General features: G+C 51.8%; 4 protein-coding genes and 3 long non-coding RNA genes across 50 annotated transcripts; 2 read left to right on the top strand and 5 right to left on the bottom strand.

Annotated features, from left to right (window-relative positions):
* Positions 1-5,121: 5,121 nt before the first annotated feature.
* On the bottom strand, positions 5,122-29,200 carry LOC141408864 (uncharacterized). Of its 2 annotated transcripts, none has more exons than XR_012426318.1 (3): positions 29,082-29,200; positions 6,176-6,302; positions 5,122-5,878 (listed from the first exon to the last, which is right to left on the bottom strand). It is a non-coding gene; the product is annotated as an uncharacterized lncRNA (long non-coding RNA). The 2 variants fall into 2 exon arrangements; XR_012426319.1 differs by having other exon boundaries at positions 5,122-5,875.
* Positions 29,201-29,298: 98 nt separating this feature from the next.
* EIF4A3 (eukaryotic translation initiation factor 4A3) lies at positions 29,299-44,961 on the top strand. Of its 2 annotated transcripts, none has more exons than XR_012426315.1 (12): positions 29,299-29,549; positions 32,364-32,436; positions 34,728-34,794; positions 35,198-35,260; positions 36,414-36,546; positions 36,810-36,890; positions 40,895-41,419; positions 42,112-42,250; positions 42,888-43,003; positions 43,889-43,996; positions 44,093-44,220; positions 44,718-44,961. XR_012426315.1 is itself a non-coding variant. In XM_045376534.2 (12 exons), exons 1-12 carry the CDS (start codon positions 29,381-29,383, stop codon positions 44,732-44,734), a joined length of 1,236 nt encoding a protein of 411 aa, XP_045232469.1. In that variant the 5' UTR covers positions 29,299-29,380; the 3' UTR covers positions 44,735-44,961. The 2 variants fall into 2 exon arrangements, 1 of the variants encoding a protein (XP_045232469.1); XM_045376534.2 differs by having other exon boundaries at positions 41,278-41,419.
* A 730-nt stretch (positions 44,962-45,691) lies between these two features.
* Positions 45,692-56,495, bottom strand: LOC141408865 (uncharacterized). The gene is made up of 2 exons (XR_012426321.1): positions 55,784-56,495; positions 45,692-46,800 (listed from the first exon to the last, which is right to left on the bottom strand). It is a non-coding gene; the product is annotated as an uncharacterized lncRNA (long non-coding RNA).
* A 4,255-nt stretch (positions 56,496-60,750) lies between these two features.
* Positions 60,751-80,295, bottom strand: GAA (alpha glucosidase). 3 transcript variants are annotated; one of them, XM_005585190.4, is made up of 21 exons: positions 80,142-80,295; positions 79,958-80,037; positions 76,721-77,295; positions 75,942-76,087; positions 73,522-73,687; positions 73,348-73,444; positions 72,797-72,916; positions 72,599-72,717; positions 72,378-72,509; positions 71,178-71,288; positions 70,400-70,513; positions 70,216-70,300; positions 69,130-69,247; positions 68,546-68,679; positions 68,230-68,381; positions 67,893-68,041; positions 63,490-63,631; positions 62,856-63,005; positions 62,268-62,432; positions 61,820-61,972; positions 60,751-61,356 (listed from the first exon to the last, which is right to left on the bottom strand). In XM_005585190.4, exons 3-21 carry the CDS (start codon positions 77,264-77,266, stop codon positions 61,297-61,299), a joined length of 2,859 nt encoding a protein of 952 aa, XP_005585247.3. In that variant the 5' UTR covers positions 77,267-77,295; positions 79,958-80,037; positions 80,142-80,295; the 3' UTR covers positions 60,751-61,296. The 3 variants fall into 3 exon arrangements, with proteins under 3 accessions (XP_005585247.3, XP_005585249.3, XP_005585248.3); XM_005585192.4 differs by lacking the exon at positions 79,958-80,037; XM_005585191.4 differs by lacking the exon at positions 79,958-80,037 and having other exon boundaries at positions 80,210-80,295.
* A 908-nt stretch (positions 80,296-81,203) lies between these two features.
* CCDC40 (coiled-coil domain 40 molecular ruler complex subunit) lies at positions 81,204-143,027 on the bottom strand. Of its 5 annotated transcripts, none has more exons than XR_012426305.1 (20): positions 142,978-143,027; positions 141,428-141,491; positions 138,995-139,462; positions 133,409-133,532; positions 131,419-131,597; positions 130,206-130,289; positions 129,912-130,131; positions 123,346-123,503; positions 123,019-123,141; positions 116,862-116,983; positions 101,725-101,968; positions 101,456-101,638; positions 96,727-96,972; positions 95,436-95,649; positions 93,888-94,057; positions 93,506-93,597; positions 91,741-92,044; positions 86,668-86,856; positions 84,680-84,838; positions 81,204-82,281 (listed from the first exon to the last, which is right to left on the bottom strand). XR_012426305.1 is itself a non-coding variant. In XM_005585188.5 (20 exons), the coding sequence occupies exons 1-20, from the start codon at positions 143,004-143,006 to the stop codon at positions 82,033-82,035; spliced, it is 3,438 nt and encodes a 1,145-aa protein (XP_005585245.3). In that variant the 5' UTR covers positions 143,007-143,027; the 3' UTR covers positions 81,204-82,032. The 5 variants fall into 5 exon arrangements, 2 of the variants coding, with proteins under 2 accessions (XP_005585245.3, XP_073876907.1); XM_005585188.5 differs by having other exon boundaries at positions 91,741-91,861; XR_012426304.1 differs by lacking the exon at positions 91,741-92,044.
* A 770-nt stretch (positions 143,028-143,797) lies between these two features.
* TBC1D16 (TBC1 domain family member 16) lies at positions 143,798-242,408 on the top strand. Of its 33 annotated transcripts, none has more exons than XM_074020817.1 (12): positions 143,798-143,875; positions 163,211-163,449; positions 165,751-166,348; positions 225,096-225,257; positions 226,305-226,452; positions 227,321-227,485; positions 228,030-228,178; positions 228,887-229,021; positions 230,054-230,240; positions 232,886-233,065; positions 235,815-235,961; positions 236,968-242,408. In XM_074020817.1, the coding sequence occupies exons 2-12, from the start codon at positions 163,269-163,271 to the stop codon at positions 237,214-237,216; spliced, it is 2,301 nt and encodes a 766-aa protein (XP_073876918.1). In that variant the 5' UTR covers positions 143,798-143,875; positions 163,211-163,268; the 3' UTR covers positions 237,217-242,408. The 33 variants fall into 33 exon arrangements, with proteins under 33 accessions (XP_073876918.1, XP_045232471.2, XP_015294409.3 ...); XM_045376536.3 differs by having other exon boundaries at positions 227,318-227,485; XM_015438923.4 differs by having other exon boundaries at positions 163,207-163,449.
* Positions 242,409-256,151: 13,743 nt separating this feature from the next.
* Positions 256,152-260,728, bottom strand: LOC123569542 (uncharacterized). Of its 4 annotated transcripts, none has more exons than XR_010582061.2 (4): positions 260,554-260,728; positions 260,388-260,460; positions 259,018-259,257; positions 256,152-258,707 (listed from the first exon to the last, which is right to left on the bottom strand). It is a non-coding gene; the product is annotated as an uncharacterized lncRNA (long non-coding RNA). The 4 variants fall into 4 exon arrangements; XR_010582060.2 differs by having other exon boundaries at positions 259,018-259,218; XR_012426300.1 differs by lacking the exons at positions 260,388-260,460; positions 260,554-260,728 and having other exon boundaries at positions 259,018-259,809.
* Between the last annotated feature and the right edge of the window lie 7,068 nt (positions 260,729-267,796).

Below are 267,796 nucleotides of genomic sequence, written 5' to 3'. Positions count from 1 at the left end.
TGGGAAGCCGAGCTGGGAGGATTGCCTGAACTCAGGAGCTCAAGACCAACCTGGGCAACAAGGCAAAACCCCGTCTCTAATAAAAATACAAAAAAATTAGCCCAGGGTAGTGGTGTACACCTGTAATCCCAACTACTGGGAAGGCTGAGGCAGGAGAATTGCTTGAACTTGGGACACGGAGGTTGCAGCGAGCCAAGATCATGCCACTGTACTCCAGCCTGGGTCACAGAGTGAGACTCTGTCAGACAAACAAACAAACACACACAATTCAGTGGCACTTAGTAAATATACAATGTTGTGTGACCACTATATCTAGTTTTAAAATATTTTTACCACCCAAAAAGAAACCACACACCCGTTAAGCAGCTCCCAGTCCAAGGCAACCACCAATCTGCTTTCCATCTCTGGATTTGCCTGTTCTGCACATTTCATATACATGGAGTTTTGCAATACGTGACCTCTTGCATTGGTGTCTTTCCCTCTACATGAGGTTTTGAGGCTTCTCCGTGTCATAGCCTGTGTCAGTGCCTCATCCCGGATGTGGCCATATCATATTCCACCGTGTGAATGCCATGCTTTGTTGATTCATTTGTCTGTTCATGGCCACCGGGCTCCTGTGAGTGCTGCTATTGTAACCGTGCAGTGGGTTCATTTATCCCACTTCCCAGAAAGAGCCAATTTATCAAGACAGGGGAATTGCAATAGAGAAAGAGTTTAATTCATGCAGAGCTGGCTGAACAGGAGACTGGAGTTTTATTATTACTCAAACCAGCCTCCCCAGAATTCAGAGGCTAGGAGATTTTTCAAGGATAGTTTGGGGGGCCTGGGAATGAGTGCTGCTGGTTGGTTGCAGATGCAATGACAGAGGTGACAGTCTTGTTCTGGGTGAGGCCACAGGACACATTGGCAGGTTCAGGTGGAACTATCAGCTGTCAGAAATGCAAAACCCTGGCTGGGCACAGTGGCTCACACCTGTAATCCCAACACTTTGGGAGGCCAAGGCAGGCAGATCACAAGGTCGGGAGACCAAGAACATCTTGGCCAGCGTGGTGAAACCCCATCTCTACTAAAAATACAAACAAACAAAAAAAATTAGCCGGGCGTGGTGGCACGCACCTGTAATCCCAGCTACTCTGGAGACTGAGGCAGGAGAATCACTTGAACCTGGGAGGTGGAGGTTGCAGTGAGCTGAGGTCGGGCCACTGCACTCCACCCTGGGCAACAAGAGCAAAACTCCACCTCAAAAAAAAAAAGCAAAATCCTGAAAAGACATCTCAGAAGGCCAATCTTAGGTTTATGTGTACACGTCAGCAGAACTCAGGCTCCTCTCATCCTCCTAACTTGGTAGTCTTTAAATTAGCCTTATGATGGCAGTTCAGTTTTGGAGAAGGGCTATTATCATTTAAACTGTAAACTAAATGTCTCCCAGAGTTAGCTTGGCACAAGTCCAGGAATAATAATGGGCAGTTTTGAGGTTAAAGACAAGATGAGGCGTTTCGCTTGAGTCCATGAGGTTGAGGCTGCAGTGAGCTATGATTGCACTACTGCACTCCAGCCCGGGCTACTCAGTGAGACCCTATCTCTTAAAAAATTAAAACAACAACAAAAACAAACAAACAAAACAACCAAACTGCACACTTTGGATTCCATGTGGGATTAACAATGGAAGCTACTCTATTTTGGAGTCTGGTATTTAAAATTCTCACTGCGGCTTGGGTTTGCTTCCTGATCAGGGAATCAGTCCCTACGGGTTTCCATTTATTGATCCTAATCCCTTCCATGAACAGCTTTTGATTTCCTGCCTTCTTCTGTCTTTGGGACACAGGGCTTTTGGGCCCTTGTGTGCAGGTGGTCAGCTGAGAAGCTGAGACCCTAGAGAATACGGCTGAACAGAAATGTGAGTTAGAGTCCATTTGTGGCTAGTGAAACTTCACTTTCTTTGAGCTGTCTTTGGGAGGATTCTGGGTCTTATACAAAAAGACTTATCAGCTGTTTGGTCCAGCTAAAATCTGGTAACAAGAGATTTGAAAGGATTTTGGTCGGGGGAGGGAGGGACAGCGTCTCACTCTGTCAACCAGGCTGGAGTGCAGTGGCGCAATCTCAGCTCACTGCAACCTCCGCCTCCTGGGTTGAAGCAATTCTCGTGCCTCAGCCTCCAGCATAGCTGGGATTAAAAGCATGCACCACCATGCTTGGCTAATTTTTATATTTTTGGTAGAGACGTGGTTTCACCATGTTGGCCAGGCTGGTCTCAAACTCTTGACCTCAAGTGATTCACCCACCTCGGCCTCCCAAAGTGCTGGGATTACAGGCGTGAGCCACTGTGCCCGGCCAATTCCTTCCCGCTTTTTTTTTTTTTTTTTTTTTTTGAGACGGAGTCTGGCTCTGTCGCCCAGGCTGGAGTGCAGTGGCCGGATCTCAGCTCACTGCAAGCTCCGCCTCCCGGGTTCACGCCATTCTCCTGCCTCAGCCTCCCGAGTAGCTGGGACTACAGGCGCCTGCCACCTCGCCCGGCTAGTTTTTTGTATTTTTTTAGTAGAGACGGGGTTTCACCGTGTTAGCCAGGATGGTCTCGATCTCCTGACCTCGTGATCCGCCGTCTCGGCCTCCCAAAGTGCTGGGATTACGGGCTTGAGCCACCGCGCCCGGCCTTTTTTTTTTTTTTTTTTTTGAGACAGAGTCTCACTCTGTCGGCCACGCTGGAGTGCAATAGCACGATCCCGGCTCACTGCAACCTCCACCTCCCAGGCTCAAGCAATTCTCCTGCCTCAGGATCCAGAGTAGCTGGAATTATAGGCGCCTGCCACCATGCCCGGCTAATTTTTGTATTTTTAGTAGAGACGGGTTTCACCATGTTGGCCAGGCTGGTCTCAAACTCCTGACCTCAGGTAATCCACCCACCTCGGCCTCCCAAAGTGCTGGGATTACAGGCGTGAGCATTCCTTCTCTTTTTAGACCACACAGGGTAACTTCCTGACATTGCCATGGCATTTGTGAACCGTCATGGCGCTGGTAGGAGTGTCATTTTGCATGCTAACACATTATAATCAGCATATAATGAGCAGTGAGGACAGCCAGAGGTCACTTCCATCACCCTCCTGGTTTTGGTGGGTTTGGTTGGCTTCTTTATCACATCCTGTTCTATCAGTAAGGTCTTTGTGACCTATATTTTGTACCAACCTCCTATCTCATCCTGTGACTAAGAATGCCTAACCTCCTGGGAATGCAGCCCCGTAGGCCTCAGCCTTATTTTACCCAGACTCTGTTCAAGATGGAGTCACTCTGGTTCGAACGCCTGTGACACCTCTGTTCACTTCATTTTAAAATAATGGTTCTCCCATATACTTTTACTCCGCCCCACTCCTGCTTCTGCTGCCATATTCAGTACCATGTAAAGAGATTCAGAGATTTCTAATGACCCAAAGCCCTGAAGGAACTCAGAAAAAAAAAGATGCCACTCACCGTTTGTTGGAGGCCTTCTGCTTTCCTTGTGGAGTTTCAAGCGTCACATGCAGAGTCTTCTGAGGTCTAAAGCTCTGCCCTCTTTTGCATGGTATTACCTGATCTCTTTGGCTTTTTGGGGATACCAAAAATTACCCAGTATTGTGAGAAAACTTGACCGTGGTTTGCGTAATGGCTAGGCAAGAGATACAGTTTTAGAGGTGGCTGATGGCAGTTGCTTACAGAAAATGGTTATTACTACAGGGGGTGACAAAAAGCATGGTCTGGGGCACCAGTGAGGTGGGAAATCAGCCAGATTTGTTTTCTGAGCACCGGTAATGGCCCTGCTGGTCAAAGCAGGATGCAAGTTGGGTACAGCGGCTCACGCCTATAACCCCAGAATTTTGGGAAGCTGCAGCAGGAGGATCACTTGAGCCAGGAGTTTGAGACCACCCTGGGCAACATAGTGAGAACCCCATCTCTACAAAAAACTAAAAAATTAGCCAAGCATGGTGGCATGTGCCTGTGGGCCCAGGTACTTGGGAGACGAAGGCAGGAGGATCACTTGAGCCCAGGGGGTCAAGGCTGCAGTAAGCCATGATTGTACCACTGTATTCCAGCCTGGGCAATGGAGCGAGACCCTATTTCAAAAAAAAAAAAAAAAAAAAAGCAAGCTTAAAAAAAAAAAAAAAAAAAAAACAGCTGAGACCAGCAGATGGAAACAAAAGTGACCTCCAGTTGCCCTCACCATTCATCAGCATAAAGACCTTCCTTACAGCACTATGACAGCTTATAAATACCATGACAATACCCTATATGGTTCCAGAACTTCCCCACTTCTTTCCTAGAAAATTCAGAATAGTCTACCCCTTGATTAGCATATAATTAAGACCAGGTATAAATGTGGCTAGCCAGTGCTCCCTTGTTGCAGCTGTGGCTACCCCTGCTGCTCCTGCTCCTCCTCCTCCTGCTGCTGTTTACTGCTACTCTGGCCTCTCCCTGTGGGTTAGCCCTGCCCTTAAATTATTTTCCGAGCAAAGCCAAGAACTCTGTCAGGCTAAGCCCCAGTTTTGAGGTGTGCCTGCATTACCTAGAGGCTATCAAAGCACAGCCCACCAAGGGATAAGACTCCCCGGGCGATAGGCTGACCACAGATTGGGATGACTGGCTTTGTTTCCGAGTACCCCCATTTTTCTAAAAGATGTTTAATTATTTTTTCCTCTCTTTTTTTCTCCTTTTCCCAGTTCCTGACTTCCTACTTAGCCCTTTAGACATGCAAATCTAGCCTTTTCTCCCCTCCTTCACCGGACAGTACCTCGAGATCCCTTGGCAAGTGTGTCTAACTCCTTGAGAATTAACAGTTGATTTACAGACCAAAGTATGCCTGCTATGGAACTCCCTCATCAGGAGGTGGCCTGGAGAGATAATGGCCTGCCCACAAAAGTGCCAGCAGTCACTAGCTCGACCACCTGATAGATAAGGCACTGGAGCTAGCATGAACCCACTTCTGCCCCTGCTCACTTCCTCCCCTGTCTTTTAGAAGTGCCTACTTTCTGTTCCAAAAGCAAAATGGGACAGCTAAAGGCAAGACAGATGCCTGTGCCACTTCCCCAAGCTAGCTTTGGAATAAATAACCTTATTTGTGCCAGACCTCATTCTAAATAATTGGACTCTGCACGTGGCCAGCAACTAACCTACTTTACTGTTCAGTTAGAGCTCTGGGTTGCCCACCAGGCTCCAGGGAATGGCCTTACAATGAAATGCACCGTGGGGCATCACACCTTCCCGTCCCATGACAAAATGAAAAGCATTGTGCAGGTATCGCACAGTCCAGTCCTGGGCTGAGATGAAATGCACTGTGGAGGCATTGTACTGTCCAGTCCCATGACAAAATGAAATGCACCATGGGAGCATCGCGTCATCCAGTCCCGTGCTGAGATGAAATGCACCGTGGGAGCATCGCACCGTGCAGTCCCGTGCTGAGATGAAATGCACCGTGGGAGCATCGCACCGTGCAGTCCCGTGCTGAGATGAAATGCACTGTGGGGGTATTGAACCATCCAGTCCTGGGCTGAGATGAAATGCACTGTGGAGGCATTGTACTGTCCAGTCCCATGACGAAATGAAATGCACTGTGGGAGCATTGCACCGTCCACTCCCGTGCTGAGGTGAAATGCACCGTGGGAGCATCGCACCGTTCAGTCCCGCGAGGAGATGAAATGCACCGTGGGATGACCACACCGTCCAGTCCCGTGCTCAGATGAAACACACCATGGGAGCATCGCCCCATCCACTCCCGTGCTGAGATGAAATGCACCGTGGGAGCATTGCACCGGCCAGTCCCACGCCGCTCTCTTCTTTCTGGGACCCAGGATTTGGCGTAAAAATGGGATCTTTGATTTTGGAGGATCTGTGCTCTGCCTTCCAGCTGTGCCTGCTTCATGCATATTTAAAGATTAGGCCTTAAAAACTCCATGCTTGCTTTCCCCTTTTCATTAAAGGGCTCTACTCTTCAGGGTAATCTAATTTATCTAGTCATCTAATTAACAAACAAGCTAAGTTTAAAAACCAAAATGCAACATTCTAACACATAGGTGGTTATTTTGAAACTCTTTGTAAAAGAAGTTTACGTCTATAAAGGCAATCTCCATTTACAAGTGCATCTCCTCTCTAAACCAGGAGGAACTTTTAGGATGGGAAAGATACCGCTCACAGTTCACATAACAAACCTTACCTTTGCTTGGGCTGGGTATGGTGGCTCACGCATATAATCCCAGCACTTTGGGAGGCCGAGGTGGGCAGATCAGCAGAGATCAGGAGATTGAGACCAGCCTGGCCAACATGGCAAAACTCTGTCTCTGCTAAAAAATAAAAAATAAAACTAACTAACTAAATAAATAGATAAATAAATTAGCCGGGCGTGGTGGCATTTGCCTGTAATCCCAGCTACTCAGGAGGCTGAGGTTGCAGTGAGCCAAGATTGCACCACTGCACTCCAGCCTGGGCGACAGAGTGAGACTTTGCTTAGATCTAAGTTCTGTGCCTTTGAGATACAAATTTTCTACCTTGTTTCAGCTAAAGTCATGTTTTTGGAGATGAAAATTTAGAGTTCCCTAGCAATTGTTTTGGGCGTGAAACAGTTAATCAAGAGATTAATAGTCTGAAGTAAGGGAGACAAACTAGTTGAAAAATGGCAAATGAACAATCTTGTAAGTGTATAAGATCTGTTTCTGTTTGTGTGTTTGTATGTCTATGTGTTTATACATGTCACGTGTATGTCATGTTTCACTACCAAAATACATGAAAGAGCTCTAATTAATTGGCTTAAGGAAAAGGTAAGCACTTAAATCAAACATTTTATCAGAAAAATAGAAACGTTAACTTAAATGAGTTCTAATTCAGGTGACTCTAGTAATCTTTGGTAAATACAGTTTCTAAAGTGTTGGTAAAACAGGATAGTAAATGTCTTCAGAATTTAACGTAGACATTTTTGTCTAAGTCTAATGGTCTATTGGTCAGATTCTGTCACCTAAATGTTTTAAGGTCATAAAACTGTTGCTTATTTTTTTTATTTTTATTTTTTGAAACAGAGTCTTTTTCTGTCACCCAGGTGAGAGCTCAGTGGTGAGATCCTGGCTCACTGCAATCTTTGTTTCCTGGGCTCAAGCAATCCTCCCACCTCAGCCATGGGGAGGCATAGCTGCAGGCACTGTCCTTTGTCCTGGGCTCTGCATCTGGTACATTATTAAAATTGCTGATCTTCCAGGTTTTTCTCTAAAAACAAGTGTTATTAAGAGTTCACATCATAATTAATATATGTAATTAAAACTCCAGCCTGGGCTACAGAGTGAGACTCCATCTCAAAAATAAATAAATAAATAAAACTACTAGATACAAGAAAACCATTTCTATATGCAAAATATATGAGGAAAGTAAAATGTCTTTTTAGTAAAGGAGGTTATAAGAAGCCATACCATTATAGTTTTCATTAAAGGGATACTAATTTTGCCTAGTTAAGTTTTACATTGAGGGAATTTAAAAATGATAATAAAACTAAATGTATGTAGAAATTTGAAAAAGAAAATGGAAAATTGTCAAAGGTTATAAAAGGTTTATAAAAATCTTGTGGTCAAACTGGTTAAGAATGGATGGATTTGTTTATAAAATTTTATTAAAATTAGCTTTATTATTAATAAAACACTAATGCAAATGTAAAATTTGGTTTCCTTTTTGGAACAAAAGTTTTGTGTAATAAGAGATTGTCCAAGATTTTTGTTTACCTTTTCAGTAAACTTCAAAAAACAAAACAAAATAGGTGAGGGAGAGGGACAGATTCAGTGACCTCATGCTGTATTTATTAGTTTTTTGGTTTTTGGGTTTTTTTTGAGATGCAGTCTCGCTCTGTCACCCAGGCTGGAGTACAGTGGCGCGATATTGGCTCACTGCAACCTCCACCTCCCAGGTTCAAGTGATTCTCCTGCCTCAGCCTCCTGAGTAGCTGGGATTACAGACATGCACAACTATGCTTGGCCAATTTTTGTAATTTCAGTAGAGATGGGGTTTTGTCATGTTGCCCAGGCTGGTCTCGAACTCCTGACCTCAGGTGATCCACTGGCCTCAGCCTCCCAAAGTGCCGGGATTACAGACATGAGCCGCCATGCCCAGCCTGAATTTACTAGGCTTTATGATTGTTTAGGAAACTCTCTATTAAAGAGTAAATAATTTTTGCTTTTTGAAGTATTTGAATTATCATTTTGGCTCAGTGACCTTTTTACAGTGACCTGTGATTCTATTTTGTGATATGAAGTGTTTTAAACCTTTGATATTTGACAAACTATTTTCTTTTGAGCTATTTATAGCTTTTAACAATTGAGTGAAGTATATTCTTGTGAGCAAAATTTGAAGCATATTTCTTTCTCTTTATCTGATGTCTCCAAGTTTGAAAACTATTTGTGAGTATTCCTAATTTATGGCAATATAGTTATCTGCATAAGGTCTGTAAGAATCTGTTGTCTTTTATAACAGGAAACAGTTGGAGACACTGATTATTCTACCAAGGCTTTGACTAGAATGGCATATTTTAGATATGACTGGACTGTTTCGAGGAATTGAGGTTAACTTATAGAGTTGAAAAAAAGAGTTGAAAATACTGGTCTGGTACCTTGACTCAATGGTTCCCCTGCAAGGCTCCTGACCTGTTAAGTAAAGAATGTCACTTTCTGATTAGGCCCAGGAATCTCAAATATTTTGAGACCTCTAGAAGAAGTCATCCAATTCATACAGGTATCTGTAGGCACAGATAAATCTTTGCCTTGGTTCAGGAGGCTTTTACAAAGTCTGACCTTGGCCAGTCATGGTGGCTCAAGCCTGTAATCCCAGTATTTTGGGAGATCAAGGAAAGAGGATTGCTTGAGGCCAGGAGTTCAAAACCAGACTGTGCAACATAGTGAGACTCCATCTCTCAAAACAACAACAACAACAACAAAAAAAAAGCCCAGCGTAGTGATATGTTTCTTTCATCAAAGCTACTTGGGAGACTGAGGTTGGAGGATCACTTGAGCATAGGAGTTCAAGGTCATTGTGAACGATGATGACATCACTGCACTCCAGCCTGGGCAACAGAGTGATACCCTGCATCAAAAATAAATAAATAAGGCCAGGTACAGGCAAAATAAATAAATAAGGCTCAGACCGGTCTGAGCAACATGGCAAAACCCTGTCTGTACCAAAAATACAAAAAATACCCAGGTGTGGTGGTGGGCGCCTGTAGTCCAGCTACTCGGGAGGTGGAGGTGGGAGGATCGCTTGAGCCTGGGAGGTGGAGGTTGCAGTGAGCCAAGATCGTGCCACTGCACTCCAGCCTGGGTGACAGAGTAAAACTCTGTCTAAAAGAGAGAAAGACAGAGAGATTAAATAAATAGTCTAACCTTATAAAAAGTTCCAGCAAAAGCAACTTAAAAGAGTCTATATGGCCAATCACTATTTTTACTATACTTTATGCAAATAATCGTGCCAAGTGTAATAACACTGAAACTTATTTTGCCAATATATATTGGTCTTACTATGATTTATCCTTGATAACAATGGGAAACTGGAGAGAGAAAAATTATGTTTCAAAAGAAAACTATAGGCTGGGTGGGGATAGAAGTTCAATACCAGCCTGGGTGACATAGCAAGACCTCTTCCCTACAATAGTTTTTTTTAAGTATACAATACTTTTTTTAAGTATACAATACTTTTTTTAAGTATTCTTTCTTAAGAAAGAATACTACAGTACACTTTTCATTAGTTTCTAGCCTTGTCCATTGTTTTTTCAGTTTTTATTATTTTCTACAATTTGTGCTGAATCCTCTATTCTTATCTGGCTACAAATCTCCACACTAACATTTTCAAAATCTTCCATCTTTCTGAGGTGGACTGAATGAAATTGCTACTACATTTTCGCTGAGGCCTTGCAAGCTAAAGCTCATACTATTGAGGGAACCAGCCCCCAATATTTCAACGTAGGTTCTTTTTTATTTTCCCTAAGTGTCGGCTGATCTGAGAAATAAAGAGAAAGAGTACAAAAGACAGAAATTTTACAGCTGGGCCTCCAGGGGTGACATCACCTATCGGTAGATTCTGTGATGCCCCTTGAGCTGCAAAACCAGCAAGTTTTTATTAGGGATTTCAAAAGGGGAGGGGGGTACAAACAAGGAGTAAGTCACAAAGATCACATGCTTCAAAGGGCAATAAAAGATCACAAGGGCAGAAGGGCAGAACAAGATCACAAGGCCAGGGTGAAATTAGAATTACCGATGAGGTTCCATGTCCCACTGGGCACGCATCATCTTGACAAACATCTTAACAGGAAATGGGGTTTGAGAGCAGACAACTGGTCTGACTATAGTTCGCCAGGCTGGAATTTCCTCATCCTAGCAAGTCTGAGGGCGCTGCAGGAAACCAGGGCGTATTTCATCCCTTATCTTCAACTGCATAAGATAGACACTTCCAGAGCAGCCATTTATAGACCTCCCCCGGGGAATATATTCCTTTCTCAGGGTTATTACTTGCTGGGAAAATAATTCAGCAATATTTCTCTTATTTGTTTTCTGCAAGAAGAGAAATATGACTCTGTTCTGCCCGGCTCCACAGGCAGTCAGACCTTATGGTTATTTTCCTTGTTCCCTGAAAATCGCTGTTATCCTGTTCTTTTTTAGGATGCCCAGATTTCATATTGTTCAAACACACGTTTTACAAACAATATGTGCAGTTAACGCAATCATCACAGGATCCTGAGGTGACATACATCCTCAGTTTACGAAGATGACAGGATTAAGAGATTAAAGACAAGACAGGTATAGGAAATTATAAGAGTATTGACTGGGGAACTGATAAATGTCCATGAAATCTTCACAATTTATGTTCAGAGATTGCAGTACAGACAGGCGTGAGAAATTATAGAAGTATTCATTTGGGGAACTAATAAACATCCATGAAATCTTCACAATTTATGTTCTTCTGCCATGGCTTCAGCTGGTCCCTCCATTCGGGGTCCCTGACTTCCCGCAACACATACCTTGTAATACAGAAAAGAAAAACTTGGCAGATTTCCACTGCCTTCTTCCACTTTAACAAACAATGTTTTGAATCTAACATCTGGACACCTCAATTGACTGTGTTTCAGACTCTAAGGAAACTGGTTTATAAATTGTCCCCAACAAAATCTTTGTCTTTCTTCTCTTTGCAAGCTGTGTTACTCCATTTTTCATTGCAATAAAGGAATTCCTGAGAATGGGTAATTTATAAAGAAAAGAGGTTTATTCGGCTCACAGTACTATAGGCTGTATGGGAAAGGTACCAGCATCTGCTTGACTTTTGGTGAGACCTCAGGAAGCTTTTACTCATGGCAGAAAGTGAAGGGGGAGCAGGCATTTTACATGGAGAGAGGGAGTAAGAGAGGGGGTGAGGTGCCACAGGCTCTTTCAAATGAATGAGAACTCACTCAGGACGATAAGGACAGCACCAAGACACCTATGAGGGATCTGCCCCCATGATCCAAACACCTCCCACTAGGCCCATCTCCAACACTGGAGGTCATATTTCAACATGAGATTTGGAAGGGACACATGTCCAAACCATGTCACAAGCTCATCTGCAATGCCATCTCCTAAAATGAGGTGTAACTGTTTAATGGAATGGCCTATTCCCATTAAAAAAAAAAAAAAAAAAAAAAAACCTTGTTTTCCAAATGGAACCCCAAAGGAACTAAAAGTAGATAGATTCCTCTCAATGTCTGTTTTTGTCTTCCAGCTATACCTGTTTATTGGGCCCCAGTAACTGTATGCTTTCCTAGCCCTGTTTTTTGAAGGACTCCACCCTGAGGCCAATAATCCAATTAGGAGATTGGCAAAGGAAAAATCTTACAACTACTGGATTTTCTTCTGTCTGCCTGTGTAATCATATATGTGTTATGTGTGTGATGCTAATATAAAAAAGGGCTCTAATTAAATAAATGCTTAGATCAAATATTTGTGAAGGAAAAATAAAAACTGTGATGCCTTTTAGTTCATGTGACTTTAATCATTGAGAAATAAAGGCAGTTTTAAAGACCATTGGTAAAATACAAATGTCTTCAAAATGTAAATACATGGGCTGAATCATGTAGGTTAGATACTAGGTTTGCTAAATGTTTCAACTATCAACTGCTTCTTTGGCTTTTAAGAACTGTTTGACTTGTCTGCTTTACAACGTGGTAAGGCATGGGGACATATGGAATTAACCACATCCATAACTATGTTGGAAGGACTCAGACTTTATCTGTGCCTAGTACATAATTAAAACAACTTACCAGGTTTTATACTAAGTTAAAAATTGCTGGCCAGGCGCAGTGGCTCATGCCTGTAATCCCAGCACTTTGGGAGGCTGAGGTGGGCAGATCACAAGGTTAGGAGATCAAGACCATCCTGGCTAACATGGTGAAACCCCATCTCTACTAGAAATACAAAAAAATTAACCAGGTGTGGTGGCGGGCACCTGTACTCCCAGCTACTCAGGAAGCTGAGGCAGGAGAATGGCACGAACCCGGGGAGGGGGAGCTTGCAGTGAGCCGAGATTGCGCCACTGTACTCCAGCCTGGGTGACAGAGCGAGACTCCATCTCAAAAAAAAATTGCTAAGAGTTGCCATTATAACATGTAATTGAGACTACTAAAAATAGATTTACATGCAAGGTGTGTAAGGAAAGTAAAATATGCTTTTAATAAAAGACTGTCAGAAGGCATGGCAATGTAAATTTTTGCCTTGGGTTAAAGGATCATTGGTGGAAGGTTTGTACAAACTAATCTTGCAAAAGAAATTCTGTGTGTGAACATACTGACTAACTTCACAAAGGTATTATACGGTTTTTCCATAAATTGAACATTGAAATAAAAGCACAACAGGCCAGGTGCGGTGGCTCAAGCCTGTAATCCCAGCACTTTGGGAGGCCGAGACGGGCAGATCACGAGGTCAGGAGATCGAGACCATCCTGGCTAACACGGTGAAACCCCGTCTCTACTAAAAAAATACAAAAAATTAGCCAGGCGTGGTGGCGGGCGGCTATAGTCCCAGCTACTCGGGAGGCTGAGGCAGGAGAATGGCGTAAACCCGGAGGCAGAGCTTGCAGTGAGCTGAGATTCAGCCACTGCACTCCAGCCTGGGCAACAGAGCGAGACTCCATCTCAAAAAACAAACAAACAAACAACAAACAAACAAACAAACAAAAAAACAGCACAACAAGGTTTTCTTAAGGCATGAATGCATTTTTGAACAAAAATTTGTAAAGGGTTCTAAAAGGTTTACAAGAATCTCACTTCATGGTCAAACTGGTTAAGACTGGATACAATTGGCCTGGCATGGTGGCTCACACCTGTAATCCCAGCATGTTAGGAAGCTGAGGCGGGTGGATCACCTGAGGTCTGGAGTTCAAGACCTGCCTGGCCAACATGGTGAAACCCCATCTCTACGAAAAATACAAAACTTAGCTGTGTATGGTGGTGGGCGCCTGTAATCTCAGCTACTTGGGAGGTTGAGGCAGGAGAATCACTTGAACCTGGGAGGCAGAGGTTGTGGTGATCCAAGATCACACCATTGCACTCCAGTCTGGGAAACAAAAGTGAAATTTCATCTCAAAAAAAAAAAAAATAAATACTGGATATAATTAATCTATAAGGTTTCATTTAAAAAAATTCGGGTTGATATTAATAGTAGAATAATGCAAGGGTGAAATTTGGCTTTCTCCTCTAGAGCAGGATTTTTATGTAATATTAAAGACAGATAGGAAAGCTAAATCTTCCTCTGAATGAGTAAAGGTTTTTGCTTTGTTTTAAATTTTTTGAGTCATCATTTTGGCTAAAATAAATGACTTGTGGTAATCTGGAATTCTATCTCATAGCATTAAGTGCTTTGAACCTCTAATATATTTAACAGTCTTCCCCAAATCAAACTTCAGTTTCAAAATTGTCTTTCCTGACCCCCTAGCTTTTGGATGCTACAGAGGGCCCCTGGAGCATCCAAAAGAGAGGTAGACAGGATTATTTGACATGTTTAGTTACATGGGATTCAAAAGTGATGTCTAATCTCCTTTAGGTTATATTTTAGTGATAATATTATGTTCTAAAATTATATGGAATGTCTAAAATTCTAATGTCTGAGTATATGCTATCAATCTTAATTAAGGTTACGTTAAGTTATTGTAAACCACAGAAATTACCAAATTTCTTTGTCAATCATGTTCTGGACTGTAACCACCCTGGACATTTTGTCATTTGCAGACAATTGTTGTCTTGCTTTGATCCTTTTCTTTTTTTGAGATGGAGTTTAATCTTGTTATCCAGGCTGGAATGCAATGGCACAATCCTGGCTCACTGCAACCTCCACCTCCTGGGTTCAAGTGATTCTCCTGCCTCAGCCTCCTGAGTACCTGGGATTACAGGTGCCTGTCACCACACCTGGCTAATTTTTGTATTTTTATTAGAGATGGGATTTTGTAATATTGGCCAGGCTGGTCTCGAACTCCTGACCTCAGGTTATCCACCCGCCTTGGCCTCTCAAAGTGCTGGGATTACAGGTGTGAGTCACTGCACCTGGCTGCTTTGATCCTTTTCAAAAGATGGTTTATAATGAGTTATAGGACTTTGACAAGTGCTCTCAAATGCAGGTTTCTAATAACTTTGAAGATTGTGACATTGGAATAAAGAAAAAATGTACAAGACTCATGAAGAGCTAAAATGTTCATGAATATCAAGCAGAGCAAGAGTTAACAGAATGGACTCAACTAACATAAAACTAGTCTTTTTAACCTTTTTGCTTAAAATGTTTCTGATCCTTGTTTGGTTTTTCAGAGTCAAGGAAGCTTATTTTGAGTTATTTACAGCCTTTAATAATTGAGTAAGGTATACTGTTGTGAACAAAATTTGGAGCATGTTCGTTTCTCTCTGCCTGGACTCTCCAGAATTTGGAAACTACTTGTGAGTATTCTTAACCTATGGCAGTATAGTTATTTGCATTGGTGCAATAAGAATCCATTTTCTTTTGCAACAGGACACAATAGGAGAAACAGGTTGTTATACCAAGGCTTTGACTGGAAGGGTGTCCCATTAAGGAATCAAGTTTGACTTGCAGAGCCCATAAAATCCCCTTGGGAAAACTGGCCTAATACCCTGTCTACAGAGTCCCTGCACGGGGTTCCTAACCTGTGGTGAGGAAAGAATGTCACATTCTAACAGGCCCAGGTGCCCCATGTTCTTGGGACCTCAAGAAGAGAGGGAGTTACCCAACTCAGGGATCTGAAGGTACAGACCTGTGGCTGGGCTCAGCTTTACAAGACCTTATCTGAGATTCCTAGTGGAATAGAGTTCCATCAAAGACAACTGAAAAGTCTATGTGAAGAATAATTATTCTTGCTGCACTTTACGCAAATAATCAGGCTAAGTATAGGACTAAAGCTTATTTTGCAAACAACTCAGTCCTATCATGATTTCTTTTTGACAAAAAATGAGGACCGGAGTTGGAAAACTTATGTTCCAGAACTTATCATACGTTTGTCATTAAATTCTTTTTTTTTTTTTTTTTTTTGAGACGGAGTCTCGCTCTGTCACCCAGGCTGGAGTACAGTGGCGCGATCTCCGCTCACTGCAAGCTCCGCCTCCCAGGTTCGCGCCATTCTCCTGCCTCAGCCTCCCGAGTAGCTGGGACTACAGGCGCCGCCACCTTGCCCGGCTAATTTTTTTTGTATTTTAAGTAGAGACGGGGTTTCACCGTGTTAGCCAGGATGGTCTCGATCTCCTGACCTCGTGATCTGCCCGTCTCAGCCTCCCAAAGTGCTGGGATTACAGGCTTGAGCCACCGCGCCCGGCCGTTTGTCATTAAATTCTAATCTCATTAGTTGTTTTTGTTTCTGCCTACCTTTTAAACTAACCCTGTTTATTCCTGTGAACCAATCAACAATTCTCCAGCTGTAGCTCAAAAGTAACAAAATGAATGGGTGATGTAAAAATCTGGATCAATATTCTAGTTTTGGGCAATTATCCTACAAATCCTACCAGGTGATAGGAATAAATAGGATGCCCAAAAACTGGAGGATTCTTTGTTTAGGAAAATAAGCCCAAGGAGCTAACCAAAGCCACATGCTTCCAAAGCTTAGCAGGCATGACTGTAGCCACCAGTTATCAGGGCTTGTCAGTAGCCTTGGGATTTTTGAGCTGTCCTTTCCCCCTTCTTGTTTCATTTTCACAGCCCAAATTGTTTCTTCTCACTTAGAGCCCATTAAACTTCAAATGGTGATGCAAATGGAACCATGCATGGATGCGCCATTCTTTTTTTCTTTTCTTTTCTTTTTTTTGGTTTTTTTTTTTGAGATGGCGTCTCACTCTGTCGCCCAGGCTGGAGTGCAGGAGTGCAGTGGCACAATCTCGGCTCACTGCAAGCTTCGCCTCCTGGGTTCACGCCATTCTCCTGCCTCAGCCTCCCAAGTAGCTGGGACTACAGGCACCCATCACCACGCCTGGCTAATTGTATTTTTAATAGAGACAGCGTTTCACCGTGTTAGCCAGGATGGTCTCTATCTGCTGATCTTGTGATCTGCCCGCCTCGGCCTCTCAAAGTGCTGGGATGACAGGCATGAGCCACCACGCTGGGCCAGATGCGCCATTCTTCTGGAGATCCTTAAACTTACCTCAGGAGGAGCCTAACTGCTGCTTCCCCAAAACAGCACCCCGTCAGCAGGAAACAGTTAAGAGTGGTCAGTGTCCACTTTCCCCAACAGCAGTTGGGGTCTCCACTCTTAAAGGGGGGAATGAAAGGAGTTAGCTAGCTTGCTTCAGGCAGATAGTAAGGGAAGGGTCCCTGGAGAATCTCTGACCTGCCCCACAAGTGCTTACACCAGATATTTTGTGCAGATAAGGGAACTTGCACAGGGTGCTTGCCTGAACATGACCGCAGCAGACTAATGGCCTGAATGCACACTGAGGGGAAGGGATGGAGCCAACAGGAATTTACACCTTATACAAATAAGGAACCCAGCTCCATTAGCTTTTATATAAAAGCCCTTGTGTTCAACTGTGAAGGGGGCAACCAGCAACCTGCTTTCAGCTCCCCTCTTTTTGCTGAGAGCTTTCTTTTTTGCTTAGTAAATTCTACTCCACTCATTCTTTGATGTCCATGTGCCTATTTCTTCCTGGTTGTGAGACAAGAACCTGGACCTAGCTGAGCTACGGAGTAAACAATCCTGCATCGAAATGGTGTCCTGACATGCGGAAATGAAGATGTCTCAGTGTCTCTCTGAGCACTCCCCCCAGTCTCTCTCGCACAAATGTTGAACTTTCTTTACTGTCTAAGACCCAGTTCTACCAAGGAGAACAATAGCTTCTTCTCTCCTCCCTGTTATTAACTATTGCAGAAAAGAAGACTAAGATGAATGCACACATGAACAGACTCTTTTGCAAGAATAAAGACTGTCTCCAGGGATCATTTGAATTCCACAGAGAGATACTGGCTGGGTGCAGTGGTTCATGCCTGTAACCCCAGAACTTTGGGAGGCTGAAGTGAGAGGATTCTTCAAGCCCAGAAGTTTGAGACCAGCCTGGGCAACATATTGAGACCCCGTCTCTCCAGAAAAATAAATAAATAAATAAACAAAATTAGCCACTTGTGGTGGCATGCACTTGTAGTCCCAGCTATTTGAGAGGGTGAGTTGGGAGGATCACTTGAGCCTGCTGAGGCTACAGTGAGCCAAGGTCATGCCATTGCACTCCAACTTGAGTGACAGAGTGAGTCCTTCTCTCAAAAAGAGAGAGAGAGAGAGAGAAACAACAAAGAGAACTATTTACAAGTAGATTTCTGTTCCCTGACCCGGTCATTCTCCCTAGTAATCATTTATTGCCCCTCAATAAAATCTCAACGGAATTCCTCTTCTCATCCCTTCCATAACCAGTTTTACCAGGATCCAAACCCTGCTTCTTTCTGTAACTTCAAGATGGTATACAAGCTTCTCTTAACTCATTGAGGGGTTGGATCTTCATTCTGAAGCCTCCTGTGTATACACATTATATAAGTTTGCATGCCTTCTCTCCTTTTAATCAATCTGACTCATGTCAGTGATTTTCAGCAAACCTCTAGAGGGCCGCCAGGGGCTACGGCCCCAATAGCCTCTGAGACTCTTTATGATCTGGCCCCACGCACCTCTCCTCCCACCGCACACTCCTTGCTCACCTTCACTATGCTACAAGCTCCCTGTCTTCTGTCCCTCAATTGTGCCAGTATCCTGCCTGTCTCAAGGTCTTTGCACTCACTGTGTATCTACCCAATGGGCTCCTCTTGCCCACTGCAGAAACAGATCCAATTCATTAAGACAGGGGAATTGTAACAGAGAAAGTGTTTTATACATATAGAGCTGGCTAATGGGAGGCTGGAGTTTTATTATTATTCAAATTAGCCTTCCCCCAAAACTTGGACGCTAAGGTTTTCAAAGACAGTCTTGTGGGGAGGGGTTGGCTAGGGAATGAGTGTTGCTGACTGGCGAGGGCAGAATCCTGAAGGGTGGAACATGGTTCTTGTGTGCATGCGTTCAGTCAGCTCCTTGGTGGGGCCACAGGAAGGTCAGTGGGTCTGGCTGGGGCCATCGGTCATGAGAAATGCAAAAAACCAGAAAAGCCTTCTCAAAAGACCAACATTAGGGTCTACAAGAGTCTAATTATCTGAAGGAGTAATTGGGGAAGTTGCAAATCTTGTGACCATGGGAATAATGGCTGGTAATTGTTTATGTCTATACTTTAGCAGAATTTACGCTCCTTTCATCGTCCTAACTTGGTGGTCTTTTATGAGCTTTACAAAGGCTTGGTTTTAGCTTACTAAACTAAAGGCTATTATCCTTTAAACGGAATGTCTCTTAGAGTTAACTTGGTCCAAGTCGAGGAATGACTTAAGGGCAGTTTGGAGGTTAAAGGAAAGATGGGGGCTGGTTAGATGCTATCTTTTCCACTGGCATAATTTTCTCAATGTTAATCTTTTGCAAAGGTGGTTTCGATCCCTCCCTTTGGGTTTCATCACACCTTATTCTTATGGTGTGGGCTATGGGAATGGAAAAAGGCTGATGACTGTTCTAGTGTTTTCAACCATCCCCTTTTCTTGGAACACTCCACCCCTGCGTGTCACTGTGGCCACTTCCTCTCAACTTAGGTGGCACCTACCTCCAGCCACTCATGTAAATCAGCAACCCATTAACTCTCTTCCACTTTGTGTTATTTTATTTACATCCCAGCAATTATCAAACCTACAATTATCTTATTTGTTTGTGTTTTTGGTCTTGTCCTCTTCTGCAACAGAAACTCTGTGAGGGCAGGTGCATTCTCTAAATCTATCCAGCAGTAAGAATGATGCCTGTTGCAAACTAAAAATAAAACCCCAAGACCCCCAACCAACTGAATGGACCCCCTCTTGGCCAAACGGACTCCAGAGAAACCTGTAAAACAATTCCCGGCCATGATGGGAAGGGAGGTCAGACATGCCTCGTTATGCCTCTTCCCTTTGGAGTTCAGGCACAACTGACCAGCATTGAGGTTTGTTAAAGCAAACCAAATATGGCCTGAGAAGGACTCCATGCTTCTAATATATTTGAGTCCTCGTGGACGAACTGCAACCTAACTTGGCAGACAAGACTGAAAACCTAACTTAGGAGTATGTGCCTGCAACAATAGCTGAGTCTTGGCCAATCCCAGCAGCCGTACTTCAACCACTCACACACTGCTGAGTGTTCAAACAAGGCAAACACCAACCTGTAACCAATCCAGCTGTTTCTGTACCTCACTTCTGTTATTAAGAACAAATAGTTCCTCTTCAAAGGGTTTTAGTCCCTGGTTCTTTGTTCTATTCTAAAAGGTAATCATACACATTCATCTATCAGCTCTCCCTCTCTCTGCTGTGCCCAAACATCCCAGGATGTACCATACCTATCCTTCCTGTCAAATGCCCACCGTCGCCTCCTTTGATTATGTCAACAGTAGCCAATTGGAATTAGCCTAGATTGTGCAGTCCAACCCCAGCCTGCAGGGAGAGGACACAGGAACAGGGCCTGCAGGGCCTGCATTAGAGATAAAAACCTCCTGCTCGCCTTTGTTTTCCACGCTTTCCTTTGCCTCTGCCTTGTATGCAGGAAACACCCTTCTATAGACGTAAATTGCCTTGCTGAGAAAACTTTTGCCTGAGTACTTGTTTCACTTTGCGACACCAAAAATTTGTTTCTAATACTTCCAATTTCTGTACGTCGCTTTACTTTTTCTATGTATAAATTTGTTCTGACCATGGGGCACCACCTGCAGTCTCTCTGAATCTGCTGATTTTGGGGGCTGCCCAATTCACAAAGCATTCATTACTCAGTTACACTCCTTTAAATTTAATTCAGCTGATATTGGGGGAACCCACCCCCAATAATTCAACGTTAATTCATGTAGGTTCTTTTCTATTTCCCTAAGTGTCGGCCGGTCTGAGAAATAAAGGGAAAGAGTACAAAAGAGAGAAATTTTAAAGCTGGGTATCTGGGGGAGACATCACATGTCAGCAGGTTCTGTGATGCCCCCCAAGCTGCAAAACCAGCAAGTTTGCAATAGTGATTTTCAAAAGGGGAGGTAGTGTACGAATAGGGTGTGGGTCACAGAGATCACATGCTCCACAAGGTAATAAAATATCACAAGCCAAATGGAGGCAGGGCGAGATCACAGGACTGGAGCAAAATTAAAAATGCTAATGAAGTTTCATGTCCCACTGGGCACGCATTGTCATTGATAACATCTTATCAGGAGACAGGGTTTGAGAGCAGACAACTGGTCTGACCAAAATTTATCAGGCGGGAATTTCCTGATCCTAACAGGCCTGGCAGCGCTACGGGAGACCGGGGCTTATTTCATCCCTTATCTGCAACCGCAAAAGACAAACATTGCCAGAGCAGCCATTTTAGAGACTTACCTCTGGGAACGCATTCTCTTTCTCAGGGCTGTTCCCTGCTGAGAAAAAGAATTCAGCGATATTTCTCCTATTTGCTTTTGAAAGAAGAGAAATATGGCTCTGTTCCGCAAAGCTCTCAGGCAGCCAGACCTAATGGTTATCTCCCTTGCTCCCTGAACATCCCTGTTACCCTGTTCTTTTTTCAAGGTGCCCAGGTTTCATATTGTTTAAACACACATGCTTTATGAACAATCTGTGCAGTTAACGCAATCACCACAGGGTCCTGAGGCAACATATATCCTCAGTTTATGAAGATGACGGGATTAAGAGATTAAAGACAGGCATAGGAAATCACAAGAGTATTGATTGGGGAAGTGATAAATGTCCATGAAATCTTCATAATTTATGTTCAGAGACTGCAGTAAAGACAGGCGTAAGAAATTATAAAAGTATTACTTTGGGGAACTAATAAATGTCCATGAAATCTTTACAATGTATGTTCTTCTGCCATGGCTTCAGTTGGTCCCTCCATTCAGGGTCCCTAACTTCCCACAACAGGCTGAAGTTTTTCTTTTAGATTAAAATAGAGATAAGATTGATCAAACAGACTCTTTGTGGCAATAAGATACCAAATTATAAACAAGACCTATGGCCATGGCAGGCAAAGGCTGATTCATATCCTACTAACCATAAACCCTTGTCAAACCTTTTTTTTTTTTTAATTAACCTGGTACAATGTGGCTTCCTTTCCAACCTGGTTCTGGATGAGCACACATGACAGAATGGAAATCAAAATATTTTACCATGAAATATATTTCTTTGACATATTTTGTAATGGCCCTGCAAAGTTGTCTTTTGGCTGGGTGCAGTGGCTCACAACTGTAATTCCAGCACTTTGGGAGGCCAAGGCAGGTGGATCACAAGGTCAGGAGATCGAGACCATCCTGGCTAACATGGTGAAACCTCGTCTCTACTAAAAAATACAAAAAATTAGCTGGGTATGGTGGTGGGTGCCTGTAGTCCCATCTACTCGGGAGGCTGAGGCAGGAGAATGGCATGAACCCAGGAGGCAGAGCTTGCAGTGAGCTGAGATCACGTCACTGTACTCCAGCCTGGGCAACAGAGCGAGACTCTGTCTCAAAAAAAAAAAAAAAAAAAAGCTGTCTTTTGTGGGGGAAATTAATTTGCATCTATAGAGAATGTCCATTAACACATCCAGGACTTCCCTTTCTAGGCCTTGCCTGGATCTAGGAGAGATCTGCTGACAGCTTGACACCTTTAAAGTCTGAAAAGAGACATTTGCCATCCATTTTCTCGAAGGGCTGCTAGAAACCTATGAGGCTTTCATTTACATAACAAGGGCCTTCACCCCCACAATTGCCTTAATGCAAGCATTCCTTTCTACTTACTTCAGGTCTTTAGACAATAGCTTAACTCTTTTTGACTCCCCCAAAACGTAATATAAATAATAGCTTAACTCTCTCAAATGGCAACTAAAGAATCCCTAAACCCACCTATGACTTGTAAGCCCCTGCTCTGAGATATCCAGCCTTTCAGGCTGAACCAAACACATACCTTCCATGTACTGACTTATGTCTTTGCCTGTAACTCCTGTTTACCTAAAATGTATAAAGGTAAACTGTTACTGGCCAGGCACAGTGGCTCATGCCTGTAATCCCAGCACTTTGGGAGGCTGAGGCAGGTGGATCACCTGAGGTCAGGTGTTTGAGACCAGCCTGACCAACGTGGTGAAACCTCATCTCTACTAAATACAAAAAATTAGCCAGGTGTGGTAGTGCACACCTGTAATCCCAGCTACTTGGGAGGCTGAGGCAGGAGAATCACTTGAACCTGGGAAGCAGAGGTTGCAGTGAGCTGAGATTGTGCCACTGCACTCCAGCCTGGGCAACAAGAGTGAAACTCCATCTCAAAAAAAAAAAAAAAAAAAAAGTGGCCGGGCGCGGTGGCTCAAGCCTGTAATCCCAGCACTTTGGGAGGCCGAGACGGGCAGACCACGAGGTCAGGAGATCAAGACCATCCTGGCTAACACGGTGAAACCCCGTCTCTACTAAAAACTAGCCAGGCGATGTGGCGGGCGCCTGTAGTCCCAGCTACTCGGGAGGCTGAGGCAGGAGAATGGCGTAAACCCGGGAGGCGGAGCTTGCAGTGAGCTGAGATCCGGCCACTGCACTCCAGCCTGGGTGACAGAGCCAGACTCCGTCTCAAAAAAAAAAAAAAAAATTGGACACTGTCTCATGTGTCCGTGTGAAGAGATCACCAAACAGGCTTTGTGTGAGCTGTTTATTTCACCTGGGTGCAGGCGAGCTGAGTCCAAAAAGAGAGCCAGCAAAGTGTGGTGGGATTATCATTAGTTCTTACAGGTTTTGGGATAGGCGGTGGAGTTATGAGCAATGTTTTGCGTGCGGGGGGTGGATCTCACAAAGTACATTTGGAAGGGTGAGGAGAATTACAAAGAACCTTCTTAAGGGTGGGGGAGATTATAAAGAACCTTCTTAAGGGTGGGGGAGATTACAAAGTACATTGATCAGTTAGGGTGGGGCAGAAAGAAATCACAAAGGTGGAATGTCATCAGTTAAGGCTATTTTCACTTCTTTTGTGGATCTTCAGTTGCTTCAGGCCATCTGGATGTCTACGTGTAGGTCACTGGGGATATGATGGCTTAGCTTGGGCTCAGAGGCTGACAGAAACTGTTACCTGGGTACCTTGTGACCACTTACTCAAGGCTTTTTGGGTTTGTGTTTTTCCAGGCCACAGTCACTTCTATTGGTTCAGAATAACCCTCCTGAAAACATTTTTACAGAGTTTGGTTCTTCTGTTAACACTGCACATGTGCTAGACTCTGCCCAGCCAGTGCAGGTCCCAGAGTCAAGACAGCAGTGAGGTGAGTCCAGGCAGCACTCAGCAAGGTGCCTTGCCCCAGCCAGTTGGGTTTAGGCAGGGCTGTGCCTAGAAAGGAACAGTGTTCACCTTTAATACCTAGGGATGGGTGGAGGCTTCTGGCAGGAAGTCACTCCTAGTGGATGGCCTCCTGGATCAGATCAAGGTCACTTCTATCCAGAACATCAACTCCTGCAGTGATGAGTTACAGGAACCCAGCCCAGCCCAGCAGCACTGCCCCCAAGCCTCCTGGGCAAGATGAGCCCCCTCGCCCTTTTCTACCTGATTCCCGGAGCCAATGAAGGTAGAGGAAAAGGGACAGGTCGGGTCTGGAGGGGGGCAGACCACTGGGCTGTTCCCATTGTCACAGGGCAAACCCCCGAAGTGGGACTCAGTCTCTGAGATCACGTGGGCTCCTGGCTTCCCTCGGGAAGGAATTCAAAAGTGAGCCAATGGAATGAAGTGAAAGCAGGTTTATGAAGGAAGTAAAGGAGTAAAAGCTGACTACTCCATAGGCAGAGCAGCCCTGGGGTGTGCTGGTTGGCTTTTATGGTAATTTCTTAATCATATGCTAAAAAGGGGTGGACTGTTCATGAGTTTTCCGGGAAAGGGGTGGGCAATTCCCGGAACTGAGGGTTTCTCCCTGTTTCAGACCACACAGGGTAAGTTTCAGAGGTGGCCATGGCATGTGGAGACTGTCATGACTGGTGGGAGTGTCTTTCGGCAGCTAATGCATTATAATTAGCATATAAGGAGCAGTGAGGACAGGCGGAGGGTGCTTTCATCACCGTCCTGCTTTTGGTGGGGTTCGGAGGTTTCTTTACCACATCCTGTTTTATCAGCGGTTCTTTGTGACCTGCATCTTGTGAAACAAGCCCTGCCAAATTCTTATCTCACCATCTCCCCCACAGCAACCTCCTGTGCTCCTGGCCGGCTGGGACTGCATTGTGTCCCTCCTTCCCTCTTGCCCCAGAGGTCCACACATTGAGTAAGCCAACAGCTCTTTATTGAACAACTACTGAGCATTAGGGAAATAGTAGGGGTGAAACAGACATGACCCTAGCAGCCACATTTAATGGGGTGGGTAGTCTCCCTCTCCAAGGTGGAAACCATGTGGGAAGAGAGATACTGGTGACAGCGAGGATGCTAAGACCAGGCCTACGAGTCTGTCTACCTCGTGACTGGGAGCCTCTTTTCCTAGACACCATGGGGGCCAGGGACAAAGGGCAGGCACTATAGCCACTGTTTAGGGAACTCAGAGCCTGGCCTGCTTGTGCCTTTCCTTGTAGGGCACTTGAACTTATCACACTGGGCTTTAATGTCTCCATCAGTAAAAGAGACAAGATATCTGTTTGCATTCTCTACTTACGGAGATAATGAAGGTTTCCCATAGGAATGGAAACACTTATCCAGAAGTTTAAGCAGGGGACTTGTGGACAGAAAGCTAAGCTGGGCTGTCAGCTCTCATTTTTTAAGTAGATGTTATGCATAGCACAACAGAGCTACACAGAGTCGACGCTTTAACAAATCGGGTGCATGACTCACAAGACATGTTCTCAAGACACGGCTGACGCGATCCTAACTGCCTACCAGTGATAAACAGAACGAGGGGCTTGGAGTCCTGTTGATGTTAGGGCATCTGCTGAGCACCACATATGCCATGGAAAAGTACACACCATATTTCACAGCAAAAACCTCTTCTGCTGAGAGGAGATCTTGTTGCTCTCCTACATGACAAAAGTATGAGTCTCCTCCCATCTATTCACCACCTTCCCACTCTGCGTTTTCCAAAGCCTTTTTGGCAACAGGGACGGGTTTTGTGGAATACAAATGTATTAGTCCATTTTCACAGTGCTATAAAGAACTGCCTGAGACTGCGTAATTTATAAAGGAAAGAGGTTTGACAGTTCAGCATGGCTGGGGAGGCCTCAGGAAATTTACAATCATGGCAGGAGGTGAAGGGGAAGGAAGGCACCTTCTTCACAAGGTGGCAGGACAGGAGAAGTGCCGAGCAGAGGGGGAAGAGCCCCTTATAAAACCGTAAGATCTCTAGAGAACTATCAAGACAATGCCATGGGGAACCCATCCCCGTGATTCAATTACTCCACCTGGTTTCTCCCTCCACACGTGGGGGTTATAGGGATTATGGGATTACAGTTCAAGATGAGATCTGCGTGGGGACACAAAGTCTAACCATGTCAATAACTTTTCCACAGGTGGTGGAAAAAAATTCTTCCGGAGATAGATGGGGTAGTGGTTTCGGGATGAAACTATTCCACCTCACATCGTCAGGCATTAGATTCCCATGAGGAGTGCACAGCCTACATCCCTCGAATGCGCAGTTCACAATAGGGTTCACAGTCCTCTGATAATCCAATGCTGCCGCTGACAGGAGGCAGAGCTCAGCTTAGCTCCCTTGCTTGCCTCCTGCTGCACAGCCTGGTTCCTTACAGGCCACAGACAGGTGCTGATACTGGTCCGTGGCCTGGGGTTTGGAGATTCCTACTCTAAAAAGTGGATTTACCCTCATAATCCCAGGGCCCCTCAGTGTCTAAGGAAAGAAGCTTCTTGGTCACAAAGGTGGACAGATCCATTAAGCTCTGGGTCAGCAGCCCCATCTTCAGCACCTCATGTCCTGCAATGTTTGTATGTTGGGGAGGGGTCCATTTCAGCCGATTAATCTCAAAGCAGGAGACCCCATGTCTGTCTTATGCCCCATCGTTTCCCTAGAAAGCATCGTTCACCCAGAGACTGCACCAAACCTCGCCAGCTCTCATCATTTTCATAGACTCTGGGCTAAAAAGCTATTGCTCCCCAGAAAAGTTAGAGACCTTTCAGATGTGTATTCAGACATCTGGCATAAACATTTCCAGGAAAACGGTGTAAAATGTTAGATTATCTAGTCACAAAAAGGTGAAGGAAAACAAACCTAAGCAGTTTGTGGATTAGATTTTAAAACTTTGAACAAGGTGAGGCCTGGTAGCTCACACCTGTGATTCCAGCAATTTCAGAGGCGGAGGTAGGAGGATCGCTTGAGCTCCTGGGCTGGGGCTGGGGTGTAGGGTCCTTGGTAAGGCTTCTGAATAAAACTAATTCTTTAAAAGCTTAACTGTATTTCTTTAGTCAACAAGGTATTTGACATTCTTCTCCTACACTGTCATTGAAGTCTGTGTGTATTTTACAACAAAGCCCTAGAGCACCGCCTGGCAAACAGTGTGAGGCATTGAACCATCCTTTGTAGAGTGAAGAAGGTATCAGAACTTACAATACTTAGTATTTTGGTTACGTGACACCAGCAACCTTACAAGGAATGTTTCTCGGGTCAATTATCTGTCATGGATAAATTCTGGTGCCAGAATGAGATTTGCTCTTGGAGAAGGCTGCATTTACTTGTTCACCCTTGAAATACTGCAATCCACCAATTTCTTGATAAAAGGGTGCTCTGGTTTTTTGTTTTTGAGATGCAGTCTCCATCACCCAGGCTGGAGTGCAGTGGCACAATCTCAGCTCACTGCAACCTCCACCTCCGGAGTTCAGGAGATTCTCCTGCCTTGGCCTCCAGAGTAGCTGGGACTACAAGCATCCGCCACCACGGGCAGTCAAGTTTTGTATTTTTTTTTAGTAGAGATGGGGTTTCACCATTTTGGCCAGGCTGGTCTCGAACTCCTAGACTCGTGATCCACCTGCCTCTGTCTCCCAAAGTGCTGGGATTACCGGTGTGAGCCACTGGGCCTGGCCAGGATGCTCTGGTTTTAACTAAAATTAACCTTCATAAAAGGAGAGCTTTCAAGCACTCCTGGAAAGAAGCCGTGGATTAAAGATGTGCCCAGCCATGTAAGCCAGATTTGTGATCATAAGCACAGGGCCGGACTCACGCCTGTAATCCCAGCACTTTAGGAGGCCGAGGTGGGCAGATCATGAGGTCAGGAGTTCAAGACCAGCCTGACCAACATGAGGAAACTCCATCTCTACTAAAAATACAAAAATTAGCTGGGTGTAGTGGCGCGAGGCTGAGGCAGGAGAACGGCATGAACCTGGGGGGCGGAGCTTGCAGTGAGCCTAGGTCACGACACTGCACTCTAGCCTGGGTGACAGAGCAAGACTCCGTCCAAAAAAAAAATGACACAGCTGGTGCTCGTGGAAATTTTTACTTTTCCCACAGTTAAAAACATGATTCTCAACAGCGTGAACTGCCCTTCAAAGATGATGGAGCTGCTTCAAAGTGCATTAGAGGAGCTGGGTATGTAGAAGCACTTCAAGTGTCAGATAAGAAAGTGGTTAGGACTGTGCGTAGCAGCGGCACCTGTGGTCCCAGGTACTCTGGAGGCTGAGGCGGGAGGATCGCCTGGGCTTGGGAGGTGGAGGCTGCAGTGAACGGAGATCGTGCCATAGCACTCCAACCTGGGCGACAGAGCCAGGCTCTGTCTCAAAACAAATGAACTAAAAGCAGGTTAAGATGCGCAACTGGTTACCGTTCTGCTGGGCAATTACATGATCCCGTCTGGGTTATCTTTGCTGCAGGACACGCATTATTAACACCGTCTAGACAGGAGGCTTTCATTAAGAGTAAATTGCAGGCTCTGCGTGTATTTTACTTTATAACAGCTGCTTGCCGGGCACAGTGGCTCATGTCTGTAATCCCAGCACCTTGGGAGGCCAGGGCGGGCGGATCACCTGAGGTTCAGGAGTTCAAGACCAGCTTGGACAACCCTAACCCCCACCCTTCCCCCAACACCGTCTCTACAAAAAATTTAAAAAAATTAGTCGGACATCATGGCGCGCGCCTGAGGTCCCAGCTACTCTAGAGGCGGAGGCAACAGTGAGCCCTGATCCCACCGCCGCACTCCAGCCTGGGCGACAAAGAGAGACCCTGTCTCCAACTGACCAGGCAAACGGCGAAAACACACACAGGCGCGTCCCCAAAGACACCGGCATTAGAGGCCCTGGCCCTCCCCAGCGCAGACCCGCCCGAGCCCAGCGCCGCGCCGGCGCCCACCACCGGGGGCCGTGAGGGTTTCCACCCGAATCTCCCCGGCGAGCTGGGCGCCCCCACTACGGGTCCGCGACGCAGTCCACCCAATGCGGGCCCGAGAGAGGACCCGTGTTCGTCCTCTTCATTCGAGGCGGGGCTGTGTGGCGACGCCACCCGGACTGGAGGCCCCTGGCGGCCCCCAGCCTGTTGTCAGGGGATTCAGGGCCGCACGCCGCTCAAAGAGCCTTAGCGTCCCAAACTGCCGCAACCGCCACAAAACGCCACCAACTCTGGAAATCCACCCGCTTCCGTACCTTTTATAAGGAACTGGGTGCCCCGCCCTCAACGAGATCCCGCGAGAACTGCATATGGCGCGAGAGCAGAAACATCTTACTTTTTCCTGCGGCAAACGCCCAGTTCCCTTTCAAGTGACGAAGAGTGCCCCGCCCCAGAGGCGGGGTCGCCTCGCGCGCACGTACGCACGCACATACGCACGTACGCACGTCTTACGCTTTCTCACGCTAAGGCGTCAGTTCTCGGCCCCGGCAGCGAGAAGAGTCGGGAGGTGGTTTACGCTGTGGCGCGCGCTGTGCTCTTCCGCGGACTCTAAATCATGGCGACCACGGCCACGATGGCGACCTCGGGCTCGGCGCGAAAGCGTCTGCTCAAAGAGGAAGACATGACCAAAGTGGAATTCGAGACCAGCGAGGAGGTGGATGTGACCCCCACGTTCGACACCATGGGCCTGCGGGAGGACCTACTGCGGGGCATCTACGCTTACGGTGAGTGGGCGCGGGCCGCGGGGGCCAGCTGGCGGCGAGCCGGGGGCTGAGAGCCCGACTGGTGACTCCCGGGCCGGCCCTGCACTCCGGAGGTCGTGGTCAGGGTCGAGGCTCGGGGGCCAGTGACGTGCGCCCCCCCCCCCACCCCTGCCCTCACGCCTGGCTGTGTCGGCGCGTTCGCTGTGTGTCCCCTGTGCAGAGCTCGGCGCTGGGTCCGTCGGGGGCTACAGCCGCTTCGAGGCACCTCGGAGTCGTTCATTCAGCAGATAACTGTTTTGTACCTACTAACTTTTCTAGTTACTGGGGTTTTGGCGGTAAACCAGATGGGTTTGCGCCTTTACGGGTTTTGAATTTCCTTTGGGGGGACAGCATGCGGTCAGATTGCCCAGGCAGTGGTTGTTGCTGGGAAGAACCCGAAGCTAGGTAATTGAATAGAGTGGGCCTGGGAAGGAGGAGATAATTAGTAAAGCAGAGAGGTAAGGGGGTTCGCAGGAGGGGTTGCCATTTGAGCAGAGGTATGGATGAAGGAGACTTTTAGGAGAGGAGGGAAGAGCAGTTGGGGCAGAAGGAACAGCTGGTGCCAGGGCTTTGCAGCCCTTAGCCAGCTGCATTCCAGGAACTGAAAGAAGTCCCCTGTGGTGGGATTTTGGAGAGCTAGTCAGGGGCCAGATTTAGCAAAGACGTGTAGGGGTGACGAATAATTTGAATTTCATTTGGAAATCTAGTGGGAAGCCACTGGAATGTAGTAAGTAGCTATGTGACACGATCACATTTACAGCTTTAAAGATTCTTCTGGGTGTCTGTGAATTTCAGGTGAGGCGAGGCAGGGCAGGAGAGGAAACAGAAGAGTTGGGAAGCTTTTGCTCCAGTTAAGGGAAGAGAGGATTGTGCTGCCTTGGAGATGGAGTGCCAGGGAACTGACAGCATTGGCTGATGGATTGACTGTGAGTGACAGGAGGAGGAGGGTTGGTGTTTTGAGTAACCAGTGGTTGATGCTGCAAACATGTGGCTAGGTAGGCAGCACTCCAGAGAGTCAGAATCAGGAGTTGTCTCTTGGTATGTTTGAAAGATCTGTGGAAGTTGAGAGAGAGCCTGGAGAAGAGATTGGGTTGGGCACATAGATGGGAATGGCCAGCATCTGGGGTAAATGGCCTGTGTTTAATGCTTGGGACAGGGACATTTTTTATCCTGTAGTTCTCTTTTCTTTCTTTCTGACAGTCCTGCTCTGTCACCAAGGCTGGACTGTAGTGGCATGATCTCGGCTCACTGCAACTTCTGCCTCTGGGGCTCAAGCGATTCCTTTGCCTCAGCCTCCCAAGTAGCCGACCACCATGCCCTACTAGTTTTTGTATTTTTAGTAGGGATGGGATTTTGCCATCTTGCCCAGGCTGGTCTTGAACTCCTGACCTCAGTGGTCTGCCAGCCTCAGCCTCCCAAAGTGATGGGATTACAGGTGTGAGCCACCCCACCTGATCTTATCCTGTAATTCTTGATGCCACAACAGTTTGGACAAAGTGAGGCGAAGGTGCTGAGGATGGGTGGTGAGAAAGCATCTCAGCCAGCCTTCCAGCGAGGCTGACAGCCCCACCTGGTTTCCTGGCACTCAGGCGGTCCCTGCCCTAAGACACTGTTGTTAGTTTCCCATCCATGTGCTTGCTCTTCCTGAAGAGTTTAAATCATCTGCTATATTTGCTTTTGTGTTAAGATGGGAAATTGTGCTACATTTTCTTTTGTTTCTCATTTTTCGCTATGCCCCAGAACTGAACAGAGCTACATTTAAGAGACTACCAAAAAATAACTGAACTAGAGTTTTGTACATAAAGTTTTATTTACTTACTTGAAAAACACATGGTTCTTCTTCAAAATAGCCTCCCCCTTTGGTGTAGTAGTTGCTTTGCAGGAGAGATGGTATGGTAGTTAGTGAGCTGCATCCAGACAGGAGAACAGCGTAGGACACCCCACAGTGTGACCCAAGCAGGTTAAATAGAATTGTAGACCTGTCAGCAACACACAGACTTAATGCTAGCTAGGAGGAGAGAAGAATGGCTACAGTGACTTTCCTGGTTTTTTTTGTTTTTGTTTTTAATTTAAAAAGTAGTATAGGCCGGGCGCGGTGGCTCAAGCCTGTAATCCCAGCACTTTGGGAGGCCGAGACGGGCGGATCACGAGGTCAGGAGATCGAGACCATCCTGGCTAACACGGTGAAACCCCGTCTCTACTAAAAAAATACAAAAAACTAGCCGGGCGCGGTGGCGGGCGCCTGTAGTCCCAACTACTCGGGAGGCTGAGGCAGGAGAATGGCGTGAACCCGGGAGGCGGAGCTTGCAGTGAGCTGAGATCCGGCCACTGCACTCCAGCCTGGGCGGCAGAGCGAGACTCCGTCTCAAAAAAAAAAAAAAAAAAAAAAGTAGTATAGGTTGTTTGTAATCCAGTCAAACCTAAGGAAGTAATTAGAGTAAAAAGTTAGCTGCTTTTCACCCCTCTACTGCAGTAACTGCCAGGAACATTTTGGCACTTATACTTCCAGATGCTGCACACCCAGAAGATTATCATTATTATTTTTCTGTATTCTACAATTTGGTGGTTTTTTTAAAATAGAGATTTGTCTTTACAAATAATATCTCATGTTAGTTTAGAAATCCACTTAGTCCGATTCATTGAGCCCCTGGGTTTTGAGAGCTTGCTATGTTGAACACTGGGTTAGGCGGGAGGACAGGTTCAAACAGCAAACCACGTCTGCCCCTGAGGAGCTCACAGTACAGGGTTTCTGTGCTGTCATTGTAGCGAGAGCTATTTTTTTGTTTTTATTTGCAGGTTTTGAAAAACCATCAGCAATCCAGCAACGAGCAATCAAGCAGATCATCAAAGGGAGAGATGTCATCGCGCAGTAAGTTGTCCTGGGGTGCGGCGCGGGGCTGGATGCAAATTTGGGCAGCGCAGTGCAGTTAGATGCTCTGGGATGACTGTTTCCCTCAGCTTCTACACACTCAGTACCAACACGTGCCCTGACTTTAGCCACAGGGTTTAATAATTTTTAAATTTCTGTTCTCTACTATAGAAAGCTTTCATTTTCTTTTTGAGATGGAGTCTCGCTCTGTCGCCCAGGCTGGAGCGCAGTGGCACCATCTCGGCTCACTGCAACCTTTGCCTCTCTGTTTCAAGCGATTCTCCTGCCTCACCCTCCCAAGTAGCTGGGATTATAGGCGCCCGCCACCATGCCTGGCTACTTTTCGTATTTTTAGTAGAGATGGGGTTTCACCATGTTGGTCAGGCCAGTCTCAAACTCCCGACCTCAGGTGATCCACCCTCCTTGGCCTCCTAAAGTGCTGGGATTACAGGCGTGAGTTACTGTGCCCGGCCAAGGCTTTCATTTTCTTAGCCAGCTTTGCTTGGTGGTTTGCTGGCAGGTGGAGTTGTATATAACACAATTTCGGAAAAACAGACTGCTTTTCCTCTGCTCTCACACCACCACCACAGTCATCAGCACAGAAGACGACTTGTGTGGGGGTTTTCCAGCTGGGTGTCCTCCAGTTCAGCTCATACCATCTGCCTGGAGACAGGCCATATCCCACAGGTTGAGGGCTCAGTCCCCTCAACTACCCTCTTTTCAGGCATCAATTATAAGTTTGGATGTCTAGAACTTCTGACCAAGCAGCTTCGAGTTGGGGTTCCCATGATCCCCTCTTTAGGTTGGATTAATTTGCTGGAACAGCAGCTCAAAGAACTCAGGGAAACACATTTAGTGGTTTATTATAAAGGGTGCTACAAAGGATACAGATATGGGGGCGGGGGTGCAGCCTCCCAGAACCTCCTTGTGTTCCACTGTCTGTGTTCAGCCATCCAGAAGCTCTTCGAACTTGGTCCTCTTGGGTTTCTATGGAAAATTCCATGAGGTCAGCATTCTTTCCCCCGCCCAGGGAATAGGGCAGGAGCTTTTCTAGGATAATACCATAATGCTTTTAAAAAAATTTTTTTTTAATTTAAATTTTTTACTTTTTTTGAGACAGGGTCTTACTCTGTCTCCCAGGCTGGAGTGCAGTTGTGTGATTACAGCTCACAGCAGCCTCAACCTCCCAGACTCAAGTGATTCTCCTACCTCGGCCTCCCAGGTAGCTGGGACTAGAGGCACACATCATCATTTACGTTTTTTATTTTCTGTAGAGACAGGGTTTCCTTGTGTTGCCCAGGCTGCTCTCAAACTCCTGGCAGTCTCCCTGCCTTGGCTTCCCAAAGCCTTGGGATTACAGGCGTGAGCCACTGTGCCCGGCCTAAACATTTTTTGTGTTAAGATATGGGGCCTCACTTTGTCACCGGGGGGAATGCAGTGGTGCGGTCATAGCTCACTGCAGCCTCTAACTCCAAGGATTAAGGAATCGTCCCACCTCAGCCTCCCAAGTAGCTGGGACTGCCTGAATGTGCTGCCATTCCTGGTTGGCTTTTTGTTTTGTTTAGAAATGGAGTCTCTTCCTGTATTGCCCAGGCTGGTCTCGAATTCCTGGCTTCAGTCAGTCCTGCCTCTGCGTCCCCGAGTGTTGGGAATACAGGCCTGAGCCACCATGCCGTGAAATGAGGGTCTTTATGACTTAAAATCTGAAAGGCAGGGAAGATTAGAGCCCCGCTGTGGAGCAGGCGAAAGGAGAGCAGGTCAGAGAGATTGTTTCCTGAGGCCTAACAAACCCATCAATTTAGTAAGACTGTAACAAGGGCTATGGGAGCTGTGAGCTAGGAACTATGAATGAAAACCTGTATGTAGTCTTATCTCCTAGCACCACAAATCCTCTTTTAATAGCTTTATTCCTCGTTTGCCTAATTTCAAAAAACTCATTTACACAAAAATTTCTTTGGAGGAGAGAGTTAGTCCAAAATCCTAGAAGGAAAAGAGTTGTATTTAGATAAAGGGGAGTCCTCCTTTTTCTGACACCTATGAAACACCTCTTGAAGTGACAGAGTCTGTGGCTCCATTGCCCCCCTTGCAGAAGCCATATCTACTCTCCTCATGGACACTTAACAAGCTGTGACACTGGGCCCGAGTCCCGCCTCCTTGCAGTTAAGATGTTATTGGGTACGGGGGCTTCTTGGAATAAGGTACATAAGTGCCTCTGGAGCCCAGGCCTTGGAGTGCAGCTGTGACATGGCCTGTCCTCCCTCTAATCCCACTGCTCTTATTTCCTTCAATAGGTCTCAGTCCGGCACAGGCAAAACAGCCACCTTCAGTATCTCAGTCCTCCAGTGTTTGGATATTCAGGTAATTTGTCATTCTTAAAACAGACTGTTCTGTAATTCTAGGAAATAACTGCTTTTTCTTCTGTAACTACAGTGTTCAAAAAGTACAATTAAAAATTTTCTAGTATGTATTGACTCAGCAAATTTTTACAGAGTCTTAATTGTACACTAATATTTGCACTAATATTCTGTCATGATTCTTTATTTAACTAGAGGAAGTTCTTGTCTGCAAACAAGGATCCTGACACATTAAGTTATTGCTGGATTTGCAATTTAAATGACATTAAGATTTGCTAACCTCTGTAAGAGATGAGAAGTATGATTAATATGAGATACTATTTCTCATATAGATCTCAGTGTGAATTACTACAATCCACCTTGATAATACTGAGAATTCTCTATTTTCTGATAAATTATTTCACCAGGTTCGTGAAACTCAAGCTTTGATCTTGGCTCCCACGAGAGAGTTAGCTGTGCAGATTCAGAAGGTGAGATGGCTAAAGATAGTGGTGTCCGATTTGCAAGTACTGCTTTTGTGATTTAGTTGTGAAACACTTGACTTATTTATTTAATCCAATCCTGTTTTCTGATACCTCAAAATTTTCTTCCTGATTAACATTTTGCCATGAATCATTATATAAATTGCTGGTTTGTATTAAGTCATTTTTGGTGTGGCTTGTGTGCTCTCAGTAGTTTTTTACAGCCTTAGGAATGTAGATTTTTCAGCAAAAAATTTTAATAAAAATAAATTAGGCCAAGGTGGGTGGATCACCTGAGGTCAGGAGTTTGAGACCAGCCTGGTCAACATGGTAAAACCCTGTCTCTACTAAAAATATAAAAAATTAGCTGGGCGTGGTGGCAGGTGCCTATAATCCCAGCTACTCGGGAGGCTGAGCAGGAGAATCACTTGAACCTGGGAGGCAGAGGTTGCAGTGAGCTGAGATTGCGCCACTGTACTCCAGCCTGGCAACAAGAGTGAAACTCCGTCTCAAAAAAATAAATTGTACCCATTTTATACTTACATAATATAAAGATGTATATTTTAAAAGATGTATATTAAGATGTTAATGTTGGTTTCTTTGGTGGATGGGATTATGAATTTTATATGTTGTTTTCTGTTAATGGTATAATTTTTGTAATAAGAAACCAGCAGGCTGGGCGCGGTGGCTCATGCCTGTAATCCCAGCACTTTGGGAGGCTGAGGCAGGCGGATCACAAGGTCAGGAGATCGAGATCATCCTGGCTAACACTGTGAAACCCCATCTCTACTAAAAATACAAAAACAAAATTAGCCAGGTGTGCTGGTGGGCGCCTGTAGTCCCAGCTACTAGGGAGGCTGAGGTGGGAGAATGGTGTGAACCTGGGAGGCGGAGCTTGCAGTGAGCCGAGATCACACCACTGCACTCCAGCTCGGACGACAGAGCAAGACTCCGTCTCAAAAAAAAAAAAAAAAGAAAGAAAGAAACCAGCAAAATTACCTTGATTTTGTCAGAGAAAAGAGCAGGTGAATTTTGTGTTTTCAAGATAATAATGGCATAAATAATAATCGGTGATCATCTTGGAGTAGAAACAATCTTTCTTTTTGGAAACCACGGATGTTTCCCTCTCCCACCCTGGACGTGAACCTGTGCTTTGATTTAGGGGCTGCTCGCTCTCGGCGACTACATGAATGTCCAGTGCCATGCCTGCATTGGAGGCACCAATGTTGGGGAGGACATCAGGAAGCTGGATTATGGACAGCATGTTGTCGCGGGCACTCCAGGGCGTGTTTTTGGTAAGCACTTTTGTCACTAAAAATGGTACTGCCAGTAGTATTTGTAAGACGCACTTAAACGGTACAGGATGGCTTTCAATTTGGTGGACTGCATGGTAGACTTTTGCACCTGGATCACTTGCGGGAGGTAGAGGGAAGGTCTCTGGAACACTGAGACCAGCTGGAATGATGAGCTCTTTCCTGGGAGCCTCAGGTGTGATTATTTCAAAATCTCATGTTATAGATATGATTTGTCGTAATTATTTCAAAATCTCATGTCATAGATATGATTCGTCGCAGAAGCTTAAGGACACGTGCTATCAAAATGTTGGTTTTGGATGAAGCTGATGAAATGTTGAATAAAGGTATGAGTAACAAGAATTACTTTTCTACTGACGTAATTCTTAGTTCTTAAATTTTCACAGTGTAAAACAAACAGATAGCCAATGAATGTTCTGAATGTGAGTAGTGTTTTCATTGTGGAAAAATAGTTGTGCCTTGGTGGCAATTATGAACAGAAATTCCTACCTTGATTTTATTTATTCATTTTTTGAGGCAGGGTCTTGCTCTGTTGCCCAGGCTGGAGTGAGCACAGTGGCATGATCATGGCTTACTATAGCTTTTGCCTCCTGGGCTCAAGCAGTCCTCCTGCCTCAGCCTTCTGGGTAGTTGTGGCTAAAGATGTGTGCACACATCTTCAGGGAAGTGGCTCACCATGGCTTGAACTGGATGGGGCGGGAGGGACGTGCAAGAGATGAACCCTGAGCTGCACATCCAGGGCTGCAGTGAGAAGGCCTGTTTGACCCACAGTTTTATGCAGCGGCATTGATCCAGGTGAGGTGGTGGCCTCACCCACGTGGCAGTGGGGATCCAAAGCAGGGGTCGGATTGAAGGAAGGGAAGGTTTGAGGGAAGGTTGAGGGCTGGTGGCTGGCCCCTCTGCCACCCCCACCAACCCCTAGGCAGCCTTCCTAACTCAGGAGGGTCCCAGGCATGTCGCTAGGCTGGCACACGGGTGGTAAGGCAGATGGCAGGTGAGGGCGGATCTGGGAGTCAGGTGGCATAGTTACTTCAGACTTGACATGTCTTAGCTTTTAGGTGCCTTGGTACACCCTTAGTCTGTCACATGCTTGGAAGGGTCTGGCCTCGGCTGCGTGTCGACAGCCCCCTGGGTAGAGCCAGGCAGTGGGGTCCATGAACCCCGGGAACATGTGGGCCAAGTGGAAGAGCAGACAGCTGGGAGACTGGGGCAGGGGGACCTAGGAAGCACAGAGTATGTCTCATGGAGAGGTGGGACAGAGCCCAGGGAGGACACAGGGTCAGCAGCCACCAGGGGCCTGGCAGGGGTGGGTGGGCGGGTCAGCACTGGAAGGGGGTCCTAGAGCCTCCTAGGGATCCTCTGAGACAGTTTCGGTTGAGTGCTCAGAGCCAACTCCAGGCTTCTCCGTGGAGGCCTGATGTGGTGATGGGAGGATGGAGAAGGAGCGTGTGGTGTGGTTGACAGAAGGCTTGGCCGAGGGGAAGCAGAGAGAAAGGACACTTGAGGGTGGAGGAGCTTTTATCAAAGTTGGAAGAAACGTGGACATAACTCATAGGCCCATTCAAGACAGACAAACTCATGGGCCAAGGTCAAGGCCATCTGTCAGGATGTCCATTGTCAGAGAGCCTAGAGTCAGGAGCGCGCGGCCCACTGGGGCAGTGGCTGCCCAGAGCGGCTGTGGAGTAGCGGAGTGCAGGTGCCGGTGACTTCGTCATCGAGGCCTTTAATCCTGGGCTGGGGGCTAAAGACCCAGAAGTAAACCCAGGCAGAGCTGTGAGACTGCAAGCTGAGTGGCTAGAGAAATGAGTTCAGAGGAGCAAGGAGGGAAGGGGGCGCCGCTCCGGGAAGGACATGGCCCACGGGGGTTATGGAGCAGTGGAGGGCAACACCAGCAGGGCCCGGACTTCCTACAAATGCCTTTCATGTTCTTTTGTAATATATGCAAATACATGTTTATTGAAGATACATAGTTATAAAAAATGAATAAAAATCACAAAATAAGGCTGAGCTTGGGGGCTCACACTTATAATCCAGACACCTTGGGAAGCCAAGACGGGAGTACCATTGAGACCAGCTGTTCAGGACCAGTCTGGGCAACAGAGAGAGACGTACTCTCTACTAAAAAATTAAAAATTAAAAATTAGCAGAGTGTGGTGGCAGGGGCCAGTCCCAGGTACTTGGGTGGCTGAGGCGGGAGGATCACTTGAGCCCAGGAGTTGGAGGCCACCGTGAGCGGTGATTGTGCCATCCTGGGTGACAGAACAAGCCTATCTTAAAAAATATTGCAAAATATGTGCGTGATATTATGATACATATACATATATACACTATGCATCTATGCAGCAGCTCCAGGTGGGGAGTCTCAGAGTTCACTGGAGGGCACTGCACTCCTGTCTCCTGCTTGGTGGGCAGGAAAAGCCCCATTCCCCAGTCACTCACAGACGTCATCTCCTGTGTTGAGGATTGTGTTGGTGTGAGAGCAGAGGAAAAACCTAATTTGGGGGTTTTTCCTAAAACAATATGTTTCCAGACTTTCTGTACATAACTGTAGTTAATAGATGTGGAATCACGTGTATTCGGTTTGATAATCTGCTTTTTAAAAAATGCATCTGTCCATGATAAGTGTTCTGTGGCCTGTTTAATGGCAATAAGGTATTCTGTTGGAGGGATGTTCCATAATATATTTCTTGGTTGTGTAGGCTATTTTCATTCTTTAAGATAAATTGGAGGGTGGGCACAGTGGCTCACACCTGTAATCCCAGCACTTTGGGAGGCCGAGACGGGCGGATCACGAGGTCAGGAGATCGAGACCATCCTGGCTAACACAATGAAACCCCGTCTCTACTAAAAATACAAAAAAATTAGCCGGGCGAGGTGGCGGCGCCTGTAGTCCCAGCTACTCGGGAGGCTGAGGCAGGAGAATGGCGTAAACCCGGGAGGCGGAGCTTGCAGTGAGCCGAGATAGCGCCACTGCACTCCAGCCTGGGCGATAGAGCGAGACTCCGTCTCAAAAAAAAAAAAAAAAAACAAAAACAAAAATAAGCCAGGTGTGTGTGGTGGTGGGTAGTAATGTGTGCCCATAATCCCAGCTACCCAGAAGACTGAGCCAGGAGAATTGCTGGAACCCGGGAGGTGGAGGTGCAGTGAGCCAAGATCGCCCCACTGCACTGCAGCCTGGGCAATAGAGCAAGACTCTATCTCAAAAAAAAAAAAGCCGGGCACGGTGGCTCAAGCCTGTAATCCCAGCACTTTGGGAGGCTGAGACGGGAGGATCACAAGGTCAGGAGATCGAGACCATCCTGGCTAACACGGTGAAACCCCGTCTCTACTAAAAAAAAAAAAATACAAAAAACTAGCCGGGCGAGGTGGCGGGCGCCTGTGGTCCCAGCTACTCCGGAGGCTGAGGCAGGAGAATGGCGTAAACCTGGGAGGCGGAGCTTGCAGTGAGCTGAGATCCGGCCACTGCACTCCATCCTGGGCGACAGAGCCAGACTCAGTCTCAAAAAAAAAAAAAAAACAAAAAACACACACACACATGCACACAAAGATAAATTGGTAGGATTCGGATGTACACTTTCTTGGATTTTCATAGGTGTTTTGAAGTGAGGACCTCTAGGTGATAGCAATTCTTCTCTTATAATAGTGATTGGGAAATGCATGGTGATGTGTCACCTCGAATTCACTGTGAGGGTCTGTGGCAGGCCCCCCAGGGTCTTCATAAGGGTATCAGGTGGGTGGTGAGGAAGTGCTTTGTTCTCAGCACTCACCAGCGGTACCCCGTGGGCATCCTCTCAGCCACGTCTCGGGCCTCTGGTTCCAGCAGTTCTTTGGGGGGCCTGTGCTCTGAGCACCTCACATCCCTCCCCTCCTCCTTCTGGGGCCCTTTATTGGACCCCTTGCTCCTCGTTGAGGTTAAAGGTTCGGTGACCACACTCAGTTTCTGTGGTGGCTGAGGAAGCCCTGGGTTGTGGGTGGCTCTTTGTGCTTGTGGCACTTAGGGCAGAGGTCCTCACAGTGAGGGGCACAGGCCGGGAGCATCCTTGTCACCTGGGGACTTGTAGAAATGCAGATTCTCTGGCCGCATATGATTTATGGAGTCAGAGCCTCCAGTTCATTAACTGGCCCTGTGGTGAGGAGGCTGGGCCCCTGCCTGCTCCTGGCTCCCTTCTCCTTTGCCCAGCTCTGCCCAGGCCTGGCAGAGGGTGCATGTGTGCTGGCTCCCGTGTTGATTCCGCCTGTGCCATGTTAAATAATGTGAATAAGTGGGCAGCATTTTTCACTGGGAGATTTTCTGTAACAAGATGTCTGGGTTCTCTTTAAAATGTGGCAGGTCTGGGCCCAGTGGATGCCAATCTCACAGGACAGTGGCAGGTGGAAGTGAGTTGGGACTGCGCCGCAGGCATCTGAGATTGTGGGTGACTCAGGCCAGCCTCTCTATTGCTTTTTATTTGGCGTCTAGGACTCTCGGGGTGGGTTTCTTGATCCCTAGAGCACTTCAGATTGAAGAAGCACCAGAGGAAAACAAGATTCCCTCAACCAGATAACACTCGGGGGGGGCGGGGAGTAGGGACGGAGAGAACGCGTGGATGTGGCCTGGTTCTGTAAAAGTGAGATCCTGTCAACCGTACCTTATTCCCACTCTGCCCCTCACCCAGTGGGAACGCTGGGCGTGCCGCCCTAAGCATCCCTCACCTGTCTTGCGCCCTGTCCCAGGTTTCAAAGAGCAGATCTATGACGTGTACAGGTACCTGCCTCCAGCCACACAGGTGGTGCTCATCAGTGCCACGCTGCCACACGAGATTCTGGAGATGACCAACAAGTTCATGACCGACCCAATCCGCATCTTGGTGAAACGGTAGGAGCCCCTCTAGTCGAGTTTACTAAAACACTGGGCCCCATTTATAAAGGATTTTATGTCGTAATTTCAAAAACTTTTTATAGCCAGGGTGTTGCTGTGTTGCTGAAGCTGGTGTCAGAATCTGGGCCTCAGGCTATCCTCCTGCCTGAGTGTAAAGGAATTTAAAGCATGCAAATTCTTTTAAAATTCCTGTTTTGAAAAACCGAATAGGCTGGGCTACATAGGGAGACCCTATCTCTACAAATAATAAAAGATTAGCCAGGTAGGGTGGCACATGCCTGTAGTCCCAGCTACTCAGGAGGCTGAGGTGGGAGGATTGCTTGAGGCCAGGAGGCTGAGGCTGCAGTGAGCTGTGATCGTGCCACTGCACTTCAGCCATGGCAACAGAGCAAGACCCTGTCTCAAACAAAACAAAACAAAAAAACCCATCTTTTATAATACTCATTGTGGTTTGAACCAATAATTCTAAATTTAAAAATTAGATGACTGTATTTACTTACCAGTGTTTTGTTTAGAATCATATTCCACGTGGTGCACATTGTGAAATGTTCAGTAGGATACAGAATAGAGACCTGTGTGACGGAAGTGCTGATGGGATGGAGGATAGGGCTGGGGCGCTGGGTCTGCACCAGATACCATGTCCTAGCTGGAAGAATGAGGATGTAACAGGATTTGTCTTTGTCCTTCAGTGATGAATTGACTCTGGAAGGCATCAAGCAATTTTTTGTGGCAGTGGAGAGGGAAGAGTGGAAATTTGACACTCTGTGTGACCTCTACGACACACTGACCATCACTCAGGCGGTCATCTTCTGCAACACCAAAAGAAAGGTAAGAGGTACTGCATGGCCTCCATGTGCTTGAAGGGGAATTGCAGATTGAGTCTCTGAATGACTTAAATCAAGATTTTTCGGTGAAGGGCCAGTTTGTCCATATTTTAAGCTTTCGGGGTATGTGGTCTCTTGCAAAAGCAGCTGTAGACAATATGCAAATGGTCAGATACGGCTGTGACCATTAAAACTTTATTTACAGAACAGCGATGCCAGCCACCCTGAAAGATTCAGATTTCGTTGAAGGTGGAACCCAGGCTTGAGTAGTTTTAGATCCCCAGGTGATGATAATGTGGAGGCAGACCTGAGGACTGTCGGCCACTTTCCTGAGAAAGGAAAGGAATTGGGCTACATTCTGACAAGACTGGAATTCAAATTTCAAATGAGAATGAGCACACCTGGCCCCCTCCCCCATAGAGTCATTATGTGGAGAAAATGAAGTAAGAGGGTTTTGTGAGTGCACCCCAACATTTTCTGGGAAAAAGTTTGTGCATCCAGTTAGGATGATCCTGAGTTTTAAGAGCAGTTACTTTGTGAATATTGATACTGGTTCTGCAAATGATGGGGGTAAAATCCCGAATGCACATCTCTGGTTTGGTGTACGAACTTGCAGTAGCATCTGCTGATTGGATTTGTAGGTGGACTGGCTGACAGAAAAAATGAGAGAAGCCAACTTCACTGTGTCCTCAATGCATGGAGACATGCCCCAGAAAGAGCGGGAGTCCATCATGAAGGAGTTCCGGTCGGGCGCCAGGTGGGTCCGCTGTGCTGTGGCTCTGCCGGTCAGGGTTTGCTAGACTGTGTGCTAAGCACTTCATATGCACTGCCTGAGGCAGGCCCCAGAGCTGGGGAGATGACGAGCTCCTGCTCTGAAAGCTGAGGCCCTGGGTGAGCAGAAAACCTTCCAGTTAATGAGACGTTCGCTGTGCTCCTGTAATACTTCGGTTGAGGTGATAACGAGCCTTAACTAGCCAGGTTGGCACTTTGGTTACAAGTGTGTGTCTTCTTTTCCAGTAAGTACGGGTTTTCTGTTCATCATTTCAATTAGTTTAATTCCACATGGTCAGGTATCTTCTCACTGCAACCTCTGCCTCCTGGTTTCAAGTGATTCCTGTGCCTCAGCCTTCTGAGTAGCTGGAATGGCTTTTTTTTTTTTTTTTTTTTTGCATTTTTAGTAGAGACGGGGTTTCACCTTGTTGGCCAGGCTGGTCACGAACTCCTGACCTCAGGTGATCCGTCCACCTCAGCCTCTGGCAGTGCTGGGATTACAGGTATGAGCTGCCACTCCCAGCCAAAGATACTGTTCTTAATTTGTTGCTAGGCAAAAGTAAAATATTTTTCCCAATTAATTGGTTTAGGACCGACGAAACAAGTTAAAGGTAGTGTAGTAAAAGATGTCTGTTTTTTTAATCTGATGGAGCACATGACCGAAGTAACTAAATCCAGCAACAGCTCCTCTGCACAGGGATTTCTGGTGCTGTCCCTGAGGCTTCATGTTTGCAGACAGACTGGTGTGAGGGGGAATCTCATATCTTTTGAACTTGTAGCCAGGATTCCTCAAAATTAGCAATGGAAGCAAGTCCAGTCTTAAACTTGCATGAGTAATTTAATCGCCTCAAACACACTTTCTGTTTTGCAGCCGAGTGCTTATTTCTACAGACGTCTGGGCCAGGGGGTTGGATGTCCCTCAGGTGTCCCTCATCATCAACTATGATCTCCCCAATAACAGAGAATTGTACATACACAGGTAGGATGCAAGCTCTCATTGACTTCACTTCTGTGACACATTTACTAAATCTTGATTGCTGTAGATACTGACTGTGATATTGTTTTATTCCTGAAGAATCGGGAGATCAGGTCGATACGGCCGGAAGGGGGTCGCCATTAACTTTGTGAAGAACGATGACATCCGCATCCTCAGAGATATCGAGCAGTACTATTCCACTCAGATCGATGAGATGCCTATGAACGGTAGGAAATCGTCCAGCTCTACTGGAATTGTAGAGAGAACTTCCCTATTCTTAGTTTGGGGCACTTGAGTTTGTTTTTTTGTTGTTGTGGGTTTTTTTTGAGACGAAGTTTTGCTCTGTCAGCCAGGCTGGAGTACAGTGGCATGATTTTGGCTCACTGCAACCTCTGCCTCCTGGGTTCAAGCAATTCTCCTGCCTCAGCCTCCTGAGTAGCTGGGATTACAGATGCGTGCACCATAACCAGCTAATTTTTGTATTTTTAGTAGAGATGGGATTTCACCATGTTGGCCAGGCTGGTCTTGAACTCCTAGCCTCAAGTGATCTGTCCACCTTGGCCTCCCAAAGTGCCAGGATTACAGGCGTGAGCCACTATGCCTGGCCTGTTTTTTGTTTTGAGAAGTCTCTTGTGAGATTTTAGTTAAATTTACGTTACAAATTTTCTTTTTTTTTTTTTTTTTTTTGTATTGTTCCTTAATCTGTTTCTTTCTTCACTTTCAGTTGCTGATCTGATCTGAAGCAGATCGAGGGGATGAGTGAAGACTGTTCACCTGTTCTGTACTCCTGTTTGGAAGTATTTAGGTCCAGCTTCTATTTAATGGGGTTTATATGGACTCTCTTCTCATAAACGGCCTCCTGTCTCCCTCCGAAGAGGATGTGGGGATTCTGCTCTTTTCTTATTTACATGTAAATAATACATTGTTCTAAGTCTTTTTCATTAAAAATTTAAAACTTTTCCCATAAACTCTATATTTCTAAGATGCCACCAGCTTCTCTAGTAACTTACTGTGTAGTCTTGGGTCATTTCACTCACTTTTCTAATTTTTCTTTTTTTCTTGAGGAGTCTCCTTTTTTTTGAGAAGGAGTCTCCCTCTGTCGCCCAGGCTGGAGTGCAGTGGCGCGATCTCAGCTCACTGCAAGCTCCGCCTCCCGGGTTCACGTCATTCTCCTGCCTCAGCCTCCCAAGTAGCTGGGACTACAGGAGCCCGCCACCACGCCCGGCTAATTTTTTTGTATTTTCAGTAGAGACGGGGTTTCACCATGTTAGCCAGATGGTCTCAATCTCCTGACCTCGTGATGCAGCCGCCTTGGCCTCCCAAATGCTGAGATTACAGGCGTGAGCCACCGCACCCGGCCCATCTCACTTACTTTTCTAATCTTTTTTTTTAATTTGAGAGAGTTTCATTGTTGATGAGTTTTGCTCTCCCGCCCAGGCTGGAGTGCAGTGGCACCATCACAACTCATTGCAGCCACAACCTCCTGGGCTCAGGCGATCCTCTCAGCTCAGCCTCCTGAGGAGCTGGGAGCACAGGTGCATGCCAGCACACCTGGCTAATTTTTAACTTTTTTGTAGAGACAGGGTCTCTCACTTTGTGGCCTAGGCTGGTCTGTCACTCATGGGTTTAAGTGATTCTTCCATCTTGGCCTTACAGAGTGCTGGGATAACAGGTGTGAGCTGCCGTGCCTGGCCTCACTTTTCTAATTTTTTTTTTTTTTTTTTTTTTGAGAGCCAGGATCTCCCTGTCTGTCGCCCAGGCAGGAGTATAGTGGCAAGAGCATGACTTGCCGCAGTGTTGACAAACCAAAACAGATAATTATCTGTTTAAATATTTAAATTATTAAAGTATTATTTAAGTTATCTGTCCAAATATTTAAAGTAATTATGTAGCGTTATAGGCACACAGCACCACAGCTGCCCAATTTTTAATTTTTTGAATGTTTTTAAAGACAAGAGTCTCCCTCTGTTGACCAGGCTGGTCTTAAATTCCTGACTTCAAGCAGTCCTCCCGCCTCAGCCTCTCAAAGTGCTGGGAATACATGCATGAGCCACCGATCAGGCTCTAATACTTGAAATGGAAACGTTAAAACTAACTGGCCCCTCCCTTCCCGAAATTGGTTGGGATGATAATCTTCATTTCAGGGTTAGGGTGAGCTTGGAAGTATTTTTAAATTTCATCAGGTAATTCTACTTGAAGGCATCTGAAATTGTATAGTTTATGAATGGAACTTCCTTCTACTGAAACTGTGACTGGACCCGTGCTAGCCAGCTGGTGGCTGGTAGACCAGCTGCATCATCAGGAGCTGGTTAGAAATGCAAGTGCTCGGGCCCTGCGCTGGCTCTGCTGAGTGAGAACCTGCGGTTAACAAGGCTCTCAGGTGGCACTGCTGGCCGAGCGGGAGGAGCATGAGACTACAAGCCCAGGCAGCTTAATGAGTTCCTGGCAAGGAGGAACCAGATACAGGTGTGTTCAGGGCATTTGCTCAGCAGCAGTGCAGAGTGATGCCCACCACAGCACTGACCAGTGCCAGCCTCAATGTCCGTATCTGCCAGCGCCTGAGCTCACTGAGGCTCACCTGGTCTCATCAGGAGCTGCTGCCAGGCTTGTGTTAGAGACGAGGAGTGGCTCAGGTTTCCACAGTCACTGCAGAGGATGGAAGGCCTCCATTGCCAGTAAGAATGATTGTAGATGAATAAGCACACGGTGTTACAGCGGAGGAGGCAGCATTGGTGTCTTGGGGAGGAGATGGCAGGAGAAGGGGGCGGAGCTTAAGCTACCCCACACACCATCTAGGAAAGGTCATCCTAAAAGGAAAAATACAGAACAAATGTTCATGAAAATGTGAAACTGTGCTGACAAATCAGAAATGGTATGTGATGATCCAAAATTTAAAAACCACCAATCCTAAAGGTTGACAAAGTTTCCAGACTTTCTGGAGAGCGGCCTGGCCCTTTGGCAGTCAGTGATGAAAATGCTATTTCCCTTTGACGGTGTGTGGTTCTGCTGCAGGCAGCTGTCTGGAACGTGGACTGCTCCAGGAAGTTCAGCATTGCTCCTACCTGCACCAGGAAAGGACGCCAGGTGCTCACGGAAGGGGGCGTGGTACGGGAAGGGGTGGAACATTTACAGTGATGCTGGGAAGAGAAGGGTACGAGAGGTAGAGAACTCATGGAGGTTCTTGGGCAGGATGGTTTGAGGCCAGGAGCCTCCCAGAGTCCAAATGGAATTAAGTTCAGGCAAGGGGTCTGCTGAGCCTTGCTAGGTAGGTATTTTGGGCCTCTGGTCAGGAGGGAAAACTGGCTCTAGATCCTGAGGGGCGTCCCAAGGTCCCAGCAGCCAAATCCAGATGAAAGCCCCCCTCCCCCGGGTTATACGCTTCATTACAAAAGTATAATCTCACTGCAAAAAAAAAAAAAAAATAGAAATGCATAATTTAAAAAAGTCATCCTTAATCCTCCTACCCAGATATAACTTACAATTTGATGACTGTCCATCAGTATTTTAATTCATCTTGTATATCATTTATATGAAGACCTTTTTAAGCAAAAATGGTAACTCACTTTGCCATTATTAACTCAGGTTTTTGCTTAGTAATGCATCATATATATTTCACTATGTTAAAAAAAAAAAAAAGCTACTTTTCCATCCTCTATACCATGCCTCCTTTGGAAGCAGTTGAAGATTCATTAGAATAATCTATTTTTTTTAGATGGAGTTTTGCTCTTGATGCCCAGGCTGGAGTACAATGGTGCAATCTCAGCTCACTGCAACCTCCACCTCCCGGGTTCAAGCGATTCTCCTGCCTCAGCCTCCTGAGTAGCCGGGATTACAGGCGCCTGCCACCACGCCTGGCTAATTTTTCGTATTTTTAATAGAGTCGGGGTTTCACCATGTTGGCCAGGCTGATCTTGAACTCCTGACCTCACGTTACTCTCCTGCCTTGGTCTTAAAGTGCTGGGATTATAGGCATGAGCCACTGTGCCCAGCCAGAATAATCTTTCGAAGTGATTTTTGTGATCAAGGTACATGTTTCAAATGAACGTTCCAGAAAGATTTTCCGCCAGTTTACACTCCTAACAGTGTATTTTCTGTTTTTTTTTTTTTTTTTTTGATGGTTGAAATTTATTCAACAACTATATGTAGGGTGCCTTGTCTTAAGCCAGGCAATTTTCCTAAAAGGAAAACCACATAGAGAGGGTTCTAACCAAGAGCCAGAGTGCCCTGACCCTTTGTTGTATGTCTAAAGTATAGAAATAGAGTGGTAATGCTGATGCTGTTGGCATGTGTCTTTGTAGTAAGATTGTTTAAAATAACATACACAGACATAAAATGTATGATGAAAATAGCACAGCACAGAAGAAAGGAGTAATGGAAGTATACTGTCAAGATTCTTACACTATTACTTGAAGGCAGATTGTGATGAATTAAAGATGTAAAACATATATAAAAGTGTTAAGCAATTTTTAGGTATGAACCTTTCAAGCAATACAAAAATGTGAAACAGAAATAAAGAGCCAACGTAGGAGACAAAATAGAGTTCTAAGGAATACTTAATCCAAGAATCCTGAAAAGGAAGGAAAAGGGAAGAGAGAACTTATGAGATGGACAAATAGAAAACAAAACGGTAGGTTCGAAATAACCATGTCAATAATTACATTTATTGCATATGGTCTATCTCCCCTCAAACTAAAAGAAAAGCAAGCTAAACCCAAAGGAACCAGAAGAAAGGAAATAATAAAGATGAGAGTAGAAATAAATGAATAGAAAAATAATAGAGAAAATCAGTAAAACCAATGGTTCGTTCTTTGAAAAGGTCAACAAAATTGACAAATCTTTAGCAAGTCCAAGGAAAAAAATGTTCAAATAACTAAAATCAAGAGTGAAAGAGGTGATGGTACAGATGACCTTACAGAATACAGAGTATCAGTGCCATGAATTGTATGCCAACAGATTAACTTTGATAAAATGGAGAAATTCCTAGGACAAACAGAATGACTAGTAAGTAAAAAGATTAAATCTCCCAGCACTTTGGGAGGCTGAAGCGGGTGGATCACGAGGTCAGGAGATTGAGACCACGGTGAAACCCCGTCTCTACTAAAAATACAAAAAAATTAGCCGGGCGTGTTGGCGGGCGCCTGTAGTCCCAGCTACTCGGAAGGCTGAGGCAGGGGAATGGCATGAACCTGGGAGGCGGAGCTTGCAGTGAGCCGAGATCGCGCCACCGCACTCCAGCCTGGGCGACAGAGTGAGACTCCGTCTCAAAAAAAAAAAAAAAAAGATTAAATCAGTAATCAAACTGATTATCAAAGAAAAGCCAAGGCATGTGAATCCTGCTAAACTTTTATAGAATTATCACTATCACAATTTTTGTTTTTTGTACACAGAGTCTCACATAGACATAGTTATCAATAGAATAAAGGACAAAGTCCACATGATCATTTACAGATACAGAAAAAGCATTGGACAAAATCCAGTACCTTTTCAAGATAGAAAATAAGAATGGGAGGGGGCTGCTTCAACCTTATAAACAGCATTGATGAAAAACCACAGCATTGGCCGGGCGCGGTGGCTCAAGCCTGTAATCCCAGCACTTTGGGAGGCCGAGACGGGCGGATCACGAGGTCAGGAGATCAAGACCATCCTGGCTAACACAGTGAAACCCCGTCTCTACTAAAAAATACAAAAAACTAGCCGGGCGAGGTGGCGGGCGCCTGTAGTCCCAGCTACACGGGAGGCTGAGGCAGGAGAATGGCGTAAACCCGGGAGGCGGAGCTTGCAGTGAGCCAAGATCCAGCCACTGCACTCCAGCCTGGGCGACAGAGCGAGACTCCGTCTCAAAAAAAAAAAAAAAAAAAAAACCACAGCATTACCCACTAAGGTTGGGAACAAAATAAGAATGCTCTTGCCACGTCTATTCCAACATTGTACTGGAAGTTATGAGCCAGGACAATTAAGCAAGAAAAGAAATAAGGCATCCAGATCGGAAAGGAAGAATCAAAACTCTCTAGTCACAGATGACATGATTTATACCTAGAAAATCTTAAGGAATTTACACATTTAAAAAATCACCTATCAGGCCGGGCGCGGTGGCTCAAGCCTGTAATCCCAGCACTTTGGGAGGCCGAGACGTGCGGATCACGAGGTCAGGAGATCGAGACCATCCTGGCTAACCCGGTGAAACCCGGTCTCTACTAAAAAATACAAAACACCAGCCGGGCGAGGTGGCGGGCGCCTGTAGTCCCAGTTACTTGGGAGGCTGAGGCAGGAGAATGGTGTAAACCCGGGAGGCGGAGCTTGCAGTGAGCTGAGATCCGGCCACTGCACTCCAGCCCGGGTGACAGAGTGACACTCCGTCTCAAAAAAAAAAAAAAAAAAAAAAAGGCCGGGCGCGGTGGCTCAAGCTTGCTTGTAATCCCAGCACTTTGGGAGGCCGAGGCGGGTGGATCACGAGGTCAGGAGATCGAGACCATCCTGGCTAACATGGTGAAACCCCGTCTCTACTAAAAATACAAAAAACTAGCCGGGCGTGGTGGCGGGCGCCTGTAGTCCCAGCTACTCGGAGGCTGAGGCAGGAGAATGGCGTGAACCCGGGAGGCGGAGCTTGCAGTGAGCCGAGATCGTGCCACTGCACTCCAGCCTGGGCGACACAGCGAGACTCCATCTCAAAAAAAAAAAAAAAAAATCACCTATCAGAACTTACAAATGAGGTCAGCAAGGTTGCAGGATATTTGTTCAACATAGGAAAGCCAGTGTTTCTGTACACTAGCAATCTGAACAACCTGAAAACGAAATTAGGAAAATAATTCCATTTATAATTGCATCAAAAAGAATGACATACGTAGGAATAAAGTTAACAAAAGAAGGTCTATACTTGTCCACTGAAAACTACTAATAGCTTGTTGAAAGGCATTGTAAACCTAAATATATAAATATCCCAGGTTCATGGATTGGAAGATGGTATTAAGATAACTTTCCCAAACTGATTGATATAGTTAGGCTTTGTGTCTCCACCCAAATCTCATCTTGAATTGTAATCCCCCAGTCCCTACATGTCAAGGGAGAGACCAGGTGCAGATAACTGAATCATGGGAGCCATTTCCCCCATGCTATTCTTGTGATAGTGAGTTCTCACAAGATCTGATGGTTTTATAAGGGGCCCTTCCCGCTTCACTTGACACTTCTTGCCGCCTTGTGAAAAAGATTCCTGCTTCCTCTTTGCCTTCCACCATGATTGTAAGTTTCCTGAGGTCTCCCCAGCCACACTGAACTGTGAGTCAATTAAACTTCTTTCCTTTTTAAAGCACTCAGGCTCGGGCAGTTCTTTATAGCAATATGAAAACAGACAATATACTGATCTGCAGTGTTGAGGAGAATGTGGAGAAATTGGAACCCCCATACATTGCTAGTGGGATTGTAAACGGGCACAGCCTTTATGGAAAACAGCTTGGCAGTTCCTCAAAATGCTGAACATAGGAGTTGACCTAGCAATTCTACTCCTAGGTCTATGCTGAAGGAATTAAAAAAAAAAAAAAAATCTGCACACATAAACCTAATGTGTTGTAGCATTGTTCGTAAGAGCCAAAAAGTGGACACAAGCCAGATGCTCATCAGCTGATGAATGCATAAGCAAAACCTGGTGAATCCACACAATATTGCTTGGCAATAAAAAGACATGAAGTGCTGACACACTACAACCTAGATGAACCTTGACAATATGCTAGGTGGAAGAAGGCAGACACAAAAGGCCACGCATGGTGTGATTCCATTTATATGAAATGTCCTGAACAGGTAGATCCATAGGGACATTGGCAGGAAACCATTCACAGCGGTTTCCAGGAGCTTGAGGTGGGAGGAGGGGGATAGGTGAAAAAACGAGTGACTGAAAATGAGTATAGGGTTTCTTTTGAAGGTGATTACAATGTTCTGAAATTAATTAGATAATCGTGATGGTTGTACAAGTGTACTAAAAACTACTGAACTGCATACTTCAAAATGGTAAATTTTATGGTATGTGGATTACATCTCAGCACAAATATGAGGAATCTCATGCATCCTTCTCTAAAATTACACTTAAAAAGCAAAAAGCACGAGCAAGGGAAAAAAGCAAATTGCCTACTGCAAAATTAAAAGACAGATATTGTTAGGCTGGATTATAAAGCCATACACAACTATATACTACTGCTTATGAGAAATATAAAGACGAAAGTGAAAAGATGGAGAAAAATATGCCATGGTAATGCACACATCAAAATAAACCTGAAGCAGCTCTATTAATATTAGACAAGGGAGATCTCAGAGCAAAGAAAATTGCAAGGGACAAAGAGAGTCATTTGATAATGATAAAGGGGTAGTTCATTAAAAGGATATAACAATACTAAATACCTATGCACCTAATAACAGAGCTTCAAAATACAGGAAATACAGGAAGCAAAAATGGATAAAACTGCAAGGGGAAACAGACAAATCCACAGTGGTAACTGGGGCTTTCAGTAACCCTCTCAGGAACAACGCACAGGTGTCCTCTCCCTTCTGTTCAGTATTACACTGTGGATTCTGGCCAGTGCAATAAGGCAAGAGAAAGAAAAGGCCTCCAGGGTGGAAAGGAAGAAGTCTTTCTTCACAGATTATATGTTTACGTAGAAAATCCTAAGAAGTCTACCACAAAGCTACTGGAACTAATAATTGAGTTTCGGGAAGGTAGCATTCTACAAAGTCAATATAGAAGAGTCAGTTGTATTTCTATATGCTAATAATGAACATTTGGAAAGGGAAATTTGGAAAACACCACCATGTACAGTACCATCAAATACATGAAATACTTGGGGGTACATTTGACAAAAGATGAGCATACTCTGTGATTGAAAGCTACCAAACATTGCTGTGAGAAATTAAAGATGTAAATAAATGAGACACTGAGCAGACTGGAAGAGTTGATATTAAGACATCAGTTCTCCCCAGGTTCATGTATAGAGTCAACACAATTCCAACCAAAATACCAGGAAGCCTCTTTTGGGAGAGTGGGGATAGGGCTAAACATTGACAAGCTAGTTCTTAAAGTTATATGAAAATACAAAGGATCTAGCATAGCCAAAACAACTTTGGAAAAGTGCACCAAGCTACTCCTGATACCAAGAAATATTATAAAGCTACAGTAGCAAAGACAGTGTGGTATAGTCATAAATATAGACCTGTTGTAGATCCAGGGAAAACAGTAGAAAGTTCAGAAAGACTACACATTTATGGTCAATGGATTTCCAACAAAGGCACTTCAGCAGTTCTATGGGGAAAGCATAATGATTTTTGGTGTGTGTGTGTGTGTGTGTGTTTTTGTTTTTATTTTATTTTTTTTAAAGATAGTCCCGCTCTGTCGCCCACACTGGAGTGCAGTGGCCATGATTTTAGCTCACAGCAGCCTTGACCTCCTGAGATCGAGAGATCCTCCCACCTTAGCCTCCTTAGTAGCTGGGACCACAGGCATGTGCCACTGCATGCATCTAATTTTTTATTTTTTATTTTTATTTTATTTACTTATTTATTTTGAGACAGAGTCTCCCTCTGTCGCCCAGGCTGGAGTGCAGTGGCGCCATCTTGGCTCACTGCAAGCTCCACCTCCCAGGTTCACGCCATTCTCCTGCCCCAGCCTCCCAAGTAGCTGGGACTACAGGCGCCCACCACCACGCCCAGCTAATTTTTTGTATTTTTAGTAGAGACATGGTTTCACCGTGTTAGCCAGGATGTCTCCTGGCTATGGTGATCTGCCTGCCTCTGCCTCCCAAAGTGCTGGGATTACAGGCGTGAACCACTGCGCCCAGACTAATTTTTTATTTTTTGTAGAGATGGGGTCTTGCTGTGTTGTCCAGGCTGTTCTCTAACTCCTGCTCAAGAGCTCCTCCTGTCCTGGTCTCCCAGTTTTGGGATTACAGGCATAAGCCACCACACCGGCCCTATAAAGAAGCCTTATGTAGTAGGTGGAATAATTGTCCTCAAAGATTGCCATGTCCTAATCTCTGGACCTTGTGAATATATCACTTTACATGACAAAAGGGACTTTGCAGATGTAAGTGCAGGATATTGGATGGGGGATCCTGGATTATCTAGGTGGACACAATCTAATCCCATGAGCCCTTAAAAGTCAAGACTATTCTTTGGCTATGGTTGGTCAGAGAATGATGTGATGGAAGGAAGGACAGGCATGAGAGGGACTCAAGCCCCCCATTCCTGGGGTTGAGGACGGCATGAGCCAAGATATGGGGGAAGCCTCTGTAGGCTGAGAAGGACTGACAGCAGGGAAGCAGAGACCTCAGTGCTACAACTGCATGAAACAATTCTGCCAGTAGCTCACGTGGGCAAGGAAGGAGGCGAATTCTGCCCTGGAGCTTCTGGAAAGGAAGGCAGCCCTGCTGACACCCTGATTTCAGCCAAGAGAGTACCCTTGTATCAAATGTCTGACCTATGGGACTGTGATGAAATACATTTGTGTTATTTTAATTCCCTAGAACTGTGGTCATTTGTTATGGCAGCACTAGAAAACTGACGCATGTTATAACTCTATAATCAGGAATGACCCCGTTTAACAATGAACAAAAGATGCGAACAGATGCTTTACCAAAGAAGATTTATGGATGACAGATAAGTGGGTGAAAAGATGATCAACATCAGTAGTCATCAGGGGAGTGTAAGAGCCACAATGAGATACAGAGTCACCAGAATGGCTAAAAGGAAATAGACCACGCCCACACTGGCCCGGATACGCAACCCCTGCCAACTCCCCTGCACAGCCAGGAGGAATGCAGAATGGTGCAGCGATTTGGAAACAGTTTGTTAGCCTCTTAAACAATGAATGGTTTACCTCCCATATGAACTGACCACATCACCCTTGCTATTTGCCCAAGAGAAACAAAATAATGTCAAAGACTTGTCCATGACTGCTCACAGCAGCTCTATTCATAATAGTCAAAAATTGCAGAAAGGGGCTGGGGGTGATGGCCCACATTTGTAATCCCAGCACTTTCAGAGGCCAAGGCAGGAGGATGACTTGAGGCCAGGAATTCCAAACCAGCCTGGGAAACACGGTGAGACACCATCTCTACAAAAATTCTTAAAAATTAGCCACTTGTGTTAGTGCATGCCTGTAGACCCAGCTACTCAGAAGGGTGAGATGGGAGGATCGCTTAAACCCATGAGGTTGAGGCTGTGGTGAGTTATGATGGAGGCACTGCACTCCTGCCTGGGTGACAGAGCAAGACCCTGGTTTTTTGTTTGTTTGTTTGTTTTGAGACGGAGCCTTGTGCTATTGCCCAGGCTGGAGTGCAGTGGCACGATCTCAGCTCACTGCAACCTCCACCTCCTGGGTTCAAGTGATTCCCCTGCCTCAGCCTCCCAAGTAGCTGGGATTACAGGTGCCCACCATCATGCCCAGCTAATTTTTGTATTTTTAGTAGAGATGGGGTTTCCCCATGTTCACCAGACTAGCCTTGAACTCCTGACCTCAGGTGATCTGCCTGCCACAGCCTCCCAAAGTGCTGGGATTACAGGCGTGAGCACCATGCCTAGCCAAGACTCTGTCTTTAAAGAAACAAAAAAATGAAAAACAATTCTGATGTCCATAAAGGACAGAGAAAGAAATGGTGGTATTTGCATACAATGGAAAACGATTTAGCAACTAAAAAGGATGAGTTATTGATGGATAAATCTCAAAGAAATTATGTGGAGTAGTGTGACAAAAAATTTTCCCTTTATATAAAATTCTATAAAATACAAAGAAATATATTTTGACAAAAAACATACCGGTGGTTGCCGGTGGGTGGCTGGAGACTGAAGTGGGGGATTCCAAAGAAGAGGGAAACTTGGAGGATGATGGAGTGGTCACCATCTAAATCGTAGAGCTGGTTCACAGACATTCGTATGTCAAAACGGATCAATTTGCACGTTTTAAATATGTGTGGTGCATTGTCCATGGATTATACTCTCTCATGTGGGTATCGCCGACAGGAGTCCTGTCTATTTCAGTCACCATTTCATCCAAGTCCTGGAACAGAGCCCGACCCAGAGCGGGTGCCCAGCACACGTGGGGAAGAACAACGAGTGTCCGGCTTCACGCATGGTTCTGACTGTGCTTCCAGCCCGGAGGCTCTGCTCTTCCCACAGACCCTTTTCCTTGTGAGGCAGCTGGAATCACGCTGCTGCCTGCATTCCCGGTTCCCGACGTCACACCCGGGTTGTTCATGAGGCCATGGGAGCAGCTGTAGGTGCCACCGCGGAAGTCCGTCTTCTCTGCTAATGCTGAGCTTTTTTCCCTCTTGTCCCCGACATGTATATAACCAGCCTGTTCACATTCCACCCTCTCACCTGGGCCTTCCCTCCGGCCCTCACCCACCATAATCCTGGTCATGTGGCCTTCTGCAGGCAGGTGTTGGGGTGGGGTGGTACAGTGGCACCATCCCTTGTCCTAGCTCCTCTCTGAGTCTTCACCAGATGAGGAGGAGCAGGCATAAGACCCACAGGGCCCCACAGTGGCCGCCAGAGGGCTTCTCTGCAGGCCATGTAATGGATCATTGATGTCATTGATTTGCAACAAGGAAAGCTGCGCAGTTGTGGAGACACACCTGGGGGCTGCCGCCAGACAGCACTGATTCGTCCTTGGAGTGGGCTGGGAAGGCCATCATCTTCAGAACGCTAAGGACCTGTGGGCTCCACGCTGGGCCTTTGGCTAATGTCTTACACTTGAAGATTCTCTGCTGGTTTCTATCATCAGCCCCGGCTTTCTGATCCATTCCCCACCAGGCAAGGAAAGAAAGCAAGTGTTTCTATTAATCTATAACAGTGTAGACGGGAAAGAACGCACCACCCGCTGCGGGACCGGCCACAGAATTTGCCGAGGGCCTCTCACAAAATGGAGGGCCGTGGGGCCCCTTGTTCAAAACCTATTCACGATTTCAAGATGGTGACCGTGGAGCATCAAACCCAGCTGCAGCCTGCTGAGCTCCGGGCCTGTGGGCCTGCATGGGTCACACCTGTGAAGCTGGCCCAGCCACACACAGTGACTCATTGCCCAGTACATCAGCCAAGAGCGTTTCGTCACCCACAGCAGGCCTTGTTTTAGAGGCAGAGCTGGGAGAGATATGAGGGGGCTGAGCCACAAGACCCCCAGGACGTCTTCTCCCAGGGCAGAGGGGTGCCAGCTTGAACGCCCCTAGGCACTAGGATGTCTGCACTACAAGGCTCCCTGGGGTCCACATCCACATTGCTTTATTTTTATTTATTTATTTGAGGCCGACTTTCGTTCCTGTTGCCCAGGGTGGAGTGCAGTGGCACGATCTCAGCTCACCACAACCTCCGCCTCCCGGGTTCAAATGATTCTCCTGTCTCAGCCTACTGAGTAGCTGGGATTACAGGCATGTGCCGCCACGCCTGGCTAATTTTGTATTTGTAGTAGAGACGGGGTTTCTCCATGTTGGTCAGGCTGGTCTTGAACTCCCAACCTCAGGTGATCCGCCCACCTAGGCCTCCCAAAGTGCTGGGATTACAGACGTGAGCCACCGCACCGGCCTATTGCTTTAAAATTCACCTAAGTTTAATAGGGTCCCACCGAGGCAGGGCCTGTACCAGGCACTGGTGAGAAAACAGATGAAGCTATCTCGGCCGCTGCCTTGAGGTGCCCCCAGGCCAGCGTCTCACGTGATGGGCTGTGCTGTGTGGACCAGCCTATGAGGAGACCCCTGGCCTCTCAGAGGATGGAAACAACAACTCTCCCCACCCCGATGCTGTCCCTTCCCACACAGGGAGCATGTCCCTCTCCATGCCATCATCCTCACTCAGGACTCCTGATAGTCCCGTCCTATGGTCTGAAGGTTTGTGTCCCCCCACAAATTCCTATGCTGAAACCTAATCCCCAATGACATGGTTTTAAGAGGTGGGGCTGACCGGACATAGTGCCTCATGCCTGTAATCCCGGCATTTTGAGAGGCTGAGGCAGGTGGATCACCTGAGATCAGGAGTTCAAAACCAGCCTGGCCAACATGGTGAAATCCCACCTCAATTAAAAATGAAAAATAAACTAAAATACAAATACAACTAAAGATCCAATTAACCAGGCGTGGTGGCAGATGCCTGTAATCCTAGCTACTCGGGAGGCTGAGGCAGGAGAATCACTTGAACCCGGGAGGCAGAGGTTGCAGTGAGCCAAGATTGCGCCACTGCACTACAGCCTGGGTGACAAGAGTGAAACTCGGTCTCAAAAAACAAACAAACAAACAAAAAAAAGAGGTGGGGCTATGTTGGGAGGTGATGAGTCCCGAGGGTCCTCCATCCTCATCAGTGGCATTCAGCGCTCAAGGGAGCTTGTCTTCGCCTTCCACCACGATGATGGAGAGTGCGCCGTTCATGATGCAGAGAGCAGCCCTCACCAGACACAGAACCTGCCTCCATCTTGGACTTCCCAGCCTCCAGCCCTGTGAGAAATCCATTTCTGTGTTTATAAATTACCCAGTCTCGGGTATTTTGTTATAGCATCCAAGGAAGGGTTAGCTCCTACAAGGGGCTGAGGCTACAGTGGCCCTGCTGGGCTGGGCGGTGGCACAGAAGGTGAGGACGCTGATGGCCGGTCCAGGCTGGCCAAGGCCACCACTCTCCATCAACCCTGCCTAACCGTCTTGGGTGTCAACTGCAGACCTCATGGGCCTGGCAGAGTGTTAGGGGAGGATGCCCTCAGCCCCGAGGCCAGGCATGCTGCCGGCCTCAAGATAAATGCCCCTGCTTCTTAACCCCACATGGGACTAGGATGAGGGAAGGAAGTAACATATGTTATTATCACTACTATGTCCACCTTACAGAGGAACTCTAGGGCACGAGATGACTTAGTGATGTCAATCTGGATGGTAAAAATGGCACGAGGGTGTCAGACCCTGGCCTGTGACGTGGCAAAAGGACAGTGTCACTTCTATAAAAGCTGACCCAGAAGACAACAGCACTGGTCACCCAGGTAGACACACTGCCCCCCAGGAACTTCATGCTGCTCCCCAGGGAAGTCACCGCACTGTCTGCTCCAGGTTTTCAGGAAGGTGTTAAAAGTAATCCATCACTCTGCAGAGGACTTCGAGGCTGGCCTTTTTTTTTTTTTTTTTTTTTTTTTTTTTGGGGATGGAGTCTCACTCTGTCGCCCAGGCTGGACTGCAGTGGCGCGATCTCAGCTCACTGCAACCTCCGCCTCCCGGATTCAAGCAATTCTCCTGCCTCAGCCTCCTGAGTAGCTAAGATTACAGGTGCCCACCACCACGCCCGGCTAATTTTTGTATTTTTAGTAGAGATGGGGTTTTGCCATGTTGGTCAGGCTGGTCTCGGACTCCTGATCTCGTGATCAGGAGGCCTTGGCCTCCCAGAGTGCTGGGATTGCAGGCGTGAGCCTCCATGTCTGGCCTTTTTTTTTTGAGATGGAGACTCACTCTGTTGCCCAGGCTGGAGTGTAGTGGTGCAATCTTGGCTCACTGCAACCTGTGTCTCCCGGGTTCAACTGATTCTTGTGCATCAGCCTTCTGAGTAGCTGGGACTACCGGCACACACCACCATGCCCGACTAATTTTTTTTTTTTTTTTTGAGACAGAGTCTTGCTCTGTCACCAGGCTAGAGTGCAGTGGCGCGATCTCGGCTCAGTGCAACCTCCGCCTCCTGGGTTCAAGCAATTCTCCTGCCGTAGTCTCCCGAGTCCAAGTAGCTGGGACTACAGGTGTGCACCACCATGCCCAGCTAATTTTTGTATTTTCAGTAGAGACAGGGTTTCACCATGTTGGCCAGGATGGTCTGATCTCTTGACTTCGTGATCCACCTGCCTTGGCCTCCCAAAGTGCTGGGATTACAGGCCTGAGTCACCGCGCCTGGCCTTAATTTTTGTATTTTTAGTAGAGATGGGGTTTCACCATGTTGGCCAGGCTGGTCTTGATCTCTTGACCTCAAGTGATCTGCCCGCCTTGACCTCCCAAAGTGCTGGGATTACAGGTGTGAGCCACTGCGCCCGGCTTAGGCTGGCCACTTCTTTGGCCCCACTAATTCTAAGTGATAAAATGAAGTGTCTGACTAGCTAAGGGCAGTGATTTCTCCTGGTGTTATTTCAATAAAATGGGCTTCTTTCCCTTTCTTTGGGCTCGCCGGGGAGAACCTGGGCCTGAAATCCTCTCTAACTGCATCACCTGGGGACAGATTTCTGGCCTCTGCCTCAGGTCTTAGGCCCCACTGTTGGAAGGCCCCTTCCTTCCAGGCTTCTGTTGTCTACACAGCCCTGGGGGCCACATCTCCCACCACATGCCTGACACCAGGCCCCACTGGACATTCCCCAGTCACCTTAGAGATGGGGGAGGCAGGAGTGTGAGGATGAATGGGGAGAGGTGAGGAGGGGAGGGGAGGGGAGTGGAGGTGAGGTGGGGAGAGAGGACATGGGGAGGGGAGGTGAGATGGGATGTGAAGGTGACACGGGGACATGAGGTAGGGATGTGAGATGGGGGGATGGGACACAAAGGTGACATGGGGCTTTAGGTGATGCAGGGATGTGAGGTGATGGGATGTGAGATGGGGACAGCATATGAGGTGACGTCAGGCCTTGTGACATGGGGACATGATGCAATGGATGCCGGCTTGAGACAGAGGATGGTGTGTACCCTCCGTGGGAATGTCCGGGGGCCTGCTGAGGACAAAGGAACTGCCTCGGTTCCAGGGCCCCTGGACACATGCTCCCTGCCCTGAATCCCAAAGAGACCGGCAGAAGCTGATTCCAAATGCCCCTTTTATTAAAAACAATTGCACTTCAGATTTAGAATCTCCCAAGTCTTGTGAATTTTCCTGAGTTCCGGGGCTCGCTCGGGGACCAGCAGGCATCCAGCCCTCTGGGCAGCCGGGCTGTGGTGGTGTTGGGGTGGAGCAGCAGGCGTGAGGCAGGAACTGAGGCGCACATCCCACACCTCCATCCGAGCACCCCTTTCTCCAGTGCTGGGGACAGATGGAGGGGGGTGGCTAATGCTGCCCACACACCGGCAACAGGTGAGGGGGGCAAACCTGACAATCTTACTAACGCAGAGCAGCCCTCCGGGGCCCCGGCCCACGGCGCGATAGAGGGAGAAACCTCTCCTAGACATGTTGGGAGTCAGAGCCCCGGCCCAGGAGGTAGAAACGAGCGATGTGGGAGCTCAGGTCAGTGCTTAGCTGCAGGTGACGCATCCAACCCCCAGGCCCACACATAGCTGCTGCCCACACACAGGCTCTGCTGCCCTGGGGAACCAGTCTCCCTCCGGAGAGACTTCACATACTCCGCCCTGCTAAGACCAGCTGATGAGAAACTGCTCTCCCACCAACAGCGAGACAGGGATGTCCAGGACCTGGAAAAGAGAGCACAAATGGAGCAGCACGAGATCCCAGCCGCAGCGAGACCCCAGCGCTCAGAAGGCAGCTCTAGCTGGCCCCGAGATCCCAGCAGCAGCCAGGCCCGGCGCTCAGGAGGTGGCTCCGTCCAGCCCTGGGATCCTTTGCGCCCGGTTCCTCCCCAACAGGCACAGGGGGACCCTGGCTCTCAGTGCCGGTCACCCTAACACGTGCCGGAAAGGCAGTGCTGCTTCAACACGGCTCGAGGGTCGCCATCGTGGCCCCATCACCCACGTGCAGACACAGGAGGACGAGAGGCACAGCCTGTGTGGCCTGACCCTTCCCACTCCTCCCCAAACGCCCCCTTGGGAGGTCCCAGCGTCTCTGCTCCTGGCATCGGGTCACCAGGACCCCCAGCACCTTCTGCCCCCTGCACCATGGCTGGGGGACGGGAGCCTGTGCCCCTCTGGGCCCTCTTGCCTTGGTGTCGGGGCTGTAGGTGAAGTTGGAGACAGGGGCGCCGTTGGAGAGGACCTGCTGGGGCGCTGTGGCCACGCCCAGGACGGTCACCTTCTGCAGCTGCAGGCCAGCCCCCTCGCTGGTCACATGTACCAGCTCATTCATGACCGTGTTCTGGGCCGAGCAGAGAGAGATGAAAAGACAGAGAATGTGGAGGTGTCAGCAGACAGCTGGGGCAGGGACACCCATGAGAACAGGGACTCATGATGGCTTCAGGGGGACGACCTCCCTCTGTGTAGACGAAAGGGCAGAGTGCACGGTCCCACTGCTCACTCTAGGACCCCGGCCCACCTGGCACAATGCCCCAGTGGCAGGCAGCCATTGTGGGACCCCCAAGCCCAGCTCTCTTCACCCCTCCTCAACCCCTGGCCGCCCCCTACCCACCAGCCTGAGCAGCCCCAGGACTCACACTCCTGGCCAGGAATATGACCTGTGTGTAGGCCCCTCGCTCCAGCACTTCCAGGCTCTCTCCATCGTCCCAGAACAGCTCCCCTCGGGCCTCCCCACCCTTGGTCAGGGCCACAGCCAGGGCCATGGGCTGCTGGCGGGACTCTGTGGTTGTGAGGCCAGGGCCCTGGAAAGGGAAGGACATGTGATGTCATCATCCCCACCCTGGTGCCTGCGAATGCTAGGCTGGGACAGCACCAGGCTGCCAGGAACTAGGATCTGCAGGAAAGCCTGCGGCCGCAGGGGCTGAAACCCTGTGGTGATGGCCCAAGACCCGCCCCACCTCAAGTGCTATCCCACGGCTGCTGGAGGCCGGGCCCGGCAGCACCTCCACCGTGCAGCCACTGAGCTCCTGCTGACCACACTCCATGCCTTTGCAGGGCTGTGCCCTCCCCACCTCATGGGCCTGGCTGGCTCCCTGGTAACCTACACTGGTGGTGGCGGCCCCTCAGAAGTCCTGCCTGGGTTTCTCCCCCACCATCTCCCTGTGCCTCCCCTGGCTCTGCAGTGTGCTGTCCACGCCCCCACCACAGCCACCTGGATCAGGTACCTGCAGGGGGATGATGTGCCCAGCCCGGAGGTGGACGTTGATGGTGTCCAGGGGGGCTGGCAGCGTCACCCACTGCCCCTCGCTGTGGATGGCTGGCTCACGGGGAGCTGCAGGTGGGGGCGGGAGGCTGCCAAGGGCCTCTATTGGCACCTGGAGGGAGATGTTGCTTTGAGAAGGATGCTGGGCCGTGCCGAGGCCCCCCATGCTGTCCTCAGGAACCAGGCTCTCTGTCTCCCGGGGCTCCACGTGGAGGCCTAGGAGGCCTGGCACAGACGGGCTGAGCTATGACTCCAGGGGCAGACTCAGGGCTCACCGTAGGGACCCTCCTGACCACTGAGTGGGGACAGAGCCTGAGAGGCCTGGGTATGCCGGTTCAGCACAGCCTGTGACGGCCGTGGGACTCAGGGAGGTTCTGCGAGCGGGTCTCAGTCTGCTCATCTGGGAAATGGGGATGGTGTGAGGAGTGGAGTGGCTGATGGGTGCAGACCACCCGGGCTGGGGCCTGGCACACGGCCGGGACTCAACACATATGCTCCTCTTTCTGCCACGTGGTCACACCAACTGGGTGGAGGGGGCAGGTGGGAGGGCCACTCTGGTCTCCTGCCTCCCTGGGGTTTAGGGTCCCCAGACTCACCGTCTCCAGGTCGTACCATGTGCCTGAGGGGAAGTAGCCGGTCACTTCGGCCTTCCCGGCCTGCAGCACTGGGGTGATGAGCAGGGCCTCCCCCCACAGGAGCTGGTGGTCCACAGTCCAGGTGCTAGAGTCCTCGGGGAACCTGCAAGGGGGACGGGCACACAGGCATGCGGGCGATGAATGGGATGGGGCTGGCTTTCGTGCCCCCCACAGGGAGACACGGGAGGAGAGGTGGAATTCTGCTTTCTGGAGCTCAAGGAGCTGGAGGACTTGGAGGACTCAGGTCAGACGGGCAGGGATGATTGCAGCAGACAGAAGTCAATGCCGGAGCTGGGAGAGGCCGTCTCCCAGGACATTCTGGCAGCTGGGCTCAGGGCAGGAATAGGGGCTTGTACTTGAGGCACCAGGATGGACACAGCACTGGCCTCCCTTTGCTTGCTCACTTATCCTCCAGTGACCAAGGCAGTGCGTGCTCATCGGTCAAGTATTTGGAAAGTACAAACAAGTATCAACAGAGAGAAAAGATCCCTCCAATCCCCCAACCACAGGCAACCTGAATTAACATCTGACAAAAAGATGAATGTGCACGCGCAAGCAGCTCTGCGGAAGAGTCTCCGTCTAACGGAGACCGTCCTGCCCTGTGATGCGGCTCTGCCCACGTCCTGTTTCTGACCCCCGGACGTGCAGGCAGCATCCAGTACTCAGCTATGATCCCTGCATGGATACTCAATTCATGGAGCTTTCATGCCTTTTGAGGTGACTTCTTTAGGCCCTATTTCTATTTGTAAAATTAACGCATCAATTCAATGTGAGTCTCAAAAATACTGACGGATAGGTACTGCTGCTTTCCACAAATGTGCTAATTTATATTCCACCCTGCTATTCCGTTCACTGTGTTCTTGCCAGCAAGAGATAGTCTCATTTCCTCTAATGTATTCTAATTCAGAGGCAAAACAAATGGTATCTTTCTGCTTCAAAATATTTCTTGCAAATTACATTTCTTGGAGTGATGTCAGTGAAAATGGTGGAATAAACACCTCTGAAATCCTCTTCTCTGTAAAAACAGACACATAGGCAAAAATGGTCAGAATTGACATTTTTAGGACTCCAGAAACTAACCACAGGCTTGCAGTGATCTGGGGAGCGTGTATTTAAGAAAACGGCGGCTGGGCACGGTGGCTCAAGCCTGTAATCCCAGCACTTTGGGAGGCCGAGGCGGGCGGATCACGAGGTCAGGAGATCGAGACCATCCTGGCTAACACAGTGAAACCCTGTCTCTACTAAAAATACAAAAAACTAGCTGGGCGAAGTGGCGGGCGCCTGTAGCCCCAGCTACTCGGGAGGCTGAGGCAGGAGAATGGCGCGAACCCAGGAGGCAGAGCTTGCAGTGAGCTGAGATTCGGCCACTGCATTCCAGCCTGGGTGACAGAGCAAGACTCCGTCTCAAAAAAAAAAAAAAAGAAAACGGCTGAATCTTTGTAAGAACAGCAAGAATCCTCAGCTTCGCTAAGTGCTGAAGATGCTCCACCTCACCCCAGCCACCTGGCAAAGGCTGGGAGCCTCACGGATGCCACGTGTGAAGGGTATCTGTCCAACTATCAGCTGTCCACTAAGCTAGTCAAGCAGAGACTTTCGTGGCCACACACAACAAAGAACACAGACCTTATGGAATTAGCGCAAGAAAGTCACCAAACAATCAGCAACAGCAGCGCGGCCTGAGGGGGATGGGGAATCTGACGACCACAGTGGCTGCATTGAAAATGTCCAGTCTGAAGCAAAAATGTATGAGACATGCAAAGAAACAAGAAAGTATGGCCCACAGATGGGGGGAAAGTAGTTAAAAAAAACTGTCCCTAAAGAGGCCCAGACATTGGACTTACTAGACAAAGACTTTATGTCAGTTACTTTAAATGTGTTCAAAGAGCTCAGAGAAACCACGGTTAAAGAACTAAAGGAAAGTGTGAGAACATGACTCACCAGATAGGGAATGTCCTTAACAAGAGAAATTTAAAGGAATGAAACAGAAATTCCGGAGTTGAAAAGAGAGCAACTGAAAGGAAAAGTTCACTAGAGGGGCTCGACAGCAGATGAGAACAGGTGGAAAAAAGAATCAGTGACCTTGAAGATGGGGCAGTCGAGACTATGGAGTCTGAAGAACAGAAAGAAAACACAACGAGGAAGGAGTCAACAGAGCTGCAGAGACCCCTGGGCACCGTCAAGCATACCAATGTGTGGAACGGGAGACCCAGAGGTAGAAGACAGAAAGGGGCAGAAAAAATATTTTATGAAATAATGGCTGAAAAACCTCCCAAGTTTGATGAAAAACATTAATGCATATGTCCAAGAAGCTCGACAAACTCCAAGATGAAGTCAAAGAGATCTACACCTAGACACACCATCGGAGCTTCAAAGGCCAAAGACAGAGAATCTGGGAAGAGGCAAGACAGAAGCTACTCAGCAGAAATCATGGAGGCCATGGACTGACAAGTTCAAAGTGTTCAGAGAAATGACCACCAGTCAAGAACTTTACGTTGAGCAGAACTTTCAAAGAATGAAGGAGAAATTGGCCGGGCACGGTGGCTCATGCCTGTAGTCCCAGCACTTTGGGAGGCCGAGGCGGACGGATCATGAGGTCAGGAGATCGAGACCATCCTGGCTAACATGGTGAAACCCCGTCTCTACTGAAAATACAAAAAAATTAGCCAGGCATGGTGGCGGGCGCCTGTAGTCCCAGCTACTTGGGAGGCTGAGGCAGGAGAATGGGGTGAACCCAGGAGGTGGAGCTTGCAGTGAGCCGAGATCGCGCCACTGCACTCCAGCCTGGGCAACAGAGACTCTGTCCCAAGAAAAAAGAGAAGGAGAAATTAAGAGACTCTGAAGTCAACAAAAACTGAGAGAATTCATCACCAGCAGAGCGGCCCTACAACAAATACTAAAGGGAGTCCCTCTGTGTAAACGAAAAATGTTAGACAAGAAGTCAAAGCCACATAAAGAAATAAAAACATGGGTAAAGGTAACTATCAGTAAATATAAAAGGCAGACAGTATGTATGTACTTTTTGCTTGTAACCCATTTTTCCCTCCTATTTGACTTATAAGACAACTGAATAAGGCGGTCATTATCAATCTGCGTGGATGGGCTCATAACGTATACAGATGTGGAACAGCACAGAGGAACGAGAGGCAATGGAAACCACATAGAAGCAAAGCTTTTTTACACTATTGAAAGCAAGCTGGCATCAGTTCCGACAAGGCTAAAATTAAGATGTTAATTGTAATCCCTATGGCAACCACTAAAAAAAAAAAAACAAAAAATTGGTGTAGTGAAAGAAACGACAAGGTCATTAAAATAGTCATTAAAACACAAATTGCGTTTCTTGGATTTCCTGGTGAAGAACGTGTGGATACCATTCGTATCTCCTGTTTTGCAAATAGTGTTCCTCCAGTTTGGTTCTTAGTCTTGGTCTCACCAACGTACGAGTTCTCTATCTATTAGGAAGAGTGGCTATTTGCCGTTTTATTGACGATGCCTTCTCTGCTGTTACAATCCATGTTCAGAGCAGTTTTAATCTTTTTGTGTTTATATTCAGAGATTTACATTTTTTTTTTTCTGCTATGGTCAAATAAAGTTTACCTTTTTTTTTTTTCCTAAATGAAACCTTTCCCTTTCTCTTTGCCTTGATACTTAGCCCTCTGCCTCCACAGCAGAGGCACACATTCACTTCTCTTTTCCTGTGGAGTCTTTCACAGCTTGATTTCTATTTTTTTTGAGACAGAGTCACACAGGCTGGAGTGCAGTGGCGCGATCTCGGCTCACTGCAATCTCCTCCTCCCAGGTTCAAAGGATTCTCCTGCCTCAGACTCCTGAGTAGCTGGGACTACAGGCGCACACCACCACGCCTGGCTAATTTTTGTATTTTTAGTAGAGATGGGGTTTCACCATGTTGGCCAGGCTGGCCTCGAACTCTTGACCTCAGGTGATCCACCTGCCTCAGCCTCTCAAAGTGCTGGGATTACAGGCGTGAGCCACCGCGCCTGGCCTCCACAGTTTGATTTTTGACATCAACTATTTATCTGGAACTTATGTTTCTATGGTACACAAGAAAAATAAATTGACTTCCGCAAATAGTTAACTATTACCTTCCTCTCTGGGAATCCTCCCTCAACACACTGACGTGAGGGGCCGCTGTTAGGAACTCCTCGTGTGTACTAAGGCCTGTCTGGGGGATATTACTGGGTTTTCTTGCTGCCCTTCTCCCTTAAGCCAGGCCCAAATGTTGTCTCACTCAGTGGCAACCTGCGGGGTCCTGGGGGACACGGCCTGCAGCAGGACAGGGCTGCCCGGGTGTCACGTGCCCCTCCCCCAGGGCACACATGGGCCACGCCCCTGCCCAGGTCACTCACTCCAGGAAGAGAGGCCGGGCCACGGTCTCCCCAGCGACGTGGGCCTGGTGGAACAGCGTGTAGAGGTGGGGGAGGAGTGCGTAGCGCAGGGTGAGGGCCTTCCTCATGGCCTGCTGGGCTGGCTCGCTGAAACTGTATGGCTCCTGGGGCTGCAGGGCAGGCGGGGACAAAGGAGGCCTTGGGTCCTGGGGCCACGGTCCCCCAGAGTCCCTGCCTCGGGAGACCCGCACTTCCTAACCACCCAGCATGGGGTGCTTCTCCAGCGGGGGAGGGATTCCCAGGGGAGAGTCTGGGGTGGGGGGATCCCCCACCTGCCACGCCGCCACCCCCACCCTACCAGATTGAGCAGGCCGTTGTGGTTCCGCATAAAGGGGTAGAAGGCCCCCAGCTGGGTCCAGCGCACACACAGCTCCTCTGAGGTGTTGCCCAGGAAGCCGCAGACGTCGGCCCCGACCAGAGGCACCCCCAGCAGGTTAAACTGCAGGATTTCTGGAAAGGCAGAGTCAGGCTGGGCCTCAGTCTGCTGCAGCAGAGCCAGCTCAGGCCAAGGGACCCAGAGCCCCGCCTGCTGAGTGGGCAGGGAGCCCAGGCAAGCCTCCCATAGAGGCCCCCAGCTCTGTTCCGCTGAGCAGACCCTCCTGGTAGGAGCTCACCTGGCACGGAGGCGGCGAGCTGCTCCCAGGAGCTCCACACGTCCCCCGTCCAGTGGCCGGCATATCGGCCATGGCCAGCAAAGGTCGAGCGGGAGATCACAAATGGGCGTGTCCCCCGAGCCTTCACCAGTGCCCTGGGTGGGTAAGGGACACCGTGAGGGCTGTGTGCAGCAGGGTCACCCGGGAACCCTGTCACCAGCAGGGCAGAGCTGGGAGCAAGGAGCTGTCTGTGATGAAGCAGAGGCTAGGGAGGAGGACGGCGAGGCCACTGCCCACGTCTGCGGGCACAGCTGCCTCTGTCCAGGACCTCCCCAGCCTCACAGGAGTCATGAGGTCCCCGCTGATGCAGACTCCCTGTCAGCATCCAGGGTCCTTCCTCTCCAAGCCTCAGGCATGAAGTGGGAGGGAGCTCTCCAGCTTCAGGCTGGGGTGCAGGCAGCGGGTGGGGACAGCACTCAGGCTGCCAGCAGACCCCGGGTGGTCTGGGCCTCTGCTTTTCCTCCTCCCTGAGGCCCTGCAGAGGCCCCAACCTTATGGGACAGGCTGTGAGGGCAGAGCCCAATGGGGAGGGACAGGGCCCTCACCTGTAGGAGGCGATGGCTTCAGTCAGGCCGTAGAGGTTGTGCAGGTTGTAGTGTGTAGAGAGGAACTGGTGGCTGGAGGCACAGATGGTGGCCGCCTGGAGGGTCCCCCCAACCACCCCTGGAAGAGGCAGGGGCTGGTTTCCAGGGAGCTTCCTCCCGGCAGGCTCCAAGGTGCCCTCCCTGCCCCCCACCTCCCGGGAGCCCCTGTGCAGGTCGCTGCCTCTTCAGGCTGGCCCTGGAGGTGCACCTGCAGCCGCTCCCCATGCCCCTGTGGGGTTGGTGTTGCCCTGGGAACCTGGGGCACATCCTGCACCATCTCCACTGCTTCCAAGACAGGGCCGGGTGGGTGCTGGGGGCTGGGCTCTGCAGACCCCCAGACTTCACATCCACCGTCTCTTAGCCCGTTCCAAGCATCCCCCTGCCTGTTTACCTAAGCTCCAAACCCCACCCTCTGACTGATTCTTCGCTTGGCCAAGCTACCGCCTCAGGCCCCCAAACCTTCTCCCAGGCCCATCTGTGTACTTCCTTGTAAAACCCAGTTTCTGCCATTCCTGCGAAGTCAGTTTGGCAAGAAGCCCCATTCCTCCACTACCCTCAGGGGACGTCTGGTCACCCCGGCCTGCCTTCGGCAAGAATCTTGCTGGGTCAGTTTAGCCGGAAACCCCCTGACCCCCATGCTTCCTCTTGGTAATTCCCACCTCTGACCCCCACCCTGCTCCCTGGCTAGAAACCCACTTGCCCGCGCTGCATTCGAGTGGGGCCTGACCTCTCCCCACGTACGGGTAGGTCCTTGCTTCGTGGTCCCTGCGCCTATCGAGACTGCCCTGAGTTAAGTCAGCCTCACTGTGCTCTGGCAAAGCACCCCCGAGCAGCGCTTCCTCCGGCAGGGCCTGGGCCTCTGCACCCACCCTGTCCTCACTGCTTGGCTGAGTCTCCCTGCCTGAGCCTTTCTCCTGGGGTTCCCCTCCCGCCCCTTTCCTGGCTGGCCCATCTGCTTCTCAGAGATGAGGGCCCTCAGTCGCCCAGGCCAGACAAGGGAGTCTCTGGTTTGATGAAGTCCCCAGGGTAGGTGGGGGGTGAGCTGACCAGGCACGTAGGGTGGCTCCTCCAGCTCATTGTGGGGGCAGCCGTCCTCAGAGCCCCTGATGAAGTTGGAAGGCTCGTTCATGTCCTGCAAGAGAAGCTCTGCTGGTGGGTGACTCTGCCCAGAGTGAGGAGGGTGGGGTAGTCCCCAGGGGCCTTAGGCATGCTTGGGAGGGGCCACACTTACAATCCACATGCCGTCGAAGGGCACCTGGTCATGGAACTCAGCCACCATGTCCTCCCACCAGGCCAGGGCTGCAGGGTTGGTGAAGTCGGGGAAGGCAGTGGACCCAGGCCACACCTGGACAACGAGAGGCTAGAGTGGGGAGACCCGGCCCCACCCAGGGCCTGCACGGAAGCCCCACTGAGCCTCAGCCTGAGCAGAGGGGCAGCCTCACTCTTAGGGGATGCCCACATTTGTAAATCTGAAGGACCTGCACCCTGGGGGTCAACGGGTAGCTCTTTCTACACAAGGAACTGATGCGGGGCCAAGGGGCCTCAGCCTGGGGAAAACAAGGGGCCACCCCCAACACGTCACCCAGGGGCTGGGCTTCAGAACCAGAGAGCGTCAGGGAGAAGGGCAGTGGAGACGGCCCCATATAAGCCCTGCCAGGGAATCTCACATTCGCACCAGACCCTCCCTAGCTGCTCCCTCAGCGGGGCCCCTGCCCGGAGGCCACTGGGGGAGCTGGCAGGACAAGGAGGACCCTAAGGCCTCACTGAGGGTCTGCAGAGCTTGTGCCTGGGCCAGGTCCAGCTGCCCATGAAGTCAAAGGCCTGCTGATGGAAGAACTCATGGGGGCATTCCTTGTAGGAGCCACCATCGTCACCACTGTGGCCCACTCCTCTCAACTCTCCCACTGGGGGTGCTGGCTCCTCAAATCCCACCCTCTTCCTGAGCAGCTGCCGGCTCCTCCCGGCTGGAGGCCTCTGCTTTCCAACCCGTCCCCTGGGCCCTGGCCTACCTTCCCGATCAGCGGCTGGCCGGTCTCGTTGGTGATGAAAACCGCCCTCCGCAGACCCTCGTCGTAGGGTCTGTAGCTCCCGGCAGGGCCCGAGATGCTGATGGCAGGATCCTGGGAAGAGGGAAACCCGTTAAGGTAAGGGCGGCCCAGAGCCCTGGCGCCAGCCACAGGGAAAACGGGAAACTGAGACAGCGAGAGGACGAGGCGGGGGATGACATCATGCGTGTGTACAGCACGCCCGCCTGTGTACCTGCACACGCCCGCCTGGAGAGGAGCCAGGGCCAGGGGAGTCAGGGCCAGCTGGCTGATGAGGGGCATGCCGGAATGGAAGCTTTACCTTGTCTTTAAACCTCTAGAGTTTCCCAAGTGTTCCACAGTAATCACTTTTCTTTTACAATTAAAAAAACGTGAGAAAGAAGAGGTCTGTTTCCACTCCTGCTCCTAGGGGCTACTAATGTTTGCTGCCCGCAGAGGGCAGGGCTGGAGACGGGCAGCGGCAGCACAGCGCCACGTCTCATCGGCGCTTCCTCTGCAGCAGCGGATCTTCCCGGCAGGAGCGGTTGGGTCTTTTCAGCTCGCCCTGCCTCCCACCTCCTGCTCTGGCCATCATGCCGGGCACCAGGACTTGGGCTGGACCAGTCCGCAAACTGCATCCTTCTGGCTGTGGGACTGGCTCAGGGAAGGGCCTCTTTGTGCTTGTTGACTCAAGAGTCCTGCCCTGGGCTTTTCTATGGGAGCTGACGGGAAGTCTCCGCTCTGGGGTGCTAGCATGAGGGCTGGAAGCCAGAAGCTGCCCTCACTCACGTCGTCCTTTCCAGCGATTCAGAGCCGGCCTGAAGGACAGGCACGGCCAGAAGGCACACGCAGCTTCCACAGTTCCCACATTACCCGCGCCCGGGGCCATCAGGTCCTCTACTTTCCAGGACCAGGCGACATCAGCTTATCGTGCCTCTGGCCTTTCGCTTTAAGGCAGTTCAAGTAACCTACATCGGACAGAACCCGTTTCCAGGGACCCTCAAACCTGACCTCCCTGGACAGCAGGGGCCAAGCCTACCAACTTGATACTCCCTCGATATCACAGAGACCCTCAGAAAACATCCTCGATGACCACACAGGCACGAGGATGATGCCACACAGAGGAGCCACCACTGGGCACCGGGCGGCCCCCTTCCCAAGGACCCACAGCGTGGGGGCACACACCACAATCATCACGTAGCGCCGGCCGCCCTGGTGCAGCTCCTGCACCATGGCTGGGAAGTCCCGGAAGCCATCCTTGTTGAACGTGAAGTCCCTCCGGGAGTCCATGTAGTCCAAGTCGTTCCACTGGACGTCCTGCAGCCACAACACGGGACCATCTGCTGCGGCCTGAGGAGACGCGTCCCAGCCAGCCCCTCGCCTCCCCCGCCACCACCCCAGCTCACCAGGGGGAAGTGGGCCCTGGTCATGTTCTCCACCACCTGGCGGGTGATGGCGGTGGAGGAGTAGCCCCAGCGGCACAGGTGGAAGCCCAGGCCCCAGTATGGCGGCATGAACGGGTATCCTGCAGGCCAACACCGACTTCATGAGCGAGGCGGGAGGCAGCCTCGCGGTGGGGGCCGTGGCCAGGGAGCAGGACCTACCCACAACATCCAGGTACTGCCGCACCACGCTCTTGGGCTCCGGGCCCAGGAAGATGTACACATCCAGGATCCCACCTGTCGACCTCCAGCTAAGGGCAGGGCTCGGCTGCAGGACCACATCTGGAAGGGAAGCAGCTCTGGGGTTTGGGGACAGATTCTTCACCTGAAGGGCTCTGCACCCCACAGATGGGCCAACCACAGGCGGACAGCAAGGCTCTCTCCCCATGGGGGGCTCAGAGTGGCCTGGGGAAGCCGTGCTAAGCCTGACTCAGGAGGAACCTGGCACGGGACGGAATGATATGTGGCCCCAGCCCACCTCCAGGCAGGACCCCAGAACCCTCCTTAGGAGCACAGAAGGCCAGAGCTGGGAGAGGCATCAGCCCATGGGACTCATTTCCCAGAAAACACGAGGCCCAGCACTGTGCCCAGGGCCCCTCATGTGGACCTCCAGTCTCCAGGGCAGGCAGCACGGAGAAGACCCGGCCCGGGCACTGGGTGGCGGGCAGCACGGAGGAGACCCCGGCCCAGGTGCTGGGCGGTGGGCAGCTTACCCATGGCATTGCTGTTCAGCAGGAACACCCCATGTGCCGACCCGCCATCCTCCAGCGCCAGGTAGAAAGGGTGAGACCCGTAGAGGTTCGCACCGGGCTGGGACACGCAGGAGACGGCGCTTCAGCACCTGTGCTCCCCAGCTCTGTGCCCCCGCCCGCTGCCCGCTGCTGTACCGTGGGCGCGAGGTCCCGGTTCCACAGGGTGATCCTGGTCCAGCTGGTGCTGAGCATCAGGGGACTGAGGTGCTCGGCGAGTCCTGTGATGTACTGCGAGGGCAGCGAGGTGGACAACTGAAGGAACTGGTCCGCAAAGAAGAGGGGCGCCACCGTCGTGTTCAGCCTGCAGGACAGAGGCCAGCCAGGCTTGCTCACACCCAAGGGGCCAGATGAGCCCGAAAGCACCCAGAGAGCACCCCCAGGCCCTGGTGCCCTGGGAGGGCGGAGTGGCCTGGCCAGCCCTGCAGCACATTGACCCTGGGACAGGTGACCGTGCCAAGCCCTGTAGCCCTTGGCACCCTGGCACCAGCATGATAAACACTCAGGGCACATCAGAGGAGGTGCACTGCCTGGCTGGGCCCACACCACCCCGACGGGCCCCCAAGTGGCTGACCTCCAGGAACCAGCCGGCACCAGAACTGTCCCGTGAACCCTGACCCCAAGCAAGGCTAGGCGGGGGCTGAACAGAACCTTTCCAGGCCTAGGAGCTTGTGGCCAAAGTCCTCCCAGATCCAGGCCCAGCCATGCCCCAGAGGGACCCCTGGGGTTTGCTGGGGGTCAAGTGCAAGGCAAACAGCACCTCCAAGGAATGAAAGCCACAGATAAGCCCCGTCCACAGGAAGACATGTCCTCTGTTAACACATTACAGCTAATTTCACAGAACGTGCTCACACCGCACCCACCATTCCCTGGGCAAGACTACGCTGACTGCTTTCACAGCCGAAATCTGTCAAGATGCCTGTCTGTTGCTTGTTTTTTGAGACGGGGTTTCAGTCTGTCACCAAGGCTGAAGTGCGGTGGCAAAACCATGGCTCACTGCAACCTTGTAGAACGCTGGGCTCAAGGGATCCTCTTGCCTCAGCCTCCTGAGTAGCTGGGACCACAGGCATGTGCCACAACTCCTGGGTAATTTTTTATTTTTATTTTTAGAGATGGGGTCTCGCTATGTTGCCCAGGCTGGTCTTGAATTCCTGGGCTCAAGTGATCCTCCCACCTTGGCCTCCCAAAGTGCTGGAACTGCAGACATGAACCACCACACCTAGCCTGATAAGATGCTTTGACAAACTTCTCTTGGGTCTTTCTACTCAGAGGTTACCTCAGAGAGACCACCCCTGTGCCCCGCATCTGCACAGCTGGCTTCCAGAGAGGCCCCCCTTCCCCCTGCGTCTGCACAGCTGGCTTCCAGAGAGGCCCCCCTTCCCCCTGCGTCTGCACAGCTGGCTTCCAGAGAGGCCACCCCTGCCCCTCCATCTATGCAGTTGGCTTCCAGAAAGGCCAACCCTGCCCCCAACATCTGCACAGCTGCCTTACAGAGAGGCCACCCCTGTCCCCTGTGTCTGCACAGCTGGCTTCTAGAGGAGCCATCCCTGCTCCCATGTCTGCACAGCTGGCTTCTAGAGGAGCCATCCCTGCTCCCATGTCTGCACAGCTGGCTTCTAGAGGAGCCATCCCTGTCTCCACCGTCTGCACAGCTGGCTTCTACAGGGGACATCCCTGCCCCATGTCTGCAGAGCTGGCTTCTAGAGTGCTCTCTGTGTGGCTGCTCCCTGATGCTGTGGCTGCTCCCTGACGCTGTGTCCGCATGGACTTGCTTATGGCTTCCCCTCACTGTGTGACCATCCCCGAAAGCAGGATCCAAACTACCCAGCACACGCAGGGTCAGTGCGTGAACACTGAGTAAATGAAAGAGCAAAACAAGAAAAACGTGTTTCCAAAGGCGACTTCTCTTAAGATTAAAGCAAATCCAAGCGCTGTGGTTCTCCTGAGTTAAATGACAAGCAGGGACTTGGTCAGTCCTAAGCACGTGTTTATGTGGGATTTAGACCTACATGAGTAAAACGCCCAGGCAGCGCCCTGTGAGAAACACGCTTCACCCACACGTCACCCTCCCCATCATGTGAGAAACACGCGTCGCCCTCCCCATCGCGCAGGAAACATGCGTCGCCCACACGTCGCCCTCCCCATCACGTTTGGGAAACACGCGTGGCCCTCCCCATCGCGTTCGAGAAACACGCGTCGCCCACATGTCGCCCTCCCCATCACGTTCGGGAAACACGCGTCGCCCTCCCCATTGCATGGGAAACACGCGTCGCCCTCCCCATCCCGTTCGAGAAACACGCGTCGCCCTCCCCATCGCGCGGGAAACACGCGTCGCCCTCCCCATTGCGTGGGAAACACGCGTCACCCTCCCCATCCCGTTCGAGAAACACACGTCACCCTCCCCATCGCGCGGGAAACACGCGTCGCCCTCCCCATTGCGTGGGAAACACGCATCGCCCTCCCCATCCCGTTCGAGAAACACGCGTCGCCCTCCCCATCATGTGAGAAACACACGTCGCCCTCCCCATCAGGGTGCTGACACAGAGCCCAAAACTCACAGCACACGACCGTCCAGCTGCCGGCGCACAATCACCCCGAAGGGCTCCTCGGAGAACTCCACGCTGTAGAGTGGGGACAGTGCCCGGCTAGGGACACGCGGGGTCTCCAAGGGCACCTCGTAGCGCTTGTTAGCGGGATCTTTGATCTACAAGAAACTGGGGTGTATCAATGTCCCCCACAGCCCCCTTACTCTCCAGAGAAGAACCCGCACCCCAAGGACAGGGTCAGGTCCTGGTGCAGTCGCATGTGGGTGTGGGACCACGGGCAGCGCATTCAACCTCTCTGAGCCTCGGCTTCCTCATCTGCAGAGCCAGGAGGAGGATGCGTCCTCCAGGATGGAGGTAAAATACAGAACACCTGATAACTCCGAATTTCAGATAAACAAAAGCAGCTTTTCTAGTATAAATACATCCCAAATATTGCATTCTTATGCTAAAAAACAAAGTCATGCCTGGGGTATCTGCAATTCGGGTTTACTGGGTGTCCTGTTTTCATTCGCAACCTCTGGCAGCCCTACTCTACCTGATCCACCTTTTCATAAAGATGAATGTGCCCCAAGTCCTGCCTTCTGGAGCACCTGTCACTGTGGTGTCCCCACCGCTCCCCGAGGGGCGCTGCCGTGTCTGCTCACACCTTTGCTCCCAGCAAGGGCCCAGCACACGGTGGTGCAACACGCACCCCACCCTTGTGAGGTGCATGTGTGTCGCTGCCCACATGCACCCTCTGCCCCCGCCCCCACCTCTGCCCCTGCCCCCGCCTCTGCCCCTGCCCTGCCTACCGTGAAGTGGAGGCGGTTCTCAGTCTCCATCATCACGTCCAGCCGCAAGGTCAGGATGTCCTTGGGGAAGAAGGTGGGGGTGGTACGGGTCAGGGTGGCCGTGTAGCCCATTTCAGAGGCACTCAGGTTCTCCAGCTTGTAGCTGGGGTAGCTGGGTGGGAAGAAGCACCAGGGCTGTCCCATCTGGGCTCTCCGAAGTTCCTGCTTTGCAGGGATGTAGCAGCAGCCGCGGGCCTCGCACTGTTCCTGGGTGATGGCCTTGTCAGGGGCACAGTCGAAGCGGCTGTTAGGGGGGACGTCGCACTGTGTGGGCACTGCTCTGGGACAGCCGGGGTGTGCCTGGGCATTCTGGGGCCCTGGCCTGCTGGCTCCCTGCTGGCGAGCTGGGCGAGTCTCCTCCAGGACCAAGGAGGATCCACTCAGCTCTCGGGGAACCAGCAGGAAATCATGGAGCAGGATGTGTCCCAGGAGCACAGCGGTGGCCAAGGACACAAGGGCACAGACGGCCAGCAGCCGGCGGGAGCAGAGCGGGTGCCTCACTCCCATGGTAGATGACCCGGACAGCTCCTGGAGGCCTGCAGGAAAAGAAAGCTGGTTCAGCAGGGAGGCAGGAGGGGCGGCACTCACGGGGCTCTCAAAGCAGCTCTGAGAACAACCGTGGCTGGCACTGCAGCACCCAGGCAGGTGGGGTAAGGCGGCCAGGGTGGGTGCTGCAGTGCTGTCTCGAATGGGGAGAGGGCCAGAAGGAAGGGCGAGAAAAGCTCCAGCAGGGGAGTGCAGAGCACTTGCACTGTCTGCTAAAATGTTACAAATCAAACACGCTTAGAATGTCCCCAGGAAGACCAGCAAGACAGGTGGACACTTGAAACGGGCCAAACAGCTGCCGCCTGGGCCAGAGTGCTGTGGAGAGATCTCAGCTCACTGCAACCTCCACCTCCTAGACTCAAGCAAACCTCCCACTTCAGCCTCCTGAGTAGCTGGGACTATAGGCACACACCACCGCACCCGGCTAATATTTTTGTATTTTTGTAGAGATGGGATTTCGCCATGTTGCCCAGGCTGGTCTCAAACTCCTGAGCTCAAGTGATCCACCCGCCACTCGGCCTTCCAAAGTGCTGGGATTTCAGGGGTGAGCCACCACGCCTGGCTGGGAGCCCCACTTCTGCATAAAGGTGTGGCCTGGTCCACTGGGTGTTAGTGGAAGTGATTCTGGCAACTCATACGTCCTTAGGGAGACCCGACACCTTCCCCTGCTCTCTTTCCTATTGACTGGTGCACGGATATACCACAGTGGGGAATCCCGGGCACTGCAGCTGAGGGTGACACTCTAGGGGTGGCAAAGCCACAAAAGAGACAGGACTTAACCTCTGGCGACTTTGCAGATCAGAACCCTTCCCAGCCACTGAGGCACGTGGGGGAGAAACAGTCTTGTAACAGTGGCTGCACCTGGAACCTCAGATACAGACACAACAAGGATGTCGTGTGCAGATGAGATACAGCGGTTTGCTTTCATGACTGCTGGTAAGATTAACAAGCGCCAACTCCCTTTGTTTTGCTTGTCTGTACATTAGCATCTTATGACAAACATTCTATTAGTCTGGCTCCTCCCAGGAGCAGCGGGAACCCACATGCGATTCAATATGCATGGATTTTAATAGGGGAGTACTTTGACATGTGTAATACACCATGGGGAGCGAGTGGGGAAGGCTGGGAGAGCCACTGCACCTATGCAAGTCTGACCCCAAGGGAAGGAGGAAGAAGGTGTCCTAGGAGCAAGGCCATGGGGGAGGAATGCAGGGAGGCCCTCAAACCAAAATCAGCCATCAGAGGGGTCTGTGTCTCTGAGGAACGGGCCTTGGAGCAGAGGCAGGGAAGGATTTCAGAATGCAGCCCCTGGCCAGTGAAGCTCCCTGGAGCAGAGGACCATGAAACCTTCTCCGGTACTGGGAGCTGGTGACACACCAGGAAGAAGTGAACTCAGGGCCCGAGGGAGTCTGACCTGTCATGTCATGTTACAGAAGGCTGGGCTGGGAACACTCTGCCCCCGGCCGGACTTGGTGTTCCACCGTGGGCCACTCGTAAATTAGGGCTCTCTGGGCTGGAGGGTGAAACATTTTACCTACACTTCTGACATCTAATGTGTAGGGTTTTTCTCACGCCCATCAATTCTGCAACTTTCTGGACATGGCTGGCTGTCCTACGAATCAATTCAATCCTGACGCTACCTGGAGTCAGCGCAGACTCCACAGGTTAAGGGCTGAGTCCCACAAGACTGCCCTCACTTCAGAGGCCAATGGCAAACCCCAGGTTGTCACTTGTACTTTTGATCAACTAGTTATAAACTCAGGGGTTCCCAGGACTCCCTCTTCAGGGTCACAGAATTCAGGGAAGTGTGTTTCTTACATTTGCTGGTTTATTACAAAGGATAAAACTCAGACAGCTATATGCAAGAGATGCGTGGGGCCTGGTGTGGGGTGGGGGCACTGATTCCGTGCTCTCTGCTCGCACCACCCTCCGATGCGTTGGTGTGTTCAGCAACCCGGAGGGAAGCCCTCTGATCCCTGTGCGTTTTTCTGGGGCTCCATTATGCAGGCATGGTTGACTAAGCCACTGGTGATTAAGTCAATCTCCAGCCCCTCACCCCTTTTCCATTCCAACCAGTCATCAGGCCTTGGTCTTTCTGGCCATCTGCTTTCATCACGAAGCCACCTGGTGTCCCCAGTCATCAGTCACCTCATTAGCAAAAGGCTCTCTCATCACTCGGTTTCCAAGGGTTTTAGGTGCTGTGTGCCAGCAACCAGGGACAAAGACCAGAGACAGTCACCCCTGGCCTGGCCTAAGGGGGTCTTTGTGATTCAGACACTCAGATCTCAGAGCTGGCCCCGGGGGCCCTCACTCAGACCACGGTGTCCTCACTCCCCAGGGATTCAGACCCAGTCATGTGCGTCCTGCAGGAGCGGGAGAGGTGGCTCGGTCCCCGCCAGGACTGAGCACTGCATCAATCAAAAGGGGAAAGCCTAGAAACGGGAAGCCGCAGCCTTCAGCCCCAGCCCGACACAGGAGAGCGGCTCCCCGTTCAACTCTGAGCTGAACTCAGATAAAGACAGCGAGGAATAGATAGAGGTCCGGGGCTCAAGCTCCGCTCAGGGAAAGAGGCTGGGGGCGCGGCTAGGCGGGTTCAAACCCGCTTCTGGGGTGTTACCGCCGGCAGCGCGGGGCAGACGTCAGGTGTCTCACCCGCTCCGTGCCTCAGTTTCCCCGTCAGCTGCGGCACGCGCAGAGCCTCCCTCGCTGAGCAACGGGCGGACGAGGAGAACCTAAAGGTGTCCGGGGTCTTTCGCGTCACCGAGGTCACTGTCCCACCTGCTGCCTCATCCCCGGCCTCCACCCGCGGCCCCGGCGACAACCTCAGCTTTCCCACCTGAGAGGCCGCGCGGGCAGCCGACTGCCCTACCCAACCGTCCCTCGCTCAGCCCCGGCCCCGCTCACCTCCGCGCACGCGCGCCCCGGCAGCCCACGGAGACTCCGGGGTCGTGCCCGGGGGCGCGCAGAGGCGGGTCACGTAACCGACAGGCGCTCGTCGCGGGGCGGGGCCGCGGTGGGTCACGTGATGCGGCCTCCTGCGCAGGCGCCCGAGGCAAGGGTGCGCGTCCGCGCTGCGCCGCCCCCAAGTGACGGCTCGGGCAGAGCGGGCCTGGGCGCGTGTTCGCTCTCGGAGGGCGCCCGGGGACCGCGTCTGGCTGCGCGTTCGGCGTCCCGCGGGGAGAGGCCTACGTTTGCTGCCCGCTGCCAGTTCCTCTTGGGTCAGAGATGGGGCGAGGCCCCCGCTGGCGCAGTCCCGGCCCGGTCCCCGGTCCCCGTGGGGTCGGAGATGGGGCGTGGTCCCCACTGCCCCAGTCTGGGTCCCAGCAGCTCGTAGGGCTTTGTAAGGGGCTGGCCCAGCCGCGTCTTGCGCCCGTCCCGCCAACACGTCCCGAGGGCGTCGTCGGAAAGGAGGCCAAAGGCGCTCGGCGCCAAGTTAGAAACAGCCAACATTTGGAAAGTCCTTAAGTGTGCTCCATAACTCACACTGATTCCAGAAAGAAATAATCAAAACATTGTGATAACCCATAAAACTGACACAGGGGGAATTTTTTCATAAAATGAGAAAATGCTTACATTAAGAGGAACACATTTTTAGGTGTGAGATACAAAAAACACACGCTATAACCTTAACTTGCCTAATAAAATGTATGTGCAGAAAAATACAAAAGGAGCCACACCAAAACACGGAGGTGGTGTCCCTGGCTAGCGGCATAGGGGTACTAAAAGCCCCGCTTCCAGCTTGCAGTGAGTCGAGATCGCGCCACTGCACTCCAGCCTGGGAGACAGAGCGAGACTCTGTTAAAAAAAAAAAAAAAAAAAAAGGCCCCCCATTCCACCTCTGTTGTGGTTTCTGTATTTCTACAATGTTTTAGAATAAGTAAGCGTTACTCAGAAAGGCTTAGATAATCAGAAAAAAAGATTTTATTCTTCTACTGATACGTTTGAAAGAGAAATTATTTTGTAGAGCATTTTCCCTTTAAACTGCAAAGAAGCCCCAAGGTCATTGGTACTTGGAAGTCCAGGGAGAAAGAGCGCTGGTTAATGATGGAGAAGAGATAGGTGGGCAGACTGGGGCATAGTCCCTTGGTGTGGATGCCCCAGCGGGCTCTTATTTCAGTGCTTACCCTGTTAGGTGTGTCTGGGGCCACTGACTTTCTCCTGCAAGTTGTGGATCTGAATTTAACTCAAATGGGGACGTGGGGGCAGGAAAAGGGACCTGAGCTTTCTAAGGGGTGGGGTGGGAAAATCTGGAAAAGAAGGTGGTTTATGGGTTTTCAGATGCACCTAGTAGAGGGAAGTGCTGGGGAGCAGCAGTCTCCCAGGCCAGGCTGGCTGGAGCCGCCTTAACTGCTCAGCCTAGCAGCTTGCAGACCGGTGCCAGTGCTGTGTTGTGAGAGGCACGTGCAGATTTGGGAGTGCTGCAAAGCAAAGTGTTACCTGGACGAGTAAGCCCAGTGTGGGAGTGTGGGTTTGCAGTCACAGGCTCTGTCTTTGCAATGGGAGGCTTACTGGGATGCCATGGGAAATGCTAGAATTTTACTTGGTTTATTAAACTGCTGAGTGGCTAAAAAGATTCCTACGGGTGGGGCTGGCTTATTTCTCTTAAACGATGCCCTTCTGAGGGTACCTGTGGTTTTTAGGAACACAAAAGGTTCCAAGTCCCTCATAATAAACACAATTCCGGATCTCTTCCTGGAGGCCTTGCAAGGCGGGGTCCAAGCTGCTCCCTAGGAGGGCCCCGGTGACTCGAGCTTGTTGGCGATCGTCTGGCTGATTTTGTGCAGGGCCTCCTGGAACTGGGGGTACTCATCTTGCACGCGGTCCAGGATGGTGGCGATGAGACCCAGCCGCTTGTCCAGGCGCTGGCGCTCCAGCACTAGGGACTGCTTGGAGCGGAACAGGAACACGTAGCGCCCCTCCTTCACGGCCTGCAGGTGCTTAAGGCGCGTCTGCAGGGCCACAATCTCTGAAAGGTTCTGGGTAGGAAAAGAGACTCCATATAGGACTATACAAACCGGAAGAAAGACACCTGCTGGCCCCCCACAAACTCAGACTCCAGGAAATGCCGAAAAGGAGGTGAGACCTACGCCTGAAAAGGGACGGCATGAAGGTGTTGCACCCCTGGATCTCAGGGAAGAGACTGAGAGGCACTGGGTCTGTGCCTTTATGGGTCATCCATCATTGCCATCTAGGAGGCATTATTTTTTTTTTTCATTTTTTATTTTTTTGAGACAGAGTCTTGCTCTGTTGCCCAGGCTGGAGTGCAGTGGTGCAATCTCGGCTCACTGCAAGCTCCGCCTCCCAGGTTCACGCCATTCTCCTGCCTCAGCCTCCCGAGTAGCTGGGACTACAGGCGCCCGCCACCGGCTAATATTTTCTATTTTTTAGTAGAGACGGGGTTTCACTATGTTAGCCAGGATGGTCTCGATCTCCTGACTTCATGATCTGCCTTCCTCAGCCTCCCAAAGTGCTGGGATTACAGGTGTGAGCCACTGAGACCAGCCGGTATCCTTTTTTTTTTTTTTTTTTTGAGGCAGTCTCGCTCTGTCACCTAGGCTGGAGTGCAATGGCACAATCTCGGCACACTGAAACCTCTGGCTCCTGGCTTCAAGCGATTCACCTGCCTCAGCCTCCCAACTAGCTGGAATTACAGGCACCTGCTACCACGCCTGGGTAGCTGAGATTACAGGCACCTGCCACCATGCCTGGCTAATTTTTGTATTTTTAGTCGAGATAGGGTTTCACCATGTTGGCCAGGCTGGTCTCAAACTCCTGACCTCAAGTGATCCACCTTCTGCGGCCTCCCAAAGTGCTGGGATTACAGGCGTGAGCCACTGTGCCCAGCTTAGGCAACCTTCTTGACATGTGCCATGTGTCAGGTCAAGTGCCACACATGCTCCCCTCATCATCTCAGTTGGCCAGGCCAGAACCTTGGAGCCATTCTCCACCCCAGTCTCTGCTCACACCACAGCCAACCCAGCAGGAATCCCACCGGGCAATGTTGGCACCACACATATGCAGAGTCTGATGGCTTCTCGCCAGCCCCACAGGGGCCACCCTGAAGCACTGCAATAGCTGCAGACGCCCCCCTGCATCCACACTTCATCCACATGCAACATCAGAGCTGGGGGAGCCCGCTAAAGTCCAAGTCACCTCTCAGCCCCGACGCCCTCCTCTGTGTGCCCACCTCCCCAAGAGAAAAGTCCAAAGTCATGATGGTGCTCTCCCCAAGGCCACACACGGTCTGGGCCGGCCCTCTGCCTGGGTCTTACATACCCTAACCTCCCCAGCCTGCCCCACTGGCCTCTGGTAGCCCTTGTGCAGTCTCAGGCTCCTGCCTTGGCTGGGCTGTCCCATCTGCCTGGGGTGGTTTTGTGGGCCGTCCCCTCCTTCAGGTCTGGACTCTAGTGTCTGCTCCGCGGGGCTTCCCCACATCACCCTAACTCAAACTGTCAATCCCTCAGTTCACCCCAATGCCCCTGACGCTTCTTTCTCTGGTTTATTTTCCTCCAAAGCATTTACCACCACCTAACACACCATTTCCTTTTTTCTTTTTCTTCTTTCTTTTTTTTTTTTTTTTTTTGAGACAGGATCTCCCTCTGTCACCCAGGTTGGAGTGCAGTGATACAACCTTGGCTCACTGCAGTCTCGACCTCCCAGACTCAAGCGATCCTCCCACCTCAGCCTCCTGAGTAGCTGGGACCACAGGCGTGTACCATCATGCAAATACACTGTATTTTTTTTTTTTTTTTTGAGACAGAGTCTCGCTCTGTCGCCCAGGCTGGAGTGCAGTGGCATGATCTTAGCTCACTGCAAGCTCCGCCTCCCGGGTTCACGCCATTCTCCTGCCTCAGCCTCCCGAGTAGCTAGGACTACAGGCGCCCGCCACCTCGCCTGGCTAGTTTTTTGTGTGTGTTTTTTTTTTGTTTTTTTTTTTTTTAGTAGAGATGGGGTTTCAACATGTTAGCCAGGATGGTATCGATCTCCTGACCTCGTGATCTGCCCGCCTCGGCCTCCCAAAGTGCTGGGATTACAGGCTTGAGCCACCGCGCCCGGCCCACTGTATCTTTTAAAATTATTTCGCTCATCATCTGTCCTCCTGCCCCAGGAGGTAACCTCTAGGAGGGCAGGGATGTTTGTCTTTTGTGTTCTATTTTGCAACCCTCGCACACTGAACGTGAGCCCAGCCCGTAACAGATACTCCATCAACATTTGTCAATTGAACAAATCACAAAACCACAAACATGTGAGCAGCCGGTGGTGCTATCACTGGCCTGGGATCAAGAGAGGACAGAACTTAGGGGAGGCAGGACCCCTGTGCGAGTGGCACGTTCCATGGCCTTCATCCCCAGTGACCTCCTGGGACATGTTTACCTGTCGTTTGAGAGCCCCAAGCCGGGTGAGGTCGGCCTCAAGTGTGTCGAAGTCTGCCTGTATCACCGACAACTTTTCCTGCTTCTCTAGGAGGGAGCTGCTCACATTTCTTTGGGTTTCTTCCAGTTCCAGGATGGTTTTGGTGCACTCCTCAGTGGCCTAGGAGAGTCACAGGACCACGCTGGGCCCCTGCAGCCCGGCTACTTGGCAGATAGGGAAGAGTCAGGCTGGGAGGACCTGCCAGGCACCTTCTACACATTCCATCTGAGGAGGCTCACAAAGAGGAATGGGAGCTGCCGCCTTCAGGAATGGGTGGGCTGGAGAGGTGAGGCCTGGGAGATGCCAGGCCCAGCCGGCCCACGCTGCACACTGCTCCCTTAAGGCGGGTGTGGCCGAGATATGGGGGCCTGAGCGGTTCTGGGGCTCCCCATGCAGTGGGTCTGTCCCCGGGCAGGGGACCGGCACAGTTCAGCAGCCGTGTGCCAAGGGCAGGGCTGAGGCTGTAAGGGCCGAGAGGCGGGCTGGGGAGACTGGGAAAGAGGAGGGTGGGGGCCTCTGCTGAGGGGGAGGCAAGGCTGGCGCCATCTGTGTGGTGTTCATTCCGCCTTCCGGGAAAGCAGCACAATTAAGAGAAAGGAAAGCCCGGCAGCAGCGTTTGGCAGCTGACATGGTCCAGAGGATGATGGAGGAGACACAGTGACTCTCAGGGCTGGCTGGGGACATGCAAGGTCTTTGCGGGGGGGGATGGCAGGGGTGAGGACAAGAACCTGTTTGTGCGTCAGTGATGGCGTCGTGTGAGGTGCAGGGCCTGGGACTAGAGGACTTGAGTGTTGCATGGAGCAGACGGGGGTGAGGGGTGGGCATGGGGGTCCTGGCAAGGGACTGAGGTGGTGCCCAGGGCAGCAAGGAGTGGTCAGGGGCTGGGCTAGGAAGCTGAGGGAGGGATGGACATCAGGAATGGCCAATGTGGCGGACAAGGACTGAGAAGAGGCCGCTCTTCCGCCTCTCTCCAGAAACTTCCAGTTACTTCCAAATGAGCAGCCCAGGCATGTCTGTCGTTTTCGGCTAGCCTTTCCCTACAGGGGTGATTTCAGCACTCTCCAGGGAACCCTCTGGGTGACTCTGAGTGGTAGGCACCCATTTCACAGGTCAGTAAACTAAGGCTCTGGGAGGTCAGACTGTATGCCCCAGTCAGGAATGGTCCAGCGTGGCTCCAAGCCATGCTGTCAGCTGTCCCCAAGGCCACCTACCCACCCATGGCTGTGGTTGCCGTCACATTTAACTCTGCCCCCCACCCCCCAGCAGACGAGGCCCTGCAGGTCTGGCAAGGCCCACAAGCTCTGAGGTCACACAGTGGGTCAGTGGGGCCATGGAGCCAACCTGGGAAGTGTGAGTGCAGGGCCCCTGGCTGGCGACAGCTGAGGTAGTCAGCACCGGACAGCAGCAGCTGGGCCCTCCCAGCGCAGGCCCAGTGGACATGGCCTGGTGTACCGGGATGCAGGCTCTTGGGGAGCCCGCCACGCTCCCATTAGCTGGTCCCCGGTGCCCACTCAGGCTCCCCAGCATGAGCCAGCCTCTTCCCCAGAACTCTCTACCTCCCCAGTGCCACCTCTGATATACAGGGAGGGGCTGAATGAAACATGGCCGTCCTTGGCTGTGAGCATCTCTGTCCGGTGTGGGCATTCTGCAAACTCCCAGAGACAGGCCCATGGCAGCAGCAGGTTAGCAGTGCTGAGCACAGCCCCTCTAACAGCCTCTGGGTCCTCACCCCAGACCTGGCACCCAGCAGCAGGTTAGCAGAACTGGGGACGGCCTCTCTGCATCCTCACCCCAGACCCGGCACCCAGCAGCAGGTTAGCAGGGCTGAGCACACCCCCTCTGACAGCCTCTGCATCCTCACCCCGGACCCAGCAGGACGCCTTCCTGGAGTGTTCCTTGAGTCCCAGAGGGAGAAGCAGGCGCCCAGCTTCCTTTCCGCTGCTCCCTACCTTGCGAACATCCCTGATTTTCCGGCGCAGCTCAAGCTGCTTGTGGTGGAACTCGGTGCGGGTGAGCGCCTTCCTGTCCATCTTGCGCTGCCCCTCGGCCTGGGTGGTGACGGTCTCTCTGCGGGCAACCGCCAGCTCCATGGCGCGGATCATTTTCTCCTGCTGCTTCAGCAGCTGCCCAAGCCTGACCTGGGAGACAGGACAGAGGGGCTGGGGCTGGGGCAGGCCCGAGCTGCAGCCTCAGAGAGCGAGCGGCCGGGGCGCTGGCCTCGCTCATCCTCAGGTGACATGTACGGGGATCGGCGGGGAAACAGTGATGCCTGTGCCGCCAGGAGGAACAAGGGACATGGAGGCCGCAGCCCTGGGTGGGAACCCGGAATCCACAGGCAGACAATGCAAGGCGGAGAAATGGCCGAGACCTGAGGCGACCAAGGAGGCATGAGAACTAAAAGCAACCAAGCAAAAAAAAAAAAAAGATTCTATGTCTTGATGGTGTCAGTGGCTACGTAGATGTGTGTGTGTGTTAGAACCCACCAAACTGCGTTTTTTTTTTAAATTTTTTAATATTTGTTTGTTTGTTTGTTTGTTTTTTGAGGCGGAGTCTCGCTCTGTCGCCCAGGCTGGAGTGCAGTGGCGCGATCTCGGCTCACTGCAAGCTCCGCCTCCTGGGTTTACGCCATTCTCCTGCCTCAGCCTCCTGAGTAGCTGGGACTACAGGCGCCCGCCACCGCGCCCGGCTAATTTTTTGTATTTTTAGTAGGTACGGGGTTTCACCGTGGTCTCGATCTCCTGACCTTGTGATCCGCCCGCCTCGGCCTCCCAAAGTGCTGGGATTACAGGCGTGAATTTTTTAATATTTTTGAGACAGAGTCTTGCTCTGTCACCAGGCTGGAGAGTAGTGGAGCGGCTTGGCTCACTGCAACCTCTGCCTCCTGGGTTCACGTGATTCTTCTGCCTCAGCCTCCTGAGTAGCTGGGATTACAGGTGCCTGCCACCACGCCTGGCTAATTTTTGTATTTTTAGTAGAGATGGGGTTTCACCATGTTGGCCAGGACGGTCTTGATCTCTTGACCTCGTGATCTCCCCACCTTGGCCTCCCAAAGCTGGGATTACAGGCATAAGCCACTGCACCCAGCCTTTTAAAAAAAAAAAAAAAAAATTTTTTTTTTTAGATGGAGTCTCCCTCTGTTGCCCAGGCTGGAGTGCGGTGGCACGATCTTGTTTTAACCACAACTTCCACCTCCCAGGTTCAAGCAGTTCTCCTGCCTCAGCCTCCTAAGTAGCTAGGATTACAGGCACCTGCCACCACACCCAGCTTTTTTTTTTTTTTTTTTTTTTTTTTTGTATTTTTCAGTAGAGACAGGGTTTCACCATGGTGCCTAGGCTGGTTTTGAACTGACCTCAAGTGATCCACCTGCCTCGGCCTCCCAAAGTGCTAGGATTACAGGCGTGAGCCACCGCGCCCAGCCCAAACTCTGTGTTTAAAATAAGGACATTTTATCTTATCAAAGTTAAGCCTAAAGTTGATGTAAAAGAAAAAACAGGCAAGAATCCCGAAGATCAGCAGGGTGAAGGGAGACCAAGCTCGCTCAGGTTTACATGTACCATAAAGTGACTTGGAGCCATGAAGACACACTAAAAAGTCTGTGGGGCGAAAGAGCCCCTAAACAGAGGGCAAAGGCAATGACAGGCCAGAGACACTATTTTCATAGGTATTGAAGACAGGGGTTAATTACCCAATATATGAGGAACTCCTAAAAAATGTTAAGAAATAAGAAAACAGGCCAGGTGCGGTGGCTCAAGCCTGTAATCCCAGCACTTTGGGAGACCGAGGCAGGTGGAGCATCTGAGATCAGGAGTTCAAGACCAGCCTGGCCAACACGGTGAAACCCCATCTCTATTGAAAATACAAACAATTAGCTGGGTGTGGTGGCTCATGCCTGTAGTCCCAGCTACTCGGGAGGCTGAGGCAGGGGAATCGCTTGAACCTGGGAGGCGGAAGTTGCAGCGAGCTGAGATGTGAGCACCACTGCACTCCAGTCTGGACAACAGAGCAAGACTCTGTCTTTAAAAGAAAAAGGAAGTCAGAGGAATTTCATAAGTACAGAGTTACAGAAATCAAGACAGTAGGGCATTGGTGAAGGACAGAAACATGAATCAGTAAAACAAAACAGCCCAGAAACGAACTCACACAAATGTGTCAGCTGATTTCAACAAGGCCTGGGAGGTAGTTCAGTGGAGGAAGGGCAGTCTTTTCAGTAAGCAAGCAAGGCTGACTCAAGTGGACATCCAAATGCAAAAAAAAATTAACCCCAATCCACAGCTTGTACCATACACAAAAATTAACTCAAAATACATTATAGACCTAAATGTAAAACCTAAAAGCAGGAAGCTTCTGGAAGAAAATAGAAGAGAAGCTCTTTGGGACCTTCAGCTAGGCAAAGGCTCCTTAGATAAGCTACTGAAACGATTCATGGAAGAACAGACTGAGGGGTGGGTGCCGTGGTGCACACCCATAATCCCAGCACTTTGGGAGGCCCAGGCAGGAGGATCCTTTGAGCCCACGAGGTCAAGGATGCAGTGAGCCATGATTACACCGCTGCACTCCAGCCTAGGTGATAGAGCGAAACCCTGTCTCTAAAAGAAGAGAACAGACGGTGTAATTGGACTTCACCATACAGAAGAATCTCAAATGCATGAGGCTAAGGAAGGAAAATCAGGCTCAACATGTCTCACCCTGTTTGACCCATTTATGTGACATTCTGCAAAAGCCAAAACGACAGGCATGGAGACAGATTGGTGGCTGTCATGGTGGCTGGGGTGTGCGGTGAGCTGACTACAGAAGGCATGAGGGAATTCGAGGATGAGGAAATATATCATGATGTGGCAATGGCTACATGATTGTACGTCTCTATCAAAACTTGTAGGGCTGGCTGGGCACAGTGGCTCACTCCTGCAATCCCAGCACTTTGGGAGGCCAAGGCAGGTGGATTGCCTGAGCTCAGAAGTTTGAGACCAGCCTGGGCAAAATGGCAAAACCCCGTCTCTACTGAAAATACAAAAAATTAGCCAGGCATGGTGGCACACACCTGTAATCCCAGCTACTCAGGCAGCTGAGGCAGGAGAATTGCTTGAACCTGGGAGGCAGAGGTTGCCGCGAGCCAAGATCACACCACTTCAGTCTGAGCGACAGAGAGTCTGTCTCAAAAACAAAACAAAAAACAAACAAACAGACAAAACAAAATAACCCAGAAAATCCTCATAGGGCTGAATACTGTAATCTGTGAGCTTCCACTCAACTGAAAAACCTCAAAAAAAAAAAAAAAAAAAAAAAAAAAAAAAAGATAAATCACACCAGAACTGAGGAGAAGGTACGGCTATGACAGCCGCCATGTGCTTTTTAGACAAGTAAAATGTCAGGCTGTTACAGTCAGAATTTATACACCCTTTGACTTAGGAATCTCACCTTTGGGAACCTAGTCTAGAAGACGAAAAGAAAAAAAAAGAACCAGTAAGGAAGAATGTGATCATAATGCTCCGCGATGGCTGATTTTATGTTAACCTGACTGGGCTAAGGAATGCCTGGATAGCTGAGAAAACATGATTTCTGTTTTGAGTGGGTCTGTGAGGGTGTCCCTGGAAGTGATGGGCATTTGAACCAGTGGACAGAGTAAAGATCCCCCTCGTCAGGGTGGGTGACATCACCGTCTGTTGAGGGCCTCAGTAGAACAAAAAGGCAGAAGAAGGTGGTGGGGCGGGGTGGGGCGGGTGTAGGGGAACACCAGGCTGGGATGACACCATTGCTTCCTTCTCAGCCCTTAGACTTGACTGAATCAGGGGCTCTCCTGGGTCTGCAGATTAGATGTCCAATCCTAGGACTTCTCGGCCCCCATAATCATAAGAGCCAATTCTCATAATAAATCTCTGTCTGTCTGTCTGTCTGTCTCTCTCTCTCTCTCTCTGTGTAGTCTACTGGTTCTGTTTCTTTGGAGAACCCTAACACACATTGTGTCTAGCACAAAACAATAACGCCAACGACAAATTGGAAACAACCTGAATTTTCACCAACGTGGGACTGGATCTGTAAATTGTGAAATATCCATAATATATATTATAAGTGTTACAGAATGGGTTAGTATCCATGTAGGGCCAAGGCAAGCCCTGCCTGTGCATTTGTGTGAGATCTGAGAAGGTGAGAGGCCTTTTCCCTGCAGTGGCTGACACGGTCGCCCTGGCTGAGGAAGGGGAGCTGGGAAAGGAGGGACAGGGAGGAACAGCCCAGACCTTCTCTTTGCCCCCCACTCTGTGGGGGAGAACTTGGCTTGCTCCAGCCAACACACGTGGCTTCTGTAATGTGAAAAGTCAATTAAATTGGGTATTTTTAAACACAACGTCTCATTAGCATATGCACTTGATCTGGAAAATAACTCAGCAGAGGAATTTTTATTTAGCATGGCATTGTGAAAATGAGACCCATTAATGTTATGAACTGCTCTTATTGTTATCCTTAAGGCCCTGAACCTTTAGCTTGATTATCACTTGCAATTTAATTACCAGGCTTTTAAAGGCAATGAAATCTAATTGTGACCGTGAAGAGAAAATGTGGCTGTGAGGGATGAGACGGGGGTGCTCACTGAGCCTTTCTGTGGTGTGAGACTCTGTCTCCCAGTGGGATACATTAGAGGGTCACGAAATTTGAGGGTTACAGCTGGCATTTAAAAATACCAGAGTGCTGTGATTACATGGAGTAGGAATAAAACAGTGTTTTGCGAAATGACACGCACACGCTTGTGTGTGCGTGGTATTGTCCACAGTATTTCTGCACAGCAAGAACAAGATGCCGTGAAAGCTGGGTCAAGGGGGACGTGCACTTTGCCAGTGCTCCGTTGGAGTGCAGGTCACTCTGCTAGAGTGGGTCGCTCCCCGGAAATCTCACCCGCTGCCACCAGCCACTGTGGCCAACGTGGTTCCCACCGGAGCCCCGGGGCAGCCGAGGGCCTTGGTGTGGCCAGGTCTCTGGAGCCCAAGGGCTGGCACCCAGCAGGCCCTGCCACGCGGCTCTCCTCCCCTCACCTTCATCCTGTGGATCTCGCCCTTCATGGCCCGGATCTCCGTCTGGCCGATCTCGGAATCCACTGAAGAACGCATCTCTTTTGCCAGTTGGATTTTTTTCTCCCAAAGCATAATCTGGTGTCTTGAGAGGTAGGAGAGGCAGTGTAAGAAATTAGGAGTTTTCTTCTGATGCTTCGGTGAGCTCTAAGGCTTTACAAGGCTCTCAGCTGCCATGGCAGAGCCAAGCAGCTGCGACAGAAAGCGTGAAGCTCTCAAAGCCTGAAACGTTCACTGTTGGGCTCCTTATGCAAACGTTTACCAGCCTCTGGCATATAGGGGGAGAGAGGGAGATGGGGGTAGGGAAGAAAGAGAGAGAGAGAGAACAGGGATATATAACTGTAGGAGCTGAGAAAGTCAGTATAATTGATAGAAGCTGACTTAAGGAGAAGTAAAAGGCCTGAATACACCAATAGTCTAAAAGCTATTTAAATGTCACCAAAGATACAAGCCCCCCAAAGCATTGGTCCCTGGTGGTTTTTTGCCTGGATTCTATCAAACCGCAAGGAACAGGCAATCCCTGTGCTATTCATCCCTTCCAGAGCACACTGAGAAAAGGATGATGCCTCCACACCACGCCTGCTCCGCACCCTTTCCACAGGGAGATGTGGGCCCACGTGTGTGACCAGGAAAGATGGCCACGAAAATACTAAAGTGCTTCAAAGGGGAACTTCTGAAACAACCCCATGTGTGTAAAAAACAGAGAAAAACAAGAAAGGAATATAGCTAGACATTGGTTTTCTGGGAAGTGAAGAGCGTTGGAATTATATGCAATTTTCCCTGGCTACGTTGCACGCATTGTATAATTTAAAATGTTTAGAGCTAGCTGTGTGGTACTTTAATAATCAGACACCATAAAATAATGGATATTTAAAATCTTTATAGCAAAGAAAGCCATTCAATTTCCAGCAGTAACTCATTTGGCTCAAGAGCTGCTGCCAAGGGTGGCAGGCAGAGCTCTGTGGGGAATCTGGGATCCACTAGGGTGGGTTCCAGACCCATGCCCAGGTGGTCTTTTTCTTCTTTTAAAGACAGGGTCTCGCTCTGTTGCCCAGGCTGGAGTGCGGTGGTGCAATCCTAGCAGCCTTGACTTCCTGGGCTCAAGTGATCCTCCCACTTCAGCCTCCCGAGTAGTTGGGACTACAGGCGTGCACCACCATGCCCGGCCAATTTAAAACATTTCTGTAGATATGGGGTCTCACTGTGTTGCCCAGTCTTGTCTCAAACTTCTGGCCTCAAAGGAGCCTCCTGCCTTGGCATCCCAAAGCACTGGGATCGCCGGGCACGGTGGCTCACGCATGTAATTCCAGCACTTTGGGAGGCTGAGGCGTGCGGATCACCTGAGGTCAGGAGTTCAAGACCAGCCTGGCAAACGTGGTGAAACCCGTCTCTATTAAAAATATAAAAATTAGTCAGGCATGGTGGCGTGCACCTGTAATCTCAGCTACTCAGGAGGTTGAGGCAGGAGAATCACTTGAAGCCGGGAGGCAGAGGTTGCAGTGAGCTGAGATCACACCACTGCACTCCAGCCTGTGGGATAGAGCAAGACTGTCTCCAAAAGAAAAAACAAAACAAAACAAAACAAAACACACACACACACACACACCCCAAAGCACTGAGATATAGGTGGGAGCTGCCACACCCGGCCTCGTACATGGTCTTCAACGGACAGAGGCCTGCAGGTGCAGTGACCTTCATGACCCATGTGTGGCTGGAGACTGCGACTCACTCTGCTTCCACCAGTTGATTGAGGAGGGTCCCCTTCTCCTCGCTGAGCTGGTTCAGCTTGTCCTGCATCTTGATGGTCTCCCTCTCAGCGTCCTGCACAGGGGCGGGGCGGGACAGCTATGGGAGGGCCATGGGATTGTGGGTGCCAGGGCTGGTGCCCTCCGTCCCAGCACCGAGGGCGGGATTGTGGGTGCCGGGGCTGGTGCCCTCTGTCCCAGCACCGAGGGCAGGGCTGAAGGCTGGATTTCTAATCCCCCTACAAGTATCTTGAACGGGTGTGGAAGTTACGTCCTGGTGCAGAGCACCCCCCGTAGGGACCGTGCCCCCGAGTCCCCCCGCCCTCCATCGTCCCGAGCCCCGGGACCGTGTGGACGCGGCCTGACCTTCAGTGAGCGCACGAATTCATTCTCCGTCACCCGGTTGTTCTGCTCCAGCTCCTCCGAGCTGCACCGGTTTTTATTCATCAGCACGTTGAGCTTCTTCAGGTCGTTGTCCAGGTCCTTCATGTGGTGCTCGATCTCCTTCTGCTCCTTCTTCTCCTGCTCAATCTTGCCTATGGCAGAGAACAGAGACTTGGGGAGAGACCCCGGGAGGGTCTGGGTCCTCGGCTGCAGGCAGCGGCGTCTGAGAGGTGAGCCGGGGTTTGTCTCTCCCTGTAGCTCCCTTCATCCCCTCCCTCTTGTCCTTCCCAGTGCTCCTGCCTGAATCTCACCCCTGCCAGGACAGAGGAGAGGAGAGGGGTCTCTTCTCGGCGGCTAAGCTCCCAAAGCCTGGTCCTCCGAGGGAACCGAGAGGACCCGCCTGTGGGGACAGCCAGCAGGTGTGGGCGGGGTGTGTGGGAGGGCCAGGCTCCCTCCCCCAGGACACGCGCAGATCTGTGGAGCCTGGGGACCTGGTTGATGCTCAGACACTGTGAGTCTCCAGGAGAGCGGGGCCCTTAGACCCCTGCCCCGCCCCAGCCAAGCTCAGGGGTAGGGGCAGAAAACCACAGCCCTTCTTGATGTGAAGATGAGTGGAGGGCACGAGAGGCCACAGTTGGTTCATCCGCTGGCCACTCCTCACAGGGCTTCTCTGTCTCCTCCTGCTGTCCCCACGGTGTGCCCCGACTGCCCCAGGGCATGGGCATGTGAGCCCCTCTCTTTGCCCTTTCCATGGGCGATCCCATCTCACAGCATGGTGTTTCGGCACCTCTTGCCTTGGGACACCGATATTCAGCTGACAGCTCCACAGGGTCTTTTAGGACTCGCTACTCACCAAAAGATGGGCTTGGGCAACCCAAGGGCAGGGCGAGAGGCAGCAGGACCTCCCAGAAGGGCACGCGATGTGTCTGGGCAGCATTTCCCATGGGGGCCTTGCTGCAGGCCTGACCAGCATGGATCCCTGACCCAAGGCCAGGCGGGACCCGGGATGTCTCGGCAGGTGGCCATGTGGGTGGAGAGTGGTCCAGGAAGGATGCCCGCCTCCCTCATTCCAGGCACCCTGGCGCTTTGGCAGCCCCTTGGGCCTCAGAAGCGTTGGGGAGTCCTGGCGGAATGGTTTTCTAAGCCCAACTGGAGGTGATGTGGGGACAGCACCAGGAGCCCGCCTGGCAGGACCCTGGCTCTTCCCGTGCCAGTGCTTCCACCTGAGTGCCCTGGCTTGGCGGGGATGGTAACCTTCCACGCTCCTCTCTCGAGGAGAGCTCCGAGGTCTGTGAGTTTGGAGACATTTCGTGACATTTCTCAACTCTGCCGCTGTGACTGCGAACTGGGCAGCTGGGCAGGCAGTGGTTCCCATTTACAAAATATGGGGAGCACGCGCGTTTGTTATTTGCTTTCGAGGCTGCGTGCAAATCCAGCGACGTGCCCCACTGAGTGTCCCTCCCGTGGGAGGTGCCCCCGCCCCAGAGCTTGTCTGAGCATCACTGCAGGGACGGGCATGGCAGCTCTTACTTTCTACTCGTAGTTTCTTCTGCTCCATGATGTGAAGCTCCTTCTTGGACGCATCCAGGGAGGCCAGCTGTGCCTCCTGCTCCTGTGTCACCTTGACCATCTCCTGCTGCAGGCGCAGCCAGGTCACCTGGGCCTGGACCACCGTGGCGTTGTGCTCTTCGATCAGCTTGCTCAGCCTTTTGATTTCAAGCTCCAGGGGCCCCACTTCTTCCCCCTAGATGGGATATTCATCAAAAAGCAAAATTGGGGCCAGGTGTGGTGACCCATGCGTGGAATCCCAGCACTTTGGGAGGCTGAGGCGGGTGGGTCACCCGAGGTTAGGAGTTCAAGACCAGCCTGGCCAACAGGGTGAAACCCCGTCTCTACCCAAAATACAAAAATTAGCCAGGTGTGCTGGTGCACACCTGTGGTCCCAGCTACTTGGGAGGCTGAAGCAGGAGAATCACTTGAACTCAGGAGGCGGAGGTGCAGTGAGCGAGATGGCGCCACTGCACTCCAGCCTGGGCAGTAGAGCAAGACTCCGTCTCAAAAAAAAAAAAAAAAAAAGCAAAATTAGCCTTCTTGGGCTCAAATGTCTTTGTGAGTGGGCTGCAGAGGGTCTGGACCCCTGAGGTCATGAAACTGGACGAAGGCTGAGGGGCTCAAGTTAGCTCTCAGCAGGGTTGCAAGCCACAGACACCGTTGGAGGAAATACGACTAAGGGGCTCTGGAGCCCCCTCTAGCTTCCCCATGGTGGGTGCACCAGTAGGATGGGTGGGGCCTCTGGAACCCAAAGGGGCTTTGAGAGTCCCTCAAAGAGGGACAGGAACCTGGATGACGTATATGGCATCTGGAACCCAAAGGGGCTTTGAGAGTACAGGGACCTGGATGACGTATATGGCATCAGGCCTCAAACGCATTAGGCTACTACTCTTAGAGCAGCAGAATATTTCGTGCTGGGTGAAAATTATTTGGAATTCAGACTTCAGTGGCCTTGAATAACATCTGATTGGACACAGCCATGCCCATTCCTTTACATTTTATCTACATTCCTTCTCACTATCGAGGCAGAGCTGTGTCACTGTGGGAGAGACCAACTCACCACAAAGCCTGAATGCTCTCTGGCCCTGTGCAGAAAAATATGACTTAGAGCGCTTGGCACACGTGCCATTTTGTCTGTAAAGTGGGTGGGGAAAGAGGCAGCTCTGTGCCTTCCGGGAGTTCAGGTCTGACCATAGGGGACCTGAGGGAGCTCTGCCCCGCCAGGTGCCACAGTCAGCCGGGGACTGCGTCTCCCTGCCCGGGACCTCACCCCCAGCTCGGACACCATCCGCTCCAGCTGCTTGTTGAGGAAGTTGATGAGCCCTTGCTTCCTCTCGATGAGGATTGTGCGCCGGGAGATCTCGCTCTGGCTGTTGGTGATGAGCTCGTTGACTTTCTTCACGTCCTGGTCCAGCTCCAGCAGCGTCTTCCGGTGTGCGTCCAGCCTGCTGCTGGTGCGTGTGATGTCCAGGGTGGTCTGGGCAATGTTGCCGTCGATTTTGGAAAGATGTGTCATCTGAATTGATGAAAGGAAATGCCTGTGAATATTGCCCCCACCAGAGGCCTGGGACGAGTTTACCGATCCACCGTTCCCTGACGGTCGGGATGTTCCTCTGGAGAAATTCCAAACTCACAGTCCTGAGAGCAGGAGACTGGATTTCCCGCCGTCTCGAGGCCCCAGCAGGGAACCTGCTTGTTGGAACCCAGATGTTGGGTTTTTACATAAAAGGGAGATCATGGTATTCACTTTTCTTATTGATGTGGTTTGGCTGTGTCCCCACTCACCTCTCATCTTGAATTGTGTCCCCGTAATCCCACGTGTCAAGGGAGGGGCCCTGTGGGAGGTGACTGGATCATGGGGGCCATTACCCCCATGCTGTTCTTGTGATAGTGAGTGAGTTCTCACGAGATCTGATGGTTTTGTGTGTTTGACGGTTCCTCCTTCACACACTCTTTCTCTCCTGCTGCCTTGTGAAGGAGGTGCCTGCTTCGCCTTCTGCCATGATTGTGTTTCCTGAGGCTTCGCCAGCCATGTGGAACGGTGAGTCAATTAAACCTCTTTCCTTTATCAATTACCCAGTCTTAGGTATTTCCTTACAGCAGTGTGACTAACACACTTCTTAAATAGGAGCACACACATTGTGAGGAAATGTGAAAAAACAGGCCAGAATAGAGGATAACACATTCAATTGCCTGCAGTTCTGACACAAGTTAGCTACCATTCCCATCTGAATCCATTTTTCCTTCCAGGCTTTTCTATATAACTCTCCAAAATAAAAATAGGATCACACCCTACACACTGGGTGCTAACCTGCTTTTTAATCTGACAACGTTCTCTAAGTTTTAACGGCTGTGCTACACTCTGTCACATTTGGAGCATGGTTTATGAAGCAAGAAGCAATCGTTGGACACTGGTTCCTCTGTGGGTTCTGACCCGTCCTGCTGTCCTGCAGGTCTGAGCAGCCAGTGCTGGCCTCCTCTGTGGGCTCTTTGGAGGCACTAGACAGATTCTTTTGGATCCCTTCTGGCAATGGGGATTTTATTGAGAGGACGTTTGTGAGAACGTTTGTGAGAATCAGGAGTGAGGCAGTGACACTCACGGCTGCAATGGTACGGCCAGAGCTGCTCTGGGAATAGGGAGCTGCTCTCACCACTGGGACGGGGTCCTCTTCCCCAGGGCGTGGCTCTGACAGGTGGCCTTAGGCCACGTGTCTGCCCTGACCACCCCTGCCCGTCGGCTCCTGCCACACAAGGCCTCAACTCTCTCACGTCTGTGGGTCCCGCCTACCCCAGCCTCCTCAGGGCCATCTGAGCTTCTCCTCCCACCACGCCTGTGGGCTCCATGTCTCTCGCCGGCCACCATAGGTGACTTCCCAGGAGACCCAGCATCCCCAGAGTGCGGAACCCAGACCCTGCCCACCTGGAGTGGAAGCTTCCAGCATCCGGAGTTGTGTGGCAATGTCAGCTTGCAGCCTCCTCCTTTGCCAAGGTCACCCTGAGATCTGGGCCCCACAAGGACTCCTGCCTCCCCCCTCCCCAGCTGCCCCGCAGGGGCTGTGGTGCCAAGTCCCCTTCAGTCCCTCCCCCGTCACAGCCAGGCCTGCCTCCCCTGCTCCACTCCCGACTGTTTGTGGTCCATGCGGACCCCACTCTGGCTCCCCCCAGGCCTCTACACCATTCCTGGATTAACTGCCTGGACCCCATGACGGCCAGCTCCAGACGGGTGGTCCCGCCCATCCACACTTTGCTCCTCCTCCCAGATATGCCTCCCCACCCCACCTTCTATCAGCCCATGGGGCTTTGAGCAGTTCAAAAATCAGGTGGGAGGTACCGTTTTCAACAGCTGGACTGGCATCCGTTGGAAAATTGTCGTAATAGACGAATTTGTTGGTCCAAGACTCTTTGCTGCCCTCTTCTGGAAACTGGCAGCAGTACAGGTATGACCTATCGGGCTGCCCAGAAAGGGGCTCGGCTGGGGCCCTGGGGCTCTGGGGCCTGGGGCCTGGGGATTGGGAACTGGACTTGGCAGCGTAGCAGCACGGCTGGACAGGCTCCTTCACACCCACCACGCCCTTCAGCTCTGCCTGGCCAGCTCCTCTCCCACTCCTCAGGAGGGCAAAACCAGCAGAGCTTGGCATCGGGAATCCGTCACTCTCCCCGAGACTAAAATGGGGACTGTTGGACAGGCCCCACTGCTGGGATGTGCCCTGGAAATGGCGCGGTCTGTGGCGGCCTCTGGGGGGGTCCTCCAAAGGGGCCTGCTTGAGGCCGGTGGGGGAGGGTTACCCCTCAGGAAGAGGCAAAGAAAAAACCATTCAAGTAAGGAATTGTTTTTTCTAAGGACACAAGTCCCCTCCACCCCCTACCACAGGCGATAAAGGATAAAGCAAGATCCCAGGGGAAGTGAACGTGAGCTCACAATCGGGGGTGCCCTGCCATGGAATGCACGTTGAGGTCACACCCCAGGGCCCCCCAGGGAAATCTGCCTTTGACTGGCAGCTGGCCATGCGGTGGCTCACACTGTAATCTCAGCACTTTGGGAGGCTGAGGCGGGTGGATCACAAGGTCAGGAGTTCGAGGCCAGCCTTGCCAACATGGTGAAACCCCGTCTCCACTAAAAATGCAAAAATTAGCCGGGCACGGTGGCGCATGCCTGTAATCCCAGCTACTTGGGAGGCTGAGCAGAAGAACTGCTTGAACCCGGGAGGCGGAGATTGCCATGAGCCAAGATGGCACCACTGCACTCCAGCCTGGGTGACAAGAGCGAAACTCCATCTCAAAAAAATAAACAAATAACAACAAAATAAAATAAGATAAAATAAAAACGAGAAACAGCCTGAAGTGCCTAACAAGAGACTTAGTAAACAAAATATGTACATTTGTAGGATAAGATGTTATACAGAAATGAAAATTGAGGTTTTGAAGAATATTTGGTGGCATGAGGAAATGTTATGTTGAATACGGTCAATACAGCAAAATGAAAAGCTATACAAGTAGCAAAGATTCATTGACTCCCATTCTCTGTGTCATAGCTCAGTGATATTAATCACAAATGGATGTACATGGACCTGGGGGCTGGGCACAGTGGCACAGGCCCAGAATCCCAGGGCTTTGGGAGGCCAAGGTGGCAGGGCCACTTGAACCCAGGGATTCAAGACTGCAGTGAGCTGTGATTGTGCCACAGCACTCCCACCTAGGTGACAGAGACCCTGTGTCAAAAAATAAAATACATAAATAAATAAGAAAAAGAAAATGGGCCTGAGTCCAGTGCTGCATAAGGTGTGTGCTTGTGTATGTGTGTGTGTTTGTAGGAGTGTGAGTGTGTATGTTTGTAGGACTTTGAGTGTGTGTATGTGTGTAGGATTTTGACTGTGTGTGTGTGTGTAGGAGTTTGAGTGTGTGTGTGTGTGTAGGAGTTTGTGTGTGTGGTGTGTGTGTATGTGAGTTTGCGTTTCCTTGTGTGTGCGTGGGGGCACGTGCAACTGCATGTGTGTTCGTGTGTGTGAATGTGTTTGCATGTGTGAGAATGACTACATGTGTATGTTTGTGGGTGGGTGCAAATGTATTTCTGTATTAAAAATTTCCAGAAGGGGCCGGGCGCGGTGGCTCACGCCTGTAATCCCTGCACTTTGGGAGGCCGAGGCGGGCGGATCACGAGGTCAGGAGATCGAGACCATCCTGGCTAACAAGGTGAAACCCCGTCTCTACTAAAATACAAAAAATTAGCCGGGCGCGGTGGCGGGCGCCTGTAGTCCCAGCTACTCGGGAGGCTGAGGCAGGAGAATGGCGCGAACCTGGGAGGCGGAGCTTGCAGTGAGCCGAGATGGTGCCACTGCACTCCAGCCTAGGCGACAGAGTGAAGACTCCGCGTCAAAAAAAAAAAAAAAAAAAAAAAAAATTTCCAGAAGGAAATTTACCAAATTAAAAAAAAAAAAAGTTGCCTCTGGATGGTGGGCCTAGAGCTGTCTCATTTTCTTCTTTATGCCTTTCTGTATTTCTAGGTTTTCTTTCTTTTTCTTTTTTTTTTTTTTTAGACGGAGTCTCGCTCTGTCACCCAGGCTGATGTACAATGGCATGATCTCAGCTCACTGCAACCTCTGCCTCCCAGGTTCAAGCGATTCTCCTGCCTCAGCCTCCCGAGTAGCTGGGATTATAGGCGCCCACCACCGCACCCAGCTAATTATTTGTATTTTTGGCAGAGACAGGGTTTTGCCATGTTGGCCAGGCCAGTCTTGAACTCCTGACCTCAGGTGATCCACCCGCCTCGGCCTCCCAAAGTGCTGGGATGACAGGCCTGAGCCACCGCGCCTGGCCTATTTCTAGGCTTTCTACAGTAAAAATGTATCACCCTTACAACCGGAACGCCATGGAAAGGCGTGAGCACACGAGGGCCCTCTGCTCACACTGACTCCGCCCTCTCCGCCCCCAGTACGCCTCTGCCCTCACATGTGCAGGCTGCAGGCGACTTCGCACAGCCCCACCCTGGGGCAGGGGCCTACCATGTTGGTCTTCTCCTTCTGCAGCTTCAGGATGAGCTGGTTGAAGTATTTGGTGGTCTTGTTGGAGGTCATGTGCTCCTGCAGCTTCTCCCGGATGGCGGCGTCTGTCTTCCTCCTGAGCTCCAGCTCGCCCTGGATGGCTTGGCGGATGGCCTGCAACTCCTCTGTGAGTATCATTTGTTCCTGGAGAGGAGGAGCCACAGGGTGGATGTGCCTGAAGAGGCACCACAGCGTGCCAGGCGTGACCTGTGGGGCGGGCCCGGCCTCACCAGCTGGTCCTGGCTGAGGGCGTCCTCTGTGTCCTGCAGGGTGAGCCTGTAAGTGTTGAACTGGCTCTGCAGGGCCACCTGCTTGGTCAGGCACTGGGTGGTGAGCTTCTGCAGCAGTCTGACTTCCGTCTCTGTCCGGTTCAGGATGCTCGCCAGCTTCTCGTTCTTTTCTTCCTCCTTCATGATGGATTTCTTATAGGCCTCAATCTCACTGTCGATGGATCTGGCTTGATGCTGGCATTCTCTGCAGAAATGGAGGGGGAAGAGCCAGTTACGTGTGAGACATCAGAGAGCCAGTGCACAGAGCTGTGCCCCACACGAGGGAGCTCACTAAGTAGAACTCAATGCATAGAGAAATAAATTAGGAAGCCAACTCTTTTTTATTTACTTATTTATCTTTTGAGACAGAGTCTCACTCTGTAACCCAGGCTGGAGTACAGTGGTGCGATCTCGGTTTACTGCAACCTCCGCCTCCCGGGTTCAAGTGATTCTCCTGCCTTAGCCTCCTGAGTGGCTGGGATTACAGGTGTGCGCCACCATGCCTGGCTAATTTTTAAACTCTTTTTGTAGAGATGGGGTTTCACCATGTTGCCTAGGCTGGTCTCCTACTCCTGAGCTCAAGCAATGTGCCTGCCTTGGCCTCCCAAAGTGCTGGGATTACAGGCGTGAGCCACTGCACCCAGCAGGAAACCAACTTTTTAAATAGTAGCCAAATCTTTAAAAAATGTTTCTATTAAAAATTTTTATGGATAGATTGGCACATATTTGAGAGGTACATGTGATATTTTGACACAAGCATACAGCATGTCACGATCAAATCTGGGTAACTGGCCATCTATCACCTCACACGTGATCCTTCCTTTGTGTGGAGAACATTCCAAATCTTCTCCTCTAGCTATTCAGAAATATACACTAACTTACTGTGAACTGTGGTCACTGTGACATGCTATTGAACACTGGGCCTCGTTCCTTCTCTCTCACTGTATTTTGCACCCAATAACCAAATCTTGACTATTATTTTCTTTTTTTCTTTTTTCTTTTTTTTTGAGACAGAGTCTTGCTCTGTTGCCCAGGCTGGAGTGCAGTGGTGTGATCTCTGCTCACTGCAAGCTTTGCCTCCCGGGTTCAAGTGATTCTCCTGCCTCACCATCCTGAGTAGCTGGGACTACAGGCGCCCACCGCCACGCCTGGCTAGTTTTTTGTATTTTTAGTAGAGACGGGGTTTCACCGTGCTAGCCAGGATGGTCTTGATCTCCTGACCTTGTGATTCGCCCACCTCGGCCTCCCAAAGTGCTGGGATTACAGGCGTGAACCACCGCGCCCGGCCAACTATTATTTTCAAATGGATGAACAGAACTATTACCTATGGAAAGTCCATGTTGACAACTCTTTTGTACTATGATTATGGGGAGAAGGAAAGCGACACGTGGGTCAGAAGCTGGGCTGGGGGTTCTCATCTGCCCATCTGCCTTAACCATGACAATAGTCCTAGGAAGGAAAGAGTCCAGCGTTACAGATGTGGCCACTGAGACTCAGAGCATTCCAATCACTAGCCCAAGGTCCGCAGGAAATGGTGTGGCTGAGGGAACACCAGCGGGCGCGCTTCAAATTCTATTGTCTTTCCCCTTAGCATGCTGCGATGAGATACCTGTCATTAATATTAAGCTCTAAAACACAGATATCGGATAATCAGATCTAAAATACAGATTCAAATCCTGTATTTATTGGAGTGCAGCGGCACGAGCTTGGCTCACTGCAACCTCTGCCTCCTGGGTTCAAGTGATTCTCATGCTTCAGCATGAGGATTTGAATTTTTGTTTGTATGTGAGGCATGTTTTCCTATTATTCTGAGATGTTCTGCTGTACTTTAAACATTCCTTTCTGTCTGTCTCTCTTTTTTTTTTTGAGATGGTGTCTCACTCTGTCACCCAGGCTGGAGTGAAATGGCATGATCTCAGCTCACTGCAGCCTCAAGCCACCCAAGTAGCTGGGATTACATGGTGTGCGCCACCATGCTTGGCTAATTTTTGTATTTTTAGTAGAGATGGGGTTTTGCCACGTTGGCCAGGCTGGTCTCGAGCTCCTGACCTCAAGTGATCCACCTGCCTCGGCCTCCCAAAGTGTTGGAATTACAGGCGTGAGCCACTGCGCCCAGTCATCCAGTATCTATTTTTTTTTTTTTTTTTTGAGACAGAGTCTCACTCTGCCACCCATGCTGGAGTACAGTGGCATGATCTCGGCTCACTGCAACCTCCGCCTCCTGGGTTCAAGTGATTCTCATGCCTCAGCCACTCGAGTAGCTGGGACCATAGGCATGCGCCACCATGCCAACCTAATTTTTTTTTTTTTTTTTTTGTATTTTTAGTAGAGACAGGGTTTAGCCCCATTGGCCAGGCTGGTCTCGAACTCCTGACCTCAAGTGATCTGCCTGCCTTGGCTTCCCAAAGTGCTGGGATTACAGGCATGAGCTACCACGCCTGGCCATCCGGTATCTATGTTTAATGGGTGTGGATATTTATTGATACACTGATGACATCAGAAAAAGACAAAAAACAGGAAAGGGCCTCATTACGGATCGATGAGGATGATTAAATTATGGCACAGGCATCATTTAGAACACAGTGTGAAGAGAACTGAAAAGAACAACGGTGATTTCTGTGTGTTCTGATGTGAAATGACTCTAAGACACAGCACAAGAAAAACCGAGGTACAGAGCGGGACACACCAAGCTGCCACGGGTGATTTTTAAGTGGAGAGAAACGCCTGAGAATAATGCATATGCATGCATGAAATGTATCTGGAAAGGCTTTTATGAAACAGTAACAGGTTGCTTGGAAAAGAGAATCGAAAGACTTGGGGATAGATGTAGGAAAAATATGGAAGGTATTATTCTAGTCCAAGAAGAAAGTACTTCTTGAATATTCAAATAAACACTTATTCAAAGGATAAGACACTATCAATAGAGAAAAGAAGCCTGGCCCACATGGTGAAACCCCATCTCTACTAAAAATACAAAACAAAAAAAAAATTAGCCGGGCATGGTGGTGTACACCTGTGGTCGCAGCTACTTGGGAGACTGAAGCATGAGAATCACTTGAACCCAGGAGGCAGAGGTTGCAGTGAGCTGAGATTGTTCCGCTGTACTCCAGCCCAGGTGACAGAGCAAGACTCTGACTCAAAAATAAAAAAAAAAAGAAGATACTGGAGAGATTTGCCATGTCCGTGAAGCAGAAGATTTAATATTATTAAGGCCTCAATTCTCCTCAAATTGATCTATGGACGCAATGTAATTTCAGTCACATCCCGGAAGGCATTTTCCCCCCAGAAACTGACAAGCAAGTTTTAACATTTAAATGGAAACCTAAAGGACCTAGAGTAACCAAAATAAGTTTGTAAAACAAAATCAAAGACTCATACTATCTGATTTTAAGATTTTCCATAAAGCTCTAGTTAGAAAGACAACGTGGTATTAGTGAAAGAATGACAAAAAGATCAACGGAACAGAATCGAGAGTCCGGAAACAGACACACACACACACACACACACACACATGACCAACGGATCTTTGACAAACGTGTCACAGGATTTCAACAGGAAAAGGACAATCTTTTCAACAAGCGCTGCTGGGACGACTAGAGAGAGACACAAAACCTGCGCCTGGACCCCACTCATACCACAACAAAAGTGAACTTGAAATGGCCCAGATGCCTAAATGCAAGACCTAGAAAACTTTAGCGGAAAACCTGGGAGAAAATCTTTGTGACCCTTAGAGAGTTTTTTTTTTTTTTTTTTTTTTTTTTTTTGAGACGGAGTCTTGCTCTGTCGCCCAGGCTGGAGTGCAGTGGCGCGATCTCGGCTCACTGCAAGCTCCGCCTCCTGGGTTCAAGCCGCCTCCTGCCTCACCATCCTGAGTTGCTGGGATTACAGGTGTGAGCCAACGCGCCCGGCCAGAAATCTTTTCCTTTCTTTTCTTTTTTGAGGTGGAGTCTTGCTCTGTCCCCCAGGCTGGAGTGCAGTGGCGCGATCTTGGCTCACTGCAGGTTCCACCTTCCGGGTTCACGTCATTCTCCTGCCTCAGCCACCACACATCTGCTAATGGCTATATTTCATGGCTAAAATTAGATGACTGGTAATATCAAATGTTAGCGAGGACGTGGAGCAACTGGGACTCTCATAAACTGCTGGAGAAAATGCAAATTGGAATGAGTCACTTGGGAAAACACTGCAGCAGTTGTTTTCTTGTTTCTTTGTTTTTGAGACGGAGTCTCGCTCTGTCACCCAGGCTGGAGTGCAGTGGTGCAATCTTGGCTCACTGCAACCTCCACTTCCAGGCTCAAGCAATTCTCCTGCCTCAGCCACCTGAGTAGCTGGGATTACAGGCATGTGCCACCATACCTGGCTAATTTTTTGTATTTTTGGTAGAGATGGGGTTTTGCCATGCTGCCCAGACTGGTCTCAAACTCTTGAGCTCAAGCAATCTGCCTCAGCCTCCCAAAGTGCTGGGATTACAGGTGTGAGCCACTGTGGCCTGCAAGCACTTGTTATAAAGTAAAATGCACGTCACTTCTAGGTACAGGCCGACCTTGGAGATACTGTGGGTTCAGTTGCAGGCCACCACAATTAAGCGAGTATCACAGTAAAACAAGTCACACAATCGTTTTTGGTTCCCCGGTGACAGGCTGGGCGCGGTGGCCTACACTTGTAATCCCAGCACTTAGGCTAAGGTGGGCAGATTACCTGAGGTCAGGAGTTCGAGACCAGCCTGCCAACATGGTGAAACCCCATTTCTACTAAAAATACAAAAATTAACCAAGTGTCGTGGTGGGCACCTCTAATCCCAGCTACTGAGGAGGCTGAGGTAGGAGAATCCCTTGAACCCAAGAGGCAGAGGTTGCAGTGAGCTGAGATCACACCACTGCACTCCAGCCTAGGTAACAGAACGAGACTCCATTTTTAAAAAGAAAAAGAAAATTTCATTGCTAAAAAATGCTAACAATCACCTGAGCCTTTATCAAGTCATACTTGATAAAGTATGCTGGTAGAGGGTCTTGCATTGATGTTGCTGGCTGCTGACTGATTAGGGTGGTGGTTGCTGAAGGCTGGGGTGACTGTGGCAATTTTTTTTTTTTTTTTGAGACAGGGTCTGGCTCTGGTTCTGTCACCCAGGCCGGAGTGCAGTGGTGTGATCTTGGCTCACTGTAACCTCGGCCTCTTGGGCTCAAGCCACCTCCTCCTTCAGCCTTTCGAGTAGCTGGGACTACAGGTGCACACCACCCCACCTGGCTAATATTTGTATTTTTTATAGAAATGAGGTTTCACCATGTTGCCCAGGCTGGTCTCCAACTTCTGAGCTCAAGTAATCTGCCTGCCTTGGCCTGCCAAAGTGTTGGGATTACAGGTGTGAGTCACCCCACCTGGACGGCAATTTCTTAAAATAAGACAACAATGAAGTTTGCCACATGGATTGACTCCTCTTTTATGACAGATTTCTCTGTAGTATGTGATGTTGTTTGATAGGATTTTACCCAGGCAAGACCTTCCTGCAAAATTGGAGTCAATCCTGTCAAACCCTTTGCTGCTTTATCAACCAAGTTCATGGAATATTCTAAATTCTTTGTGTGTGTGTGTGTGTGTGTGTGTGTGTGTGTGTTTTGAGACGGAGTCTCGCTCTGTTGCCCAGGCTGGAGTGCAGTGTTGCGATCTTGGCTCACTGCAAGCTCCCCCTCCCAGGTTCATGCCATTCTCCTGCCTCAGCCTCCTGAGTAGCTGGGATTACAGGCGCCCGCCACCACGCCCGGCTAATTTTTGTGTGTGTGTTTTTAGTAGAGATGTGGTTTCACCGTGTTGGCTAGAATGGTCTCGATCTCCTGACCTCGTGATCCACCCGCCTTGGCCTCCCAAAGTGCTGGGATTACAGGCGTGAGCCACCATGCCCACCCAGAATATTCTAAATTCTTTGTTAATTTCAACAATGCACATGGCATCTTCACAGGAGCAGATTCCACTTCAAGAAACCGCTTTCTTTGCTCATCCATAACAAGCAACTCCTCATCCATTAAAGTTTGATCATGTGAACGCAACAATTCCATCCCATCTCAGCTCTACTTCTCATTCTAGCTCTTGCTGTTTCCACCACATTGGCAGTGACTTTCTGCACTGAAGTCTTGAACCCTCAAAGTCATCCACAGGGGTTACAATCACTTCTGTTAATGTCGATATTAGGTTGGTGCAAAAGTAATTGCGGTTTTGCCATTAAAAGTTATATTTTGGGGCTAGGCGTGGTGGCTCACGCCTGTAATCTCAGCACTTTGGGAGGCCGAGGCGGGCAGATCACCTGAGGTCAGGAGTTCGAGACCAGCCTGGCTAACATGGTAAAACCCTGTCTCTACTAAAAATACAAAAATTAGCTGAGCATCTGGCCTCAGCAGCAACCACCCCTGCCTCCACCCTCTGAGCTTTGCATGTTCCACTAACCCTGGGCGGGCAGCAGATGGAGGTGTACACACACAACATGTCTTAAGTTTGCTGTCTTAAATGGGGGCAGTCCGTGGTTTTGCCGAAAACCAATTACAATAGTTAACGTCAAAGGTCACTGATCACAGATCACCATACCAGGCGATGACAATGAAAAAGTCTGAAATATGAGAATGACCAACACGTGGTGCAGAGGCAGGAACGGAGCACAGGCCGCTGGAGAAATGGTGCCGACGGACTTGCTCCACACGGAGCTGCCATCAACCTTCAATTTGTAAAAAATGTGATTCCTGTAATCCCAGCACTTTGGGAGGCCAAGGTGGGCGGATCACAAGGTCAGGAGATCAAGATCACCCTGGCTGACACCGTGAAACCACGTCTCTACTAAAAAATACAAAAAATTAGCCGGGCGTGGTGGCGGGCATCTGTAGTTCCAGCTACTCGGGAGGCTGAGGCAGGAGAATCGCTTGAACCAGGGAGGCAGGGGTTGCAGTGAGCTGCAGTCACCCCAGTGCTCTCCAGCCTGGGCGACAGAGTGAAACTCTGTCTCAAAAAAAAAAAAAAAAAAAAGTGATTCCACGCAGTAGGAGAAGGCGAGACACATTGAAACGAGATGTGCCTGTATTTACCCAAGAGAAATGGAAACAGGTATCCACACAAAGGTCTTTTCAGAACAGTCACAGCAGCTTTCTTCATGGTATTCCAAAGGTAAAAGCCAAATGTCCATCCGTTGGTGGATGGACAAATACATCTGATGTATCCATGCAAGGGAATACTATTCAACAATAAATAGGAACAGACTACTGATCTTGCAACATGGGTGGGTCTCAAAAGCATGATGCCAAGTGGAAGAAGCCAGACGAGAAAAGCTACAGACTGTGCGATTCCATTTATATGACATTCTAGAAATGGCAGAGCTATAGGCACAGAAGGCGGCACAGCGGTTGCCAGGGCTGGAGGTATGCAATTTTGTACATAAATTATCCCTAGTAATCCTGACTTCAAGTAAATAAGTTACTCATTTTCTTTTTTTAGGAAGGAGCGGCCTTATAAATATCTAAATTTGACAATACAAATAAGATGTCTGATTTAAAAAGATACACTCACAAACTGTTCGACAGAACTCCTAACATGCTGGCGGGGGGCTGGGGGAGGAAACGTGTGCCTGAGGGTGCGCGGACATGCTAACGAGTCTCCTTGTCACAAACGGAGAAAGACGATGGTATTTTAAAATCCTTTTCTCTGATTTTCAAATGTCCTGTAATGCAATCACTTATGCTTGATAAGGGTTTTTTTTTTTTTTTTTTAAATCACACTTTAAAAACTCCGTAGATTAGCAGGCACCAATAGAAAATACAGGTTCTCGTCAGCTCATGGTGGGGGTGCAGCCCAGCAAACCCGTCGTAAGTTGAAAATATCCTAAGTCCAAAATGCAGGCTGCGTGCGGTGGCTCATGCCTGTAATCCCAGCACTTTCAGAGACCAAGGAGGCAGATCACCTGAGGTCAGGAGTTCAAGACCAGCCTGGCCAACATGGTGAAACCCCGTATCTTTTAAAAATACTAAATTAGCTGGGCATGGTGGTGGTGCATGTCTGTAATCCCAGCTAGCTGAGTGGTTGAGGCAGGAGAGTCGCCTGAACCCAGGAGGTGGAGGTTGCAGTGAGCTGAGATTGAGCCATTGCACTCCAGCCTGGGCGACATGAGTGAAACTTCATCTTAAACAAACAAACAAACAAAAAACCCAAAATGCACTTCCTGCAGATTGCCTGCCAGGCGCCCCGGCCCAGCCCAGCCTCCCTCAAACGTGCTCAGGACACTCCTATGAGCCTACGGGTGGCAAAATCATCTCACACAAAGCCTGTTTGATAACAAAGTGTTGGGCATCCATGTAATTTATTGAATACCGTGCTGAAAACCAGGGAGGTTGTGTGGGACTCGAAGCCCAGTTTCTGTTGCCTGCCTGTTGCTTTAATACCATGGTAAAGTCCAAAAATCGTTAAGTCAGGGACTGTCTGTAAACGAAACAAAGAGAACATATGGAATCTAGAATATGGCCCAGGTGTTGGGCCCTGGGCCTCTGAGGATGAAGGGGGGAACGCAGGAGGTGTCCAGCAACCTGTGGTCAAGGCCGGGTTCTCTCCCAGGACGCTGCCCACGGCTATTGTCCTCGGGTTGGCCTGCCTGGCAGCCGTGGCCACAGCTGAGGGCCTGGGAGGAGGCTGCGAGGCAGTGCGGCTGACCGATTCACATCTCGGGGTAAAGGGGCTGCGGCTGTGGGCCAAGACCTGTCTGCCCCCTGTATTTCCTTTCAGGAAATAGGACAAAGGCAGGTAAGAGGACGGGTGTTTTTGGCTGCAAGTCCCAAGGGCGTGTGAACTCTGATTAGGTTATCTGCCCCCAACTTAAGTACAGTCCAGGCTTTGTTTTCTGAGTGAAAGTGAGCCATTTCCCTGCATACGTGATGGGAAGGGGCTGACTGTGGGCGCCTCGTGGTTATTCACCAGGGACCCATGTTGGATTCCGTGGACCGCCGTGGTCTTTGGAGGGTTGGTGTGGTGGGGCCGGTCTGGTCTCGAGGGTCACACACGGCTCCTTCAGGACTTCCGGCTGCTGGGGAGGGCAGTGTCCAGCTCCCACAGGCAGGCCCAGATAGACAGGGGACGTGCTCACAAGCACGGTCATTCCCCGGTGGGAAGGAGGGACGGGACACCGTGAGCTACCACAGCAGTCCTGACGGGCCTCACCCATGTCCCTGTGTCTGGGGACATTTATTTCTGTTTGTTTGTTTGTTTTTGGGACAGGTTCTGACTCTGTTGCCCAGGCTGGAGGGCAGTGGTACCATCTCGGCTCACTGCAGCCTCGACCTCCTGGGCTCAAGCAATCCTCCCACCCAGCCTCCTGAGTAGCTGGGACTACAGGTCTACAGGTGCACACCATCATGCCCAGCTAATTAAAAAAATTTTGAGAGACAGGGTCTTGCTCTGTTGCCCAGGCTGGAGTGCAGTAGTACAATCACAGTTCACTGCAGCCTCAAATTCCTGAACTCAAGTGATCATCCTGCTTCTACCTCTCAAGTAGATGAGACCACAGGCGCACACCACCACACCTGACTATTTTTTATATTTTATTTTAGAGACAAGGTCTTACTATGTTGCCCAGGCTGGTCTTGAACTCCTGGGTTCAAGGGATTCTCTTGCCTCAGTCTCCCAAAGCACTGGGATTACAGACAGGAGCCACTATGCCTGCCCATGGGGGCACATTTCTAAGGGGGTTGTTACTCTGTCTTTGGTCTGTGGCCTCAGGTCTGCTGGGTCACCAGTGTCCTTAGGTATATGGGGTGTTGGTGGTGACTGGGCCCCACCTGCCAGATCCCCAGGCTAGAAGGAGGCCTGCTGGGGACACTGTGGCAATGCCCACACCCAACCCATCCCACACTGCCTTCCACTCCTTTCTCCTCCATCAACTGGGGGCAAGGACAGTGTCCCCTTTGACGGGCTACACCAGACTGAGCTGAGCCTGGGGCCTGTCACCCAGGAAACGTGAAATTGCCTGCTTGTTGACTGGCTCTAATTCTGCATTCAGTCTTTCTCCATCCTGTCCTCCCTCCCTAGGGCAGGCTCCAGCACTCCACACCAAGGGGAAGAGCCTTTGAGGAGTCGTCTCTGCCATCATCAAGATTGAGGGAAAAGTAAGTCTAGGAGATTAGGGCAAGCCCTCAGTTTTCTTTCTTTTTTTTTATTTTTTTGAGACAAAGTCTCGCTCTGTCGCCCAGGCTGGAGTGCAGTGGCGCCATCTTGGCTCACTGCCACCTCCACTTCCCGGGTTCAAGCGATTCTCCTGCCTCAGCCTCCTGAGTAGTTGGGACTACAGGTGCCCGCCACCACGCCTGAATGATTTTTTGTATATTTAGTAGAGACGGGGTTTCACTGTGTTAGCCAGGATGGTCTCGATCTCCTGACCTCGTGATCCACCCGCCTCGGCCTCCTGAAGAGCTGGGATTACAGGCGTGAGCCACCGCGCCCGGCCCCTTCAGCTTCCTTGGGTTGATGTAAACAGGAAACAGAATAACACGTTTCATGTTTCTCCTGAACTTTTATGACCGTGTGCAAAACCCCTGAAGAAACAGGGAAGACAGAAAAAAAAAAAAAGCAGCCAAGACAAGCACAGCTTCTGAGCTAAGCTTGCAGCTTGTGTATGAGACACGGGGGCAAGATTACGGTTACCGCCTCCTCCACCACAGCAGCCCCCCACCAAGGACAGGGAAGTCAGACTGTCTTCAGAGCATTAGGTTGTAGACTCGACATCAGATGAAGAGAGACACGAAGGCATGGGAAAAGAGAAAGGGTGAGGTTCGGCTGGAACCTAATCAAAGGTATTAACTTATCTGAAAAAATGCCACGGGCGTCAGGAGGGAGGAGGGGTGGGGAATGGAATGTAGAAAGCAGCCAAGGTCAGGGTGAGGGTTGCTCGGGGGACACCTCCCACCCATGTGGTTGGACTGGCCATGAACTTCGGGGAGGAGGCAGGAAGCAGGCAGGGCTGGGGCCCAGGCATTCTGCCCTCTAGCGGGTCCCTGAGCATGGGTCTGCGTCATCGATTCCTGTGTCCTCCTCCCCCACAGATTAGAATCTGCTAGTCCAAGTGTGCAGCATTTGGTTCTTTGGTGTTTATATTCCTTTTTTTTGGCACTATCTTGGCTCACTGCAAGCTCCGCCTCCCGAGTAGCTGGGACTACAGGCGCCCGCCACCACGCCTGGCTAATTTTTTTTTTTTTTTTTTTTTTTGAGACGGAGTCTGGCTCTGTTGCCCAGGCTGGAGTGCAGTGGCCGGGTCTCAGCTCACTGCAAGACCCGCCTCCCAGGTTCACGCCATTCTCCTGCCTCAGCCTCCCGAGTAGCTGGGAGTACAGGCGCCCGCCACCTCGCCCGGCTAATTTTTTTTGTATTTTTAGTAGAGACGGGGTTTCACCGTGTTAGCCAGGATGGTCTCGATCTCCTGACCTCGTGATCCGCCCGTCTCGGCCTCCCAAAGTGCTGGGATTACAGGCTTGAGCCACCGCGCCCGGCCTCACCTGGCTAATTTTTTATATTTTTAGTAGACGGGGTTTCACCGTGTTAGCCAGGATGGTCTCAATCTCCTGACCTCGTGATCCACCCGCCTTGGCCTCCCAAAGTGCTGGGATTACAGTCGTGAGCCATCGCGCCCGGCCTCTTTGGTGTTTATATTTCATCACGCACACGAATGGGCTGTTATTCTCAGTTACACGTCAGGTTCTGGTGAGCTCGATTCATGTAAGCTAACTCCAGGACAAGTGTGCCTTCTCGGTTTGATGGCAAAACCAAGCTTCTGGGCCAGGGGGTCCTGCCCCACAGGGATCTTACAGGGTGAAGGCTCCAGACATGCCCAGACAGCCACCAGGGTACTGGTCCTGTATGCACCATCCTGACCATCAGCCAGGAATGTCACCATTTTCTAAGATGCTCTACAAATCTGAACATCTCAAGGTCAATATTTGAGGTATAGTTCAGTCACTGCACTCCTAGCTTGGAAGTCCTAAGCAATGCAATAATTTATTTCTGTAATAATGGCCCTCACCTATTAAACCTGTCTCCAAGTTGCTTCTTCAAATCTATCTGGGTGCAAACAGCAAATCTCTGCAATTACTGTTTACACTTCTCACAATGTCCTACACGGCCTGCACTTTTAAAAGATTGGCTGGGCGCAGTGGTTCTCTCCTATAATCCCAGCACTTTGGGAGGCCAAGGCGGGTGGATCACCTGAGGTCAGGAGTTCAAGACCAGCCTGGCCAACATGGTGAAACCCCCTCTCTACTAAAAATACAAAAATTAGCTGGGCGTGGCAGTGCGTGCCTGTAATCCCAGCTACTCTAGAGGCTGAGGCAGGAGAATCGCTTGAACCCAGGAGGCAGAGGCTGCAGTGAGCCAAGATGGCACCACTGCACTCCAGCCTGGAAGACAGAGCGAGACTCCATTGCAAAAACAATAAAAATAAAATAAATAGAAGATGGGCCTCACTCCTCCACGGGGCCTTGGTGCACTGAGCTGCAGGTGAAGTCAGGGGGTCTCTCATTCGTGAAGTGTTTGTGCGTGTACATATTTGGTTACAATATTCACTCAACATTCTGTGCATGCATGTTTTATAAAACAAGATATCTATTTTTTTCATCGATCCGATTGGCACAGTCCTAAAGTGTGACAACACGCTGAGCTGTCAGGGGACTTTGAAACACTGCTGCCGGGGGTGTGACTGTCACAATCCTACTTAGCAATACCCGCTAGACCCAGACATTCCAGGCTTGATGGATAATATAAAAAAAATTAGGCCGGGTGTGGTGGCTCATGCCTGTAATCCCAGCACTTTGGGAGACTGAGGCAGGCAGATCACCAGGTCAGGAGATCGAGACCATCCTGGCTAACACGGTGAAACCCCGTCTCTACTAAAAATACAAAAAATTAGCCGGGTGTGGTGGCGGGCGCCTGTAGTCCCAGCTACTCGGGAGGCCGAGGCAGGAGAATGGCGTGAACCTGGGAGGCAGAGCTTGCAGTGAGCCGAGATCACGCCACTGCACTCCAGCCTGGGCGACAGAGCGAGACTCTGTCTCAAAAAAAAAAAAAAAAAAAAAAAAAAAAAAAAAGTCATTCCCTTCACTCTCATGAGTCAACAATATAAAGCCAAAGGGAACACTGTGGTTTGATATAGGCAATGTTTGGTTGAAGCCTGGTTTCCCCTGTAAAGATGCAGGTAGGGGAACCGGAGCCAGCTGTGGCCGGACAAGGGCCCCTCTCCCTGTGTCACCGGGGTTGCCAGCACACCGGGACGAGAGGACTTGGCCATCTGCCCACATGGGCGGCTTTTTCCTCCTGCCCCAAGGCTAGGACTTAATACCTGACTGTTAATTACACTGCTCAGCTGCCACGGGCCTTGAGAAAAGTCAAGGCTGGGTTCTCTCTGAGCATCCAGCACCTAGCCTGACTCTCCAAGGCTCATGGCCTGTGAACTCCGCAGTGTCCCCAGGGGAAGGTGCCACCTCCGAGATGTTCCTGTGGTCCAGCTCTCCCCTGCATCCCAGACTAACCAGCGTCCTCTCTGCAAACTGTCCTCGTTGCCCTCAGAGACATGGCTTCCTTTTGGTTGCAAAACATTGTAAAAATCGTATTCGATCAGGTCTCCTCCTCCCCAGCCCGCAGTCACTAGCACCCCCTCCCACGACAAGCAAAGGCTCCTGGTTTTCTGGGATCCCCTCCCTAATTTCTGTGCAATCGCAAGAAAGCGTATATGTTCGTCCAGTCTTCCTTCCCTCTCGTGCTCTGTGGGAGCACACCACACACACTGTTCTGCACCTCATTGCTTTTTCCACTTAACAGCGTGTCCTGAAGCACTTCCCAAGTCAAAATACAAACACCGCTCATTCCCGCCTTGCCACCATGTGGCATTCCACTGGGATACTTCAACAGGGAAGCTTTCTGCCCGGGGCATCGAGGGTTTCGCGTGCCTTTGTTATTGTGGTGTTGCTGTAGATAACCAGGTCCAGGAATGCTATGCTCACCAGGGTGCTATGTAATTTTTTTTAAATTCAAGCAATTCTCTGCCTCAGCCTCCCGAGTAGCTGGGATTGTAGGCGCCCGCACCATGCCTGGCTAATTTTTGTATTTTTAGTAGAGACGGGGTTTTACTATCTTGGCCAGGCTGGTCTTGAACTCCTGGCCTCATGATCCACCTGCCTCGGCCTCCCAAAGTGTTGGGATTACAGGTGTGAGCCACCATGCCCGGCCGGAAATGAGTATGTTTAATCCAGCATTATTCATTTGAAAATGTTTTGGTCTAAAAACTTTTAAAAACAAAACGGTTTCTTTTTGTTTCTTTAGTCACAGGAGCCAAAAGGAAACGCATCTCCTGGTTGTGTGACTGCTGCGGGCCACCTGGCTGTGGGTGCTGTGGGACCAGACTGTCCCTCATTCCTTGGTCCAGCCTTTCTTGAGCGCTTGCTGTATGCCAGGCTCTGTGCTGGGCACAAGGGGTGGAAACTACGAAAGGTGGACGTGAGGTTAAAGCTCAGCGGGTGAGCCACGTGCCACCACAGTGCCCAGCTTTTGCCTTCCGGGTCCCGACACCTGGTCACCCTGGGTGGTTTTAGGAATGAAGGCAGCACCTGTGTCTCCAACGCCCCGCCCCGAGCCACGCATCCATCCCCAGAAGTGACGGGATGCCTGGAGGAGGCCTCTTCCTCTCCTTCCTTTGGAGATTAAAACAGAATTTCAGTTGGAATGCAGCCCTCAGGCAGAACAACTGGACGGGATGGGGTTTCCGCACTCAGGTGGTGATACTGCAAATCAAAGGGACACCTTTACCTCCCAAAGAGACCTTTCTCTTTACCCTGCTCTCTGTTTCTACTTAATCCTGCCAGGAAATCTGAGCAGAAAAGCCTCACTCCTCCCAGTGCCGCAGTGTTGGAAAGGATTTAAGAATCGCTGAAATCTTATCAAACAATGAGGGAGCTTTCCGGATGGAAGCCTGGACCCGGGGCTCCAGGTGCACCCTCTGTCCCAGAGATCCGGTGGACCCAGAAGGAGGCGCATGGGGCAGGCCTGCCACGGACCCCTGGGGTTCCCGCGTGTCCTCACCGCCTGTGGCCCTGCAGTACCTGAGTGCCTCCAGCACTGCCCTGTGCGCCTCGTCACGGTGCTTCATGCCCACCAGGCTGGTGGCCCACTGCTGCAGGATGCGCCTCTTCTCCATGCTGATGGCATCGATCTCTGTGCAGGCCTGCAGCCAACGGGGGAGAGGGCAGGAACGGCTGTCTCATTTCATTGGCGAGTAAAGCCCAAGAACACTGGAGCCTCACATTCCCAAATCTTCCTCTTTTCCTTCTATCACCTACTTTCCTTGATCATGCATCCGCAGAGGGGTAAACATGAGCCTGAATGTAGCTTTCAAGATAACCCGCACCTGCTTTGAGCCTTTGCTCAGGGCCTGTGGTGCTCAGTGCTTGGGAATGAGGAGGGAGAGGGAAGGCAGGAGAGGGAGGAAGGGGGAGGGAGGAGGGGGAAGATGAAGGAGGGAGGAGAGGGAGGAGGGGGAAGATGAAGGAGGGAGGAGGGAGGAGAGGGAGGAGGGGAAAATGAAAGAGGGAGGAGGGGGAAGATGAAAGAGGGAAGGGGAGAGAGAGTGGGGAGAGGGAGGAGGGAGGGGAGGAGGGAGAAGAGGAGGGAGATCCTGGCCAGCATCCGTGAAACACCATTGTGGGGTTGGTGGTGTCATTGATTCGGGCTGAGGTCCTACAGGATGGGACGGGCCCAGCACCACTTCCTGTAGGGAGCCCACGATGGAAGGAGGTGTTTGTCTCAAGAATGACCAGACCTGGATGCTCTCGTCCAGCCAGGAGAAGCAGGGCTGCCTAGACTGGGAATGAGGAGGCACAACTGGACAGTCAGGTGTGGGCAGGTCAGGCAGGCTGAGGGACGCTGGAAGTCTAGGGGCATCGTGGGGGGCGGGGAGGGGCCACCTGCAGTAAGGGCTTGGCCCCATGTAGGGAAGGGGCTTGAAAACGAGGTGGGTGGTTCAGGAATTTACTCCAAGGGCAAGGGGAGTTCCTTTATGCCCGGGGCACAGAGGTTAAGGCTGGTACAGCTGCCTGGGCTGAATCTCACCCGCTGTGCCTCAGTGCCCCCAGCTGTGATATAGGTACAAGAGTGGCACCTACATCCCGGGGCTGTCGGGTCAAGTGAGTTGAGGCCTGCATGCCCAGCACAGCCTGGATCGTGGTCTTATTTTGAGTGGTGTTTGGGATTCTTGATGAGTCATCCCCTAATGCAAAGCATTGTGACTTTAGCAAGCCGGCGGCCCGAGTCAGCCAACTGGGGCATCCTGCGGAACGCCAAGTCCCAGAAGTGCCTGCATGCCGTGACACCCAGACAAGCTTGGTAGACAATGACTGAAGCCACAGTGCATTAGAACATCACAGGGGAGCCGAGGGCAGCGCCAGGCATGAGAGAGGCCATCGCCCTGGAGACACCACGCTTGGTTGTGAGGGTTTCTGAACCATCTATTCATTATGATATAACCTAAAAAGGTGTGAATTAAGTACACCACGATGAGGGGGACTGGTTTTTCCTCTCACAGACACTTACTTAGGATTACTGAGCAGCCTAGGAAGGGACATTGTGTACATCCAGGGACTGGCTTCCCTTTTGTCTGTAGTATTTCCTTGTATTGTAGCTGACATGTTACAGCTCTCTCTCTGGGGTACAGAGTGATAATTCGCTACTTGTGTACTGCTTGAATCAGGGCAATTAGCATATCAATCACCTCCAGCAATTGTTATTTCTTTGAGTTGGAAACATTCAAAATCCTCTCTTCTAGCTATCTGAAAATGTACAACAAATTCTTGTTAACTAGGCCGGGTGCGGCGGCTCATGCCTGTAATGCCAGCACTTAGGGAGGCTGAGGCGGACGGATCACCTGAGGTCAGGGGTCTGAGACCAGCCTGACCATGGGGTGCAGGTGTCTCTTGGATGCACGGACTCCCTTTCCTTTGGATAAATGCCCAGTTGTGGGACTGCTGGGTCACAGTTTTGTACTGGGGTAAGTTATTCACAAAGGAGGCTGCTCTGTGCCATTGGGCAGTGGGAGCCGGCCCAGGCAGCAGGTGGGCACCCAAATCCAGCCAGGATGCACCTTAAACCGAGCCTGCGCGGGGCATCCCCATGGTGTCCCCAAAGCTGCCGGCCGCGGCCTGGTTGACTGAGGTGCAGGTCAAGGCATAAAGGCGGAAAGATGGCTGCTGGGCTCTGTCACCTGTGCCTTTAGACCTCAGTTTTTCACAAAGGCAAGTGTTCGGCCAGTGTGAATAGAATGTGCAAATAAGCAAAAAGAAAATGAAAATGCCAGTAATCCTACCACTTAGAGATAACCATTTCCAGCTTCTCACCCCTGTGATTGTGTGTGTGTGAAATCAAATTCTATATATTGTTTCATAAGCTCCTATTACTTTTTTTTTTTTTTTTTTTTGAGACTCTCGTCACCCAGGCTGGAGGGCAACGGCACAATCTTGGCTCACTGCAATTTCTGCCTCTGAGTTCAAGCAATTCTTCTGTCTCAGCCTCCCGAATAGCTGCAATTGTAGGCACTCACCACCACGCCTGGCTAATTTTCGTATTTTTAGTAGAGACGGGGTTTCACCATGTTGGCCAGGCTGGTCTCGAACTCCTGACCCTTAGGTGATCCGCCCACCTCGGTCTCCCAGAGTACTGGGATTACAGGTGTGAGCCACCATGCCCAGCCACATTAAAAATTAATGTATTGTGCCAGGTACAGGTGTATTGTGCCAGTGCTGCCCATAATCCCTGCACTTTGGGAGGTTGAGGCGGGGGGATTGCTTGAGGCCAGGAGTTCCCAACCAGTCTGGGCAACAGAAAGAAACCCCGTCTCTACGAAAAGAATAATAATAATAAAAAAAAATTAGCAGGATGTGGTGCCGTGTGCCTGTGGTCCTACCTACTTGAGAGGCTGAGGTGGAAGGATTGCTTGGACCCAGAAGTCTGAGGCTACAGTGATGGCCCCAGTGCACTCCGGCCTGGGTGACAGAGTGAGACTTTGTCTCCAAAAAATGAAAGTAAGAAAATAATATCGACACAGGTTTCCATGTCAGTAGAGCTCTTTTTGGTGGGGTATATTCTGATGCACAGGTGTATGAAAATGGGCTTCACTAACGTCCCCTTCTTGGGGTCCTTCTTTCTGATGACACAGAACACGGTGATGAGCGCCATCTCCCCCATGAGTTTCTATTCATTGTATTTATTTATTTGGAGATGGGGGTTTCGCTCTGTCGCCCAGGCTGGAGTGCAGTGGTGCAATCTTAGCTCACTGCAGCCCTGACCTCCTGGGCACAAGTGATCCTCCTGCTTCAGCCTCCTGAGTAGCTGGGACTACAGGTGGCTTTACTGTTTTTAACATACAAAAATGGTATCTGCGTACATCTTTGCTAGGTTCCTTGGAATGGAGTCTAAGCCATGGCAGGGTGCGGGGTTAGGGTTAGGGTTAGGGTTAGGGTTAGGGTTAGGGAGTGGCTGCATATGACCATATTGCCCTGGATAAAGATCTTGATAAAGATAAAGGCCAATCTGTATTTTCGTGGTCAACAGCAGGGAGGGCTCATCTCTCCTTATCTTTGCCAAGTCCGTAGGGGACTCCCTGTCCTTTGGTTACTTGTGACTTCACTCGATGAACGGGGGGCCTGCTGTTGCCCCCGCACTGTTCCGGGTGCTGGAAATGAGAAATGAACGAAGTGCGGGCGGCTCCCTTCCCTGGGGGAGGTGCATGGAAGAGAGGGCGGCAGGTGCAAAAGGAACCACGTAGCCCACCTGCCTCTAGGGTGTGGAAACACAGAGGTGCGTCTCCTTGGCTTTCAGCATCTCTTCACATCCCTGGATTTACTAAAGGCTGTGAGTTGTCTTCTCCTGCCTGTCTCCCCACCTTCATCTGGTTTGTGGGGTCCTTAATCTACAAAGGTTTTATTGAGGGTGTGATTGCCTTCCTAGTCTTTTTTGTTTTGGTTTTTTGAGATGGAATCTGGCTCTGTCATCCAGGCTGAAATGCAATGGCATGATCTCGGCTCACTGCAACCTCTGCCTCCTGGGTTCAAGCGATTCTCCTGTCTCAGCCTCCCAAGTGCTGGGATTATAGGCACGTACCACCACGCCCAGCTAATTTTTGAATTTTCAGTAGAGATGGGGTTTTGCCATGTAGGCCAGCCTGGTCTTGAACTCTTGACCTCAGGTGATCTGCCCACCTCGGCCTCCCACCGTGCTGGGATTACAGGTGTGGGCCACCGCACGCGGCCCCTCCTGGTCTTTCCCTTTAAGGTTCCTGCTTTTGGTGTTATGCTTCGAAAGGCCTCCCCGGCCCAGGATTATATAAATATTTTCATTTGTTTTCGTCTGGCACATTTTCCCCCATTTAAATACTTGATTCCATCTGGAATTTATTTTAGTGTCTGGTATGAGGAAAAGATTTAATTTTTTCCCAAATGATTAACCAAATGTCCCGACATCATTGGATGCATAATTCATTCGCTCTCTGGTAATTTATAATCTACTAGGTTTTTATATAAACTCCGGCTTGCTTTGGGGCTCTCATAGGCTTCAATGTTTTGCCTGTCTATCTTGTAACACATTATTTTAGCCTCTAGAACTTTATGGTTTTGTTTTATTTTAGACAGGGTCTTGCTCCTTAGCCCAGGCTGGAATGCAGTGGTATGATCATAGTTCACTGTAGCTTTGACCTCCTAGGCTCAAGTGATCCTCCTGCCTCAGCCTCCTGAGTAGCTGGGACCACAGGGGCACACCACCATGGTGGGCTAATGTTTTATCATTATTTTATTTTTTTTGTAGAGACAGGGTCTCACCATGTTGAACAGTCTGGTCACGAACTTCTGGGCTCAAGCCATCCTCCTGCCTCAGCCTCCCCAAGTTCTGGGATTACAGGTGTGCACCACCTCGCCTGGCCAGATCTTTACTGTATACTTCAATGTTTGGTGGGGTGATGCTAGGGTGACCTGCCATCCTGCTGTGTCCAGGACCCCCTGGGCTTAGCATGGAAAGTCCCTTGTCTCGGGGACCCCTCGGTCCTGAGCAGAGTGGCATGGTTGCTTGCCCCATTTGAATCTTCTCTTCCAAAACCATTCTTGGCTAGCCTTCCTAATTTATTTTTCAGAAAAAACTCCAGAATTGTTTGGTTAATTAAGGGATTGTTTGTTCCTGGGATTCTGATTGGGACGTGCTCTACTTTAACTGCATTTGCAGCTGGAGACACCAGTGATGAGTAACGCCTAGCCCTGGGCCCTCCCTTTCCCCCTGGGAGCCCAGCGTGCTCATCCGTTCCTTCAAGTCCTCTTCCATCTCTTTAATCGGCTGGGCGTGGTGGCTCATGCCTGTAATCCCAGCTCTTTGGGAGGCTGAGGTGGGTGGATCACCTGAGGTCAGGAGTTTGAGACCAGCCTGGCCAATATGGCAAAACCCTGTTTCTACTAAAAATACAAAAATTAGCCAGGCGTGGAGGTGGGCGCCTGTAGCCCCAGCCACTCTTCTGCGGCAGAAGAATTGTTTGAACCCGGGAGGCGGAGGTTGCAGTGTGCTGAGATCGCACCACTACACTCCAGCCCGGGTGACAGAGTGAGACTCTGTCTCAAAAAACAAACAAACAAACAAACAAAAAGTTAATTGTTTCCTCTGTGTCATTCCCGCACCCGTGAAGGCAGATGGTGACTCACATATTTTTTTTTAAGTTGCAGTAACTTTGGTTTCTGGTGCTGCCACTACAGACCTGAATCTGGGGCTGAGAGGGAGCAGCTTCCACCCACGTTGTCCCCTCCATTCCCTGCTCCACATGGTGCGGAGATGTAGGCGCTACCCGGAAGGCCGGCTGCCCACGTGGGTGAGAATTGTTAGAAAGACTTCAGTCCTCCCTGGAAGGGGTCCCTGCAGGCTAAGGAACTTGCCAAGCATCCCCCCAGCAAGCTGGCCTTGGCGGTCATGAAGAGACTAGAGTACCTGAACCCTGCGAGGCCTTCTGTCACCCACTAGCCAGGGAAGGACTAGGAATCCGGGCCATCCACCTGTCGGCATCTACTGTGGCCCTGCCATGGGGAGGGCCCGACGTTTGCAGATACTGAAGGAGATGTAAGTTGGCTGCAGTCACTCATCCAGCAGACGGGCAGGTGCAGTCTAGTAGACCCACCAGCACCCCGTGCATGAGCACTCACTGGTGGGTCAAACACTGAGAGCGGCAGGGACTGCTCTTACCTCACTCACTGCTTTCCTTAAAATCCGGGTGTCCTCAGCTTGGGCCAAGTACTGAGCCTCAAACAGAGCAATGTCTTCTTCCAGCTGCTGGGCTCGAGTGGTGAGCTGGTCCACATACAGGTCCTGGGAAACAGGATGAGAAGCAGCCCCGTCAGGAGGTGTCCGTGGCTGAGGGCCTGTTCTCCACCAACCCTTGATACAAGTCGAGGCCACCCAGGCCGGCCACCACCCCTCCGGCCGGAAGCCTTCAGGCAGGAGACAAAGCTGAGCCCCTTTTTGAAGCTCCATGGTCTGGTGATCATTAAACGTGTCAAGTTTGCAGAATACCTGCTTTTTCTTCTCGATTTCTGCCCGGATCCTCTCCGTCTCGGCCTTCTTCACCACTTGCTTCATCACACGGATGTCGTCCCGCATATCCTGGTCAATGTTCTGCATGTAGAAGAGATGCAGGGCCAAGTTCTCCATCTCAGTCTGCAGAGCTGCCACTGCAGGTGGGGCGGGGGGTGGTGGCAGAGAGAGAGAGAGAGAGAGAGAGAGAGCGAACGAGTGTGGGGAGGCTGTCCCAGCGTCCCCCATGCAAAGACCTAGGAGGAGGGGGGGAACAGCTGCCCTGGGCACCCTTCCTGCCATTTTTGGGTGAGAGTGGGAAACTGCTTTTAAACTATCAAGACCCAGACTTCGTCAGCAAAGAGTTTACAATCTCGTGGAAGAGACAAAAATATACGGAATCTACATCCACAAATTGCAACAAGCTGTTCCATTCCCCACCAAGTCTCAGAGATCCTCCCGGTAGTCTAAAGAGACGTTGAAATGGTGCCAGGTGGTAAGGCTTCGGGTTGATTGGATAGATTTCTTACCACTGAAAGGCTGGCAACCTTAGGTGGAGTCTTAAGTCCCCTGGGAGGAGACCAGAGCATCCAGGGCAGGCTGAGCTCCACGGACACCCCTGCACTGACGCCGCCAGGCAGCAGCGCGGGGCAGAGAGGACGAGGCTGGAAAAGGCAGCACCTTCCATCCCAGTAAGTGACAGATTTATGTCAGTGCTCTCAGAGGACGCCAAGGCCAACATGGTGAAATCCTGTCTCTATTCATATTACAAAAATTAACAGGGCATGGTGGTGCACGTCTGTAATCCCAGCTACTCAGGAGGCTGAGGCGGGAGGATCACGCCACTGCACTACAGCCTGGGTGACAAAGTGAGACTCTGTCTCAAAAAGAAAAAAAATGCAACCTGTGCATTAATATAGTTTGCAGTAGCTAAATTTCAAAGTAAATTTCCTTTAAGTTCTCTTTGGGGACTTGCTTCTTTTTTTTTTTTTTTGAGCCCAGGAATTCCAGATCAGCCTGGGCAACACAGTAAGACCCTGCCTCTCTCTCTCTCTCTCTCTCTATATATATATACATACACACACACACACACACACACACGTATATGTATATATATAGAGACCAGCCTGCATACATATATGTGTGTGTATATATACATATATATATATAGAGAGAGAGAGAGAGAGAGAGAGAGGGAGAGAGAGAGAAGTAGCCAGACCTGGTTGCGCGTGCATAGTCCTAGCTATTTGGGAAGCTGAGGTGTGAGGATCACTTAAGGCTGGGAGTTCAAGGCTACTGCGCCGTTGCACTCCAGCCTGGGCAACAGAGCAAGATGCTGTCTGGAAGAAAACAAAAGCGAAAAGAATCCACGAGAATCTACGTTGCCTCTGTGGAGGGCCCTGGTGGCTGGGTGGGAGAAGGGGCAAAGAGAGGAAAATTTTCTTTTCGTTGTAGAGCTAGCTCTTGCATTTTGAACCATAACTTTTCCAAAATAAGTAAATAATTATGTTGAGTAAATTTAGGTTCACCCAAAACATCTCACCATGGATGGTAACGGGAATTGCAATGGATTTATTGCTAATTTGGAGGGAAATGGCGTTTTTATATCACGCATCTTCCCAGCTAGTAACGTGGGCACTCCATTTATTTAAATCTGTTTTATGACCTTTCATAAAATTTATTGTTCTTCTTCAGATAGGCTCACTTATTCCTTGTTGGACTTATTCCTGGACTTAGTTTAAAGTTGTTATAGCTATTATGAATGAGCTTTTTAAAAAATTGTAATTCCTAACTATATTACTGGTGTAGAAGAAAACTATAGAGCTGGCATCCAGCTACTTTATTGATTCCTTACTGTTTCTACTTACTTTTTTTTTCATTAATAGAGGTTGAGAGTTTCAGTATTTCATTCCTAGATCCATATCTCATTTCTTTCTCTTATTTTCTTTGTGTTGCTGGAGCCTCCAAAACAGTCTGGGGTAACTGCTGTGCTAGCAGGCCGCCTCATCTCATTCCTGATTTTAAGTCTAGTCTTTCCACTGGATCACATTTTCTTGTTAGCTTCTGATAAATACTTAGAACTTTCTTTCTAAGTATAAATACTTAGAACTTTTCCTATTTTGGGATGGATGATGAGTTTTATTAAATACCCATTTGGCACACACCCAGGAAGCCTTTTTTTGTTGGCCAGGCTGGAGTTCAGTGGCACAATCTCGGCTCACTGCAACCTCTGTCTCCCGGGCTCAAACAATTCTCCTGCCTCAACCTACCGAGTAGCTGGAATTACAGGCGCCTGCCTCCAAACCTGGCTAATTTTTTGTATTGTTAGTAAAGACAGGGTTTCACAATGTCGGGCAGGCTGGTCTTAAATTCCTGACCTCAGGTAATCTGCCCGCCTTGGCCTCCCAAAGTGCTGGGATTACAGCCATGAGCCTCCGCGTCCTGCCTCCATCCTTTAATTTATAAATATAATGCATGAAATTAGTAGATTTCCTAATTGTGAATTATTCCTGTGTGAATTCCAGAAGTAAATCCTACTTATTTTGCTAAAGTTTTGCTCAGGATTTTCACTCTTCATATGTGGGGCCACTTTACAGTTTCCTGTTTGTATGCTGTCAGCGTTTGCAGCCAGGCTTTCACTAAGCATCGCAGGACCAGCCTGCGGGGAGTTTCCGGAATCTTCCATCCCCTGGAGCTTTGCTAACACAGGAAATGTTTGTTCCTTGAAGGTTACTAGAAGGCTTCCATAACATCTTCCAATATGGGTGCATTTAGGGAAAACAGATTTTTGACATTTTCAATTTGTTCCATGATGTAACTAGTGCAATGCATAGCATTCTTGAAATTAAAAACAAAAACAAAAAAACCCTCCCCCAAGTTGTCCTCATTCCCAACGTTGTGACTTCCATGATCTCCTTTTTATTGCCAGACAAGCCAGCACTGTGTAAGGTTTATTGGTCATTAAAAAAAGGCAGTTTTATTTATCAAGTCAATTCATTTTTGATTTATTTCATCAGCTTCTGCTTCTGATCTTTATTGGTTTCTTTTTCTATTTCTTTCAGCTTATTTCCCTCCTTTGAGCTTCTCAAATAGAATGTCTGTTTTCAGGCCTGTTTGTGGAAATGTAAGTAAACTCTGTCATGGGTTTTGTCTGAGCAGATTTGGCTGCAACTGGAAGTCTTCACGCGTGGACTTCCTGTTGTTAATTTCCAGAGTCTATAACTGACATGCAGGTCAAATGCTAACAATCCTTCTCCCTTAGAATTCTGCATGCACTGGGAGGCCGAGGTGGGCAGATCACAAGGTCAGGAGTTCAAGACCAGCCTGACCAACATGGTGAAACCCCGTATCTACAAAAAAACAAACATTAGCCAGGCATGGTGGCATGTGCCTGTAGTCCCAGCTACTTGGGAGGCTGAGGCAGGAGAATCGCTTGAACCTGGGAGGCGGAGGTTGCAGTGAGCTGAGATCACGCCACTGCACTCCAGCCTGGGCGACAGAGAGAGACTCCATCTCAAAAAACAAAACAAAACAAAACAAAACAAGAATTCTGTATGCATTGACATCCTGCTATTTATATTTAAGTTCTGCAATTCTCAGCCCTGGCCACATGTTAGCATCATCTGGAAGCCTAAGGGTAAAAAAGAAAGCCAGAAACAAACAATGCCTCATCCTTCCCAGAACAAATCAATCTGAAATCTGGGCTGGGATGGGTCCTGGTGGTATTGAGCTCTCCCTGGTTCCTCCAAGGGGCAGCTGATGGAGACCTTGATGAAAACGCAGCCCAGGCCCGGCCTCAAGAGGCCATCTGGGTTTTCCCGCCTAGAAGCCTGCAGCATTTTTTCTTTTGCAGTGGAATTTGGAAATCCCACCAGCAATGTCGGGGAGGTTCATTTCCTCTTTCAGCTGCATGGCCTGTCACGAGTCTTTCTATCTGCAGATTCGTCTTTCCTGAACTCACACATCTGTTCTCCTGGTCATTGGCTATTGCCTCTCATCTCCTGAAATCTCTCTCTTATGGACATTGGTTTGATTTTCCTGATCTATTGTCCATGTCTTTTATCTCCTCCTCAAGATATCCAACATTTTGTGTTTTGCTCTATTTCCGGGGAAGATTCCTCAAACTGGCTTTTTACTTAAGAAATTCAGTTTTCAACGCATTCACTTGTCTAGTTAGTGCCTTTTGGGGGGATGATGATTATATTTTTAAATTTCACGTACCCCTTTTCCTAACACTTTGTTCTCTTTACAGACACAACGTCCTCTAAAATCTCATGAGACTACCAGTTGGTGCCTCCGCACGCTCTGTTTTTGGAATCAGGGCTGGGTTTGCCTGTGTGTTCAGCTCAGTCTCCTCTCAGGTCTGGGGATCTCCAGTTGGTAACTCACATTTTGGTGTGAAGGTTTAGTGACTGTGATGGTTAATTAATACTGAGTGTCAACTTGATTGGATTGAAGGATACAAAGTATTGATCCTGGGTGTGTCTGTGAGGGTGTTGCCAAAGGAGATTAACATTTGAGTCAGTGGCCTGGGAAAAGGCAGACCCACCCTCCATCTGAGTGAGCACCCTCTAACCAGCTGCCAGCGCAGCTAGAGTATAAGCAGGCAGAGGGCACCCTCTAACCAGCTGCCAGCGCAGCTACAGTATATAAGCAGGCAGAGGGCACCCTCTAACCAGCTGCCAGTGCAGCTACAGTATAAGCAGGCAGAAAAATGTAGAAAGCGAGACTGGTGTAGCCTCTCAGCCTACATCTTTCTCCTGTGCTGGATGCTTCCTGCCCTTGAACATCCGACTCCAGGTTCTTCATTTTTGGAACTCAGACTGGCTCTCTTTGCTCCTCAGCCTGCTGATGGCCTATTGTGGACCTTGTGATCCTGTGATAATACTGAATAAACTCCCCTTTCTCTATATATCTATCCTGTTCGTTCTGTCCCTCTAGAGAACCCTAATACAGTGACTGATGGGCTCCGTCTCCCTCCCAGATGAGGCAGGTGACCGTGGGCTTTCTCCAGGGCCTAGACCCCACGTCTCACCTAAGGGACTGTGCAGTGGTGGCTGACCCCCAGTTAGGGCCGGGACCGCTGCCCAAATTCTTCAGTTCTGAGAAGGCAGAGATGGTGCTGTTTGAGGCAGGTCTTGCCAGGTTGAAGAGCCTTGGCTCCAGCCCTTTCCTAATCTCCAGGAAGCACAGAGTCCACCAGAGTGTTTAGATCTTTTCAGAATCCCACCCACGCTTTGAGCCCTAGCAGAGGGGAGCCGGCAGGCACTCAACCCCAGCTCCATGGCTCCAGCCTCGCTGAGCAGAGGGCAGCCGGCGGGTGCTCTACCCCAGCTCCACAGCTCCAGCCTCACTGCAGGGGTGGAGAGCAGGTGGGGGCATGCGTCCTCCTTCAGGAGGGTCTAAATTCTGTTACTTCTGGAGGATGCGGTTTTTTCAGTTCAGCATGGATGTCACGTTCTTTCCTTTTGCTGTTTTCTGTTCATTTGATGGTAACTGGAGAGAGGTTCTTGAAAAGTGCCCACTTACCCTAACTCTGAAATTTCCAGAAACCTCTTCCACTTTTCTCAGGGTTTAAAATGTTTCTTTCCAGAACAGCTGGGATGGCCACGCGCTTCTGTTTTCTTCCAGGTTTGTGTAGGCCATTTCCCCATGATAAGAGTAATACAGAGTTGATTGAGAACGTTGAAAACATCAAAAAGCATAAAGACTGAAATACTACATAGCCACAAGAGGAAGCCACTGTGCCCGGTCACCTACATGACCAGCTCTGTGCAAGCACGTTGCTTTAGTGGTAATGTTGCATAGCATGTGCCGTAGCCCCCACTGTCTTATCTGATTCGAAGCTACCCAGTGACCTGCCGCACACATCCTGCGGTGGTCGGGCCCTGGGCTATGGTCTCACTGTTGTGCCAGCCCTGGCCTCACCCTTGCATTCGCACCTGTCGAAACCCTCCAGCACCCCTGGTCTGCTCTCGCCTCCTGGTCTTGCCTATCTTTGGACCCCTGCGGCCCACCCGTCTCTCCCAGTTTTGAGTCTCTACACCCTGGCTGTTAGCAGCTTCAGCATTTGCTGCTTTGTCCTGAGAGGTGCCATTTAACATATGTATGACCGAGCGCGGTGTCTCATGCCCTGTAATCCCAGCACTTTGGGAGGCTGAGGGAGGTGGATCACCTGAGGTCAGGAGTTTGAGACCAGCCTGGCCAACATGGTGAAACCCTGTCTCTACTAAAAATACAAAAAATAGCCAGGCATGGTGGCAGGTGCCTGTAATCCCAGCTACTTGGGAGGCTGAGCCAGGAGACTGGCTTGATCTTGGATTGGGGAGGTTGTAGTGAGCCAAGATCACGCCATTGCACTCCAGCCTGGGTGACAGAGTAAGACTCTATCTCAAATAACAGCAAAAAGACATTTGATTTATGTGCCTTCCCCTCCTTAAAAGGGTGGGAATCCTTCCAGGACACACACATCTTACTTTTCTAGGTGCCTGGCCATGGTACATGGGGACACCCCCGGGAAACCCCTCCAGGACCCGATGGCATGTGGGGCCGCGGGGTTGCCTTACGCTTTTTGCGCTCCTCATTGGCGGCCGCGCAGGTCTTGGTGTAGAGTGCGCGGGCGCCCTGCAGCTCCTCCTCCTTCTGCCTGCGCTCGCTCGAGGCGACTGAGTGGCGGTCGTGACTCTTCTCCAGCAGTTTCTGCAGGTGTACCAGGTGCTGCTGCACCTCATAGAGATTCACCCCGAGCTCCTGGCGCTGGGCTCGGCTCTGCTTGGTAGCCACAACCTGGACCAGAGAGAGAAACAGGGTCACCAGGACGCAGGCATCCGGCCAGGGTGGGAGACTGGACGGATACATACCAGCTCTTGGAGGTCCAGCTTCAACTTTTCGATCTGTCGGTTCAGGTAGTTTTTCAGGGCAGCCTGAAATCTCACCATCAGGGGCTAGAACAATGGAAAAACCACAGGCGGTTACCTTCCTGGTTACCCTCCTGCCCAACCCAGGGCTCAGCCACAGGTGGCCACAGGTCTCCCTCTGGTGGGCCAGAGGCGACTTCTGTGTGGAGTGCTCCCTGCTTCTGCTTGGGATTCTTACTCTGGGAGCCACAAATTAAAGGCACCTCATGGTCTCATCTCAGGTACTTGCAGAACTGAATGCATATTTTGGCAAAATGATGGTGAGCTGGGGCCAGAGGGTGGGCGGAGCAGTGGTCTGGGGGGGGAACCTCCCCTGCAGCCCCCAGTTCCTTCCTGCAGCTCCTGGAGCTCTGCAGCTTTCCTGATGGGTGAATGAAATCAACATCTGCCTTTTCCCCTTGCCAGTGGGTAGGGCAGGGAGCTGCGATCCAATTGGTGCCCTCGAGGCAGTGGCTCCTAAGATAGGCCCCACACCCCCAACCCCAACATTGGCAATGACTAGAGACATTTTTTTTTTTTTTTTGAGATGGAGTTTCGCTCTTGTTGCCCAGGCTGAAGTGCAGTGGTGCCATCTCGGCTCACTGCAACCTCCACCTCCTGGGTTCAAGTGATTCTCCTGCCTCAGCCTCCTGAGTAGGAGGGATTACAGGTGCTCACCACCACGCCCAGCTAATTTTTTTTTTTTTTTTTGTATTTTTAGTAGAGACGGAGCTTTACCATGTTGGCCAGGCTGGCCTTGAACTCCTGACCTCAGGTGATCCATACACCTTGGCTTCCCAAAGTGCTGGGATTACAGGCGTGAGCTACCACGCCTGGCCTGGAGACATTTTTGATGGTCACAACCAAAGGGGGGATGCTCCTGGCATGTAGTGGGGGGACCTCAGGGATGCCGTTCAACACCACACAAGGCACAGCACAGAATGACCCGGCCCCACAGGGCAGGGGTTGAGAAACACAGGCCTTACCTGTACCAATCTTAGAAGAGAGTACCCTACGAAGAGGCAGGTCAATCAGTGCCCATAAACGGTGCAGTGAACAGGTGAGATACAAGTACCGCATGTGGGGTCAGGAGTGGGTCACAGTGCAGGCAGAGAAAGGGGCCTGAGTCATTCTCCATCTGTGTAGGCAAAAGTAAAACCTGGGAAGGCTTCCTTACGTGGTCTGGGTCCAAAACCACCAGTCGGGACCCTTCATCTTCTCCTTCCTCGTCACTCCCCTCGGACTCCACGCTCTCTGCCACGGCCTCTTCCTCGGAACTGGGCTGCTGGATCTGGTCCTGGAAGACTGGCCGGTCTCCTTCCCTGGGGTGGGCATCAGGCGCCGTTGAGGGGATCACTGTGGGGAGAGACAGAGACACATTTCAGAGCTGCTCAGTGATTCTCTTCCGGGGCGTCAATGGCACAGCTGCTGTCATGCCTCCTGCAGCATGATGGGAAGGTGACAGCAAAAGCATCCAAACGGCCTGTGGGTCAGACATCATTTACCCCATCTTCTATTCACTGACTCAGCGCATCCCAGAGAAAGGGCCCCGTTTTAAAGGTAGGCAGCAAGGAAATTATTTTTGAGAGGCTTCTTTACACATAAAGAGTGAATAGAAAGGTGGCCACTTAACTAGTGGATTAGATAGCTTTTTTTTTTTTCCCCAGACAAGAGTCTCACTCTGTCGCCCAGGCTGGAGTGCAGTGGTGGGATCTCAGCTCACTGCAACCTCCGCCTCCCGGGTTCAAGTGATTCTCCTGCCTCAGCCTCCTGAGTAGCTGGGATTACAGGCACCCGCCACTATGTCCAGCTAATTTTTGTATTTTTAGTAGAGACGGGGTTTCACCATGTTGGCCAGACTGGTCTCAAACTCCTGACCTTGTGATCCACCCGCCTCGGCCTCCCAAAGTGCTGGGATTACAGGCATGAGCCACTGCGCCCAGCCTAGATTTGAATTTTTTTAAAAATGTGAAACAGCTGATAAGACTGTAAAAGAAAGGAAATAATAAATGAGGGTCTAGTTTTGGCCTTTACATAATTCTAGGTTGGAGGGATCCCTGTTCTGTTTTGTACTAATTTATTTATTTATTTACTTATTTAGAGACAGGGTCTTGCTCTGTCGCTCAGGCTGGAGTGCAGTGGTGCGATCTCAGCTTACTGCAACCTCTGCCTCCCAGGTTCAAGTGGTTCTTCTGCCTCAGCTTCCCTCAATCCCTCGGGAGTGACAAGTAGCTGGGATGACAGGTATGCGCCACTACTCTTGGCTAATTATGTTTTGTTTTGTTTTTTTGAGATAGAGTCTCGCTCTTGTTGCCCAGGCTGGAATGCAGTGGCTCAATCTTGGCTCATTGCAACCTCCGCCTCCCAGGTTCAAGTGATTCTCCTGTCTCAGCCTCCTAAGTAGCTGGGATTACAGGCGCCTGCCACCATGCCTGGCTAATTTTTGTATTTTTTAGTAGAGATGGGGTTTCGCCATGTTGGCCAGGCTGGTCTTGAACTCCTGACCTCAGGTGATCCACTGGCCTTGGCCTCCCAAAGTGCTGGGATTCCAGGCGTGAGCCACGGCACCCAGCCTGTTTTTTACTAATTTAGACAGATGCTGTTTTCATGTCCTTTGCAAGTAATGCAAGGTTTTGGACTGGCTGCAGGTTGGTACCACAGGGAATTTGCAACTTCCTGATCTGCCCTCCCGTGTCTACAGCACTGGGATGCCGGGACTACATAAGAAGACGGGGGTTCTGGAAAGCCTTTGAAAGTCAGCAGACAGATTCAGGCCTGGGGGTGCTGTCACGGCATGCCTCGCTCTGAGACCAGGAGGCAGTGAGAAATGGCCGTCAGGAGATGGGGCTGGGCATCACTGAATCTCAGCGAAGTCTGCATTCTGTCACTTAATCGAACCAGTTCCTTAATACCCTTAGGGGAACTGTCTGTTGAATGCAGAACGGTTCCTACTTCATCAGTCACTGTTAGGATTAAATGAGATAAAACAGTAAACACCCAATAAATGTTATCCATATCTGTTAATAAGATTTTTCTCTTTCAGCTCACAGTCACTCAGGAAACAGGTAACAAACGGATGACAAACGAGTGGCGTCCCTTGCACAGAAGGGCCCGTGCAGGTGGCTTAATGCCGCCACAGCAGGATGACCTCAGCGGGTGGGCGGCACCTGGCTCCTGTGAGACGAACTCCTCCAGGTCCGAGGACTCGATGCTGCTCCAGTGGCTCAGCCGGAAGCGGTGCCATGCGCCCGTCGGGAGCACCTGCCCCTGGGGCTCCCCTGTGGATCCTGTCTGTGGCAAGAACAACCCAAACTAAGTCAACAAGGGATTAACTGCCACAGAGAAGTTATTCAATTTTAACTCATTACATTTGTGAAAATTGTCAGAATCAAAATATAGTCACCTGCGTGTTTTTTAAAAAACCTGGCCAGGCGCGGTGGCTCATGCCTGTAATCCCAGCACTTTGGGAGGCCGAGGCAGGTGAATCACTTGAGGCCAGGAGTTCGAGACCAGCCTGGGTAACAAGGTGAAACCCCGTCTCTATTAAAAATGCAAAAATTAGCCAGGTGTGGTGGTGCATGCCTGTAATCCCAGCTACTTGGGAGGCTGAGGCACAAGAATCGCTTGAACCCTGGAGGTGGATGTTGTAGTGAGTGGAGATCACAGCACTGCACTACAGCTTGGGCAACAGAGCAAGACCCCTTCTCAAAAATAAAGTTAAAATCGAGTCGGGTGTTTTTATGAAGGGAAGACATTTTCTTATTGAAATTTCCCTAAAGGGGGCTGGTTTGAAAGGAGAGAAGAGGAAACAGTCCTCTTGGGAGACCCTGGCTGGGAGCCGAGGCTTTCCCGCATGCTTTCATGAAGAGGGTGCTCAGAATTGTGGTTTCCCGTCCTTGAGGCGCTCAGCATGTGGGAGCAAAAGATCCCATGACCCACACATTCTTGTGCCTGAGTGTTTACACTTAGCTACAGACCCAGACAGGCAGAAACCACTCCTTTATTATTATTATTTTTATTATTATTGAGTAAGGGTCTCACTCTGCCACCTAGGCTGACGTGCAGTGTTGCAATCATAGCTCACTGCAACCCCCAACCTCTGGGCTCAAGTGATCCTCCCTCCTTAGCCTCCAGAGAGCTGGGACTACAGGTGCACACCACCACACTGGTCTAATTTTTTAATATTTTATTTAGAGGTGGGGTCTGGCTATGTTCCCTAGCTGGTCTCAAACTCCTGGCCTCATTCAGCCTTTCCGCTTTGGCCTCCCAAAGTGCTGGGATTACAGGTGTGAGCTGGGGGAACCACTTCTGAATTCCCTGGGCAAGGGAGAGGTAGATGTTTTCCATTTGAACATTTGCAAAAGTCAAATGCTGATCTTTATATCCAAGTGATTTCCTATTACTTTAACGATTACGTTAAATTTTGAGCAACGTATCCTCCTAAATAACAGAGAGAGGTTCCGTAAAGGAAACTGATATTTATTTGGGGATAGGGGATTGCAGTGGGAATACAGGTGCCATAGTAAATTATGTTTGTATTCAGGGAGGTCAAGGAAGATGAAAGTCAATACAGGAAAAATGAGGAGGATGACATAATTGTTTGCGGTAATTCTCCTTGGCTGTAAGGATCGATAACAGGGTGGCATCACTGGAAGTTTCCACAGGCAGTTGCTGGGCAGCTGTCCTTATGGAAGTGTTTTTTTGTTTTTGTTTTTGTTTTGAAAGGTTATGATGACCTCTGTGCAACATTGTGGGTTTTGCAGAGTCTTTTCTGATAGTTTTTGTTATGAGAAACCCTCCCCTTAATGGCTTTCCCCAGCTCTGTTTTTCAGGGTTTTTGTTGTTGTTGTTTTGAGATGGCATCTCGCTCTGTCGCCCAGGCTGGAGTGCAGTGGCGCGATCTCAGTTCACTGCAAACGCCGCCTCCTGGGTTCAAGCAATTCTCCTGCCTCAGCCCCCCGAGTAGCTGGAATTACAGGAATGCGCCACCACACCTGGCTAATTTTTGCATTTTTAGTAGAGACGGGGTTTCACCATGTTGGCCAGGCTGGTCTTGAACTCCTGGTCTCAAGTGATCCGCCTGCCTCGGCCTCCCAAAGTGCTGGGATTACAGCCATGAGCCACTAGGCCTGGCCTGTTGTTGTTGTTAAACTCTTAAAGGTGGTTTTGGTTTTATATTTGTCACTTGTGATCATAAAACTTAATTAGGGCTCACCGAATACCAAAGCATGCTATTCTCCAAAGTGACTTTTAGAAACTCTTTCGGGTTTCCCGGCGGGGGGAGTAGGAGGGATGGGTGCCTTGTGGTTCAGAACGGTGGCTTTGAAGCAAGAGCCACCATTTGCCACAACAGCTGGGTGACTATGCAATGACCTTTCACCTCTCAGTTTCCTCATCTGTACAATGGGCACAATCATAGTTCCTACCTCATAGGGTTGTCAGGATTCTAAGACAACACAGAACGGTGTCTAGCCCATAGTCAGTGCTCAGAAGCATAAAGCAGCCTCTTTCCCTACCTCCCTTCCACGCTCCCATCTCCCCTTCCAGAATAACTGAAACCTAAGCTATGCTGGGGGTTGGGGCAGCCAAGGCAATGAAAGTGGGAGACAGGTCACATCCAGGGGGAGTGATCACATTGGTGAATATAGTAAGGATCATGGGGCCAGGCTTCTCCCTGTTGGAGAAAGAAGCTACAAATATGGAAGAGGAGGCCGGGCGCGGTGGCTCATGCCTGTAATCCCAGCACTTTGGGAGGTTGAGGCGGGAGGATTGGTTGAGCCCAGGAGTTCAAGACCAGACTGGGTATCATGGTAAAACCCTCCCGTACAAAAAATACAAAAATTAACTGGGCATGATGGTGAGTGCTTGTAGTCCCAGACTACGTTTCAAAAAAAAAAAAAAAGGAAGAGGAAAAAACTGGGAGGGACCCCTTATGGAGGTGAGATGGAATTAGAGGGGCTGTTGTGAGCCAAGGCTGGGGGCAGGGGTGTATTCCAATAAATATAGATGTGAGCGAATATCTGTGTACATGGAACATACATAAATGTGGGAGAAGTATGGACAGTACATGCACACAGGTCCTATCCCCTGCCACTGAGAGGGCCTGGGGACAGTGACACCCCAGCATCAATGAGGACCCCAGCACCCAAGTCATAACTTCTAAATTCTATTTTCCACTAACAGAAACAGAGCTCCTGGAGAAATGTCTGATTCTAAGACTGGGCAGTCTATGCCAGAAAGCAAGAAAGTCCTCAAAGAAGGATGGAGGTGCATCAGACGACACAAAAGCTGGTTTAAATGGGCCCTCATTGGCCAAACTGAGCATCAAAATACATAATGACAGTAACAGGTTATAACCCAGTGAATCACATGCAGAGCCTGAGTCTATGCAGATGTAAGAATATAAATAAACCAAGAGTTTAATGAGGAACTGACATTCACATGGCTCTGAAGTGGCTCCCTGTGTTTATCTCAGAGTGCAGGGTTGCCTGCACATTTGAAAATCAACCAATGTAATCTACCAAATTAACTAACTAAAAAGGAAAATACAGTCTTCTGAACAGACATAGAAAAGGATTTGACAAAACCAATACCCTTTTATGATTAAAAAACAACAACCACCCAACAACATTCAACAAACCGAGAATACAAGGGAACTTCCTTAACCCGATAAAGGGTATCTACAACACCCACAGCAAACATGGCGCTTTACAGTCAAAGACTGAATGCTTTTCCCGTAAGATCAGGGCAAGACAAGAGGTCTGCTCTCACCACTTCTATTCAACATGGTGCTGGAGGTTCTAGCCAATGTAATCAGGCAAGAAAAAGAAAGAAAAGGCATCTGGATTGGAAAGGAAGAAGTTAACTGCCTTTTTTCTCAGATGACATGATTATCTTTGTGAAAAAGCCTACGAATTCTACAAACAAGCTAGTCTAACAAGTGAGAGACTTTAGCAATGTGGCAGAACATCAGGTGAATATACAAAAACCAATTGTATTTCTACATGCTAGCAACATACAATTGGAAACCATTTATAATGGCATAAAAATGTGAAATACTGGCCAGTAGCGATGGTTTACGCCTGTAATCCCAACACTTTGGAAAGCTGAGGCAGGCGGATCATTTGAAGTCAGGAGTTCAAGACCAGCCTGGCCAACATGGTGAAACCCCATCTCTACTAAAAATACCAAATTTTAGCCGGGTGTGATGGTGTGTGCCTGCAGTCCCAGCTACTCGGGAGGCTGAGGCAGGAGAATTGCTTGAACCTGAGAGGCAGAGGTTGCAGTGAGTCAAGATCATGCCACTGCCCTCCAGCCTGGATGACAGAGCGAGACTTCATCTCAAAAAAAAAAAAAAATTCTGGAAATTGCCTTGCTCCATTTCCAAGGAATGCTCAGGCATCATTTAGGGTGTTGCCCAGGCTGGTATTGAACTCCTGGCCTCAAATGATCCACCCGCCTTGGCCTCCCAAAGTGCTGGGATTACAGGCATGCACCACCATGCCTGGCCCAATTTCCAGATGTTGAAGGTTGTGCTGCAGCTGTTTGTGGGAAACACATACAGAAGCATTCGAAGGCTTTGGTGCATCAGATCCACAACTCACTCTCCAATGTTTAAGAAAATAAAAGATCCATTTTACTGCACTTCATTTTTTTCTGTAACTTTGTGATTGTTTAAAGAAAATTGGGCCGGGCACAGTGGCTCACGCCTGTAATCCCAGCACTTTGGGAGGCCGAGGCGGGCGGATCACGAGGTCAGGAGATCGAGACCATCCTGGCTAACACGGTGAAACCCCGTCTCTATTAAAAATACAAAAAATTAGCCGGGCGTAGTGGCGGGCGCCTGTAATCCTAGCTGCTCGGGAGGCTGAGGCGGCAGAACGGCGTGAACCCGGGAGGCGGAGCTTGCAGTGAGCACACCACTGCACTCCAGCCTGGGTGACAGAGCGAGACTCCGTCTCAAAAAAAAAAAAAAAAAAAAACTTAATGAAAAAATATAAGAATGCAGCTATTGTCTCATTGTTATTATCTAGAACTGCACTATTCATTATGGCAGCTGCTGGCAACAGGTGGCTATTGAAATGGAAATTACAAACAGTTAAAAGCTCCATTCCTCCAGCTTGCAAGTCACATTTGGAGAGCTCTCTGTAGCCACATATGACTGATGGACCATATTGCACAATGCTGCTCTGGAAGCCTGGAAACGTGGATGCCCTTAGGTGGATGGCGGCTATGGAGGCCTCCGGCCTTGGGCTTGGGAACGCTGAAGCAGAGTCCAGGATCTCTCAGCATTTGACCGTGAATCCTGAGACCTAAGCTTGCTAAGAATTTTTTTTTTTTTTTTTTCCAGACAAGGTCTCATTCTTGCCCAGGCCAGAGTGCAATGGTGCGATCTTGGCTCACTGCAGCCTCCGCCTCTCAGGTTCAAGCAATTCTCCCACCTCAGCCTTCTGAGTAGCTGGGATTACAGGTGTGCACCACCACGCCTGGCTAATTTTTGCATATTTACTAGAGACAGGATTTCACCAGGTTGGCCAGGCTGGTCTCGAACTCCTGACCTCAGGTGATCCACCCACCTTCGCCTCCCAAAGTGCTGGGATTACGGGCATGAGCCACAGCACCCAGCCCTGCTAAGAAATTTCTAACAGGGATTGCAGTTTGTATTTATAGTGTATCCCCAAGTTCCTCACATAGGGTGACAAACCCTGTAGGCCGTGAGACACTGGCACAAAACAGAGGTCAGGACTACTCACCAATCTGCCTACTGCTGGCCCAGAGGTGACCTGGCCCATTTGCTCCGACGGGCCTAAGACTCTGTGGGATGGCTCTGGGGAGGTGACCCTCCCTTCTCTGGATTCTGGTGGACCAGTGGCCTCTCGGTGGGAGCCTTCGAGACCAGCTTCCCTACTAGCACTATCGTGTGCCTCCTCTCCAGGCAGTTCCTGAGGACTGAAATATGGGTAAGTCATATCTGTAGCACCGATCTGCCCTTCGGCAGATGAAGCTTCCGAATAGTAATATTCCTCTTCGCTCTCAGCATCTCCATAGGACACAGTCTCCTCTTCCACTGTGGTTTCCCCTTCCACGGCAGCTTCCCCTTCTGTCTCGACCTCCCCTTCTTCAATTTCAGCTTCCGCTTGGGTTGTGACTTCTTCAGGATGCTCTGTGCTACCGACAGCTTCTTCACTTTTCTGGCCATCATCCTTCTCTGGTGGTGACGCCTGTAAAGGTGTGGCAGGAAAAAAAATCAGGAAACAAAGTATAAAGGACCTTGTGAGGTTTTATTCTTTATAGTGAAATTATACTAATGGGAAAACTGCATTTATACCCTTCTCAGCATCTGTAAGAGATCATGTTTCACTTTGGGAGGCCAAGGCAGGCAGATCATGAGGTCACGAGATCGAGACCATCCTGACCAACATGGTGAAACCCCATCTCTACTTAAAATACAAAAATTAGCTGGGTGTGGTAGTGCGCACCTGTGATCCCAGCTACTCGGGAGGCTGGGGCCAGGAGAATTGCTTGAACTCAGAAGGCGGAGGTTGCAGTGAGCCGAGATTGTGCCATTGCACTTTAGCCTAGAGACAGAGTGAGACTCTGTCTCAAAAAAAAAAAAAAAAAAAAAAATCATGTTTCATGCTTCAGTTTATCTGTTCTTTCTTTTCTAATTTTTTTTTTTTTTGTGACAGGGTCTCACTCTGTTGCCCAGGCTGGAGTGCAGTGGCATGATCTCGGCTCACTGCAACTTCCATCTCCTGGGTTCAAGCGATTCTCCTGCTTCAGCCTCCCGAGTAGCTGGGACTACAGGTGTGTACCACCATGCCCTGTTAATTTTCCCATTTTTAGTAGGGATGGGGTTTCATCATGTTGACCAGGCTGGTCTTGAACTCCTGGCCTCAAGCGATCCATCCGCCTCAGCCTCCCAAAGTGCTGGGACTACAGGCATGAGCCACCATGCCCGGCCCTCTCTGCTTTTCATAATCATTTTTGCATCCTTCGTTACAGGAAATGAGTTCTGAAAAACTCAGGGCAACCCAAAGTTGGACATTCTTTGCATTCCTAACTAATCACTGACACTTTAGAATGGGGTAGGAAGAAAATGAGTCTCTCTTCAACTGAACTGAGTTTGTTCCGGTGCAAGATAATGTCATCACACAATATACTTGATCAAGTCCAAATTCTCTTTATTTATTTATTTATTTTTAATTTAATTAATTAATTTATTTATTTATTTATTTATTTATTTATTTATTTATTTTTGAGACGGAGTCTCGCTCTTTCGCACAGGCTGGAGTGCAGTGGCCGGATCTCAGCTCACTGCAAGCTCCGCCTCCCGGGTTGACGCCATTCTCCCGCCTCAGCCTACGAGTAACTGGGACTACAGGCGCCCGCCACCACGCCCGGCTAGTTTTTTGTATTTTTTAGTAGAGACGGGGTTTCACCGTGTTAGCCAGGATGGTCTCGATCTCCTGACCTCATGATCCGCCCGTCTCGGCCTCCCAAAGTGCTGGGATTACAGGCTTGAGCCACCGCGCCCGTATTTATTTATTTTTTGAGATGGAATCTCGCTCTGTTGCCAGGCTGAGTGTAGTGGCACAATCTTGGCTCACTTCAACCTCCATCTCCCAGGTTCAAGCCATTCTCCTGCCTCAGCCTCCTGAGTATCCGGGACTACAGGCATGAACCACCACTCCCAGCTAATTTTTGTATTTTTAGTAGAGACAGGTTTCACCATGTTGGCCAGGATAGCCTCGATCTTTTGACCTCGTGATCTGCCTGTCTCGGCCTCCCCAAGTGCTGGAATTACAGGCGTCAGTCACTGCGCCTGGTCTGTTTATTTTTGAGACAGAGTTTCACTCTTGTCACCCAGGCTGGAGTGCAATGGCATGATCTTGGCTCACTGCAACCTCTGCCTCCCGAGTTCAAGCCATTCTCCTGCCTCAGCCTCCTGAGTAGCTGGGAAACAGGCACACACCACTATGCCTAGCTAATTTTTATATTTTTAGTAGAGATGGGGTTTTGCCATGTTGGCCAGGCTCGTCTCAAACTCCTAACCTCATGTGATCCACCTGCCTTGGCCTCCCAAAGTGTTGGGATTATAGGCGTGAGCCACCACGCCCGGCCTCTGATTCTCTTTAATTCCTAGTAAATATAAGCCCCGAATAACTTCCCATAGGGAATTTTACCATGTGGCTTTCATTATTCTCTTCCTTCTCTTCCTCAGAAGCCAATCCATCTTCCGGATGAGACCTGGTTTTAGAGAAATAATTGAACAGTTTCAAGCAACAGTTTTCTTTTTCTTGGCCCTTATCCCCTCCTGAATTCTGCATATCTGTTTATTTACTTGTTACTTCTCTGCTCCCCCACCCCCAGGCTGTTGTCAGGACTTTGTACTGTTTGTCAGGAACCATAGCACTATATCATGCCTGTCAGGTGGCAGAGGTGCCACAAAAGCAAAGCTCCATGAATGAATGAAAAATATAATTATTAAAACATTGAAGGAACAGCAGGATTAGATCACCCCAGAAAAGTCACCTCAAATATAACTCGTGTCTGGGACAAAACTGGGGAAAAGAAATACAAAGTAGAGAAAATAGTGCGATCAGAGTAAATGTTCTAGGGACTCTGAGTTTCTCCACGATTTATGTAGCACAAGAATGCCGTGGTATATATATATATAGACACACACACACGTATATATATACACACATATATATATACACACGTATATATATACACACATATATATTGCTTTTTTTAAAAAATTAAAGATTCAAGCTATTTTTATCTGTCAAAGGAATATAGATATGTTCGAGACAGACAGTGACATTTCCCTGTGATCTTCCCTTTCCTTCCCAAGATAATCACTGGTAACATTTAGGACTACATTCTTTCAACAATTTTCTATGCTTTAAACACACACACACACCCTGAATTAGAGATCATAGTATACCTATCCTTTTACATTTATGCCTATCGTTTTATTAATAATACCTTTAGTCTTTCCATGTCAGTACATACAGACCCACCTTAAAAAAAAGAAACAATACCGATATGTCTAAGGTAAAAAGGCCAAAATCTTTCCAATCGTTTCTGTCCTTTCATACAGAGCCTAAGCGAGCAGAGGCCGGTGGCAGGGATCTTCACCCAGCCGCCCTCCCTGTGCGCGCTCAGTGCTTCCACCCAGGCCCCAGGACGGTGACCGCGGTCCCCTAACTGCAGGGACCCCTCCCATCGCGGGTCACCCCCAAGCCTGTGAGAGGGGATCTGTCCTTGCAGGAGGGAGGCACGGGGCCGGGCTGGTCTCCGGCCACAGCGAGTGGCCCCGGCGCAAGGTCAGGGGCGGCATCCCACAGACCCGCGCCCTGCAGAGCCCTCTGCTCTTAGGAGGACTGCGCGCAGGGACCGCCACGCAGAGTGGTTGCCATGGTGACTGCAGAGCGAGCGGTCCCGGGTTTTAGAGGGAGTCGCGCGTTTGGAGTAGGGGAAAGAGGGAGGCTGAGAGAGGACAAAGGGACAGGAGGCAAGAAGTGAGAAGGGTTGGCGGGGGGCGGAGGAGCCTGAACGCAGCGGATGGGCAAGGCCAGCAAAATGGCGAGAGAAGGGATACAGGCGAGAGGAAGTGGGAGTGGAGGCGAAGGGGCGAGGCAGGGGCCGACGCGGGGGCCACCTGGCGCGGTGACCGGAGAGCGCGGCCTGGCGGCTCCAAGACCCGCTGCCCCTCAGCCCGGCTTACCCGCCAGCCGCGCCGCCCGGTTCCGCCATCTCCCGTTGCTAGGTGACGCCGTCAACATCCGGCGGGGCCGGGACCACGCGCGCTGCGAGGGCGGGGGCCGCCGGGGGCGGCGCGGCCTTTGTGCCATCTCCACGCACGCAAAGACCCTCGCCATCTCGATGTGTCATCCCTTAGACTGTAATTAGAGCCCGACCATGCATTTCCTTTATCGCTCTCTGCGCTCAGGTGGCCCCTCGACCGCCCTCAGTTTCTGTAAAGCGACAGCGGCGTCGGCTTGTGCCCAGCGGGCGGCTCGAGGTCCCGGAGGGACCTGCCGGGCTCCTGGGGACCCCGGACTGCTAAGCGCCCGGGAGTGGCAGGCGGGCTGGGGGCACCGGAGGCAGGGGACCCCTCGCATGGCGCGCGCTTTTCCATCTCCGGCCCTAGGGGGCTCCGGCGCCCCTCTCCAGGGGTCCTACGGAGACTCCTTGGGAAGCAGGGACGTCCGGGGGGCTTCCGGAGCGTGTCTTCCCTTCCTAGCCCCAAATAGGAGAAATCTCCCTGCAGAGGGCGGCAGCGGAGGGCCTGCGCGCACGCGGAGCATCCGAGGGGCCCTGCCTTTCCCTCGGGGACGCGGGGCTCGGGTCGGGGCACAGTCCCCGGGGCCGGGGCGCGGCGAGGCCTGAGGGAGGGCCAGCAGGGTACGAGAGGCTTGGGCCCAGGGCTGGACCAGAAGGCAGGCGGGGAGCCCGGCCAGGGCAGGCAGGGGCCGGGCCGGGGGCGGGCCTGGGGGCGGGCCAGGGGCCGGGCCTCCCCGCGCGTCCCCGCCCCGCCGTGCCTCACTGGCGGCGGCAGCGGCGGAGGCGACGGTGGCGGCTCTCCGAGCCGGCGCGAATCCGGCCCCCGCAGCGGGACCCGGGTGGGTATCGGGGCCCGGACTGGGCCGCAGGGGCGGGGTCCGAGGGGTCCACCGCGCACCGAGCAGCGCCCCCTCGGCGGAGCTGGGGCGGGGACGCGCGGGGCGCGCGGGGCGCGTGGGCCTGCAGCCGCCGGACCGGGGAGGGGCCGGGGTCCGGTCGCTGTCCTCGGGGTGCAGGGCGCCAGCAGGAGCGGGAGCGTTGCGGGAGGACCCGGATCACGCAGGGACACCCGGGGACATTCCCCCGCGGCGAGTGAGGGCTCCCCGGCCTCGGAATGGGCCTAATTCGGGGAGACTGGTCCCCGCCTTTCTGGAGCCGTGGACCGGGGAACTTGCGGTCTTTGTCTGACTGGATCGGCGGAGCAGACGAATGGGAACTTGTGGGGTGCCGGCGCGCGCCCACACAGCCCCCAAAGTGTGCGTCCCCCCAGCGGCGCGCGCTCAGCTTTCCTGGCCTGTCGGGCTTGGTGGTCTGGGTTGTTTAAGATCCGCGTGTCGGGATACTCACTTCCGTTCCGCCTGGGCTCCCTTGTTCTTTCCTTTAGGGGGGGGGGGAAGGAAAGAAAAGAAAAGAAAAAGAAAGAACGAAAGGAAGGAAAAAAAACCCGGAAAAACTGAAGATTGCTAAACATAACCTAGGGGATCCTGCCGGAAGCCGCTGAATCCTGAAATCCTGTGATTCCCACACTCAGAAGCTGGTGTCGTATGTTGGCCACAAAGTAGTTCAGATTCGATTCAGAAATAGAAAATGAATAGAAAAGACATAACAAAAGTTAGTCTCGCCTTCCTTATGGTAAAGTTTGTTTTACTGTCTGGGTCAAGTTCAAATGAGAAGCTGGGCTGATTGGCCAGCCTCTGCGACTTGATCCTAAAGATCTACTTTCTTTTCTACCAGAAGGCACCTAATTCTTTTATCTGGAATAAAAAGGTCTTAAAGATGCTCACGTGAGGCAGCATATTGCCAGCGGGTGGGCGCAAAGACTGGCGCCTGGGAATTCCATTCCAAATCTGTTACCGATTGATCAGAGCACTTTTTCAAATCTGTACCTCAGTTTTAGAAAATTCTCATTAGAAACGTTAACAGTAAAATTGGTGAATACTAAACACTTTTAAGAACCATGAAAGCTTTTGCAAATAAAGAATAAAGTGAGGAGTAACTTTGAGTATTAACTACAAAGTTCATTAATGGCTGTTGTTTGTATCCTGAGTATGTTTATTGTGCGCATCTTTTTGGTAAGTGGCATGTTTATAGTGAGACTATGGCTAAAGAAAGTTTTCATGGCTGGGCGCGGTGGCTCACGCCTGTAATCCCAGCACTTTGGGAGGACAAGGTGGGCGGATCACCTGAGGTCAGGAGTTCGAGACCAGCCTGGCCAGCATGGTGAAACCCCCATCTCTACTAAAAATACAAAAATTAGCCTGGTGTGGTGGCGTGAGCCTGTAATCCCAGCTACTCGGGAGGCTGAGACACTTGAATTTGGGAGGCGAAGGTTGCAATGAACCAAGATGTGCCACTGCACCCCAGTGCAGGTGATAGAGCAAGACTCCATCTCAATTTAATCCTCTAGCAATTTTGGTGATTGTGTTAGTAGTTCCTAGTTATCATGTATGAATTCACTTAACCCACAAAACAAGCTCATGAAGTCAGGACTGCAGTTATGCCCATTTACAGATGGGAACGCTGACGCTTAGAGAAGTAACTTCCTCAGGTTCATGCAGTTAGGAGTGACAGAACTAGGCCTTAGGCCCAAGACGTCCCAGCTCCAGAAAACCGTTGTACCACTTTGCCCTCTGTCTTACAGAGGGTGCCTACCATTCATATACAAACGTTCTGCCAAGTGGTTCATAACAGTGCAAGGAGGTGGGACTAATCCCATGTTACCACTAACTGCCAATCTCGGTTCACTTCAGTCTGGAAAGCATCCCCCAGGCTTCAGGATAAAGGCACTGAATTTGCGGAACCTACCCACTGGTCTCTGCCCACAGTTTTGGGTAGTAAGGTGCAGTGGTTAAGAACATGGCATAGAAAGATGAACTGCTGGCTTCAAATACAAATCCTGGACTGGGCATGGTAGCTCACACCTATAATCCCTGTATTTTGGGAGAATCACTTGAGCCCAGAAGTTCAAGACCACGTTGGGCAACCTAGAGAGACCCTATCTCTACAAAAAATGAACAAATTAGCTGGGCATGCTGGCGGGCACCTATGGTCCCAGCTACTTGGGCGGCTGGGGTGGGAGGATAGCTTGAGCCCGGGAGGTCAAGGCTGTAGTGAGCCATGATCAGCCTCTGCATTCTAGCCTGGGTGACAGAGTGAGACTCCGCTGAAAAAAAAAAACTAAAAAACTCAATCAAACCACAACAAAAACAAAACAACAACAACAAAACCCCCAACTCCTCTGGCACTTAGTTAATTCTTCAGTGCCTTAACTTCCCCATCTATACTCTACCTACTTCAAAGACTTGGTGCAAGGATTATGGAAAGCATATTGAATTCCTGACACATAAATTACCATTTAGGATGTGGTAAGTAATTTCAAATGGTAACATTTTAACATCGTTATTAATGACCATTATTTGGATTTTCCGTATTTAACATTTAACACAAAACATTTCGTTTTTGTGCTTTGACTCCTCACTCCACTTCGTGTCGTCCATCAGGTGGAAAGCGATTCCAGGCAGATGTAGGATCCACTATTTTGTGCATATGTGTACTCTTATCTTTATAACTTGGCGGGGGGCTGGGTCCCTGCGGAATGCTGTGGGGAGCAGAGCTGATCAGGTTGCCTGGCAACACCCCACCTCCTGTGAACATTTTAGCTCCCCTTCTTCCCTGGCTGAGGGACCGTGATTTTTGTCACAGGCCTAAATTCTCTTGTAAGATTAGCTACTTCGTTTCATCCAGCGTTAAGCTGCGGGGCGGGTGGCTCTGGGATGTGAAGGTGACGGCGGCCGAGGATGATTTTATGATCGAATTGTACATCATTTGTATTGCGTTTGAATTATATTGCTGTTAATGAGGCCAGTGCACAGGAGAGAGCGCAACTTTGCACCCTTCCCAAAAATACGGGGCAATGATGTTGGAAACCTTTTTCCATTCACATCGGCGGCGGTGTTTTTTATCCTGTTGGCTTTATTGGCGTTTTTATCCTAGCTGTCCTTTGAGCACCTGGTCTTGCATCTCTAATAAATCTGCTTTTATGAGCTGTCTGGTGGCATCTGATTTGAAATACGTTCTTTACTCTGTCTTCGGAACTTACATAACCATCCTCAAAGGATGAGAGAAATTGGGCCACTGTAAGACTGAGTTCGATTTCTGCCCGTGGTGGCTTGTGTCACATGAATAACAGAAAGAAAAGAGAAAGAATCCAAATCCACTGTCCAGTTGGGACGGGCTGCCCTTCTGCTGCTGAGCCTTGGGTGGTGAGTTTGTGCAGGTGTTAGAGGGTAATACATGTGTCTGCTTCTCTGAATGGGCTGCAGACGCTGAGATGTGGCAGTGTTTTCTCCGTGGTCTTTCTGGATTGGTCACTATGAAGCCACCGTACTGCGGGTGCCAAGGCCACGTCCATGCTGGCTGGCACACTTCAGTTGTGGGCTGCTTTTTGCATGTTGAGTGAGAGCCTGAATTCAGTGGTCTGATATAGTTCATCTTTACTCTAACCTTCAGGAAGTGGGAGAAAGGGCGTACTTGACAGATGTCATTTGACAGCCTTTTGAGTTTTATTTTCTGTAACTTAAATGCTTTCTTGATCAGTTGTGATGCTTTTGGGTGTTTTTAATATGTCCCCCCAATTGCAGTTTCGTTTGGCGAGGCGTTCGCTACTGCTTCACTCACAGATGCTGAGAAGCTTTAGGCTCCATGTTTATAGGCACAGCATAGAAGTAGGGGGTACCTGAGCCAGACTCTGGGCGGTTTTTGATTTCCCGGCTGGGTCTGCATCTTCCCTTACCCTTTGGGTTTAGTCTTTCCTCGGTCCCAGATCCAGGCTCACCTCTGAGTTGAGTTTCTTCTCCCAGGCCTGACTTCCTTGACTCTTTGCGGGGGAAATGGGATTTTAAAATTTACTATCGAGGGTGTATAAATGGCAGATGGTCCCTCCTTGGAGGCAGAGGCTTTGGGGTCTTCCAGGGAGTAGGTGCTAATCAGGGTGACCGCTGGACAGTTGCAGAAGGAGAGTCACAGCCACACAGGCCACCAGGTTTTCCCTCACCACCGTTTTGGTGATGGTCCTGCCCCGTTACAGCCTCTCAAGGGGCCTCTTGCCCTGTGGTCTAAGATCCCAGCACTGCAGTGAATGCCCTAAGCCCTAGTTCCTTCATTTTAAGTACGACTTGATGTCCCGTTCTCACTTCTGCATAGAGGCTCATCTTTGGGCCCCGGCCTTTCCGGGTGTATCCTGAATGTGGCTTCTGTGTGCAGCCAGTATCTTTATTTTCTGAGTTAATCCTGTAACTTGAAGTTCAGCACAGCTGCGAGAAGAAGTCGTAGCGGCCCCGCACGGGATTATCCTCGTGATGAGACTGAAGGAGCTACCTTCCCCAGCCCTGTTGCGCAGGGACTGGGTCCTGATCCTGGCTGCCTACAGGATTTCATGTCGCCCTTTGACCTGCAAAGCCAGGGGTTCCCAGAAAGATGGGTAGGGCGCCTGCCTGGCTCTGGGCAGGTGGAGGGAGCTGGGGCCTCCTCCAAGGCATGCCAGCAGCAGATGTTTTGCAGTGGGGGGAGCGCGATCCTTGTTTGCGTGTGTCTGGCTCATGTTTAATAAGGTGTCGCCGTTTCCCTGTTCTTTGTTGCTTGGGCTTTGAGGGCAAAGCAGATGAACCAGTTTCTGCCAGCCATGTGGCAGGTGACCAGGTTCAGTGCATTTTGCTCCTGAGCAGTCTGGCAGTGACACGGCCACGGGAATAATCAGCTGTGGGCTGTGTCTTGTGGCCCCCACACCCTACCTGCCTCTGCCTCTGCCCCTGCCTGTCACTAGCGGGCATGGGCTGCGTCCCTCCAGTGAGTGGGTACTGCCAGCTCCATGGGTTTCCAGGACCGGGTCTGTCCTGCTGACCGCTGCATCCTGGCCCCTGACCCCAGGTGGCCCTGAGGCCAGTGCACGGCACCGAGTGAGCAAGAGAAGAGGCTGGGGTGATACCTCTCTCCTAGTGGCTCCAGGCTACCTCCAGGAGGGATCTGGAGGAGACTTTTGCACCTCTGTTCTTTTTGTTTTCCTGTTTGGGAACTGGTGGAGCCCTTTAGGCCAGGACAGGAAACCAAGGCCTTAGATGGAGGCAGCCTCTGTGGGCAGGTCCTAGTCATGAACCTGCAGCCCTCCTGTGTCCATTCTCGCTGCCCTGACCGGGACGTTGGGGCCCAGGCACGCTCCTCTCCTGGGTTCTAGGCCTCGGTCCTCACCCTGCTGCTAAATGAGTAGTCGCTCTGCGTGGAGGTTTCACCGTCCGTGGGTGAGCAGGTCAGAGGCTGTCCTGCGAGTTGGAAATCAGCTCCTTACAGTGTCCTTGGCTTGGTGTGGTTGGCAGAAGAACGGCCCCCAGAGATGCCCATGTCCTAGTCCAGGGAATTTGTAAATATGGCAGGTTACGTGGCCACGGATTCAAGTTGGGGATGGAATTAAGGTTGCTGCGCAGCTGACCTTGAAATGGGGGATAATCCTGGGTTATCTGGGTGGGCCTGATGCACTCGCGGGATCAGGCAGGAGAGTCAGGGTCAGAGAGATGAGGTATGAGAAGGAATTGACTGGCCACTGCTGGCCTTGAAGATGCAGGAAGGGGTCGAGAGCAAGAAGTGGGGGTGACCTCTAGAAGCTGGAAAAGGCAAGAAAGCGGACGGTCCCTTAGAGCCTCCAGGAGGAACCAGCCCTGCTGATACCCGGTTTTAGCCCCGTGAGACCCATTCCAGATTTCAGACCTCCAGGACTGTAAGGTCATGCATTTGTGTTGCTGTAGCTGCTAAGTTTGTGTTATTTGTCACAGCAGCCGTAGGAAGCTCATACATGTGGAATGAGGGCTTTCAAAAGGAGACGAGGGGAGAATGTTGTGTCATTTCTTTATCTGTGTTTGCTCATTTCTGGTTTTCTGGTGACTTTGCCACTTTCTACATTGAGGAGGACTCTGTTTTCTAGGGTATAAGTCACCAAATCTTGGGCAATGAATTTTGGGTAGTAGGTGTCTTAACCTCATGCCCTGTAAATATTTGCTAGAGAAGACCCACCCCCACCACTCACACAGTGAGTCACAAAATCTTTGGCTGCTCCAGGCCAAGTTTCAGCGGCCAAGTGGCTCCTAGGGGACGGGAAGGGAACATGTGTGGTTAACAGCAGGTCCGCAGCTGCGCCCTGTGTCAGCTCCAACCCAGCAGCCCGGCCAGTTCCCAACAGCATTGTGAAGAATACATCTGCTGCCCCTCTCCTCCCCTGCCCTCCCCTCTCTCTTTGGGGCTTCGGGGGTTTCCCACATCTTTACCTTGCAGGCAGCTCCCCCTACTCCAGCCCCCTCAAAGCCCTCTCGTCCTGGAAACAGACTTCAGCTACCTTTATCACCAGTTTAACACCCCTGCCAGCTGCAGGTGCTGAGACTCCATGCTTCTCAAAGGTGCTCTAATTCTTAAAGAGTTGCAGGTTTCTGGGAAAGAGTGACTCTCTGGTGGAGGAGTTTCTGCACAGCTTTTTGTTTTATGAGCCTGTGTATTTTTGTTGAGGAACGGCCAAGTTGTTCTTTCCTTTCGAATTATACAATGGCCTATTTTTGCAGAAATCTGGCCCTACCTACTGGTCATCAATGGCTTTGAGCAGCACAGAAATCAACTGGTCAGCAGGATATGGTGGCTCATGCGTGTAATCCCAGCACTTTGGGAGGCTGAGGCGGGCGGATCACGAGGTCAGGAGATTGAAACCATCCTGGCCCATGTGGTGAAACCCCATCTCTACTAAAAAACAAATACAAAAGTTAGCTGGGTGTGGTGGAGCCTGTAATTCCAGCTACTCTGGAGGCTGAGGCAGGAGAATTGCTTGAACCTGGGAGGCGGAGATTGCAGTGAGCTTAGATCACGCCGCTGCACTCCAGCTTGGGCAACAGAGTGAGACTCTGTCTCACAAAAAAAAAAAAAAGAAAGAAAAGAAAAGAAATCAACTGGTCATCATGCCCCAGTCCGATGGTTCAGAACCAGCATCGGTGCTTTTACTTTTTGCCTTCTAAAATCATTCTTTTTTTTTTTTTTTGAGACAGAGTCTCACTGTGTCTCCCAGGCTGGAGTGCAATGGTGCCATCTCGGCTCACTGCAACCTCCACCTCTTGGGTTCAGGCGATTCTCCTGCCTCAGCCTCCCAAGCAACAGGGATTACAGGCACGTGCCACCATGCTCGGCTGATTTTTGTATTTCTTTTTTTTTTTGAGACGGAGTCTCGCTCTGTCGCCCAGGCTGGAGTGCAGTGGCCGGATCTCAGCTCACTGCAAACTCCGCCTCCCGGGTTCACGCCATTCTCCTGACTCAGCCTCCCGAGTAGCTGGGACTACAGGCGCTCGCCACCACGCCTGGCTAGTTTTTTGTATTTTTTAGTAGAGACGGGGTTTCACCATGTTAGCCAGGATGGTCTCGATCTCCTGACCTCGTGATCCGCCCATCTCAGCCTCCCAAAGTGCTGGGATTACAGGTGATTTTTGTATTTCTAGTAGAGATAGGATGTCACCATGTTGGCCAGGCTGGTCATGAACTCCCGACCTCAGGTGATCCACCTGCGCTGGCCTTCCAAAGTGCTGGGATTATAGGCATGAGCTGCCGCGCCTGGTTATTCCTTTTTTCTTTTTTTTGTACACTCAAGCTGATGCAAGTTGTAGATCCTGGCTTCACTCCATCTGTGAATTCTTTGTGCCAACTGCCAAGTTGGCATTGCTATCCTTTCCATCAACAAAAACAAGGCATTTGGAACCTTAACGAAGATGGCATTCTGGGAGGCACATTATAAAAGGAAGCGTCTCGGAGGTGTCATGCACTCAGCAGCTTATAATTGAAAATACAAATCGACAAGGACATCACCGTTCCAAAACACAAATGTGAAGTGGATACATTTGAGGAGAATGGGGGTTCTTATTGTCAATGATCTACCCTTAGTTGCTTCTCTCTCTCTCTCTCTCTTTTTTTTTTTGAGATGGAGTCTTGCTGTGTCACCCGGGCTGGAGTGCAGTGGTGCAATCTCAGCTCACTGCAACCTCTGCCTCCCAGGTTCGAGAGATTCTCCTGCCTCAGCCTCCCAAGTAGCTGGGATTACTGGCATGTGCCACCACCCCCAGCTAATTTTTGTATTTCTAGTAGAGACGGGGTTTTGCCATGTTGGCCAGGCTGGTCTCAAACTCCTGACTTCGAGAGATCTGCCTGCCTCCCAAAGTGCTGGTATTACAGGCATGAGCCACTGCATTTGGCCTCTTTTTTTGGTGGGGGGACAGAGTCTTGCTCTGTCACCCAGGCTGCAGTGCAGTGGCGCAATCACAGCTCATTGCGGCCTCGACCTCCCACCTCAACCTCCTGAGTAGCTGAGACTATAGGCACAGGCCACCAAGCCTGGCTAATTTTTAAAGTGTTTTTTGTAGACATGAGGTTTCTCCATGTCACCCAGGCTGATCTTGAACTCCTGGGCTCAAGCAGTTCTCCCGCCTCAGCCTTCTGAGTAGCTGGGACTATAGGCACATGCCACCATGCTTAGCTAATTTTTGCTTTTTTTGTAGAGACAGGGTTTCAGCAGTTGCCCAAACTGATCTTGAACTCCTAGACTCAGGCGATCCGCCTGCCTTGGACTCCCAAAACTGTTAAGATTACAGACATGAGCCACCACGCCCAGCCATTTTAGCTTCTCTATCCATCTTCCTGTCTCAGGATTTGGGGAGGGGATTTGTAATAATTGCCACAAGGTGCTTTGAGCATCTTGCATTGCTATTTTGATTTTGATGAACTCTGAGTCCTTCCTAGAGACTGGAAAAGCCTGGTGTCTGTTCTTTGCTGCAGGCCTGTCTCAGCTCCCTTTCCAGTATTCATTCATTTTGTGTCTTAGGAGTTCTGCTGGCTGCCCCCGCCTCTGTTCGTGTACTCATGAGAAGGCATCTGGCCCCTAGGAAGAGCCCCAGGCCCACAGAAGGAAACCTGGATGACCCCTTGCTCTGAGTTCCATACGGGGGCAGCCTTTCTGGCATCCAGCTTCCTTCCCTCCCAGGACAAATGGTTATCTTTGGTCCCCTCCAACCCCGAAGGACTCCAGGTCCCTAAGGTCATGGGCATCAACTACTCCGCACTGCTGTGGACAAGGGCCATTCAAAGTCTTGCATCTTGCAGATTCAAGGACATTAGGAAACTCTCCCACCAGACAACTTGGGCTGCTGGCAGCCGGGTTCTCAGTCCGGGAACCAAATGTTCTCTTTGACTCTGCTCGGTTCAGCCTGCCTCTAGTGCCTGCCTGTTCTTGGCGTTGGTCCACACAACTCCACCCTTGTCCACGCCTTCTCCACGCCTCTTTGGATGCAAGCTTCCTGGTCTCGAGCCTTTTTTTATTTTAAACTAATAGATTCCCCCCTCCCCGAGAAGATGAGGTTTGTTTGTTTTGCAGAGAGTCTTGCTCTGTCACCCAGGCTGGAGTGCAGTGGCATAATCTTGGCTCATTGCCGCCTCCACTTCCTGGGTTCAAGCGATTCTCATGCCTCAGCCTCCTGAGTAGCTGGGATTACAGGCGTGCGCCACCATGCCTGGCTAATTTTTGTATTTTTTAATTAGTGACGGGGTTTTGCCATGTTGACCAGGATGGTCTCGAACTCCTGACCTCAGGTGATCCGCCCACCTTGGCCTCCCAAAGTGCTGGGATTACCGGTGTGAGCCAGGATGCCTGGCCGCCCCTTTCTTTTTAATATTGAATAATGCTCCATTATTTAGGTGTATCACAGTTTGTTTATTTATTCACCTATTGGAAAACATCTTAGTTGCTTCCGAGTGTCGGCAGTTATGAGTAAAGCTGCTCTAAACATCCGTGTGCAGTTTCTGCGTGGCGGACTTTACTGTTTAGAGCAGTTTTAGGTTTGCAGAAAAATGAGCAGAAGATACAGAGTGCTGTATGTGATGAGATGGGGACGGGAGACCACCGCTTCCCTGTGGGGCTTCCTGTCTCATGGATCGAGAGTCCTTAAGGCCTCCAGGGCCTGGGTCTTAGGGACACAACCAAGGGACAGAAGTGGACCAGAGGCCACTGCCCTGGGCAAGCTCCTGGCCATTAGGCAGCAGTGTGTCCCTGGCACTCTAGCGGGAAGGTACTCCTGGGACGGGGGGGGGCGGGGGGGCTCCCAGCAGGGGGGGCTCCCAGCAGGAGGGTGCTCCCAGCAGAGGGGTGCTCCCAGCAGGCAGGCCCTGAAGCCCAGGCACCAAGGCTGCTGCAAGACTCTCCAGGGCTCTCCAGGGGCATTTGCCAGGCCCCTCATTCAGCCCTCAGAGCCCAGGCGCCCCCTCCTCCAGCTCACAGCACCTGCACTTCCTACCGCCCAGTGACAGGTGGCTGACTTGTGTCTATGGACCCAGGACAGACCAGCGTGGGGGCTGGGTAGGGAGGCTCCTGCAGCCCTGGATCCACCTGGGGCTTCCCTAATCCTGGAGACAGCTGGGAAGGAGTGGGGCCCAGGCAGTGGCTGGCGGGTCAACAATGGGGCTCTCGGAGAACAGAGGCAAAGCTGGTAGAACAGAGGGTGTGTGGTATGGTGTGTGTGTCTATGGTGTGTAGTGTGTGTGCCTATGGTGTGTGGTGTGTAGTGTGTGTGTCTATGGTGTGTAGTGTGTGGTGGGTGCCCACACGTGCGTGCTTCTCGTCCTCTGACTCCTCCAGGGCGGGAGCAGTAGGCATGAGTTTGGGATCTCCTTGGGGCTGGGGTCCCTGGAGCGTGCCCTGCCGGGCTGGCCTGAGGTGGGGCCTCCGGTTGTGGCCAGGGCTGCGGGTTGGGCCGGGCAGAGGCCTCTGGCCCCGAGCTGTGCTTTGTAGCGGAAAGCCAAAAGCCGCTCCTCCTTAGCCGGCGGCGGCCGGCGAGGGATTTGGGCCCCGCCCGCACTGGGCCCCGCCCGCACTCGCCCAGGGCTGCGTCCTTAGCTGCTGCGCTTGTTCTCCAGCCTCGTCCTGCAGGGGCCTGGGGGCCCTGTCCCCTGGAGCTCTTTGCTCCCCGCCTCTGACAGGGTCGGGTTAAACTCAGCTTTCTCTTCTCTGGCTGGAGGACTCTCCTCTGGCTGGTGGAGCTGCAGAATGAGGGCGCTGCCAAGGTGCATTTTGGACCCTGAATGGAAATTCACACCAGGGCTGGAGGCACCGGCTGGCCCTGGGAGGTGGAAGATGAGGACGACCTGACACACCCCGCTGTGACTGTGGCTGTGACTGTGGCTGTGACTGTGGCTGTGACTGTGGCTGGGGTGGTGGGACAGAAGCCCACAGCGGGGCCAGGCGGGCCACCGAGGAGCAGGGCCACGCCAGCCATGCCCTGAGCTGAGGTGGGGGGCCCAGCGGCGGTTCTCGCTCCTGGCCTGCACCAAGGTGAGGAATCCCCGGAAGGACCCCTGGGTGTGAGTGTCACTGAGCATCTCTTTAAGCCGTGGCCACACAAAGCAGGATTGAGATTCGGGGAAGAAATGGCCGCAGGGGCTGTGGGCCTGTCTCTGACGAGCTTACTCTGGACTCATGGGGAACCGTGGCTTCATGCTGGGACTGCGGGGCGGAAGGAGGGCATGGAGGGCTTTGGCTGCCCAGGCACTGTCGCATGGTAGCCTCCGAGCAGCTGTCACTGGAGCCTGTTGGCAGTTCCCCTGGAGGGCCGCCTGCTCATCAAGGGGAGGGGAGCTGCTGGGCTTGGTCTTTGAAAGGGACGTCTGCTGAATTTCTGAAAATGTATTTTATTACAGGTGCTCTCAGCAGGGTGGAGAGGGTGGCCTGGGGGAGGCAGTTAAAATGACCCCACCTGTCCATTTCACGCTAAACCTTGCCTGTGATGAGCCGTTACCCTCACCGGAGCATGTGGATAGTGTGAGAACCGCAGATCTCACACACGTGTTTGTCACATGTGCAGGGTTGGGGCAGCTGAGAGGGTGTGGACCATGAAGTGGGCCAAACCACATAGGCCTCCGGGTCATGGCCAAGGCACCTCTTAAAATTGTCCATAAAGTTTTATATAATAAATGTCCCCGGCCAGGCATGGTGGCTGGCGCCTGTAATCCCAGCACTTTGGGAGGCTGAGGTGGGCAGATCAGCTGAGGTCAGGAGTTTGAGACCAGCCTGACCAACATGGCAAAACCCTGTCTCTACTGAAAATACAAAAATTAGCTGGGTGTGATGGCGGGTGCCTGTAATCCTAGCTACATGGGAGGCTGAGGCAGGAGAATCGCTTGAACCTGGGAGGTGGAGGTTGCAGTGAGCCAAGATTATGCCATTGCACTCCAGCCTGAGTGACAGAGTGAGACTCTGCCTCACAAAAAATAAAAACAGGGCCGGATGTGGTGGCTCACGCCTGTAATCCCAGCACTTGGGCGGCTGAGGCAGGTGGATCACCTGAGGTCAGGAGTTCAAGACCAGCCTGGCCAACATGGTGAAACCCAGTGTCTACTAAAAAAATACAAAAATTAGCTGGGCGTGGTGATGGGCACTTATAATCCCAGCTACTCGGGAGGCTGAGGCAGGAGAATTGCTTGAACCTGGGAGGCGGAGGTTGCAGTAAGCCAAGATAGCACCACTGCACTCCACTATCCTGGGCAACAAGAACAAAACTGTGTCTCTAAATAAATAAGTCCCAGCTTTATTAATTTATCATAGATTTCAGTGTTTTTGTCAGATAACTGAGTAAACAATAAAAACAGGACCTAGCAATAAAAACAACATAAACATTCAATGAACTGCTCGATACTTTAGTTAACATTTGAGTCCCTTTCAGGTAAATGTATGCTTTGAATTCGGCTTCTGAAACATTAAAAGTAGTTCATTGAACATAGAAGAAAATACAGACCAATGTTTAAGGATCTTTAGCTTGGAAAGGATTATCTTAAGTATAAAAGTAATAAAGGAAGTCACTAAGAAAAAGTTACCATCAATTTACATAAAAGTTTAAAACCTCCATATGTCAAAATAGATAATACAAATAAAAGGCAAACAACAAATTAGGAGAAACACATGTAGCAAATATAGCAAGGGATAATGATCTTTGCTCTGTAAAGTGTTCTTACATATCAATGAAAATTCCATCTCAGCTTAATCTCTGTATTAAAAATAATAAGAATTCCACCAGCCCAGCAGAAAAATTGGCAAAACACACCAACAGATACTTCACAGCTGAACACACAGATGTCTAATAAATACAGGATAATCTGTCACCCAGGGTGGGGTGCAGTGGTGCAATCACGGCTCAATGCAGCCCTGACGTCCTGGGCTCAAGTGATCCGCCTCAGCCTCCCAAGTAGCTGGGATTACAGGCGTGCACCACCACGCCTGGCTAATTTTGTATTTTTAGTAGACATGGGGTTTCTCCATGTTGGTCAGGCTGATGTCGAACTCCCAACCTCAGGTGATCCACTCGCCTCGGCCTCCCAAAGTGTTGGGATTACAGGCGTGAGGCACCACACCTGGTCTTATGCTTTTTTTTTTTTTTTTTTTTTTTTTTTTTGAGACGGAGTCTCGCTGTGTCTCCCAGGCTGGAGTGCAGTGGCGTGATCTCGGCTCACTGCAAGCTCCGCCTCCCGGGTTCACGCCATTCTCCCGCCTCAGCCTCCCAAGTAGCTGAGACTACAGGCGCCGCCACCTCGCCCGGCTAGTTTTTTTGTATTTTTAGTAGAGACGGAGTTTCACCGTGTTAGCCAGGATGGTCTCGATCTCCCGACCTCGTGATCCACCCGTCTCGGCCTCCCAAAGTGCTGGGATTACAGGCTTGAGCCACCGCGCCCGGCCTGGTCTTATGCTTTTTAAATGTGTTAATAATGTATTTGTTTGCTGGGGCTGCCCTAACAAAGTACCAGGGTCCAGGTGGCTTGAGCAATAGAAATCTTCTCTCTGACAGCTCTGGAGGCAGGAAGTCCAAGATCAAGGTGTGGGCAGAGTTGCTTCCTTCGGAGGCTGTGAGGGAGGGGCTGCTCCAGGCCTGCTCCTTGCTGGCAGGTGGCTCATTGTATTCACAGGGCGCTCTCCTTGTGTACAGGCACCTGCTGCCAACTTCCTCTTTTTATACAGACACCCGTCATATTGACCTCAGTGTAACTTGATTACCTTTATAAAGACGCTATCTTCAGGCCGGGCGCGGTGGCTCAAGCCTGTGATCCCAGCACTTTGGGAGGCCGAGACGGGCGGATCACGAGGTCAGGAGATCGAGACCATCCTGGCTAACACGGTGAAACCCCGTCTCTACTAAAAAATACAAAAAACTAGCCGAGTGAGGTGGCGGGCGCCTGTAGTTCCAGCTACTCGGGAGGCTGAGGCAGGAGAATGGTGTGAACCTGGGAGGTGGAGCTTGCAGTGAGCTGAGATCCGGTCACTGTGCTCCAGCCTGGGCGACAGAGCGAGACCCCGTCTCAAAAAAAAAAAAAAAAGAAAAGACGCTGTCTTCAAAAACAGCTTCATTCTTGGGTACTGGGGTTTAAGACTTCAACACAGGAGAGGGCCGAGATTGTGCCACTGCACTCCAGCCTGGGTGACACAGTGAGACTCCATCTCAAAAAAAAAAAAAAAAAAAAAAAAAAAGACTTCAACACAGGAATTTTAGGAGATGTACTTCAACCCTAAAATTTGTTATAAGTATATTTCACCTGGGAAAATATAATTATGATCCAACTGAAAGCAAGACATGATATAATTCCAAGGAGTGGGTTTTTAATTCATTCATTCATTATAGGGCACAAAATATAGTAGAGAATACACAGATGTCTTAGGATTATGTGATTTAAGGGACACGTATTCTTCCTTTTACTTCTGAGTGTGTTTCATAACTAAAAGAATGTTGAAAAAAATGCGTCAAGGATTCTCCACTTCTAGTTTGATGGTGACCAGAGGTTGGGAACTAGGTTGGATTTTGATGAAATAGCCTCTTGCAAAAAAGCAAATACACTTTACAATTTGGAATCTCCTTTAAAACTTCTAGCACACTTTTTTGATTATCCTCAGTGCTGGCAAAACATTTTCACTTAAAGAGGATTTTGATTTGGGGAAGCAGCTGAGAGCTATGTGCAGCCAGCTCTGGCGACTGGGGCGGTCATACTGAGTAGCGCCGTTTGAAACACAGAAGGAGGTGGGCTCCAGCCCTGCTGCGGCCTTGTCCGCTGTGGACACCACGCAGGCTGTGGAGCACCCAAAACGTGGCTGGGCAAAACTTTGATGTGCTTAAGTGCAAAAATGCCCAGCAGACTTTGAAGACTTTAAGGACATAAAATAGGCCGGGCGCAGTGGCTCACGCTTGTAATCCTAACACTTAGGAAGGCTGAGGCAGGAGGATCACTTGAGGCCAGAAGTTCAAGACCAGCCTGGGCAAAGAAGTGAAACCTCATTTCTACAAAAAATAAAAAAATTATTGGGACATGGTGGCATGTGCCTTTAGTCCAAGCTACTTGGGAGACTGGGCAGGAGGATTCCTTGAACCCAGGAGTTTCAGAATATAGTGAGCTGTGATCGCACCACTACACTCTAGCCTGGGTGACAGCCTGTCTCTAAAAAAAAAAAAAAGAATGTAAAAGATTTCATTAATAATTTTTTCAGGCCAGACGTGGTGGCTCACGCCTATAATCCCAGCACTTTGGGAGGCCGAAGGGCGGCTTATCAGGTCAGGAGATCAAGACCATCCTAGCTAACACGGTGAAACCCCCTCTCTACTAAAAATACAAAAAAATTAGCCAGGCGTGGTGGCGGGCACCTGTAGTCCCAGCTACTCGGGAGGCTGAGGCAGGAGAATGGCGTGAACCCAGGAGGCGGAGCTTGCAGCGAGCCGAGATCGCGCCACTGCACTCCAGCCTGGGTGACAAAGCGAGACTCCATCTCAAAAAATAATAATAATAATAATATTCTTTTCATATTGACTACATGCTGAAATAATAATATTTTAGATGTATTATGCTAAAAATTATTAAAATTAATTTCACTTTTTTTTTTTTTGCTTAAAAACCTATGGCTACGAGAAAATTTAAGATTGTATCTGTGGCTCCTGCAGTGTTTCTGTTGGACATGGCTGGTCTAGAGGACAGGGAACAATTTTCTTGCAGGGCTTATTAACTGACCTTGCAATTCTTGAAGAATTCTTGAATTCTAAAAATATTCTAGACAACATTAGAAAGAACACAGCTTTTCCACATGATTATTGGGAAGGACAATACGGTTTTTGATTTGTAGTTTGCAGTGTGATTTTTTTTTAAAGTTTCATCACTTAGTTGTCATATGTCACTGTGTGGGATGAAGTGTTTAGGCCAGGAGTGGCCAGAAGGCTTCCTGGAGAGGTTGGCTGGGAGCTGGTTTGGATAAGTGGAGAAGAGTCCCCCGAACTTGCTCAGATGGTCTATGCCAGGGCACTGCCATCTGCAACCCACAGGCCAAAGCCAGCCTTCCACCTGTTTGTGCAGCTTATGAGCTAAGGATGATTTTTACTTTTTTTTTTTTTTTTTTTTTTGAGATGGCGTCTTGCGCTGTCACCCAGCCTGGTGGGCAGTGGTACGATCTCGGCTCACCACAACCTCCGCCCCCCGGATTCAAGCGATTTTCCCGCCTCAGCCTCCTGAGTAGCTGGGATTACAGGCATGTGCCACCATGCTTGACTAATTTTGTATTTTTAGTAGAGACGGGGTTTCTCCATGTTGGTCAGGCTGATGTCAAACTCCTGACCTCAGGTGATCCGCCCACCTAGGCCTCCCAAAGTGCCAAGATTACAGGCGTGAGCCACTGCGCCCAGCTGGTTTTTACGTTTTTTAAGGGGGTTGAAAAAATGGAAAGAATTTTTTTTGGGACATGTGAAAAATGATCTAGAATTTAAGCTTGGGTGTCTATCAGTAAAGCTTCACTGTCACAGTCATGCCCATCATTTACTGTCTGTGGCTGCTCCTGCACTCCAAAGGCCGAGTTGAGTGGTCACCACAGAGACTCTCTGGCCCAGAGAGTCCAAAGCGTTTACTCTCTGGCCTTTTGCAGAACAAGTTTGCTGACCCCTGCACCAAGGGGTCGACTTCTGCTGCTGCCTTCATTAGACATGTTGAGGGGGCCTAAGAAGGGGTGGGCTAGGGAGAGCCGAGTGGATGAGGGCCCTGGAGATGGTCGAGATCAGGCAGAGGGCGTCTGTGGCTCAAGGCTGAGGAGGTGAGAATCTGAGCTGGGTCCCCACCCCCAGAACTGGTGATTTTCAGAAGTGATGTTGACATTGGGATCTGTGAGATGGGGAGACGGGAGTGATAGATCTGTCAGAGGAAAGACACGGGAATGGGAAGGCCACTCCTGGGCTGGCTGGAACATCTTTGGAATATTGTGCTTGAGAAGTCAGCAGCCATGGAGACAACTGGAAATACACAAACAGGGTTGCGGGAGGCTGAAGCACGGAGGGGGTCAGAGGAGGGAAGCAGAGAGGCAGACAGCGCTGACCACCTGGTCCTGGGACGGTGGCTATCACCACTGACGTCTGCCCCCTGCCTCCTGCCAGGGCGGGAGCCAGTTCTGCTGAGCCAGCGGGGACCCCCCCTACCCACCCACCCTCTGTCCCAGAGCCTCGCCAAGTGCTGGGGGTGAAAAGGAGGTGATTTAGGGACCACCCTCAACCAGCTCTGGATCTTTGGAGAAATGTAAAAAATGCAGAAAGTTCAAAGAACAAGATCATATACCTGGAGACCCTCTGCCAGTTGATAATGTTTAATTTTTTATTGTGGTAAAATACATCCAAGGTAAAACTTACCACTTTAACCATTTTTAAGTATCAGGTTCGGTGGCATTGAGTACATTCAGTGTAGTCAGTGGACAGAGCCGCTGCCACTGTCCATCTCCAGGACGCTTTTATCCTCCCAAGCTGGAGTCCTGTCCCCCTTAAACATGACCTCCCCATTCCCCCCACCTCACCCCCTCGCACCCACCGTTCCACTTCCTGTCTCTATGAACCTAACTACTCTAGGGACCTCACACGAGTAGAATCGTGCAGTACTTGTCTCTTGTGACTGGTTTGTTTCCCTTAGCGCAATGTTTTCGGGGTTCATCCATGCCGGAGCAGGCGTCAGACTTTCTTTTCAAGGCAGAATAATCATCCCTTGTACCACATTTGGTTTATTCACTCCCAGTTGCTAATTCTTTTTTTTTTTTTGAGATGGAGTGTCGCTGTGTCACCCAGACTGGAGTGCAGTGGCGTGATCTCAGCTCACTGAAACCTCCACCCCCTGGGTTTAAGCAATTCTCCTGCCTCAGCCTCCCATGTAGCTGGGACTACAGGCGTGTGCCACCACACCTGGCTAATTTTTGTATTTTTGGTAGACGTGATGTTTCGCCATGTTGGCCAGGCTGGTCTCGAACCCCTTACCTCAAGTAATCTGCCTGCCTCAGCCTCCCAAAGTGCTGGGATTACAGGCGTGAGCCAGTGCACCTGGCCTGTTTATTTCTTTTTTTTTTTTTTTTTTTTTTTTGAGACGGAGTCTCGCTTTGTGGCCCAGGCTGGAGTGCAGTGGCTGGATCTCAGCTCACTGCAAGCTCCGCCTCCTGGGTTTATGCCATTCTCCTGCCTCAGCCTCCCGAGTAGCTGGGACTACAGTTGCCCGCCACCTCGCCCGGCCAGTTTTTTGTATTTTTTAGTAGAGACGGGGTTTCACCATGTTAGCCAGGATGGTCTCGATCCCCTGACCTCGTGATCCGCCCGTCTCGGCCTCCCAAAGTGCTGGGATTACAGGCTTGAGCCACCGCGCCCGGCCTATTTCTTTTTAATGAATTGGAAGGGCTCACTTGTGCTGACGCAGGTGGTAAACTGGGAAAAGAGAACGCCTGGAGGTTTTTGTGAAGTTGCTGAGGTGGGAACGGGGTTCCTGTAGCTTAGTGGTTCTCCGTGGGAGGGATTTTGTCCTCCAAGGCACATTTGGCAAAGCCTGGAGATGTTCTGGTTGTCATACTGGGAAGGGAGGTGCTAGTGGCATCCAGAGCCGAGGGACGCTGCTCAGCCTCCTGCGATGGACAGGGTGGCCTGGCCCAGGTGGAGAATGTGGCCTACCCCGTATAGAGCTGGGCACCAGCAGGATGCACCCCTCTGGTTAACCAGTACCCACTGGGTGCCGAGGCGACACGTACTGCTGTGAGACAGGACGCAAGTCCACGACCTTGACCATCTCCTCTCTCTTCCTCCCCCAGGCAGGTCTTGACGAGCCCTGCCTGGGCTGACGCGTGCGGAGGATGGAAACACTTGCCCGGCAATGTCTCTGGGCCGCCTCCTTCGCAGGGCCTCCTCCAAAGCCTCGGACCTCCTGACCCTCACCCCTGCTGGCAGCGGCAGCGGGTCCCCCTGTGTCCTGGATGGAGAGATCATCTACTCCAAGAACAATGTCTGCGTGCATCCGCCGGAGGGGCTGCAGGGGCTGGGGGAGCACCACCCAGGTGAGCCAGGGCAGGCGAGGCTCCAGGGTCACAGAGCCCAGGTTATTTTCTGAGTGAGGGCTCTCAAGGCCCTGGGCCACAGCACGTAAGAGAGACAAGTGTGTTTGGTTCCTTTTCCAGAGCATGTAACTAACTGCAGCTGTCCTCCCGGAAGGAGGGTCTGGGGGTGTTAAGTCTGGCTCATGGCAGGCTGGGTGAGTCCCTCAGCCCTGCTGCTTCCAGAGGGAGGGACAAAAAGATGATCCCTGAGGCCTGCCTGGCCCCTTGTCATTCGTGTGAATGACTTGCAACAAATAAATGCATTGCTTTGTTCATCTGTTGCTTTATTTAATTTGCACAACCACCTCATGGGCGTGGCCAGGGCCCCAGCAGGCCTTTTAGATGGGTAAGGACGCTGGTGTTCAGAGAGGCTGAGGGACTCTTGGCTGCACAGTGCCAGTGTGCGGTGGAGGTAGGGCTGCAGGGCAGTCTCTGGACTCTTTCTTCTCATTTCTTCCTGTTGCCGTCCCCTTCCCTGGCTGCTAAAAAGATATTTCAGGGCCCTGCAGCCTAGCTGTGGCCTGCACTGGCACACCCTAACATTTGCTTGGCCTGGGCAAGAGTACAGACAGAAGGCCCAGACAGATGGCAAAATAGTAAAGTTATCGTCTGGGCACGGTGGTTCACACCTATAATCCCAGCACTTTGGGAGGCTGAGGTGGGAGGATTGCTTGAACCCAGGAGTTCGAGACCAGCCTGGGCAACAGAGTTAGACTTCATCTCTATTTAAAAACAAAGTTATACATTACAGTGAGATCTGGGCACTTTATACAAATTATGTTTCAGTGGAATACTGAATACATTTTAAAACAAGACAAAAGTTTAAATTACGCCAATGCCAATGAAACATTTAAAGCGAGTGTTCTGTCCCCCTGCCTTGATAAGTGTATCTTTAAAGCCACTGGCTGGTTGGCTGCGGCTGTGTGGGCAGGGGCTTCTCTGGAGTGCCCTAGAAAGGGGTGCAGGTTCTGGGCGATGCGGCCCCTTGACCCGGAGGTCGCCTGGCCTGAGGTCTTCTAGAGAGAGAGAGACCGGGGAGCAGCCGTCTCGGACCCTCTTGCTGATCTCAAAGCTGCGTGCTTCCAGGATGTGGAAACACTTCTCAGCCTCAGGCTCATGTTACCCTAATGCACAGCTGGCTGACATTCCCCACATTTCCCAGCTTCTCTTGGCAACAGGAGCAGTGCTTAGGAGATTCTAGGGGTCTGAGTTGTGGAGACCTGGAGACTGGGTGGTGGAGGCCCAGGAATTGGGATATCCCAAAGCTGCTTGATGGTGTGTTAGGAGATGCCACCTCCCGCCAGAACTGAGCACTCACCCACTTGCTCTGGCCCAGGAGAAATTGCTCCTTTCCATGTCCCCAGCAACCCCGTCTGTGACGCCAATGCTCACCTCTAAAGGTGGCCCCTTCCTCCAACAACCTGCATTTTAAAAATGCCACGAGTGCCACTCGTGGTTGGAAAAGATCCAAATACCACCCAGCTTGGATGAATTGTTTTTGTGCAATGGAATGAAGTCTCCAGCCTCCATCCCTCCTAACAGTGCTGTGAAGCCATGAAGCTGGGCGCCTGGGCTGCTGGGCTCACACACACAGGGAGGCCTGAGGCAGGTGAGCCCTGGGGCCAGGGTTGGGGCTCTGAACACAGGGAAAGCCCCTGGTACTTGGAAAAGCGCATGGCAAGCCTGAACGGGTGGCTCATCGCCTGCGATCCCAGCACGTTGGGAGGCTGAGGTGGGTGGTTCACTTGAGCTCAGGAGTTTGAGACTAGCTTGGGCAACATAGTGAAACCTTATTTCTAAAAAAAACCAAAAAAATTAGCTGGGTGTGGTGGTGTGCACCTGTAGTCCCAGCTATTCAGGAGGCTGAGGTGGGAGGATTGCTTGAGCCTGGGAGGTGGAGGTTGCAGTGAGCTGAGATTGTGCCACTGCACTCCAGCTTGAAGCACAGAGTGAGACCCTGTCTCAAAGGAAAAAAACAAACCCAAAAACCAAAAAGAAAGGTGCATGGCAAGCTGGTGCTCGGGGACCAGTGCCCCCTGGATCTGCTGGACGTGTGTTCTTAGAAAACATGCGTAGCTGGAATTCATTTCAAGCTCCCCAGTTTCCCGCTGGTGTTTTTGCTCAGGGCCAGGCTGTATCTGAGGCCGGACTGGCACTTCACTGAAGGGCGGTGGCCTCTCCGAGCAGCTCGCCAAAGGTGCCACAAGGGCCTCATCCACAGCCTCCTGGTCTCTAACACACCGTCCCCCTGGCTCCTCACAGGTTACCTGTGCTTGTACATGGAGAAGGATGAGATGCTGGGAGCCACCCTCATCCTGGCGTGGGTCCCCAACTCTCGCATCCAGAGGCAGGACGAGGAGGCCCTACGCTACATCACGCCCGAGAGCTCCCCCGTTCGCAAGGCACCCCGCCCTCGTGGCCGGCGCACCCGGAGCTCAGGAGCCTCCCACCAGCCCTCCCCCACGGAGCTGCGGCCCACCCTGACCCCAAAAGATGAGGACATCCTGGTGGTGACCCAGAGCATTCCGGACGGCGTGCTCGCCAGCCCTGCGCTGGAGGATGAGGAGAAGCTGGCTCAGGGCTTGGGGGTGGATGGTGCCCAGCCAGCCTCGCAGCCTGCGCGCAGCCCCTCTGGGATCTTGTCGACAGTCAGTCCGCAGGATGTCACCGAGGAGGGGCAGGAGCTGCGGCCCGAGGCTGGGGAGGAGGATGGCTCCTTGGAACTGTCAGCTGAGGGCGTGAGCAGAGACAGCTCCTTCGACTCAGACTCAGATGCCTTCTCCTCGCCCTTCTGCCTCTCGCCCATCAGCGCGGCACTGGCTGAGAGCCGCGGCTCCGTGTTTCTGGAAAGCGACAGCAGGTGAGTTCCTGGTTCTGGGTGTGGGCTCTCGGGAGGCCCCCAAGGCCTGACCTGGGCAGGAAGCAGTCACCTGCATCACCTGTGATGCTAGGTGAGCGCTGGAGGCATCTGCCCGACCTGCCTGTGACTGTGGCTATGGCAGGAGCCCCTCCCCGAGGCGAGGGCTTCAGCAGGGAGTCCCCACTTTCCACTCCACTGAGAGGACTGTGAAGGGTGCGCCGGGGCATCCACATTCTTCTCTCTCCTTGAGCCTTACTAGGACTAAACAGGCCCTGCCAGGTCTGACAGGTCCCTGACCAAGGCCAAGCCCCCAGGAGTCCTTGTCCCTTCTGTTCCCATCTCCGGAGGGGCAGGAGATTGCCAGTCCTCAAGCAAGTGCTCGCGAGGCCCGGTGGCATCATTAGGCTCACGCGCAGGGCTGGCCTAAGCCCAGATGTGCTGCTCCGCTTGGTCCCCAGCTCCCCGCTCTGCCCTGCAGCCCACCAGGCACGTGACCTGGCCCCCTGTGGTCCCCGGAGGTGTTAGCCTCCCTCTTTCTTATAGCTGTGGAGGATGGAACGTAGTCCCGGGGCAGTGTTGACCATATTCACTTGACTCGGCAGCTGCTCTGCACCCCGGGGAGTCCAGCCGGAGTACCTGGACTCCTTGGTGGCCACGCTTGCAGGAGCTAGAGTTGGACCCATGCCCTGTGGGGAGTTCCCTGGGTCTTGGAACCCAAAGAGACTTTCCTGAGTGGGGAGGGTTGCATGGTGCCACGAGGGTCCTCATGGCCTTGGGGTGAGTGCCAGTGAGGTCGCATAGGCATGGAGCCCCATAGCCAGCACAGGGGCCGTGCATCCAACTTCCACAGCCCCTTCCTATGCCCTGGCCGTGGTCCTTATGCTCATTAGATTTCTAGGCAAATAATGATGGTGACCACAGACAACAGTAAGAACTGACATCAGTCAGCAAGCAGGTCATTAACTGTTGAGCTCGTGGTGTGAGCTGGGCGCATGCTGGACGTGGGTGGTCCAGGCCTCGCCTGGGCGCTGGACACCACGGGCTGTGGATGGTACACGTGTGTGCTTTCCACAGCCCCACGCCCTGTGAGGTGGGCCCTCATCTTATCCCCTGCTATCGAAGGGGAAAGGGAGGCTCAGAGAATGTCAGCAACTTGCCAGGCATCACCCAGCCAGTGCCCGGGCCAAGCTGGGATGTGAACCCAGCTGGGTCTGCCCCAGGGCTGCAGCATAAAAGGTCACCCCAGGCCGATTAAGCCAGGGAGTGGCAGGGCATGACGTAGGGACACAGGCTTTGCTGGCCACAGCGGGGGTGACTGGGGACAGGTTCTTCCCTGATTTTATCCCTCCAATAAGATCAGGGTGAACTGATAACATTCATCTCAATTATTTGAGAGTGCAGATAAAAGGACTCCAGGTCCCAGGAGGCTTGCTGAGCTGGGTGGCGTCAGGGGCCAGGGAACCCGAGGGGGTGGTGGGGGATGGGGACCGAACGCTGGTCCTGGCCTGGGTCCTGCTGGCCGGACTCAGTCGGAGCTCCCCCTGGTGGTGCCAGGCCGACAGTGCAGCAGAGCCTGCGGGCGTCCCCATGTCCCCGCATCCCCAGGGCCCAGGCGAGGGGAAGGTCCCAGCTGTGTCCCAGAGAGGTGGTGGGGTTGGCCCACGGTCTTGGGGCTGAGGACTCCGTGGCAGAACCACAACCAGAACCTGGCCAGTCAGCGCTCTGTCCAGCAGCCCCATCTCGTAGGGAGCTCAGGTTTAGGAGTTAGGGAGTTGAGTGCTGGTTGAGTCCTGGCACCCCTGGTAAGTGTGAACCTGGGAAATTCTTTCTGTTCTTGGAGGCTCGGTTTCCCTGTTTGTAAGATGAGGCTGGTAATGTCCACTTTCTGGGGGTATTGTAAGAATGCACCCCGGTTCCCCTTTCCCTGCCCTCCGCCTTGCTGGTTCTCCAACCTGGCTGCATGTGGGGTGCTCCTGGGGGGAACCTTTATACAACGCTGATGCCCAGGTGCCTCCAGGTTCTTCTAGAGTAGTGATTCTCACCCAGGGCCGAGTCTGTCCCCAGGGGGTGTGTGGCAATGCCAGGAGACACTTTTTTGTCACAACTGAGGGTAGGGGTGTATTGACATCAGTGAGCAGCGGACAGGGGTGCTGTGCACTCACTCTGGAAGCCAAGCTGCCCCTCTGCCTGGGACCCGCCGGGGGCCTCCCATCATTTTCAGGATGAAGTGTCATCTCCTTCACTCGGGGTCGAAGGCCCACCACCATCTGGCCCTGCTGAGCGATGCCACCTCCCTTCCTGCCCCCGCACTGTGCACACCTCCAAGTTCGTCATCCTCTCTGCCTCTAGATCTCGTGGGGCTCTCTCTACCTCATGCCTTTGGCCAGGGATCCCCTCGGCCTGGGCTTCTTCCTCCCAGTCTCTCCTAACCGGCCAGCTTGTATGTTTGAGACTCAGCTCCTGGGGCGGGGCACCTTCATGTCAGCTTTTGGTGGAGGCTTCTCTATTCCCCCCAACCCTGGGCTGAGGAGGGCACTCCCCATGGCCCCCTTCTCTGCTCTGACACTCGAGCCCCCACTGAGATACCCCGTCCGCCTGTCCGTCCCCAACTGCTGGGAGGCAGATGGTGGTGAAGGAGCAAATTTTGGGGCCCAACAGATCTGTTTCCAGTCCTGGCATCACCCGAGTTGTGTGTGATCTTGTGGCCATTACCTCCCATGTCCAAAACATAGATTCCTCACGGGTGTGAAATGGGGCCAAGAACCCCCGTGTAGGCCGAGCACGGTGGCTCAAGCCTGTAATCCCAGCACTTTGGGAGGCCGAGACGGGCGGATCACAAGGTCAGGAGATCGAGACCATCCTGGCTAACACGGTGAAACCCCGTCTCTACTAAAAAAATACAAAAAAACTAGCCGAGCGAGGTGGTGGGTGCCTGTGGTCCCAGCTACTCGGGAGGCTGAGGCAGGAGAATGGCATAAACCCGGGAGGTGGAACTTGCAGTGACCCGAGATCTGGCCACTGCACTCCAGCCTGGGCGACAGAGCGAGACTCCGTCTCAAAAAAAAAAAAAAAAAAAAAGAATCCCCTTGTAGGGCAGAGTTGGCGTGAGGGTTGAGTACCAGCCTGGGGCATGGGGTCAGCAAGCCTGGCCTGGGACTCATCCCCACCCAGAGACCGTGACTGGGGGTGCTTACCGCAGCCTGGTCCTGCTCCTGATGAAGGCTCAGAAAATGCCTCTTGGCCACGTGGCCGCGGGCTTGGTGCGGCTTCACTCCTCAGGCCTGTGTCCGCCCGGTCCAGGCGGGGCTTGCTGAACCTGGCGAGGTGCAGCTTTGTGCTGGGACGAGGTGGATGTGGATGGGACTCTCCTCACTCCTCCGGAAGTGTGTGCTTTGGTCCAGGCTGTGAAAACAGCCTGTCTCCAAGACAGACTGCTGGGAGCTTTCTTTTTATTTTAAAAAAAGTAGATACAGAGGCCGGGCGCTGTGACTCATGCCTGTAATCCCAGCACTTTGGGAGGCCAAGGTGGGTGGATCGCTTGAGCCTAGGAGTTCAAGACCAGCCTGGGGAAAATGGCAAAACCTCGTCTCTATACAAAATACGTAAAAATTAGCTGGGCATAGTGGTACATTCCTATGGTCCCAGCTACTCAGGAGGCTGAGGCAGGAGGATGGCTGGAGCCTGGGAGGTGGAGGCTGGAGTGAGCTGTGATCACGCCACTGCACTCTAACCTGGGTGACAGAGAGATACCCTGTCTGGAAAAAAAAGAAAAGAAAAGCAGACAAGGATTCTGAAAGGGGCTGGGTGAGCCCTGGAATCTGCATTTCCCTGGTCTTCCCTTGCTCCTGTGTGCTTCTGGCCCACAACGTGGTAGACGCAGGAAGCAGAGGCGGCGCTTCTTGCTCCCTCCCCATCCCCCGGGCCTTCGTGTGATGGGACTGGAGATCTTGGCTAAGGTGGTTAATTGTCCTAGACGCTGTAGAGAAGGCGTCCCCAGCCCAGTTGCCCGTGAGAATGCCCTGGGCAGCTTTACAAATCCTGATGCCCAGGCTGCACCCAGACCAATTAAACCAGGATCGCTGGAGTAGGGGCCCAGGTATGGGAATGTTTTGAACTTCCTGGGGGTTTCTGAAGTGTAGGCAGCGTTGAGAACCCCTGCTGTGAAGGGGCTCAGAGAGAGAGAGAGAGAGACAGAGAGACAGAGAGACAGCGCGAGTGAGAGAGCGAGCGCGCGCCTGGTGCTCTGGGGTGGGGAGGGGCGTCAGGGCCGAGGCCCCCAGAGGACTGGCCACTCCGCAGGGGTGTTGGTGAGGACTCGGGTGCACCCATCGCCACTCTGAGGGGTGGGACGTCTAGTAATAATTAACTGTGTGGTTGAGTCCCCCGGGAGGGCAGAGCAGGTAGACCGGCTCGAGGGTCCCCTCTAGTGGTGGATCTGAAGAACTGCACGTGCAGGCTGCGTGTCTGGCTGGGATTGGCCAGGATAGACAACGCCCCCACCCACCGTGGGGCCGAGGGTCCCCCAGGTACGTGGTTATTTGGCAAGTAGTTCACAGAAGAGCGGAGGGGTTAGAAAAGCGTCCCCTGGGCTGCCCACATTCGTGTGCTACCTGTAGAGTATGGCCAGGTGGGGCCTGGAGGGTGAGCCCACCTACCAAACCCAGGGGTCTCCTTTGGAACCCCCAGCCCCCAGTGCAGCGACGGCCTGGAAATCCTTGACCAAGTGAGTATTCAAGGCTGACTTGGGGGATGGGCTGATAAGGAGAGCTGCTGTGCCAGTGCGAAGTACTGCCTCCTGGCGCTGAGACCCCAAGACCCTGGGCTTCCCCGAGCCGGGGGTGAGTCCTGGGCTGTCTTGGTCCTGTACCCTCCTCAGTGTCAGAAAGCAAGGCTCTGGGGTGTGCTGGGGAGGGTGACCACCAGGCACGACTGGTCATCCTGCCCTTGGTTTCTGTGCTGGCAGGTACCCTCCAGCCTAAAAGGCCAGTTGGGTGAGGGTATGGAAAAACGGGGCACCATGGGGCCGGCACCGTGTCCACTGGCCCTGCTCTGGGGATGTGCATTGATGACCTGGATAAAGAACTGAAACAAGCCTGGGAAACATAGAGAGACCCCGTCTCTACCAAAAAAGAAAAAAAATTAGCTGGGTGTGGTGGTGCACACCTTTAGTCCCAGCTACTCCGGAGGCTGAGGCAGGAGGACTGCTTGAGCCTGGGAGGTGGAGGCTGCAGTGAGCCATGATCACACCAGTGCACTCAAGCCTGGGTGAAAGAGCGAGACCTTGTCAAAACAAAACAAAATAAATACCAGATTCTGCTCCCTAAGTGAAAATGTCTGTTCTGGGCCTCATGCTAAGAAAGAATCCAAATTACATATAGAAAGGCCAAAGTGGCCAGCATGTAGCTCAGGCCTGTAATTCTAGCACTTTGGGAGGCTAAGGCGGGCAGATCACTTGAGGTTGGGAGTTCAAGGCCAGCATGGCCAACACAGTGAAACCCCGTCTCAACTAAAAATACAAAAATTAGTTCAGCGTGGTGGCATGTGCCTGTAATCCCAGCTATTTGGGAAGCTGAAGCAAGAGAATTGCTTGAACTTGGGAGGCAGAGGTTGCAGTGAGCCGAGATGGCACCCCTGCACTCCAGCCTGGGTGACAGAGCTAGACCTTGTCTCAAAAGAAAAAAAAATTAGAAAGACAAAAGCATCTGCATGAAGATGTTCATTGTGGTATTCCTTACAGTGGAGAAAAAGGGGCAGATCATAAGAATCCAACAGCAGAGGAGGTGGATCGACTAAGGTCTCTCTAAGGTCCCTCTATTGGATCAGGGAGTTTCCAAACCTGGGCTCACAAGCCCCTGAAATCTTACCCCACCTTTTTCATATGAGGAGGGGGCACCATCTGACTTCCCAAAAGGTCTGTGACCCATAAAAGGTTCAGAAGCTCAGTGCTGCCAGATAGAAGATGTGGGATTGACAAGGACTGTCAAATAGTCCATGCTGTGTTGCAGAGTAGCAATTTACAGTGAATCAGACACAAAGCAAGAAACAGGTTATGATTCTGCACATTGCAGTTAAACTATGTGAAGACGCCTGAGGTGCGGATGAGGCTGTCACAGCAGGGCTGCCCAGCAGAGCTTCTGCCAGGACAGACAGAACCCAGGTCTGCGCCATCCTGCACAGCAGCTGCTGGCTTCATGCAGCTCTTGAACCCTTGAAATGGTGCAAGTGCAACCGAGCAACCGAATTTTTAATTTTGCATAATACGGATTAATAAAATTGTTTTTAATTTAAAAATGTTTTTAAATTTCGTTTTTAGAGACAGAGTCTCACTCTATGGCTCAGGCCGGCGTACAGTGGCGGCAGCACAATCACAGCTCACTGTAGCCTCGACCTCCTGGGCTCGAGTGATCCTCCCACCTCAGCCTCTTGAGTAGCTGGGATTGCAGGTGTGCGCCACCAGGCCCAGTTCATTTATTTTATTTTATTTTTTAGAGACAGAGTCTCACCGTGTTGCCCAGGCTGGTCTCAAACTCCTAGGCTCAAGTGACCCTCCTACCTGGGCCTCCCAAAGTGCTGGGATTACAGGCATGAGCCACGTGCCTGGCCTTGATTAATATAAACTGGAATAGCACCTGTGATCAGTGGCCACGGCAGTGGATGGCAGAGGTTGAGAGGAAGATGTGTCCATATGTTAGCCTAGTGTGATTATGAGCACTTTTTAAAAAGAAATTTCTGTTTTCAAAAATGTTATTCTGTGATTATATTAAGCTTAAGATGAAAACCAATGTATAAAAATAGACAGACAGGGAGAACCCTGCACATTTGGGCGGGTTTAGCATCTCCCACTGCCCTTCATGCTTGCTAATTAATGAAGAGGCCTCCAGGGCAAGCTGGTCACTGAGGTCCTTCCAGTGACACCAGTGCCACTGCCCTGCTACCTTAGGTCCCGTGCCACCAGCGGGGCCTCCCCCTGGGGAAGTGAGTGTTTCCTTCTCTCTCCCCAGGTCCTCTTGTCATTCCCAGCATGTGTTCTCGAGGCAGCCAGTCTAGGCAAGACGGTGTCTGGGTGTTGGGAGGGGCTGGGTGGCCTGGCCTCAGGGTTTGGCCACTTATTACTGTGGTTTCTGTCATACAGTTCCTGCCAGGTCAGACTTAGTCCAGGCGGGTTGGTGCGGCCACAGGTGAGCAAGGGCCAGGAACAATGTGCTGCCCACCCCCGGGGTCCTGCTGGGACCCCCTGCCCTCCCTCTTTCCTCTTGCCCTTTCCTGCGCACAAACTGGACACCTCATCCCAAGCATCGCCGCTTCCCACCCTGCTCCCTGCAGCTGGAATGTTCTCCTCTCTCCTGCTGAAACCCCAGCCCACCTGCAAGCAGAGAAGACTTTCTCCTCCATAACCCTGCTGGGACCTGAGTTTTCTCTCTGGAGAGATCCCATCACGGCCGCGTGCTGTTCCCTACGTGCGCCACCATGCCCGCGTGCTTCCTCGCGGGGCCCTCCCAGTGCCTGGGCCGGTGCTGTCAGCAGAGCGTCTTGCAGTGCACGCGGTCCTGTGCCTATGCCCCACTGTGTGTGGTCACCACGCCCTGGAAACACGGCAGATGTGGCCAAGCAACTGGACTTTGGTCTTTCTTTATCTCCAATGAATGTGAAGTTTGATAGTCACAGCGGGAGGCTTCTGTGCCCGACAGCACAGGACTGGATGCAATGTTCCTGGGAGGATGGAAGGTGGACCCTAGAAACGTAGCAACCCTCCCAGCAGGACAGGCCCGAAAAATTCTGACAAAAGTAATGGGGGAAAGATAAGATGATAAGATAAGGCCCCTTTACTCCCTCAGGGTGGCCGCCATCGTGGGGGCAATAGCACAAAGGTTCACCAGGAGCCGACCAGTGCTTGGACAGCAGACCCCAAGGGGTGGCTATTCCCCACCTCACATGGCTTCCCTGGCAGGTGCCGGCCCACCCCGCAGGGCATGCAAGGCAGAAATAAACGGCATCTAAGTGCTTTTTGCCTTTAGGAGGAACAGGCTCCCTGTCGATCAAGTATCAGTAGCAGTGGCTGAATTATTAATGGCGTTATCATTCATCGTTGGTGTAACGGCCCCTGTCCTCCCACACAGCACAGAGGACAGAAATGAGGCTCTCGGGGAAGAGTCCAGTCTCAGAATAAACTAGAATCAGTGCGCTCGGTGGGCCAGGACCCATTGCTGGGAAGCATCCTTGCAGGAGCTCCCATGGAAGGCCCTGGGGGTGTCACCCTGGCCTCGCAAAGGTCTGCGCAGGCTCTGGATCCCTTCTGCGTTTCCTGCCATTCCTTTTCTGCCCAACCCTCCAGGCAAGCCCGAGGCAGATGAGAAACTCCTAGAGATGGGCAAAGAAGTGAGCGGTGGCACACGAATCAGGACGCGCTTTGCCCTTCCCGTCTCTGTTCCGGGGTTCTGGGGTGCAGCAGCTGCCCAGCAAATCAGAGCCCAGAGCAGGAGAGAGGGGGACGCAAAGCGGGGGACGAGGAAGGGAGTGGGAGGCAGGGGTGGAGAGAAGGGCACGTGAGAGGGTCCAGGGTAGGAGACAGCAAGGAGGGGGGCAAGGAGTGAGTGGGGAGGGTGGGCCGTGCATGTCTTAGGGGCCACTCCAGCAGCAGCGGGGACCAGGGGTGGGTGCAACACAGATATCCAGGAGCTGCCGCTACCCAGGGGAGGGACAGCTGGGTCCCAGAGAGACCTCAGAGGTGGGATGGCCCGGACCTGGGAGGGCTGCATCCTCCATTCCTCCCAAATTTCAGGATCAAGTCACCGATCCCCGTCGTGGGCCAACCAGGGTGCCCGGGGATGCCCTGAGAGCGCCCGCCGCCCCCTGAGGATGCTCCAGGAACCCCCGCCCACCCCTCCCGGGCCCCAGCACAGCCTGGCAGCCGGGAAACCAGCAGCTCCTGAAGATCTGTTGTTTGGGTTTGTTTGTGCTTCTGTAACCGGGAGCTGAGATTTATTTCTTTAAAACATCCCATTGCCCGACACCCTGCAATCTGTTCTGTGTGGCGTTCAGACTAATCTCGTCTTGTTTCTGTAGCACTTGGCAGGCTCTGTGTGGCGTTCCTCCCTCCCCCAGACTCCCCACCGCCCAAGCCAAGGTGGCCACTACCAGCTGCTCTGCCTGCGCCCAGAGGGTGGCCGATGGCAGGGGTCCGAGGGAAACTGTTACAGGAAGGGCAGCTGGCTGGTCCAAGCCCCGTGGACTGGCGTGTGGCCACGGTCAGTCTAGAAATGGCCACAGGACATGGCCTCGTCCCGGGAGTCTCACTGCCAGGTGGAGAGGCCAAGCAGGCGCCCAGCCGAGCACCGGCCCCTCCCTGGCTGCCCCTCAGCTCCGGGAGCTTGGAGGGGCTGCCAAAGAATTAGGCCGGGACACCACCATGCCCAGCCCTCTGGTGTGCGACTCTGGCGTGGCTGTTTGGCTCACACATGATGTCTAGGCAGAGAAGGGGCTGGCAGGCTTGGTTGGGCGAGGCCTGTGAGTGGGCAAGCATTGGTCAGAGGCCCAGCTGTGAATCGAAGCCCCACTCAGGACCCCCAGGGGTGGCCTTGGATGATGCTGAACTACTCTGTGCCTCAGTTTACTCCTCTGTGAAGTTGGGGCATTATGGGGGTTCAGGAAGGCTGTGCATGTAAAGCTCCGCACAGAGGGCTCAGTACAGGGCATTAAACAGTCATCATCACTGTGTATCTGACTGAGTTACCAGCCCCGTTGGATGTGCTTGTATCAGTGTCCTGAGGCTGCTGTGACCAAGGACCACAAACTGGCTTCTTGAAACAAGAGAAATTTATTCTCTCACAGTCCTGGAGGCCAGAAGTCCAAAATCAAGGTGTCTGCAGAGCCAGCCTCCCTCTGGAAGGTCTAGGGGAGGGTCCTTCCTGGTCTCTTCCAATTTGGGTGGCTGCAGGCATTCCTTGGCTTGTGGCCACATCGTTCTGAACTCTGCCTCTGTTGCCACATGGACAGGGTGTGTCCCTTTGTGTGCCCTCTCTTCTTCTCATACGATGCCAGTCATTAGATAGGGCCCACTCGAATGCAGGGTGACCTCGTCTTAGCTTGGTGACGTCTGCTGAGACCCTATTTCTGAATAAGGTCGCATTGGGAGCTCCCATGTGGACACGAATCTGGGGGGAGCACTGTTCACCGCGACACATGCTCTATGGGTGCTGACCTGAATCCCAGACACAGAGCCTGATGTCCGTGTGGTCATCACCCCATTTTAGGAAAGGGTGACGCAGAGCTCAAGCCTCCAATGCAAAGTGATGGCTGAGCAGTGACTCTGGTTAAAAATAAAAAGGGAAAAACCAAACACAATCAGGGCCCTGAGCAACCCCTTGTTTCTGTCGTGTCAGTTGCTCCTCATGGCCCAGCCTCGTTGACCCTGAGAGCTGAGCGAGTGAGTCTGGTCAGGAGTCCTAGACAGGGGACAGTCCCTGGGGCCCCAGCAAAGACGCTGTAGAAATGGGCTTCAGAAGAGACAAAAGAGATTGTGCTCATTTTAGAAATTCGAGGGTGGCCGGGCACGGTGGTTCACGCCCGTAATCCCCGCACTTTGAGGGCCCACGGCGGGTGGATCACCTGAGGTCAGGATTTCGAGACCAGCCTGGCCAACACAGCGAAACCCCGTCTCTACTAAAAAATACAAAAATTAGCCGGGCGTGGTGATGGATGCCTGTAGTCCCAGCTACTCAGGAGGCTGAGACAGGAGAATCGCTTGAACCCAGGAGGCGGAGCTTGCAGTGAGCCGAGATCACACCACTGCACTTCAGCCTGGGCGACAGTGAGACTCTGTCTCAAAAAAAAAAAAAAAAAAAAAGAAATTTGGGGGAAAGGCAGAAGGGAAATATTTGTTTGTGATCTTCGATCCCTCTGGTGTTGCCGTTATCATTTGGGTAGGTTTTCTTCCTGGCTTTTCAAAGTTGGGAATTGTAATTATCTATTCCGGGGTTGGCAGGTGAGCCAGACAGCAAGTATTTTCTGCTTTGGGGGCCAAATGGTCTTGGCTGCAGCTTTTCAACTCTGCCCTTGTAGCATGGAAGCCACCACACAATGTATGTTAATTGGCATGGCTGTGTGCCATTAAATTCTTTTTTTTTTTCCGAGACAGTATCCACTCTGCTGCCCAGGCTGGAGTACAGTGGTGTGATCTTGACTTACTGCAACCTCCACCTCCTGAGTTCAAGTAATTCTCCTGCCTCAGCCTCCCGACTAGCTGGGACTATAGGTGCGCACCACCACACCCAGCTAATTTTTGTATTTTTACTAGAGACGGGGTTTCGCCATGTTGGCCAGGCTGATCTCAAAACTCCTGACCTCAGGTGATCCACCCGCCTCGGCCTCCCAGAGTGCTGGGATTACAGGCGTGAGCCACCGTGCCCGGCCCCATTCGCATTTTATTAAGGATACTGAAAGTGGAATTTCATATAATTTTCGTGTGTTGTGAAATATTCTCCTCTGGATTTTTTTCAACATTTAAAAATGTTCCAAACCATCCTTCACACGGAAACCTGCGCACAGGTGTTTGTAACCGCTTCATTCATACAGGTGCAGTGGAAGCAGTCAGGATGCTCTGCAGTGGTGGGTGGGTGAGGGAACAGCGGCACGTCCCTGCAAGGGAATATTGTTTATTGATGAAAGGAAATGAGCTGTCAAGCCTCGAGCAGACGTGGAGGATGCTGAGATGTACATCGCTATGTGAAAGAAGCCAACCTGGGCCGGGCGCGGTGGCTCACACCTGTAATCCCAGCACTGTGGGAGGCCGAGGCGGGTGGATCACTTGAGCTCAGGAGACCAGCCTGGGCAACATGGTGAAACCTTGTCTCTAAGAAAATAAAATAAAATAAAATAAAATAAAATAAAATAAAATAATAATAATACAAAAATTAGCCGGGCATGGTGGCTCACACCTATAGTCCCAGCTACTTGGGGGGCTGAGGCAGGAGGATTGCTTGAGCCCAGTAGGCGGAGGTTGCAGTGAGCTTAGATGGCACCACTGCCCTCCAAACTGGGTGACAAAGTGAGACCCCATCTCAAAAAAACAAAAAAAAGAAAGAAAAGAAGCCAGTCTGAAAAGCCTGCAAGCGGCATGATTTCAGCTCTAGGACATTCTGGAAAAGGCAAAATTAGGAAGACAGTGAATAGATCAACAGCTGCTGGGGACTCAAGGGGAGAAAAAGATAAATGGGCAGATACTGGATTCCAGGGGCAGCAACACTATTCTTTTCCTTTTCTTCTTTTTTTTTTTTTTTTTTTTGACAGAGTTTTGCTCTTGTCACCCAGACTAGAGTGCAACGGCGCACCTTAGCTCACTGCAACCTTTACCTCCCGGGTTCAAGCGATTCTCCTGCCTCAGCCTATTGAGTAGGTGGGATTACAGGCACCTGCCACCACACCTGGCTAATTTTTGTATTTTTGGTAGCGACGGGGTTTCGCCATGTTGGCCAGGCTGGTATCGAACTCCTGACCTCAGGTGATCCGCCCCCTTCGGCCTCCCACAGTGCTGGGATTACAGGCATGAGCCACCGTGCCTGGCTGCGGCGACACTCTTCTGTCTGAGGCTGCCGTGGTGGACGCCTGCCACTGTGTCTGTGAAACCCCATAGACTGTACACTCCAAGAGTAAACCCTAGTAGAAGCTGTGAACATCAGTTATTACTGATAATGTATCAACATTGGCTCATCGGTTATAGCAAATGTACCACACAAATGCAAGACGTTAATAGTATGGGAAAGTGGCCGGGCGCAGTGGCTCACGCCTGTAATCCCAGCACTTTGGGAGGCCGAGGTGGGCGGATCACCAGGTCAGGAGATCGAGACCATCCTGGCTAACACGGTGAGACCCTGTCTCTACTAAAAATACAAAAAATTAGCCAGGCGCGGTGGCGGGCACCTGTAGTCCCAGCTACTCAGGAGGCTGAATCAGGAGAATGGCGTGAACCCGGGAGGTGGAGCTTGCAGTGAGCCGAGATCGCGCCACTGCACTCCAGCCTGGGGGACAGAGCAAGACTCCGTCTCAAAAAAATGAGAATAAAATAAAATAAAATAGTATAGGAAAGTGTGTGCATTGAGGGGGAACTTGCTGTACTCTGCTCAGTTTTTCTGTGAACCTAAAATCGGTCTAAAAAAGTCTATTCATTTTAAAAAGTCTTCGTTCATGGGCTGTGCAGAGGCAGAGGGCAGCCTCAATTTGGCCCTCGGGCCACGGTTTGTGGACCCCCGGTTTAGGCTAGCCGTGCCCAATAGAAATGTAATGTGAGCCACCTCTGTGATTTAAAATTTTCTATTGGCCACATTTAAAAGTTTTTATTTTGAAATAACTACAGGAAGTTTCAAAAAAAAAAAAAATGGTACTGGGAGGCCCTATACACCTTTCGCCCACTTCCCCCCGTGGTGACATCCTGCATAGAAATGTAGTGCATTCTCCAAACCAGGAAATTGAGGTTGGTACAGTCCACAGGTCTCACGGGTATTACAGGCACCCATCTGTGCTTGTGTGTATAGAATCCTGTGCCACTGGGTCACATGTAGCTTCCCGCAACTACCACCACTAGCTAGACGCTGAACCACTCCTCCACCACAGGGTTCCTCCACGCTGCCCTGGCATAGAGTTCGCCAACTCCCTAACCCCGGGCAACCACTCCTCTACAGGAATTTTACGTAACTGGAACCCTGCACAATGTCAGCTTTGAGACGGACTTTTTTTGGTTCAGCATCATCCCGTGAAGCTGTATCCAAGCTGTCGTGCATGTCGAGAACCTGTTCCTCTTAACTGCTGAGTGGCAGTACGCCATGATGTGGCCATCCCACAGTCTGTGCGCTCACCCACTGAAGGACACGAGCCACGGCTTCCCATTCAGAGGAGATTGTGAATAAAGCTCCCAGAAATATTCATGTGTGGGGTTTTGTTGGAATCTAAGTTTTCATTTCTCTAGGATAAATTCCCGCAAATGCACTTGCCGAGTCATATGTGGATTGATTGTGTGATTAGTTTTTGTAAATACGTTTCTTAATGTAGTAAAATTAGAGACAGGGTTTTTGCCATGTTGCTGAGGCTGGTCTCAAACTCCTGGGCTCAAGCAATCCTCCCGCCTCGGCCTCCCGAAGTACTGGGATTGTAGGCGTAAGCCACTGTGCCCAACCTGTATGCTTAATTTTTAAAGAAATTGCTAAACTGTTGCATAGAGTGGCTGTGCCATTTTACACTCCCACCAGAAATTTGTGAGTGCCCGTTTCTCCACATCCTCATCAGTATTTGGGGTTGTCACTATTTTTTTTTAAGCATCCTCATGGGTGTATAGTGACATCTCATTGTGGTTTTAATCAGCATTTCCCTAATGGCTCATGACGTCGAATATCTTTTTGTGTGTTTATTTGCCATCCAGGTATCTGATTCTTTGGTGGAAGATCTCTTTGTCTCTTAAGCATCTTATGTCTTAATAATATGTATTGAAAGGCTTATGGGGACAGCCTTTGGTTGGAGGATTTTGAAAAAAGTCATAATATGATTTACTGTGGCTACCAGAAGTGATCATTTTGTTCCAGTGACAGGTAATAACCTGCTTTTTTCTTCCTATTAATACATGATTTCTTTTGTGGCTGTAATAAAACAATGTATACAAATGATTCATTGCAATGAAGACAGGTACCCAAAGAGACAAAGAGGCATAGTCTAATCCATTTTTTGTTTGTTTACTACTGAGTTTTGAGAGTTGATTATACATTCTAGAAACTAGTCCTTTGCTAGATACGTGGATTGCAAGTATTTCTCCCAGTCGGTAGTTCTTTTTTTCATCCTCTTAACAGGATCTTGCATAAAGCAAAAGACTTTAATTTTGATGAAGTTCAGGTTATCAGTTGTTCCTTTTATGAATCATACTTTTGATGTCAAGCTCAAGAACTCATGACCTAGTCCTATATCCTGAAGGTTTTTTTCTTTCTTTTTTTTTTTTAGACGGAGTCTCGCTCTGTCACCCAGGCTGGAGTGCAGTGGTGCCATCTTGGCTCACTGCAAGCCCCACCTCCCGGGTTCACCCCATCCTCCTGCCTCAGCCTCCTGAGTAGCTGGGACTACAGGCGCCCTCCACCACGTCCGGCCAATATTTTCTATTTTTTAGTAGAGACGGGGTCTCACCATGTTAGCCAGGATGGTCTCAATCTCCTGACCTGGTGATCCGCCCGCCTTGGCCTCCCAAAGTGCTGGGATTACAGGCTTGAGCCACCACACCCGGCCAATCCTGAAGGTTTTCTCCTGTTATTTTCCTCAAAGTTTTATGGGGTTGAGGTTTATTTTTTATTTTGCTTATGGATACGCAATGACTCCCGCGTCGTTTGTTGAAGAGGCCGCTCTTCCTTCACTGGGGTGCTTTGCTCTTTTGTCCAATATCCGTTGGGCATATTTGTGTGGGTCTTATAGGTAAGATTTTTTTTTTTTTTTTGAGATGGAGTCTCAGTTTGTCACCCAAACTGGAGTGCCATGGTGCAATCTCAGCTCACTGCAACCTCCATTTCCCGGGTTCAAGAAATTCTCCTACCTCAGCCTCCAGAGTAGCTGGAATTACAGGAATGTATCACCACGCTCAGCTAATTTTTGTATTTTTAGTAGAGATGGGGTTTTGCCATGTTGGCCAGGCTGGTCTCGAACTCCTGACCTCAGGTGATCCACCCGCCTCGGCCTCCCAAAGTGCTGGGATTACAGGCTGTGAGCCATCATGCCCGGCCATAGCTACATTTTTACAAGTGAAAACACAAAAAGAAAACAAACAAAAAAGGTGAAAATTTTTGTAAACTACCCAGCATGTTCAAAATAGTATCATTCCAATGTGGGATGAGTATACACGGCCGCCGATGGGAAGTGTTTTACATTCTCTCTGTTTACCAAGTCCTGGGAATTTCACATGTACTTTACACTTAGACCACGTCTCAAGTGCGATGCTACATGTGGCTTGGGGTCACTACTTTGGCCAGCACGGGTCTACACAGATTGGCGACCTGCGTTTTTGAAAAACATTCTCGGCCAGGTGCAGTTACACCTGCACCTGGTGTAACTGCACACCAGGATTACAGGATTACAGGATTACAGCTCACGCCTGTAATCCTAGCACTTTGGGATGCCGAGGCTGGTGGATCACCTGAGGTCAGGGGTTTGAGACCAGCCTGGCCAACCTGGTAAAACCCCGTCTCTAAAACAGACAGACACTCAGCCACACTTGTGGAAACCTCCGCCCTTTGAAAGGTGCCCTTACAAAATTTTTGTATTTTTACAAAATGGGTATTTTGTATTGGGTATTTTTACAAAATGGGTATTTACAGATGGGCGTGGTGTTTTTTACAACCGGGTGTATTTGCAACCGGTGTATTTACAAGCCGGGCTTGGTGGCGGGCGCCTGTAATCCCAGCTACTCGGGAGGCTAAGGCAGGAGAATCGTTTGAACCCGGGAGGCAGAGGTTGCAGTGAGTCAAGATCACGCCATTGCACTCCAGCCTTGGGGACGAGAGCGAGACTCTGTCTCAAAAAACAAAAACAAAAAAACATTGTCTGGCCAGCCCTTCCTCATGGACTCCCTCTTCCTTTGTCCTTGATGGTTAGGCGACCTCTAGGAGGAGGGGTTTCATTGCCTCTCGTGGGGGGTTCGCAGACCCAGCACCCCCTGGCTCTGAGCTGGGATTCTAGAAGTCACCAGCCAGGTGTGTCCCCCAAGGGAGCTGGATTCTAAAGAGATGTCGGTGGAGCCAGTGGTGGGTGATCTTTAAGACAGATCTGGTGGGCTGTCTTAAAACCATGCTGTTGTTTACTGTCTTCCAAAGGACTGACAGCTCTTTAAAAAGCTGACCTTTCTAGTAAAACTGTCAGGACAGGGAGGAAATAAGTGCATCAAACCTCCTGAACCAAAAAGGAGGAAGTTCAGGCTCCTGGAGAGGCAGTGCTCCCCGGGGATGGGCGCTCCCTGCGTCAGGAGGGCTGTCCAAGGCCAGGGAAATGAAACTTGTCAGCCTTTTCCACCGCAGCTCACAAACCATGATAACTGCTCCGGGAGGCCTTGACGCAACCCGGGCCACTGGTTGCACGGGGGCTGGGGGCTCCTGGTGCTCTCAAGGGCCTGAGCTGCTCTGAACACACAGAGTTGCCCTTGGGAGCAGAAGCCAGAGGCCCCCGGGCCCCAGCTCTTGCATCAGCAGCCCTGGCAGCGGCCCCACAGGCCACGTGAGCTTCTGAGAGCTCTGAGCATGAGGTCACAGGCGCCCAGAGGCAGTGACGTGGCAGCGCCTGTCTCCTGGTGAGTGGGGGAGCTCACACCGTACCTCTGGGGACCCACGCCTGGCTGTTGCAATGTAACCCAACCCCTGATGAAATCTTCCCTAAAAGTTGCGGGTAGTAGGGGCAAAGGACCTTTTGTCTTGCGGTCGAAAGACTCCCGTAGCTGCTTCTGTTTGCCTTCGTATCCTTCCCAGCAGAGTAAACAGAAAGGGCATTTTCACGTGGCTCTTTCTTCCAGTCTAAACAGTGTTCCCTAAACACCTGCAAGGCAGAGGACACAGGGCTCCTGGTGCCCATCCATCTAAGTGCTTCCTGGCCTCAGGGAATCTGCTTTGGGAACCTGAAAGTAAGGTTTCCCTGACCGTCAAGAACAGACAGACACTCAGCCACACTTGTGGAAACCTCCGCCCTTTGAAAGGGACTGGCTGGTGGAAGCAGGCGGCCTAGGGCATATCCCTGACCTTACTACCCCCAGGTGGTGACAGAAATGGTCTTTAAGTGTGGGACCCTGGAGCCAAGTCCTTGGCCACGCCCCAGCTCTGCCTGGCTGTGTGCTGGTGGGTTATGACCCTCATTGCCTCAGTTTCCCCTCTGCACAATGTGGCTGGCGCTGGTGTTCCTTGCCCCATAGACTGTCATGAGAAGTAGCCTCTGGACAGGTCCTGAGAGCAGTGCCCATGTCTGTGCCATCCGCTGGGACTGGTGTTGGCCTGGTACTGTACTGCCTCACCCTTGTGTCCCCAGGAGGGGAGTGGGGTTGAGACCAGCCCCAGGGGTTATAAGGACAGTGGGGTTACATTGACAAAGGCTATTTCTGTTACATTTTGTTCCCTGGTTTCCAAAATGAGGTGCAGGCTCTGCAGAGAAAGCAGGCTTTCCCTGAGGAGCAGAACGAGCTCTCTGAAGGTCGGTGCTGGGGCTGGGTGATGTGAGAGCAAAGAGCTGGAAGTGGGAATGTTCTGGAAGGAGGGAGAAGACTAGTGGCTGATATGTGGTCACTGGAGGAGGAGCCCTGCGATATATATCAGGTGGGGACAGGGAGAGGAGAGGTGACCTGGGACCCCGAAAACTGGGTAGGTGGTCGCTGTGGCCTCTCCTGGGAGCCTCCGACTGGCGGTCAGGGCAGACTCCAGTAGATTGTAAAGGCATCAGGATCTGTCTTGCTTCTGTAAATATTTAAACACTGGGAGGATTATTTTTGGTAGCTACAGTCTCTCTCCGAGCCTGGCGGGCTGCCGGGACGGGTGTCAAGTGACATTGGGCGTAAGGCTACCCCACCCCCGGCCCCCACCGGCTCCAGGCTCCCTGCGTTCACCTTTCCAATGGCCACAGTTTGATGTGGGTCACGGTTTCCCCTTCTGGGAGACGTGGAGAGATGGTCTCAGGCGTGCGCCTTCAGCACGACCAACAGGGATTCCTCGTCCACACAGTTTCCTGACAGCGGTTGAAAGGGACGGGTCTACGAAGGCCAAGAACAGCAGTGGAGTGTGGGGTCAGGAGCCCAGCGGGGGGTACCCCGGGGAGGGGCCGCCTCCGCCAGACCCACCCCGGGTGAAAGGATGCATTGTGTGCCCGCAGCATGAGGGGAGCTGCAGACAGGCGTCTTTGTAGGGTCCACGAGCGGGAAAGTGCTTGCCGGCAGGCATCCCACACAGGCCAGCCGGTGGCCACGGCCGGGACAGGCTTGGACACAGGGCATCGCGGTCTAGCAAGGATGGGGGGGCCCTAGGCCCCCGGCCCTTTGCAGAGTGTTGCTCGTTTTCTCCCACCCCAGAATTGGGCTTGGCCAACACAGCCCCCCCTCGCCCCCCCACCCCTGCCAGCTGCCGGGGGGCCCTGTGAAGATGGCGGCACCGCCCCTTGGAAACTCCATCTGCGTGGAGGTGGCACTTCTGCTCGGGGAGGGATCCCGGTGCCCAGCAGATGGCAGGCTTCCCCCAGATCAGCCTAGGGCTGGCTGGGTTGCCCGCAGTGCACACCCCCACCCTCCCCCTCCCCTCCCCTCCCCTCCCCTACTTCTCCTCTCCCCTCCCCTCCGCCTTCCTGCCCCACCCCCACCTGCCTGTCCTTGGAGGGCGGCACTGCCTGCGTCCCTCCCCACCTGACCTCCCTCTTGCCTCCCTAACTCCTCCAAGCAGATTTTGGTGAATCCTAAATCACGTGGATGTTAACTAGCAAGTGCCTGCAAGCAGTTCTGAGGGCCAGGCTGGGGTGCACACTCACTTAAGCCAGGTCCCGCTGGTCAGGGTCAGCCAGATGCCACTCCTGCATCCTGTCCACTTTTAGCAGCCTTCTGTCTTCCTGGCTGACTTTCTGCCTCTTCTCTGGATGTCTGGCGGGTGGAGAGGTGGAGAGCTTCCAGCACAACCTCACCCCACTCCACCTCACACCAGCCTCAGCCTCCCCTGAGACCACACGGAACCCAGACACGTGTGACCTGCAGCCCCAAAGCAGAGACTCCTGGCCGATGGGGTGGGTGGGAGGCCTGACACAGCCACATGCAGCCTGCTTTGTGTCATTCCTGCTCTCCCGGGGTGGACGCAGGGACCCCCTGGGACAGCCCAGCTGGGTCTCCAGGGCGGCCATGTCTGGAATTTACTTTGTGAACCTCTGGCTTGTTAAAATTATTTCATAGATGATTCATGGTCATATAGAAGTGTCAGAAATAAAGAGAAGGAGCTCAAACAGATAAGTGTCCACCCCTGCCCACAGCAGCACCATCCACAGTAGCCCACAGTGGAAGCACCCACGTTCCTCCTGACGGGTGACTAGAGAAATGCAGTGTGTTCACACACACGTTTCACACGCACCCAGCGGAATGTTCAGCCTTGGGAAGGCAGTTCTGACACACGCCACAACATGGATGAGTTGAGGACGTTATGCCGAGTGAAATAAACCAGACACAAGGGGTCAAAACTGTGCGATTCTACTTGTGTGTGGCCCCTGGAGTTGTCAGACTCAGAGATGGAAAGAATGGGGTGCCAGGGGCTGAGGGAGGGGACGTTAGGGAGCTGGCGTTTCATGGGGACAGAGCTTCCGTTTGGGAAGAAGGAGAGTTCTGGAGATGGGTGGTGTGATGGTTGCACAAAAATAGGAATGGTATAACGCCACTGAACTCTACGTTAAAAACGGTTAAGGTGGTGAATTTTCTGTCATGGACATTTTACCACAATGAACAGAGAGAAGGAGAAATCAGTTAAGATCTTTTAAGGAGACTGGCACTGTGAGACTAGTGCACGTTTTCCCAGCCTTTTGAGAACTGACTTCTTGGATTAGGTCTGTAAAGCCTGTGTAGGTTGTCCCCACCCCAACAATTGGTCATGAACTTCAAGCATTGGGAAATCACGCTGGAGGTGGCTGCCCAGGCTCACCTCTGCTCGGGTTAGAACAGGAGACTCACATGGGGCAGGTGCTGCGCTGTGGCTGGAGCACTGCTTGGGAGCGTGGGCTCCCACCACCTGGAGCCGGCCCCTCGCTGGCTGGGCGCCCGAGACCCATCACCGCACAAGCCTTGTGAGAGCTACGGCTGCTGTCCACACGGCTTGTTCAGGCCGAGTTGAAGCCTCCGTCCTAGCAGCTGAAAGTCAAATCTAGTCATTAGACTCTGAAAGCTGGTTCATGTCAGAGACCTGACATGGAGTGTGGGAAAACCTTGACGGAAGCTTCCAGAGCCTGGCAAGATTAGATCAGGAAGTAACACTTTACCTACCGAGCTTAGAAAAATAGACTCTCCCTGTTGTCTTCTGGGAACTGGGAAATCTGAGCGCAGGTTTCTGGGCATGGACACTGCACACAGGCCTGCCCCTGGGGGTGGGCAGCAGCTCCCCGGCCACCCCAGGAGGGTGGGGACCCCTCGGCTGATTTTGGGAATCCAGAGGGGGTCATTATAGAAGGCTGGTGCTAGAGTTGTCATGAGGGTACAGTGGGCCCCTCTCCCCGCCCCTTGACCCCAGTCATCTTTTCAATACCGTTCTCTGGTGGGACTTGCGAGGGCCGGTGCCGAGGCTGCTCTGCTTGTCCAGTGAGGACGTTCGTGTATTTGAGGGCGTTTGTGTATTTGAATGAAGGTTGTGGTGTCTTGGCCTCTTGGCCTTTGGCGTTGGCAGGTGTCTGGGCAGAACCAGCCAGAGCTGCTGGAGAATACATGAGCAGTATCTAGAACAATCTTGAGCTCCACAAGGCCGGTGTGCCATGCCAGACTGTTGGGAAGAGGCAACGATGACTCGTATTTGTGACTCTGTCCACGGCAGGCAAAGCGAACCGTGGCTTTTCATCCCGGAAATACCCCAGCGCAGTGTTTTTGTGGGAGCTTGTTACTCAAAGCAGGCACGGAGTGGAAAAGGGCCCAATCAAGGCCGCAGTGCGGGGGCTGTCAGAGCAGGGCAGGCCCGAAGCCCAGGACTCTGCTGAACCCACCACCAGTGAAAGGGGCTTTGATGTGTCGAGTGATAAAACCCGTCGGACAGGACCTGGGAGGGATTCTGGCTTTGGAGCAGGACCTGGGAGGGATTCTGGCTTTGGAGCAGGACCTGGGAGGGATTCTGGCTTTGGAGACTTTGCTGTGCTTAACTCGTGGGCAAAAGTTGTCCCTGTGCTGGCCAATTTTGTTTTCATCTAATGTGGGGATCCCTGTTCAGGGGGCACACAGTGCTTGCTGTATTTGAGGGTCTTGAGTGGTCCTCCACATTTGGGGTGTCCTTTGGGCCACATGGAGCCCTGAGAAGGACTGACAGGTGTTGGGGAGTCTGTGTTTGTATCTTGGACGATGGAGGAGTTTCCCTAATCATGGTGTTTTTTCAAGTTAAGAAACTTCCTTTGGAGAAGCCTTTTTCTCTTTTACCGACGAAAGGCTTTTCCTCGGCAGGAGGACTGAGGGCGCTGGGTCCTGAGGGAGGGCCTGGGGCTGGCGGGCAGGTGTGGGTTGGGGAGGGTGGCAGAAGAAGTCTATGCTGAGGATTTCCACGGGGCTGGCCAGGCTACACAGCACCATGCTTAGCAGGATTGGACTTTGATTTTCTGTGGCTCTCACTGATAAAACAAGCAGGGGCCTCCTAAGTTTTGCTTCGAGGTTGACTGCCGATTAAAGAACCAACATCTGGTGCATAGAACCCTCCAGAAACAGTCTTTTTGCCCTTAATGTTAATTTTTTCCCCCTTCATTGGAGTTAATTTGTTAAGTTGCTGGTGTGTGTTGATAGAATTGTTTGGTGCAGAATGCAGGCACGTGGGTTCACCAGGACCCTGGCTTGCCGAGTGGGGAGGTGGTCGACTGTGGACTCTGGGTGTGTTTGACTTTCAGCCATAATCTTATGATTGGGACGCCTCCATCCGGTTCCTGCCCCCTGTGCCCCTTGGGCACATGCCCAGTGGCGCTTGGACCTGACTCATAGCTCTCTGCAGTTGACAAAAGGAAAATGTTTCAGTTTGGGTAAATCAGCCACAGCTGGAGCCAGGGAGAGGCCCATGGGCTGGCGACTTTTCAGGGTGGTGGTGTTTGTTCAGTGTGTTGTTTTGCTCTGTGACTTCGGGGAGCGCATCAAAGGCTCGGCAGACGCCCACTTGCCGAGGAGCCACGGCCCTGGCTGGTGGCCAGGCAAGCACCTCCCAGGTAGGCGTCAGGGGAAACATCCAAACTAGCAAATAAAACGGCTTCTGGCAGGGCGTGCTATCAACCCTTCTCCCTTCTAAACGCACACACAGCTTCACAGAGAAGAACTTAGAAGTATTTTGTTTGAATCAGAAGGAAATATTTAATATCGTCTCATTCTCCTCTGCCTAATTTTTTTTTAAACCACATTCAGAATTGCTGGGCAACCTCATTTCCCCACATTGAGGATTCTTCCCTCAAAATCTCTTGCAGGCGTAAAATCCGAGAGCCTGGGAGGGTTTCTCTGAGCCTCTGCATCTCCCAGCGCCCTGCCCCCGCCCAGCACTCCTCTGTTTGCGTTAAAAGCTTCAGGAAGGGAAATTCCTCACCAGCCCGTAAGCCGCTGTTTGTAGGAGCCCTTAAACTCTGCGGAACCCAAATCTCCCAGTACTGACTTAATTCCCTTCTCCCTGAGAACCGGCTCCCTGCAGCACTCAGGGTTTTGCCTGCAGAGGGAGGCCGCAGTTGGGAGTGGAGAATGCCCAGCCAGGGGCTACCTTCATGGGGACACTCCCTGCCCCCAACCCCACCTTCACTCGGAAAGAGTAATGACTCCTGGTCACCAGGCAAACTTCTGTACCTGTTTATTCTGGTTTAAAAATAGGTCAGGCATGGTGGCTCATGCCTGTAATCCTAGCACTTTGGGAGGCCTCGGGAGGAGGAGCACTTGAGCCCAGGAGTTCAAGATCGGCCTGGAGAACATAGCGAGACCCCATCTCTATAAAAAATACAAAATTTAGCTGGGCGTGGTGGTGTGCACCTGTGGTCCCAGCTACTGGGGAGGCTGAAGTGGGAGGATCGCTTGAGCCAGGAGGCAGAGATGGAGGTTGCAGTGAGCTGTGATGTCACCACAGCATTCTAGCCTGGGTAACGGAGCGAGACCCAGTCTGAAAAAAAATTTTAAAAAAAAATTTCTTTTTTCTTTTTTTTTGTTTGAGACGGAGTCTAGCTCTGTCGCCCAGGCTGGAGTGCAGTGGCCGGATCTCAGGTCACTGCAAGCTCCGCCTCCCGGGTTTACGCCATTCTCCTGCCTCAGCCTCCCGAGTAGCTGGGACTACAGGCGCCCGCCACATCGCCCGGCTAGTTTTTTGTATTTTTTTGAGTAGAGATGGGGTTTCACCGTGTTAGCCAGGATGGTCTCGATCTCCTGACCTCGTGATCCGCAAAAGAAATGCTTATTCCCCACTCCCACCCAGACCAAGATGCTCTGGAACAATTTTCTCCAATGGTTGAGTTTGGGATCAGGGCCTGGAGAGACCATCCAGTCTCCTGCCCCTGGTGGGCGTCCAGTTCTGCCTTGGGCAGTGACACTAGGCACAGCCCCGTGGCCCATCCTGGCCCTGATCTTTTGTGGCTCTCAAGGGAAGTTCTTTGGCCCCACCTCAAAATTCACAGGGTCCCTCTGTGGAAACAAAACGTATCCCAGATGGATTTGCTACAAGGCCGTCCCGGGAAGGGAGCCGAGTAAACAGCAGCAGAGACTGGAGGGTGCAAGGGGACAGCCGACCGCAGTCCAGCTCCTCCCGTGCGTCACCCTCTCCCACCAGCCCGGCCTCGGGCTTCTCGTTCACCCACACCTTCCCGAGAACTTGAGCGGAGGTGTCATCTCCCGCTGCGGGCTGAGGCTCTGAGGAGGGCTGGGCGCATAGAAGCTTCCTTGGAATGGAAAACCCAACTAGGATATTGGTTTCCGAGAGGAAGCCCATTCACCCACCGTGGTGGCTCTGCCCTTTAATAAGAGGCAAAGAACTCGGGCGCCGCGGGTACTGGTCACTCTGTCGGGGCAGACGTACCCCTTGCCATTCATCCTTCAAAGGCCAGGCTTCGGCAGGGGGTGGCTTGTGTGGTCTCTCTTTGGCCTTTTCTGATGGAAGGTCCAGGGGTAGGGAGTCCTCATGTGGTTGCTCTGCAGGGAGGGGGCCTCCGAAAATATCCTGCGGCCTCTTACCCACCACGGCAGCACTGACGATGCTGCACTGGGGAATCCACTCTTGAACTCTGCTTTGAAGCGCTGCACATTTGCGTCCGCTTGGACTTCTGTCTGTGAGGTGCTCAGAGGTCACCTTGCGTTTATGAAGTGAACGTGGCCTTGGGATGTAGACCTTGGGCCCCAAGTCCGAGACCAGTGAATAAAGTGAGAGATGGCTTTGCCCCAAGTGGGTGAGGTGGCCCCGGCACCCACGCTCGCCGCCTCCTGCCTCCCGTACGTTGGGACCACGAGGAAATTGGCGCTGCAGTGATTCATGCAGCTGCTAATCAAAAGCTTTTATTTCCTGATTATCTCTCCGTTTGAGGGATGGCAGATGCCAGTGCCGTCAAAATATAAACAGATTCTAGTCGGCACCTTTCAAAGCAGAAACCAGCCGTTCTGAAGAGCAGAGGACCGTGCCCCTTCTGCCGCCTGGCGGAAGAGTTTCGTTGGGAAAAATGGTTTTTCATAACCTTTCTGCTTTCTTATTTAAATTAAGCTTCGCCAGGAGAGTTTGGTAGTAGTAGAGGGCTCCTAATTTGGTCCCCTTTGACCTCCGCAGCCTTGATTGACAGTTTGTTGTGGGGATTGAAGTTGTGGTTGCGAGGTGGGAGCCAGCAGAACAAATACCCTAGGACAGCTGGGCATCCCCGAGGACCCAGCCGAGCGGGGGGCGTGCGCAATTAGAGAGGTCTTCACACAGAAAGTTAATTAGCTACTAAATGGCATTTAGCACAGTTTATGGGAAATGCATGTTTGAAAAGCAAATGGAGATCAATGTGGAATGGCTGCCACCGGACAGGGACCCTTGGACCCAGCGCCGGTCTGAGGGCCTGGGGGGCCACCCCCTCCAAGTGTGCCAGGCTGGTGCCTGCTGAGACTGAGCTGGGAGATGCTCCTCGAGGATCTGCCTGGCCTTGGAGGGGCAATCCTGCTTCGCACCCACGGCTGAGCTTCCCTGTCCATAAAAAGGGAGTAAACACGTCTTCAGTTTTGGGGAACTGTGTTGGCCGTAGGCTGGGTAGTGACTCCCTTCCCCACCAAATTCATGGCCACCCGGAACCTCAGAATGTGACCTTATTTGGAAATAGGGTCTTTGCTGATGGGATCAAGGGAAGGATCCAGATGAGGTCGTCCCGGATTAGGGTGGTCCTAAATCCAACGGATGTCTTTAAAAGACACAGATGGACACACAGACACAGGAGGGGCAGGGAGAAGGAGGCAGAGATGGGGGCGATACCGCTGCAGGCTTGGGGGCTTCCAGGATCCAGGACGAGCACCTCCAGCTGGAAGAGGCAGGAAGGACCCTCCCCTGGAGCCTTCGGAGGGGGCACAGCCCGACTAGCACCTTGACTTCAGACTTGTGGTCTCCAGAACTGCCAGACAATTTCTGTTGTTTTCAGGCTTCTGATCTGTGGTCCTTCATTATAGCAGCCCTGGGAAATGCCCTGTCACCACCAAAATGCAGCCCCCGAAACGCAGTCCCTAGCTCCATCGCAGGGCCGTGTCCGAGGCTGGAGGATGGCGGGGCGGGGCGGGGCGGGGTGAGCCAGAGGGAGGCCTTAGGACCTGCTTTCCGTTTCTGTTATGACCTGAGGTCCGACTTCAGTGTGGTCTTTTCACCTACTTGTCTTAGTTCCCCGTTGGTCCTGTGGATGGATTGCTTGGTGTTAATTTTGTTTTGGGGAGGGTGAGTTTTGCTCTTAAAAAAAATTCTTTTTTTGCCTTTACTGTTTTCCATGTTTCGGAGGGCTTTTGTTTTTTTCTTCTCTTCTCTTTTCTCTTCTCTTCTCTTCTCTTTTCTTTTTTCCCTCCCTCCCTCCCTCCCTTCCTTCATTGTAAAAGTAGCACCTGCTCCTAAGGAAATTCTGGGAGAGAGGGAAAAGACAAAAGAAGGGCGTGAAGCCCCGCCACATGCTCCCTGCTGCCCAGCTTACCATCGTTAACTTTTTGGTGTATTTCCTTCAGCCTTGTGTTTATTTTTACTTTTTACTTTTGCTTCCGATGCCTAAGTTATTTTACAGAGTTGTAGACAGGCAGGCTATATATAAAATGTACTTTCTTGGTTTAAATTTTTTTTTTTTTTAATTTTAGGCCAGGCACAGTGGTTCATACCTGTAATCCCAGTGCTTCGGGAGACTGAGGTGGGAGGATCACTTGAGGCCTGGGCAACATCGTGAGACCCCGTCTCTACAAAAAATAATTGAAAAATTAGCTGGGCATGCTAGCAGATGCCTGTGATCCCAGCTACCCGGAAGGCTGAGGCGGGAGGATGGGCTTGAGTCCAGGGGTTCAAGGCCAGCCTGGGCAACAAGTGAGACCCCCTACCATCGCTATAAAAAATACAAAAAAATAGCCAGGTGCCTGCCTGTAGTCCCAGCTGCTCGGGAGGCTGAGGAGGAGGGATCGCATAAGCGCAGGAGGTCAAGGCTGCAGTGAGCCGAGATCACACCCCTGCACTCCAGCGTGGGTGACAGAGCGAGACCCTGTCTCTAAATAAATTTAAAAAAAAAATTTAAGGTTGTCGTATTTGATATGTGCAGAAGAATATTTGTAGCATGTAAACCATGAAACACAATCACAAAATGAATCCCGTGACCCGGCGCCCCCCGTGTCTGAACTAGAGCTTCCCAGGAGGCCAATACTCCACTCCTTCCTCCCCAGTCTGGTCGTTCCGTGCCTCAGTCTGCAGGAGGAACCACCTTCCGGAATGCCGCGGGTGGTACTTCCTTGCTCTCCGAAAGCAGGCTTTGCACGCATGTGCACTTCTCAACAACGCACGCTTCCGTCTGCCTTGCTCTGAGCCATCAGCGGCTCAGCTCCGTGTGCCTGAGGTGCTGCAGGTACTCACTCCGGCGGGGGGGACACTGTCTCTATGGCTGTTCCCAGGTTGTCCACGCTCCTGTTGACGACTGTGTGGTTTCGTTTGGGTTTTTCTCTGTGAATGTCACCGTGACAGCTCTGGTGCACATCTTTGGTGCGGAGGAACAGGAGCCCCTCCTGAGCCCTACGATGCGCGCTCAACCTCCTGAGACACACTGACTGCATTTCCTGGGGTTGGGCCAGCCGACAGCTCCCGGGATTCCGTGGTCTGTCTTGCCATTCTCAATTCATGCCCTGCCGTAAACCCCTCCCGCACCGCTACGTCTTCTGAACGGCCACCAGGTTTCACGCCTGCACAGCAGCCTGTTGGCGAGGGACGTAGCATTTCACTTGCCCATGCCCCTTCCATGGACGTGGAGCTGCTCCTGGCTTCCCGCTTGTCCTTGATGAACACGTCTGTGCTTGGAGCTCTGCACACAGGGGCTCAGGGTGGATGTGTGTGCACACGCACAGGGATTGCACACAAACATGGATGACACACGGGTTCATTGTTTATGTGTACACACACATGCATGCACAAAGAAGTTCAATGTCATATTATTTACTTTACAAAAAAAAATGAAATGAGTAACATCCGAATTCTTGTCTACAGGGATTTTTTTTTTTTTTTCTTTTGAGATGGAGTCTTGCTCTGTCGCCCAGGCTGGAGTGCAGTGACGCGATCTTGGCTCACTGCAACCTCCGCCCCCAGGGTTCAAGTGATTCTCTTGCCTCAGCCTCCCGAGTAGCTGGGATTACAGGCGCTATACCCAGCTAATTTTTGTATATATATTGTTTTTATTAGACAAGGATTTTCACCATGTTGGCCAGGCTTGTCTCGAGGTCCTGACCTCAGGTGACTCACCTGCCTTGGCCTCCCAAAGTGCTGGGATTACAGGCGTGAGCCACTGTGCCTGGCCTCAGGGACTGTTTAAAGAGATGCACGGTACCTGTACACACGTGCACACACAGGTTCAGTGTATTGTGTGCAGACATGAACACAAAGAAGTTCAATGTGATATTACTGACTTTACAGAAAAATGAGGCAGGGCGCAGTGGCTCAGGTCTGTAATCCCAGCACTTTGTCAGGCTGAGGCTGGTGGATCACGAGGTCAGGAATTCAAGACCAGCCTGGCCAACGTGGTGAAACCCTCTCTCTACCAAAAATCCAAAATTAGCTGGGCCTCATGGTGGGTGCATGTAATCCCGGCTACTCGGGAGGCTGAGGCAGGAGAATTGCTTGAATCCGGGAGGCAGAGGTTGTGGTGAGCCGAGATCGCGCCATTGCACTCCAGCCTGGGCGACAGAGCTAGACTCTGTCTCAAAAAAAGAAAAAAAACACAGAAATATGAGAATGGAAACAACCCAAGTCTTTATCTGTAAGGAATGTTTAAAGAAAACGTGAAAGTGGCCCTCAAAAAGAGGTGCAGCTTCTCCCTGCAAACCAATAGGCCCTGGATACACTAACTGAAAAAATCCAGGCGTAACACAATGTCGACAACACGATCTCACTTTTGCTTTAATACATGTGCATGTGTGTGTGCGTGTGTGTACATTGTGCACGCGTGTGTGCATGTGTGTGTGTGCATATGCACACAGGGAAGCCCAGGAGGGCCGCGCCCTGCTGTTCCCTGGAGCGCCCTTGGAGGAGTGGGATTGAGGTTGAGCCGAGGCTGCCGCTGCAGGGACGGATGTGGGTCTGCTTTGTGCCTGTGGCGGGTTCAGCGTTTGTGCAGTGAGCATGTTCTTGCTGAGATTACAGAAGAGCTGAGGGAGCCGCTCCGGGGGTGGTGCGTCCCTTGCCCTCCCAGTTCTGGAGGTTTGGCCTCCCCGCTTTGGAAAATGAAGTGTTGCTGGAGGATGGCTGAAAAATCATGTGCATGCGCATTTCTTTATCACCGACGATCTTGAATATATCTGCATGCTTGTTCACCTGGTGTCTTCTTTTGTGAAGTGTGTGCCAAAAAAGGAAGGGGTTAAACTCGTCGGGGGCACCCAGAGCCTCCCTGTCTTCATCCCTTCTCCCCGGCAAGCTCTGAGGAGGTATTAGAGGATTGCTGGAGGTGGAGGCCCGAGGCCTTCTCCCAGCAGGGCCCAGGCAGATGGAGGGTCTAAGACCATACTTGCTGCTGGGGAACAGCCATTTTGCTCTAAGAATTTTCTGCCGGCCAGGGCCCCAGTCCTGGTTTGCGTCAAATCCTCTGAGCCGGGCCAAGCAGTGCGTTGGTGCGGAAGATGCTGGCTCCCCTGAAACTAGGCCCAGGAGATGGAAAAAGCCGAGTGGAGATTAAGGAGGGAGCGAGGAAACGATGCCTAAACAAGTTCTGTCTTTCTGTCACTGCTGCCATAAGGGGCTAGATACAGAATTCAGCTTTACTGTATCAAGCCTGTGGATGGAATTGAAATGAATATAATGAGTAGCCAAGGTCCTGTCAAAGGATGTCGGTGATTGGTATCATGACTGTTTGCCCGTTGGGGTCGGGGTGCTGGGAGTACCCACCAGCTCCCTCAGGGCCTCCTGGGGCCCAGGTCACACCACAGCCCCTAGCCATGGTCCCAGCAGCCCCCGGTCAGCTCTGGGTCAACTCACAGGCTCCCCTTTCAGCCTGCAGGGACAGTAACAGGGACCAGGGCACAGATTTGGGCAGTCCCAGGTGTGCCACCGAGTCCGAGAAGGTTTTTGGGAAGCACCAGTCAGGCCTGCGTGTCTCTGCTGTTGGGGTGTGCGGAGGTGTTTCGAGTGAACCCTGGGGGGCTGAAAGGCAGGACCAAGCTGTGTGGGATGTCACAAAGCCCAGCAGTTCGGAATCTAGAAGGTTCTGGCTTTCTGTTCCCCGTTCCTGCCACCTGCTGTGTCTCTTCGCCAATCCCTACCCTCTCTGTGCCGTGGTGTCCGGGTTAGGGAGAGGAACAGACTGGGCCTGGTGATCTTCAGGGTTCTCTGGGGCCTGTGGGTTCTGTGTCTTTTTCTGGACAAACGCCGGTTACGCCACCCCACAACGTAGCACCCCAGACTCCCACCGCGTGCTCCCCTGGGAACCTCTTCTTAGTGTCTCGTTCCTCCGGGAAGGAAGGAAATCTCCAGCCTATTAGGCGGAATTCACTGGCCCTACATGGTGGTCAAGAAGCCCCCGCCTTGAAGCCAAGAGAGAAGGGGAATGTGGGCTGAAAGCCTGAAAAAGAGTTCATGAAATTTAATCAGATGCCTAAGGGGAACACCTAAATTTAGTCAAATTATTATTAGTATTCACTCCATTTTTAAATTGCCTAGGGGAACGTCACAGAAAAGTTGGGAAGCCACCAGCCTGGGTGGTGATTATTCTGTTTCTGCAGAGCAGTGGGATACGCTGGGAGGCACGGAGGCCCCGATGAACCTCACGGCCGCCCTCCGTGGCACAGTGAGCTGCTCCTCCGGGTGTCAGGATGGGCTGCCCAGAGGGTCTGGGGAGGCACCGGTGCCCAGAGCCGTGTCGGGCAGGCCTGAGGGCTTCCTGTGTTTGGCCATAATGGATGTGTTTGGGACCTGGACCTTGGCCTCCTGCGCCCCAAGCTCTGGCCCACAGAGCCCACCACCTAGAAGCCAGAGCCCACCCATAGCAAGGCCCCGATCAGTGAAGACCCCTCCCCTCCTTGCTACTTGGTTATTCTCTGGCCTCAGCCTCCACTCGGTTCTGTAGTCAGGGTGAGCTTTCGGTGGGTGTGAAGGGAGACCAGGGTCCTTGCCTGCTCCTAGTGAGACCCGTGGGATTTGGGGCCTGACAAGTTATATTCCTTTCTGGGCTGACGTTCCAGCCGTGTTTGCAGGAAACGGTGAAGGTCGACGTGTGCCTTTTTATGGCATCGAATAACCCAGACCTGCAACAGGAACCGTGAGCGTCTTTCTGTCCCCTAGAAGTGTTTAGATACTAATTGGCCGTTCGGTCCTGCAGAGAAGACACAAGAACGTCTTCACGCCCAGGTGCATTTGCAGCTACGTGGTCCTCCCACCTCCCGGTTCTGGCCTCTCCCATCTCCCCTGGGTTTCCATGCAGTGTCGCAGCTTCACCTCGAGAGGGCCACGTGATTGGCGGCACTGGGGATGCCCGAGCTCCCGATCCCTCTGCCGGGGTCCAGGGCGGCATGGGTGTGCCTCCCTGGAGCATGTGTGCTCTGGGTGTGGGTGTGTGTCCGCAGAGTGGGTGTGCTCTGGGCATGCGTGTGCCTCCCCGGAGCGTGTGTGCTCTGGGTGTGGGTGTGTGTCCCCAGAGCGGGTGTGCTCTGGCCTTCCCTGCCCAGCTCCGGGCGTCGCCAGGTGGCCTCCGTGGGCCTGCCAGGGCCCAGCTCCTGCGGCTCCTCCTTTCCCTAGGCTGTACAGAATCTCCCAGGTGTGATGCTGATCGACAGACTGAGAGCATGGAGCCCACGAGGGCACTTTGGTTTAGAATCATCTCATTTGGTTGCCCACGTTAAGCGCCTATAAAATCTAGGGGCAAAAAAAATTAAACATTCTTTTTGGGTTCACACAAATCTCTTGGCTGTTTTCTTCCCAGTAACGTGTATTTCAAGGACGGAGTCGGGAGGGAATGAAAACAGAACAATTGGCTCTCAAAAGCCTGGTTCAGGAGCAGCTGGGAGTGGTCTCCAGACTGCTGGAGCTATTAATTATTTTGCTTTATTTATTAGATGTACCCAGCGTCCCTTTGCCTCCAAGCATATTTGCAAATGCCTTAAGGGAAAAAGAAAAACAAATGATTCCTGCCATCAGCGTCTCCAGCCCGTAATGAATAACACCGTGTAATCACGCTAAATGGAAAAAGCCCAGTATCGCGTCACGTGCACACCCTGAGTCTGAGTCGTCACAGTCGTAAATGCACAGGACCCACGGAAGCTCAGAAACTCGTAACAGCCGTGAGATCTGTTCGGCGAACATTTTCTGAATTTCCCTGGGAAATCCACAAGGTCACTCCATGTGACTAAGAAAAAATTAAAACAGAAACAGCATCCAAAGGCCTGGTGCATTCTCTCCTCCTACCTGCCGCGGATTCTTGCCAGCCTGTCACAGCCCCCACCCCGCCCCCACGCTGGCAAAGGAACAGAAGAGAGGCCCGGCCTGGTTATCTTTTCCTAAACTGTGCTGGTAATCAACCTGAAGGATGTGCCTGCCCCCTTCCTCCCAGTGATTTACACCTTCCCTAATTAGCCCTGAGCGCGCTCACGTGGTGTGGCAGATCGGCAGAGTTAATCGCTGGAGCAGAGACCCTGCCTTCCCAGTTCCCAGCAGCTCTGGCTCTGGAGTGCGCCTCCCGCGCCGCGAGGAGCCGCGATTCATCCCCCACCCCGCTTGGCCCTGCATTTTCCGGCCTTGATGCTCCCAGTCCCTCTGGCCGGAAAAGCCAGGCTGTCTCGGTGCATGCAGGATGTCGGCGCTCGAGAGCTCGGCCACGACTATGAGGCAGGTTCTAGGGTTGGGATGGCAGAATCCGGCCAGCTGTGCGCCCATCACTTAACATTGCCACTTATGTCAGAAATGGCAGCTGGAGCCTAATAGAGCCAGCTTCCCGTTGTCCCCCTCAGCATCCAGGCCTCTGTAAAGCTTAGGAGTCCCACCCTGGCAGCAGAAGGCACCGCAGTCGCCGAGGGCTTATTGCTCTGCCTCTTCGTCCTGGCAGCGGCATCGATCGTCCTCCCGTGCACAGCCGGCTGGGCTCTGCAAACAGACCCCAGAGCTGGGCCTGGCGGCCTCTGTGGTCAGCGGGAAGCTGGCAGAGTCCAGCCTCGCGGCTGGATGGATCCAGTACCGCCGTGTGCACATGTGTGTGTGATGCTAATTATGCCAGACGTGCTTCAGTTTTGCTGGGAACAGTTAGCTTACTGCGCATTTCAGAAACTGCCAGGATTTTAGAGCCTAATGGGGTTCCTAGAGATCGTAGTGTCCAGCCGACTCATCGCCGTCTCACAGGTGGGGGAAGGAAGGTGCAGAGAGAGACAGCTACTCCTCCGTCACCCCCGTCCTCCTGTGTGCCAGGCCCTGTGGGGCGAGGGTTGCAGAGATGGCTGAGACATCGCCCTTGTCTGGGAGACCAAGACACAGCAGTGGGTTGCAGATGCTGGGAAGGGGCCAGGTGGAGGGATGAGGCGTCGGGGAAGGTGGTCTCCACCTTGTTGGAGTCAGAGACCAGAGGTGGAGGCTGCTGCTGCACACGGACCCCTTCCCATCCCATCCCCTCCTCAGCCTTGTAATCTGTGTGACCTGCACGTCCCTGTGCACCGGGCCATCTCTGGGATGGGGCGGGGCTCCATGCCTCTTCCCTTCACTTACTGAGGGTGGTAGAGGCCGTGGGGCTTCAGGAAAGCTTTGGACGTGGGGCTGGGGCTCGCCTTGTTGGAGAAGGCATGAAATGACCTGGCAAAGTAGGATATTCTGGCGGACGGATCGCTGAAAATGAATTCATGGGCAGCAGAGATGCTTGGGTTGAATGCTGGATTTTATTCCTCCGTTCCTCCTGCAGGGGGTCCTGACACTTTTAAGTCACCAGAGCGGCTCAGCAGGCAGGTAGAAACTGCCCCATCCCGTGTTCCCTGTCACCTTCTGCAGGGCAGGCCTCACCTGGGCTGTGTGAAGCAGGAGAGGTTGCGATGGGAGAGGCTGGGATGGAGCAGCGGCCTCCGCCTCTGGGCTCGGATTCCGTAGAGAGAAGCCCTTCGGAGTCTGTTCCAGATGAATGGAAAGGTACTGTCAACGGAAGAGGCTTCAGAAAAATCTCAAACTTGCTGCTCCCTTTGGTTCCCTGCCTCGGGGGACTTAAACCCTCCAGATAATGACCTGGAGAAGACCCCAGGGCCCAGGGTATCAGGGTCCGTTTGCATCCAGCGTCCCTGCTGAGTCAGGAGCTGTGGGGGTCTTGCTCTTTGGATCTCTGGACATTCACCAGAATCCCCTAAGCTGGTCTTTGCACGGTGTGTTTCCCTCACCCTCTTGGGCTTGTCTTTGTTGGGAAGGATGTGGGCACACCACAGATGTGACCAACGCAGTCATTCGTGTTTCAGGCATGTAAACACACACGTGCACACACGCTGCTGTGACTCTAGCCTTCCTGAATCCTCTTCTCTCTAGAACTCTTCTTCCCAAATGTTCAGTGGGCTTCTTGTCTGTCGGCCAACATTTGAAAGCCCTGCGTGAGAAAATGCCTTATGGTTAAAATGTAACAGAGGCTAAAGAGCGGTTTTCTCTTGCTGCAAGAGAGATAGCTTGGGACAGTGCAGGGGCCGGTGTGAGCACTGAGCTCTCTGAGCCTCAGTCTCCGCATCAACATGTAGGGTATCAACAGAGGAGCAGGGCTATTGCATAAGCCTTTAGAGTAAGCACTGCCCAGTGTAGGTTGGTTCTTACTTGATTCCATCTGGCTTCCAGGTTTGCCTGGACAAGAGTTAGTAAGGCTGAGGTCACAGGTTGACCTGGATGTGCACCTGTTCTGCCTGGCCGGGACAAGACAGAACTTGGAAATGGCCGAGTCTGACACTGCTGCTTGGCGTCCCCATGCCCTGACTGGCTCTGTTGCCTGGGAAGCTACAGAAGCTGTGAGGGTGTAGGAAGGTCTGTACTCATGTCATGGCCTGGAGAGCTGCCTGCCGGAGCTGCTGCCACCATCCTGAAGCCCAGAGCTCTGGCCAGTCTCTGCACAGACCCTGTCCGTTCCAAAGTGGGGCTCATGCTCTGCAGGTGTAGGCGGACGCAGGCGTTGCCCGAAATCGTATTGTATGAAGGGCTGCAGGGAGAGTTAGTGGGCAGCCAGCGACAGGTTTGGGCTGGCTGGGGGTCCCGAAGCTGTGCACGGTTTGTTGCAGACTGGAGGAAAAATGATATTTGTCTTTTCGCTTCAGGGTGGACCTGTTGTGGGTGCTGGCTCTCTTCATGCACGACACCCCCCCAGTCCCCAACCCTCTGTCACTCGTTGATCCTTTGAAATCAGGAGTTGGGGCTCCAGAGGGCATTGCGGTTGCTCCCGGTCCCATTCTTTTGAGCAAGCTTTTTGTGTAACTGATCAAGGAATCTTCACAGGGGCTTAAAGAACACCTGGCTGGCTCTGAGCAGCCTTTTAAGTAGGCCACGGAGGAGGCAAGGGTTCCCAGGAAACCTCACAGCCAGCTGGGGCGAAGGGTGTGAATAGGACTTGGCAGAAATTCCAGTCGGCCAGAGCTGAGGCTGCACAAAGCCGGGCGTTCCAGTCCAGGTAGATTACAGGAGATCGGGTTTGTTTTGCTCTTCCTTGAACCCCAAAGACTAGCTTTCCTGACATGGAGTTCACCAAATGCGAAGGGAAAAAGTAAACAAAAGGACACAGAACCCGCCGTGTCCCAAAATCCAATGCCCTGCTGGAGGGTGAGGAGGGACACAGCCCTGCGGATTGTTCCAGGTGTTTGTGGCCTTGCAAGTCGCTCCCACTGGCAGTGGGGACGGCCCGGCCAGCAGAGGGCTTCTTCCTCGGGCCTTCCCACCTGTAGAGGGCGCAGTGGCTGCAGGGGTGGCCCCAACCCCAGGTCAAAGGCAAGAACTGAAACCAAATCAGGAATCGGACAAGGAGGTAGCGACAAAGCCACTCTCAAAGCAAGGCGCCCAGGCTTCTCCCTCTTGCAACGTTTCCGAACCTATTCCGCAAACTCCTCAGCATCATAAGATAAACCAGAGTGTGAACCGAGCCGCCTGCCAGCCCCACCTGTGGGTTGGTGCAGCCCTTGCTGGGTCCCCAGGGTTAGCCAGCCCTACCGTGTGGGTGCCATGCCTGAGAAGAGCCTGGGAGAGCCAGGGAAGATAAGGGAATGTGCTTTAGGGTCGAGGAAGCCAAGAAACTCTATGGTATTCACCTGTTTTTTGTTTTTTAGTTGCAATAAAATACATATAGTCCCCCCTCACTGCAGCTTTGCTTTTTGCAGTTTCAGTTATCCTCGGCCAACCATGATCCAAAAGCATTAAATGGGGCTGGGCACAGTGGCTCACACCTGTAATCCAAGCACTTGGGGAGGCCAAGGTGGGCGGATCACCTGAGGTCAGGAGTTCGAGACCAGCCTGGGCAACATGGTGAAACCCCATCTTTACTAAAAATACAAAAATTAGCCAGGCATGGTGGGGCACGTCTATAATCCCAACTACTTGGGAGGCTGAGGCAAGGAGAATCGCTTGAACCTGGGAGGCAGAAGTTGCAGTGAACCGAGATTGCACCACCACACTCCAGCCTGGGCAACAGAATGAGACTCCATCTCAAAAAAAAAAAAAAAAAAAAAAAAAAAAAAAAAATTGGAAGATTCCAGAAATAAACAATTCATGAGCTTTAAATTGCATGCCATTCTGGTAGAGTGATGAAGGCTCCTACCCTCCCCCTCCATCCCGACGGCTGTCTGGGTGATCAGATCGGCTGTCCCAGGATCTCAGTGCTTGTGTTCAAGTCACCTTTATTTGACTGAATAATGGCCCCACAGCACAAGAGCAGTGATGCTGACAATTTGGATGTGCCAAAGAGAAGCCGTAAAGCACTTCCTTTTAGCGAGAAGGCGGAAGTTCTCAACGGAATAAGGAAAGAACAGAATTCTGTGCTGAGGTTGCTAAGACCTATGGTAAGAATGAACTTTTATTACAGTGTATTGTTTTTGGGGAGGGTTTTGGTTTTGTTTTTGTTTGAGATAGCGTCTTGCTCTGTTGCCCAGGCTGGAGTGCGGTAGTGCGATCATGGCTAACTGCAGCCTCCCAAGTAGCTGGAATGATGGAGTGCACCACCATGCCTGGATAATTTTTTGTTTTAATTTTTTATAAAGATGGGGTCTCTCTGTGTTACCCAGGCTGGTTTTGAACTCCTGGGCTCAAGTGATCTACCCATCTCAGCTTCCCAAAGTGCTGGGATTACAGGCAGGAGCCACCGCGCCCGGCCACTTATTTTATTATTATTGTTGTTCATCTCTTACTGTGCCTAGTTTGTAGATTAAGCTTTATCATAGGTGTATGTATAGGAAAAACATAGTATTTATAGGGTTTGGCACTATCCAAGGGTTCAGGCACCAACCAGGGTATTGGGTTGTACTCCTCTTGGATGAGGGGGTGCCACTATAACATAAAATTTACCATTTTAACCATTTTTGTTTTTTGTGATGAAGTCTTGCTCTGTTGCCCAGGCTGGAATGTAGGGGAGTGATCTTGGCTCACTGCAACCTCTGCCTCCCGTGTTCAAGTGATTCTCCCACTTCAGCCTCTTGAGCAGCTAGGACTATAGGTAGGCACCACCATGCCTGGCTGATTTTTTGTATTTTAGTAGATATGGGATTTCACCATGTTGCCCAGGCTGGTCTCGAACTCCTAAGCTCAGGCAATCCGCCCACCTTGGCCTCCCAAAGTGCTAGAATTACAGGCATGAGCCACCGCACCCAACCTTCACCATTTGTAAGTGCACAGTTGAGTGGCAGTAAGTGTATTCACATTGTTATGCAGCCATCACCACACTCTCCACCTCCGGAACTTTTTCGTCTTCCCAAACTGAAACTCTGTTCCCGTTAAACAACTCCCCATCTCCTCTCCCCCAAGCCCCTGGCAGCCTCCATTCTACTTTCTGTCCCTGAGTTTGACTGCTCTGGGGACCCGATAGGAGTGGAATCATGCAGGATTTGACCTTCTGTGTCTGACTTCTTTCACTTAGCATAATATCAAGCGTCATTCACGCTGTAGCCTGTGTCAGAATCTCCTTCCTTTTTAGCAGGGCGCGGTGGCTCACACCTGCAATCTCAGCACTTTTTTGGGAGGCCAAGGAGGGTGGATCACGAGGTCAGGAGTTTGAGACCAGCGTGGCCAACATGGTGAAACCCTGTCTCTACTAAAAATACAAAAATTAGCCAGGCGTGGTAGTACGCGCCTGTAATCCCAGCTACTCAGGAGGCTGAGGCAGGAGAATCGCTTGAACCCGGGAGGCGGAGGTTGCAGTGAGCCACGATTGCGCCATTGCACTCCAGCCTGGGCGACAAAGCAAGACTCAATCTCAGGGGGAAAAAAAAAAAGAATTTCCTTCTTTTTATAGCTAAATAACCTGCCATTGCATGCAGGGACAACATTTTCTTTCTCCATTCACCCATTGATGGACACTGGACTGCTTCGGCCTCTGGCCATCATGAATGATGCTGCTGTGAACACAGGGTACACATATCTGTTCTAGTCCCTGCTTTCAGTTCGTTTGAGCAACCTTTTTAAAAATCAATGCCAGGGCCATTTTCAGAGCACTTCGGCCAGTTCTCCACGGACCTTCCTTGTCCCTGCACCCACTCAGGCTCTTTCTTCCCCACAAAGACCCCCACAGCCAGCCCCCATGCCACCTACTCCACGAGGAAGCCTTCTAGAGCCCCAATCCCCACCCCATGGGATGCTCCCGTCTGACACCTCCCAGCATCTCACAGCCGAAGTGGTGTCAAAATGAACCACGTCCTCAGCTCACCTCCTATGAGGTCCGTGTCTCCAGGTGGGTCGGGCACCAGCTTCCTCAGGTCTTCCTTGAGAGATGTTGACTGTTGTAGAGAAGAGTGACTGACTCTACTTTTATGAGTCAAGTTGAAGAATACATTAAAGACCCTTCTTTTCTAATTGCCCCAAGCCATTATTCCAAAATGGTATCTACTGGCAACATGGGAAGATACCTTCAAGTGTGTGTAAACCCGCAGAACGAACTTTAGAAGAAGAGTCACTCAACTGCTGACCAGGATGACTTGGGGGACAGGGCTTCCAATGCTGATTCTGCACGCTTGTCTTTTTAAAATTTTCAACCACAGCGTGAATTTATTTACTACTTGCAGATGTTAAGCAACTTAAAAAATACTGGAAGTGTAGGCCGGGCATAGTAGCTCATGCCTGTAATCCCAGCACTTTGGGAGGCTAAAGTGAGTGGATCACCTGAGGCCAGGAGTTTGAGACCAGCCTGGCCAACATGGTGAAACCCTGTCTCTACTAAAAGTACAAAAATTAGCCAGGCCTGGTGGTGCACACCTGTAATCCCAGTTACTCAGGAGGCCGAGGCACAAGAATGCGTTGAACTGGAGAGGTGGAGGATGCAGTGAGCCAAGATCACGCCACTGCACTCCAGCCTGGGCAATACAGAGAGACTCCATCTGAAAAAAAATAAAAAATAAAAATACAGGGAGTGTATATTAACGTAAAATTATTTACAATATGAGATCACTTCCATTCTCACACTGGGAGGAACATAAAACTCAACAATGGAGGAGCAAACTGAACCTCCGCTTCCAGAGGGTGGCGCTGTTTTTGCACCGAGCTGAATCTCCGTTTCCAAGGTGGTGCTGTTTTTGCACTGGGACTCGTATAAGGACTGGTGCTTTCTCTGATGTGCTTAGCTTATTACAGGCAGGCATTTCCCCTGGGCCCTCTGCTAGCTCTTCACCTTCCTGCAGGCTTCACTGAGGACCCCCAAGTCCACCTCTCTAGAGTGGCCGTGCCCAGCCCCTCCACCTCCCACCCTGTGGTCATTCCCTTTGAGCACCCCATGACCCATTTACCGTTTGCTGCCTGGCTCCCCACCACAATGAAGCTCTTCACGGTTGGGGACCTTGTCCCGTTGTCTGCAGGTTGAGGTCTGGGGGGACACCCAGAACTTTTTATTGCAGAACAAATATTTTCTCAGGCCATGCTTTGTACAAGACCCTTTGGTGGGAGATGTACAAGATAAATCAGACGGGAGAGAGCAGGTGCATAGTGACTTTTTAGTCACATAGCATGTAAGTCACCCTTTTAAAGTGTACAATGCAGTGGCAGTTAGTACATTCATGAAGCTGTGTAATCACAACCTGATTCCAGAACATTTTCATCACCCCAAAAAGAAACCTCATACTCCTTAGCAGCCACAGCCCAGCTCTCCCTTCCTCAGCCCCGGCAACCACTAACCTGCTTTCTGTCTCTGTGGATTTACCTATTCTGGATATTTCATATAAATGGAATCATAGAACATATGGCCTTTTGTGACTGGCTCCTTTCGCTTAGCATCGTGTTTTCAGGATTCGTCCATATTGTAACGGGCCGGTACTTCATTACTGTTTATAGCTGAACAGTATTGCACTGTATGGATGCCACGGTTTGTTTATCCAGTCATCAGTTGATGGACATTTTTCTCTTTTTGGATATTATGAATAATGCTACTGTGAACATTTGTGTACACATTTTTATATAGACAACTATTTTCTGTTCTGTTCTTTTTTTTTTTTTTTTTTGTGATGGAGTCTCGCTCTATTGCTCAGGCTGGAGTGCAAGGGTGTGATCTTGGCTCACTGCAACCTCCACCTCCTGGGTTCAAGCGATTCTCCTGCCTCCCGAATAGCTGGGATTACAGGCATGCACCACCACGCCTGGCTAATTTTTATATTTTTAGTAGAGATGGGGTTTCACCATGTTGGGCAGGCTGGTCTCGAACTCCTGACCTCAAGTGATCCGCCTGCCTCGGCCTCCCAAAGTGCTGGGATTACAGGCGTGAGCCACCATGCCCAGCCCTATTTTCTATTATCTATATGCCTATGAGTGGAATTGCTTGGTCAAATGTTAACACTGTGTTTAATTTTTGAGGACCTACCAAACTGTTATCTACAATTGGCTACTCTATTTTATTTTCCCATCAGCATGGAATGAGGGTTCATATTTCTTTAGGAGCTCCTCACCAACACTTAGTATTTCCCATTTTTTAATTGCAGCCATCCCAGTGGGTGTGGAGTGGTATCTCAACGTTGTTTTTGACTTGCATTTCTTTTTGTTTGTTTGTTTTGAGACAGGTTCTTGCTCTGTTGCCCAGGCAGGAGTGCAGTGGCACAGTCTTGGCTCACTGCAACCTCCATCTCCCAGGTTCAAGAGATTCTCCTGCCTCAGCCTCCCAAGTAGCTGGGATTACAGGTGTGCACCACCATGCCCGGCTCATTTTTGTATTTTTAGAGAGATGGGGTTTCACTGTGTTGGCCAGGCTGGTCTCGAACTCCTAACCTCAGGTGACCCATCCACCTTGGCCTCCCAAAGTGCTGGGATTATTGGCATGAGCCACCATGCTCAGCCTTGATTTGCATTTCTCCAGGGAATAATGATGTGCAGAATTTTTCATGTGCTTATTGGCCATTTATATCTTCATTGGAGATATGTCTATTTAAATTCTTTGCCTATTTTTAAATTGAGTCATTTGTCTTTTTATTCTTACATCTTAAGTGTTTTTTAAAAATATATGGGTACTAGTCCCTTGTCAGATATATGATTTAAAACTATTTTCCTCCCATTCTATGAGTTGTATTTTCACTCTCTTGATAGTGTTGAGTTTTAAATTTTTATGAAGTCAGATTTATCTATTTTTTTCTTTGGTTGATTGTCTTTTTGGTGTCATATCAAAGTATCTATGTTTTCTTCTAAGAGATTTATAATTCTAGCTCTTACACGTAAGTCTTTGATCCATTTTAAGTTAATTGTTGTAGACAGTGTGAGGTTATGGTCTGACTTCATTCTTTGCATGTGGCTATCCAGTTATCTCCATGCCATTTGCTGAAAAGACCATTCTTTCACCCGGTTGGGTGCAGCAGCTCATGCCTCTAATCCCAGCATGGCTATAATCCCTTTGGGAGGCTGAAGCAGGCAGATCACTTGAGCTCAGGAGTTCGAGACCAGCCTGGCCAACATGGTGAAACCCTGTCTCTACCAAAAAATACAAAAATTAGCTGGGTGTGGTGGCACACACCTGTAATCCCAGCTACTCAGGTGGCTGAGGCATGAGAATCCCTTGAACTCAGGAGGCAGAGGTTGTAGTGAGCCGAGATCTCGCCACTGCACTCTAGCCTGAGCGACAGAGTGAGAAAATGTCTCAAAAAATTTTTTTAAAGATTTTTCTTTTATCAATTGAATTGTTTTACCAAGCTTATTGGAAACAATTGACCATAAATGTGTGGGTTTATTTCTGGACTCTCAATTCTATTCCATTGATCAGTATGTCTATCCTTATGCCTGTATCACACCATGTTGATTACTGTAGCTTTGTAGTAAGTTTTGAAATTAGGAAGTGTGAATCCTAATTTTTCAATGTTGTTTTGGCTATTCTGGGTCCCCTGTATTTCCATATGAATTTTAGGATCCACTTGTCAATATCTGCAAAAAAGGCATCTGGGATTTTGATAGAAATTGTGTTGAATTGTTGAATCTTCATATCAATTTGGAGAGTATTGCCATCATAGCAATATTAAGTCTTCCAATCCATGAACATGGGATGCCTTTCCAATTATTTAGGTCTTTAATTTGTTTCAATGTTTATAGTCCTAAGTGCACAAGTCTTGTACTTGTGTGTGTATGTGTGTTGTGAAGATAATTGTTTTATTAATTTTATTTTTGTGTTGTTCATTGCCAGTGTATACAAATACAATTCATTTTTAGACATTGATCTTATATAATGCAACCTTACTGACTTTATTGGTTTTAGTGGGTTTTCTATGTGTGTTTGTGTGTAGACTCCTAATGATATTCTATATGCTAGATCATGTCATCTGTTAATATAGTTTTACTCCTTTTTTTTTTCAATCTTCTTCCTTTTCCTTTTTAAAATTTTATTTCTTTCAAAGATTTTATTTTTAAAATCTTTTTGCCTTTTATTTCTTTATCTTGCCTAATTTCCCAGGTAGGCCTTCCAGCACAATGTCGACTAGAAGTGGTCAGAGTGAATATCTTTGTCTTGGTCCCAGTCATATGGGGGAAAGCTTTCAGTCTTTCACAATTAAATTTGTGGGGTTTTTTTTTTTAAGTTGTTGGTTTTTCATATATGCCATTTATTAGACTGAGTAGTTCCTTTCCATTTTTAGTTTAGTGAATGTTTTTATTTTGGAATGCTGTTGGATTTGTTAAATGTCTTTCTGCATCTTTTGAGATGATCTTGTGTTTCCTGTCTTTTATTTTACTAATCTAGTGTCTTACATCGATCTGTTTTCATATGTTGAACCAGTCATGCATTCCTGAGGTGAGCCCCACTTGGTCATGGTGCACAACTCTTCTTACATGTAGTTGGGTTCAGCTTGCTAGTATTTTGTTGAGGATTTTGGGGTCTATTCAAAGGGATCTGAAGTTTTATTTTCTTGTAATGTTTTCGTCTGGTTTTTGTTTCAACAAATGATTTTTATACAAAGTCAAAAGCAAAACACATTAAAAAAAAAAGACTGATGCCGGGCGCGGTGGCTCAAGCCTGTAATCCCAGCACTTTGGGAAGCCAAGACGGGCGGATCACGAGGTCAGGAGATCGAGACCATCCTGGCTAACCCGGTGAAACCCCGTCTCTACTAAAAAAAAATACAAAAAATTAGCCGGGCGAGGTGGCGGGCGCCTGTAGTCCCAGCTACTCGGGAGGCTGAGGCAGGAGAATGGCGTAAACCCGGGAGGCGGAGCTTTCAGTGAGCTGAGATCCGGCCACTGCACTCCAGCCTGGGCGACAGAGCTCCATCTCAAAAAAAAAAAAAAAAAAAAAAACAGACTGATAAGTTTCTAAGGATTTTCCAGGGGATAAAGGGAAATTAGCATATATTGGACCTCCTGCATGTCTCAGACACTTGGCTTAGTGGTTTCCCTGAGGATTGAAGGGAAGCCACCTGGAGGAAGTGGGTTTGAGCGGGGCCTTGGAGAGTAGGAAGAATCAGAAGAGAGGGACAGAGCAGAGGGACCCACGTAAGCAAATCCTGGAGAGAGGAGGTCCTGGGGTATGGAAAGGAAGTGAGCTGTCATGTTTGCCTGTGATCTAGTGGGGGCATGGTAAGGGACATACTGGATTGAAGAGTGTTCCCTCAAATTCATGTCCACCTGGAAACTCAGATTGCAATGTTACTTGGAAATAGAGTCTTTGCAATTAGTCAAGATGAGGTCATTCTGGATTAGGGTGGTCTCTAATCCAGTGAGTGGTGTCCTTCTAAGAAGAGAAAACAGACACAGGAGACCCATACACGGAGGGAAGAAGGCCACATGATGATGGAGCAGAGACTGGAGTGATACAGCTGCAAGCCACGGAAGGCCACAGATGCCAGGAACTGCCTGAAGCTGGGGAGACTCAAGGGAGGAGTCTCCTAGACTTTCAGAGGGAATGTGGCCTGCTGGCACCTTGGCTTCAGGCTTCTGGTGTCTAGAAGTGTGAGAGAACACATTCGTGTTGCTTTAAGCCATGCAGCTGTGGTGTTTCCTGCAGCCGCCCTAGGAAACTCATACTAGGGAAAATGAGGAAAGAGGCATCCAGGCCAACGTGTAGGGTGGGCTCAGTACCCATCTATGGATGGGAGTTTGACTGGCAGACAAAGCTGACTGTTGATAGTTTCTGAGCCAGGAGCAGGGGTGAAGGGGAGAAGTGGACATGGTTGCAGAGACATTCTTTCATAGATGTTGGTTTTAGCGTGTTGTCTTCTTTTCCAGTCGTTATGGCCGCTGTCTCTGGAAGGCATATGCCGAAAGAGTCAGGAACGTGAGCTTCCCATTGGCCACGCCTAACTGTCCATCCTGCCCTGCTGTGGGCCATTCTGAAACCTGAGGACATGATTCCTGGCCTCAGTCTCCTTAGCTATAAAATGGGGTTAGTGCTGTCTCACCCACAAGGTTTACATAAGGAAGTCTTCATAGCAATTAGGAGAGCTCCTGGCACACAGGAAGCTCCAATAAATGGTAGCCATGACGATAATTGGTTATTTTGTCTCACCTTTTTCCTTTCTAAATTATTATTTTTTAAAATATGATATTAAAAGACACACAGGCTTCTTTTTAAAAAAATTAGTACAGGCCAGGCGCGGTGGCTCACACTTGTAATCCCAGCACATTGGGAGGCCAAGGCAGGCGGGTCATTTGAGGTCAGGAGTTTGAGACCAGCCTGGCCAACATGGTGAAACTCCGTCTCTACTAAAATTACAAAAAAATTAGCCAGGCGTGGTGGCACATGTCTGTAATCCCAATTACTCGGGAGGCTGAGGCAGGAGAATCACTTGAACCTGGGAGGCGGAGGCTGCAGTGAGCCACCAAGATCACGCCACTGCACTCCAGCCTGGGTGACAGAGCAAGACTCCGCCTAAAAAAAAAAAAAAAAAAAATTAGTACAGAAAATTAACTTATGATTTCTGATTATCAAAATGATACATTATGCCTTTTAGAAAATTCTTTTAGGCCGGGCGCGGTGGCTCAAGCCTGTAATCCCAGCACTTTGGGAGGCCGAGGCGGGCGGATCACAAGGTCAGGAGATCGAGACCACAGTGAAACCCCGTCTCTACTAAAAATACAAAAAATTAGCCGGGCGCGGTGGCGGGCGCCTGTAGTCCCAGCTACTCAGGAGGCTGAGGCAGGAGAATGGCGGGAACCTGGGAGGCGGAGCTTGCAGTGAGCCGAGATCGCGCCACTGCACTCCAGCCTGGGCAACAGCGTGAGACTCCGTCTCAAAAAAAAAAAAAAAAAAGAAAATTCTTTTAATGTGATGAAAGTATATTATAGACATGCCATCTAGATATGATCATTATTATATTTTAGTATTATTTTCTAATCCTACATTTGCATAGATATACCTGTCAATATATATTATATATAAAACAGTATTGATAGCATTTTTTAAATAGTTTTGCATCCTCCTTTCGTCATTCAGCATAATAGTGTGAGGATGCCTCTGGTCATCACATACTTTTATTAAATATTTTATAATTGCTTAATGGTGTTGCATCATATGAATGTGCCACCATATATTGAAGTATTCTCCTATGGTTGAAAATTTAGCAATAATACTGAGAGTTGAATATTGGTGGGTTTTTTTACAACTTTCTTGAAGTATAATTGTACAATCAACCACACGTGTTTAAAGTGCACAATTTGATCAGTTTGGACACATATAATATACACTCATGGAGCCATTGTCACAATCAAGATAATGAACAGATCCATCACCCCCAGAGGTTTCTTCATGTCTCCCAGTGTCTTATCTGCAATTTGGCAATGATTTCTTGGATATGACACCAATAGCACAGGCAATAAAAAAAATAAACTGGACCTCATGAAAAATTTAAAAATGTGTGCATCAAAATATAGTATCAGCAGAGTATAAAGGCAACCCACAGAATGTGGGAAAATATTTGCAGGTCATATATGTTTAATAAGGAATAATTGTCCAGGATATGTAGAGAACTCCTAAAACTCAACAACAATTAAAAAACAAACAAACAAAAAAAAAACAATAACTGGCTGGACATGGTGGCCCACGTCTGTAATCCCAGCACTTTGGGAGGTCGAGGTAGGCAAAATCACCTAAGGTCAGGAGTTCGAGACCAGCCTGGCCAACATGGTGAAACCCCGTCCCTACCAAATATACAAAACTTAGCTGGGCACGGTGGGGTACGTCTCTAATCCCAGCTACTTGGGAGGCTGAGGCAGGAGAATAGCTTGAACCTGGAAAGCAGAAGTTGCCTTGAGCCGAGATCATGCCACTGTACTCCAGCCTGGATGACAGAGCAAGACTCTGTCTCCAAAACAGACAAACACAAAAAACAACCAACCAACCAAACAAACAAATAAAATCAAACCCCAAACAACCCAATTCAAAAATGGTCAAAGGATTCGAAAAGACGTATCTCTAAAGAAGATGCACAAATGCCCGGTAAGCACATGAAGGTGCTCAATATCATTAATCATCAGGGAAATGCAAAATCAAAACTCAAATGCAAAATCAAAAATCAAAAGCAATGAATACAACCTCCCACCCATAAGGATGGCTACTATCAAAAAATAAAAAGTAACAAGTGTCGGTGAGGATGTGGAGACATTGAAATCCCTGTGCATTGCTGGCGGGAATCTCAGGCCGTACAGCTGCTGTGGAAAACAGTATGGCAGTTCCTCAAAAAATTAAAAATAGAATGACCATATCATCCAGCAGTTCCATTTCTGGGTATATACCCGAAAGAATTGAAAGCAGGGACATAGATATCTGGACACCATGGCTTCACAGCATTATTCACAACAAGAACATGGAGCAACCCATCAATTGGTGGATGAAAAGATAAACAAAACGTGGTCCATCCGTGCAATGGAATATTATTCAGCCATAAAAGGGAAGGAGGCCAGGTGCGGTGACTCACGGCTGTAATCCTGGCACTTTGGAAGGCCGAGGCGGGTGGATCACGAGGTCAGGAGATCGAGACCATCCTGGCTAACACGGTGAAACCCCATCTCTACTAAAAATACAAAAAATTAGCCAGGTGTGGTGGTGGGCACCTGTAGTCCCAGCTACTTGGGAGGCTGAGGCAGAATGGCGTGAACCCTGGAGGTGGATATTGCAGTGAGCCGAGACTGCGCCACTGTACTCCAGCCTGGGTGACAGAGTGAGACTCCATCTCAAAAAAAAAAAAAGGAAAAAAAAAAGGGAAGGCAATTCTGACCCACGCTACAGCATGGATGAACCCGGAGGGCATTATGCTAAGTGACATAAGCCAGTCACAAAAAGACAATACTGTATAATTTCACTGAGATTAGGTGCTAAGAGTAGTCAGATTCACTGAGATAGACAGTTGATGTTGCTTGGCGTGTGAGGGCGGCAGTGGGAAGTTAATGGGCTTTTTTTTTTTTTTTTTTTTTTCACCCAGGCTGCAGTACAGTGGCATGATCTCGGCTCATGGCAACCTCCAACTCCTGGGTTCAAGCACTTCTCCTGCCTCAGTCTTCCCCAAGTAGCTGGGATTACAGGCGCCCACCACCATGCCTGGCTTTTTTTTTTTTTTTTTTTTTTTTTTTGAGACGGAATTTCGCTCTTGTTGCCCAGGCTGGAGTGCAATGGTGCGATCTCGGCTCACTACAAACTCTGCCTCCCGGGTTCAAGCGATTCTTCTATCTCAGCCTCCCATGTAGCTGGGATTACAGGCTCATGACACCACACCTGGCTAATTTCTGTATTTTTAGTAGAGATGGGGTTTCATCATATTGGTCAGGCTGGTCTCGAACTCCTGACCTCAGGTGATCTGCCTGCCTCTCAGCCTCTCAAAGTGCTGGGATTACAGGCATGAGCCACCGTGAATTTTTGTATTTTTAGTAGAGATGGGATTTCATCATAATGGTCAGGCTGGTCACAAACTCCTGACCTCAAGTGACCCGCCCACCTCAGCCTCCCAGCGTGCTGGGATTGCAGGTGTGAGCCACCATGTCTGGCCTGGAAGCTGCTGTTTAATAGGTATAGAGCTTTAGTTTTACAAGATGAAAAGAGTTTTGGAAATGGAAAGTGATGATCATTGCACAACGTTAGAAATGTATTTAATACCACTGAACTGTACATTAAAAAAATGGTTGAGATGGCACCAGGCATGGTGGCTCATGCCTGTAGTCCCAGCACTTTGGGTGGCTGAGGCGGGTGGATCACCTGAGGTCGGGAGATCGAGACCAGCCTGGCCAACATGATGAAACCCCATCTCTACTAAAAATACAAGAATTAGCTGGACATGGTGTTGCATGCCTATAATCCCAGCTACTTGGGAGGCTGAGGCAGGAGAATTGCTTGAGCCCAGGAGGCGGAGGTTGCAGTGAGCTGAGATCTTGCCACTGCACTCCAGCCTGGGCAACAGAGTGAGAGGACTCTGTCTCAAAAAATAAAAGAGGTTGAGATGGTAAATTTGATGATGGGTATATTTTAACACAATAAAATAATAGGAAAAAGGAAAAAAGTTACATCTGCTTTGCATCACTCTAGATTTGTTTGCCTTTCCTAGAATTTTACGTAAATGGGATCACACAGTACATGCTTGTTTTTCATCCTGCTTCTTTTAGTCAGCGTAATAATTTTTTCTTGTGTCCACGTTGTTGTGTGTTACTGCTGAGTAGTATGCCATGGTATGTACAGACCACAATTCATTACTGCGTTGGCTGTTGATAAACCCTGGGTGGTTTTCAGTTCTTAGCTATTTTATTTTGTTATTTTATTGTTAATTTTAATTTTAATTTTAATTTTAATTTTTTGAGATGGAGTTTTACTCTTCTTGCCTAGGCTGGAGTGCAGTCATGTGATCTTGGCTCACTTCAACCTCCACCTGCGGGGTTCAAGCAATTCTCCTGCCTGAGCCTCCTGAGTAGCTGGAATTACAGGTGCCTGCCACCAGGCCTGGATAATTTTTTGTATTTTTGGTAGATAGAGCATTTTACCATGTTGGTCACGCTGGTCTCAAACTCCGGACCTCAGGTGATCCACCGGCCTTGGCCTCCCAAAGTGCTGGGATTACAGGCATGAGCCACTGTGCCCGGCCAGTTCTTAGCTATTTTAGATAATGCTGTTACAAACATTTATGTGCAAGTCTTTGCATGTGGACATAACGTTTTTCTCTTGGTAAATACTTGGGAATGGAATAACTGGAAACAGGCATGTGTTTAATTTTTAAGATATTGCTGAGCTGTTTTCCTAAAGTGACTGTGCCATGTTGCATTCCCACCAGCAGTTCGTGAGAGTTCCACTTCCTGCATGTCCTCAGCAACACTTGCTATAATCAGTCTTGTCCACTGTAGCCATTGCAATAGGTGAGTAAGAGTATCTCATTGTAGTTTTAATTTGCATTTCCCTGACTACAAAGGATGCTGAGTATCTTCTCATGTAGCTTTTTGTGTCTGGCTTCTTTCACTTAATACATCTGAGATGCCTCCATGTCATCATGCATAGCAGCAGTTTGTTCCTTTTTATTGCTGAGGCATATGTATTCCCTTGTTCAGATGTACCATTGTTTAGCCATTCACCAGTTGAAAGACGTTTGTGTTGTTTCTTGTTTTTTGCAATGATGAATAAAACTGCTATAAACATTCACACACAGATTTCGTGTGAACATTTTCCATGTATTTTGGGTAAACACCTGGGGGGGATTGCTGAGTCATATGGTAGGGGTGTGTTTGACTTTATAAGACACTGCCAAACAGTTTTCCAGAAAGGTTCTATCATTTAACTTCCCGTCACGTGGTAGGGGAGCTCCGTTACTTTCGCCTCCTGGCCAGCACTCAGTTCAGTTTAATTCCTTTGGGTTTTTTTGGTTTTTTGGTTTTTTGGTTTTTTTTTTTTTTGTGGGGTTTTTTTGAGAGTCTCACTCTGTCACTCGGGCTGAAGTGCAGTGGCATGATGTCGGCTCATTGCAACCTCGCCTCTGGGGTTCAAGCGATTCTCCCGCCTCAGCTTCCAGAGTAGCTGGGATTACAGGGGTGCACCACCACACCCGCTAATTTTTTGTATTTTTAGCAGAAACAGGATTTCACCATGTTTCCCAGGCTGGTCTTGAACACCTGAGCTCAGGTCACCTGCCCGCCTCGGCTTCCCAAAGTGCTGGGATTACAAACTTGAGCTGCCTTGCTCACGGCCTCATTAATTTGTTTTTCAGTCATTCCAATAGATGCGTGGCGGATCACGTCATGTTCCTTTAGATTGCATTGAGGTTTCTATTTGCGTTTCTCTAATAATGAATGATGTTGAGCACCTTTTCATATGCTTCTTGGCCATCTGAATATCCTCTTTGGTGAAATGTCTTTTCAAATATTTTGCCCATTTTTGGATTGTGTTGTCTTATTACTAAGTTTTGAGGACCTTTTCTATATTCTGTATAGAATGATGATTTAAAGCATATTACGGATTTATATGATGAACCCTTTATCATATAAGCATTTGGCAAATATCTTTTTCCCAATCTGTGGCTTATCTTTTTTATTTTCTTAATAATATCTCTTAGAGAGTAGAAGGTTTTCATTTTAATGAAGATTAATTTTTTTTTTTCCACTTACGGTCGTATGTTGGTATCTGGTCTAAGAAACCTTTGTCTAACAATACTGTTGTATTTTAAGAGTTTCTTATACATACTCTGGATACAAGTTTTTTATTGACTATATGTTTTGTGAATATTTTCTCCCAGTCTGTGACTTGCATTTTTGTTTCCTTTAATGGAGTATTTTGATGAAAAAAAAGTCTTTAATTTTCCAATTTATTATTTCCTTTACAGTTTGTGTTTTTTTGTGTTCTATCTAAGAAACCTGGGCCTATTCTAAGGTTACACAGGTTTTCTCTTACAGATTCTTCTGGAAGTTTCCTGTTTTATGTTTCACATCTAGGTCTGTGATCCATTTTAAGTTAATTTGGGGGAGTGATGGGAGAAAAGAGTTGATGTCAATTTTTTTCATGCAGATATCCTGTTGATCCAGTATCGTTTGATGAAAAGCCATCCTTCTCCCCTGAATTGTCTTTGCACTTTTGTAAATAATCAATTGATATTTTTGGACTCTGTTATGTTCCACTGATTATTTGCCTATTTCACCATAGTTATCTTTTCACCAGTACCAAACTATCTTGATGATAGCTATGTAGGTCTCAAAATCAGATGAATCCTCCAACTTTGTGCTTCTTTTTTATAGTCGCTCCGGTTATACGAGCTCAAAATTTTGGGGTCAGCTTATCAATTTTAATAAAACTTCCTGTTGGAATTTTGATTGGGCTTGTGTTGAATCTATCGGTCAGTCTGGCAAGATTGTCGTCTTAACCATGTTGACTGTTTTATTCCATGGACATGGTGCTTCTCTCCATTTCCTAAGATCCTATTTGACTTATCTCAGCAATTTTTGTGTTTTTCAGTATGACGTTCTTGAATGTCTTTTGTCAGGCTTATTCCTAAGTGTTTCATATGAGGATTTTTTTGCTACTGTAAATTTAATGTTTTATTTATTTCATGTTCCAATTGTGCATTGCTACTGTTTAAGAATACAATTAATTTTTCTCTATTAACTTTTTATCTTGCAGTTTTGTGAAATTCAGTTATTAGTTTTAAAGATTGTTTTATAAATTCCAGGAGGTTTTTCAGGTGAACAGTTGTATCAGCTGAAAACAGGGACAGTTTTATTCCTTCTTTTCCGGTCTTTATGCATTTTATTTCCTTTTCTTGTCTGATGCAGAGGCCAGGGCCTCTGTGAGAACATGGACTAGAAGTGGTGGGAGCAGGCATTCTTGTTCCTGCTCTTGGGGGGAAAAAATTCCATCTTTTACCATTAAGTATGATGCTAACGGTGGAATATCTGTGGATGCCTTTATCAGTTTGAGGAGCTTCTCTTCCATTCCTAGTTTGTAGACAGTTTTGTCATAAATGAGCATTCAATTTTTGTCAAATGCTTTTCTGCATCTCTGCATGTATGCCTTTATTGTGGGAACCTCTGGCTATTTCCTTAGGATTCATTCCTAGAAATGAAAGTGAAAAGTCAAAATGGATAAACATTTTTAAGCCTTTGGCATCTTGTTTCCAAATTGCCATTCAGAAATATGTGGTCAGGGCCGGGCATGGTGGCTCACACCTGTGATCCCAGCACTTTGGGAGGCTGAGGCAGGTGGATCACGAGGTCAGGAGTTCCAGACGAGCCTGACCAACATAGCGAAACCCCATCTCTACTAAAAATACAAAAATTAGCCAGGCATGGGGGCAGGCACCTGCAGTCCCAGCTACTTGGGAGACTGAGGCAGGAGACTCGCTTGAACCCGTGAGGCGAAGGTTGCAGTGAACCAAGATCGTGCCATTGCACTTCAGCCTGGGCAACAAGAGCAAAAATCTTCATCTCAGAAAAAAAAAAAATTGGGCAGTTTCTATTCTTCCTCCCCCTGAGCTGAACGAGAATGTCTGTTTCCCCAAATCCTTTACCACACTAGATTTTATAATTTGTTAATTGATGCCAATTTCATAAACCACCCCCCTACCATGCTATCCTGTTTATATTTCCATTTATTGCATTACCCTGGGCCTGGAAATTTTATTCATTATTTGTATTTATTCTCTACTAAATTTTTTATTTTCCTTTTGCCAGTTTTCTGTTGGGCATTTATATTTTTCTTTTTAATTTACATACTTTTTTGCATATTAAAGATGTTAATCTTTATCATATGTATGTCCCAGTTTCTTTGGCTATTCATTTTGTTTTGTTGGGGTTTTTTTTCAAATAGATTTTATTTTTTGGAACTGTTTTAGATTCACAGCAAAATTGAGTGAAGAGTACAGAGAATTCTCATCCATCCCCTCCCCCCACACGCACAGCCTCCCCCACCAGTGTGGGACTCGTGTTACAACTCACAAGCCCATACGTCATTGTCACCCAGAGTCCATAGTTTATGTCGACATTCACACTCCATCTTGTACGTCCTATGGGTCTGGACAAATGTATAATGACACATGTCACCGTGACCACTCTGGTGTCATACCGGTGTGTCACTGCCCTAAAAGTTCTCCGTGCTTCACCTTCCTACCTCCCCACCAGCTCCTGGCAACCACTGATCTTGTCACTGTCTCCATGGTTTTGCCTTTTCCAGAGTGTCCTAGAATTGGAATCCCACAGGGTGCAGCCTCATCACACTGGGTCCCTTCGCTTAGTAAACCCCTTCGTAAGATCCGTCGAAGCTCCCTCCGTGTTGTTTCACAGCCTGACAGCTCATTTCTTTTTAATGATGAGTAATATATTCCCTCGTCTGGCTGTACCACAGTTATTTAAACTTATTTATCCATTCACCACCAAAGGACATCTTGGTGGTTTCCAGGTTTTGGCAATTATGGGGAACCACCAAAGGGTGTCATTCTTTCCAGCCTCCTCTCCCATCACAGCCTCCTCTCCCATCACAGCCTCCTCTCCCATCACAGCCTCCTCTCCCAACCCAGCACACCAAGCACACCCTGCCCACTCCTCCAATACCTACAAGTCCCTCCCAGCATACTGTGTCCCGCTCACTGAACGGGGCACGCCAAAATTTCCAGAAACCAGACAGAACACAGAGACTCGCTTTGGCAGTCACGGGTGGAAGGCCCCCTCTCTGCTGCTGTGGCCGGAGAAGGCTGGTCCCCTGGAGGGTCAGCGCCAATTTCTATCCAGGCAAGAGTCCCGGATTCAGGGGCCACCGCACACCTCCCCCAGCAACGTGCCTCCGGGCAGAAGTTGGCTTAAACCCTCTCACAACCCCTTAGGGGCAAATTATTTGCATTAATTAATTGATTGATTCATTAATTCAGGACACTGTGCTTGGGACCTACAGCTGGGTTCCCATCGACTTTTTGTTCAGCAAACTCAAAAGGCTCAGGACAAAGAAAAGCAAGAGGAAAGTTAGCAGTTTAGGTATTTTAAATAATGCTAAAATCTGGCCCTGGTGTCTCTAACCTTGAGAACCACAGCTCAATGTGTTTGAAGGTTTCTTCCTCCCCCGCAAGCTTTTTCTGAGAGCTGGCCTGTCCTGCGTGTGTCAGTAATCTATTGCTGTGGAACAAATCACCCTCAAACTTAGCAACTTAAAGCAACCACCGGGCCCGGTGCAGGGGCTCACACCTGTAGTCCCAGCACTTTGGGAGGCCAAGGCGGACGGATCGCTTGAACTCAGGAGTTTGAGACCAGCCTGGGCAACATGGCAAAACCCCGTCTCTATAAAAAATACAAAAATTAGCCGAGTGTGGTGGTGAGTGCCTGTAGTCCCAGCTACTTGGGAGGCTGAGGCTGGAGGATCGCTCGAGCCTGGGAGGTTGAGGCTGCAGTGAGTTGTGTTTGCGCCACCGCACTTCAGCCAGGGGGATAGAGAGACCTTGTCTTTAAAAAACAAACAAACAAAAAACCGCTTCTTTGCTCACAGGGCTTTGGTTTGGGCTGGGCTGGGACAGGCTGGTCTGCTGGGCTCCCTGGAGTTCACTCAGGTCGCTGCAGCCACCAGGAGGCTTGGTTGGGTGGAGGGTCTGGAGTGGCCTCCGTTGACAGGTGTCGGGGCTCTGGTGCTGACTGCCAGTTGCGTGTGTCTCTCATGAACTCTTGTCTGTCTGTCTTGCCTGTGCCAAGAGGGAGAGTGAGGGGCTGCCCAGGCCCCAGAACTCGCCTAAGATCACGTTTGCTACATACTATTGGTCAAAAAAGGCCCACCTAGATTCAGGGGTGGAGAGACAGGTGCTATCCTTGATAAGATGAGCTGTGAAGAATTTGAGGCCATTTCAAATCTCTATCTCTGTGTCTGACGTGGCGTAATTTACTGTGGTGGAGAGAGAACCCAGTTTTTGTGTTTTCCAGTGATATTGCTGACTTTTTTTCATTATTACTTTTACATTTTGGTGGTCTTCAGAAAATGATAGAAATGAAGAACTGCTACATTTCTTAAAGTTTAGCATCTTCTAGTTTTATGTATGAGATATTTTTAACATAATAGCATCTTGGGAGTTATTGCCTGCAAAACCCATCCTTTCGGTTTTAATGCATCACATAATTTTATGAACAAGCTAAATTATTTGCAGCATATATGAATATTCTTAAAACCAAATTGCTTTACGTGTGTAGAAAGATAAGCAAAAATAAAACACTGTACATATTTCATTTTCCCTGTAGTTTATTTTCTTTAAACATTTTTTTCTATGACTTCAAAATTCCCAGACACTTTACATTTTCACTTCAGGCATGACTATTAAATGGCTGTGTGTTCTGTGCCAAGCCAGGGCCAGGAGCTGAAGATGAAGAGACACGATGCAACCCCCACTCCACAGCAGCCTTGAGGGGCACCAGACCTCGTCCTCCATGACCACACAGGGTACCTGCCAGACATACCCCAATTAAAGCGAACTGAGGTCTCCATCACCTTCGCTCTAGTTGGAGCCTATGGAACCCAGCTGTAGGTCCCAAGCACAGTGTCTTGAATTAATGAATCAATCAATTAATTAGTGCAAATAATTTGCCCCTAAGGGGTTGTGAGAGGGTTTAAGCCAACTTCTGCCCGGAGGCATGTTGCTGGGGGAGGTGTGCGGTGGCCCCTGTGTCCGGGACTCTTGTCTGATTTGAAATCGGCTCTGGCCCTCCAGGGGACCAGTCTTCTCTGGCCACAGCAGCAGGGAAGGGGGCCTTCCACTCGTGACTGCCAAAGCGAGTCTCTGTGGTTTATCTGGTTTCTGGGAACCTTGGCCTTCCCCGTACGGTGAGGGGACACAGTGTGCTGGGAGGGACGTGCAGGTTCAGGGGATTGCCGCTGGGTGTGGTGAGAAGGCTGGGGGAGGAGGCCGGGAAGGATACCACTAATGGCCCCACCCGGTGGGTCAGGCCGGCGGGCAGCACGCGGGGCAGCAGCTCTCCCAGCCACAGCAGCCCCGCGGTTCAGGGAGCAGATGATGAAAGGGGGCACCCATGGGTGCGGTGGGGCCTCAGACCCGAGACCTGCCCTGTGTTGTGAGCAATGATTCCGAAGCACAGCGCCCACAGGGTCAGAGGTCAGCTTGAGAAGATTTCGGGAGCCCTCGGCCTTCTGGGCCCGTCCATGGCGCAGCCACGGCAGTTCGAGTGATGGGCCCATGTGCCCATCTCTGATCTGGTTTTACCTGACTCCGTTTCCTTGAGAGCCCAGGGACCCCAGCAGTGGGAGGGCCTGTTCAGCTGACTTCCTTAGGCAGGTGAGGAAGAAAGGCCGCCTTCCACTCGCCAGGCCCAGGGCTGTGCCTGACGCAGTAGAGGGTTCTAGAAAGGCCAGTCAGGTTTCTCTCTTTGAAGTTCCAAGTGGGGAGGGATTGTGCTGGAACCCTCCAAAGGAGCTTTACTTACTTAGACCTGGTGCTTCTTGGAGGAGGAAGTGCCTCTGGATTGATGGCCTCCAACACTTTATGTTCTGAGCTCAAACGGGAAGCAGGAGCAGTGAATACAGCTGAGTCTCTGTGGGACGCTGCAGTTGGGGTCCAGAACTGAGTCTTGCCTTTACTCTGGTTTTATTTTAGCAGGCATTTGCTAAACATTACTATTAAATCTCAAGAGAGGGTTGGGCACAATGGCTCACGCCTGTAATCCCAGCACTTTGGGAGGCCGAGGTGGGCAGATCACCTGATGTCAGGCGGTCAAGACTAGCCTGGTCAACATGGTGAAACCCCATCTGTACTAAAAATATAAAATTAGCCAGTTATGGTGGCAGACGCCTGTAATTCCAGCTACTCGGGAGGCTGAGGCAGGAGAATCACTTGAACCCGGAAAGCAGAGGTTGAAGTGAGCCGAGATTGCGCCACTGCACTCCAGCCTGGGTGACAGAGCGAGACTCTGTCTCAAAAAAAAAAAAAGAAAAAAGAGAAGAAAAAATCTCAAGGGACAGGATTTAACCTGTGATGTGGCTGAATCTGTATAATAAAATATTTAGCAATTTGAAATGTAACAAACTCATAAAAAATAACAGAATAAATGGGGTTGTCCTGCTGAACTGCAGACAGCTGCACAATATGCTGGTGAGAACATGGGCCACAAAGCTTGGGTTCTAATCTCCGCTCCACCACTTGCCAGCTGTGTGACCTTGGGCAAGTTACTTAACCTCTCTGGGCTTCAGTTGCCTCTTCTTTATAATGGGGTAATACCACTATTCATTTCAGAGGATTTTTGTGAAGATTAAATGCAATAAAAGCACCTGAGAAGCATTAGCTCAGGGCCAGGCCCATAGTCAGTGTTTTCATAAATGCTCATGACGTTATTAATAGTACTGAAAACCCAAATGTTTCCTAACCAAAGCGTAAACTGAACCAGTACTTTTCAGGAGAACAATGAGCTGGTTTAAACCACGGCGGAAGCCCCATGCTATCTAAAATCATCACAAAACAGCTACTTTCAGTAAAGCTCAGCCCCATGCTGTAGGGAAACCAAGCCTTGTTACTCTCCTCGCTTTACCCATGGGGAAACGAAGGCTGAGAGAGGCTAGGTGGCTTGGCCAAGGTCACCCAGCGAGGAACCCCAGTCAATGTGATCTTGGCTCTCAGGGCGATGACGACTTACTGCCTCTATTGAAGTGGAATGGAATTTGATCATGAAAATGCTTTCCCATCCAAGTGGAAGTAGAACTGTGCAGTGGGGTTCATACATGCCTTCATTCACAGATGTTTACAGGGCATATTCAGTTGTGTCTGTATGTGTGTTTAAGCTTGTTGCGTAGGTTTAAATGACTTTCCCCATGCCCCCTGTCCCCCTCTGGGTGGTGTGGGCAGGGTGATGTGTGGCCATCATCACATGACCTGTTCCACCAGCCCCCCATCCAGCTCCGACACCGGCCTGCGGTTCCCGGACAGCAACGGCCTCCTGCAGACCCCGCGCTGGGACGAGCCGCAGCGGGTGTGCGCCCTAGAGCAGATCTGTGGCGTGTTCCGCGTGGACCTGGGCCACATGCGCTCCCTCCGCCTTTTCTTCAGGTAGGAAGCAGCTCTGGGCGTCTCCTGGGAGTTGGTCTGTGTGTGCTTGCTTTCCCTGGCAGCCTGTGCTTTGTGGCCGGTGCAGTGCATGGCGTGGGGACGCAGGGCCCTGGATGGAGTCTTCCCAAGCGTCTGCCTTCCTCCCTCACTGATCTTGCGGGCAGCGGTTCCCCACCGCGGCTCCCTGGCGGTTCTCAGGCCAGGTGAGCTACCGAACTCATTCCCCTACCTTCAGCATGATGGTAGCCAGCGACTGCTTGCAACTCTGGCTTGGGAGAAGAAACCAAACCAGGGCGGAGAGTAGCAGCTGCAGGCCTCTGTGATCCCCGGGAGATGCTCTGGAGCTCGGCCACCTGTGCGGGACGGGCCGCAGCCTTCCGGATGGAGGCTCCCTTCCTTTCGTGATGGGTGGGCGATGCCTAGTTTCCTGCAGTCATTCCCCACATCAGATCCTCCTCCTTATAGTCAGGGCTGCCCAGCCGCAGACAGCACCAATAAGAGGCCCGGGCTTAGAAGAAGCCGGCGTATCCAGAAGCTGGGGGGGTTCCCAGACCCAGAGCCACATTCCAGCCTTTCATCTAAGGGCAGCCGGGGTTGGGCTGACAGCACTGACGGATGTTTAGTGAGTTTCCCTGGAGGGTTCTCCCAGAGTTCCACCCACACGCAACGAAGGAGGTCTGTTCCCAGGAGGTTCTCTTAGCACATGGCCCACCGGGGCTCAAAACTGGATTCCAGGGCACTCAGCACTGGGACCCAGGTCTCCCGGACTGCAGGGACCATGTAGCTGGGCAGGTGGTGGTGGGGAGAAGGTCGCTCTGGCAGGTCTCCAGAGAGGAGCCCCAGGGCCCCCCAGAATCTTCAGCAAAGGGGGTGACGGTTTTTGTTCGGTGTAGTTCTGTCCCCTCCCGCCAGCAGCCAACCCCACCGGGACCCACTGTTTCCTGCTCCTGAGGTTGGCGACAGTGGCCTCTGATTATACTTGGAAATAAAACCCCCGTGTTTACATATTCATCGGGCTTTCCTCTCCCCTCTCCAATGGCCCTTCAGCGACGAGGCCTGCACCAGCGGCCAGCTGGTCGTCGCCAGCCGAGAGAGCCAGTACAAGGTCTTCCACTTCCACCACGGTGGCCTGGACAAGCTGTCCGACGTGTTCCAGCAGTGGAAATACTGCACCGAGATGCAGCTCAAAGACCAGGTAGCCCAGCAGACCACCCCAGACGCCCCGCGGTTGACACTTCCCCCCCCCACGGGCCCCATCTCCCTCCTGGGTCCCGTGTTGGGTTCCGGGGCCCGGGGGCTTACGGGGTGTGACCCACGGTAGCTTTCGGCCTTCAGAGCAGCAACTTCAGGTTTGAAACCTGTGCCCAGGGCTTTCTGTAAAGTCAGTGCCCTGCACTTGAAAAATCGTGTTTTGACAAGACTTCCTGCCATATTTTGCTCAATCTACGTACAAATGTAATAAGAGCTCTTTAATTATCTGTTGAAGATACTGTATGTGCTTATTAGAAACAGGGCTGACTTTAAAATTCCCTTCCTTCCCACAGAGCCTCCTGCTGGCTTCCCTTATTACAGTAGCATGGCTTTTTTTCCCCCTACATTGAACAACCTTTGATTTTTGAATTAAATGTCAGCTGCAGTTTTGCCCTGGATTCGTGACTGCTCGCGGAGACAATCTGACAGGCTGGCTCCCTGCTCGCAGGACAGCGATCCCTTTGTATGTGGCCAATCACATGTAATTCATTGCAGGCCCTCCCGGCAGAGGGAAGTTAGGCCGAACGAGGCATTAATTCCGTTTTTGCGGCTGGGGTTGGAGAGAGTGGGGGCGGCGGCACAGTGGGCCGGGGAGGAGAGAGCCGCAGAGGGAAACCGATTTTAAGATGAAGGTATTTTCATTTTAATTGCGCCTAATTACACTCGCCATTTAGGGGTTTGTATGCAAGGGACGGCCCTTGCCCTCCTTTCAGAAGAGAGAGAGGCTTTTAATCCTGGGAAAAGCACCGCTGGCCTCTGAAGCCGCACGGCTGAGATCCTGACCTTTGCCCAGTTTTCCTCCCATTTAGCAGGTCGCCCCCGATAAGACATGCATGCAGTTCTCCATCCGCCGCCCCAAGCTGCCGTCCTCCGAGACGCACCCCGAGGAGAGCATGTACAAGAGGCTCGGCGTCTCTGCCTGGCTCAACCACCTGAACGAGCTGGGCCAGGTGGAGGAGGAGTACAAGCTGCGGAAGGTGAGGTCTGAGCCCTCCCCGCTGGCCCCGTGGAGAGCCGGCCGGGAACCAGGAACGAGCAAGAGGGAAGGAGGCCAGGGTCTGGCCGCCCGCCCGCACCCACGGGCCACCTCCTTGGGAGAGCCCCGTTTTCTTGTGTGAGGCTCTCTGTGAACACTCCGATAAAGCAATCAAAGCTGCTGCGTTGAAAAAAAACAAAAAACAAAAAAAACCTCCCTCGAGGGTTTGGGGGGATACCGTGTCAGCCTGTATAGAAGGGTTTGCAGTGAAATGCAGCGTTTCCAAAACCAGGGATTAGGCCATGACGTGAGAACGACACGTTAATCTGAGCGCCACCCCAGGGGGGGCATTGACATTGAAATGAGCCGGGTTTGTGTCCTGTATGGGAATTGAAGACCACTGCTTTCCCCTTGTAAATATGTGCAAATTGCAGAGATCTGAATCCAGGCGCACCAAAGCCACCAAAACACACATCTCTGGGGATTTGGGGGTTCTTTGAGCTGCCCTGTTTTATCCCCTCCCCAACTTTTGCCGCTTCCTCCAGGCCATTTTCTTTGGCGGCATTGATGTGTCAATCCGGGGGGAGGTCTGGCCCTTCCTGCTGCGCTATTACAGCCACGAGTCCACGTCGGAGGAGCGGGAGGCGCTGCGGCTGCAGAAGCGGAAGGAGTACTCTGAGATCCAGCAGAAAAGGTAACCGCCGGGGCCAGCCTGGCCCGCCCCGCCGAGCCGCAGAGGAAAATGTCATTTGAAAAGGCAATTTGAGGTGCAATTCAGCATTGATAATATGTTTCGTGACCCATAGTTTCTTTCAGAAATGGGTCTCCCAGGAACGTGAGTGATAGGGTGGGATAAGTGCAGTCATTAAACCAAGCACTCGGGCCTCGGAACTGCGGGGCTCGTTAGCTCACATGTCAAGGTTTTAGAATTCTCGTTCAACAGACTTAACTAGGCGCTGACGTCCCACAGCTGAAGGCTGGGGCTGGGAGCAGGGCCTGGAGGGGTGAAGGCATCCGGAGACTCTGTCCCACCTGGGCTCTGCTAACCCAGAACTGGGGTCAGCTCTCTCTCCAGGAGGCTGGGACTGGGTGAAGCCACTGGGCTGTGCTCAGCTCCCCTCCAGAACACTGGGCCAGGGCCAAGACCTCATTACCCATTAGGCTACAACTTGTTCTTCTCTCTGGGACGCTGGAGCCTGTGAGGCGGAGTTAATATCAGGGAGAGCCTTGGATACATGCCACCCATCCGCCTCATCCGGGAGGGTTTGCAGCCAGCAGCAGCCACCCAGCTCCCATCCAGGGAATGGGGGTTGGGAGGAAGTGTGGCTTCCTGGAATGTGTGCACCACACGATGCCTCCGGCTGCCACCCGCTGACCCGACTCGGTGGTTGGCTCCACACAGGCTCTCCATGACCCCTGAGGAGCACAGAGCGTTCTGGCGCAATGTGCAGTTCACTGTGGACAAAGACGTGGTCCGGACCGATCGGAACAACCAGTTCTTCCGAGGGGAAGACAATCCCAACGTGGAGAGCATGAGGTACTCCCTCCCCAGCCACCTGCAAGTCTGCAAGTCTCACCTGACCGCCCTGGGAAGTGGATGAGCCCCCAGCGACTTTCTGCAGGGGCTCTCTTCCAGGTTCATACGTCAAAGCCCCGGAAGTGAAGGATACGCTACTCATGGGCTACCTCAGTTGGCATCTCAGAGCCGTGGCATCCCAGGGAAGCCACCCAGGTCCCTGCCAGTGGGGCCCGCAGAACCCCTCTATCCCCTGGGCACCACCAAGCCTGTCCTTGCTTGGCTCACACCAACCATGGACCAGCTTCCCCATGCACCCCCTCCATCTCCCCGTGGGTGGTCCTGCAGTCATACAGCCACACAGAGCCAAAGGCTGGCATCTCTGACATTCTGCTGCAGCCTAGCAAATAATTGCACAAAATTAGCAGCCCACAGAAATGTCCCTGCCAGCCCACCCCTTGTCACAGGCAGTCCACCCTTCAGAAAATCAGACCCATGTTCCCCCTTACCCCTGCTCTCAAGGTTCTGGGCCTAGACAGCAGCTAATAGCAGGCCATTACTTCTTTTTTTTTTGAGACAGAGTCTTGCTCTGTCATCCAGACTGGAGTGCAATGATGTGATCTCGGCTCACTGCAACCTCCACTTCCCGGGTTCAACCTATTCTCCTGTCTCAGCCTCCCTAGTAGCTGAGATTATAGGCGTGCACCCCATCATGCCTGGCTAAGTTTTGTATTTTTAGTAGAGACAGGGTTTCACCATGTTGGCCAGGCTAGTGTCGAACTCCTGACCTCAGGTGATCTGCCCACCTCGGCCTCCCAAAGTGCTGGGATTATAGGCATGAGTCACCATGCCCAGCCAGGCCATCACCTTTTGCAAAGCAAGGGTCTGTGTGTCTGGAACCTAAGCTTGGGCTCTGAAATGATGGCAGAGCTGCCTTCCACTGAGATGAAGGCAAGTGAGGGAAGGCGGGGTCTCCAGCTTGGGGTTCTACGGGCTGGGCAGTGTGCTGTGGTGAGGGTCATCCCACTTACTGCTGTCTCCACTGTCTCCCAGGAGGATCTTGCTGAACTATGCCGTGTACAACCCTGCCGTCGGCTATTCCCAGGGGATGTCGGACCTGGTGGCGCCCATCTTGGCCGAGGTCCTGGATGAATCAGACACCTTCTGGTGCTTTGTGGGTTTGATGCAGAACACAATCTTTGTCAGCTCCCCTCGGGACGAGGACATGGAGAAACAACTGGTGAGGCTCAGAGGATGGGTACCTCCGAGGGCATGTGAGGGCCCATGCTGCCTCTCCCCTTGTAGCCAGGGTTGCCGTGGTGACGCGTGGCTTGGCTGCTATAGGTCAGTGGGCAGCGAAGACGCCAGGATAGGACTTGCCTGTGGGATATGGGTGACTTAGCCCTGGATCTTCGGGGGCTGGCCCCCTGACTCCCTGCAGGTCCAGGGGCCGTGTTGTGTGGGCTACCCTGGTGGCCTCCCACCCCTGCATGTGACAACCTGGCCCAAGCTCCCTGGCTGGCAAGGAAGGGGAGGCACCATCACACCCAGCCCCCTCTGAGCTTTAGGAAATGGGTCCTCAGGTGTGTCTAAGCTGCTCCCCGCAGAAGTCAACACAGCCAGGGCTTCTGAGTGCGGACAGGAAGAGGAGGGGCTCCTGAAACTCCCTGAGGTCTCCGGGGCAGTCCTCACACCCCACCCCTTCCCTGGGGTGCCCAGCTGTCACGTCTCCCATCAAGGCCTCTTTAAAAGGACCAGCCCTATGTAAACCAGGAAGCACTGACTGTCGGTGGTGGGGCTGAGCCCAGCTGGGTAAGGCAGCACCAGAGGGCCAGTGTGTGGGACCGAGCCAGGGCACCTGCTCACTGTTCTCAGCACGCATCACCCGTGTCTACCAAGTACCTGCCGGGTGCGGTCACCAGACATTCACCCTCCCGGCTGGGCCAGGAAGCTGGCATTGTGAGCAGAGGACGCTGGGTGTTGGGGAACCCTGCAGGAGGCGCCTGTGATAAGGACAAGATGGCTTCTGCACTAGGGACAGCTCCAGGGTGTGTGGGGTCTGGCCCTGAGTGTCGCTAAGGCTGGGCTGAGCAGAGCAGTCCTAGTGGTGGGACTGAGTGACCCGGTCTTCCTGGACCAGTAGTGAGGGAGGAGCTGATGGAGGGCCTTGAAGGCCAGGGCCACAGGGTGTGTCTCATAGAACGAGGGTCCCCACTGCGCGGCCACAGAGCGTGTCTCAGAATGGGGGTCCCCGCCCCAGCACACTGCGTGTGTCTCATAGAATGGGGATCCCCACCCCCAGGCCACAAAGCGTGTCTCAGAATGGGGGTCCCTGCCCCAGCACACTGAGCGTGTCTCAGAATGGGGGTCCCCGCCCCAGCACACAGAGTGTGTCTTATAGAACGGGGGTCCCCACCCCCAGGCCACCGAGCATGTCTCAGAACGGGGGTCCCCGCCCCCAGGCCACCGAGCATGTCTCATAGAATGGGATGCCCGCTCCCAGGTCCGGGACTGGCGCTGGTCCGTGGGCTGTTAGGAACCAGCCGCACAGCAGGAAGTGAGCGGAGGACAGGCCAGCGAGCATCCCTGCCTGGGCTCCACCTCCCGTCCGATCAGCGGCCACATTCGATTCCCACAGAAGCTCGAACCCAAGAACCCTTTGTGAACTGCATGTGAGGGATCTAGGTTGTGCGATGCTTATGAGAATCTAATGCCTGATGATACGAGGGGGAGCAGTTTCAACCCGAAACCATTCACACTACCTTGTCTGTGGAAAAATTGTCTTCCAGGAAACGGGTTCCTAGTGCCAAAAAGGTTGGGGACCACTGCTGTAGACTATTAGTGGGTCACTGATGGCAGGCTGGGAGGGTTGAAGCCAACAGAGAGAATTTGAAGGCAAAGGAGCCCAAGCAGGGAGGTGCAGGCACCTGCACAGGGGGTGGGAGTGGAGCGTCTGCAAGGGGGTCATCCACATGGGTGGGCTTGACCCGGCTGCAGGCCACAGGGCGGACGGCTGGCTGCACATCTTCAGCGCAGTTTCCGTGGGAACAGTGGGCCACCTGTGTGGGAAGGGGGCATGTGGCCCTGAGCCCTGCCCCAGGATCCCCCCAGCTGTGATCTAACTCCACCTGGGCCGGGGGGCTGACCCCAGCCGAGCCTGCTCACTCTGCATCAACGGGTGGGTGTGACGTCAGGCGTCCACATTGCCTGGGGAGGCAGTTACAGTGTCCAACGCCATTCGCCCCTGAAGGCTCATGGCAGCACATGGCCGGGTGACTCATTGACTGCTGGAGATTGATTTTCCAGCGACATTGATGAAGTCAGTGGCCTGGGCCCGGGTGCTGCCAGAAATAGCCCCAATCTTATTCCACGTCACTGGGAGGTGACCTTAATGGCAGGAATCGAGCATCCTGGGGCTCAGACACGTCCCCTTCCTGCCCTAAATCAGCTCTGGAAGATGAAAGATCTGGGTGAGCATAGCTGAAGAGGGGTGGGGGCGCTCCCTGGATGATCCGCTCACCTCACCAGGAGGGGTGGATGTGGGAAACAGCCCCCAAGTGTCCACCGAGAGTGGGGAGCCTTCCTGGCCATGGAGCGGCTGCCCAGCATCCGGCCACTCCAGGGAACAATGCTCTGCCTCACTCTGGGCCATGCCACAGCCTCCGGAACAGTCAAATCTGGGAGGAACTGGCGGAGGCAGGTGTGAACCGATTCCAGTGGTGGAATAAAGCACTGGGGGGCTGGCATGTGCAGCAGGTAGAGGCCCCTGGCTGTGCTTTTCCAGGTTGGGGTGGCCCGGGGAAGGGCCCCAGTGGGAGTGGGCTCCCTGGGCAACAGGCTTGCATGGGACTAGGGCTAACTAACCCATGCTGGCCTCGCCCCCAGCTATACCTTCGGGAGCTGCTGCGACTGACACACGTGCGCTTCTACCAGCACCTGGTCTCGCTGGGCGAGGACGGCCTGCAGATGCTTTTCTGCCACCGCTGGCTCCTGCTGTGCTTCAAGCGGGAGTTCCCCGAGGCTGAAGCGCTGCGGATCTGGGAAGCCTGCTGGGCCCACTACCAGGTGAGCCAGGGCAGGGGCCAGGAGGCCTGCTGGGTTTACTACCAGGTGAGCCAGGGCAGAGGGCAGGGGCCAGGGCCGGGGAGGTTGGGACCATGGCCCCTGAACCACCGTGGCCACCCTGCCTGCTGCCCCTGGCCGCCTCGCCGCCCCCCAACCACAGCCACACATGAGTCCCCCATATGGCGACCGCCTTCCCGTCCCACGTGGCTGGCTTCAGACCTTGCAGCTCGCCTCCCCAGTCACTGAAATCGATGCAAATTGCCCGCTGACTGCACTCATTACCACTTTCTGGGGCTGAGCTCCCTCCTGTCACAACCAATCAGTGTGAGTGACACTGTCGGGGGCCTACGCTAGACCACAGCAGCCCAGGATGCCGGTACCCAGGAGCGTAAGCCAGCACCGCCCTGCCCCCTCGGGACCGCCCGGCCACGAGGGACGAGGGCCAACTCACCCATCACCCTCCTGTGCAGAGAAAGGGCCTGAGATTCCCACTTCCCTGTCGGCCCCTCCAGAGGGCTCCAATCAGTGATACCGACTTCCTCTCTCCGTCCACCGTCACCAGCATCTTCTCAGCAAATTCCCCTTGGAGCACAGCACTGGCTCTGTCACATGGCCTTAACGCCCAAATTAGGGACAAGCTGGAGATGTCAAAAGATAAGCAAGTCTCTTTGAATCCATCAGCCTTTAAAAAAAAAAAAAAACTCACATTGACGCATCCAGGAGGGCTGGACCCTTTTGCAGGAGCAGGCTCCATCCACCACGGCAGCTCCAGCAGCCTCCATCAGAGAGCCCTGAAGATGCAGGTAAACACCCATCTGCTGGAAGACATTTGCGTCAGCGTCTCCCGTCCTCACTCACACTGCAGGGGGCTGATGTCTGATGAGAGAGAGTCTGAAGCCATGGAGTGCCGGTGCCACACGCCGCCTTTGCATGCATTCGTTGGCTCGCCCTGGCCCGGGTCTAGGTTTCCTTCCTGGCTTAGCCTGCTGGACGTGGACGTGCAGGGTGGACGGTCTGCATTAATAAAGGGAAGCACGGCATGGATGGTCTGAGACGCTTCATTCCCACCACCCCCAGAGAAAAAAATCGTGCCTCATTGCATGTTTTCCCAGTGGCAAATTTGCCGCCCTCATTCCTTTATGTTCAGGCTGATGTCACATGTGAACTCAGGGCGTGGCCCAGCAGACAGGGCCCTTTCCCACGGGCACCTACTATGTCCCGAGTGTAATGAGATCTAGTTGGAATTCCAGCGGGAGGCCGATGTGACGTGGGATCTCTGTTGGCTGCTGTTTTGTTGGAATCCACAAAGCACGTTTCTGTTGTTTTCAGACTGTGGGCTCGATTTAGCCACAGTCGGTCCCATCCCTCGATCAATTTGGTAGTCTTACGGGGTGGGGGTGGGCTGCCAGTGAGCTGGGAGTGAGCTCTGTGGAATGGGAAGGTTGCCGCCAGGTGAGGTCTTTAACTGTTCAGTGACCCCTGAGCGAGAAAAGGCCTTTGATGCTATCCATCCGCTGCCAGCGTGTGGTGGGGCTGGACGGCCCTACGCCCTGCCTGTCCTGGGAACTGAAATCCGCCTATACTGTACAGGCTGTGGAGATCGTGCCCTCCCTCTCCCTCCCCACATTCCTCTCCCAGAGAAGCTGGGCGTCCACCTTCCTGCAACCCCTCCACTGTGTCTCGCACCAGCCACAGTTCAAATCACTGCAAAAGGATCCGTCAGAGCCAAAACAAGACCGTCCCAGATTAGTTCAGAGGAAGCAGCCGGGCAGCCTGGTGCATGGTCTCTCCAGGAGCAGGCTGGGGCGTGGGAGTTGCCTGTAGCCTCTGCCCTCATGGTGTGCTCTGCTCAGCCTGGGCTGGGGACACCGTTCCGTCTGGTTTGTGTGGTCGACGTCAGGAGACTAAACATGGACTTCCCAGTGCCCCCGTCCTTCCTGTGCCTCCGGAAGTGCGTGTGCATCAAAGGTGGCGTGCCTTGAGGCGTCCAGGCTGGAGAGCACACAGGATGCAGCCGTCAGGACCCGGCGTGGGCTTCCTGCGGTGCACAGCGCATTGCTGGCAGGCCTCGTGGGGCGGTCTTTAAAGGGAGGGCTGCGGAGTCCTCAAAGGGCGCCCAAAAAGAGGCTCAAGGACAGCGCGATCATTTCAGCCACCCCATGGGCGAGCTGCTGTGCCCGCTCTGTTAGGATCTTCCCACTTTTCTAGCCACAAACCCTAGAGTCGTCTCTGGGGCATGATTTGGGGGGTGTGGCCTGGAGCCAGGAGGATAGGCTGACCCGTGGCTGGCTGCCAGAGGCACATTCCACGAGCCGCTGGAGTGAGTTCTGACCCAGCCTTCCACACACACCGTTGCTCAGGACCGTTACAAATGAGTCCTCCCCATAAGCGCAGGCCAGGCCTTCTGAGGAAGGCACCTCCCCACCGCCCCCGCCCCCGTCATGGAGACCACCCACATTGCCCCCCAGGAGAGCAGCAGCAGCCCGTGGGGCTGAGCTCAGTGTCGTCTCCTGTGGATGTCACAGCAGCCTGGGCATGCGACCCAGGATGGACCCCGTGTGCGGGTGGGGAAACTTAGGGCCGAAGAGGCAATGCAGCTCGCCCAGGGCCACACGGCCCCCGAGCTGGGCTGTGAGCCCCGACACCTCACCCTGGAGCCCTCGCTCGCACCCTGGCAGTCAGTTTCCTCCTGAGTGCAGGGCCTGGGGCTCGGTCAGAGCCCGTGTCTGAACTCTACCCCCCTCCCCAGACCGACTACTTCCACCTTTTCATCTGCGTGGCCATCGTGGCCATCTATGGGGATGATGTCATCGAGCAGCAGCTGGCCACGGACCAGATGCTCCTGCACTTCGGAAACCTGGCCATGCACATGAACGGGGAGCTCGTTCTCCGGAAGGTGAGGCTGCTCCAGACGTGGGCCCCGCCCCACCCTGCCCCCAGAGCCCCAGTGCCAGCGGTTAGTTCTCAGGAAGGTGATGCTGCCCCAGACATGGGCCCCGCCCCCAGAGCCCCATCCCCACCGGCTCATTCTCAGGAAGGTGAGGCTGCCCCAGATGTGGGCTCCGCCCCCAGAGCCCCATCCCCACCATGGCCCCCCAGCACGTGCCCTGCCCCTACCCGTAGCACTGGGGGCTCCTTGCCAAGGCCTCGCAGTCAGCACCTGTCTTGGCCTGGCTGTGTCACCTCGGCTGTCCCCTCACTGTCCTGGGGTGCCAGCCCTGACACAGGAGCCTCCCTTGCTGGCTGAGGAGGGAACGGATTCCCCGGGGCTGACGCACAGGACAGGTACAACCCAGAGCTAGGAACCCTGAGGAGGAGGCTGGACCCAGGGGCAGGGTAGCCAGAATACTGGAGGCCTTGGGCTTTGGCCCCCTCCCCCACTTCCCAGACTCCTCCTGGAGATGCTGCCTGTTAGCTCTGTGGTTGTCCTCAGGGCAGTGAGGGGGCATCCTGAGGTCAGTGGTGCCCCCCGGCACAGGACGCAGATGCTACAGGAGCTGAGAGGCTGCTGGGGTGGGGGGGGTGCAGAGCAAGGTGTGGGGGGAAAGAGAGGGGTGCTGCCGAAGGGACAGGTGGGCTTGGCTGGGTGCGGCCCGGCCCTGGCTGGTGTTGGTCCTGTTCACCCTCCCGATGAAGCCCTTTCAGGGACCTTCCTCACCTTGAGCCACCTGTGAGCACAGCCCAAGCGCCTTGTGGGTCCTGTCACTGCAGCCACCTAAGACCCAGGACCCGTGGTGCCAGTGATGGTGGGAGATGCAGGCAGAGCCCTCAGCCCAGGACTCAGTGAGCCCCCGAGGTGCAGGCCGTTGCTGCTGTTGCTCTTTGTTGGCCACTCCCGTGGGGACCCTAGGCTGCCAGGCTGTCCCCCGGCCCCTCCTCACCCCCCCGTCCTCTCTCTGCAGGCGAGGAGTTTGCTGTACCAGTTCCGCCTCCTGCCCCGGATCCCCTGCAGCCTGCACGATCTGTGTAAGCTGTGCGGGACAGGCATGTGGGACAGCGGCTATATGCCCGCGGTGGAGTGCACCGGCCACCATCCAGGCTCGGAGAGCTGTCCCTATGGGGGCACGGTGGAGATGCCTTCCCCCAAGCCCCTGAGGGAAGGCAAGAAGGGCCCAAAGACGCCGCAGGACGGCTTTGGCTTCCGCAGATAGGTCGGCCCCTGGCACTGGACAGGGGTTGAGGGGACCTCCCCAGAGGCCCCGGGCACGGGAGGGGGTGGGGCTGGGCATGAAGGGGACAGGGGATGGTAGAAACCTAAGGAAAATGCTTTTGGACAACTTGAGAGGAACCTTTTCATACTAATGACAAAATTAGAGTCCGGAAGTGACAGAAGTCAGACCTACAGCCACCCAGAGGAAAGTCAGCTCCTGAAACGCTGCAGTGGAACGCGTGGCCACCGCACCTGAGACGCAGGCCGGCTGGACTCTCCTGCTGGCTGCCCTGGAGGATTTCAACACGTCCCAGGATTTGCTCCAGCCTCACGGGCAGCCAGACAGCACCACCAGGCCATGAGGAAAGCAGAGACAGGAGAGGAAGGCCTCACTCACCCACCGCGTCGAGGGCTGCAGAACAGAGCAGGGTCCTGTCCAGGGCCGGAGACATCCTTGCAAGCCAGACACACTTCCTCATGAGACCTTGTTCTCTGGGAGTGAGCCAAACACACTTCCCAAAGCTTCCCCAGCCACAGCTGGGATGCTGATGGAAAGACATCTGCCATAAAAAAAAAAAAGAAAAAGAAAAAGATAAAAAGCTCAACCCATATGGGGATAGAGAGGTGGAAGAGCAGGCAGGTTTGAGGAGCTGGGGCTTGTAATGTTCATCCATTTAAACATTTCGTCCTCCCGGTACACGAAGGGAACTCCCTGCCCAGGAGCCTGAGCCTCAGGCTGTTGGAGAAGCATCCGATGTCTTTTTCTTAGCTGGGGGTCTTCTACGTGAGGTGCCTTGGCGTTGTTTAAGGTCAGCTCCACCAAATACAGCAACCAGCTGGGGCTTGAGTGGGTTGATGTGTGCGTGTGTCCCTGCGTGCGTGCATGCATGCGGGTTTGTGTTTGCAAGGTCCTCTGACGATGATCTGCCTTGTCCCAGGGACACGGTAGTATATTAGCCGACCAACCAAGACAAGGACACCTGGAAGTAGTTAGACTCTTCCACTTTCCTACAGGACCTGTGAACTCAGATGTGTAAGTCAGCTTCTCAGGTGATCGGACATGAGAGCGACCAGTGAAGGAGTCAGCACTCAGGGCTCTCTGCCTTCTATGTGGGAGTGAGGTCTTCCCAACAGACTCTTCCCTACTCCAAAAGATTGTCTATCAGTTGCTCCTTCTGGGATCTAGAGATGGACAGACAAGGGTGTGCGATCTATGCTATGAGAGTTCCCTCCCAGCCAGCTTAGAAGTGTCGAGCCATCTGCACAGAAAGCCACTCCTTCAGCAAGAAGACCAAATCCCTCCTGAAATCCTCCATCGCGTCCTTCTGGGGAGAAGAGCCCTTGATGTGCTGAGAACCATCATGGGGACCGGGACCGAGGGCTTCTTCCCACTCGAAGCTTTTCTCCCTGGAGGGTGGGCACTGCTGGGCCATGCCACTTCAAAGCAGTGTTTCTCAGCAGGAAAGGGGAGGTCACCACTCCTCCTCCTCCTCGGCTTCTCTTTTCTCCATGAACCCAGGTTCTCCAGCAGGCACTTCCAAGTTCCCAGGTCTGTCTGCCCAAGAGCCTTTTGGGGAGTCAGTGCCCCCGTCCTGGGGTACCGACCATTTCTGTCTAGTAGTAGGGGGTCCTGCAGTGGGAGTGGGGTGGGCTTCTCATCCACGTTGCTTCTGCGAAGTGAGGGTTGCCTTTGTGGGCTAGGGCGGTGGTTAGAACTTCTGCCCTGACCCTCCGCTAGAAACCAGTTATATCCATTGCCACAGCAATACTGTGTAACAAATCCCCCAACGCTCCGTGGCCTGCAACAATCAGCACTGATCTAGAGCAGGAGTCAGCAGTTTGGGGCGGGGTGATTCTTCTGGTCTAGGCTGAGCTTGCTTGTTTAGGGCCAGTGGGCTGTTAAGTCCCAGGGGCTGCTTATGGTGCAGAGGTCAGACCTGGCCCTGCTCTGTGGTCTCTTGCATCCCTCCCGCAGGCCAGCCATGGCAGAGCCAAAGGCAAGGAGGGAGAGACGGCAAGTGCCTTTCCAAGCCTAGGCAGACACCGCACCTGCAGCCCTCCCCTTGGCCACAGCAAATCACGTGGCTGGGCTCAGCATTAAGGGGTGGGGGACGGACCTGCCACTTTAGCGTCCCCTCTGCACAGTTGGGTGGCAGTAGGCTGAGAATTTGGAGAGCTGAAGAACTGGGACTCTGGAGAGTCTGTGTCCTAATAAGGCCTGCTTTGGAGCACTCCTTCCCCACTCACCCTCTCCAGGAGAACAGCATCCCTGATCCTAGCATTTCACTAGATACCTCGTGCCTTTGAGCTGCTGTGTTTGGGAGGGAGGAAGAGGGTAGGCAGGTCCAGGGCTCCCCTCACTTAGGAAGGTCCTAGTAGAAGGCATTCCTTCTGAGCCTCCTGGCCCTACAGCTTCTCACTCCTGCTGCTCCCCAAGACCTGACCCAGACCAGTCAGCTGCATCTCTGCACCAAGTACCACCCCCGCCGTGCACTGCTCGCACCTCACGCTCCCTATGGGCTGGCCGGGACCCCAGTGAGGTCTGCACCTCTCCCACCAGCCAGGACCTCGGAAGCCGTGACCTGGATGTTCAGGGCTTGGTGGAGGAGACGCTGCTCCGGGGGGATGGAGAAGCCCCGCCCCTCCGCAACTCCCTTAATCTGGATGCAATTAGAGGAAACCAGCCAAAAACCCTGCGGCAGCTGTTGCCCCGGGATTATTCCCAGCCAGTGAGAGGCATTAGGGCGATAATTCAGTCATTAGACTTCTAGCCTTCCCACCGCCAGAACGTGCAAATAGGGGATAATCAGCCCTGCACGGCCATCCTCAGCAATGCTGCTTATTTAACCCATTTTTTAAAATGACACTTAATGTTATTGGCTGGCGTACGTGTGTGCGCATACTTAAAAGTTGACGCGTGCTACGGCCCTGCTGCTAATGTCTGTGCTGACAGCGTTACCCGATGTTGCTCAGGGCCTCTGGGAAGAGAGGGCACCTTTGATGTGGGCGTGCTGGCACCCAAGAGGCCGCGCGGTCAGGCTCGATGCTTGCCGACTCTGGAAGGTCCCGCCAGGGTTGGGGGGTCGGGTGAGCGCTCAGAGAGATCTGGGGAGGAAGCGAGGAGCCTGGTGTCCTCACCAGGTGCAGAGGGGAATTGTGTTCTGCTCCAGAAGGTTCTGACTCAAGTCTCAGCCCCTAGGACTCAGAACTCACAAGTCATGGACCAAGTACGGAGGGAGGGAGGGCCCCAGCCCACCCCTGCAGAGGAGGAGGAGGGTCTGAAGGTGGGAGGGGCAGCTCCATGAGCAGCCACTGTTCCTGACCAGCCAAAGTGTCGGGCGCCAGGGGAGGTTTCCATGTCCAGGAGGGAGAGGACCTCCACCCTCTGACTTTTCAGTTTTCCGTAGCAGCCCAGTCTGAAGCTTTGCAGGGGTGGGCAGGGCATCAGGACAAGATGAAGATGCTGGTTCTGGAACCAGGCCTTCCCTTGGGCTAAGGGGCAGTGGTTGGCAGAGGTTGCCCAGCTCTTTTGGAGGCCACTGGGAATAGAGGTGGGGTGGCAACAGGAAATGGGGTGCGGGCTGTAGACCACAGTGGGTGGGGTGGTGCTTCCGTTCCTGTAAGGTCCGCCCCCCGAGTCCCCTCATCTGCTTCTTGTTTGGCAGAAATAGCTCTGGGGCACAGCCACTTGATGATGGGAATCTGCTCACGCCATGCCCTCTGGGGAAGGAAATCTCGCTCCTTGTGCAGCCTCTCCTTTCCCCTGCGGGGGTGCTGGGGGTGCCAGGGCTCCACCCTCGGCTCGCTGGGCAGAGGGAAGGAAGCACCTCCCTGTATGCTCTGCAGAGGCCCCTGCAAGTCACTTTGCCTCAGAGGAAGGAGGAGAGGTCCCCTGGGAAAACACACACACACACACACACACACACACACACACACACACACACGTGCAGGGGTGCAGCCTAGGTCAGTGGGGCCAGGACTGGCTGCCCAGCTGGGCCTGCCCCATTCTTGGAGTCCCTGAGGAATGGGCCTCAGGATCCACTTCGTCCCCTGTTTCTAAGCCAGGCTGCATGGCCATTCCGGGTTTGAAAGCATTCTGCCCTGTCTCCGGTCAGAGGGAACTGCCCCCAAACTAGAAAGCTAATTTCCCCTGAAGGTTCGTGAAGCCAGAGGCATGCCCTTGGGGGCTGGTCGGGGGTGGTGGGGCCAGGGTGAGAGGCGGTGCTGTGGAAGGGGCCTGGCCCCTGCTGCCTGCGACTCTCCCCGGGTGTGCGGCCTTCTGCCTCCCTCAGGCTCAGTTTCCAGCCTGTAACGAGAACAACGATGCCTGCCTGCCCAGGCCACGTCCTGGGACCACAGTGGGGACTCAAGTGTAAAACTGTCATGAGGATGGTTTATGAAGTCCCAGGGACCACACCTGCACTCAGGGAAGAGACCGCTGACCTCAGCCATCAGCCATGTGCATCGTGGGGGCGGCGAGCTCAGGACGGAGAGCTCTTGCCTGGTTCGGAGTCAGCACACCTGCACTCCCTTGCACACACCCACCCAGCTGTGTGTCCTCCACCAAGGGCGAGCCTCTCTGTGACTCTTCTGTAAAATGCACCCCGTTTTGCCCACTCGTGCCATGAGACACATCCTCAGCCATCCCGCCAGGCATGAGCGCGTGAATGCACGTGCAAAGCTCTCCACCAGAAGGGTGGTGTGGGCCCTGCAGGTCCTAGCCCTCGGCCTTGAAGCTCCCTCAGGCTGCAGACTCTGGCCTCCCGGGTCTGAACATTAGAACCGGGGAAAGGGGTGTCCCTGAGCAGAGCCAGGAGTGCAAACAGCCTTCAGCCGTCTGGCCTTTTAAGTATATTGTGTTGCGTTTCCAGGTAGGAAGGTAGCATTTCAAGTTCAAAGAGAGATGAGTCATGCAACCATCTTTCCTCCAGCACTTTCGGGGTAAGAAGGACAGTTTTTCTTATGGTTTAGGGGAAATTTTCTTGAAATTTCCACCATTACCAATAGATTACTGATGTCCATGGCAAGTGATCTGTTCTTGGTATTTTTTTTTTTGTTTTGGTTTGGTTTTTAAATGTAATCGCCCATTGGTCAGGCCCAGGACTGGTCACCATGAGCTCTGCTAGCCACGGCCCCAACAATGCTTCCGGCTCTCATGGATTCCACAGCAAATAAAACTGTCCTGAAAACAGATGCACACTGTACAGTGCCTCTAGAAGGTCTGGTGGGACTTGCTGGCTCGAAGCACGGCAGGCTCTGTGCTGGGCAAAGAGGGCCCCGTGGCAGCCCAAGGGCAGCCTGCAGACTCCAGTGTGCCCTGCTTCTCCCGTGTTCCGAGATGGAGGAGGGGAAGGTGTAAAAGAGCTGGATGGGTGCTGTGGGGACCGAGGGTCCCGGGAGACTGGCCAGGGACTCAGCAAGCGCCCGCTCTAGCAGGCCTTGCCCTCTGGGCTGTGGTTGGACAGCACTAGGCCTGCAGGGTGGGCTGCGAGGAGGAAGAGCAGCTCTGGAACCCGGGCCCCAGCAGGCAGCGATGGGAGAATTGACGAGTGCTCGCGGGGTCTCACACGGGAAAGGACCGGTTAACTGAGCAACTGGGAGCCTCGCTCCCGCCCCAGTGCCTGGAAACACAAACAGCATTTTATTGCACCTTGGCTGCCGGGGCTCTGGTTTCAGGAAAAGCCTCAGTCTTGCATTTGTGAATTTTTAAGGAGGCAAACAAGGTGAATTTGACCTTGCTAGGAGTGGGAGTTAGGGAAAATTCAGGCTGCCCCACCAAGCCCTTGGAACCGTGCAGCAGGGGTCAGGGGAGGGATGGGCAAAGGCGGGTTGACCCATGGAGTGGGTCTTCTGGTCCTCCGGGAGCATGGAGGGTGGGGGGGAGCTCCAGCTCTTCATCAAGCACCCTTTGGGGTTCCCGGCTGTTTTCTGTGGTTCCATGTGTGTCTTTTCCCCTTTTGCCTGGCGGGAGGTTGGAGGGGAACATGAGTAACTCTTATCTGCATCACTGGGGTCTCATGTCTGAAGGGCCTGTCTCACCTGCCACCTACCTGGCCTTGGCCTAGACATCTGAGTGCCTCATCACCTCCTCTCCACAAGCCCAGGGGTGCCCCTCCCAAGGCTGGCTGGGCAGGTACCACGGGCCAGGCCCCAGGAAGCGCAATGGGCTTCCCCCAGGAAAGACAGCAGAGCCAGCACTGCCTGCCTAGGGAGGGCACCCACTACCAGGCATGGCTGGTGGCTCCGTTTAAAGAAATCTTTGTCCATGTGGGACTGGGAGGTGCTTCCCCATCCTGCCTGGAAGCCACATCCTGGCTCTTACCGTGGACTCTGCAGCAGCCATGGTGGCCAAGTGAAGACGGGGGAGCCTGGTGGCTCAGGGGCCCCTGGTGTCACCACCTCCAAGGCAATGGGACTGGACAGGGCAGCTCCTCAGGGAGGATGATCCCACCTTCACGGGTCAGCCCTGCAGGGGGACAAGGCCCGCTACGACTCTACCTCAGGCCACCAACTGGACCTGTCCCACCAGGAAGGTCCCTTCCAATCTGTCTGGCAGCTGGTTCCCTGGGTAGGCCCAGACAGGCAGCATCATCCTCACGTTCACCTCTGCTGTGCCCTACTTCCCCCGTAAATGACAACTGTGTAGTCACCCACACCGGCCAAGGGGACACAGGTGCCACCTGGTGGGCCACCATCTTCAGGGGCCCAGCTCTCTGTTGTCCCACAGCCCTCGGGGCTGGCGGTGCCTGCTCAGTGCCTAGGGAGTGCTCTTGCCACACAGCTGGGCAGTGGGCGTGACTCAGTGTTTACACCTCAAGCAGCCGCACAGGCTCCAGAGGGAAGCTTCTTTGGGGTCCTCGTTCATGAGAGAGCATCCTGTGTGCAGCCCTGTTCTGGCTTCGTCCTCATCATTCATGCATTCATCCCACAAGGACCATGGCACCGTGGGCTCGCTCCAGGGAAGCAAGGCGGGAGTGCACTGGGGCTCCTTGGGTTCCCGGGGCAGACACGTGTGCCCTGCACACCCTCAAATGAGCTGGCCCCTGGGTGAGGCCATGTGGACCCCCACAGCTTTGGGGCCAGCTGGGCAAACCTTGAACCCCCAATTTCTGCGTGGCCTTTGGCTGCCCTCCTTCTCCAAGGCGTGACTCTTACTCCAGAGACTCAGGTGAGCAAGTGTCCCTTACCTTATTTTCTCTCAATCAAACTGAAATCCATTGTGATCCCCCATAGCCCAGTGCAGTCTGTTTTTATTAAGGGTGTCTCCCTTCCTCCCCGTGCCCAGGACAGGCCATGAGCCAGAGGTACAAGGGGCCCCAGGCAAGACGCAGGGCTGTCCGCTCCTGGTTCTTCATTGCCATGGGGACACCCTTTGTCCAAACCCAAGGAATCCCGGGACGTCTGGCTTTGCCACTTTGGCTGGGACTCAGGTACCCGGGCACACCTGTGTCTATGTCCCCTCCTCGTCCCAGTGAGGGGGACCCTCAGTATCCCCCCCAACATAGAACAGGAAGATCTCAAGCCAGCCCCCTCCTCCAGTTCGATTACTCTCCCTCACATCCACCCAGAGAGGTCCAGACCTGTGGCCACTTCCATGCCCTCTCCAGACTAGGAGACACCTGCTGCTGACCTCGTGGAAAACTTAGATTTTGACATTCTCATGCTTCAGAAGTGGTGGCTCCTCCTTCTCCCCCACTCCGCCACCTGCGGGCCTCCTCTCTGCATCTCAGGAGAACAACCAGATCTTTGGGCTCCTGGGGTATGTGCCATGCAGTTTAGACGAAGTGCTTTGAAAATATGCCATTCAGTCTCTGACTAGGAAAATAAGCCCGATTTGACAGGTCCGATGCCATCAGCTCTTCAACATGAGACAAAAGAGAGGATTTTATGTTTTGAGTGATTGGAGAGAATGATATAATAATTTTCTGAATTGACATCTGGATGTTGAAATTAGGATGGTGCAAAAGGGGTACAGGGCCACAGGCTGGGTACAGCAGCCAGCTCCCCACGACGCAGAAGCTGCTTCAAAACCCCCTCAGCAAAGAGGGGCACATGCAAGTCAACAAAGTGGGAAGCCTTCACCAAGGCCACACCCAAGGTCTACTGATTGTCTACCCAAAGTTCATTGATTCCTGGCCATGAACAAACACAACAGAAAAATACACTGAGGGTCCTAGTGGCTACAAGTCAATGGTGAATTGGCACATGGTCTAGCAGTTTTTAAATCTAACAGTAGAGTATGGCAATGGGCAAGGGCCAAGAAGTCCTTCTGAGATGGGAGGTCTCGCTGTATTCGGGCTCAGTGGAGGTCTGTGACCAGTGTCTGGACACTAGCTACAGGGGACTGGGCAGAGGATTCTGGGCAGAAGGCAAATGTCTAAAAGTACTTTGGAAGGGTAAAGGATGGGAGCCTTGTTTAAAATAAAGACTGAAGGATAATAAATGTCATCCAGGTTTGTAGATTAATGGAGAGGGCACCATCTAGCCATTCTCCGCTTTTCCAGTGCAGAGAACTGGGCAAACGCGCCAGTGGTCACGTGAGGCACTGCCACGGAGCGAGCACCGGGAGACCCACTCTAGACCACTGAGCTCTTGGTGCCGTCCACTCTGCCTCCTAGAATTCTGGGGTTCTGAGTGCGTGCCCTTGGTGGGGCCTTCCTCTTCGTTGCGAGAGCCGCTGCTCAAGGGGCCTCTCCCTCTGGCCCAGGATGTAGAGGACCTGTGAGGACTACACAAGTGCAGGGGTGAGTGCGGGGGTGGGTGCAGGGGTGGGTGCAGGGGTGGGCGAGGTTTTCTAGCCCTCGCCTTCGCCGCACTGGAAGCCTGCTTTCTGGTGTGGCCTTTGGGTTCCCTCTCTGCAAGCAAACAACCAGCTCAAATAAAACCAACCATGACCACATCGCAGGTGGGTGGCACCTGGGTCACCCTCCAATCACAGCCCCTGGAGCAGTTTCCAGGCACCTGGCCTCCACCGTCTATTCCACTCACCTCCTGCTGATGTGGACAACTTGAGAAATAAAGTGCCAGGGACCCCAGACCACCAGGCAAGAGCCCAGGTGCCCCCGGGAAATGCCACCACCCACCCCACCAGCAGGGTGGGGTCTAGCTCCTGAAACAGTCTCCTCGGAGCAAGTGCTGCCTTTCTTCACAGCCCAGGCACCCTCTTGGTTGTTGGATAAATCCCCAGGTTCTGCCCCCTGACTCATGTAGTTGGGAGTTTCCCCCCGCCCGGTTCTCTGTCTTTCTGCCTGGCTGGGCCACAGATGAGTTCCCCCCAACCAGGCAGACAGACGGAATTGGACTTTTAGGGTCAGAGGCAGCCAGCCTGAGACGGAGTGCGGTGGGGGGTGGGGAGGGTGTTGGGACCCAGGCAAGGGGGTGAGGACATTCCAGGGGAGGTGAACTGCTTGTTTCCTGGGAGGGTGAGACAAAGAACTGAGCTCTTCCAGATTTTGCCGGAAATGCAACCAGAGCTATTGATGGGGTTGAGGATGGGGTCTTTCGGGGTGGACGAGTCTCAGGAGAAGGCTTCAGATTACTGGTTAGTGCAGGTCAGATGAGGAGCTGCCCCCACAGGTGTCACTCCAGGTGCCCACAGCAGGGACAGCACCCCCTCTCCCTGCCCCGCGAGAGCTGGTCGCCTCCCACTTCCTGCCTGCAGCTTCCCCTCCTCCCCCTCCCCACCTCTCTCTGCCCCCTCCCCACCTCTCTCTGTCCCCTCCCCCGTGCAGTGGCCTCAGGGTGGCCACCCACCCGCTCCCGGGGGACGTGAGAATGTTAGCGAAAGCACCGTGCCCTTCCCCTCCACCCTCTGGAGCCTTCAGAGCAGCCCCAAAACGGTCCCAGTGTCTCCCAAGGGGTTGGGGACCCCGGAGTCTGAAATTCAGTTGCTGGTTCACCGAACTGGCCTGGCCTCTGAGCCTCTGCACCGACCCTCCCACCCCATCAGGCACCTGAAGCTGATCCAGGACACCAAGGTCTGTTTGTGTTGGGGGGCTGCCAGCTCCCCAGAATCTGGCCCAAGATGGTTTTCATTAGAGGAGACACCCCACCAGAAAGCATCCCAGAGATACCTAGAGACCCCCTGTGGCTTCCCCAGAGTGTCCCCTCCCCTCCCCCCTACCTGACAGACTATCATGCCCACAGCACGGACCCCCGGGGTGCTGCCCTTTCTAGAAAGCAAGTTCCAAAGGTCGGGTTCGGGCCTGCTTGGCACAGGGAGGCTTGGATAGAAAGCGGGACTCTCCTCTGCCACTGCCTGCCAGATCCCGGCGGGCTCCCGGTGAGGCTGGACCCGCTTCCCCACCCCCTCCTTCGTGCGGTCCTGATGAAGGCGCCGCGTTTTCCACTCCAAGACGCACAACTGCTGTGGGGTTCCTGCAGAGCCCGGGCTTGTCACCGGGAACTGCTCTCCTGGGACGCAGGGGCGGCGGCCTCCCGGAGCCCCCGGCCCACCTGAGGCCTTGGGGGCGGGGTCCATGCGCCGCGAACCCCGCGGAGCCGGGCAGGAGGAGGCGCGTGTGGGCACAATGGGACCCCGCGTCCTCAAAATAATCCTCGCCGCTAATTCCCATTCCAGCAGGAAGAGGCCGGCGCCGCTCACATCCACCCCATTTTCCGCGGAAGGCGCTTTAACAAAGCTTTTCTTTTGATTTCACCCCAGCGGGCGCGCGATCCCGCCCGGCACACGCCTGGCCTCCGAGTCTGTCCAAGTCGGGGAAGGAGGGAGAGGGAAGGAAGGAGGCGCGTAAAACGGGAGAGGGCTGGAGACGGGCACGGGGGAGGGGAGGGAGGGGAGGGGAGGGGAGGGGAGGGGTGCGAGAAGGGGCCGCAGCCCCCCGGCCCAGTCATCCAGCCACATCAGGTGTGCGTCAGGTCAAGGTAATAACCTGGTGGCGGTGACGGAGGGGGCTGGAGAATGTGCTAGAGCAGGCCGAGCCTCAGACAGTCCCAAAAGTCAGAGGAAACTCCCCACGTCCTGGCGCCTCCCACTTGCTGTAATTCCCTGCAGTGACCCATCCCTCCCCCAACCAGGGCAACGCAGGACCCACCGGGCTCCGGCCCCAGCCCCCTCTGAGCCTTCCACCCCCTCTGCCCAAGCCGACATCCAGCCCAGCCCTGGAGCCTGCCTGTAGCCGGGGCACCGCACCACTGGCTCCACCCTCACCCTCAGCCGCCAGCCCCGGTCTGTCCCTGTCCAGCCGACTCGCTCTCTATAAAACCCGAGCAAAGGCAGGAGACGCTCCCGCCTGAGAACAGCAGCAGCACCGCGAGCTCCTTGCAGCTCCCTACGGGGCGGGGGTGCAGGAGACCACAGCGGTGACCACCAGGGCCGGGGCCCAGCAGGCTGGGAGCTGCTGGCGGAGTCCTCATCAACCAAACTGAAGTCCAGTCTATCTGCCTGATGGTCCCTTGTCGTGGGGACCCACAGGCTTGCAGGGCCTGTTTTTCTTGAAAAGAAAATTTATTTGGGTCACTCTTATGAGTTCATGGTGCTCTTTGGCCTTTGGCAGCTTGGCTCGGCCAAGCTGGAGCAGGAAGAGACGAGAGACAGGCAGCCTGGCGGACGGGCACAGATCCTGGGCTCTGTGCTCCCGCAGCCTGGCTCCAGCCCCTCGCCCAGATCCTGGCGCCGGCCCCAGTGGAGGAACTGCCCATCAGGGTGGGTTACTTGGCTCTTCCTTCTTGTGTGGGGTAAATGGACCTCCCTGTCCAGTGCCACACCCCTCCCAGGAGGCTGCAGGAGACACCCCCCGGGGTGGTCCATCAGATGGCCCGCCTGTGTGAATAGGCCTCCTTGGGGAAACCCTGGAAAAATTGTTAAATATCTCAAGGTGGGAAGGGGACCTCAAGGTCATCAAGGCCCACTCCAGGTGGGGCACGACCCTCCCCGCTTTGGGCTGCCCTTTCTTTCTCCAGGGCGTGAGGAGCAGGCCATGTGGTCTGGACTCACTGTGTGACCTTGGACGTCATGTCTGCCCCCTCTGGGCCTCCAGAAGTGCCACCTGTATCCGTGGTGGGGGAGGCTGGTGAGGGTCCCCAGCCAGACCGTTGGGCTCGGCCCTTGCCTTGGGAGGTGAGGGTGGGAGGCTAGGGCAGTGCTGAGCTCTGGGCTGTGTCCTGCTTAGCCCTCTCCTTTCCCGAAGAGCGGTAGAAGCACACGTTGAGCACCTGTTGCATACTAAATAGGAAGATAATTTTTTTTCAGAGGGAGCAGGCTGGGGAAGGGAATACTTGTTCTTGTCCACGTGGAGGGGCAGGAACAGAAGGTGTCACAGACAGATCAGGTCCATAAGGGCCAACTTCCCAGCACCAGCCCCTTCCTCCTCTCCCACCCCCACTTCCCCATCTCACCCCAACTTCACTTCTCCCACATCTTACTCCATCCCCCACCTCATTCCCCATCCCACGCCCGCTACCTGGCTGCCCCCACACAGGACCACCTCCTAGGGCCTCCCACCCCCACTCTTATATTCTTGAAACCACAGACATGGAACCTTCATGCGCCTGTAAGCTTAGAACTTGGCTGACTTTCCAAAGTGTTGAGCCACAAGAGGCCTCACACCTTTCCTGGAATAGGAGCCAGCCCCAGGCCAAGCCTGGCAGCCTCTGGGCTGGGACAGCCTCTTCCAGGACCCCACCAAACCCAGCCTGCCGGACCAGCCCGCTGCCCCATTGGGAAGTTGCCTCCCTCCCCCTTGTCTCATGGCCACTCCTGGATCGCAGCACCCCTGGGGGTCAATGCACAGGGAGCTGTGCACCATATGGCCAGACCAGGGGTGTCCCTTCCTCTTGTCCTCCATGGTGTATGTGAAGAATAGTGTAGGGAGAGTCCCTGCGGGGCTGGCTCTGGCCCCAAGGCATTTGCATAGGCTGCTATGGCAAAGGCCTGTCCCCACATACCATGAGACGTCCCTTGTGGAGGGCTTTGGATCAAGGGCTCCCCATGGCCCCAGGAGAGGTGTGTTCAGTATGAGGAGAAAGGCCTGGGCTTGAACCCTGAACTCCTGCTTCACAGCACGTCCTGTGACCTCCCTGTACTTAGTGTCAGCCACTACGAACCTGGTTATCCCTGCCAGAAACTTTGGGGGCTCCAGTGAAAGGAAGTTGGCCTCTCCCCCACATTAGTGCACCCACAGCCCTCAACTTCAGGGCCACGTGCTCGGAGAGACGCCCACTCCTGCACCCCAGCATCTCTGTGCACACCTAGCATGCCCTGGTCCTTCCCATCACGACCCTTCCCACATCAGCCAGGGAGTGCCCCTGTGATGCCCACCCCAACCCGGGAGCCCGCACCCAGCCTGGCCCCGGCTGGCAGCCTCCTCGTGGTGTTTGCTGGATGATAAATGAATAAACGGGAGCCTCCTGGATGCTTAGCAAATACTGCCTGAATGAAGGAACGTCGCGCCAATACAGACACACGAGAGTACACAGACCATAAAAGTGGCCGTGACAAGTGCTGATGGGCTGATAAGAGATCTCGGCGCATGGAGGCACTCCACACGTCACCATGGTGGGCCCAGGGAGGCAGGAGAAGTTTCTGCTCACAGCCAGGTTTGAGAAGGCCCTGGCAGCTCTATGGCACCCTCTGCCTATGCACCACGGGCCCTTTAGTTCTGACCGAGGGCCCTTTCTTGCTATGTGACCTTGGACAAGTCACTTAGCTTCTCTAAGCCTCGCTTTGCTCACCTATGAAATGTGGACAATAACTGTGCCCACCTCCAGTGCCCATTTCAGGAACCAGAGGCAAAGCATGAAGGGCCAAACACAGAAAGTACTTCCTGTGGGGCGGGCGCAGTGGCTCACGCCTGTAATCCCAGCACTTTGGGAGGCTGAGGCAGGTGGATCACGAAGTCAGGAAATTGAGACCATCCTGGCTAACATGTTGAAACTCAGTCTCTAATAAAAATACAAAAAATTAGCCGGGCATGGTGGCGGGCACCTGTAGTCCCAGCTATTCGGGAGGCTGAGGCAGGAGAATGGCGTGAACCTGGGAGGCAGAGCTTGCAGTGAGCCGAGATCGCGCCACTGCACTCCAGCCTGGGTGACAGAGCGAGACTCCATCTCAAAAACAAAACAAAACAAAACAAAAAGAAAGTACTTCCCGTAGGCCAGCCCGTTGGAGCCCCTCACGATGCGGGCCTCGAGATTAGGGTCTGCCCTGCATTGTAAGCCCCACTTGGTGACCTCCAGCTCAGTGGACACAGCTGCATCTGACTTGAGTGTCCCCATCACCGCTGCCCCACACAAACCCCAGTCACACAAAGCCCCACATCTGGCCTCACCCACCAAGGGCTCAGGTGACTGCCCCCTAGCAGATGTGAGAGCTGAAGGCCAGGGGTTGGGATGGCAGCACTGGCCCAGTTGTCTCTGTCCACTGCTTCTCCAGCCCTGATGGCACCCTGTGGGCCAGCAGTCCCTGGACCATTGCACAAATGAGCAAATGGAGGCATGGAATTTGGGGACGTACTATGCTCACTCAACCTGACTGTGACTCAGAGTCAAACTGGACCAGAGGCTGGGGAGAGGGCCCTGCCCTGGCTGGGGGCCATGAACACAGAGGGGTGAGAGAATGGGCATCCCAGGCTGGGAAGATTGCCCAGGCCCGGCCGCAGCCTCCGGTCGCTGCAAACCTGTGTCCAGCCTGCCTCAGTCAGGGAGGGAGTCCCAGGCCTGCCCACCCACAGAGGCTGCTGTGACACTCAGGTCTCCTGTCCCCAGGTAGCCCCAGTTCCTGAGCCCCTGTGTATACTGCTTGGGCCTAGGGGTCAGGGCCCTAGAAGCAGACGCCCCTGGCAGCGTTTCCCGGCGTCTGCTGGATATGACCCGGGGCCAGGCAGCGAGCAAGGGTCTCCCAGGTAGGCTTTGTATGTTTCCTTGGTTTATTTTCAGCTGAGGGACAGGGCCTGGGGCACAGTGACTGTGGTGGAGTTGGCCTTCCTGTGCTGGGAAATGGGGTAGCAGGGGAGAAGGGTCCCCAGAGCCCCTGGAGGGGTGAGGGAACCCATGGAGGAGGGTCTCACAGCTCTGGCAGGGGTGGGGTGCTGGGCCAAGGCCTCCATCCTGGGGACAGACCTGAGGTCGCATGAAGGGCAGGAGCTGCTGGCCAGGAGCCACCAAGCATGGGAAGGGGCACGAGGACCCTACAGTGGGAGACTGGGAAGTGGCAGGGGCTTGGCTGGCAGTGCCCTCCCTGCCCCCACAGCCCCACGGGCAGCTCATCAGGAAGCTCCAAGGTCCAGGGTTCCTCTTGCCTGTGGCTGTGGCATCCGATGCCTTCCGCCCTGGGGATACCAGCGGCCGCCGACTCCCAGTGAGTGGCTGGCACTGCCGGGAAGGACCGGGAACCTGGCCCAGGCCTCCCAGGTGGCCGCTGGTGCTGGTGGAGGGAGGAGCAGACTCGCCAGCTGGTTCTGAAAAGTGAGCCCCGGGATGGCAAGAGTACCCGATTCAGACTAACGGGGGTCTGAGATTCTGGGCCGCAGTGCTGAGTCTACACAGCGAGGGGCTTGGGCTGACACTCAGGCTTTGTGAGCACCTACCGAGCACTCTCAGCCATTCCTCACAATGGCCACGTTGAACAGGGCTATTATTACCCCCAGTTTTTAGATTAGGAAACCAAGGCACAGAGAGGTTAAGTCACCTGCTTGAGGTCACACAGCTGCTTAGAGACCAACTGGATTCAAACCAGGGGGAGCCTGGCCCAGAGTCCACACTCAAAGTCAGGACCGAGTCTCTACACTTCGCCCCACTCCAGCATCGTCACCTTCTACCCTCTAGGTTGCTATCAAGACAGGATGACAGCTCAAGGACAGGTGTCCCAGGGAAAGACTGGCCAAGCTCAGGGCCTGGAGACCTAGATGCAGGGGGAGGGGTGGCTTTGAGGAGGACCCCGAATGTCGCAGGGAGGGAGCCGCGCAGGCCCCGGCATAACCTGGCCTGGGTCCCAGTGATGCAGTCAGAGCCAATGCGCGCGTCAGCGCCTGGAAATGACACTGGAAGCTCAAGGCCAGTGGTGGCCCTTCCTGCAAACCGGACACCCCAGGGGATGTCTGGGAAGTGGGGAGTGGCCTAAGCGGATGAAAAACCTGGGGCCCACAGCTCAGAGTTCAGGTCCTAGCCATCGGCCCCCGTCTCTGTGCTGCTGTGTCCCTGCTTGTGCAAGGGAAGGACAGTCACGCCCTCTGTGCGGGGTGGGCAGGCAGTGTCTGTGGGAGAACCAACATCACTAAAGCAGAGAACGTGGGCGGCCCTGGCCCAGGAGGCCCTCGGGGAAGAGCAGTTGCTTCAGGAAGGAGGCTGGAGGGTCCCCGTGGTGCAGGAAGCCAGCTCAGCTGCCCTAGGCCCAGATGGGGAGGGGTGGGGGGACATGGAGCCAGGCCCCCTTCCAAGGAGCCCTGTGCAGATGCACACAAGGACAGGGGCTGGCCAGCCTGGAGGCCCAGCTGTGTGGCCTGGGGCTGCTCTGGAGGGGGTGCCAGCTTGGCTCTCTCGGGGCCTTGAACTTTTATTCTGTTTTGCAATCAGTTCAGAAGACGGCATTTCTAGATTCCCTTCTTATCACAGAGAAACTTCTAGCACAACAATAGCTGATTGTACTGCTCTCCAGGGTGCGGCTGCGTTCCTGGACACCCCCCACCTTTTTTTTTTTTTTTTTTTTGTGGTATCTTTGGAACTATAATGGATCTCATTGTGATTGGTCTGTTCAGGGGACAGTGTGGGTGATTGGTCTGTTCAGGGGACAGTGTGGCCCTTGAATTTAGAAGCATGGAAGGGTAGTGGGGGCTGGGGAGAGGGCGGCAGAGGAGGGTGGAGTGGGAGGGAACCCGGAGACAACCCGCGAGGCAGCCAAGATACATCTCAGAGCAACTCAGCGGCGTCATGCTGCATAACGCACCTGGAAACAGCGTCCCCTGGACTGGCTGGGTTTGAAAATATGTACTTATTTGTCAAACCACCAATGTTTATTTTTGTTCAGTTATTAAGAAATAAAATCAGTAGATAATTTTCACTCCCTGCCCGTGCCTGGCCGGTAGGACTCAGCAGCAGGTCTCATCTGAGTGTGACGTAGCAGCAGCCGGTCAGACCGTGTCCTCGGGAGGCCGCCTGCTGCTGCGTGGAGCCAGCGCCCAGGACCTGGGGCCGGGGGACGAGAGCCAGGACAGGCCCAGCGCCTGGTCGGCATAGCTATGTGGCCCGGGAACACTGGCTCTCCAAGGTGCAAGGTCTGTGAGTGTGTCAGGTGGGGAGCCTGGCCTGCTGGGGGAACCCCCAGCCCACAAGTAGGTGCCGGCCACTGGCAGGAGGGCCTACGCTAGGCCTCACAGTCCTGCCTCTGGCCCAACAGCCTGGGCCCCAGGAGAGCACTGCTCTGGGTGCCACCTGCTGCCACGGTCCCCTCAGCCCCTGGGGACTTCCTGCCCCACCCAGGCTCCTGAGAAAACCCTGGGAGGGATTTCTTAGAATGTTCAGCAGTTGCTGCCCAGCCCAGGACTTGGCAGGAGCCCCAGTGTCCGGAAGAGGGAGCAGATCAAGTTCCGAGGCCGGGAAGCCAGGCATGCGGGCAGGGAGGCCACGGGCTAGCGTGGTGCCTGCCGGGTGTGGACGCTGGGACTGCCACTTCGTGGTGAACGTCCGGTGGGCCTCCTGCCACCCTGCCCCTTGGTGCCCCTGTCTGTAAAGTGGCACCTCCCAGGCCCAACTCTTCCTTCACTGGCTGGCCAGGATTCAATGGCGGCAGGTTTCGCTGGCATGTAGCGCCATGCCTAAGACAGAGACATGGCTCACAAATGGCTGTCACTGTTGTTAAAGAAATAAATATGCTTAGAGAAAATGGCATTTACTGTCTTCCAGCCATTTTCACCGGCTTTGTCCCATTCAGTCTTCCCAGCACGATCCCAGCTCGGAGCAGGGAAGGGGACTGGTCAAGGCTGCCTCCTGGTCAGCTGTCTGGCCAGTGTCCTGGCAGGGGCTGAACCCAGCCGCGTGGCTGGCTCAAGGGGCCATGTGCCACGGAGGCTCACCTGTCTGAGGCTTTATTTCTGCTCTGAGACCCCTTCTTATCAGGGGCAGGGGCACCCCAAGGTCCAGAAGACAAAACACAGACATCAGAAGAGACCCCTGCCCCAATGTCATCTTCCCAGGTAGCAGGGGCCTCTGAGAGCTTGGGGTCTTGGTGGTCTCAGACTTGGCGAGCAGGAGGGGCAGCTGGGGAGGGGCCCACACAGGGGACATTCAGAGGCCACTGGGCAGGGGGTCTGGGAAACAGGGGACAAGGCTGGCTCTTTCACCGGCAGGGCAGGCAACCTTGCACTCCATGGAGGCCCTGCTGGACTCGCTCTGAGACAAAGCTCCTTGTCACTGTCCCATGCAAGAAGGCCTGGAGGGGGCACTGCAGAGCAGGCACAGGGTCCACCAGACACCTTTGGAGGCCCTGCAGAAAAGCCAAGGGTTCTGAGCGCTCAACTCAGAACAAGAGGGCTTTCCTTTCCCACCAGCCTTGGGTGCCAGGGAGGTGGGGGCCAAGGGAAGGCCAAGGGCTGAGGAAGCACCCAGGATCCCAGGAGAAGCTGGCAATACATGCATGAGCACGTCTCGTCCTGGCTCCTGGGACAGCCAAGAGCACCTGTCCCCCGGTGTTGTGGACAGAGCCTGTGAGCCACCAGGCAGAGCCATGCATGACGAGGCTGTGGCCTGGCCAAGAACAGCCTGTGCCCCAGACATCAGAGAGGACATGGTGTTTGAGAGGTGGAGCCTCCAGAGCAGGTGGGGACAGCCAGGAAAGCTTCCTGGGAGAGGCAATGGACGCTCCTGCTGGGCAGAGGATGTCTTCACGTGTCTCCTGCTAGCACACAGCTGAAGATGGCCTGTGGGGACACCCAGACACCTGCCAAACAGGTGGCAGAAATATCTAAGCTGTTTTTTCCCCAAATAATATTTATTTATTTATTTATTTATTTATTTATTTATTTATTTATTGAGGCAGAGTCTTGCTCTGTCGCCCAGGCAGGAGTACAATGACACGATCTTGGCTCTCTGCAACTTCTGTCTTCCGGATTCAAGCGATTCTCCGGCCTCAGCCTCCTGAGTAGCTGGAATTACAGGCACACACCACCATGCCCGGCTAATTTTTTGTATTTTTAGTAGAGATGGGATTTCACCATGTTGGTCAGGCTGGTCTTGAACTCCTGACCTCAGGTGATCCACCCATCTCAGCCTCCCAAAGTGCTGGGATAACAGAAGTGAGCCACCATGTCCAGCCTCAAATAATGTATTGAAGGGAAGTTCACATAACATAAAATCAGCCAGTTTAAAGTGTACCACTGGGTGGCATTTAGTATACTCACAAGGTGGCACAGCCACCATCTGCAGTCGCAGAACATGCTGGTCACCCCAGGAGGAAACACCCACTCATTCAGCAGCTCCTCTTCACCCCACAGCCCCTGGCAACACTGATCTGCGTTCTGTGTCTATGGATGTGCCTATTATGGATATTTCATATCCTAAGGTATTTTAAAAAGAGGATTAAAAGGCCGGGCGCAGCAGCTCACGCCTGTAATCCCAGCAGTTTGGGAGGCAGAGGCGGGCGGATCACCTGAGGTCAGGAGCCCGAGACCAGCCTGACCAACATGGTGAAACCCCGTCTCTACTAAAAATACAAAAAATTAGCCAGGCATAGTGGCACACCCCTGTAATCCCAGCTTCTTGGGAGGCTGAGACACAACAATGGGTTGAACCCAAGAGGTGGAGGTTGCAGTGAGCCGAGACCATGCCTCTGCACTCCAGCCTGTGCGACAGAACAACACTCCATCTCAGAAAAATAAATTAAATAAAAATAAAAAGAGGATTACAGAGCCAAAGCAGGTAACTGGATTCCAGTCCCCAGCGCACATTTCCAGCTGTGTGGCTTGTGCACAGCACTGCATTCCCCCCATCTCAGTTTTGTCATCTGTAAAATGGACATAAGAATGTCCACAGTGGGGCTGTCTCGGGGATACAGGGCTCATCCAGGCAGAGCGCTGAGCGCGGTGTCCCAAGGCCGTGGTGCCTTGTAGCTGTTATTGACATGGGTGCCGAGTGTCAGGTGTCAGGATGGTGTGGGACGTGGACAGCCAGGGGCCTGGGAGAGCAAAGCCTGGAACAGCAGACCTGGCTCTCCACAGAGCACGGCTCATGCATGGAACTTCGAACAGGCCACAGAATCCTTCCAGGTCTACGTCTGCCCCTTCCTACCTCCGTGATGCTGGGCTTCAGTTTCCCCATCTGTGAAATGGCAATGTAGACCTTGTAGTGCTGGAGGGACTGAGCCTGGCATCGTGGCGGGCAGAGGGGTGAGGGGGTGCTCAGGGAGGGGTAGGGCTGTGGTGGGGACCAGGGTGGCCTTGAGGGCAAGTTCCTGGAAGGCATAACAGCTGGCCGATGCCAAGGCCACAGTGATGGGGAGTTGAGGGGGAGAAGGGTGGGTCCGGGAGCAGGCAGACAGTCCGGGTTCTGCTTTTAAGCAAGTGGCTGAAGGCCTCCTGTGCTGACTCCCCTGGCAGGTGATCCATCAGCTCAGCTGTTACTGTCCGGAGCCGGCAAGGGCCCATAAATGCGCCCGCCCCCACCCCCTGCAAGTCAGCCAGGTTTTATGTTGTAAGAACACTGTGGGGCGTCTCAAACACACCACTAATGACAGGCATCATGAAGCAATAAAAGTGATGGGGCTGGTGGGAGGGTGCTGGCGGGAAGGGCGGGGGGCTGCCGGTGCCCGGCTCCCCTGGCGGCTGCAGGAGCTCTCCGAGAATTGATTAGTCTTGGACGTGCTGACCTTTTTGTTCTTGAAAAATTGCTTTTGAGCCGCTGAGGCAATAAAAGTGAATTGATTCAGAGAGAACGAGGATGAAATTTGCGTTGGGCAAGGAGCAGTGCATAAACGCCAGTGATGTCAGCACAGCCGCCCCCAGCCCCAACTCCCGGGCTACAGGAGGGCAAGCCCCGGAGAAGCCGGGCAGGGTGGGTGCTGTGGGGAGGGCCGAGGGGCAGTGGGGTGGGCAGGGCCTCCTCAGAGGTTTCAGCAGAGAATGGAAACCGATAGCGAAAAGGGGAAGGCAGAGGGACGGAGATGAAATAAAACCAAGTGAGAGCATAGGGAGAGGAAGAAGCCAAGAGAAATAAACACCCCGCAAGAGAAGCAAGGGAGACTTAGGCTAGACCTCGGGACCACAAAAGGGAGGAGCTGGAGGGGACCTGGGGCAGGAGTGAGAATCCCATAAGCAGTCACAGGCATGACAGCCACACTCATCCTCACAAAGCCTTGTTTGTTCCCATTTTACAGAGTGAGAAAGCCGAGGCCCAGAGAAGTCAAGGAACCTGCTCAAGGTCACGCAACTGGGACGTGGTAAAGCCCCACTAAGTCCCTCTGAAGCCAGGCTGGGGCCTCCAGTGAGTGGGAAAAGCCTGGAGGGGGCGCTGCAGAGCAGGTACAGGGTCCACCAGACGCCCTCGGAGGCCCTGCGGAAAGGCCAAGGGTTCTGAGAGCTCAACTCAGACCTTGGCAGGTGGGGAGCTCGGGCTGGGTCACCGTTGGCATTGAGAAGTCACTGGGGCAAGGGGGTGTCCCCAGGGTTCCAGGTAAGAAGCCACAGAGAAGCATCACAGGCAAGGTTTCCGGGTGTGGAATGATGGTTCTGGGGCTCAGCCACCCTGGCCAAATGACCCCGCTCCTATGCACCCCACTGTCAGCACCTAAGCCCATTTCCTCACCAGAGCCCTTGGGAAACCACAGAAGCCCAGGTGTGTAAAGGCAAAGGGGAACGCTTACCCACCGCAGAGCCAGCCGGGAAGTCCTTGCTGGCGCTGCTCTCCGGTGCTGGGGCACCTGGGCGGCCACATGCTGCCACCCAGGAAGGCAGGAGACCCAGGCTCCTCTCCAGGATCCTGGCAAGCCCCTTCTCTTCTGAGACGATAGAGGCGGCAAGGCCTCCCCGGACTTCTCTGGGGGCTGGGCGTGTGTCAAGTTCCCCTGTTTGCAGGTGTCTAGGGTGGGTTGCTGAATGGGAGCCTGCCCCAGTCCCAGGAGAGAAGTTAAGCCATGTTTCACCCCTGCAGCTGCCCAGACCCCTTTCTTCCAGGATCCTGGCACAGGCTGCTTGGCCAAGTTCATGGGCCCCACTCCCGGGTTTGGTGCCAGTGGGTTAAGATGGGGACGCCTGTAACTTTTTGGTTGGAATGCATGGCCTTGAGTGGTGACTAAACGCCAAATCAGGCTGGTGTCAAGGGTGGTTAATGTCTCCCCAAAATGCAGGCACTTCATGGGAGGGGCCCTAATCACAATGACTGCCAGCAGCTCCTAGCCTGGGCTCTGTGGGCCATCAGCTCCCAGGGTCCAGGAAGAGGCATGTCCGGCTGCTGCCCTCAGTTCCCAGCCGACCCCAGAGGGACCAGCCCAGAGCTGGATGTCACTTTGGACATCCTGGATCCCACCTGAAAGGACCCTGCCACCCACCACCCATGGGCACTGCATTTTGCCGAGCCCCGCCCAGACTCTGGTTTGTGCCTCAACAGATGCGTCACAGCTGCAGGCCCTCGCTCCCCGCCCAGCGCCCGGAGAAGGCCGGGGAGGCCTTGCCACCTCTATTGTCCCAGAAGGGAAGGGGCTTGCCAGGACCCTGGGGAGCAGCCTGGGTCACCTGCTTTCCTGGGTGGCAACACATGGCTGCCCAGGTGCCCCGGTGCCAGGGAGCAGCTCCAGCAAGGGCTTCCCGGCTGGCTCTGGGGTGGGTGAGCGCTCTCCCTTTGCCACCTGCACCACTCCCCTGTCTGCTGCAGGAGGGGCTTCGCTGAGTCGCGGGGCACCCCTGCCCCATTTAGGGCTCCCCGGGTTGCCGAGCGCCACTAGCTGTTGCCAGTGGAGACGTTTGCGCAAAGGCCCCCCTGGGGCATCCCCAACCCAGACAGCCTCGTGGGGCGGGGGGGCGAGGAGGGTGGGCTTGGACCCCTGCGATGCGCTGGGAAGCTCCCTCTCCCACCCACCCCTGTGAGTCCCTCCCACCCGTCCATGCCCCTCAGACCCTCGATGGTCCTCTCACGCCCTTTCTACTCAAGGGGCCCAGGAGGATGACAGGAGAACCCCCAGGCTCCTCCCGGCCTCGGCGACCCTCCTCACCCCACCAACATCTGAGCAAGACTTACTGGAGCCAGTGCAGGAGAGAAAGCTGCTGTGACCATCGCCAGCCCAGCTCAGTTCCACCTCCTGGCTGTTCGCCTGCGAGGGCCCCAGGAGGACAGGAAGGGACGTATTTCAAGGGAGAAGGGACGTTTCCTTACAGGGAAACAAGCTGAGTGGTCCGTGACTTACCTGAGGCTTTACTGCTAGGGACAGGCAGAGCTGGACTGGGGACCCAGGCTGCTTGACACCCAGTGAGGGCTGCTCCTCCCTCTGCCCGCTTGGTGACTAGCTTGCTGGGTAGCACCGGACAAGGCTCTCTCCCTCTCTGGCCGCTCACTCCCAGCTGTAGAGAGAGGTGGTTCCTGGATCAGGGAGCAGTGCCTGCCTAGGGTGCTGGCCTGGGCTGGGCACAGGGCCGAGAAGCTGCCACTCTGCCCCGCCTCCGGGAGAGGTCCTGGCACTGCCAGCCCATGAATAAGGCCTGGCAGGGCGCCGGGCGAGGGTGTGCAGAGGTCAGCAGGGAGGGCCGAGTGGCAGTGTTCTCGGGACTGGCTGCCAGCTGCAGCTGGACCTGTTTGCCTGGGCTGGGCTGTCTCACTTCCCCTGGAGCGGAGAGGCCGCTGGGGAGGAAGAACAGGTGTGAGCAGTGCTTCAGGGGCCTTGAACTCCAGGATGGCCAGCTCCTGCCACAGGGGACCCAGCCAGCAGCGGCCAGAGGCCTGGGAGCCACGTGCTGGAGCCGAGGACAGGGAATGTTGCAAGATTAGTTTGAATCCCTAGCCCCCTTTCCCTGCGGGCCTGGCCTGGGGGGCTAACACAGGCTGCCACGGGAGGTCTCTTGCCCCGTGTGACAGGGGGTCCCAGCCTGTGGCCTGCAGCCATCGACACCACAACAAGATCCTTGCCTGGGTGTTCTGCAAAACCTCAGGAACCCTGTGGCTACAAACACTGCGTGAAAGTCAACCAAGTAACTCCCTGTGATTATTCATTCATCTGAGGTTTGCTCAGCAACTTGCAGTCATCTCAATCCTGTCGTGATAAAATGCAAACTCCTCTGACAGCGTTGTGGGATTGGGAGTAAGTGTTGCCGTTAGCAGGTACCAGAAGTGCTACTGTTATCTCAAGCAGGCGTGTGACTTTCTATGACTTTAAAAGGGACCCTCCCACCTTCTGGGAAGCCAGCCCCCTCTGATCTAGCCAATATACTCACCACTACCCACATCTGCGTCTCTCCCTGGCACCCAAGACTGGTGGAAAAGGAAAGCTCTCTTGTAGGGACAGCCCCACCTGTCCTGATGGAGGCCATGGGTCATCCCCTCACCACATGGCCTCACTGGGCTGGGCCCTGCTGCATGGCTTGGGAAGGGAAGTGCTGCTCAGGACCTGAGACAGCACAGGCCGACCACCCCATAAGGATGGGAAGGAAGTCAGGAGTCCACACTGTGGCACAGGCCAGGGAGGGTGGGCATCCGGAGGGGGAAGTGGAGGCTTGACCTGCCCTGAAGGAGAGGGGTGCGGGTGGGCATTGGGGTGGATCATGCTGTAGTGGAGAGGTCCGGCCAGAGCAAGCAGGCAGATGCAGTCACGGGGAGTCCAGCGAGGCGGACAGCCCCTCGCCCTCATCCTGTGCTCAGTGGTGGGGTGCACTGCAAGCTCCTGCCTTCATCTGTCCCCCATACACCACCACACCACAGACCACCTTGCCCTGCCCTGGATGCAGGAGGACACCTGCACCTCACAAGCCAGCTTGGACAAAACCGAACTAGAAAAATGAAATGCCAGGGTCACTGTACTGTGCCTTCCACCGAGGACGTGACTCGATGTGTGGATGGCGGCTTGCCTCTGTGTCTGTGCAGGGCGGGTGTGTTTGTGTGTACACCATCCACAGACAGGTGCTCGGTGTGCAGTACATGCACACACACATGCACACACACACTCACACACACGCACATACACACACGCACACACACATACACACGTGCACACATGTGCACACACGTGCACACACACGCACACACACACACACACGCGTGCACACATGGACACACACGCGTGCACACATACACACACGCACACACACCCACACACATGCACACACATGCGTGCGCACACACGCACACACATACACACACGCGCGAACACATGTACACACACGCACACACATACACACACGCACACACATACACACACGTGCACACATGCACACACACATGCACACACGCGTGCACACATACACGCACACACACACGCACATACACCCACGTGCACACATGTACACACAGTGCACGCATACACACGCACGCACATACACACGCACATACACACACGCGTGCACACATGCACACACGCACGCACACATACACACACATACACACACATGCACACACACATACACGCACACACACGCATGTGCACACATAGAGGACATTTGGGTCAATGTCTTGCCAGGGTCTGTTGGTGACACACTAAGCCCTTTGCAAGGGAAGGGACTTTCCGGGGACCCTGAGCAGTGTCCAGTGGAGAGGCAGTCATCTCTGCCCGCAGCCAGAAGCGGCACCTCCCCGCCATTGTGCACAGGAGAGAAAGGACACAGGCTCCCTGAGGCCCCACACTTCCCACAGACACCCCCCTTCCCGCACAGTCCTGGGCAGCTGGCATTTTGGATCAGTCCACAGTGGCTTTAGTGGTTGACCATGGCTGAGAATATTTTGGGAACTGCCTTTTAGAATCGGTTGACAAGACACACAGACGCTGCTGTCCCAGTACCTTGCAGCCTTATCTAGGTTCACCTTGGTTTTCTCTGGATTGGGCAGTAACTCCCCCTTCCCAGAGGATGGCTCACCTTTGTGACCCCACCTGGGTGGCTCTTTCCAACCATCATCTCCATTATGAGAGAATGATGATTTCCCACCAGAAAGGTCACCCGGGTCACATTTGCTGGGATCGGGGAGAGGAGTTCCTGATGCAACCCTGACATCGGCAGGGCCACGGCACCACACAGGAAGGCCAAGCCAGCTGGAGAGGCCACAGTCCTGAGGTGTGTGTCACCCTCATGTTTGTGGAGCCCCTTACAACCAACGCTGGCGATGCTGGGGACGCCCCTGTGGGAAAAGGAGATGAGTCCCTGTCCTTGGGGAAGAGCTTGCGGTTGTGTTCTTCTTGGCGGGCACCATGGCCGGGAAGGGGAATACAAATTCTGTCTCACCATTTATAACCCCTCCTTCAGGCCTCACGGTGAGGACCCATACAAAGCAGAGCCATGCCCAAAACAGGAAGCATGGTGTAAGCACAGCTCACCGACGGCCATTTAATATAGGGCTTCAAAATGCCCAAGAGACCTTTGTGAGTCCATTGACTTGAAATGTCTAGAACGGGCCAATCCATAGAGATAGGAAGCAGATGTGTGGTTTGCCCAGGGGCCGGGGGCAGGAGGGGAATGGGAGGCAACTTCTACTGGGTAAAGGTTTTCTTTGAGGGGAGATGAAAGTGTTCCAGAATTAGATTACAGTGATGCTTGCACAACGGGCAAGTTACTAAAAACTATTTAACTGTGTACTTTCGATGGGAGAATTTATGGTATGTTAATTATATGTCAATAAAGCTGTTAAATATTTGAAGTCTCATGGGGAAAGGTTCCTGAAGGTATTCATCGGTATGTACATTCTGATTTCATTGTTTAAAAAAATATGTGCTCATATATAGTAGAAAGACTGGAAGGAAATACACCGAACATTAACAGTGGCTTTGTCTGAGTAAAGAACCAAGAAAATGTTTTACTCCGCGTGTGCGAACAGCCCAGGGGCAGGATCCGTCTAAAGTTGGGGTGACACTGCCATCCCAGAGCCCAGCCTCTGGACCAGCTCCTCCCTGCCCAAGGTGACCTGTGACTCAGCTGCGGCGGCATCCAGCAGCCAGGAGTCAGCCCCTCCCTGGGGCCGGAATGCTGTGGGCCTGCCGGGCGGGCAGGTGAGGCCGCAGTGGGCGTGGCAGGCAGGTGAGACCTGCGGGCCCCTCTGGCTGTGAGCTCCAGCCGGCTCCCCTCAAAGCAAGCAGGCAGCAGCCGAGGCAATTACCGCACAGGCAGGCGGACGGGCAGCACCCCTCCCTCATTCCCGAGGAGAGGTCACCCCCGTGCCCTGGCCTGTCCCAGGAGCATCGTCCAGCAGCACAGTGGCCAGGCTGCGCTTGACCCTCCAGGAGGGGCCAGGAAGTGGAGCTGGCCCAAGAAGGAGGTGGGCAGGGGGCTGGGGCTGGGGCCTGGCCTGACTCTCGCTCTGAGCCCCCAACAAAACCACAGCCCCTGAGCCATGACGTTGCCTGTCTTGCGCCCTCTCATCTGTCCTCACCTGGCTTTCCACCTCCACCCCCAGCTATATCCAGAGCCTTCCAAAGGGCTTCAAGCCCTTCCTCCACCTGCCCCTCTGTCCCCCAGCCCCTAGCCCCACCTCCTTCTCCTGCCTCCCTCTGCTCCCTCACTAGCTTCCTGCTGCTCCGCAAGCCCTGGACCCAACTTCCACCTGTGGCTTCATGCTGCCACCCTCTCCCTGACAGTCGGTTCTTCCAGACATGCTTGTGCCTGGCCTCGCCGCCCCACCCAGCTTTTCCAAAAGGTCACTTGCATGGCAGCCTACCCTGACCACCCACCCAAGCAGGTGCACACACACGTGCACACACACATGCACACGCACCCACAGGCCTGCTCGCCCAGCCCCTCCCTGTGCTGCCTCTCCCCAGCTCCGCTCTGTCCACCGTGTTTTGCCACCTGGTCATTTTGCTGGCTGCCAGCTCTGCTGTTAGGACAGAAGCAGCACGGGGCAGGGAGTGCTGCCTCCCTGTTCCCGGTTGTGCCCCAGAGCTTTGCAAAGGAGCTGGCTCAATAAATAAATGGTGGATGAATGAATGAATGAGTGAATAGATGGATGAGTGAGTGAATGAATGGATGGATGAGTGAATGAATGAATGAGTGGATGAGTGAATGGATGAATGAATGAGTGAATGAATGAATGAATGGACGGACGAGTGAATGAATGGATGGATGAGTGAATGAATGAAGCGGGGCAGTGGTCCCGCCTATCACCTCTGGGCTGTGCACACAGCCTTGTAAGGGAAAGTGCCTGGGGAGTGGGGTCATTGCTGTAGGCACCGTCTGAGTCACTTGGTTATTCCTGGCCACAGAGGACATCCAAGGCTGGAGTGGGGCTGAGCGAGGGGGGCCTGAGAGTGGGGTGGCCACCTGACCACACAGCAGGTTTGGGGGCTTGGGGAGGCCGTTGTGGGTGAGTTCAGCCCTGGTGGGAGCAAAGAAGGGGTGTCCAGGGCCCAGGTGGCAGGTTTTCAGAAGGCAGGTGGGGTGCGCCAGGGGTCTGGGGTCAGGCTTCCTGGACACAGCACTTGGGGACAGGAGGCCGAGGTCAGCCTGGCTGCTCTAGGAGCTCCCTCAATCAAGGGAGTCAGTCTCTAAATTGGGAGCTGAGTCCAGCTGATGGGGATGCAGAGGCGGACGTCTGTCTGCTCAGCCCCTGTGCAGCTGGTCGGGGAGCCCTTCCTCAGGCCCCAACCACGCAGGCGACAGGTATGTGACCATGAATAAATAGCCACAATTATCCCTCCCCTTCCGTTACCCTGCTGCAGGCTGCTGGACAGGGAGGAAGGGCAGCCTGGTGGCCCCTGCTGCCTCCAGAACCCAGGGGAGCCCTGGGGATCACAGGTGCAGCCAGCAGCGGGCACTGGCCAGGGAGGGCCAGGTCGATGACAGGCTCACAGTGTGGACCGGCTGTGGGTTCACCTCAACACAGAGAAGCCACTGGAGGGAGTGACGGACACCAGAGACCAGGGTTTAAATCCCAGCTCTGCCCCTTTCCAGCTGTGTGACCTCAGGCAAGTGACCTCACCTCTCTGGGCCTTGGTCACCTCCACTGCCAGAGAGGGTGAAAAATACTGGTCTCTCAGGGTTAGTGCAAGGCACAGCCCAACAAAGAACAGATGCAAAGTACAGGGATGGAGTCTGTGCTTAACACGTGACAGCTGCTGCTGCGCTTCTGGACGTTCTTGTCATCAAAGCCATCATCATTCTCACTGCCCATCGTAATAGCTCCGACCCCAACACGGCACCTGTCCCCAGGGCCCACCCCTTGGTTGCTGAGCCTCCTCCCCGAATCTATACATGCATCCCTGATGACCCAGGATATGTTAAGCTCCTTCTCGTGGATCTGAAGGATTTTGCCCCCAAACCTTTGTCCACTTTGCAAAAGCTCCCAGTCACCTCCCTGCCTTCTTCCTAAACGTATCCACTTGTTTTGCAGTCACAACTGCCACCTCCCCCTGCTTGGACAGCCCCCAGAGGATGCTGTCAGTCCCCACGGAGGGCTCCCCAGCCAGCTCCCTCAGGCCCCTGGGCCCAGCAGAAAGATCCCCTGTCTCCAGCATCAGATAGGCCAGTCTGAGCCGAGCAGCCTCCGAGCCAAGGAACAGGCTGGTACTCCAGTTTCCCCAGAGCTCGGCTTCCCCTCCTGCAAAATGGGATGATAACGCTGGCCTGGTGAGAGAGATGAGGGAGCATGTCCTGGGGCCACCGGCAGAGCCCCCAGCAGCCTGCACTCTGCTCTTGGGGGGCACACTGACAACACCTGGGGCCCCTGCTGGGTCCTGGGGGGCACGGGGAAGCGGGGCCGGTTCCCCACAAGGTCCCCCACCCTCAGGGCCTTTTCCAACACAAGGCGAAGGGGCCACCCAGCATAAGGGCGGCCACCCTTAGCCCTGGCCCCACAGGGAGTCAGAGGCCAGGAGGTCCAGCCTGACCTCCTCTTGCACCCCGAGAGATACGCGGCGAAAACACAAATGTGGATGTGGCTTCCATCCCTCCTGCCATACATCCTTTGGCAAATCTGATGAAGAATCTGCAGCCTCTCCATGAAAACTGGCCTCCTCGTTGGGTCCCCAGTCAGGTTCCACACTGGAGGCCTGGCTGGGGTTAGGGTGAGGCTGTGAGCCAGGGTGGGCATGGTTATGGGGTGGCATGAGCATGGCCAAGGGGCAGTGTGGGCGTGGCCACAGATCAAGGGTGGGTGTCCTGTCTGGTCAAGGGGTCTGCACACTGACTTGCTTGGACAAGTCAAGACCTGCAAGGACCAGGGAGTTTCAGAGACAGAGAGATCCACCTGAGGGCCCGTGGTGGTAGACACCAGATTCCACTTCCAGAATAAAGGGCTGATTATCGGAAATCAAGCGGCCCTCGGCCGTGGGCCCCCTTGGGGGATTGCCTCGGTGGAAGAGAGGTCTCAGCCAAGGGCACACCCCTCTCAGGGCAGGGGCTTCCAAGGACCACTGAGGCCGATGTGAAGGCCCAGCCCTCTTTCCCCAACTCAGGGCAGTGCTGGGGGCCTCCTGTCTACCGAGCTCCTGCAGGATGATGGATGCACTTCCTCAGGACGGA

Source organism: Macaca fascicularis, chromosome 16, assembly GCF_037993035.2.
Source record: "Macaca fascicularis isolate 582-1 chromosome 16, T2T-MFA8v1.1".
NCBI lineage: Eukaryota > Metazoa > Chordata > Mammalia > Primates > Cercopithecidae > Macaca > Macaca fascicularis.
Note: the sequence above shows the minus strand (reverse complement) of the source record. Positions and strands in the feature narration are given on the sequence as shown.

Coding starts and splice junctions, on each gene's coding strand:
- GAA (XM_005585190.4), bottom strand. CDS start 77,266: ATGGGAGTGAGGCACCCGCTCTGCTCCCGCCGGCTGCTGGCCGTCTGT. Junction 72,718..72,796: donor GCAGTACCTGGATGTTGTGG/GTAGGTCCTGCT, acceptor GTTGGCCTGCAG/GATACCCGTTCATGCCGCCA. Junction 68,680..69,129: donor GAAGCCATCGCCTCCTACAG/GTGAGGGCCCTG, acceptor TTACCCACCCAG/GGCACTGGTGAAGGCTCGGG.
- EIF4A3 (XM_045376534.2), top strand. CDS start 29,381: ATGGCGACCACGGCCACGATGGCGACCTCGGGCTCGGCGCGAAAGCGT. Junction 36,891..41,277: donor TGATGAAATGTTGAATAAAG/GTATGAGTAACA, acceptor GCCCTGTCCCAG/GTTTCAAAGAGCAGATCTAT. Junction 43,997..44,092: donor AGAGAATTGTACATACACAG/GTAGGATGCAAG, acceptor TTATTCCTGAAG/AATCGGGAGATCAGGTCGAT.
- TBC1D16 (XM_074020809.1), top strand. CDS start 163,269: ATGTCTCTGGGCCGCCTCCTTCGCAGGGCCTCCTCCAAAGCCTCGGAC. Junction 166,349..225,095: donor TTTCTGGAAAGCGACAGCAG/GTGAGTTCCTGG, acceptor CTGTTCCACCAG/CCCCCCATCCAGCTCCGACA. Junction 226,453..227,317: donor AGATGCAGCTCAAAGACCAG/GTAGCCCAGCAG, acceptor CCTCCCATTTAG/CAGGTCGCCCCCGATAAGAC.
- CCDC40 (XM_005585188.5), bottom strand. CDS start 143,006: ATGGCGGAACCGGGCGGCGCGGCTGGCGG. Junction 133,533..138,994: donor GGCCAGCAGTAGGCAGATTG/GTGAGTAGTCCT, acceptor TTCTTGCCACAG/ACAGGATCCACAGGGGAGCC. Junction 86,857..91,740: donor GCGAGATCCACAGGATGAAG/GTGAGGGGAGGA, acceptor CCTGTCTCCCAG/GTCAGGCTTGGGCAGCTGCT.